The sequence below is a fragment of the Myotis nattereri genome (genome assembly GCF_964212035.1).
Source record: "Myotis nattereri genome assembly, chromosome: 13".
Classification (NCBI taxonomy): Eukaryota; Metazoa; Chordata; class Mammalia; order Chiroptera; family Vespertilionidae; genus Myotis; species Myotis nattereri.
The window spans coordinates 59316373-59595318 of NC_138088.1; the positions used below are offsets into that span (position 1 = coordinate 59316373).

General features: G+C 57.3%; 7 protein-coding genes across 19 annotated transcripts; 4 read left to right on the forward strand and 3 right to left on the reverse strand.

Moving 5' to 3' along the window:
- Nucleotides 1-9988: 9988 nt before the first annotated feature.
- ADAM12 (ADAM metallopeptidase domain 12) lies at nt 9989-161404 on the forward strand (the record flags this gene model as incomplete). The annotated part of the gene is made up of 23 exons (XM_081104541.1): nt 9989-10076; nt 35430-35563; nt 58315-58388; nt 96388-96466; nt 99976-100052; nt 109557-109734; nt 115591-115656; nt 116957-117028; nt 122233-122402; nt 124736-124820; nt 128322-128470; nt 133106-133283; nt 137376-137465; nt 138511-138706; nt 144687-144795; nt 144932-145130; nt 147372-147449; nt 148862-148970; nt 151463-151595; nt 152174-152282; nt 153820-153999; nt 160514-160635; nt 161344-161404. 23 exons carry the CDS (start codon nt 9989-9991, stop codon nt 161402-161404), a joined length of 2736 nt encoding a protein of 911 aa, XP_080960667.1.
- A 7454-nt stretch (nt 161405-168858) lies between these two features.
- On the reverse strand, nt 168859-194647 carry FANK1 (fibronectin type III and ankyrin repeat domains 1). 3 transcript variants are annotated; one of them, XM_081105096.1, is made up of 11 exons: nt 194547-194647; nt 184962-185139; nt 182831-182955; nt 177657-177738; nt 176149-176223; nt 173836-173901; nt 171738-171903; nt 170140-170283; nt 169376-169441; nt 169246-169290; nt 168935-169150 (listed from the first exon to the last, which is right to left on the reverse strand). In XM_081105096.1, the coding sequence occupies exons 1-11, from the start codon at nt 194557-194559 to the stop codon at nt 169025-169027; spliced, it is 1086 nt and encodes a 361-aa protein (XP_080961222.1). In that variant the 5' UTR covers nt 194560-194647; the 3' UTR covers nt 168935-169024. The 3 variants fall into 3 exon arrangements, with proteins under 3 accessions (XP_080961223.1, XP_080961222.1, XP_080961221.1); XM_081105095.1 differs by having other exon boundaries at nt 169364-169441; nt 194547-194614; XM_081105097.1 differs by lacking the exon at nt 170140-170283 and having other exon boundaries at nt 168859-169150; nt 194547-194617.
- A 35-nt stretch (nt 194648-194682) lies between these two features.
- On the forward strand, nt 194683-215392 carry DHX32 (DEAH-box helicase 32 (putative)). Its single transcript, XM_081104754.1, has 12 exons — nt 194683-194971; nt 200184-200655; nt 203287-203480; nt 204530-204902; nt 207853-208098; nt 209127-209220; nt 209307-209465; nt 210809-211000; nt 211615-211764; nt 213229-213416; nt 214067-214248; nt 215053-215392. Exons 2-12 carry the CDS (start codon nt 200374-200376, stop codon nt 215222-215224), a joined length of 2232 nt encoding a protein of 743 aa, XP_080960880.1. The 5' UTR covers nt 194683-194971; nt 200184-200373; the 3' UTR covers nt 215225-215392.
- On the reverse strand, nt 215351-223568 carry BCCIP (BRCA2 and CDKN1A interacting protein). Its single transcript, XM_081104755.1, has 7 exons — nt 223374-223568; nt 221599-221673; nt 221024-221104; nt 219602-219691; nt 218544-218731; nt 217112-217283; nt 215351-215801 (listed from the first exon to the last, which is right to left on the reverse strand). The coding sequence occupies exons 1-7, from the start codon at nt 223539-223541 to the stop codon at nt 215631-215633; spliced, it is 945 nt and encodes a 314-aa protein (XP_080960881.1). The 5' UTR covers nt 223542-223568; the 3' UTR covers nt 215351-215630.
- A 269-nt stretch (nt 223569-223837) lies between these two features.
- Nucleotides 223838-234841, forward strand: UROS (uroporphyrinogen III synthase). Of its 10 annotated transcripts, none has more exons than XM_081104762.1 (10): nt 223838-224096; nt 226476-226561; nt 226666-226788; nt 228326-228422; nt 229190-229264; nt 230641-230715; nt 230933-231013; nt 232237-232322; nt 233037-233167; nt 234042-234841. In XM_081104762.1, exons 2-10 carry the CDS (start codon nt 226502-226504, stop codon nt 234097-234099), a joined length of 786 nt encoding a protein of 261 aa, XP_080960888.1. In that variant the 5' UTR covers nt 223838-224096; nt 226476-226501; the 3' UTR covers nt 234100-234841. The 10 variants fall into 10 exon arrangements, with proteins under 10 accessions (XP_080960888.1, XP_080960886.1, XP_080960890.1 ...); XM_081104760.1 differs by having other exon boundaries at nt 233069-233167; XM_081104764.1 differs by having other exon boundaries at nt 223856-224096; nt 226705-226788.
- A 4849-nt stretch (nt 234842-239690) lies between these two features.
- Nucleotides 239691-246709, forward strand: MMP21 (matrix metallopeptidase 21; the record flags this gene model as incomplete). Its single annotated transcript, XM_081104804.1, has 7 exons — nt 239691-239885; nt 240732-241305; nt 242426-242565; nt 242788-242929; nt 243701-243958; nt 245323-245495; nt 246407-246709. The coding sequence occupies exons 1-7, from the start codon at nt 239724-239726 to the stop codon at nt 246707-246709; spliced, it is 1752 nt and encodes a 583-aa protein (XP_080960930.1). The 5' UTR covers nt 239691-239723.
- Nucleotides 246710-248770: 2061 nt separating this feature from the next.
- Nucleotides 248771-278415, reverse strand: EDRF1 (erythroid differentiation regulatory factor 1). 2 transcript variants are annotated; one of them, XM_081104806.1, is made up of 25 exons: nt 278129-278415; nt 276982-277190; nt 274977-275043; nt 274302-274427; nt 273443-273567; nt 273034-273190; nt 269815-269916; nt 269431-269552; nt 268709-268820; nt 265948-266095; nt 265757-265865; nt 265390-265501; nt 263731-263991; nt 262291-262362; nt 261926-262076; nt 259763-259951; nt 259265-259465; nt 257918-258136; nt 256516-256739; nt 254997-255155; nt 254691-254840; nt 252790-252943; nt 251260-251375; nt 250184-250335; nt 248771-249526 (listed from the first exon to the last, which is right to left on the reverse strand). In XM_081104806.1, the coding sequence occupies exons 1-25, from the start codon at nt 278234-278236 to the stop codon at nt 249370-249372; spliced, it is 3702 nt and encodes a 1233-aa protein (XP_080960932.1). In that variant the 5' UTR covers nt 278237-278415; the 3' UTR covers nt 248771-249369. The 2 variants fall into 2 exon arrangements, with proteins under 2 accessions (XP_080960932.1, XP_080960931.1); XM_081104805.1 differs by lacking the exon at nt 269815-269916.
- Between the last annotated feature and the right edge of the window lie 531 nt (nt 278416-278946).

Below are 278946 nucleotides of genomic sequence, written 5' to 3' on the forward strand. Positions count from 1 at the left end.
GGCGTGCAGGAGGCAGGGGATCAATGATTCTCTCTCACTGTTGATGTTTCTCTCTTTCTCTCTTTCCCTTCAGCTCTGAAATCAATAAAATATATATATATATATATTTTTAAAAAACTAGCAATGTTCTCCAAGCCAGTGGTTCTCAACCTTCTGGCCTTTTAAATACAGTTCCTCATGTTGTGACCCAACCATAACATTATCTTCGTTGCTACTTCATCACTGTCATGTTGCTACTGTGATGAATCGTCATGTAACTATCTGATCTGCAGGATGGTCTTAGGCGACCCCTGTGAAAGGGGTCGCGACCCACAGGTTGAGAACCGCTGCTCCAGGCCAAGTCCTCCATCTCAGCAGGGCCAATGGAGCGGCCTCTTTAAGTCCAGCTGAGAAAGATGTAGAAGCCGAAGGCTTTGCAAGCGAGGCCCATGCATCTGCGTCAGGACGCGGGACCCGAGGGGAAGCAGCTGAAAAGGAGACACAACCCCCAGGAATAAACCTCCCCCGGGTGCAGGTTTGATGTGAAAACCAGTTTCACTTCTGCCGACCGCGATGTGCGAGGAAGTGACATGTGGAGGGTCCGCGTGGGGCAGGGGTAACAAAGGCGGCCGTTATGCGGAGGGGCAGCTGCTCTTTGATGTTGGGCAGGGCGGCAGACAGCGCCCAGGTGGGATTAGGGCCGGATTAGGAGGAGGCGCGTTCAGGCCGAGGCTGGGAGAGAGCCGTCTACGGTTTCAGACTCTGGTCTGCAGACTGTGTGACGCGTGGACTAGAAAACATAGTCAGCCCTGGCCCGTTTAGCTGAGTGGGTAGTGTTGGCCCACGGACTGAAGGGTCCTGGGTTTGATTTCAGTGAAGGGCACATACCTTGGTTGCAGGCTCAATCCCCAGCCCTGATCCAGGTTGTGTGGGAGGCAACCAATCGATATGTCTCTCTCACATCGAAGTTTCTCTCTGTCTTCCCCATCCCTTCCACTCTTTCTAAAAATTAATGGAAAAAATATCCTCAAGTGAGGATTAACGACAGAAATCTATATAATAAAAACCTAAGCGACCATTAAGGTGGAACGACCGGTCACTATGATGTGCACTGACCATCAGAGGCAGACACTCAACGCAGAAGCCAAACGGTAAGGAGCGAGGGATCCCAAATTGTGAGAGGGATGTCCGCCTGCCAGCTTAGGCCCGATCCCAAGCTGGCAGGCAGACATCCCCCAAGGGGTCCTGGACTGTGAGAGGGTACTGGCCGGGCTGAGGAACCCATCCCCACCCCTCCCTCCCCAGTGCTGAATTTTGTGCACCGGGCCTCTAGTAAATAAATAAATAGATAAATTCTTTAAAAGAAAGCACAGTCGGCGCCCAGATAAAGCGAGGCCCCGGCAGCTCTCGCTCCCTGAGGGGAGAGGCAACAGTCTTGGACGTGACCTTGGGTCTGGAGACGGGAGCGGGACCTGGCTCATCGCTCAGGTTTCAGAGCCTCAGGCTGTGTGAGCCAAGACGGATGTTGTAACCTGTTCTGCTTGGAAAAGAGCAAGGAAATGTGGCGCCCAGTGCTGGGGTCTCGGCAAGACGGGCCCGCCTGCCCTGGGAGGGAGGGGCCCATGCCTTCGTCATCCATCTGTAAATGGGACCTGAAACCTGCCTCATGGGCTGTAGGGAAGCTTAGAGATGCTACATGGGAGGCGTTCGGACCATAAAATGCTCCATCCGTGGTCACTGCCATGATCACAGCATCGCTGGGGACTGGATGTCCAGTCGTCTGCTACCCAGAGTGTAATTCTCTTATAAGAAAGATAATGAGTGTTTATCCCACCAACCTCCTGTGGGGTCACCACGCGTGTGCGTTTGGGGAGGGGGAGGTTTAGAGGGACATTTGCCTCTGAATCCCGGATTCGCACACCAGTGCTCCTGCCAATAGGGAAGGGATTTCAGCAGAAAATCAGCACCTAATAAATTAGCGCAAACCCCTGGTCCCCTGAAAGGACGTGGACACTTTTTAAGTACTTTCTGGCGAGGTGGTTTATTGGGGGGAGGGGGTGGTGTTGGGGAAGCAGCCGCTCCCCCTGGAGAACCCCAGCGGCCGGCTTTCCGGGCAAGTCCACGCCGGTGGGTGTGCTGCCTCCTCTTCTCTCCGCAGGGACCCCGAGGCTTTGTGTCACTTTCCAAACGGAATTCAAAAGTAGGTCAAAGAATGAGCCATGAAATAGGTCAACTGCCACGAGTCTCAGCCGAGGAGGCGGCTCAGCTCTGGGGGTGTCTGTCCTGCTAAGGCCTAAGGGCACGTCGGGACAGGGCGGGGATGGAGGGGGCAGACTGGAGTGGGTGGCATGAGACACACCCTGCTCCGTTGCAGGCTTCTGCGCCTCTGTCTCCAGGAGGCCCCTCCAGGACAGAAAGCATGGCCGCCGGCCGCACAGCCCAGCGGGCAGCTTTGTGCCCGAGGCCCCAGGAAGCCCGGCCCAGGCCTGGGGACCACACTCTGCTTGGGGAGAATAAGCAGCGACTTGCTTCTGTCCATGCCTCGGGGCAGAAGTGGCCAGTTTTTGTTTTTTTAAAATATATTTTTATTGATGTCAGAGAGGAAGGGAGAGGGAGAGAGAGAGGTAGAAACATCAATGATAAGAGAGAATCATGGATCAGCTGCCTCCTGCACGCCCCCTACTGGGGATCGAGCCAGCAACCCAGGCCTGTGCCCTGACTGGGAATCGAACCCTGACCTCCTGGTTTATAGATTGGCGCTCCACCACTGAGCCACACTGGCCGGCGGGGCAGAGTGGCCGGTTTTGAATCACAAAGCCATGCTTGTGGGTAATGCGTCTGGTAGCCCTGAGCAATGCACTTGGACGTGGAATCCGTGTTACACCACCCGCCCCTGAGGGACGCTGCGGCTCCCTCGCTGCTGGAAAGGGGCCTGGAAGGACGGGGCTGCAAGGACGCTGCCGCCTCCCGTGACAGGCTCCTCCCTAGCGGCTCCTGCTTCCTCGCCTCTGCAGCCGCGTTCCCAGGGGCGCACGAGGCTGTCTGCACACCCCCCCCCCAACCCCCAGACAGCGTTTCCTGGTGGAGCAAGCAGGGTTTTCGTTTCCCAAGACCAGAGCTGGTAGGGTTTCCTGGCAGCTACAGGGGGAAGGGGCTCCCTGACGGATGGGATTATCGTTTTTTAAAAAACCATCACATTTGATTTTGCGACCGCGGCTGTTCCGCGTGGCGCTCTGAGTTACTCCGACACATTCTGGTTTCGAATGTCCTGACTCACGCTCTTGTTTGCTTTTTCCAGGTTGGTCATCTCTCCGGGTAACCACCACCTCCGTCCATTGTCTGACTAACACCCCCAAGCGCAGCCTGGGCTGTTCGGGGCTTTAAAATTAAGGGGTTCATGCTGCGCTTGTTACATTCAAAAAGAGCAGCAGAAGCAACAGACTTCGCTGAAACCCGAAGTCTTTAGAAAACGGAACAATGACTCCGGTTCAGATTGCTAGCCCCGCGGAAGTCTGTTCTGACATTTGCGCGATGGCGACGGGCCTTCACCGGAAACATCACGGAGGTCCCTGGAGGAAGATGCGGGACAGTCACAGACACGTGCCTCCTGGGACCAGAAACCATCCCACTTGCCTGGGGTCACCGAGGGCACGGGGCCTGGAACCTGGACGCAAGGCTGTGCAGAGAGGAGGCGTGTTAAAGACCCGGGAGGGGGGGGCATGGTCACACGTGGGTTCACTTATCCAGTCGGCGGGAAACTGGTCCATTCTTTCTGCCGGGCTGCGGGGAGGCAGGGCCTTGAGAGACAACAGCGAGCAAGTCAAGGGGCCAACCGCCAGGGGGCGCTCTGTGTAACAGGCAGACAGACTCCCGCAGCGGTCACTGCAGTGCAAGGTGGTCAGCGTGGCGCTGGCAGGGGACACACAGAACCCAGCAAGTGAGAAGAGGCCGCCTCCATTTGCCGCAGACGGAGGGCAGACAGCCCGAGGGGAGGCAGCTGGCGGGAGGGCAGAAGCGCGTTGACTCTGGGAGACGCATACGGAAACCAGGACGTGCTAAGCACTTGCTTTTCTCTTCTTTTAAATATGTTTTTATTGATGTCAGAGAGGAAGGGAGAGGGAGAGGGAGAGAGAAACATCAGTGATGAGAGAGAATCACGGATCGGCTGCCTCCTGCACGCCCCACACGGGATCGAGCCCACAACCTGGGCATGTGCCCTGACCGGGAATCGAACCCTCACCTCCTGGTTCCTAGGCCGATGCTCAACCCCTGAGCCACCGGCCAGACATAAACACTTCCAATACAGTGTCCCATGTGGCTGAAGGTTGGGCTGTGTATTGAGGTGAGAGAGAGACACGAGGCTAGGAGCACAGGCTGTGGCCAAATCCCAAAGAGGAGCCAGAAGTCCCAAGTGCAGAGGGACCCACCACCAAGAACCAAATGCCCCTGGAGGAGACGCGGTCTCTAACTGAGGCAGCAAGGCCCGGGCAGCGTTGTCTGACTTTTGTTCTTAAAGGGCCCCTGCAGGAGCCGTGGCTGGGGGGGCAGGGAAACAAGGGGCAGGACTGTCATGGGGAGGCACTGGTCCCCCAGCCCTGGGACTGGGGGGAGGGGACAGGCTCAGGGGTGAACAGACAGGACTTGCTGACTCATGAGAAGGGCACGGCAGGGGAGAGGGAAGGGAAGGGGTCAGACGTGACTCACGGTCAGGGCGCGCATCATCGGGGAGGAATGAGACGGAGGGTCCTTGGGGTCAGACAGGCCAGCTCCCAGCCGGCTGTACCTCCTCCAGCTTTGCCTCGGTGGGCAGGTCGCCCCGAGCCTTTGTTCCCACCTCCGGGAGAGTCGTGCACAGGCCCACATGGGGGCGATGGGCTCCTGGGGGCCTGGGCCGGGCAGCCGCAGCCGAATGGGCTGGTAGGATGGGTTTAGGGGTTCTCTCTATCACAGGGCCAGGGTGGAGAGAGCGGGGCTGTGGTCTGTCCCTCGCCTCGGCCCAGGACACGGGGCAGCGCCGGGAAGGCGTGGTCAGCTTCTTTTCTTTATTTTAAGTCCCACCCAGGGCAGGGAAAGCTGAGGAAGTCAGCGGTGAGAACAGCTCAGGAACAGCAGGGCAGGGGTGCTGGCGACGTGTCCCCCGATGAGGGATGCTGTGTGTCCCCCGACAGGTGTTGGCAGGGGGGCTACTGCCCGGTCAGGATGTGGTGATGATGACAAAGGCCAAATGCGTGGAAACTGCTAACAAATTCACTCTATCAGAGCCCAGACCAGAGCGTAGGGCAGGCCCCAGGCCCCCGGATGCTGAGCTGGCTTTTCTGCCTGACCCATCCCGGCGGCCCCGGGAGGAAGGAGCCGGCCTCAAAGGCGCCCCCAGCGGCGGTGGCCCCTGACATCCAGGAAGTGGGATGAAGCAAGGACATGAGGGAAAAGGCGGCCTGTGCCCAGGCGAGCTGAGGCACACCCAGCAGCTCCCCCGCCCCCAGCACCACCCAGAGTCGCCCCCCCCCACCGCCCCGCCCCCCTCCCCAGTAGGAACCAGCCTGGCCTCTGAGGAGGAGTTACAGGCTTCAGCTGCGGGGGACCCACCGCCTGGACCAGCCTCTGCTTCCCAGGGCCTGGGGCAGGCCCCTCCCCAGCTCCGAGCTCTGTGGCCGCAGTTGGCCTCTGTGATTTAGGAAAAAGCAAGACCCTGGACAGGATCCGAAGGAGCACACACCTGATTAAAGAGTGAGAATGGGACCCCGGGGGCGAGTGAAAGAGGTTGGGGGGATTTGCCTAACGCGGTGAAGGGAAACGGGGCTGTGCTCCAGCTCACGAGGCCGGTGTCCAGGGATTTGCAGTTTTATTTGCAGTTTCAAGAGCACAGAATAGCCCGGCCGGCGTGGCTCAGTGGTAGAGCTTGACCTATGAGCCAGGAGGTCGCAGTTCGATTCCTGGTCAGGAGACATGCCTGCATTTGGGGCTCGACCCCCAGTGTGGGGTGTGCAGGAGGCATTCTCTCTCATTATTGATGTTTCTTTTTTCTCTCTCTCTTCTTCTCTGAAATCAATGAAAATATATTTTTTAAAACGGGCTCTTTTTGGGGGGGGGGGAGTGAGCTCCTCATCACAGTAGATATGCAGAAGGACAAGTTGGACGGCCACTGGCTGGTGACACAGATGAGTATAGATTGGGGGGGGGGGGAGAGCCGGCCTGAGTGGCCTTTCTATCTCTTCTGACCCAGAACACCCGTGAGCCCCTCAGCCCCCCGAGATCTTTCTTTCTTAGGGTTTGGGCGGCTCCTTAAGTACTGATTCTGTGCAGGAGTGGACGGGTCAGAGCCGAGAGGGGGTGCTCTGCCCAGAGGAGCTCCCAGGGAGCAGGCTCCCGAGGAGGGGGGTGGGGAGGGCCATGGCTGCTGAAGTGAGAAGAGCCAGGGGAAGAGAAGTGGACCCCATGGTACTGCGGGCTGAGAGGGTCGTGATTTCAGTCTCCCCTAGAGAAGAAGTGAGAAAGGTCTCCAAGAACCGTAATCGGGGGGCCATGGCCTGTGTGTGTATCTTGCAGCAAGCGGGGCGCTGAGCCCGACAGAGGAGGCTGCCCTGTGAGCTGCGTCGGAAGGAGGCCGACCCTTTGCTGGCGCAGGGTCCGGCGGCTGCCCGGGCCCCTGGCTCAGGGAAGGCTGCCCCCACTCTTCATCCGCTTGTCCTCCAGCGGGTGGAGCTCAAGGTCACTTGGGTAAGAAAGGAGGGCCCTGTTCATTGTGAGCGCCCAGAATAGCGCACAGGAAGCGGGGCTGCGGAGGTCTGTTCTTCCCGACAGGAAGGACCACGGGCCATCCATCTGCAGCTGTGACAGCAGCCTGGCCTCTGACCCCGCCAGGGCCTAACAGTCCCGGGTAGAACGCCGCGGCCTCCACTTCCTGTGGACGGGCAGGCAGAGCTCCCACCCAAGGCCGGCTGCAGGAGCAGGCTCGCTCTCTGCCTCGTGGATCTGGTGGAGAAGGCCCCGTGGAGTCGTCCAGGATGGAGCGCGGCCCCGGCGGCCTCCCCACGCAGGTGGTGAGTTAGAAGCTGGAGAAATCGAGGCGTGGCTAGGCCTCCCCATTTGGCCTTTCCTTCCCCTCCCCCTCCCTGCTTGGGCTGTTGGTTTCATTTGGTCAAAAACAGCCAAGGACCATCTTGGGACACACTTAGCCCTTTGGAGAGAACTTTGCAGCTACCAGGTGAAAAAAAAAGAACTTCTGCCGTCAAGAGCAATAGCTAAATATTAAAAAAGAAAAGGGTGAAGGCCCAGCCCCGGGCAAAGCACCTGTAAGCTCGGTTATGAAGACACGTGTGACCAGCCAGAATGCTGGGGAGGGCGGCCGCGAGCTGCGCTCACCTGAAAGCAAGCCCGTCCCGCTGACCTCGAAGGAAACAATTTCTAATTCTCCTGCCCAGGATTTCCGAAAGGTGTGAACCCGAAGTGTCGGAACCCCCGCGTCCTTGCTAAAACTCCTCCCTGACCTTCCAAGAAGATGTGCAGTGCAAATGCCAGGGGGTTTGGCTTCTTAACCCACAGACGGCCCGGGAGGCCCGGCCTCCGCTCGCCGAGTGCCTGCTCGGCCCTGGGAGGTCTGCGTCTCACTTGCACGGGATCCTTGCTGAAGTCAGAGCTACAGACACAGGCTGTGGGCCCACATCCGGCCTGGGTGCTGACTTGCTCTTCAGCCTGTGACCCCAGGAAAGGGACTGAGCCCTGTGCCCTGCGGTTTCCGCATCCCTCCCTTTCCTTGTCCGCCCCGGGAGGCGGGGCTGTCAGTGGAATCCTGCATGGGAAGCATGTTAGCAGGATGCGTGGATTTGGTGGAGGAGGCAATAAATAACGTCACAGTTAACAATCAGATTGTTATTAAACAGGTTCAGGGACCAGCTCAGACGGTTCAATAGCCGTGATCTAGTTAGCGTGTCCTTGGAAGGCAAGAGGCGTGGCTCATTAGCTTGCTTTCCCGGGTCCCTAACTCAGTGCTGCTGATGCTGCTGGAGCGAGTGGGTGAACGAAGACAGGAGCCCCCAGAGCCGGGAAGTGGCAGGACTCACCTGGGCCGCTCCAGGTGGAGCGTCCAGATGCCCTGGCCCTGGCCCAGTGCCTATGGCTTTAAAAATAATATATTTTTTAAAATATATTTTACTGATTTTTACAGAGAGGAAGGGAGAGGGATAGAGAGAAACATCGATGAGAGAGAAACATCGATCAGCTGCCTCCTGCACACCCTCTACTGGGGATGTGCTATATATAACCAAGGTACATGCCCTTGACCAGAATCAAACCTGGGACCCTTCAGTCCACAGGCCGACGCTTTATCCACTGAGCCAAACCGGTTAGGGCAATAATATATTTTAAAAAAATATATTTTTATTGATTTCAGAGAGGAAGGGAGAGGAAGAGAAATATAGAAACATCAATGATGAGAGAGAATCATTGATCGGCTGCCTCCTGCACGCCCTCTTCTGGGGACTGAGCCTGCAACCGGGGCATATGCTGACTGGGAATCCAACCGTGACCTCCTAGTTCATAGGTCAAGCTCAACCACTGAACCATGCGGGCTGGGCTGTTGAGGGGTTTGCCCTGGTTCTTGGGAACACTGGGAAAATCTGCGGGTGGGAAGGAGACAGGGAGAAGAGTTACATTCCAGGTGGAAGAGATGCTAAGAGACGGGATGTCCTCAGGTGTAGGGCTATTCAGGCCCAGCCCCTCTTCGGAGAGCCCATTTAATGATCCGGCTGGGTGGGGGTGGGGTGGCATTAGCGCCTTAACCCTTTTGGTTCTGAGAAGTCACAGGCAGGGGATCAGCATAGCCCCACAAGGTGGGTGATGCGTCCTGGATATGCCCAGCTCCTTGAGTCTGAGGCCCCCTTCGCTGCTGCTCCCGGGGTCCCCAAGGCCAAGTCCCACTTGAAAAGCTAAGCCAGGCTCTCAGTCGAAAGAGGAGAACCACCAAGACCTGGGATTGGAAGGCCAGGCCCTCCACTCACTTCCCTGGTGTTGCCCAAGCGCCCACGCTCCCGCGAGAGTCTCGTTCCACAGGCGTGGGAGCGCGCCGCGACCTGTACTTTTAAGTCAAACCCAGATCCTTTCTCATACGCAGGGAAGTGTGAAGACAGCGCCGCCCTGCATCCTTTTCTGGGTCCAGGCCACAGACAAGAAACGTGAGTCCATTGTGCCCACGTAAAATCCACGGCCACACCTCCAAAGCCGGCTGCCCCGCGCCGCGCCGGCACGTCCAGGTTTATTTCTCAGGCCCAGACGTGCATGGGGGGCTTGGGGCCCGTCGGGGACCCCCGGCGGCTGGGGCCCGCCTCTCAGAGCCGCTACCTGAGTCCCGCGCGTTCCCGGCCGCCAGCCGCGCCGGGTGGGGAGGGCGCGGCCGAGTCATCCTTTCCAGCCGCGCTCCCTGGAAAAGCTGGACCCGCCGCCGCGTGTGCTCGCTCTTGGCAGCCGGGCGCCGGGGCCCGCGGCCACATCATCCCGGGGCGGGGATGTGCGCGCTCGGGCCACGTCTGTGCCGCCGGGCGCGCGGCGCGGGAGGCGCCCTGCCCCGGGCCGCCCCGGGGGTGGGCGAGCGCCGGCGGGGGCGGGACCTGGCCGGGACCCCGCGCGGTCTCTAGGACCCGCGGGACGCCGCCGGCGGGCGGTGCGGGGAGACCATCATTTGTTCCGTGGGGATGGGACGGGGCTGCTGGCCGTGGCTCCGTCGCACAGGCTCGCGCTCGCTCCCTCGCGACCTCCCGGCCCCGGGCCAAGGCGGACCGCTCGCTCGGCTCCTGCAACGGTCAGCGGCTCGTGCCGGCGCCGCGCGCGCACCCGGGGAACTTTTTTAAAATCTGAAAGCCTAGCCGAGCTCGCGGGCGCTGCGAGGGGTTCGGAGCTGACTCCCCCCAGAGCGAAACCCCTCGGGTCCGCCGCCCGGGCCCCGCTCGCCGCCCGCGTGGAATGGTGCGCGCTCGCCACGGGGCACTGAGAGCCGCTGCGCCGAAGGCCGGCGACCATGGCCGCGCGCCCCCCGCCCGCGCCCCCCGCGCGCGCCCTGCTGCTCGCCCTGGCCGGGGCCCTGCTGGCGCCCCGCGCCGCCCGGGGTAAGTCGCAGAGCCAGGCGGCTCCCTGCCGGTCCCCGCTCTCCTCTCCGCCCGTCGCCCGGGGTCCTCGCGGGCTGGGGACTCGCCCGGGGCACCTCGCGCGGCCCTGCGGGGTGGGGGCGCCGGGTGGGCGGGGCTGCCCAGCGAGGAGCGCACCGGGGCGCACAGCTGAGCCCCTGGGGCTCCGGCTACGGGCACGGAGAGGACCCCCGCCCTATCCCCACCCCCACCCCGCCCCGCCACCACCAGGTGCCAGTTCCCGGGAGGAGAGGAGGAGTTGGCTGCCTCCCCAGCACGTAGCCCAGACGGCTCAGCGGGGCTGCGCCCCCTCCCCTCCCTCTCGGGTGTCATTTGCCTGAGGTCTGGGTCTTGACGGTTAGTACACGTGTCGCCGGGGGTGATGCTCACGGGCCATCTTACCCGGTCGGTTCCTTAGTGACGCGCCCCAACCCCAGGCTCCGGGTAGCCCCTCCACAGGGCCCCCTCCCACCCTCTCCCCACGGACACAGGTCGGGCACCCTCTTCCCCGCAGGTGGGCCTGCTGAAGCTCACGGCGGTCTCCGTTTTTTAAAAATCGACTCTTGTTTTCGGTAGTTTTCCTTCCTCTTGTTAAGTCCGGATCGGGTCGCTCCCAGCTGCCCGCGGTGGCCAACCTTTGGCAGAATTTTCCGCCTCCTGCCGCGTGGTCGGCTCCTCGGCTGCGAGTGAGCCCTGAGGCCACCGCTCGCTTGGAAGCCGAGTGTGGCGACCACAGCTGTTCGATAGACCCAGGTCCCGAGTTCTCCCCGGGAAGGGGCACCTGTGGGTCCTCGCTGGGCACGAAGAGCACTCGCCCAGCAGGTGTCTTTGTAACGGCTTCCCCCACCGCCGCCGCCGCCGCCTCTCGGCCACTAGAGGCGCTGTGGGTCCGCCCGTGAGTGATGGCTGTGCCCAACCCCCCCACCCCCCACTCGGCGGTTCTGGGGTTCTGTGCACAGGCGGTTCTTCCTCCACAACCGGCCTCCATCACGACCCCTTACCACCTTCTGGTCCGTTTTACTCTGCGCCCTCCACGCCCCGCCGCCTCCACTGTCATGCGGCAGAGCCCCAGCTCGCGCTGAAACCCAGCCAGCAAGTCAGACCTGGAGAATGAATGGCTGGGGCTGCGGGAAGCCAGGGGGAAGCCAGGGAGAAGGCAGGGGGAAGCCAGGGGGAAGCCAGGGGGAAGCCAGGGAGAAGGCAGGGGGAAGCCGGGGGGAAGCCAGGGAGAAGGCAGGGGGAAGCCGGGGGGAAGCCAGGGGGAAGCCAGGGGGAAGCCAGGAGGAAGCCGGGGGGAAGCCAGGGGGAAGCCAGGGAGAAGGCAGGAGGAAGCCAGGAGGAAGCCGGGGGGAAGCCAGGGGGAAGCCGGGGGGAAGCCGGGAGGAAGCCGGGGGGAAGCCGGGGGGAAGCCAGGGGGAAGCTGGGGGGAAGCCAGGGGGAAGCCGGCAGGGACACTGCTGACAGCTCAGTGAAGAACTCTGTGGCCGGCAGATGAAATCAGGGGCTGGGCAGTGTTTTGAAAGACTTTTGCACACATGAGTCCCTGTGAATGTTCCTTGAGAAAGGACTTTTTAAAAACCGACACAGAATCCCAGTGTGCCCGGGGTGGCCTTGCACTCGGCACGGGCTCTGTACGCGCAGACCAAGTGCACTGAGCGTGGCTGACAGTGTTGAGAGGAAAACGTTCACTCAGTCAAGCCACTAGTGGGAGGCGTTGCGTGGGAGGGGGAGGGCTGTTGTTCTGTTGTGACTGCAGGTGGGGGGGAGCTTTTTCTTAGGAGAGGGGGGACTCGGGCAGAAAGCCAGCTGGACGGGCTTCCTGTGATGACCCGGGGTCTTACTGTTTCTTTACCCGCCTTCTCCATGTTCAGTCCTAAATCCACGGGTTCTCGATCTCGAGTCTCAGCTCCAGCAGCGCCCCAGCGTAGCATCGAGGTGCTTAAAATCCACACGGACAGGGAGCATTTCTCCGTGCTGGCAACAAAAAAGGAGGAATCACCGCGTGTAAAGGCAGAGTCTGTCCTGGGGTTTGTACCCCTGAGCCCCAGAGCCTTTGCCTGCTTGTGCCCTTCAGCGGCTGTCAGCCCCAACAGGCCAAAACAGAGCCCTGGACCCCAAACCCCCTGCTTCTGAATTCCTTCCTGCCCCAGGGTTCCCAGCCCTGGAATAACACCCCCTTGCCTTCTCCAGGTGCCACATGGGAATGCCCCAAAAGGCACCCCTAAGTCGTCCCTTTCTCTCCATCAGCCACCAACCTCCAAGACACATTCCGTCTTCTTTCTCTCTTTTCCGCAGAAGCCTCTAACCCCCAGCATGGCAGCCCCTCCCTGGTCTGCTGCCTTCCCCACCTATCCCTGCACAGTGCTCCTCCCATCACCACAGCCAAAGTCGCCATCCTCAGCCATCCTCAGCCATGAGCTGGACCATGCAGGCTCCCTGTTTAACTCTCCGGTGCCTTTCTGTGGCTCCCTGTTTAACTCTCCAATGGATTTCCGTGGCTCCCTGTTTAACTCTCCAGTGGATTTCTGTGGCTCCCTGTTTAACTCTCCGGTGGCTTTCCATGGCTCCCTGTTTAACTCTCTGGTGGCTTTCCGTAGCTCCCTGTTTAACTCTCCGGTGGCTTTCCATGGCTCCCTGTTTAACTCTCCGGTGGCCCTCCGTGGCTCCCTGTTTAACTCTCTGGTGGCTTTCCGTAGCTCCCTGTTTAACTCTCCGGTGGCTTTCCGTGGCTCCCTGTTTAACTCTCCGGTGGCTTTCCGTGGCTCCCTGTTTAACTCTCCGGTGGCTTTCCGTGGCTCCCTGTTTAACTCTCCGGTGGCTTTCCGTGGCTCCCTGTTTAACTCTCCGGTGGCTTTCCGTGGCTCCCTGTTTAACTCTCTGGTGGCTTTCCGTGGCTCCCTGTTTAACTCTCCAGTGGCTTTCCGTGGCTTTCTTTTGGGGAAAGAAAACCCAAACCTGTGGATGCCCTAATCTCTATTTTTCTCTCTGGCCTCTTCCTTCCCATTCCCGCTCCCTCTGCCCAGCCACACTCACGTCGCTTCCTCCCACCTTTCCAAGACGGCATTGCCATCATTTTCAAAGCAATAGTCAATGTTTGCACGACGAGGATGCAAATACTGCCTCGCAGGGAGCCACCCAGCGTTCTGTGATTCCATTTCATCCCTCCGGCAACTTTTTGTTTTTCATGGAGTTAACGATTGCTTTGGTTTTTAAATGTTTTGCTTTGTTTCTCATGTACTCATCTCTATTTTCACACTCTCAGGAGGAACTATCATATTCCTTTCAACATTATCCAACGTATCAGATCATCTATCCATTGTTTGTTTTTTTCTGGATGTTCTCTCCTGGAGCCCTCTTAGCCTTTCCCATGCTTTTCAGGCAAGCAGTGTAGCTGTTGTCTCTATCCTTCTTTCCAGGACGCTGGAAACTCCTCCCGCACCCTTCCTGGGCTGTGTCAGCTGTTCCGTGAGCACCAAAACTCTCTCTTTCTGAGTTTATTCCTGGTTTCTGCGGGTCACATTTTCTGGTAACTTCCAAAGAAGGCCGTGTGGGAGGTAATTTTGTTGCTGTTGTTTTTTAGAGTTTGTTAGAATGCGTGCCTCGCCTGCACATAACAGAAAAGCTGACCACAGCAATGTCTCGGCTTTCTTTCCTTCTCCTTTACCTAGCACGCAGTTGGGAAGTGAGCGGCGCAGCGGTCAGCGACGCTGTGAGGGACCCAGGCCCTTCCTGTTGTGTCTAGCTGCCAGGCTTCCATGTTGACCTTTGCCCTTCTGCTTACTGCCTCTTGGTCTCACCATGGCTGCTGTGGCGCTTGGCGTTGTGTCTGCATTCCAGGAAGCAAGAGGGCAGGAGAGGCAAAAGCAGAGCCAGCCAAGTGTATTTTATCAGGAAAACATGGATATGTCTAGAAACGTCTGCAGTGGATTATCTCTTGGCCACCCTGGGACACAGGGCCACTGCCAGCCGCCTGGGAAGACAGAAAAGTAAATATTTTTAGCTGTTGCAACTAAAGCCGGGCCCTGTGAGGAGGGGAGAAGGTTAGACTGCGTGTCTACGCACAAATATGTTATATATTTTACCCTTGGTTGCTAGTTTGTTCAGGTATAAAATCCCAAGGCGAAGAAATAGTTCCTCAGGTCTCTGTGCCCTTTGCTGCCCGGGACCCTGTGGCCCTCTGACGGTCTTCTTAGTATACGTGGCCTGTTTTACTTTCTGGAAACTCCTGTCATCTTTTTATCCTGGTTGTGTGCATTTCCTAATGACCCGCTTTGGCTAAGTTCTTGTGAGGAGCGGTGCTGGGAGCTCCGTAGCCATTTCCGTTAGAGGCTCCTGCTGCAGAGCCCCCCTGTGCGTGGCTGTGCGATTTCCCCAGTGGGCTCTCCTGCGCGTGTGTCTTCCGAAGCTGCTGCGAGCGGCGCGTCCCGGCCTCCCGGGCACATCCTCTCCTTTTCCTCCCTGTGTTTCGTCCCTTTGTATTGGTGTCCTCCTTTCTGGGACAGTTTAATGTCAGCATCCAGCCCTGCGTTCAAGTTCCTTATGTCTGCGACCAGACGCTTCATCTCCGAGGGGTTTCTTGTTCTAGGAATGTTCCCTTTTTTAGTGTTCTGCTCGGTTTTTGATGGTGGATGCAAGACTTCTATGAACTCTCGAGTGTATTTTTATTTTTTAAACATTTTTCTGGCCTGTTCCTCCTCACAGCAGTGGTGCTTCCATTTCTGCGGACGCTGCCTCTCTTCAGTGCCTCCTTCCCGGCCGCTGGTGTTTAGTGATGAGACATCTTCAGCTCCCACAGCTCTTCCCGCCCCGCGTGTGGCCGGCCCGGCGGCTGCCTCGTCATTTTCTCAGGCGCCTCGGCTTCCCCAGAGACCAGCCCTGAGCCTCCACGGGGGACTCGGAGGCCGGCTCTGGGTCTGGGAGCTGAGCACGGCCGCAGGGGCAGCGTGGATGTCTCCCCTTTAAGCGGGCTTTGCTTTTTTTAAATTTAATTTTTCTATTAAATTCTTTTTGTTTTCCATTCGGCTACAGACGACCCCTCCCTCCCTCTCAGCTGCCTGGGGTCCTGAGTGCAGAGCTTGTCTGCCTTGGTGTCTCTGGAAAACCCACCTCCTGTCTGTGGGTGGCGGGGCCGTGGCCTCGCTGTGCTGGCTTCGCAGGACCCAGGGCTCCGTCCCCCTGGGACGTGGGTTGGCCCAGCTGCACGGCCGTCGGAGGAGCAGCGCCTCCTGCTCTCGGGCCTCTCCGATCTGCGCACCCACCTCACCGTGAAGCGTCCCGCCTCCAGGTCGCGGCCCCCAAGTCTCTCCTCTGCTCACCCACCCCCTCCATCTTCCAGAGCTTAGCTGATTTCTCTTACCTGCTATCATCTCATTCTTCATTCTGTGCTATTATCATTATTATTATTTACTATGGGCAAAATGCTTCTCTAAACACTTTAGTATGTTTTTTTATTGATTTTAGAAAGAGAGGACAGGAGAGGGGTAGAAATATTGATGAGAGAGAAACATCCATTGGCTGCCTCCTGCACTCCCCCTACTGGGGATCAAGCTCCCAACCAGGCCTGTGTCCTGACCGGGAATCAAACCGGTGACCTCTTGCTTCATGGGTCAACGCTCAATCCCTGAGCCGCAGGGACTGGGTGACGATGATGATGATGATGGCGAAGATGGTGATGATGGGGATGATGGGGATGATGGGGATGATGGGGATGATGGGGATGATGGTGATGATGGGGATGATGGTGATGATGGGGATGATGGGGATGATGATGATGATGATGACTGGCACCTGCAGGTGGGCCTGCTGCCTCTGGAAGTCAGTCATGCTCTAGCACCACACTCCACACACACATCTTCCTTCCCTCCCTGGTTGTTCGGCTCTTTTCATTCCTTCCTTGTGGAAACAAAAATTACATCCATTTTTAATGTTTTGAAACTTTCTTTTAAAGTTGTATAAATACTCAAAGTCATCATACACCTAATTAGATAGATGCCGCAGCTGTGGGAGCTGAAGATGTTGTCAGGGATGTAGCTTCAGCATCGAGAAGCGAAGCGCGTCCGTCCTGGCGGACATGCCGCTGTAACGAACCCATCACAGTTGCAGGAGAATTCATTTATTTGTGGATCAGAGTGTGTTCCTCTTTAAGCGGAGCTGTCCCTGCAGCCTCTGTAATTGACAGACAGGTGTAAGGGGCATGAGCAGAGGTCGCCTTTGTGCCAAATGGCCAGCCCACGGCCCCTGGCTGTGCGCCCGCCAGGAGCCGCATGGACCGCGGAGTGTGCGATCCTAACCATCAACTCCCTGGGACGGAGAGACTGACATGGACATCCTCTAGACCCGTGGTTCTCAACCTTCCTCATGCTGCGACCCTTTAATACAGTTCCTCATGGTGTGGGGACCCCCAACCATAAAATTATTTTTGTTGCTACTTCATAACTGTAGTTTTACTACTGTTATGAATTGTAATGTAAATATCTGATATGCAGGATGTATTTTCATTGTTACAAATTGAACATAATTAAAGCATAGTGATGAATCACAAAAACAATAAGTAATTATATATGTTTTCCGATGGTCTTAGGCGACCCCTGTAAAAGGGTCGTTCAACCCCCAAAGGGGTCGCAACCCACAGGTTGAGAACCGCTGCTCTAGACAGAATGTTTTAGGAAATTGTTTCTGCGCATTTTTTAAAAAAAATATATTTTATTGATTTTTTACAGAGAGGAAGGGAGAGAGATAGAGAGTTAGAAACATCAATGAGAGAGAGAAACATCGATCAGCCGCCTCCTGCACATCTCCTACTGGGGATGTGCCTGCAACCAAGGTACATGCCCTTGACCGGAATCGAACCTGGGACCTTTCAGTCTGCAGGCTGACGCTCTATCCACTGAGCCAAACCGGTTTCGGCTCTGCGCATTTTTAGTAGTTGTTTCTTTACAGGTGTTTCTTTTAATAGTTTATTAAACCTAAAGTTTTTAGCCCAGCCGGCGTGGCTCAGTGGTTAAGCATCAACCTATGAACCAGGAGGTCACGGTTCGATTCCTGGTCAGGGCACAGGCCGGGGTTGCGGGCTCGATCCCCTGTGTGGAGCATGCAGGAGGCAGCCGATCCGTGATTCTCTCTCATCATTGATGTTCCTCTCTCTCTCCCTCTCCCTTTCTCTCTGACATAAAACAAACACTGCAGTTTTCCTACCAGCGCAGGTCACTGACACGGCTCACTGGGAGCTTGGGGCAGGGCTGTCCTGAGACCTTTGCAGCACCGTCTCCTCCCGCCCTCCTGGAAGGACCTGGCCCGTGGCCCTGCCACAGCCCTCCCCGCCCCCGAGGAGGGGCCAGGCCTCAGGGATGAGTACCTTCTCCTGGCCAACGCTGGGCCCTCTCTAGGCCCCCGAGGGCGGGTCCCAGGTCCCAGCCCCGCCCTGACCAGCCCTCTGTAACCAGTGCCCCGCCTGCAGAGAGTCACCACGTCTGGAACCCGAGAGTGTGAGTTCGTTTGGTGTTAAACTGAGTGGTGATGCAGTTCAAGTAACCTATTCACCAATAGACATGTTCACACAGAGCCCCACGCTCCCCGACAGGCCCCCACTCATCCTGCCTCCCCGCGCCTGACTCCCACCCAGCCTCCCGGGCCTCCCGCCAGCACGCGGGATGGAGAGAGGAACTTTCTTTACCCATCAGCGTCTGTGTCACTCCAAGGCCACGGCGAGAGCTTGCTTCCAGGCAGCTGCGGAAACAGTGCAGTCCCGGGGGTAGCTCGGAACCTCCGTCTGTCTGTCCACCTGCTTCTGGAAGCTCTGGCCTCCCGGTCAGGGCAGGCGAGCCGTCCGGACCTGTGGACGGACCTGCCACTCTTCCCGGCGGGCGAGGCGGGCTCCGCCTGCAGCTGGGCCAGGAGAGCGAGTCCTGGGCTTGTGTTTAGCTCTATTTGTCATTAAGGCGGGAGAGGACATATGTTTCCCATGAGATCAGAGGTCACGTGACTCTGAGTAGCATCTGAGAGCCTGGTTTTGCTTTTATTTTTTTTAAAAGATGTTTTCAGAGGGGAAGGGAGAGGGAGAGAGAGAGAAAAACATCAATGGTGAGAGAGGATCATGGATCAGCTGCCTCCTGCACGCCCCCACTGGGGATCGAGCCTGCAACCCGGGCCTGTGCCCTGACCAGGAATTGAACTGTGACCTCCTGGTTCATAGGATGCTCAACCACTGAGCCATGCCAGCCAGGCAAACTCACAATATTTTAAAAGCACGTTTTTTTCAGCCTGTGCCCTATTTATTTTTAGAACACATTTCTCTATCGGTGGTTTACCATCAACCCGCTGTAGAAAGAGCATGACAATGAAGCCCAGAGCCCAACACTGAGAAGTGGGTTATGAAAGGAAACGGGAAGTGAGTGTTGCTGAAGGGTGTTCATATAAATAAGAGCCGGGTGGCCTAATTAGGTACGATTCTGGGATATGGACTAGTGAGGCCCACAGATTAGCATGCCATTCTTTTCCTGTTTACATCCAGCAGAACAACTTGGGGTTAGGGGTGCTGACCCCCCACCCGCTCCCTGCACGCATTCAAAAGTCCGCTTATTACTGTGACTCCCCCCAAATTTAACTGCTAAGAATAGCCTACTCCTGACTGGAAGCTTACCAATAACATAAATAGTCGATTAGCACATATTTTGTGTATGATATGTATTTAAGACTGTATTCTTACAATGCTAGCTGGAGAAAAAAAAACAGTATTAAAATCATAACAGAAAATACATTCATAGTGTTTATTGAAAAAACCTGCCTCTAAGTGGGCCCGCGTTATTCAAACCTGTGTTGTGGTGTTCAAGGATCAAATCTGTGTGTGTGTGTGTGTGTGTGTGTGAGAGAGAGAGAGAGAGAGAGAGAGAGAGAGAGAATAGTACTGGGTTTGATTTCCTAATATTTTATGGAGGATTATGTCTAAGTTGATAAGATATATTGGTTTGTAATATTCTTCTTGTTATATCCTCATCAGAGTTACTGAGGCCTCAGAATTAGAAGGGTTACATTCCTCCTGTAGTTTGTGAAAGAGTTAGAGTAAGATGGCTATGATTTCTCTCTTAAGTGTCTGGTAGAGTTCATCAGTGTGGCCATGTGGACTGGAGAGGGGTGTACACATGTGTGCATGTGTGTGTTGGAGGAAGAGGTTAATCATGAATTCAGTGTCTTTATCAAACACAAGGCCATACAGATAGGTTTCATTCTTGTGCCAGCTTTGGTCATTTGGGTCTTTCAAAGAACATGCCCATGTCATCTGAGGTAGCGAGTTTGTTGGAATAATTTTCTTCACATTCTCTTATAATTTTAATGCCTGTGTCCTCTATAATGATCACCCTCGCCTTAATTCCTGGAATTGGTGAATCATCTTTCCCTCGCTTTTCCTTCCATCTGGCTAAGAATGAAGCATGATATCAATGTTGCCAACAACGTGGGTCTCACAGATTTCCTCTCTTCCTTTCTCTCGCCTTCAGAGTTCCTTTCCCGCCACTGTGTCTTCGATTGACTCCTCTTGTAGCCTCTTATGGAGGATCCTTACTAAATCAGGTTACTGATTTAGAACCTCTTTCCATTCCCGCTTAACCATTTGGAAATATAACAACCCTCATTCACACTCTTCACTGCATGTTACACAGTCTTATAGGCTGTGTCCTCCTTATATTTCAGCTCAAAACATTTCAGAACTTCTCTTGTAATGATTTTCTCTGACTCGGGGGTTTTAGAATCCATGGCCTACCTCCCACATAGCTGAGGGTTTCTAAAGATTACTCTTTGTTCTCAAAGCACAGATTCTAGGATTTTCATCTTCATGTCTGTTGGGACAGGTCTCATACCCCAGCTGATCACCTGTCGGTGGCTGTTGACGGGCCGCTGAAAGGAATGCGTCTCCTGCCGTTGGTAGCTGGGTCCCCTCCACCGACGGCATAGCTGTCTGGTGGTGCGAGCACCTCTTCCGTAGACTTACCGAGGCTTTGCTTACGATTTCTGTCAATTACTAGGATACCAGTAGATGGCCTTGAATTCGAGTGGCCCAAGTATCTGTTTCTCCTTTTATTTCTATCATTTTCTTATGAATTTTGAAACTCTTATTAGGCTTATACACATCTAGGATTGTTCTGTCCACCCTTTGTCATGATAACATTTCCTCTTTCCCTGAAGCAGTAATTCTTCTCTCTGTGTCTGCTTTGACTGATGCTAACATAGCCACGGCCACTTTCTCATGCGCAGCGTAGGAACACAGGCACAGAGTATCTTTTTCCATTCTTCTTCTTATTATTATTTTTACTTTCAATCTATGTATTGATGTTTGAAGTGCATGTCTTGTCAACAGTAACCAGCTGACCTTGCGTTTTAATCCATTCTGAGGGCATCTGCCTTCAAAACAGGACATTTAATCCAATTACATCTAATCTAATTACTGCTCGGGGGAGTCGAGTCCATTATCTTGCTGATTCTTTTATATCGGCCCCGTGCACTTCTGCTTCTTTTTTCTTCCCTTCCTGTTTCCCTTCTGGTGGGGTGGTTTTAGCATTCCGTTTCTGAGGCTCCGTTTCTTAATTCGATCAGGGTCCTTTTCAGTGGCTGCCGGGGGTTTAGACTGCAGATCTTGAACTTGTCGCCGCTCTCCTGGGAGTCGGAGGAAGGAGCCTGGTCCTGCTGGGAGCCCAGCCCGGCTCCGTGCGGTCAGCATGGCGCTGTGTCCGCCAGCTCCATGGTTTGGCTTTTCTTACGTGGAAGTCCTGGGTCCCCCTGGCAGTTATTTTGTGAGCGAGTGAGAACTAGGAACCGTTACAGCCGGCTCCCCAGTGGTGAGCACTATTCATTGCAGTTGAGCTGACACGCGACCTTGGTCGGATCCTAACTTGGCGGACATATTTGGTCTGATGGCCTTTTCATTCGCTCCTGTCGGCTGCCTCTCCGGACGCCAGCCCTGCGCGTTACCGACTGCCGCTCGGCCGTTCTCACATCCAGTGGGGCCAGAGCGCTCACACAGTCTTCACACCCTCCCTGTGCCCTCTTTCCCGTGTGAACTTCAGAACCTGGGAGAAAGCTCCGTGAGTGTGGCCAGGGCTCCCCGAGGTCGCAGGCACGCTCCGGAGGGAGTCAGCCCCTCTGGGTCAGCCCTGGCTGCGCTCTGCCTCCCGGAAGCTGCGTCCTCCATGCTCCTCCGCCTGCTTTTCGAAAGTCCCTGCGACGCCCGCCAGTGGCGTTATGGTTGTCAATCATCGTCATGTCGCCTCTGCCAGGTTTCTAGGCAAAGACCTTTTAATTCACAGAACGAATTTATTGTTGGGGTTTTTGGCATCTACTAAGTAACACCTCTCTTTGCCTCTTAAATACACACTTATTTAGAGCTAATTGATTACTCGGGAGATGCAAAGACCAGTCACTACTGGAAAGCCGATGGGAGACGTTCGGTCTGTGGCCGAGTGTGCTTGCCGGGTGACGCACACGTGAGAGGCATCAGTCTTGCTGGATCGTATGGGATCCTGCCTCAGGGGTCGCTGCCCTTGACGTCTGGCAGAGGGAGGCCAGGAGGAAGGCACTGTCCGCAGACAGGCCCAAGAGGAGAAGGAGGGCCCAGAGGAAACTGAGCCACATGCCTGGTCCCTCCTCCGTGCCCCCGGGGGAGGTGGGTGGGAGGGGAGGCCAGGGACCAGCTCCTGCCCCCAGAAACAAGGGGGGGGCGGGCGGGGGAGTGTGGGGTGGAGGAGTTGAGAGAAGGAGAGCCTCTTTCAATAGTTCCTACTGCAGTTGAGTTTGTCTTCCTTACGTTTATCAACACTTTGTGACGCTGTTTTGAATTGTCAGTTCCCATCCTTGGGTCACTTTGTAATTGAGGATGTGTCTTCTCTTAGTGATTTGTGAGAGCTCTTGATATATTATGGCACCAATCTGTGGTGAGCCATCATGTGGGCTGAACAGCAGCGTTATTCGGTTCCTACCTGCATCTTTAGGCGTTCTTTTCCTAGTTATTGTTCTTGTCATTATAAATGGGATCCAGTTTTATTTCAGTAATATTATTTTCCTGTACTGATTTATTTACATGCATTCCGGGACCTGCCTGCTTATAAAAAGTACCCTGCTGTTTTGAGTAGATGTGCGGTTGATTTTCTTGGGTTCCCCAGGCAATTAATCACGTCACCACTCCGTGATTTCTCTCTCCTAACACTGACTTCTCCGCATGCCCTGCCATTGCTTCCTCGCTGCCTCTCGAGCACAAAGAACCGTTTGGAAACCGTGCAAGGAGCAAGCAACCCTTTGATGCGCGGCCTTTGCTGTGAAGGCCCCGGAGCCTCACCACTGACTAGGATATCGACTGCGGGTTGAAGGCGCAAGTTCGTTATTTTAAGGACGAATCTGTCGCTAGCTCTGATGTAGGAATTTTTTTTTAATCCACCCTGGATATGGAATTTTATTAACTGTCTTTGAGGCACTAACTAGCGCTCCATGACTTTCCTGTTTCTCTCTCTCTGCACCCTTTGACCTCCTGGCGTAATTGTTCCCTGCCATTGGTATAATTATTAGTCAGTGATGGATTTATTGCCCGGTATGAAAGCATCTTTCCATTGTCGGGACCCGGCCAACTCTGGCAAGTTGTGTGCCATTATTTAATATGCTGCTGAATCTCATTTCCTGTCTTCTCATTAGGAGTTTTCACATCTTTAGGAAGAGAGTAACATGGTCTTACATCAGCTGTTTACTGACAAAACAAGCCTGCGTGATAAATTAGGCCTAGAGTCAGTGGCTCAGACAGTAAAACATTTCTTTCGTCCCCAAGTCTGCGAGGCAGGGACTCACGTCCGGAAGTTCTGGCCTCAGCGAGACTGCCCGCTGTGTCTGGGGGTCCACGGGCTGTTGGTGCGTGGCTGGGCCTGCCCCGAGTGTCTCCTCATCCCTCCAGCAGGCCTCGCCCGGAACATCGTCCTTTGATCCTGGACAAATCACCAAAAAGGGACGTGCCCCCAGCAAGAGCAACCTTTGTGCCTTGATTTTAGGGTGCGGTCAGGGACTGTTGTTCAAACGCCAGGCTGGCTGAGACCGTGGGTCGACCAGATGGCCGGCAACGGAATCACCTACGGGAGCTTGTCTGGAATTCAGATTCATACCTCACGTGGCCCCCCACCCTGAATCAGGATCTTATCTCTGCTGATCCATCGAGCCCCTCACATAGTGCAGCTCAGCGTGGCGTCGGCCCGCGGGGGTCTGGGCAGGCCACGCTCCGCCAGCGTCCCAGTTCCGTGGTGAGGACATCATGACGTCATGATCTGTGCATATCCCCTGTGCTGCTATTTACTTCAGTAGCACTTTTTCTTCGTTTATTTTAAAATGTCCTTTAAGTCACATACACGCTTATTTAGAGAGGAAGTCAGGCCGAGCGGCGGGGCTCAGTGTTGAGCATCTACCTGTGAACCAGGAGGCCTGGGTTCGATTCCTGGTCAGGGCACAGGCCCAGGTTGCGGGCTTGATCCCCAGTGTGTGACATGCAGAAGGCCTGTGAGGACGTCCCTGCTCCAGAGACCTGCGCCCTCAAGGGTGTCGGCCAGTGGCTGGGATACTGTAGGCGTGTGGTACCAAACAGACTTGGTCCTCATTAAAGACTTGTTAGGGACTGAGCGGGAATACCCGTTCCCCGCTTGACCTCATGTTACGCCATAGAGCGTCTCCCGTCCAGCCAGCTGGGGGTCCGACCCTGGGAAGGGCACTGGTGGTGATGGAGGGTGGAGGCTGGGTTCCTTCAGTAAAGATCCCATACCCACTCAGTGACCTTTGGCCTAAAGTCAGGGGAGGGGCCAAGTCACAGGGACAGAAGGGAGGGCGCAGAGGCCTCCACTGACCTGTGGGTGCTTTTCATGGTCCACTCCTTGGGGTGAGTCCCAAGGCCCCCGGACCCCGGGTGCTGGATCGGAGGTGGAGGGTGTGGAGATGTCACCTGCAGCCTCGGGCTCAGGCCTCTCGGTGGAGGAGAGGATGCTGGGAGGTCAGTGCCCAGGTGGACGCCATGTTAGTCAGGAGGTTGGCCCTTTGCCCTGTGACCCGGGACCCGCACCGTCAACCAGGGAGCATTTCCGTGCCTGTCACTCGACAGTTTCCAGACCTGGTTCCCTCTGTCATGCTCATCGGCACCTTCGCTTAGCCTGTGGGAGGTCCCAGGTGCCGAGCTGTGCGGGGCTCAGAGTGACGCAGCCCCTCTCCCCGGACGCCAGCTGCGGGTGGCCAGCTCCCAGGAGGAGCCGCAGCGCGGAGAGGGACTCTGAGAACCTTCCGCAGCTCTCCAGGGGGGACTGGACACCCCATTGATTGGGGCGGGGCCAGCAGAGGGCAGAGCTGGAAGTCTGAAGCGGCGGGGACGGGGTGCAGGGCCGGTGCTGGTGGCCTGGCGCCGTCTTTGTGCTGAGAACGTGGGGCCTGGGCCTCAGGGCGCCTCTCACACAGCCCAACCTCCCGAAAGTTGGGTCAGTGCCTGCCTCCCAAGCCCAGCTTCCTCTAACTTAAGCCAGTGGTGTGGGTGCGCCACAGGGAGGTGGGGGGAGGGGGCCCAGGCAGGTTAAGGGGAGAGGGCACAGGGGGGGCCTCAGACCACGGTGGCTCTGAGCTGAGGTGACTGTGGCCAGGCGAAGGCCTGGGTCTGCGCTGCCCTCTGCCAGCTGCCAGGGCTGTGAACGCTGGGGGGGCATGTGGCTTCCCGGAGGCTTACCCCCCACACCCGCAGCTTACTCCCCCCACCCCCTCATCAGGATGAGGCCCAGAAATCAGGATTTTTAAAAGATTCCCAGGTGATTCTAATGTGCAGCCAAGGTTGAGAACCGCTGCTCTAGAGCCTCATGTGTGTGAGTGTATATGTGTGAGTGTGTATGTGTGTATATATGCATGTACACACATGTGAGTGAGCATACAAGTGCATGTATGCACGTACACATGTCTGTGTGTGAGTGTGTGTATGCGCGCGCGCACATGTATGTGCATATACTCACACACATGTGGGTGTGCACATGCATGTGTGTGAGCGTGTGTGAATGTGTGTGCACATGTGAGTGTGTGGGGGTTGAGTGAGTGCATGCATGCATGTGTGCATGTGTGTGACTGAGTGCATGTGTGTGCATGCATGTGAGTGTGCGCATGTACTCACACGTGTGGGTGTGTGCATGCATATGTGTGAATGTGTGTGCACATGTGAGCGTGTGTGTGGGTTGAGTGAGTGCATGCATGCGTGTGTGCATGTGTGTGACTGAGTGCATGTGTGTGTTCATGCGTTTGGGAGGAGTCTCTCTCCATGTGGCTCTGATTTATGCTGATTCCATCAAGTTAGGAAACATAAATTGTATTATTTCCACAGAAAGTGGATGAGAGCCTTGCTCTGCTCCCCACCCAGCCCGCCTCACGGAAAACAGTCTCACGGACACTCAGGGAGAGTCGCGAGGGGCCGCGCCAGCGGGGACGCCCTCCGAGCTGCTGTCCCCTCTCCCCGCGTTGCCTGCTCTCGCCCAGGCTGTCTGCGGGCGAGCTGGTGGTGGGGGAAGCGGGAGGGATGGAAAAGAGGAAATCGATAGATGTGGCTTTTGACACTGAAATCACAATATCGATCTTTCAGAAATGTCCAGTTTTCGCCTAGAAAAGAGGCTGAGGGGAGGCCGTGTGGAGGACCCTGCCCCTTTCCCCGCGTGTGACGGCGCCGGCACACATGTCGGCAGAGGCCTGGGTCAGTCTCATCTCCAAGAGGTTTCCGAGGGCACGGATGCTCGGACTCTCAGAGTTCATCAGCATCTGCCCGCCATCCTGACGGCTTCACCCTGAGGTCGGGGCTTCCGAGGGGCGCTTCCTCTGTAAGAACACGCGGCTGTTTAGTGGGAGTCCGGGTGGCTCCTGTCCCCCAGGACGGCGCGCCCCGAGACAGATGCTCTGCCTGAGCGCGCTCGCATTAGCCAGCCATGGGCCCGGGCCGGGGGGTGCAGGCCTCGGGGTGTCCGCGGGTCATTATCAGAGAGTGCACAGCTCCTGGGTCTCACGTCCATATGTGAACATGCGTTACAGAGAGAAACCCGGTTCGAAGTATCGGGTAGACAGACGGCTGTGGGCTCGCAGCCCGTGCCAGACACGTGCTCCCGTGACGGCTGGAGGCGTGTGGGCCCTCAAGGCGGCTCTCTGCGCGCGGAGAATTCGTCCCGGCAGTTGGGTCAGACAAGGGGGCGGATTAGGAGGACCCGGTTCCTCCTGGGGTGCCTTCTCCGGGAGCTGAAACTCCCGTCCTCCCCGGCAGCACAGGCCACGGGACGCGTGGCCTCCAGGTCTGTGCCACAGGAAACACGGTCGCGCGCAGCGTGGATTGGGAATAGTTGCCTCGCGGGCGTTCTCATGTGAACTTCCAGTTTGGAAACCAGAACGTGTTCCACCGAATCAATTGGAATTCTTTGGCTTCGGCAGCCAGGAAACTATTGACGGGAGCCGGGCCCAGGGCTGCCAGAGCAGACAGGGCTCCCGCTGCCGCCTGGGGTTCCGATTGGCACCGAGCAGGCTTCAGTGTGTCCCCATCATCTGAAAGCCAGATGGAACCGGGAGTCAGGTTTTGTTAGCATCTGGCCCCTCGACAGAGCCCCCAGGCTATGGTTTGCTCTCAGAAACAGTAACCGTCCAGGGAAAGTCCTCAGTGAGGAAGGCTTTGTGATTGTGAAAGTCCACGTGGGTGAGAAGTGGAGGAAGTGTCAGTTCCAACCGTCCCGGAGAATAAAAATGAATGTTCTCTAGAACAAAGTCTAATGTAAACACGTAAAAATGTTTAAATAAACGCCAAATGCACGAATGTTGCTACACGTCGGCTAAACAGCTGAAAGGTGCTTACAATTATATAAAATGTCCTTGTAATGAATGTTCTTAGTGTTTCTAATAACAGTGTTTCTGACAACAGTTTTCACTTTATTATAAATACACAAAGTATAAAATAAAATAAAGACTAAAAAACATATAAAAGGGGACGGATAGTTCACACCTGTTGCACTCCTGATTGGACTGACACCTTTTTGCTCCTCACACACCCATTTCCTACGCGGCCCTCTTTGCTGTTTGTGGTCATGTCACGTAGGGAGACTTGGTCTAAGAAACCCTCCTCTCCCTCCCCCATACCCTCTGGGTATCGCCCCCCTGCCCCCCATCCCCTCATGAATGGCCCAGTCCTACCTGTTGGAAGGTTTTCTTTATGATGATTGGCTACTGAGGTGTCAATCTGCCAGGGCCTGGTCATAGCAGAATGAATGGAACACAGTCAGAATGAATGGGACACAGTCAGAATGAATGGAACACAGTCAGAATGAATGGGACACAGTCAGAATGAATGGAACACAGTCAGAATAAATGGGACACAGTCAGAATGAATGGAACACAGTCAGAATAAATGGAACACAGTCAGAATGAATGGAACACAGTCAGAATAAATGGAACACAGTCAGAATGAATGGAACACAGTCAGAATAAATGGAACACAGTCAGAATGAATGGAACACAGTCAGAATAAATGGAACACAGTCAGAATGAATGGGACACAGTCAGAATAAATGGGACACAGTCACATTTCAGATCCAGCAAAGCCCCCCAGGAGGGGACCCTACCTTCTCCCCGTCCTCACCCTGCCTCCCTCCTGTGACCTTAGCGCAGGGAGGTGGGGGTGGGACCTCCTCTTTCTGGTTCAGCTGAGCTCCAGGGTGTATGACCAGGAGCTGAGGAGGAGAGGAGGCGGCAGGCCCCCAGGGTCGCCAAGCGCCCCTCACGGCGGTGGCGCTGGCGGTGGCGCTTGGATGACACCTCAGTGCTAACTGTAGAGACGGGGAGTCCCTTTAGAACACGCATGCGGCCTTAGAGTGGATTGTAAACCAGGGCAATGACGCTCCGTCCTCAAATGCGCGGGTCCCAGGAGATGCCTGTTGGCCAGTACGGGATCGGCCTGCTCCATCGCGTGTGGGAACAGGTGGGTGTTACTGAGGAAGTGGATTAAGGCTCCTAAACGGACCGTTTCTTTGCCCGTTGATCCAGGTAAAGTGAAGCAAGGACTTAAAGGCAGGGAGGCACCTTGTTCAGTTCCAAAAACGAAGCACAAAAGTATTTCTCATTGACATTATTTGCACGGCTCCCAGGTCATCCTGCAGGCCTTGTAGCTATTGGTCAGATCGCCTAGAACAGTGGTCGGCAAAGTGCGGCTCACGAGCCACATGAGGCTCTTTGGCCCCTTGAGTGTGGCTCCTCCACAAAATACCGACTTCTGCGCATGGGCCACCAAGTTTCAATCTCACTGTACGTGCGCGCCCGCACGTGGTATTTTGTGGAAGAGCCACACTCAAGGGGCCAAAGAGCCGCATGTGGCTCGCGAGCCGCAGTTTGCCGACCTCGGCCTAGAATGAAGACTCCTCAGAACCCGGGGTTCTAACTGGATGGTTTGATAGTTTTTTATGATCTTATTTGAGTGTCAAAAGCAGGCTTCCCCTTTGGGTCTTCCCAAGTCCACGGCAAAGTTAACAACTAGAACATGGAAAGTTCCAGGAATCCCATCGGCACCTCCCTCCAGAGGCCCCTTCACCCTGGTCCTTCGGCCTTGGGGAGGCACCCTGGACTCGCTGCCCCAGGCTCACGTCACCTCCAGCCCCACCGTGAAGTCAGGGCTCCCGGTCTCGCCCTGTGTTCACCCCCGTCCTGCCCCAGCCTTAGGGCTCCTACAGGGCAGCCCCGCAGGTGGCGAGGGGGAGGGCGCCCCTGCCGCAGGGGCAGGAGGCAGAGGGCGTGCCCATGTTGCGTTTTGGAATTCTGAAGACACTTTCTCACCAACACACCTGGGCTGTCAGGTCTACACACTCTCACCAACTTAAAGCTCAGAGTGCATTTTCCTCTAAGATGAGGGGTTCTGAATGGTGGCAGGAGAGCCATGGCTGTTATGAATTCATCAGCGTTTGAGAGCCAGCCTTGGGGCTCCCCGAGGCCACGGAGAGTGCGCTCAAGTTCACGGCGGCAGTGGCGCCCACACGCTCTGGGGCGCGGAGGTGCCGCTGGGACTCGGCTCTCCCCGGCTCCCGCCGCAGGTGCGCGCTCGTGAGCCGAGAAGGAAATATCAGGCTCCCGTGATGACAGTTCCAATTAGGGCTCCTCAGTTCGCCGTTCTGGTCCTAATTCGGCTTTTCAGAAGCGATTTCCTGCTGGGAAGATAACGAGCAAAATGCTCAGACGAGGATCCTGGCTGACTCGCTCCTTTCTCACTAAAGAGGCGTGATTTGGAGCTCTGGCTCATCAGCGGGACTCAGTGGGCTCGGGTCTGGGCTGTGACCTGCCAGGGACCATCCATTGCTGGGGGAGCTAGAAATCGCTCACCTGTCAGACCCTCCGAGACGGGACTACGCCCTACCCCCCCCCCACCACCACCCCCATCATGATCACAAGGCTGTGGACCCATTCATCTGTGTGGGAATGACTCATTCAATACGCGTGTGCACAGGGGGCCCAGCCACGAATTTGACCGGCAGTGCCCCGCAGACTGGAGGCGGGTGGTGGCGGCAGACAAAAGGATGAGTCAATGAACAAAGCTGAGCTCCTGAGAAATGCCAGGAAAGGAGAAAAACAGGAGGATGAGCAGGAGAGAGCCTTGGGTGGGAGGAAGGGTGCTGGGCGAGGCAGCCTCTTGGGCTGATCCTCGAGCTGAGACGTGAAGAGGGAAATGGGGGTGGGGGTGGGGGGCGGGTGCGCGAAGGGTTGAGAGCAGAATCTTCTCATGCAAAGCGTGTGAGACAAGGCCCAGCTGGGCAGTGAGTGGTCAGCAGGGGGGGTCGGTGTGGTCACAGCAGGAGGAGCGAGATGGAACGATCCTGCGATGAGGTTCTGGAACGTGGGGGACTCAGGACGGGGTCTGAGTTTCATGCCCGGTGTCTCTTGGCCAGAGGGACTGGGTGTCTCGTGTGCGGCGGCAGCGGAGACCCTGGTCCTTGGCTGTGTGGGTGGCCTCCTACCTGTGGGCAGTGGCTTCGCTGCCCTGCGCCTCGCTTTCCTCCCTGCTTCAGTGGGGATAAACATCTCAAGGTTGTTTGAGGTTTAAACAAGTTAAACTTACAGGGGAGCGTGGGGCGCGATGGCTAGCCGCTGTTCACAGGGTCCCCGCTGTAGCCTGTAAGTGCTCACTGACTGTAACCTCTGCTCAGCGTCGCCCTTCACCCCGCGAATAGTTCTCTCGCGCCCGCTCTCCTCCAGCCTTCCCGCACTCCGTTCTCAGGCGGGAAGGTCCTGACATGAGTCAGGCTCATGCTGCGCTCAGAGAAAACCCACCCTGTGCCTCAGGGGAGCCGCCACGGTCCAGGCCTTGCCGCCTCCTGCACTTCTGCCCACCCTCCCTCCAGCCCTTGGCTCCCTTTCCCAGTCTGTTAGCCACAGGGACTGCCTTTCTGTCCTTAGAACCCGCCGGCTCTCTCCTGCCCCAGGCCCTTTCCCTTCTTGTTCTCTGGCTGGGAAGCCCTGCCCCCATTGAGCTCCCTTCAGACGTCAGACGTCTCTCCCTTCAGGTGGGGAGAGGGCAGACCTGCGGGTGAGGAGGGCTCTAGAAGGGTTTAGTTAAGAAGTGTGTGTCTGCCGAAACCGGTTTGGCTCAGTGGATAGAGCGTCGGCCTGCGGACTGGGGGGTCCCAGGTTCGATTCAGGTCAGGGGCATGTGCCTGGGTTGCGGGCATATCCTCGGTGGGGGATGTGCGGGAGGCGGCTGATCGATGTTTCTCTCTCATCGATGTTTCTAACTCTCTGCCTCTCTCCCTTCCTCTCTGTAAAAAAAAAAAAATCAATAAAATATATTAAAAAAAAAAAAAAAGAAGTGGGAGCTGCTGAGAGCTAAAACCAAGCACAGAACCCCGACTGGAGGCGTTGACTCCGGGGGTCACAAAGGATTGCAGTCTAAGACGTGCCCGGCCACGTGCCTCGGGGAGCGGGAGCGGGGGAGCGGTGGTGGCATTGGCGGACGCGTGGGAAGGGAAATGTTTTGTTTCCTGGCCAGGGCCAGGAACCTTTGATTGTTAAACGTGGTGAATCAGAGGTGATGGCGGTACCAGGACACTGAAATGAAGTATCCAGTGGATGTTGTAGCACAGACTGTGCTGGAGGGACCTGGCCACATGGATAAATATTGATTTGGGCAACATCTGCTTATACATTAATGAGCTCTCTGGGGGGCAGTGAGAGTGGAGAGGGAAGGTGGCCAAGAGTGAAGACTTGGGGGTGTTCAGGTCCCCCGAGGAGGGAAGGAGGCCAGGGAGCGGAGTGTGGGCGGAGCATGGCAAGACCCGGTCAGAGGAGTGGGGTGAAGCCAGATCCTAAAGCCGGGGCCTCCCAGCTGCATGTCCATTTCAGCAGAAGGTGGTCAGCGGTGGCCAGTGATGACCAGTGATGGCCAGTGGTGCAGTGAGCACGTTGGGGAGCCTGGCATGGGACCGGGTCTTGCCTGGAGATGCAGAGGACGGCTCTTTCATTGTTGTCTGACTCGGTCAGTCAGTGTACAGTAGGGAATAGAATAAACTAGTTCCCATCCTTGTCCTTTCGCTGTTAACTTCTAAAAGTCGCTCCTGGGCCTGGCCGATGTGGCTCAGTGGTTGAGCATCGACCTATGAACCAAGAGGTCATGGATTCAATTCCAGGCTGAGGGCTCCATCCCCAGTGTGGGGGGTACCGGAGGCAGCCTGCCAATGATTCTCTCTCATTGATGTTTCTCTCCCTCTCTTTCCCTCTCTGAAGTCAATAAAAAATATTTTTAAATAAATAAATTAATAAAAGCCGCTCTTGCCGTGCAGATCTTAACCATGAGGTCCCTCCCCTTCTGTCATTTCTTACAAAGTAAACTTTGAAAAATCCTGACCCGCCTCCAAAACCCCTGCCCACGAAGTCCCGCGGCACGTCTTGTCCCCGCGACAAAGGCAAGGCGAACTGGTGCGTTTGAGATGGAAAGGGCTTGGGTTTCGCTCTCATTTCTGCCATTTATCCATGAGCAGCATTGGGGACGGTCCTCATGACTATAGCTCCGTCTCGCCATCTGTAAAATGGGACTCGCGATGGCTTCACTGACGGGCAGGGGTATGATCGTACACGTCAACGTCGTCAACGGGGCGTAAGTGATTCTGCTGCCCCGGACGGAGGCGCTGGGGGCAGGCAGAGTTGTGTGTGTGGTCGAGGACACTTGTGCGTGGGGTGTGAATCCACTGGAGACATCTATGCGATGCTGGCTTTCTTTGAATTTTGAAATGACACATAAAACATCTTTTCAAAATTGCAATTGTTCTATGGGACGTGGTTTCTTTTCTTTCCAAAGTCAGGACCAGAGCCAGGTCTTGTGGCTGCAAGAAATCCCTTGTTCACTATCTCAGAGCCCCTAGGTGGGCATTGGGTGGGCCCGGGCCTCCCTCAGTAAGAAGGGCAAAGGGGGCTTGGCCAGAGCAGGACCAGGGCCGGACGGATGGCAGCCACGCCCGGCGACTCACCCCGGGGGCCTGGAGTCCTTCTGGGGCAGTGTCTTCATTGCTGGCATTTTCAAGACCAGAAAAGTCACTGCCGCCAAAGACTCCTGCCCCAGGAACAGGCCTGGCACTCCCGTCTGACCAGCTGTAATTGGTGCGGAGACCGTGAGTTCAGATGCAGGCACAGGCTCCGGGGGAAGCAGGCGGTTGTTAGAGAGGATCATTGTTGAAAACTGAAGCATCTGACGTGCTCCTTTCCTCTGTGAGACCGAAGGCAACTGGCCATTTCATTCCAGCAAAACAGCCAACAGGGTCAGGGGGCCCCGGGGCCAGGAAGGCCAGAGGCCCCTCCCCAGGCTTGGCGACTTCCACGTTTTATTTCGGCAACTGATCTTCGTCGATGCCCAAATATTGTGAGAAACAAAAATGTATGCAAACTATCTGTTTTATAAGGTCATATTTCTCCCTGTGTGTCTACGGCGTGAATGCTCACATCATTGAAGACCTGCTTTTATGGTTTGTCAACAAGACCAGTCCATCAGATACCTTCTGCTGTCTCACCGCCGTGCAGAACGCCTTCTGCCTGTCCATGCCCCACAAATACGCTCTTCATTTGCATCATCTGAGATAAATGCCCGGGTGTAAACACACAGGGAGCGCTCCTGGGAAGAGCCTTCTGATCGCAGACACTGTGTGTGTGGGGGGGTGGGGGGGCGTGGGGAGCAGGGGGGTGCAGCCACTCGTTTCTTAAAAAGGTTGTGCAAGCTCCTGCAGCGCTGGCGGCCTGTTCTCCTGGGGGGATTTGGAAATAACGCCTCTTGGAAGAGAAAACTCCAGCGCGAAGGCCTCGTTTTGGGTGGAAATGCTGGAACATGTAGGTGAAAGGGTCAGGACGGGGGGAGAGGGGGCTGGAGGCCGAGCGTGTTCTTCAGCGTGGTTCCTGCGGCTTCGGCCCTCGAAGGCGGCCCAGCTTCCTGGGTGCAGGACGTGGGTGAGGAGGGCACAGGGACAGACAGGGCAGCGTCTTCAGGAGGAGGGCCCCGGCGCCGTAGGCAGAGGGCGTGGGTCCCGGGGGCACGGGGCAGTGTGCCTGGAGGAGAAAGATGGGCTTTCTGCGTGGAAGACATGGGGTCGAGGGCGCCCCTCAGAGGCCACAGGGAAGAACGGGTGTTGACGGGTGAGTGAGAGGGTGAATGAACGCACGGACAGGGAGGCAGCCTACCTCCGGGACCAGGACGCACCGCGGTTCAGCTCCTGGGGGCGCTCGTCCTGATGGGGGTGTCTTCCCCCAGAGCCCCTGCTTGTAGTGAGGATGCTGCCCTACCTGGGCTCGCGGAGGGCAACAAGTCCAGCCCCTGGGCAAAGCCCCTTGATCCAAGAGTCCACGCGGGGCGGCTCCCCTGCAGCCCGGAGGCGGACATGTGGTCCTCCACGCAGCTGGCCCTTCCCTCCTTACCAGCCTGCCCTCCGCCGGGGCCGCCAATGCCCCCACCGGGAGCCCCTCCCCCGGCACAGCGGCCCCGCATCCTGTTGGGGTGCGTGCAGGTTCAGCCCCGGAGACCCAGCTCCTCCAGCCCCATCCCCATACCCACCCCCACTCGCCTGTGCTCATGGCCCTCTCTTCCCCCTCCTCCCCACGTGGCTGAGGGGCCCCGCACACCCCTCCCTCCTCTCCCGCCCCCTCCCCCCCCCCCCCCCCCCCCCGCGCACCCCTCTGCCGCTGGCCACGTTCCCAGCGTTGGGTTCATCCCAATCCCCTTTGGTTCTCAACACCTGGAGTTTCAAACGCTTTGCGACCAGCTTGAGAAGTTTCCAGAAGAGGCCGTGTCAGACGGCGAATCCCCCCCAGCCCCAGCGAGGAGCGAGCCTTTTGTAACCGAAATGTAACCGCAGACTTCCACGTCGAGGATGATAAAACGGTGTGGATTTAGGAGTGCTCGGGGGGCCGTAAAATGTCTAGGATTAAAATTTCAATACCATTTGTGCCCAATAAACGGGACTCCTCCGTAACTTAAAACTGCGCCTGATGACTCAGGTCTGAGAAGCCTGCGTCCGGCCGCGGCGGCGATGGGAATACCGTGCGCTCCGCTCCGTCCCCCCGGGGGCTGTCCTGTCCCAGGACTCGCAGGCGCGGGCCTCGCCGGGAGCGGACCGGGAAATCCCTGGGAAGCGGGGCTGGGGGGGGGGCACTGGACGTGGACGGGACACTCTCCAGGGGAGAAGCGTAGCCGTTCCCCGCAGGACCGTCCGTGGAAGTCGGGCGGCACCAGCCGGTGTCGGTGCAGCAGCTGGTTGGACAGACAGGACCCGGGGAACAAGATCACGTAGCCGTTTGCTGAATGATTTAATTTTTTTCACAGCCCCGGCTAGTCGGTCTGAGCTGGCAAATTAGTTCTGTCTATAGATTCCCGCCCCGAAGCACATACAATGAGCCTGTGCCAGGCCAGCGAGGGCTTGGCAAGGTGCTGGGCCGGTTCCCGGCTCCGGGAGATGGATTCAGTCCTCACACAGCCGAAGCCTGGAGACTGGGCAGAGAGCCGATCGATCTCGGGCAGAGTGCGAATCCATCGCTCACAGGTCCCGGTGCAGTGGGTGCCCCTGGCGGGGGGCGGGGGGGGGGGTCGGAATGACATACTTTCTCTCCGATGCTCACCCTGCACGTGCCCGAGTCTTGAAGGAAAAAGTGGAATTTTGTTTTCAGTTGCAGAGTTTTGTGGTTGGAGTGGCAGGGACTCCACCAGCTGAACACTCACTTCGAGATTAGTCGATGGTGGTTTCCTTACCCCCATTCACCTCCCAGACACACTCCCCCTGACCCCTGACCCCTGGCCGGCTGAAGACAGGCGCTTTCTCTTTGCCGCAGGGCTGACCGTGGGACGCACCGTCGCACCTGCCGCGCCGGCCGGGACGGAGGACGGGGCCGGAGCCTATGAGGTGGTCAGCGCCTCGCTCCTGGATGGAGACTTCTGGAACCCGAGGCGCAGCGCTCACGGCAAGGTCAGTGCTCACGCTGCCTTCCTCTCCTCTTTCCCGCGGACACATCCAGGCCCTGTTCAGGTTCTCTCTTTACGTTAACGCTCACGCTGTCCCCAGCTGTCCCCAGCTGTCCCCAGCGAGCGGCATCTCTGTGCTTACGAAGAGGACATGCAAACCCAGGTTGGGCGGTGCCGCGGGCGGGGCATTGCCTGCACCGGCTGAGGGTTGTTCTCTCACACGCACACCAGGCAGCCCACTTCCAGACACGCTGTCTGCGTTTTTCTCTCCCGAGCGCCGGTCTTTCTCTATAGTCACGTCTAGATCATTGGAGTTTTGCTTTTATCGATCAATGAACGGTAGAAACAGTTTAATGCAGCTTTTCAGTGGAGCTTAGGATGCGGTTGAATGCAGTTTCACAGTTTACTTGGACGTGTGTGATTTGCGTCTTCTGTGATGTGAAGGAAGAGTATAAAGTAGTTGCAGCATGAATAATGGGATTAAATAGTTTGATGTGTCTTACCTGCCACGTCGACCTGACTGCCTAAGATTTCAGAACTTGTGGGCACAGTTGGAGATCGAGAAAATCTACAGAAACATGATCTCTTCAGAGGGGGACCCCGCAGATGGTTTTGTCCTCGTGCTGCGGGGAACTATTTTTAGGTTATTTTTCATAATAGAAAACAGGGTGTTTTTCTTTGTAAAAGTAGCTGAGATTGTGAAAATCCTTCCTGCAAGGCTGCCGGGGGCCACCTCTGTGTCAGCAGCAGCAGCACGATTCCCGCCGTTCACGGGCTCCTTCCAGAGGGGCTCTCGGTTGAAAGGGAGCATGGAAGGGTCAGGGGTTTGGTCCGAGGATCTAAGTGCCGCGCTGCGCTTTCGGAGCATCCCCGTGCCGTGGATACTGCTGCCTGTGGAATCCACGGAGTACAAGCCAGTCGCGGCGACCCTGATGTTTGCTGGAGGAAACCTTCGAGACGTTAAGGGCCACTTCGTCACGCCATGAGTCAGCAAAACTAGGACTGAGTGGATGGATGCAGACAAGGAGAAGTAAACTATTGCATAAAGCATCTAAATGTTTACAGGTACTGTAATGACACAAAAATACACAGCACCCTGACGTCTCCTGGGTGGTAGACGCTGCCATGGGGCTTCCCCCCGTGTAGGGTTGCCAGATTCAGCAAAGGAAGAATAGCATGTTCCTTTGCACTTGGACTTCAGATGAACAGGCTTTAAAAAATATCCTATATAATAAAAGGCTAATATGCAAATTGTCCCCGTGGGAGTTCGACCCACCGAAGTTCGACCACTCACTATGACGTGCACTGACCACCAGGGGGCGGCACAGAATGAAGGCAGGCCCCGGCCGGCAGCCAGCAGACGGCAGCTGGGAGAAGGAAGGCCCCGATCGGCCCTGATTGCCGGCCAGGCCTAGGGACCCTCAGGTATATAAGTAAGTCCCATGTAATATTTTGGGGACATACTTATACCAAAAATTTCTTTGTTGTTTATCTTAAATCCAAATGTACCTGGAGTCTGTATCTGGCATCCCTACCTGGGGCGGGGTGGGGTCAGGGCGGGGTGGAGATCCACACCTGACTTGGGAGCCAGGTCCTCAGCGTGATGCCCGGGTGCTCCGCAGGCAGGGCCGGCGGGACTCGGATGGGGGCTCCGCTCTGACCCTCGGCCCCACCGTTTCCATAAGCACGTTCTGCTCAGCGAAGGCAGAGGGGTCTTCGCTTGCTTGACCGACGCATTCTCCACGCGCGTCATCGGAAGGCCTGGTCACGGGCCCACAGAGCGCTGAGGCCAAGCTGGCGTCGTGTCCGCTAAGCTTCCCACGGGAGCCATTCGCTCCGCTCGGTTTCTGGGCCTCAGATGGCACGTCTGACCCGGCAGCCGCCTGACGGGCACCGCTGAGGTGGCGTGGGTGGCACGCGCACACTGTCCCCACGCCTGAGGGGTCCCCGGGGCTCTGTCTGTGTAGAAAGGTGACATCTCGTCCATGTTTCCCAGCTTCCGGCCCCCATGACCCAGATGCAGACTGCCGCCTAATTATAGAAGCAACCACACACCCAGTGGTTTGGCAAGCGTGCTGGCCTTCCGAGTTATTTAAATAACTTCCAAGTTATTGAAATGGAGTGCGCTCCATACCTCACTGAATGCATCGCCTGCTGTCGGGGAAGCACGTTGTACTACTTGAAAACAGTGTTTTAGATCCGTAGCAGTTTCTCAGTGATCTCATCCGGTAGAGACGTGTCTCATCAGGGCGCCATGCTCAGCCATGCACAAGCCGGGGTCCCCCGTCCCCTAGAGCTGGCGGTTCAGAACCAGGTTGGCTTCAGAGGGGACGGCCCTGCCTGGGCACCGAGTACCATTCCCTGGGAGTCTACCCACGAGTTTCGAGGTGTAGCTTTTGAAGGAAAAAAATACTTACGGATGAAAGATTATCCTGTTTTTCTTCGTTTTTTAAATTTATTTTTATCATTTTTTAAAAAATACGTTCTTATTGATTTTTTTATAGAGAGAGGAAAGGAGAGGGACAGAGAGAGAAACATCAATGATGAGATAGAAACATCTATCGACTACCTCATGTACACCCCCCCCCCCCACTGGGGATCGAGGCCGCAACCTGGGCACGTGCCCTGACTGGGAATTGAACCAGTGACCTCTGGGTGCACGGGTTGATGCTCAACCACAGAGCCACGCCAGCGGGACTAAATTCATTTTTTTAATATTTCAATTATAGTTGACATACAATATTCGTTTCAGGTGTACAGCATTGTGATTCGACTTTTATGTTATTTATCAAGGGACCCTGCTTCCCTACTGAGTCTTTCTGTATATTCACTTAGTCAACAAATAGTTATTGAAAATCCATGACGTCCCAGGCCTTGTGCGAGGTGCCAGGGAGAGTCTGCCCTTTTGAAAAACGCCGAAGCCCCAGTGGCTTGACTTCGGACTCTCTGAAGTTGGCTCAGGCAGGACTCCAGGAAATGTCAGCTCCTCGCAGGAGGAACAGGAGGAGGAGCGAAGGCCCACCAGGGGCAGTTCTGTCTCAGCGCCTTTGAAATCTAGACCCTCCTTTTATAGCTCAGAACAAGGCCGCTGGGGCATATAACCTCCGGTCCTGCCTGCTCAGCTAGTAGGAATGTGTTTGCGTTGCCAAAGGGTATTGCTCATTTGAGTGTCTTAAGTGGAATACGTGGGAATGGACCCGACCCCCGAGCCGTGGGTGTGTCTTTGCTCATCTGGGGCGCGGAGAGCAGACGCTGGCGGGCTGTCCTGCAGTTTCCATGTTGGGCCGGTCGGGGGGAGCGGGAATTCTGGTTCCGGAGACTCCTTGCCTCCCAGGTAAGCAAGGGGAGCAGGGAGCTTCTTTATTTAAAAAATATATTTTTATTGATTTCCTAGTGGAAGGGAGATGGAGAGAGATAGAAACATCCGTGATGAGATAGAATCATTGATCGGCTACTTCCTGCACGCCCCCGACTGGGGATCGAGCCCACCACCTGGGCATGTGCCCTGACCAGGAATGGAACCGTGACCGCCTGGTTCATAGGTCAAGGGAGCAGGGAGCTTTTAAGGTTCCCCTGCAGGACGGCACGGGGGAGTCCAGAGCCCGGCTGGCCGGCCTGCTGCCGCATCGGCAGGTACCCAGGCCCGTTGGTTCCCCCGGAACCTTCCTGGGGACGCAGCTGCCAAGGGAAACGCCTGGAATGGGCACCGCGAAAGCTGCTGGCGTCCCGAGCTCCCAGGACAAAGGCTCAGCGTCTGCCCTGCGGTGCCCGGGCGGGTTTGAAGAGGCGAAGGGGCCGTTGCGGGAAGCACCCCGCTCAGCAGGCGCGTTTTGGTCGGTTGGGAGGGGGAGGAGCACGGAACGAGCCTTGGCCCCGGCAGGCGTGGCGAGGAGGCCCTGTGGGCCGCGTGGGCCGGTGGAGACCTGAGTTGGAGTTGCTTTAAAGATCTTCCTGTGAAATAAAGGCACAGAAGCCATGGCGATGGGCGTCTTCAGTTAAGTAAATGCCCTCAGAGACGAAGCATGTGCACTTCTCAGTGAAGCCTCGCCAGGCCCAGCTGCCCACCCCGTCGGGTGCCGGGATTACAGCGCACGCAGCGCGGCCTCCGGCTCATGCACCTCCGCGGAGGCTCCTCCGAGAAAGAGGAAGTCCTGCGGCCACGACAGCCGGCTACCTGGCGGTCCACTGGGCAGCAGCCATAGGAAGCCCCGCTTGTATTCCTGGATCCCGGGGGAAGAAGCGTTAGGCAGCAAGTCCCAGCTTCTACACACACCGAGGCGGCCTGTGGAGCCCTCCCCTCCGGCTGCTTCCCGAGATCCGGGGCAGCTGAGCCGAAGGGCGCAGTCCAGCCCCACAGAGGAGCTCCAGGGAGTGTGGTCGGGGCCTGAGGAGGTAAAGTGAGTCCCCAAGGACGGCCCTGGGCCCGCAGAACCCAACCTCACCGGGTGGGGGTCAGCCAGGACCCTGAGGGGCAAACCTTGTCCCTAAGAGCCAAGCCCAGTCCCAGGGGCAGAGCCGAGGTCTGCAGAGCCTTGAGGTTGTCGTCCTCATAGGAGCAGAGAGAGGGGCTCAGCTCTCCTCAGAGCTAACCCAAGGCCAGGAGAACAGAGCCCCCAAAATCTGAGCTAACCCCAAAGAGCCGAGGCTAGCCCCACAGGGCAGGAGACTGGCCCTAAAACCAGAAGCCAGTCTGTTCCTTCTTAATCTAATCAACATCCAATCATCCAATCTAATCAGCATTTAGTACGATCAGCTGCTTTAATCGGCCTCATTCTCTCCATTTCCTCGGCTCTCTCGCTGCTCTCTCTCCTCATTCTCTTCATGTTGCCTGGGAGCCCAGCCCACTGCCCAGTCTATTCCCGAGAAGCCGAGCCTCGCCCCAAAGCGCTCACCCTGGTCCGAAGGCGGGAGCCCAGCCCCCAGGAGCCTAGCATGGCCGCAAGGAGTCGGGTGAGGCCTGAAGAGGGAAATGTAGTCCCAGCAGATGCCCCTGGGCCCAGCCTAGGCCGGTGGAACTGAGCTCAGACCCTTCAGGACTTCGGAAGGGGGCTGTGCGGTCCACCTCTGCTGCTAGTTTTGCTAATATATATATATATATATATATATATATATATATATATATATATATTTTTTTTTTTAAAGCCAAGTTGTGGGTTTAGATGCAAAGAGCCCCCCTCCCCCGCGGGGCTGGGCGCCGGGGTCACGGGCGCCTGGGCTGCCGCATTTCCCACTTCCTCTCTGCTCCGACCACGGCCGCAGACGGCACTTGCACGGGATCACTTCCCCCTGAGGTGACAGGTCTGAGCGCCCAGGAAGCCCGGGTCTGAGGCAGCGGCCGCCCAGCCAGGGTGAGCGGGTCCGTTAGGCCGCGGTGACTCCCGCCCTCCACTTCCCACACCGCCCCGGCTGGACATGGAGTCAGGGAGACCAGTTTCTGTCACTCGCTTGCAGGCTCGTGGCCTGGGAGTGGGCCTTGGTGACCGTGGAGTATGTCCTGGTTTCCACAGCTGTTGTCACAAGCCGGGGATTTAATGCAACAGAAACGCATCCTCCCACATCCGTCCCCCAGGGGGCTCTAGGGAGGGACCCCGCCCCCCCAGCCTCAGCTCCTGCTCCGTGGCTGCGGCCCCTCCCTCCAGCCTCTGCCTCCGTGGTCCCGTGGCCTCTCCTCCATGGCTCCCTCCTCTTTGAGGTCCTCTCCTTGGATTTAAGTCTCACCCTACATCCGAGGGTCTAACTTCTGCCCGCCAAGACTTTTTCCAAATAAGATCATGTGCACTGAACTGGGGGCCAGGACTTGAACTCATCTTTCAGGGACACATTTCTGTTCCCCCCCCCCCCAACTCCCACGTGTAGGGACAGTGATCTGACCCAACCCCATGGCTGGGATGGGTGGGAGAAGAAGTGAGACAGAGAAACGAAGGGCTGGAGGCCTCCTGCAATCACAGGGGAAGGTGCAGGGGGCCCAACTCCCTGCCCCCCCCCCCCAGAGTGCGCCCAGGGCCCAGCCTCTCCTCAGCTGTCTGAGCAGCAGGGCCACCTGCTCTGGGGGCCCCGGGTGGCAGCTCACACCCAGCCCGGCCCCTTCCCTCTCCTCCCCGCCTTGCTCCCTGGACTCTCCCGACTCCTCTCGCAGCCTTTTCCTGCTCCAAGCAGAGGGTCATGGCCACCTACTGGGCACCCTCTCCGGAGGCCCCCATCCCCCTTCCCCCAGAGCCAGAGCTACAGGGGCAAGGGGACTCTGGCCCCAAGCAGCTTGGTTTCCATCTGTTTTATGTAACGGCCTCGGGTAAGGCTTTGTTTGCGGAAAGTGTTCAGTGTGAAATCCCCTGCTCAGGGTTGGGATTTCTGAGAATGGAGGCCTTTCCCCCAAACACACCAGCTCCTTATGAAGCCAAGTGCCCGCCTGCCTGCTGGTGTCATGACCTCGCATCCTAATGGGCAGCAGACCCAGGCCTGCGGGTGTGGAGCCGACACCAGAGCCGGCTCCAAATCGGAGGAGGTGGAGGGTGCTGGGGCCCAGGCTCAGGTGGAGGCGGCGGAAGGGAGTGGGCTTTGCTCCGTGCCCAGCCCCATGCTGGGTGCTCACGGCCCAGATCCGCTCCAATCCCATGAGAGGTGTTTCCTTGCTCCCTCTCCTCCCTCCCTCTCTTCCTTCCTCCCTTCCTTCCGGGTTTACTGAGCACTTGTCTATGCCAGGGGCTGGGGCACAAAGGCAGAGCTCGCACCCCAAGACCTCACCGCCCGTGAGAGCATCATCCAGAAAACAGCTGTGACTGGGGGGCGGGGGGAGGCAGGGGGGGTAGGATGCAGGGGGAGCCCCGAGGGACTCAGGGGAGGTTCTCCGGGGAGGGGAGGGCGGGTGCGCGTGGCCTGCGGTGAGGGGCGCAGCTCACCCCCCGTTTTTGGACAATAATCTGTGCCGATCCCACATGGCCCAGGGGACTGTCATCGCTGAAAAGACAAGAGAGGCTCTTGCTACGGAACCAGGGAAAAGGCTAGAACAATAAACAGAGGGCGTGTTAAGGGGGCCAGCCTGGATCCCGGTCTCATGTTTGGCTCGGTTGTTGGGATTAATTACAAAGAATTCAGAGTTCGAACCTCAGGAGAGGTTTCTGCCTGTTTATACGTTCCTCCCCCCCGAAGGCCCCACCACAGGCCCGCCTCCTCCCTGAAGCCTTCCCTGACCACCCAGGCTCCACTGACCTCACAGTGTCTCCCCGCCCCCCCCCCACCCCCCGCGTGTGGTCAGGACCACCCAGCTGCACACGGCTCCTCCTTCCGTGCGGGCGTTGAGGAGAGACACGGCCTGCACTCGGCCACGTGGATGCAGAGGCTCCAGGGCTGGTCCTTCTGGGGTGGGAGAGGGCAGGGCCGGCTGCTGGAGAGGTGGGGCAGGGAGGGGAAGATCCTGCCCTGTTGGCAGAATGCAGAGCCCCCCCCCCCACTTCCTCCTCTCAGCCTGCCGTCCCCCAGCGGGCGCCCCCGCCGCGGCGGGTCTTCCCTCACGCTCCTCGGGGTTGATCCGCTCTGCCCAGGAGCCGCTCAGCAATGGCTGCTTTTCATAAAGCGAGGCTTTGGCAGAACGGCCCCGCGGAGTGACTGTCCCCCCCAGGTCCCCTTCCTCCCCCAGGTCCTCCTGAATCGGTTCAGCAAACGGGGTGGGAGGCAGGCTGCCCGGGGCCTGGGACGTCAGACCAGCAGCAGGGACGTGTGTGCCAGGCAGAATTTGAATTTGAGTCCCATGTGGAACTAGACGAAATTCTCCCTCTTTTCCTGAATCTGCTAACTCCATTGACTGTCTCCTCCGCACCCGGCGCCCTGCTAGGGCGACGCATGAGACAGGCTCCAGCTGCCTGGGGTTTCGCCAGAAGAGGCGGACCCCTAACAGAGGCACCAGCTCCTGGAGCTGCGCCAGACCACGCCCGGGGGGCGGGGGGGGGGGCACTGCCTCTAGGTTAGGAGCGACAGAACCCTAGCGAGAGCCTGCTCGTGTTTAACAGGGATCCTTTTAAAGTCACAAAACTGCCAAGTCCTGGGGCATCTCCTGCCTTCAGACATGACAGCTCGCGTGACTCACACGTGTCCGCAGCCCTGGCCTTCGCTCCCTCAGCTCCGGGCGCAGAGCTCGGCCTTCCTGTGGCACCAGAGCTGCCCGGCGGCCCCTCCCATCTCCTCCCCGGTGGCCCAGCTGCTCAAGGTTGCTTTCTCCACAGTGACCGGTGCCCCTACCGAGTGTCTGAGCGCTCACCCGGCCGTCTGTCAGCATTGGGAGTGGTCAGTGGTCAGTGGTCAGAGGAGAGGGAGAAGTGACCGGCCACGCCGGGCCCCGTGTCCATCTTTGGCACCGGGAGGAGGACATGGTCAAGGGCTGAGCCAGGGACTGATCATCACAGGACGGAGGGGGACAGTGGTGACTCCCGCAGGCCCCGGGGTTCTGGGCTGGAGGGGAGGACAGTGGGAGGCCAAGTGCCAGGTGTCTTCTCGGCTGTGTGCGACAGCTGACACACGCATCACACGGCTGCCGCGTTAACAGGACTCCTGCACGCACAGCTGTTCTTGGCAGTTGCCGACTTCGGGGTGACATGGCTTCTATCCGACAGCGACTGCTGTTAAACTTCTGGGATATCGTTTGAGGGCTTTTCCTTAAAAAAGAAAAAGGGGATTTGAACAAAGGAGTCAGGACACCGCTTCCTGAGAACCCGAGTGACCGGGTAGACGTTTGCTTTTATACCCTCTGTTGAAAATGCCAAGTAAATGAATCACGAAGGCAAGGTGTCTACGCGGATGTTTAGAATGGTAAAGAAAAGGTTTGGGCTGTCGAAAGTATATATTCTTAGCAATGTCTTTTGATGAGCAGAATTTTTTTGAAGTCCAATTTATAGAATAGTATTTCACTTCCCATAGTCTATCGTTTTTCGTTCCCTAACTTTTAACTTACCTGCTTTTTATACAGTGTGTTTCTTGCTGACAGCACATGGTTAAGTCCTGTTTTTTCACAGAGTCTGACCGTCTCTGCCGTTGATTTGGAGTGTCTAGTCCAGGGGTGGGCAAACTTTTTGACTCGAGGGCCACAATGGGTTCTTAAACTGGACCGGAGGGCCGGAACAAAAGCATGGATGGAGTGTTTGTGTGAACTAATATAAATTCAAAGTAAACATCATTACAAAAAAGGGTACGCTCTTTTTTTTCAATAGTTTTATTCATTTCAAACGGGCCGGATCTGGCCCGCGGGCCGTAGTTTGCCCACGGCTGGTTTAGACCATTAATGTTTAGTGTAATTATTGATTGGGTTAGCTTTATTGAAGTGGTTGCTTTTGATTTTCTACTTTTCCATCTGTTTTTTTATGTGCACTTTTCCCGTTCCGGTTTGGGTTCATGTGGGGTTTTTTAAGCGATCCATTTTTCTACATGTTTCTCCTTGTCTTCACGGATTGGTTGATTAGCTGATTGATGGTGTTTGTGTGAGGCTTAATCTTTGTCAGCTCCTCCCAAACCACAGACTCAGAAAGTGATTGTGTGCTTTCTCAATCCTCCCAAGAACCAGCCCCGCATGGAGGCAGGAGGGGGACGGTAGTTCATGCTCATAAGGGATGTCTTACGTGCGGCACTGGCCCTTAGCCCCTGGAGGAAGCCAGCCTGAGGAGGAGGAGGAGTCGACACCGTGATTCTTTCACTCACTCATTGTCGGCTGTCAAGTCATTACACCGTGTGGGGAGATTTTTAAATTCCTTCGGCCTCGGGTCTTCCCCCTTCGATGAACCAACCCTGCGAGGTGTGCGGGCAGTGGCGGTCTCGCAGACGGGAGGGGCAGGGCGGGGCACCACACCTGGGTGGGCTGAGGAGCCTGAGCCAGGTGGCGGAGAGGCCTGGCCGGGCACCGGGAGCCCGTCTCAGCCGGGCTCCAAGCACATCACTGTTCCCCTGTCGTCAGAAATAATTTCCTGTCACCAGATCCCGTGGTCTTGCTCAAAGTGTAACACCTCGTCTCAAAAACCTTCCCGAGAGCGAGGGCCAGGGCGGGACCTTCCTGAGGGAGGTGCTGGGGGACGTGCTGGGGGGCAGCCTTCCCTCGGTCGGACGTCAGTGAAGGACCCGCCTGGAGAAATGGCCGGGACCTTGGATAGGCTGTCCGTTCCTCCTTGTCACCCGTTTCCTCCGCCGTCAGACTGTCCCCGCTCCTCACAAGAGACCAGGCTGAGGAGGAGGACGGCAGCTTAGCTCGGGAAGCGGGATGGACACCGTGTCCGCAGCCCAGGGACCGCAGCAGGGAGAACAGCTGTGGTGTCGGTGACACAGGTTAGCACGGGCGGCTGGGGACGCCAGCGGAGGACAGCGCCCCGCCCGATGGGGTTCTTCCCACCAGCACGCGCCCTGAGACAGCAGCGCCCGCATCGCACGGGAGGAAACCCAGTGTCACCCAGGAAAGATGTGCAGCACGACCAGCATCAGACGCCACCCGACCAGCCCCCTCTCCACTCCCTGACTCTGCCCCAGCTCCCAGCTTCCACTTGGTTCCTCCTTGGCTTATCTTCTTCGTTTTTTAATTAACTTATTTTTTTTTTTTTAATCTCAGAGAGAGGAAGGGAGAGGGAGAAAGGGATACAAACATTAATGATGAGAGAATCATGGACCAGCTGCCTCCTGCACACCCCCTACTGGGACCGAGCCCGCAGCCCCGGCATGTGCCCTGACTGGGCATCGAGCCGTGACCTCCTGGTTCATAGGTCGATGCTCTACCACTGAGCCACACGGCTGGGCTCTCTTCTTCTTTTGTTCTTAATGTGCAGCCTGTTTCAGGGCCACGGGACCCCTTCTGTTGCTCCTCTCGTGCGCAGGTCACTTCTGGCGTCACAGCCATTGTGCTCAGTGAGCAGAAGTCGGACCTGCTGAGTGTCTCACTGTGTTCAGACCGAGAAGTCCCCACAGCGCACGCCTTTCTAACCGGAAAGATGCGTCCCATGGTCCTGGCACGGGCAGCCCATTGGGAACATTCCTTCGCTTCTCTCCGAAAGCTCCGTTCAGTGGTGGCAGCATTTAGCGTAACGGGGGCCCCTGCTCTGGTGGTTTCCGTTTGAAAAACAACTGAGTGCAGCCTGGCCGGTGCGGCTCAGCGGTCCCCCGTCGGCCCCTGCACCCAAGGGTCTCAGGTTTGATTCCCGGTCAAGGGCACGTACCAGGGGTGCAGCTTTGATCCCCAGCCCATGTCGGGGTGAGTTTGGGAGACAACCGATCAATGTGGATCTCTCACATGGATATTTCTCTCTCTCCCTATCCATTCTTCCCTCTCTCTCTCCCCGCTCCCTTCCTACCTCCCTTCCACTCTCTAAAAATCAATGGAAAACATCTTCTGTTGAGGATCATCAAAAACAAACAGCTGAGCACACGCCAGCTTTACCCAGGAGCCAGCTGTGCTTTTGTTTTAAAAGACAGCGACCATGTCGAACTCGGAGGACCCCTCGCCCCGGCCCGTCCTCCTCGTCCCGAGTGTCCTCAGGCGAGGGGTGAGTTCCTCCCACCCGGGCGCGTTCTTTCCCGTCACCAGGATCTCTGTTCTTGCTAAAACACATTTATCATCCTCCAGCTATCGTAAAAGAGCAATTACTCTCTGGAAAATGCTGACTTTCGGTTTTCAGTCCAAATCCCCGAGATCGCACGCAGAAGGAGCCGGGGTCCAGAGGCACATCTGCGACCAGGACTGCCGGCTCGTGAGGGTCACGCTGAGCCCGTGGGGAGAGGGACGGGCCGGAGGCCGGAGGGCGGGGGCCGGAGGCCGGACTTGCAGGGCTTGGCGCACGGACAAACGTGAGGAGCGGAATGAGCCGCTTGGAGTGATAAGGGCGGGGGCGGTGGTGTGAGGAACAATAAGAGCACGAAGCCAAACGATGATTTGATTTAAGCATCACAACCGGACGGCCCTGAGAACCCTCTGGAGGACACCCGCGGCCTGCTGCTCCTCGGGGGGAGGCCGGGGGTTCAGATGAGGCCAGGATGTTTGCGCACGATTTGGCCTTGAAATTGTTCTTAAGTGGCCCAAGCTGTCTCGGGGTCATGATACAGGCTCCCCATACATGTTCCTTAAGGTTGAACATGAGTAAGTGATTAAGGCCGGGCCACAGACTCTAAGCTGGGATTAAGGAGGCAGAGGGTCAAGCCACGCCTGGGAACCAGGAAGCTCCCCGGTGTGTTTGCGAGGGGTGATGTCGCCCACGCGGATGAGCGGAGCGGGGACCCCGTGTGTGTGTCTTCTCAGGGTTCCTCCGTGGACTCTGCCTGGCCCTCGCTCCGGATGTAATGCATATGTTTGATGACGCTCCTCAAATCTTCCTGCCAACTGGCCACACCCTGCGAGCCTGGATCCCACATAAACCCACACCCGCCCACAAGTCCACCGTCCCTGCTCTACCGCCCGCCCCACCCACGCTCCTTCCGCCTGGAGCCAGGTTCCCCACCTCTGGCTCAGGACCGCGAAGGCCTTCCCTCCCACCGGCCGCCCCGGTTCCTCTAAGTGGGAACTGCAGACCTAGCTCTTCCGGCAACGCTCCCAGGCAAACACTCACCCATCCGCTCCCACCGTGCCACGGTCCTTGGGGCCGAGTGGCACCGCTGTCACCCTTGTGTCGAGTGTGATTCTCGCTTGGCAAGTTTTCCTCCATGCAAAGGTGGCCTTAAAGACACATAACACATCTGTTTGCACATGCACATGAAATGTCAAGAGAGAGTGCGATCGGTAAGCCAGTGGTTGTTAGTACTTAGTGCGGCGGTTCTCAACCTGTGGGTCGCGACCCCTTTGGCGGTCGAACGACCCTTTCACAGGGGTCGCCTGAGACCATCCTGCATATCCAATATTTACATGACGGTTCATCACAGTAGCCACATGACAGTGATGAAGTAGCAACGAAATTAATTTTGTGGTTGGGTCACAACATGAGGAACTGTATTTAAAGGGCCAGAAGGTTGAGAACCATTGACTTAGTGAGTTATAGCCCAGCTGGTTGCACGCAGCGATTCCCGAAGGAAAGTGGGAAGGCCGCTCTCAGCCACGCGACGGCGAACCTCCCGGCTGGACAGGTCTTTGCTGGGACCGGCGGGTGCCCTCCGTGCATTGCAGGGTGGTGAGCGGCATCTGTGTGCCCGCCCACCGGAGGCCAGTGGCACCCCTCCCCGAGTCATGAGAAGTAAACATGTCCTGGGTGTCCCCGGGGCCACAGTCAGCGTGGGTTGCTCGCGACCGGTTTCCACCTGCCCATTGACGTCGCCGCTTGTTTTGAAGACTTGGTTCTACTCAGCAGACAAAACTGGAAAGGCCCGTGGACGGGAACCGCCGGGCCCCTCGGACGTCGGTCTTTCCCTTCGCGACATGGCAGTGGGGCGCGTGGACTCTCCCAGCCATGCTCGTGGCTGAGCAGCACTGCCCCACCCACGTGGCCTCTGACAGCAGGGTTCTCACGCTGATTTCTGTTTTTCTGTTTAAAATCGTACTCTCCACGCAGGCCGGTTTTGGTGTTTCCTGTTAACAGAGGTGGGAGGTTCTTGGTTAATAAGTTCTCCAAGAAGTCAACCTGGGGCCTTGTGTGGCCAGCAGACACGCTAACGCGGCATTTCAGCGTCTGGACGGGTGTCTCACCATCAGCTTCATGGAGACGCGCTTGTCCTTGCTCCGTGGAAAGCGCTGCTCCCTCCGAGGTGTGAAGTTGTCGTTCAGACAGATGCAGCCGGGGCCAAGGGCGTGACTCTGAGCTCCGAGGCCCTGAGTCTGGTCCTGGGAGCAGGAGAGCCCGTCGCTGGCCTCCGCGCCATGGTCCTGGCAGGGGGGTTGGGAGCAGGCAGGTGGAGGTCCACGCACCCCAAGAAGCAGCGTGACAGGCCGGCCCCGGGCAGAGCTGGCCACAGTCCTACCCCAGTTTGGTCTGAAGTTGGCCTGCGATTCCTCAGAGACCTCCGCGTCTCTCGCACGAGTTTCCGTGGAGCCATCGAGTGGGTTTTGGGAAGCGCGAGCAAGCAGCCGTGAGACTGTCTGCAAAAGCAAAGCGCGTTGGCCTGGGCTCCGGTGAGTCCTCGCCGACTCGGCAGCTCCTCTGTGACCACAGCGAGACCACTTCCCGAGGGCCCATCACACGCTGCCCAGGTCCATCTCACAGATCACAGCGGCGCTCCGAACGGCCCCAGGCAGCGTGGGAACGACCGTCTCCTAGGAGACCGCCTGCACCACCCACACCCATGGCTTCAGCTGCTAGTTCACGTCCGACAGTTTTGAAATAAACGGCCGAGAAAAAAAACGGCACATGGGAAAAATGGTAATTTCCAGACATCAGATTCGTTAGATAAATGGACTTCGAATTGGAAACGAGGTTTCCAGCCAGTGGACGCCCTGCGGGCCCTTTACAGCTGGGTCGTCCCCAAACGCAATGCCGTGCCCTTTGCTGATATAGAGAGTCCCTGAGCTTCTGAGGAGGCCACGCTTAGGAAGCAGTGCCTTTCGCGTATTTCCCCTATTTGGTGCCGTATCTACAGGGTCTTCCAGAACCTCCTATCCCCACCGGCCAGCGGGGCTCAGGGGTTGAGCGTCGACCTGGGAACCAGGAGGTCACGGTTTGATTCCTGGTCAGGGCCCAGGCCCGGTTGCGCACTCGATCCCCAGTAGGGGGCGTGCAGGAGGCAGCCGATCAATGATCCTCTCTCATCGCTGATGTTTCTCTCTCTCTCCCTCTCCCTCTCTGAAACCAATAAAAATTTCTGTTAAGTGATGTGTCGCCCCAAAGGCCCGGGAGGGGACAGGGGACCAGGTCTGCCCCAGGATCCGCCCTGCTCGTTAGAGGGAGGCAGCATGGGGAAGGGGAGCCCTATGGCATGCAGGCTCCTGGGGGGGGGCAGGTGGGGGGAGGGTGACGGGCAGCATTTCCATGAGTAAATACGGCTTTAGGATGTGTGACTGTCACGACCGTAATCTTACATGAACTCCCGAAGTGTCTGCGGCGCGTTGATGCACCCGGGATCCCGTCGCAGCCACGGGGTAAAGGACCTGAGCCGAGAGCGTCACCGTGTGAAAGGTGGCGGGAAGGGAGAAGGGGGCTGAAAACCGCATGCGCGTCAAGCCCCAGAAATACTGTAACAGGAGTCAGCACCGAAGGAAAGTAGCCCAACATTTAAACACGCAAACCTTAAAAACGACATGATAGATGTTTCACAGGCAGCTCTCACCTCAGGTTCACATGTGCGTTCTGCGCCGTTCACGGGGTGTTTGCCAATGTCAGGTTCCATCAGGACGAGTTATCAATAACTCATGAGTAAACATCGTTGTCATTGTGTGATAACTTAAAGGCCCCTAGCCAGGGACTCCCCATTATGGCTCTGGAGAGCCTGCAGCCTCCCTCTGTTATTCTGCGGTAAATCAATTCTGTCCTCTCCCAGGTCCTGGGCGCGCGTACCTTCCCGGCTGTGAAACTAGCCCACTAATATTAAAGTGTAATCAAGATTGCCTCTAAATATTCATAGCAATAAATGACTCCCTCGTGCCCCATGAACGCCAGGGCTGCAGGCTGCGGCATTTATTTAGTGCCGGAGAGGGAGCGCGTTAGTTCAGAGTCCCCCGAACGCAATATTTTAACGTCCTGCTTGAAAAATCAGATCCCTGTGCGTGTCCAGTACCGACGACCGAGATGAATGGCTTGGGCTCTGAGCTGACCTTTGTCTTTGAAAGGGCAACCTGGAGCAGCGATGGGAGTGAACTTGGCTATCGACCCCGCTTTTTTTTTTTTAATGTGAATTCCCTTTATGGACTCACTGCCATCTTATTTCAACTTCATGGCCAGGTTCAGAGTTTCCCAAGCCATTGAAGATGGGCTGTTCTTCAAGGACATAGAAACCCCAAGATGGTGATGCTGTGTATCACTGCATCCATCAGAGAGCAAAAACCACGTAGCATCCACAGAAGGCCACGGGAATTGACTGGGGATAGTTTGCACCCGTGATGGGTGAAAGATTTAAATTCGAGTTTGGGGGAGCTCCCAGTTACACAGATTAAAGGAGGGCAGCCAACAGGGATCGTTCAGAGAAGACGCCAGCCCATCAGTCACTTTGGAAACATCTGTTTGTAGGATGTGCTGGCCGAGGGGCCGGGGTGGGGGGAGGCCTCAGAGAGAGCACAGGGCCCCTGGGGGTCCGAGCGATGGACAACGTCCGGACCCTTATTTGCAGACCTGCCCAGGAAAACCCCTGGGGGACCCCGCCCAGACTCCGCTCTGGAAGAAACATGCAGGAGAGACACCTCACAGGAAACCAGACCTCCACCTTAGACTTCTAGCTTCCAGACCTGGCGGGAATAAACTCCTGTTGGTTGAGCTACCCCGTCAGCAGCATTTGGTGATGGAAGCCCAGCCATCTGAGGCAGGGCCTTCTAAGAAGATTTTTCAGTACCCTGATGATGATTGTATTGTTGTTTTGTTTTGTTTTTTTAATATATTCTATTGATTTTTTATAGAGAGGAAGGGGGAGGGACAGAGAGTTAGAAACATGGATGAGAGAGAAACATCGATCAGCTGCCTCCTGCACACCCCCCACTGGGGATGTGCCCGCAACCAAGGTACATGCCCTTGACCGGAATCGAACCTGGGACCCTTCAGTCCGCAGGCCGACGCTCTATCCACTGAGCCAAACCGGTTTTGGCTGTATTGTTGTTTTTTAAAGCTGTACTTATACATTGTATATCGGTCCCAATTAGAAAAATAGAATTATGACTGCCCAAACATTTCCGGCTTATTGATGAGCATTTCATTGATTGATTCAGCAAAGGCGAGTCTGTAAGCATTCAGTAAAAGACCCAGTTCCACTAGGGTAATCAATATGTCATCGTTAAGAAAAGGATCGCTGTATTTAACCAGCACTGGATCGTTATCTCCCATGCAGGAAAATCAAAAGAAAATGGAATGAATGCGTGCTTTTAAACTAAGAAATCTAAAGCAATTAGTGCATTTGAATCAAAATAGCTCCCCATTCTCCTTCTCCATTGATGTCTCCTGTACCATTCAGATCCTCAACTAAAATATACCTCCCTGGGGGAAATGTATTCTTTTGAAAATGTTGACATTAAAATGTTAGAACAGCTCCTACAGGGACGTTCTGTGGAATTAGTACAAATGTTAATGTTTAAACTAGTTCACTTCTTTGGGGGAATGAATGGGTATTGCAAATATCTTATATTTACTCACAAATACAAGTGTCAGGATTTCTCTTTAAAATAGCCATGTGTGTCACTATCTCAGACAAACAATTTATAATTAAGTTATTTACACAGACATATAAAATACAGATGTACATATATACTCTGGGTACATCTTTACAGAAAAATGATACATGTTTTTGTCCTAATATTTCATTGTAAATTTAATTAATACCTTGTCTTTCTAAGATACGATTAATGAGTATAAATTGCAAACCTTGGAGAAAACATCCTGTGTGTCTCTAATTAAACCCAAGGGTCAGAAGGTACAGGCCAATTTAGTTAGAAGTCCCTGTGACAGACTCAAAAGCAAATGGGTGTCTTAGAAACACTTTTGCACACTGTGTTAAAATCCACACAAGTGATGTGTTTAACGTTGCAGAGGATAGGAATAGAAATAGGGATTTTTAAAGTTCAGCAAACACTCAGAAACCCATACAATTCTTATAAGCACCAGACATTGTCAAATATATCCATTAAGAAGTGTGGTTTCACCAGCTCTCTAAAGTTGTAGTCATTTGCTAGAATGAATTTGTAAAAAACAAAATCTCTTTAAACCAAGAAAATATACATAAGCATCGCATGTACATGGGAATTCATCAGTTTAACTCTCAAGCTTAAGAAATCACTTAACAAATAATATCACCGCCCCCCCCCCCCAACCGGTGTGGCTCAGTGGTTGAGCATCTACCAGGAGGTCACAGTTTTATTCCCTGTCAGTGCACATGCCAGCTTTGTGGGCTTGATCCCCACCCAGTAGGGGGCATGCAGGAGGCAGCCGATTAATGTTTCTCTCTCATCAATGTCTCTCTCTATTTCTCTCCCTTCCTCTCTCTCTGAAATCAATAAAAACATATGCTATATAATAAATGCTAATATGCTAAGTGTCTGGTTGTTTGGTCAACCATTCAACCAATCAAAGTATAATATGCTAATGATATGCTAAGGCCGCTCAACCGCTCACTATGACATGCACTGACCACCAGAGGGCAGATGCTCTGACCCATAGGTTAGCTTATTGCTGGGGTCTGGCAGATCGGGACTGAGTGAGACGGGCCAGACATGCCCTGGAGCCCTCCAGCGGTCCCTTCCCGGCTGGCCAACCTCTCACGTCCCTCCCTGGCCCCGATCATGCACCAGTGGGGTCCCTCAGCCTGGCCTGCGCCCTCTCACAATCCTGGACCCCTCAGGGGGGATGTCAGAGAGCCAGCTTCGGCCTGATCCTGCAGGCCAGGCCGAGGGACCCCACTGGTGCACGAATTCATACACCAGGCCTCTAGTTTAAAATACTATCATCTCCCATCAATTAAGATTGAAAAGTATCTTCTTAAAGCATATTTTAAAAACAAACCCTTTGGGCATTAATAACTGAACTAGTCTATTACTCAGGCAGCGGTTGAGCTATGCAATCTTGGTCTTTTTGCTGACTCAGAGATACCCAATGACCATCGTAATTTCGGTGAACTTCCTGGGAAGGTGGAAATATTCTCCGCCTGCAATGTAACCACAGGTTGCTGCCATTGAGTCTTTTTTTTTTTCTTTTTATTAAATCTTTATTGTTCAGATTATTACATTTGTTCCTCTTTTTTCCCCCCATAACTCCCCTCCTCCCAGTTCCCGCCCCACCCTCTGCCCTCACTCCCCACCCACTGTCCTCATCCATAGGTGCACGATTTTTGTCCAGTCTCTTCCCGCATCTCCCACACCCCTTTTCCCCCCAAGAATAGTCAGTCCATTCCCTTTCTATGTCCCTGATTCTATTATAATCAACAGTTCATTCTGTTCATCAGATTATTTATTCACTTGATTCTTAGATTCACTTGTTGATAGATGCGTATTTGTTGTTCATAATTTGTATCTTTACCTTTTTCTTCCTCTTCCTCTTCTTAAAGGATACCTTTCAGCATTTCATATAATCCTGGTTTGGTGGTGATGAACTCCTTTAGCTTTTCCTTATCTGTGAAGCTCTTTATCTGACCTTCAATTCTGAATGATAGCTTTGCTGGATAAAGTAATCTTGGTTGTAGGTTCTTGGTATTCATCACTTTGAATATTTCTTGCCACTCCCTTCTGGCCTGCAAAGTTTCTGTTGAGAAATCAGCTGACAGTCGTATGGGTATTCCCTTGTAGGTAACTGACTGTCTTTCTCTTGCTGCTTTTAAGATTCTCTCTTTGTCTTTTGCTCTTGGCATTTTAATTATGATGTGTCTTGGTGTGGTCCTCTTTGGGATTCCTTTAGTTTGGGGTTCTCTGCGCTTCCTGGACTTGTAAGTCTATTTCTTTCACCAGGTGGGGGAAGTTTTCTGTCATTATTTCTTCAAATAGGTTTTCAATATCTTGCTCTCTCTCATCTTCTGGCACCCCTATAATTCTGATGTTGGTACGCTTGAAGCTGTCCCAGAGGCTCCTTACACTATCCTCGCATTTTTGGATTCTTTTTTCATTTTGCTTTTCCGGTTGGGTGTTTTTTGCTTCCTTGCATTTCAAATCATTGACTTGATTCTTGCGCTCCTCTGGTCTGCTGTTGGGAGTCTGTATAATATTCGTTATTTCAGTCCGTGTATGCTTAATTTCTAGGTGGTTCCCCAATATACGATCGAGGGTCTCATTAGTTTTCTTGTAGATCTCATTAAGTTTATCGGCGGCTTCTAAACAGTTCTTGAGAGACCTTAAAAGTGTGGTTCTGAACTCTATATCTTCCATTGACAATTTTGTCCTGTTTCTTTGTCTCCGCATTTTGTTATGCTTCCTTGGTGCACCCCCTAGTGGTCTTTGTGCGCAGTCTTATAGTTAAACGATTGTTGTAGCTAATACCAGGGAGGGTTTGACCTCCAGGCCAAGTGGCTATCTTGAGTCTTGAAATGTGTCTGTTGCGAATGATAAACCGATTTTAAATTTTTACTTGATTTTAGTTAATTTAAACTTAAATGGCCATATGTGGCTAATGGCTACAACATTAAACACAGGAAACTACAAAAAGATGTCAAATGGCCGCCCTAAGAAGAACATGAGTAGCTTCCACCCTCTAGGATTCCACCCCATCTCAGGGCCTAGTTAATGCAGGCAGGCGGGGGTATTTTCTGAAAACTCCAGGGACCTGCAGTTGTGGTTTTTGTTTAAATTTTGTTTCACTTAACTAATTATTGTAACGTTGGATATTGGAATTTACAATCTGTTTTCTCTCCTTTTTTCCCCCCATTTTCTCTTAAAACTTAGCATGTGGTCAGCTAATTCCGTGTAGCTGAAATTCTGTTATAAACAAGTTTCTTGAACTATGGAGTTTGAGTGCCATTCAGATGTGTGGAATCTTAGAAAACTACGAATAAACTGACACAGCAAAGGCAGGCAAAACCGATGCCACCGAAGTTAGCAGCACTGGGGAGTGGGTGGCGGGCTGTCTGAACTAGACTGAAACCTCCCCCAGCACTAAGGCGGGGTGAGGGTCAGGGGCGGGGCCGAGGGTCAGGGTGGGGCGAGGGTCAGGGTGGGGCCGAGGGTCAGGGTGGGGTGAGGGTCAGGGTGGGGTGAGGGTCAGGGTGGGGCCGAGGGTCAGAGGAACAGGCTGGGCTGAGGGTCAGAGCCTGTGCACTGAGCTCTTGCTGCCCTTCAGGTGAGGGCCCGCTGCCCTCCACCCGATCCAGCTCGCCCCCCTTGCGCTCTGTAAGCCCCCGGGCAACCTTCCTCTCCGCCTGGGCTGCGCCGGCCTTTGGCCCTTCGCTAGGCTGACCGCATCCTTTGTGAACGAACCTGTCCCGCATCCGCCTGGACAGTCGGGCATGCCTCCAGGCTCCCTCCTGAACGCGGTCTTAGCACATCATCAGAATGCAAACCCAGCGCTTGTGTTTAAAAATAAACACGAGGAGGTTTCCATTCTCTTAGCGGGGAATGCCCCGTGGGCATGTAAACCCCCAGCATCACCGGGTGCAGGGGGCCGAAGCAGAGCGGATCTGTGTGTGTGTGTGTGTGTGTGTTGGTGTGCGGGGGGTGGCAGTGGATGTTGTCTTGGGCAAGGACTTTGAATCGCTGACGTGGCTCGGCAGGAGCGAGTGGGAATAGTTGAGGCCTGTTTCAGGTGGGAGGGAACCTTGGGATGCAGGTGAAGGGACCTGCCACAGGCATCTTCTCGGGGCCGGGCAAGAAACTCACTGGGATTTCAAGGCAGAACAGAGAGTACAGATGCCCGCCTCCCGCTGACAGATGGGCACACGTGGCCTGGGCGTCCTGGGCCAGAGGAGAGGGGAGGAAGAAGAGGCTGGTAGAGCTGTGTGCCCGGGTCACTCAGTCCCTCTGTCGCCGGGTACTATCTGAGCTTCTGTCGCTTGCCTGGCATCTTCATGGACATAATAAACAAGGGGACCCACAGATGACACACTGACTTCCACAAGCAGGAAGGTGGCTCGTTCTTACAAGGAGGCAAGGACAGGAGCCTGGAAGGGAGAACACCTGGGGGTGGGGGAGGGGCTGTGATTAGACGGGAGGGGCGGTGGTGGGGAGAAGTGAGGCTTCTTTGAATAACTGACATTTAGTGGATTCCAGTGGAAGGGGTGGGAGGAGGGCATCCAGGTAGAGGGGGCGGTGTGGGCAAGGACTCAGAGCTGCCGAGGGGCTCGGTGGGTGGGAGGAGCTGGAGAGGCCGGGGTGGCTGGGAGGAGGTGCGGAGTGCGGGTGTGGAGGGGCGAGGCCAGGCAGGGGTGCGCTGGAGGCCCCGTGACCGAGCTGACATCTCACTGTTGGTGTGGTTGGGATGCGAGTGCAGGCGCCTTATATGCAAGGGCGGGCTGCTCAGGTTGTGTTTTTGTTTTATCTTTTTGTTGATTTGAGAGAGGAAAGCATGGATTTGTTGTTCCGCTGAGTTATGCATTCACTGGTTGGTTCTTGCATGTGCCCTGGCCGGGGATTGGGCCTGAAAACAGTGCGTTGGGGATGGTGCTCTCACCAATGAGCTACCCGGAGAGGGCGCGGTTGTGCTTTTAAAGACACCCCTGGGCTCCCGGTGGAGAATGAGTGGGAAGGAAGCCAAGGCAGGTCTGGGCGGACCCGGGTCGGCAGGGATTTGCAGTCATGCAGGTGAGAGGTGATTGAGGTCCGAGCTGGAGTGGGGGGACACGGGACCCGGACAGTGAGCGGTGTGTTTCGGACGGCAAAGCAGCGGGGCCTTTGGATGGGGAAGACGGAGCTGGTGCTCCGGGAGGACCTCTCCCTTCGGACCCGAGCATTTGGGGAAAGAAAGGCGCCCTTTGTGGAGAAGGGAAGCCGAGGAAGGCGCTGGTTGTGGGAAGGAGTGGAGAGTCAGGAAGGGCCCCCGGGCGTGTGGCCAGAGGAAGGGAGTGGGAAGGTCAGAACCACGGCCGGTCAGTGCCTTGCACGGTGGTGAGTTTTCCACCCTGATTGTCCTGGGGGCCGGGTTCTTGGAATCCTCTCAGAAGAGCCTTGTTTTCCCCCCTCCGCTGCCTCTGCCTCTGCCTGGGGAGCAGACTCCGATATTGGCAAGCCAACGCGGGATGTTTTTCAACGGACTCTCCCTGTTTGCCTTGCAGAATCACCCAGAGGTGCTGACTTTTCGAATACAACTGGAGAGCGAGGAGCTGATCGTGAATCTGGAACGAAACGAGTGAGTCGCGCTCATTCTTGCTTACGGCACGGCAGGGCCGCTAGGCACGCGCGTGGCAGCTACTGCGCGGCTTGTATGGCGCTTAGAGGGACAGGCTGGGCGTGGCTTCCAGGGCCGCATTTGAATTCGAGGCTGGAAGTAACTGCAAACGAGAATCCAATGGCAGATAGAAAGCGTGTCGCTCTGCAGGACTGTCTCACTCCGCGCGTCTGGCACGGAGCCCGGCTTTAAGAGCCTGGTGTCCGAGGGGCAGCACCGGGCTTCGCCTGCTCGGCCCCGTGCCAGTGTCCGCCGCTGCCGGCTTTGGGCAATTCCTGGTGACAGAAGGAGACTGCTCCCGATGGACAGAAGTGCGTCTTTCCTTGAGAAATTCCCAGGATTCAGTTCATGTTTCCAAGTTTGTCTCCAGTGGTGTATTTATTTTATCTTTTTAGTTAAAAATGTGACCCCTCTTTAAATAAAATTACGTAAATTTCCAGAAAATGGCATTACAGTGTTCTCCGGAGCACATGGCTACGGTGACACCTTCCCGTTGAAAGCTGTCTGCCTCATGGCATAAGGAGAAGCCGGGATGTTCTCGAAGCCCTTCACCCTGTGTGGTGTCCCCAGGGGCGCCTGCCATCCGAGGGCCCCCGCTGCGCCCCGTGATGGGATCAGAAGAGAGGGCGCTCTCCCTCTGAGCATCTGTACTCACAGCTACAGATCCCTTCCCACGCCCGGAGCCGTCCTCTCTGCCACACGCCTGCTTCCTAGGCCACAGCCACCAGTGACTTGCTGGGGTTTCTATTGTTTTGTTTTGTTTTGTTTTTTTGCTGAAACGACAGTTTCCCTGCCTTCCTATTCCTGGCGTGTTTCCACCTCCCCATTGTGCTTCTGTGAGCAGTAAACAGTGTGTTTTCAGCGTTTTCCTTGTGACTCCGTCTTAAAATAGAGCTCCGGGCACAGCTCTTGGACAGCCAGGAAGCCGCGCGGGAGCCTGTACGTTGCTTTTGATACGTCTCCCTTAGCTCCGTAAACACTTGCCGGCTCTTTGTGTCCATGTAAGCGTGTTGTGGGATATTTTGATTTTTGTACACTGCTGTTTGTATACAGTTTAAAAATATCTCAGTGGGCAAAACGAAGTGTTCTCCAGAAGATGGACAGAAAATAAGGCCCCCTTGGTGGTACGTTTCCTTGATGGGGTTTGAGGAGCAGCCAGGGATGTGGGAGTGTCCTCGTGGACGTGGGAGTGTCTCTGTGGGTGTGGGAGGTTTTTCCGGGGACATAGGAGTGTCTCCGTGGGTGTGGGAGTGTCTCTGTGGGTGTGGGAGTGTCTCCGTGGGTGTGGGAGTGTCTCTGTGGGTGTGGGAGTGTCTCCGTGGGTGTGGGAGTATCTCTCTATTGTCAGGCTGTTGGAGGAACAGGGTAAGTAGCATGAGTGGGACCGATCTGGACCTTTGGGTCATCCCACAACTGCAGGTAGAACAATGGAAATAGACTTACTAAAACCTTAACTTCTTTGTTTTTACTACAAAAGGAGTAAATGTCCAGTGCTGTAAGGAAAAGTAAACAGCCCCCCAAATACGCCCACAACCACACACAGCCCCGGTTAACGCTGTGGTGGGCGTCCATGTAGACCCTTCCTCAGTAAGGTTTGCCCCGCGAGTCTCAGCCGATTTCGTCGTCTGTGTGCCATGGGAGAGCGCACTCCTCTGAGCTCTGTAACAGGCGCGCCTTCTCACATGAGCAGCCCGTGCAGCCCACCTGGTTCTGTGCGTCAGAAAGTGGCTTAACAGCCTGGTTGTGGTTCTCTCTGAAAACGATTTACCTTTTGTTGAGGCGACAGTCGCATGCACGGAGACTACTTGGTGGCCAATTTGTATAAAAGGCACTTCCAAAGGTGCCTCTGTGCCTGCTTCCGGTTCTGCACCTTCAACAAAATTAACTTTAAAGCAGAAAAGCCAAAAGCATCAAACTCTCCTCTCGCTTTATTTCTCTCCTCCCAACCTCACTGTCAACCTGCATGTCGGAAAAACCTACGGAGGGTGTTAATGTGTTCCCGCAACAGCCTGGCTTTACCTCAATTATACTGCTCATTCCAATTGCAGAGATCCCATCCTGAGAAATAACGTTTCATCCTTGGAGCATGCCAGTAGGTTTGTTGTTGTTGTTTTAAATATTTTTATTGATCTCAGAGAGGGAGGGAGAGGAAGAGAGAGAGAGAGAGAAACATCAATGATGAGAGAGAATCATTGATCGGCTGCCTCCCGCACACCCCACACCGGGGATTGCGCCTGCAACCTGGGCACGTGTCCTGACTGGGAATCGAACCTCCTGGTTCATAGGTCGAAGCTCAACCACTGAGCCACACTGGCCGGGCCAGTGCTACTGTTTTAATAATGTGTCACCCCCAATACCTCAGCCTAAGAATATTGTGGAAAGAGGTTACACACACATGTCTGTTTTCTATGGACCTCACGTTTGAGACAATGAACACCAAAAAAAATCGACAGTTTTCGAAATAGAGTGAAATGCTCATTTGCTACTAGCTCTTAATGCTGTCAGGCACAGAAGGTAACCAGTTATCTCGTCTCAAATAGATTTCTTAATAGCATAGTCCTTTGCAAATGCATCCAATTAGAGAATTTATCCAGATGAAGCTCCAGGCACCCAAAGCTGAGGGTGTGAGAGTCCTTTTGTATTTAAGAAGCAGCACAGACGAGAGCCTGACCCCTGAGGGGTCCGCGGGCCGGTGGTACCCTGGTGGGTGTCCACCGGCTGGGAGGCAGCCCCATGTGCAGGGTTGCTCACTGCAGGATGTTCTCCCCAAAAGGACATCAGGAGGAGATTGGTTCCTGTCTGTGGGTCAGCTATGAAGCAGAGTGCAGCACGGCAAGGAGTGATGGGGGAGATCTTTATGATTAGAAACAGCGTGTGACACAATAGTTCACGTGGCATCGGGTCTTGTTTTTTAATTACACGCGGAACATCTATCTCTGAGCGGTAAGATTATGGGAGACATTTGCTGTCTTTTTTTTTTTTTTAAATCCTCACGGAGGATATTTTCTCCATTGATTTTTAGAGAGAGTGGAGGGGATGGAGGGAGGGGGCAAGAGAGAGAGAGAGAGAGAGAGAGAGAGAGAGAGAGAGAGAGAGAGAGAGACATGGATGTGAGAGAGACACGTCGATTGGCCGCCTCCCACACGTGCCCTAACTGGGCTGGGGATCGATCCCCCAACCCTGAGGTCTGCAGGCTGACACTCTAACTACTGAGCATCACCAGCCAGGGTGACATTTGCTTTCTTGATTATCTTCACGTTTCACAACAAGAAAATCCTACTATTAACATTAGGAGAACTTTCTGTACCGAAGGGGCAAAGCTGCCGCGAAAACGGAAAACCCGTTAGAAGCAGAGCGCGGACGCAGGCCTGGCTCACGAACGGGACCTGCGGGGCCCAGGGCGGCCTCGGCATCTTCCCGAGGCGGCGGAGCTCTGCCCACTGAGCAGCAGGGCTTCCAGCACCCAGAGCTCCGCTTCCATGAGAAACCTGCTCAGAATCACCTCTGAAGTAAACGTGGTCTCAGTGCCTGAAACCCCAGCACCGTCATCCCAGGCAGGGACCTCCTCCACCTCCCCCCCTCCCACCCCCATCCCCCGGCTCTTCACGAAGCTGAGCTGGCAGCAGTCGCTGTTCCGGGGACCCAGCTTCTCTGCCTTCCAGCACCTTATCGTGCGCAGAGGCTGTGTGCGAGGAGCCGCGATGGAGTTTAAGGGGCGCGGAGCTTCCCGGGAGAAGCGTTTGTCTGCGTGGAGCTTCAGGGCCGCCGTGGAACCGCCATAACTCGCGGTCCCGTGGGCGCCCAGGCCCGGCCGACAGGTGCGCCCCGCCGCCTCCTCCTCCATCGGGATGCTTTATCGATGCTTTATCGCCAGGCGGCGGCTCCGAGGCCGTGTCTCCAGTTGAGGGTGATGAAAGGTGATGGCGACACATCGCACTCCCCCATCCCTCACGGTCACGGAGGGAAGGCAGCTGCCGGGAGTCTGACTCCATCGCCCGGCCCGGCCCGGTGCTCCGCCCGCCAGCAGTGGACCCGCAGCCTGAGCGGACTCCAGGGCTGGACGGCTGGCGGGGTCCCACGGCTGGGGGCGCGGTGCCTCCTCCTGCATCTCGCGGGAGCTCTGGGACCCCCGTGTCCGTGTTTGTAATGTTGGGCTGGATTCCAGGCTCCACCTGTCCCTTTGAGGGCTGCTTTCATGTTAGTGGCAGCAGCAAATCCAAGCCACTGTTTCAGCAACAAGCAGGCTCAGACCAGGACCCACGGCCCGCAGAGAGGTAGATGCCGGCCGCACCTGCTCAGGCACCCAGAAAAGTAGGAAGAGGACTCGGTTCTAGGATTGGTATGAGCCCAACTGGCGGGGCTCAGTGGTTGAGCGTAGACCTATGAACCAGGAGGTCATGGTTTGATTCCAGGTCGGGGCACAGGCCCGGGTTGTGGGCTAGATCCCCAGTGTGGGGCGTGCAGGAGGCAGCCGATCCATGATTCTCTCATCATTGATGTTTCTCTCTCCCTCTTCCTTCCTCTCTGACATCAATAAAAGTTTATTTAAAAAAATAAAACGGGTCTGCAATAGTCACTTTGCTCTCAGTGAGCCGGCGGGTTGCCCTGTGGGATGGGGTGGGCTTATCCTAAGTGCAGAACAAGCGTTTCTTTTTATTTTTTATGACTTTCTTCCTGATTAAAAACACGTGGCAGATAGAAGTTGAGACAAGACTGACCCCCACAGCGGGAGAAATATTTCGGGACATGATTTATTTATGTAGAGAGTATCTTTCCCACCCTCCTAAGCCCAGGCCTTCCGTTCCGACGGGCCTAGGTGATGTGGGTCAATTTCTTGGTTTTCTCTGAAAATCCGAGGCTCCCCCTGTTAACGCTGAGCAGCACCCGCGTGAGAACCTCGGTGCCCTTGGGGTTCCTGGGGGGTGGGGCACGGTTTTTATGTGCAGTTTTCACAGCGCGAAGAGTTATTAAAATGCTCAGTAAAGTCCTGGTGGCATTTTACTTATTAATATTAACAAAATATACAGAATGGTAGGAGGTGGGTTAAATGAGAAAATATGTAATGATGTTAAAAACTTACTAAAAGAATTATTCATACAATTTAATAAATATTTAAAACACATGCAGATTCTGGGTTGAATTTATTATCTTACCAAGTAGGATGATGCTTATGACTTGTAAGCATTGTTATGGTCTATAAACACCTTTTCATCCAAAAGTCTGATTTTACATTTTACTGTCAATTTCCTGTATAGACGTTACCCAAATCTCTTTTTGTTTAGAAAATTACTGATTCAGAACTGATGTGGTTTCCAAAGTAATTTTTGCACATAGGAACCTAAATATAATCACTGTTGTAGACGGCAGTATATTATTAATTAGTTAATTGATTGGTTAGGCCCTATCATATTCCAGAAAAGATTCAGTTTGCTAAAAAACAAAAAAAAAACCCACAAGAATGAATGAATTAATTTACTCCAAATGTATAGAATACCCTCATCTCACACGTACCAGCCTTTGGTATGTCGCTCTGTTTTAGAGCAGCAGTTCCAGTCCACGTTGACAGAGATGGTGACGATGACCATTGGGGGAAGGGCGATATGTGCCTGTCATTGCTTTAGGTTTTGTTTTGCTTTTAAGGACAAAGAAGAGTCCGTGAGGGGTCGGGCAGACGCACTGAATCAAGAGGGAGACGTGGACTCTCTGGGGTTAGTGAGCTTTGTGACTTCAGGCGAAACAATCAGCCGCTCTGGTCTCCACGTCTCCCATTGCAATGTGAAGGTCATGAAAACGACCACCTTTTGCCGCCAAAGATAAGAAGTGGCAAAATATTTTGATGAATTGACATTTAAAAAAATTTTATTGATTGATTTGAGAGAGAGGAAGGAGGGGGAAGAGAGAGAGAGAGAGAATGAGAGAGAGAAACATTGATCTCCTGTTCCACTTATTTGTGTATTCATTAGTTGCTTCTTGTATGTGCCCTGACTGGGGATCAAACCCACAACCTTGGTGTATGGGGACGAGCTACCCGGCCAGGGCCGATATCTTTTTTCTATAATCACTGGCATGGAATTCCTATAAGTAGAAATAGTGAAAGCAAACACAAACATTAAATAGAGTGGGCTTTCTCAGGATGTTTCTGTAATTAAGTTCCTATATTGATGTGAATAAACCTACATACCCTAATGTGTCATGTGGTACAGAATACGGCATAAACATTGCTCATGAACGGTTCATTTGGTTACGTTGAACCAGTAGCCGATGCGCATGCTCAGGAAAGCCTGCCGGTGCGGGCGGCACTTCAGCAACGTCCCAGACACTTCTGCAGGGGGCAGCGCCGCCTGCGCCCGAGAAGGAGCTGTCGGTTTTGATTTAGACACAGAAATTAGGGGTCCTGGAAGGTTAAGATTTGAATGCTAAATCAGTCCAACGTGTGTATGTTGGGTATTAAATAATCTCAGGTTTATTAATGGAGAAAAGGGCTTTGAATCAGAGATGTGTTTTGCCATTTCGGTACGAAATACTATCTCTATCACAGATCCTGTTCATTCATTCATGTTTCTCCATTAATCCATCCCTTCAACAAACTATGTTTTAGAGATGTGGGGGTGGGGGGCGAGGGGCGGGGGCGGGGGGTGGAGGCGGGAGATCAGATACTCAGTGAATAACACAGGGTTCCTGCTTTGCAAAGCTTAGAGCCACCACTATCTCAAACCCGCAGTAAATGGCAGGTTGGTTCGCATTGATTTATAACGAACACTCAGGCTGGGGCGTTGGTAAATGAAGGTCCCTGATTAAAGTGACGGGAAACTCAAATAATGCACTGTTCTCCCTCTTTCCATCTGTGCCCTGCCTCCTTCTCCAAAGGAATGAATAACTTTTGCCTTTTATTAAGTATAATCGTAACTGCTTGAAGCCACTGATAGGTGTGTGCATGTGTGTGTCCATCTACATAAATACACAATTACATATATATTACACTAGAGGCCGAATGCACGAAGATTTGTGCAAGAATGGGCCTTCCTTCCCCTGGATGCCGGCACTGCCTTCGCTCAGGCCGGAGCCGCCTTTCCACCTTCCCATGCTGCCCAGAGGCCTGGAGCGGCTGGGGTAGTATGGAACGCCTGCGTCGTTGCCATGGCAACGATGCAAGCATCCCGCCCCCCGGCCACTCGGTGCCTGTGTATGCAAATTAACCCACCATCTTTGTTGGGTTAATTTGCATACTCACTCCTGATTGGCTGGTAGGCGTCGTGAAGGCATGTATGGTCAATTTGCATCTTTCTCTTTATTAATGTAGATACTACATGATTACATGTTGCCTGGTGCCATCCACGGATGGTCTGTTTCTGTGACAGGGCCTTTGGGGTGGCACAATAGAGGCAGATGTCGTTAGGGGGCATTGCCGTGGCAAACCCTGTCTGTCTCTGATGGCCTCAGGTTTTGAATGACAGCCCTCCTCCTGGACCGTGGTCATCGCCACCCGTCCTCTGTCAGCTTCGCACGTCGCCGTCCTCACCTGCCGAGTCCCCTGGAGGACGAGCCGGCCCGGAGGAAAGGGCAGAGGGCATCAGTCCCTACACACTCGCAACAAGCGGTCCGCTCGCCTGGAAGCTGCTGTTGCTTCCGCTCTTCCCCGGCAGCCCATTCTCTAAGGGAGAGCCAGGTGGAGAGAGGCCCATCGCCCCCCCATCGCCCGTCCTCGGATGAGGCTTTCTTGGTTCCCACGGAGAATTGTTCCGTGTTTGGGGCCGTCCACTGCTCTCCCTGCGTCCCTGCTGGGAGCACTGGGCAGGATGCACAGAGGATCTCTATAGGATTCCACAGTGACCTCAATGAAAATTTCAGCTAGGAAAGAAAAAAGAAAATTAACGATGACTTCAAAATTCCAAGCTTTCCCCCCGACTGGAGTTCATTGTTTTTAGTCTCTCCCCTCTGCCTGCCCCGCTGCCCCCCCCCCGCCCCCCAAGTATCAGAAAAATGCTGTTTAAATGGAAGAGTCTGGACGGATTAAACATTCTTTGTAAACGTTGGAGAAGAACAGAAGATACAAGACAAGCAAGGCCAGGTCAGCAGATCCCCTTTCTAAGAGTCCTCATTATTGGCCGTCCGATGGCCTGCCCGCCTCACCGCACGTCCACACAGGGCCTCCCAGTGAATGAGGAACAGATGCCTGGCTTGTCCTGGAGAGCGCCGTTCATTCTCCACGCTTATCTCCTAGGTGCCAGCTTATTTACGTAAAGGTGGGCCCCAGCGCGTCTCAGCTTTGGGGAGGTTTGTCGGTTTCCTGGCTCCTGGAGTCCCTGTGGATAGATTCTGGGATGATGCCTGGGGTCGGGGTACGCCTCCCAAGGGCTCTGAAGAGCCCCAAGACGAGTGCGCGGCTTCCGGCTCTCTGCGGCCATCGGACGCCGGCACCCGCCCTGGTGGAAGGTGGCATCAGCCACACCCCAGCGTTTTGCTCATCCCTCCCTCCCTTTCCAGTTCTCTGCCCGTTTATCGGCAGTTCACCCACCGGCATGTGTCCCTGCGCTGAGCCGAGTGACCCCGAGACCCAGGACGCTGGGGAAACGTGCAGCCGGACCGGGTGCGTGATGCGCGCTGCAGCGGTGACCAGTCCCGTCCGTGGCGCCGTCCGGGCGCATAACAAAGCGCCAGGCGGGCGTGCGAGGAGGAAACAGTCCGGCCAAGGGGACGCTGAGCTCCCGCGTCTGGATGGTCTTGTGGGCGAGGGCTGCCCGTGGGCGCTGGCTTCCCAAGGCCCTTCTACGGACCTGGAGGCCCCGGTGGATTTAAACATAGTGCCCTCCCCCACCCCCACCCCCACGTGTTCCCTCCCCGGGGTCCAGAGGCCTCGGGGGGCAGAGTCTGCCTTTGACGGTTAGCCCCGGCGCGGCTGCGCTGTAGGAGGGGAAAGCCGTTCCGGGATAAAGCCGGGCTCAGAGATGACAGGAAAGGGAGGCAGGAGCAGGTCCGCCTGGAGGAAGTGTGGCTTAGGAGAAGCAAGCTGTGTGGCCCCAGGCCAGGTGCCTAGCTGTTCTGCGCCTCCCTTTCCAACAATAAACTAGGGACAGTAATTGTCCTCAGTGGGCGGTTCTGGGAGTGACACGGGCGAGCCCAGAAGCGCTTAGCACGCTGCCTGGCCCGGGAAGCACACCCAGTACTTGTCAGAATTACTGAAATGCCTGTCCACGGCCATGTGCCTGGGGTCGGGCGGTGGTGAGGGGTGGGCAGGGATGTCTTCTGATTGGCCACCCGGGGCCACAGTGGGACCAGCAGAAGATACAGTGGGGGAGGGGAATCCATGGGAAACATGCCAATGACGGGCTGCCCGGGGGGTGGCGAGGCCCGGGGCTGGGAGGGCCCGGTGATGCCACAGGGCGCCGTGCCCTGGTGAAGGACAGAAGCGGTCCTTTCCGCTGTGCCAGGCCTGCGTGGGGAGCGTCGCTGGTTTTGTTGCTTTCCGAGGCCCAGGGCCCCGGTGAGGACGTGGCACAGAGGCCTCGTTCTGAGAAGAGCATGTGAATCGCGGCCTTTGGTCCTTCCCGTGACTGGCGATGGGACCTGCAGGACCATGATCGCGTGCGAGCTCTGCAGCGGAGCCCAGGGGAGGGAGGCCTCGCCCAAGCACTGGTGCTGAGCTTTGCAGCAGCGGCGGGCAGGGCCGGGCCGAACCCACCCCTGCTGCCTCCCGCAGCCTCCCCCAGGGTGCAGCCTTTGCCCCCAGAGGCCCTCTGGCCGCAGATCTGTGGTGTGCAGAAATTATGAAGCTCAAAGAGCCTGTCGCAGTCACTGGGTGGCTGCGGGGCTCAGGAAGCAGGCTTCATTTTATTTCTTGGATTTTTAAAAAACATTTTTATTGATTTCAGAGAGGAAGGGAGAGGAAGAGAGAAACATCAATGATGAGAGAGAATCATGGATCCGCTGCCTCCTGCTACCCCGCAAGTGGGGATAGAGCCCGCAACATGGGCCTGTGCCCTGACCGGGAATCGAACCGGGACCTCCTGGTTCATAGGTTAACGCTCAACCCCTGAGCCACGCTGGCCGGGCTCCTGTAGAATTTAAAGGAGTTTACTTATAGCGGACAATCCCGAGGCGGAGCTTGAACTTGCCCAGGTCAATAGGTCAATGTGGGCCCCGTCCCAGACACAAGGACCCTCCCGATGATGGCAGAGCTGCTTGCATTGCGCTGAATTTCGCATCACTTGGCCTTGACCGGGAGTGCCTCTGGGGGATGTCGATGGAAACTCAGCACCGTCCGCGTGTTCTGCGGCCCCATGGTGACCGGCGCAGTCCTCTGCTGGCAGGAGAGCCTTCGGGGTGGAAGTCTGGTCTCATTAGACAGGTCAGTGGGTTCCTCCCCATGTCAGGGGATTTCCAAGCTCATTTTGACCCCGTGGCAGAGTCTGGGAGAAAAGAGGCTGAAGAGGAACATGTTCGGAGCGGCTGCCAATCGGAAGTGAATCACAAATGAAGAGCAGGCGCCTGAGCCGACTCGGGGACGATGGGGAAACGTTACCAGAATCGTAAACATCTGATTTGCATGAAACTTTTCAGAAACATCGCTTAGCGAGCAAAAACCAGAGCAAGCTGACGGACGCACGTAACAGACCAACTGCCACGACAGCAGAGAGCGAGTCAGGAAGACTGTCAGTCACAGGATTTCGGGAGCCGGAGCTGACCTCAGTCCCGGGCCTGCCCGCTCGGACCGGGGAGTGACCTCGCCCGCTCCCCGTCCCGGAGGAGGAAGCATCCCCGTGTTGCACAGCCGGCCCCAGGCCACTCGGCGAACGAGGGCCCCAGGCCACGTCCAGACTCAGTTTAGCTGGCCTTCAACCATCTGCTTTTCCACGACTCCCCTGGGCCTCCCTGGCCACGGGGGACGGGAGGAGCCACTTCCTGTCGAAGCCCCATTGTGCTTACAGGCGGGAGGCTGAGCCTCCACCCAGTGCACGCGCCCGTGGTGGGCAGGGAGCGGCGTGGCGTTGTGGTGGGTCTGAGGGGGGGCCCAGGGTGCATTGTGGTGGGTCAGAGGGGAGGCCCAGGGTGCACTGTGGCGGGTCAGAGGGGGGCCCAGGGTGCACTGTGGTGGGTCAGAGGGGGGGCCCAGGGTGCACTGTGGTGGGTCAGAGGGGAGGCCCAGGGTGCACTGTGGTGGGTCAGAGGGGGGGCCCAGGGTGCACTGTGGTGGGTCAGAGGGGGGGCCCAGGGTGCACTGTGGTGGGTCAGAGGGGGGGCCCAGGGTGCACTGTGGTGGGTCAGAGGGGGGGCCCAGGGTGCACTGTGGTGGGTCAGAGGGGAGGCCCAGGGTGCACTGTGGTGGGTCAGAGGGGAGGCCCAGGGTGCACTGTGGTGGGTCAGAGGGGGGGCCCAGGGTGCACTGTGGTGGGTCAGAGGGGGGGCCCAGGGTGCACTGTGGTGGGTCAGAGGGGGGGCCCAGGGTGCACTGTGGCGGGTCAGAGGGGGGGCCCAGGGTGTGTTGTGGTGGGTCAGAGGGGAGGCCCAGGGTGCACTGTGGTGGGTCAGAGGGGAGGCCCAGGGTTCGTTGTGGTGGATCAGAGGGGAGGCCCAGGGTGCACTGTGGTGGGTCAGAGGGGAGGCCCAGGGTTCGTTGTGGTGGATCAGAGGGGGGGCCCAGGGTGCACTGTGGCGGGTCAGAGGGGGGGGCCCAGGGTGCATTGTGGCGGGTCAGAGGGGGGCCCAGGGTGCACTGTGGTGGGTCAGAGGGGAGGCCCAGGGTGCACTGTGGTGGGTCAGAGGGGGGGCCCAGGGTGCACTGTGGTGGGTCAGAGGGGGGGCCCAGGGTGCGTTGTGGCGGGTCAGAGGGGAGGCCCAGGGTGCACTGTGGCGGGTCAGAGGGGAGGCCCAGGGTGCACTGTGGTGGGTCAGAGGGGGGGCCCAGGGTGCGTTGTGGTGGGTCAGAGGGGGGGCCCAGGGTTCGTTGTGGTGGATGACACTGACTAGAAGTGCAGGTGCTAATAGAAAGCAGAGTGTCTGTGAGCAGTTCTGTGTTGTTTTGGATTCTCCACAGACAACGTCCCTTGGCCTGGACGAGGCTCCCACACCCTGGGGTCCCTTCCATCTGTTGATCTGCTGCGACCCCACCCTCCCTACACCCTCCGGGGCTCCTCCCTGACCCTCCCTCCTCCTCAGGCGGACTCCCCTGCTCCCGCATTCCTCCCCTTGACACGGATCTGTGTCTCCAGATCAGCCCCGTAACTTCTAGAATCCAGACTGTCCATAGGCTTCTGTCCCACAGGCATTCCGGTCGCCGTGAACCCAAACCGAGCCACAGCCTGGCTCTCCCTCCTGTCCATGCTCCCTGCGCAGGCGAGGAGGGAGGAGGGAGGAGGGGAGGCTAGTGGGTGGGAGCCAGAGCCGGAGCCGGGACGGGCAGTTCTGCTTAGAAGGTGGGTGTTACTAAGGCACATCTGCGTGTAGGGAAGGACCCATCCGCTGGAGGCTTTCCCCACTAACGCCCTATTTCTGTTCCTCTTACTTCCTGCCTCCCACGAGACTTTTAAGTTCCTGAAAAGGCAAATGTTGTTTGCTGTTATGAAAACACTGGGAGAAGGCGGCCAAATGTTGCAACACAGAAAAAAGCAAACCCAGTGAAGAACTTTCTAGCAAAGTTTCCATAACCTCAGCTGAGGGAGCGGACTGTCCTGCCCCAGCAAACCTCAGCCTCCGGTGGATGGAACAAACCGGTTTTAAACTAAAGCTGTTCGGGTGCAGGGATACGGAGATGTACGGTGCGCGGCACACCAGCCGGAGAGCACACGCTTTCATTACCAAGAAATGAAATTTCCTTTAAATTGATGTCTTACTTTTTTTGTTAATCCTCACCCGAGGATACTTCTCCGTTGATTTTTAGAGAGTGGAAGGGAGAGGGAGAGACAGAGAGAGAGAGAGAGAGAGAGAGAGAGACATCGATGTGAGAGTGAGACATTGATTGGTTGCCTCCCAGACACGCCCCGACCAGGGCCAGGGATCAAGCCTGGAACTGAAGTACGTGCCCTTGACCGGGATCAAACCCGGGACCCTTCAGTCCACAAGCCAACGCTTTACCTACTGAGCGAAACCGGCTAGGGCTGATGTCTTATTTTCTTAATGCGATGTTTTCAGTTGCTAAAATTCAACCTATAACCTTTGAAAACACAATTTACATAGGACAAAATTCCATAGATTGTATGTATATCCTCAACATAAAGGTAAAGAAAAAAAAATTCTAAAGGAGATGAGGGTAATATTTAATTAAATAAAAATTTGAAGCTCACAGACATTAACATATAAAAATCAAGGTCAGCCCAGCTGGTGTGGCTCAGTGGTTGAGCATTGACCTATGAACCAGGAGGTCACAGCTTCGATTCCCGGTCAGGGCACATGCCCGGGTTGCGGGCTCAATCCTCAGTGTGGGGTGTGCAGGAGGCAGCCGATTAATGATTCTCTTTCATCATTGATGTTTCTATCTCTCTCTCCCTCTCCCTTCCTCTCTGAAATCTATAAAATTATATTTAAAAAAATTAAGGTCAAAGAGCAAATGATACACTGGGAAAAGAATTGTCAGCGTGAACTTCATGAAACAAGAAACAAAAGGCGTTCACACTAAGATGAACGTTAGCTTAAGGTAATCATGAGAAAGCACGAATCCCCCGTGGCTGTGTGGGAACACACATGGATTTATACTCAACTGCATCCTCACTCGAGGGACCGTGGCATTTATCAGCTTGGCAAAGACAAAAGAGACATTCCGTGTTGATGAGGTTTCGGGAGAGTGGGCGGAAGGGAGGAAATTTATGCACCCTTTGGCAGTGCAGTTTGGCAATAAATATTAAAACTATTAAACCTATTTATACCCTTTGACTCAGCAATTTCACATCAGGGATTTATGCGAAGGGAAGTAGCTAATGTGTATTCATTGCAATGTGGCTCTGGTTTCACTGAAGATGCGCTAGTGAATAGTAACTAAGAGTCGGGAGCAGTGCTGGGCGCAGGGGAGATCATGGGCAGGGTGGGGTGACAGACCCCCTGCCTGCCCTTCCTCTGGACCCGGATCTGAGCCGCAGAGAGGCAAGTGGGCCGTGACAGCCCACGGTAGGAGTGCTCGGGGCTGGAGACCACGCGGAGGCCACACACCGGTCCTGCGCTTCATGGGAGAGGAGTGGGGAGCCCACAAAACAGAACAAAACAGGCAGCGCTCCGCCCAAGCCACAGGGTGAGAGTGTGTGTGTGCACACATGTGAGTGCATGTGCATGTGTGTGCTCATGTGTGCATGCGTGTACGCACGCGTGTGTGCATGTGTGTGCGCCTGCGTGCCCGCCTGCGTGTGTGCGTGCGCGCGCGTGTGTGTGTGCGCGGACTCCGAAGGAAAGTTCCTTTTACAACTGGAAAAAGAAAGGCGGACTGAGGAATGGGGAAGGAGAGAGAGAGAGAAATAGAGGGTGGGGGGCACAGGAGAGAAATCACGGGTAGGCTGACCCTCAACCACTGAGCCACGCCGGCCGGGCCCTGTTCCCTTCCTTGCGTGGGGTTTGTATGGCCAGGACTGACAGCCGTGATTTCCACGGAGAAAGGATGACACCTGTGCCCAGTGAGAGTTCGTGTGCTCAGAGCCGAGCCCCCCGGTGGAGGGGCAAGGGCAGGGGCTGTGACAGGCAGGCAGAAGCCGAAGTGTGAGAAATGCTTCTTTGAAACCGAAATCGGATCTGGGTCCGATTAGACAAAGAAGGAAGCAGGCGCTCCTGGTTCAGGTGCCCCGGCTCCTTGAATTGCGCGGATCAGAGGCCAGATACGTCCCCCGGGCAGCCGCCTCTCGATGGAAGGACCTGGGACACATAGGCCAGAAGCTGGTGGACGAGGCACAGGGGGGCACTGGGTGTCCGGAGGAGGTCTCTGCGGGAGACGTGGCCGCGCCGCGCCCTGGGCCTCCGGGAGCGGGAGCGATGCGTGGGTGTGAGGGTCGCTGCTGCAGGCTTTTCCTCGGCCCGGGTGGGCAGTGGAAACTGTCCTCTTGCAAGTCTAGCTTCTCCAGATCGGAGTCTGCGTGGAGGAGGCTGAGGCTCCGAGGGCAGCGGGGCAACGTGCAGGGCAGAGCGCAGGAGGCAGGAGGCTGTTTGTTCGCCTGTTTCTCGCCTCTGAGGCTCCACAGTGTGAAAGCCCACGAACCCAGCAGCCTCTCCTAGAAACCGAAGTCGCTGCCGGGAGGCCTGTCGGCTCTGTGGATAGAAAGCAGCCCGGAAACGCGGTGAGGGCCTGAAGGTGGAAGGTGTGGGCAAACGATGGGTCGGCCTGCCAGGCAGAGCCCCGGTAGGAACGCCAGTGAGTCTGCCGCACGCCCGCCCTGTCTGTGGCGGCTGGGACACAGGGACAGCTGAGAGACGCCCAGCCCAGCCCAGCCCATGGGCGGAGGGCTCACTGTCCAACACCCCAAGGGATCCACACGAGCCTCCTCCATCCCAGAGGAGGACTGGCTCAGAGGGGCTAAGGCGTTCCCCCAGGACGCACAGCGAGGGCGGAGGCCACCCTGCACCCGAGAGCTTAGTTCCATGTGAGACCTCAGAGGCTCAGAGGCCAATGGCCCCGCACAGGGAGCGTTTTCGGGGGGGAGGGCCGGGCGGCAGAGCTTCACACCGGCCGGTTCTCTGCCTCGTGCAGGGGCCTGGGATGTGCAGTCCGTGACCCGGGGCCTGTGGCACTGCCGGGCCGTTTTCTCTTTCCTTTTCCAATGACAGCCTCGTAGATTTAGGACGTTTGCTTTTCTGCCTGTAGAAACCTACGGGACTGGTTTTAGGGGTTTTCTCAGTGACCTCAATTTCAGCTAACCTGAGTTCATCTTTTCGAAGATCATATGTACGTAGCACGGTCCTTAGGTAGCGGAAGTTTAGCCTTTCATAGTCATCGCACTGAAATGCATTCGTCTCCCTGTCTCTTCCATTGCACAAGGCCTTTTTACTTGCTTTCCACGTTTAATCAGCGCAGCTCCACGGATGCCGCGGGTTTGGGGTTCTGGGGCTCAGTCTGAACGCGGAGCTCCCATCAGAGGGGGAAGAGCAGGAAAACCTCCTTCCTGGTCACCTGGGCCTTTGGGTGAAACCCCCGCAGGTGGGAGGCGGCGGGGAAGACTCCGGACCCAGACACCACGTGTGGGCGCAGAGCACCTGCAGCCTCGGGGGGCGGGGAGGGGGAGAGGCGGTGGGGGGAAGGCAAGTCAAGGATCATCTTCCAAAACCTGGAATTCTCTCTTTGGCCCAAGAAGGTGTCCTCTGGGCTCCTGCCAGGGTCACCGGGGGCCTGGCCCGGTTCCAGGGAGGGGCGGCCGCCCGACCCACGAAGCCCTCGGGGGTTTTGATCCTGGTCCACCTTCTGAGCAGGCGGACCAGAGGCCCCTCATGACGGAGGGTCCCAGAGTCACAGCCGAGGGGCGAGGCGGTTCACGCCCCGGGAGGGAGCTTTCGATCCTGGAGGGGAAGCGTTTCCTGGAGTTACTCAGGCCCAACCGCTCCCGAGGCTGCAGCAAAGGATGCTCCGTCCGATTTCCGTGATGGACAGCTCGCACTGCTGGAGCGCCCGTTGCCGGGGAACTGAGAGCTCCCGGCTGGGAGCAATGGGGAGACGGATGGCCCGGCCTCGCCAGCGGACTTTGCTGCGCCCAGTACGTTGTTTAGCTTTGCGGGATCCTCTCAACCCTGGAGCGGTCTTCGCCGTGACCTGTCCACGGGGTGGAGCGTGGTCTCCCGGTTCCCACCCGATGTCCTGCGCAGAGCAGGCGGTTGGGACAGGTGAGGCGGCGTCCTCCGCAGGACAGGGACCCGCGGCGTGGGATGTTGGCGTGTCGCCGTCGCCTCCCTGACCATCAGACTGTGTCAAAGGAGCAAGCTCTGAGCGAACATTTGTACCACCAGGCGTCAAGCAGGCGGCGGGGAGGGGAGCACGGCAGAGGGAGGGAGCGGCTGGGGCGCGGTTAAGGCTCTCAGCAAGACTGTCCGCTAGAGGATCGCCCGAGCGCTCTCACCGGTCAAAACATTGACGTCTGCTGGCCGGTGTGGCTCAGTGGTCGAGCGTCGACCTAGGAACCAGGAGGTCACAGTTTGATTCCCGGTCAGGGCACAGGCCCGGTTGCAGGCTCGATCCCCAGTGTGGGGTGTGCAGGAGGCAGCTGATAGATGAGTCTCTCTCATCATTGATGCTTCTATCTCTCCCCCTCCATTCCTCTCTGAGATCAATAAAAATATATTAAAAATATAAAGAGCAACGATGGCGGCCTCTCCAAGCCCCCCCACCTCCCCCCCCCAGGATACCTTTTATCTCAGTCAACAATGGAGATCACGCATCCCACATCCGGAAACACTGCGCCTGCAGCCCCCCAATCCCGCCCACAGGATGGTGCCCTGAGCAGCACCCGAGTCTATTAAACATGCGCTACCAGAACGCATTAGAGCTCATTGGGATGTTTCTTGGAAGGCGAGCTGTCCACTCTGTTTCCTGTGAGTGGTGTCCTGTTAACACGTGTGAGGGTTTATGGTATATTGTTGTCATCTTATCGGACAATCTGTTCTGGAATTTGACCTCTAACTCCCGAGGGGTGCTGATGGGAGATGAGCGGAATGAGCACAGGGGAGAAGAGAAGTGTTTGGGTAACAATGTAACTCACAGCAGCACCTTCCTAGTCCACAGTCCGGAGCCACATAAACTGTAAAGTGTTGCAAACATGTGAGGAGCCACCGAAGAAATGCTACTTTAGCGGCCAGTTGCTCCCCGAGGCAGGATCGCTGGAGCGGAAGCAGCTAGAGCCCAGACGAACCCTCCCCACGGAGGCATCTGAAACCGGGGGGATATTTACAGGGCACAGATGTGCGCTGAGATCATCTCTGAGAATTGTCCCCCCTGTGACCATTTTAACGGGGTTTCACATAAAGTACCGGCCTGCGGAGTGAGTTGTAATAATGTGCGTCGTCTGTGCGGCAGCACAGCTGAGGTTGCAAGGGAAGAGACCCTCGAGCTCGGTGATTTCTTACTTATAAAACCAGAGCCTGTCAGCTCTGCCTGTGACTTTGGAAGCAAGCAGCCTTGCCAGGAGGCACAGGGACCCTCTGCTTTCCCGGGGCCGCCCTCCCCGTCCTCCTCTAGTCCCAGATCACAAATGCCACCTGCAGTGGCTCCCGGTGCCCGTGCTGAGCCCTGCTCTCCTCCCTGTCTTGCAGACGGGTCGCGCCTCTGGGAGAAACGAAAGCCGCATACTGCAACCTGCTTAGAGCTCGGAGCACCTGCCCCGTGTTCGTTTAACCGTCGGTACTAGCCAGACAATCTCATCACCATTAGCACGGGTTCTAGCAGATACAGACAAACATCCTTTAGGAGACCAAGACGTCTTTTTGGTTTGGTTTTGTTTTTTAATATATTTTTATTGAGTTCAGAGAGAGGAAGAGGGAGGGAGAGAGGGCTAGAAACATCAACAAGAGAGAATCATCAATCGGCTGCCTCCTGCATGCCCCCTACTGGGGACCAAGCCTGCAACCTGGGCAGGTGCCCTGACCAGGAAATCGATCGGTGACCTCCTGGTTCATGGGTTGATGCTCAACCACTGAGCCACACTGGCCAGCGAGAAAGATGTGTTTTGGGACAGCAGGTAGTGTGTGTGTCCACATTGGACTGAATACACGTGTCCCGGTAGCAGGAGACTGTTTCTCCTCTCTCCTGTGATGTTAGGATTAATTTAACTCCCTGGCCCAGTGGTAAGGGGCTCAGCCCTTGTACTTTAATGCTTGTATTTGAAGATGTTTCCTAAATGGGAGCAGTGTCTCTCCCGGGACCAGGTGGGAGGATGGCCCGAGCGAGTGTAGTGGAAGGGCTTGCTGCTGTTTTGGATTTAGGGCCTCGAAGTCTTTCGGAGTCAGCATTTCTGCGTCCCTGGAGAGCTCTTCGAGAAAGGATGAGAAAGAAACCCAGTGGCCGTTGCTACAGACCGTGGCCTGAGCTTATAGACGGACCCTGGTCCCACCTTCCCCCGATAAAGAACGCTTACCAGCGACCCAGTTGGAGACTCCAGGCCCAGACCCGGCATCTGGGTTAGCCCCGGCTGCTGCGTTTCAGGTCGTTGCGATGCTGCTTCGGGGGGTGGAGCAGAGGCGTCGCCTCGGCCGCATGCGGTCTTGCTGGGGAGGCTGGACCACAGCCGTCCCGGGATTTTTAGACTATGATGTGTGATTTCTTTTTAAATGTGGATGAGTGTATATATCAGTGTGCATTCTTGGAATTTACCCAGACACCAGGGATGTTTTTGCTCAGAAAACCGATCATCTGGTGACCAGACTATCTCCAACGTTAAAAAATCTGAGCTTAGCAACAAGGAAGAGGAATCTGGGCTCCGTGTGCTGCTCCATGTTCCCTGAGCGGCAACACATGTCCGTGTCCCAGGCCCGCCAGGAGCGGTACAGCGACGGTGTGTGTGGGGGGGGGGGGCGAGCAGACGTGCAAGGAGCGTGCAGACTCAGACACGGTGTCGGGGCCTGGGTTTCGTCTTCGCTTCTGGCAAACATCGTGTGAGTGGGCAGTTCTCCTCCCTGACACCAGGTGTCCCCTGGGCCTGTGGGAGGCGGTCCTTTCCAGGACTTCCTGTGTGACGGACAGGCCACCTTTAACACACGTGCTCTCTCCTGCTTTGGTCTGGATTAGATGAGCTGCCAGAATCGGTCACCGGTCCTTGGCTGTGGGTGGTCCCATTCATTTAGGTTCTACAATGGTCACTGATGTTAAATTAAGTGTGTAGCCAACCTATTGAAAGTGTGTTTTTTTTTAATATATATATTTTTATTGATTTTAGAGAGGGAGAGAGAAAAAGGAGGAGATAGAAACATCAGTGAGGAGAGGGAATCATTCATTGGCTGCCTCCTGCACACCCCCTACTGGGGATGGAGCCCACAACCCGGGCCTGTGCCCTGAGTGGGAATCGAACCCTGATCTCCTGGGTCGATGCCGCGCCGGCCGGAAGAAAGTAGGTTCTTGTGATTAAACTCATTACACTCCAGAGGAATGAAGCTGACCCAGCCTACAGGGCTGGTGGCTTTGGAGCGTGTGTGTGTGTGTGTGTGTGTGTGTGTGTGTGTGTGTGCGTGTTTCTGTGCAGGCAGAATTCCTTTGGGGGCTAGGGGGTGGAAAACCACTGGGCCTGCTTAGAGGAGAGGGGAGACGGTTCTGCACCGCGTGCCTGGTGAGCGGGGCGCCAGTTGCTTTGGGCACGGCGGCCGCCAAGGGCTCGGGGTGTCCTCAGGGCCCTGTCTCCCGCCGTGTCGTGGTCGAGTCTCCCGCTGGGACGGTCAGGAAGGCCGTGAGCATCCCGCACCCCCACTCTCACCTTTGGAACCTCAGGGGAAGGGTGTCCGCTGCCCCAGGGTCTCCCAGCAGGGTCTTAAGGGGGCTGCCCACTGGCCTGGGTTCAGCACGTGCCCCACCCTGACCCATCGCTGTAGCCAGGAAGCTGGCGTCACTCTGCCCAAGCTTGGTTTCCAAGGCGATTCCTGTGAGTGTGGGTGGGGTCAGAACCACCTGATGCATTCAGAATAGAGTGACTAGCCATTGGAGTGCGGGGCTAAGGGACCAGCAGGAGGGGTGGGGGAGGGTTGATGGATAAAAGGGAAAAGATGATGGGAGCAGCAGCGGTGGAGGTGTGAAGATCGAACCTGGATGAGATGCATCGAAAAGCTATCCAGCAAGCATTTAAAATCTGTAACACACACCCGGCCGGCGGGGCTCAGTAGTCGAGCATTGACGTATAAACCAGGAGATCACGGTTCGAATGAAGTCAGGGCACAGGCCCAGGTTGCAGGCTCGATCCCCAGTCGGGGGTGAGCAGGAGGCAGCCGATCCATGATTCTCTCTTGTCATTGATGTTTCTCTCTCTCTCTCCCCACTTCCCTTCCTCCTTGAAATCAATAAAAATATTTTTTTCAATAAATAAAAGTAAAAATTGAATGAGGCCCTTCAGTCCAGTGGCAGGGACTTGATGCTTCGATAGAGTTTATGCCCAAGTTCCTTTCCTCGCGGACTTCCGTGAGCACGTGTGTTTGTGTTTCTATATCTGTTCAAGAGAGAACCCCTGAAATCTGTAAAACATCATTTTCCTTGGCCGAAGCACACCTACATTCCACAGGAATTTCACTCGACTTGCTTTTTATAAAACAGTTAAAACGTCTGTCACGGTCTTACCTTCGGTATGCTATTAGTTACAATTGGACAGGGGCTCTCTCTCTCTCTCTCTCTCTCTCTCTCTCTCTCTCTCTCTCTCGTTGCAATTCTTTGGGGTAGATGATGGGAGGATGGCATATAGCATTCATCCTCGTATCGAAGGGAGAATGCTCTCTAGGTCCCGCTGGGAAATGACCGTGACGCTGGCCGATGGGATACAGTCACACTCCTGTTCGGTGTTAAGGTGAGAAGACCCCTGCGAGCGTTCCCCGCGGCTTTTACCTTATCAGCCGCCGGCCTGCCGCTCTCTCCCTCTCTCCTTCTGTTTGCCGGCTCCTTCCCTGAGCAAATGTGGAGCCAGGCACGCATCTCATTGTGCATCATAGATGTTGTTCTTCACAAATCGAAGGCAAAAGCTTCCACTAATGGGAAGATACTGACTCGCTTCGTGGCAGCGCCGGCTTCGTGGCGGAGGTCTGGCACCAAGCCCGCCATGTCTCTAAGAACACGGGGCTTCCACGGAACAGGTCCAGTTACGGGTGTCACAGTCCAGGCCCTGCCCGGGAGCTCAGTTGATTGGAGTGTCGTCCCAGTATGTCGAGGTTGCAGGTTCGATCCCTGGTCAAGGCACATTCGAGAAGCGGCCAATGAATGCGTAATGAGTGGAACACAAACCTCTCTCTCTCTCTCTCTCTCTCTCTCTCTCTCTCTCTCTCTCTCTCTCCCTCTCTCCCCTCCTCTAAAATCGATTTAAAAACCCCCCAAAAAACAGATGCCACAGTGTAAGGGCCTTTTATCCAAGACGTTTGGCGGTTGAGATTTACTGTAGAAAAATGTTACGGGAGCCAGTGCGAAAGTTTGCACGTATTAGTGAGATCACATGGATCTGCGGAGGCCAAGGGAGGGGGAGGAGGGTGGGTGAAGGTGGGCAACTGGGGGACGTCTGCAATAGTGTCAACATGAACACTTTAATGAAAAGAAGTTTACCCATAATTCCCCAGGGTTCTGCCATCGGCAGCCTGTGAAGTAAGGGGGAGATGTGGACTGGAGACGTGTTTCCCTGCTGTGGTTGGAGGACCGAGGCTCAGTTTGGCCCTCGGGACAAGGCCAGGGCAGCCTCGCACAGAGTCCCGGGCGATCAGCGGGAAGCCAGGAGCCCTGCGGCCCAGCGCTCAGCGGTGAGGAGGTGTCCAGGGCCCCGGCTCCCCGCCTCCGCCCGCCCGGCGGCCTCGCCAGGAGCTGGTATTTTTAGCCAAAGGTTCTGCTTTGGAGCTCAACTGCAATTTTACTTTCATTGCCGTCTTACGTCTATAATTTTGGGGGAAAGTTTTTAAAAATACCTCCTCCCCACGCTAGCAATTATCCCAACCGGAGGGGCCTCGCCTTCTGGTTGCGAGAGGGAGACGCGCGCGGGGCTGTCCGCGCCTGGGATCGCGGGGTGGGGCGCGCACAGTGGGAAAGGGAGGCTGTCGGGCTCGGCCATGTCATCAGATAGTCATGAACTTCATGCAAAAGTACAGCCCGCGGACGTGGGGGAGGGCCAGGCGGCAACCGTCCGCAAGGCCGAGATCTGGAGTCAATTAACGGAAAACAAATTAGGCAGCGATTACGGCAAGCCTGTTTGTTTTCTGAAAGGTCTCGAGAGGAAGCAAGCGTCCTCCGCAGGTAGCAGCAGTCCCAGGGGGGTGACTGCGCTTTGGAGCGAAATCTCTGCACCTGGGGGCGATCTCCAGCCACAGGGGCAGCCGCCCCCTGGGACATTGCCAAGTGTCACGGCCGCAGCCCGTTCCCAGAGGGACCCGCACGGCCTGGGCAGGCCTGGGCTCCGTGCTCATGCTCCTTGGGCTTCGTCCCATTCGCCTCCGGGCGTCCGGGGTGCTACTCACGTAGGCCCGGACCTCCACGCCCCGCAGGCCTCCACCCAGGCCTCTCTCGGTCTTCCGTGGCCTCATCGATGGAAGCTCTTGGCTCTCTGATCGTTCTGGTCCCTGCTCGCTTGGCCCACTCAGCCGTCAGCCCCCGAGGCCTGTCGATTTGCTCTGAGGACGGTTCCTCGGCTCTGTCCGTTGTCACCACCGCCGCCATATCTGGCCATTACGCCCAGGCCTTCGCCGGCAGCCCAGGCTGTTCATCTCGGGCTGCATGGCTTACTAGTAAAATAGCAGAAGTGGATGCTCTCACAGTCTGGGGGCAGGCGTCTCCCATCAGGGCCCTGGTCTGCAGGCGGCCCTCCCTGAGCGGCTCCAGGCAGGGGCCCTCACTGCTCCGCGTCCAGGGGTCGCTGGCAGCCCCTGGTGATTCTCGAGTCCCGGCTGCGTGGCTAAGTCAGGGACACAGCCACTCAGGAGCGTGGCCGCTGCCCTCGCCCCCAGTGCTCGTGCGCGGGCGGAGCTGGTTGCTGGGGACCCCGATGAGGTCTGCTTCGGGGCAAGGCCTGTCCTGCCAATCTCAGCAGCAGGCGTTCGTAGGTGGCCTTTCCCCGTGTCGCTGGGCTCCTCACGCCCCCTCACCCCCATCATCTCATGCCTTGAAGTCCTTTTTTCTTACTTTTTCCTGAATTGTCCTGAACCGCCCCAAACCACAGCTTCATGTGGTCGGTCTGAGCACATTGGGGTCCTCAGCCTGGAAAGCAGGCACTTTTACAAGGGAGACCAGAGACTCGACAACCCCTTTCCCACCCGCCCGGTGTGGCTCAGGGGTTGAGTGTCCGCCTATGAACCAGGAGGTCATGGTTCGACTCCTGGTCAGGGCACATGCCCGGGTTGTAGCTCAATCTCCACTAGGGGGCGTGCAGGAGGCAGCCGATCCATGATTCTCTCTCATCATTGATGTCTCTCTCTCTCTCTCCCCCTCTTCCTTCCTCTCTGAAATCAATAAAAATAAATAAATGAGACCCCTCTCCCCGCAGCAGGAAGGTGCAGAATCAGCGCGGAGGGCCTGGCGCCCCTGCAGGAGTGCTCGGGGACCCCCGACCTCCCCCTCCAGCCCGGCCCCTGGACCCTGATCCCGAGAGTGGTGATACAGGGGACGCGCTGCTGACAGGCTGGGCAGAGTCATCTCTCCCCCCAGAAACGCGCTCCTCTGTCCCCGCTACAGCAGGGAGTTCCACCTGAGATCAGCAGGAACCGTCTGAGCATAAATGCGCACGGAACTGGGTGGGGCTTAAAGAAATAGAATTGAAAGAGCAGATTGTCAGGGTGAAGCCCAGACAGACCTTGAGCTGAGAAGGGGGTGTGTTTCTAACGGGCTGTTCGTTTGCTTTGCCAGGACGGCTGCCAGGCGCTGGCCCTGACTCGAGGCCGGGGTGCCTGCACCCACACCGCCCGGGGGCGGGAGCAGGAGCAGGGGCGCCGGTGAGCATCCGGCAAAGGGGCTGCGCCTGCCCGGGCTGCACATTGTCGCCTCCGCAGACCAGATGGCAAAGGTTTCACTGCCAGAGCCGGGCGCCCGGAGCCTGGCCCCTCGCGGCTCCTCGGGAGCGGGTGTGGGAGGGAGCGCAGGCCCCGGCCCTGCTCCTGTTGGGCCCCTAGATGCGTCCTTACACTCTCCCTGGACAGCTGACTTCTCAGCCGCGGCGGGTTGGGGTGAAATCTCTGACGTGTGTCCGCAGATGCCGGACGGACATCGTGTTGTCCCGATACCCTAAAGTTACAGGTGGGATCCCCGATCAGGGCACATACAGGAAACCACCAATGAATGCATGAATGAGTGAAACAACAGATCTCTCTCTCTCTCTCTCTCTCTCTCCCTCCCTCCCTCCCTCCCTCCCTTTCTCTGTCTCTGAAAATCCATTTTAAAAAATACCTGGCTGCGGCTTCAGGGCGATGAAACCAGCCCCCACCAGGGTTCACCTCTGCTCCCGACGGCAGTCCTTGCGACGCACCCGCCTCTGCAGTGAACACCGACCTGCCCTCCCTGGTCCCGTCAGCAGCAGGTCGTACAGCGACCCTGGGCCGAGGTCGGCGACGGCACAGGCCGGGACGCTGCCACCTCGGGGCCCGGGTCTCTGTCGGGGCTCCCTCCGCCTTCACAGCCCGAGAGCTGACGCGGGCGGGCGACCTGTGAACGGCTGCATTACCGAGAGCAGGCCTCGGGCAGCCTGCTGGCCCCGCCCGCAGGAGCCAGAGGACACATCCCGGGCGCCTGGCAGACGGGGCCCTGGACCAGCCGGGAGACCACCCCCCCCCCCCGCCCCCGTACGCGGCGGCCTCATTCTCTGTTTCGTACGTCGCTCACTTGCTGGCCTGTTGTAGGGAGTGCCAGGGCCTCCCTGCTCAGCGGGACCTCTTAAATGTTCCGTCACCGCCCCGAGCCGAGCAGGCTGAGCCCGTGCGGGATGCTGGTCCGCATGTGCTCGTCCCGCCTACCGGGCTGCCCCCTCCCGCCTACCGGGCTGCCTGTCCTTAGAGGGAAGGACGGCCGAGGGGCACAGCAGCCGGGACCCGGCAGGCGTGTGGGCTCATTCCTCTGCACCCAGGCGAGCATCACGGGGCAGCTCAGAGGAGCTTAATCCCATGGCGCTGGCAGTGCCATGTCTGGCTCATTCCCACCTGATGCCCTTGTCTGAGCCCACCATGCAGGCCCTGCCTCCTGTGGGCGGTCTCCTTGAAGTCACCTTGACGTCCTGAGGGCGGCCTCCCTTTGCCAGCTCCCTCAAGGGCAGGATGGGCATGGCCTCGGGCGAATTTCCAGCCCTGGCACCTGACCCGGCTCTGGCCTGGCCGGGCTCCACACCAGCGCCCGCTGTATACAGACAGCACCCGACCATTCGCCGAGCCCCCAACGCCAGTGTTTTGGTTTCCTCGGCTTCGAGCAAGAGCTGGAAAGAAGGTCAGAACCATTTTCTGAAACATCCCCAGCAGCAAGGGAGGCCCTTGATGTTCCATTTGCAGCATCACATTTGTTTTTTATTTCCTTTCCTTCCCGGTCGGGGAGCGCTGGGAAAAGAGACGGCAGGAGAACAATAAACATCTCCCGGAGGCTCTGCACAGGCGCCCTCCCCGCCTCCGTGGGGCCGCACCAGAGCAGGTCCCAGGGCGCAGGGGCCGTAAATGTAAAGCAGCACCTGAACGTTAGCATGCCAGCTGCTGCGCGTGGGGGGGGGGGGGGGGGGCGGGGGGTGCTGGGCGCTGGCATTTCGTGTTTTGAGCCTCGCCTGGCCCTGGAGGGAGAGCAGGTGGTGGTGTCTTGATCATCTGCTGTCCATGTGCACAGGGAAGGGGGTGGCTCCTCGGGACTTGAACTCGGATCTTCCCAGGGACCGTCCGTACGTTCTGCTCAGCTGCTGCGGGCTGCTGTGGTCCGTGCCGCAGAGCTGTCAGCAGATACTCGGGAGGCGGCCATCGCGAGTGAGGCCCACAGACAGGTCTCCGCGTTCTGAAGGCGCCCAGACACTGCGCTCCTGATAGCACTGCGCGGCAGCGTCGGGTCCCGGGGCTGAACCCTGCATTCCAGGGCGGGGAAGGCCCTGCCAGTTTCTGAAACGCGATACGGCATTTGTCATTTCTTCATAAAACCTGGAATGCTGATGCCTCAGTAAATCATATTTGGGAGGCGAGTGTAACAATGATGTTTAAGCACGAAACCCGAGCAGGACTCCTGCGCGTGGGGCCATGTTAAAACCTGGAGGCCACTTTTCTATGACACTCGAGACCTGTGGGCCTGCTGGGGAGGGTCCCCCCTCATTAGCGAGGAAAAGCAACAGCACCTGGGCAGGTTGGTTTGTTGGTGTTACCGAAAAGCTGCTGCTGTAAAAAAGCAAAATTTTTAATATATATTTCTTATTGTTTTCAGAGAGGAAGGGAGAGGGAGAGAGAGAGAGAAACATCAGAGATGAGAGAGAATCATGGATCCACTGCCTCCTGCACGCCCCCCACTGGGGATCAAGCCCCCAACCCGGGCCTGTGCCCCGACCGGGAATCGAACCCTGACCTCTGGGTTCATAGGTTGACATTCAACCCCCGAGCCGCGCAGGCCGGGCCATAACAAAATGAACGTAGTGGCACCACAACAGTGGAGAGTGCATCTACCTGGGGGTTCGGTGCGGACGCTGTCTGGGTTGAGCGGGCACTGGGGGAGGCAGAGAGGGGGTCCTGGCGGGGGCGGAAGTATATCCCTTTGGGGGGGGGGGGCAAGGTTCCGGTCTTGGTGCGGATTTGGTAGGACTAAATCCGGATGCCGCGGCCCGTGCCTTCCGATATCAAATAGAAATGTTATACTCCTTTTTGAGGAACGCAAGCGCGAGGTAAGGACCGCAGGCGCGTCAGGGAAGAATGTTAGCGGGTTCCCGTGTTACACTCTCTCTTCATAAACGTGGATTTAGGAAGCGAATCGCGATGCCCAGTGTTGAGCGATCGTCACGGGACTCACGGGGGATTCTCACACACGTCCAGGTGCACGGCCGAACGCCTCTGAGTTTAGGTTCCAGAAGAGCCCATCGAAGTCACCGTGGCGTCCCCAGCACCCAGCCTGGCATTGACAGCCACTCAGTATTCATGACATCGATGAATGCGGAAGACTGGACGCAGTCAAAGGCAGAACGCGTATGTGTGACTTCGCGACGTTTTGCAGCGTTCAGAGGGTCCGACCCGCTTCCTCCCACAGCGTCCCAACAGTTCTCCACTGCTTCCGCTCCTCTCGGGCTGGATTTGGGGGCTCTGCCTGTTGGTAGGTTCATTCGTTTTCATATTGGTCACGGCGCAGTTCCAGAACTCTTTATTGTGTGCATCCGGGTGCACGGCATTGTCTTCGACATGTGGGCACCCTGCAGTGAGCCCCCCGGTGGCGCTGGGCACCCCTTCCTCTTGCCCGTCCCCCGTCCCGTCCCCTCTGGTGACCACCATCTGCTCTCCGTGCCATTGCGTTCGTTTCTGTTTCGTTTGTTCACTTGTTTCTTTTTTGGGTTCCACATCTGCGTGAGATTACACGGTACTTGCCTCCCTCCTTCGACTCGTTTCGCTCAGCTCTGTGCCCTGCAGGTCCATCCACGTGGCCACCAGTGGCAGGACCTGGAACCGTAAAAGCCCTAGAAAACATAGCCGCTCACGTCTTACTGATGGTCCCGTGGCTCTGGCTTCGAAGCCAAGAGACACAAAAGCAAAAATAAACAAGTGGGACCTCATCAAACCGCACAGCTTCTGCACGTCAGAGGAGCCCCTCGTCGGCACACAAAGGCAGTCTCCTGGGCGGGGCAGAGATTTCAAACTATACACCCAACAGAGGGCTAATGTCCCAAAAATAAACAGCTCGGACAGCGCAGCACCCAGAAAAGCAGCAGCCCAGTTAAGACATGGGCAGGAATCTGGATAGAGCTCTCTCCAAAGGAGACGTACAGGTGGCCCCAGGCACCGGGGACGATAGCGGGGTGCTGGTCGCTGGTTTTCCTGGGTCACATCCTCACCTGGCATTTGGCCTTGGTATCGGGGTGATGCTGGCTTCTTTTGGAAGTACTTCCTCCTCTCCGGTGTTTGGGAAGAGTTTGGGAAGGATTGGCATTCATTTCTCTTTAAATGTTTGGTAGGTTTCACCGGTGACGCCCTCCGGCCCCAGGCCTTCGTGTTGGGAGGTTTCTCATGATGGAGTCGGTCTCCTTCCTGGTCGCTGGTCTGTGCAGAGTGTGTGTTTCTTCCTGACTCAGCCTCGGGAGGGTGTGTGTTTCTAGGAACTGGTCCATTTTTATAGGTTATTCAATGTGTTGGCGTGTAATTATTCACAGGAGTCTCTGCGAATCCTATGGATAGCTGTCATATCCGTTGTCATGTCTCTTCTTTCATTTCTGATTTAATATGTTTGAGTCTTTTAATTTTTTTTTTCTTAAATATATTTTTATTGATTTCAGAGAGGAAGGGAGAGGGAGAGAGAGAGAGATAGAAACATCAATGATGAGAGAGAATCATTGATCGGCTGCCTCCTGCACGCCCCCCACTGGGGATCGAGCCTGCAACCAGGGCATGTGCCCTTGACCGGAATCAAACCCAGGACCCTTGAGTCCGCAGGCTGATTCTCTATCCACTGAGCCAAACCAGCTAGGGCTAATTTTTTTTTTTTAGTGTAACTAAAAGTTTGCCGATTTTGATTACCTTTTCAAAAACCAGATCCTGGGTTTGCTGACCTTTGCTGTTGCTCCTCTGGTCTTTAGTTCATTTTTTTCCCCCCTAACGTTTCTTATTCCCTCCCTGCTGTTAACTTTGGGCTTAGTTTGTTCTTCCCCCGTCCCCGTTTCCTTAAGGTGTAACGTTAGGTTGTTTATTTGAGGTCTTTCTATTTTCCTAATGTAAACTTCCCTCTTGGAACTGCTACCTCTTGAACAGACACAACTTGGTCAGGGACAGTGACAGGTTCCCACACACCCACTCAGATTCGTGAATTAAATCACAGTCACGCTGGTTAGGGGCTGCCTGAGTGGGCGCCGCCAGCCCCAAACCTCACGCAATGGGCACATTCTGCTTCCTTGCAAGGTGCTCGCAGGAACATCCTTTCAAAATGTGCCGATGGCATCTTTTGATCTCCTCGGGTTTTGCTTTTCTGTCCCAGCCTGTGCTTTTGTTGTTCTGGAGCTCTGGGTATCATAAAAAGGAGGGTCAGAAGTAAACAACTTTTATAGGCACACACGGAACTGTGTTGCTTTTTCAGATACTGCTCTTCTACATGAAAGAGAGTCAGACTTGTGTAAGTTTTCGGCTGCTGTTTACAAAAATCCCTTGAAGATTTTTATCAAAAATAACAATATCAGTGTCCTCCAGCGAGGACTTGGATAAGCCAAAGGCAGATACAGAGAGCGTTGCTCTAGTTCTAGCGCGGTGGATTGATTTGAATTTAATGTATAAAACTCCCTCAATTCCATGGAAACGTGAACGGACCCCAGTACCGTGCGACTGTAAGCCGCACTCCTCTGACGCGGTGCCTGTGTTCTGTCTTCGTTTTCACTGTTTGAGGCTACGGCTATTCTCTGCGCTGGAGACTAGGTGCCGGTGACACAGGAAAGCTCTCTGAAACGCCGTGCTGTTGGGCTTGGTCTAAGGTGGGTGCTGCGATACTGACACGGCCTTTTTTTCATGTCAGTGATCGCTGTAAACAAGGCACAGACACTTACGCAGTCATTGTTCGCAAAAAGGATTTCCAAAATTAAATTAGAGGCTAAACTTCTATGAAGGGCACCTAGCGATTCTTATGTAATAAAGCTGAATTAAGCCCTAACCAGTTGGGCTCAGTGGATAGAGCATTGGCCTGCGGACTCAAGGGTCCCAGGTTTGATTCCGGTCAAGGGCATGTACCTTGGTCGCGGGCACATCCCCAATGGGGAGTGTGCAGGAGGCAGCTGATGGATGTTTCTCTCTCATCGATGTTTCTAACTCTCTATCCCTCTCCCTTCCTCTCTGTAAAAAAATCAATAAAATATATTAAAAAAAAAAAAAAAAAAAAAGCTGAATGAAGCGGCCAGAGATCTGAGTGGTGTGTTGCTTGTGTCCAAGTCGCTCCGGCCAAGTGCAAAGCCTTCCGCCCTCATTGGCCAAAGGCCGGGTGAGGAAAGGGGCGTTGGCAGCGGCCAAATGCCCACCCTCGGTGCGGACAGCCAGGCTGGGCGTTCGGGATCTTGTTATTTTATTCTCTTCATTCATTACATTGTGTTTATTTATTCATTTTTGTTTATTTGCAGATTGGTATCTAACTTCTCCCCAGGCTTCCTCCCCACATTCTTAAACCAAAGTGCTATTTACTTTTGTCTTTTAAATCGGGGGGGGGGGGTGCTATTCCTATCAGAGTCTCCAATATTCAGCAGAACACCTTGAACCAGGGTCTGGAGTCGGACTAATGTAGGCCACAGTCCTGCGTCTGCCAGTCTCTTAGTTGTCTCTTCTGTAAAATGGGCAGAGTCGTGGGACCTTGTGAGTCTTTGGAAGTATCAAGTGAAAGTGTGCTTCACACTCTCCAGGATACACAGCAGACGCTCGATGGCAGTGGCCACTATCATCTATGTATATATATAAAAGCCTAACATGCAAATTGTCCCCGCGGGAGTTTGACCGGGAGACCGGGAGTTCGATTGGTTGCTATGGTGAATGCTGACCACCAGGGGGTGGTGCAGGATGAAGGAAGGCCTCAGCCAGCAGCTGGCAGCTGGGGAAGGGAGGCCCCGGCCAGCAGCCAGAAGGCGCTGATTAGCTCTGATCGCCAGCCAGGCCTAGGGACCCTACCTGTGCACGAATTTCATGCACCGGGCCTCTAGTTCTGTAATCATAGTCATCAGTTCCCCATCTCGCTGGCGCCTAATCTCCTACCTACTGACCCTTTGCTTCTCTTGCATTGACAGCCCTGTGCTATCCTCTGCTTTCCTCCTCGGTAAAGTAATTCTGCATTTTTGCAAGTATTTCTTGTCAACCCAGACCCTCCTTTCATAAAGGCCCTCCTAAACCTTTCCCACAATGCAGCTGGGGCGAAGGGAGCCATAAATGAATAGCAGGTGCATTTGACCAGGCTACCCACCCCCTCCTATCTCCCTCTGCGTTGGCTCACTCCTCCTTAAAAACGTGATACGGCGACATCTTCATACAGCCCTGCACCGAAGGGACGTCGCTTCCTGAAGTGACGGGGGCCCTTTTCTGAAAGACGAGGAGCCAGGACGCCAGGTGTCTGCTTGCTTCCCTCTGGGGCTCGGGGTCCTCGGCCCATTGACTGCGCCCCGAGGCATGGCCTTCTGTTTACGCATTCATCTCCGGACTTCAGGAGGCAGCGCTGTTCTTAAGGGCCTTTCTGAATTAAGTTTTTATGCCAATTCATTTCCTGTAAGGTCATTCCTCTTCGGCTAAAAGGAGGTGATCGTAGTTTAGTTACAGTCCTGCTCTTCAGACAGTTGGAACAATAGAATTGTTTCACTCTGACACACAAATAATCCGGAATGTGCTGAATGCGGCGATGGACTCGACCTGGACACAAGCTAAAATGGGGCCTAGACCCGCGGTTCGGATTCTCAAAACGGCATCACCTGCCATTCTGGCTTCGGGTGCCCCCTCTCCCCTCTGTGCATCTCACACTTCAGTTGGGGTCTGCATTTAAAGTGAGGGTTCACGCCACATCCTGTCAGATGTGAACGAGCCCCCTGAGCGCGGTGTGTATCAGCTCCACGCGAGGGAGAACACAGCCAGGGTTCTGAATCGCTCTGTGGGCACAGCGCCCTTTGCCCTTCTCCCTGGAGTCGTGAGCCTTTGCCTCGGGGCGGGAGGGGCCTGTGCAGGCCGTGGATGCACATTAATTCATGCGGCTCTTGCAGCCGGAGTCCCGGGAATATTCTTGGCTTTGCTCGGGCCGGCTCTGCAGTTGTTCTGTGTGCCGATGACCTCACTGAGCTAATGCAGCGCGGGGTCTGTTTTATTTCATGAGCCGCCCGGTCCCCTGACCCTGGGCCCGAGGCCCCGGGCGAGCGGACTCCCCGGGAGAAGCGCTCCGTGGTGCAGGGGTGAGGGCGAGGACAGGCATGTCTTTACGCTGAGCTCACACCCGGGCGTGCGGCTCCCCACCATCCTGCTCCGGGGAGAGCTTCCAGCTCCCGTTTGCCAAAGGAAGGCACCAGAACAACCCACCCACCTTGGAGCAGAAGCGACCGCGGCTCCCTCGTGGGGCGCCGTGACCCCATAAACGCAGAACAGGATGGGGGGCCTTCCCTCTCCCTGTGCCCCCACCTGCAGGGCGGCCAGAAGCCCGGCTGGTTTTCCAAATTCTGCACACTTCTCCTCCACACAACCCAACGGGCAGGCGTGACCCCCGCCCGACACCCCAAGTCCAAGGTCACGGTGTCAGCGGCACACTCCGAGCAGGGAATTAGCTGGTGGTGCCTCGTAACTCCTGGTGCTGTCCCTCAGCATTGTTGTTTCTGTTTGTTTTTTAAATATGTTTTTATTGATCTCAGAGAGGAAGGCAGGGAGAGAGAGAGAGAAACATCAATGATGAGAGAGAATCATGGATGTGCTGCCTCCTGCACGCCCCCCACTGGGGATGGAGCCCGCAACCCGGGCCTGTGCCCTGACCGGGAATCGAACCACGACCTCCCGGTTCCTAGGTCGAGGCTCAACCACTGGGCCCTCAGTGGTTTCTGATGAGAGAGCAGGAATCCAGGGCACTCACAGGCATCTCCCAGGCAAAGCGCGGACACAGCCAAAGGCACGCAGACCCGACGCTGAGCTCCTGGCACCGCGCTCGGCCTCTTTAGAAACATGTGTTTAAAATAAAAGGCCGGAGGAATCTCCTCTTGCGGTCCAGTGGGTTGCTTGTTTTGGTTTTTATTTTTCTGAGTAATTGTTATTGTTACGATGAAATAAGAAGAAGAATTCGTAGCGCGGCCCCACGCGCAGGCGGGCCAGGCCAGAGCGAGCTGCGGTGGCCTCCGTGCCCGGCGCGGCGTTCGGCGTCAGTGGTGTCCTCGCTGTGTGCAGACACCACCTCCCCTTTGCTTTGGCTCTGGGTCCCTGGGAAGCGACGTGCTGGTCTGTGTGGCTGTTTCTTTTTTTTTTTTTTTTTAATATATTTTTATTGAGGCGGCCCCCTCAGAGCCATTCATCATGTCACACACACACATCAGCATGCATTTCTAAAATATGAACATTGTCTTATGAGACTGCAGTGCCATCGTCACCCCCCGCCAGATGAATGGTAATTCCCCGGGACTGGCCCATAGTCACGAGTCCCGGGTCAAGCAGGGCTGTGACCCCCGGAGAGGTGAAATGTGGCTGTTTCATTTGGGCCGTGTCCACCCTCCGGGAGCAGAAAAGAGCGTGAACTTGACATTGTCTCCATCTTCCCGTTTCAGCCCCGTCCCCAGTCTCCTCAGGGGCAGGACACGTCATTGCTTCCCGACCTCCGAGAAGCGCTGACTAATCCAATAAGCGTGCAGGCGCTGAGAGTGCTTTTCCCTGGAGCTATTAGGAGAGATTGCTGAGGCGGAGACAGTAAATTACATTTTAAATCATTACGTTGTACCTTCCTCCCCCCAACACAGCCTGCCCTTTCCCCGCAGACACAGGGAGGGTTTCAGCTCCTAATGAAGAGCGCTTTTCTGGAGCCCGTGCTCAGAGCCCGAGGTTAGTGGGCCCATGACGTCACCCGGTTCCAGCCTCGTGTGCGGGATTGCCGTGTGAACATGAAATCGTAGGTCCCATCTGAGTCCCGGTCGCCGGGTTCTCTCTAGGAAGTATTCTCTTCAAAAAAAAAAAAAAGAAAGAAACCACAGTGTTGTCATCTGAGAAACAGATCCGAGGCTGGAAGCCAGAAAGATTGGATAATGTTTGCCTTTTTCTGGCCACAGCTTGTCCCGAGAAGGGAAGGGACGTTCTGGGCCGGGTGCGTGGAGCGGCACCGTCCCTCCCGGGCGCCTGGGCGGCTCGCGCACTTAGCAGCGAAGCCACGCGGAGGAGGAAACGCTAGCCCTTCACCTGGGGCTGTGAGCTTGTCCTTGTCCGAGGCCGGCAGCTTTGCTAGAATGCACTCCTGTGAGGGGGACAGCGGATGAGTCGGAAGATTTCCCAAGGGGAACAGATTAGAGCTTCAGTCATACAAACCAACCCCCCCCCCCCGCCCCGCCCGCCCCGCGTGGTTTGTAGCCAGTTTTACAATGTTGAGGGTGTGATGCTTGTAGGGATGTTCGAATGGCCCAGAGTCCTGTTTTGCCACGTGTGACATCAGTCACCCTATATGGCCTGTACGCGCCTTGGATGTATCTTTCCATTCCTGATCGCTACGCTCCTTCAAAAACTTCCAGTGAGCACCTGCTGGGTTCCAGGCCCTCACCTCAGGGCTGAGGAGACAGACGATCATTAAAAAGGGAGACAGTAGCCCAAAGCATCAGGCCTGCGTAGAGCCCCTCACTTCCCACTTGTTTCTATGTTCCGGTTGGAAAACACAATTGACCAGGCAGCCCTCCAGCAGCTGCGGCGGCGTCTGCGGCTGTCATCGGTGCACTTCCTGAACGGGCGGGGTCGTCGGCGAGAGGAACAGCACGCTCCCGTGCAAGTGCCACGCGATTCGAGCCAAAACGCTGTCTTCGTGACTTAAAATGGAAGCAGTATATTAAGAAATTATTTTGCAGGAAACACAGTTGTCCCCTACAGTCTCCAAAATGCTGTATCAACAGTTTTATTTATTGTAGTTTGTGGAACTAAATGAGAAAGAGCTGGGGAACGGGAACATGTTGTTGTTTTTTAATTCCAGGGGGAGATCGTTGTTTTGATCATTTCGAGAACGTTAGAAAATGGAGAATAACAAGGGACAACGAGGGTGAACTGTCCCGTTGCACTTACAGATGTACAGTCCTGCACAGTTCGGGTCCCCACATGCGGACGTTATCGTCAGAGATAGTTTGAACTTGGCAGCTAAATCGAATCGAGTGCGCAGGGAAGCAGCGTGCGCCCCGTTTTGCACTGAGAAAAAGTAATTCCAGGAAAAGGGGCAGAGGACTGGCTGCTGCCTGTCTCCGGACGCTCCGGACCCTGCGCTCACATGTCCTTCCGGCAGGCTGTGCTGACAGCGGCCAGGGTGAGGCCGATTTTGGAGCCACAAGGAGCCTTGTTCAGTCTCCACCGGCCAGGCTGTGTGGCTTTGGACAAGTCACTCAACCTCTCTGAGTAGCTCCCTCTCCCTTGTCATGCAGGTGACAGCCACAGGGTCTGTGCCAATAAACTAAGAAAATGCACCTGATGCCCTGGCGGTGTGCTCAGTGGATAGAGCATTGGCCCTCTGACTGAAGGGTTTCGGGTTCGATTCCGGTCAAGGGCACGTACCTGGGTTGTAGACTCGATCCCCAACCCTGGTCAGGGCTCGTGTAGGAGGCAACCAATCGATGTGTCTCTCTCACATCCATGTTTCTCTCTCTGTCTCTCCCATTCCCTTCCACTCTCTCTAAAAATCAATGGAGAAATATCCTCAGGTGAGGACTTAAAAAAAGAAGAAGAAAATGCACTTCAAAGCAGGTGTCGCAGGGCCTGACACCCTGAGCCAGCAGCCGCGGGAGTTGGAGGCAGGGACAAGGCTGGGGAAGGGACAGGACAGGAACGGTGGCCGTGGCGGTGCCTGGATCCCACTCCCCAGATCAAGAGCCTGGAGCGTGAGTTCGTTACCAGCATGACGTTCCCAGGAGGAGAACGGGCAGCACGAATCCGTGAAAAGATCGAGCCCTGACAGGGGTCCAGCAGCCTGAGGTGTAGGCGATCCCCGGTCTCCGTTCTCTCCCTGGTTGTTCGTCTCCTCTTGCCTCATCCCTCCACGTGCTGTCTCTACAGAGTCGTCCCCGTCCGCTCTCTCCGTGAACAGTGCGGAGAGCCCGTGGTGTCGGCGTGCGGAGCCGTGGTCAGGGCCTGGCGCTCTCACGGGAAGCCAGGGTGAGATCGCTTGGGTGGGACGCATCGGCCTGGGGCCGGACCGAGTTTCCTTTCGTCTTGTCCGCATCTGTTTGGCTCTGGCGGGGGATGGAGCGTGTTAATACAGAGCATTTACCTCGGGGACTCGGCACAGCGCCTCGTGCGATTTAATTACGGTTCTGCATTGCGTGCTGTGTCTGTGGCTGCTCCAGGCAATGTATTCTTCGTACAAACATATCTCAGCTGAATTTCCAAGTTCCCGCAGGAGAAAACCGCTGCCCGCGTCTGTATAGGGTGACGTGGTCGTTTGTGGGATAATGGCTTGTGGGGGAGCAGTCTTCAGCAGGACACGGGCTTGGTCCTGTGAATACAAACAGGTTTGCTGGGGGGGGCGAGGGGGGGGGGGCGGCTGGGCAGCACCGGAGTATGACTCCATTGCCAAGGGTGCCTGCTGGTGTAATTGACAAACACGGGTGGTCTCCCAGGCCTTTGCGTGAATAAGCCGCGCAGAGTATCCGGTCCTCAGACTGGACGCATGGTCTTCAAGGAAATAACGGGAAAAGTTGACGCCTGACGAGTGAGCTTTCCATATTGTAAGTAATCGGCCCCGACCTCGGGCTTCCCCGCCCGTCGCCCTCATGTAAGTGGCTCTGAGATGGAAGCCTCGCTGTCGGGCTTGGTCTCGAGGCGCCGACAGCATCGGAAAGTTCTGGAGTAACGACACAGGGAGCATGACTGCGCCCCACCCCCTCCGCCAGCATGACAGCAGCTTTGCAGCGAGTTTCTCTTTTCAATCGACCCGGTTAGTCTGAGCACCTGCGGTCCCGGCCGGGTTGCTTTTCTGTGATGCTGGGCCTGTGTTTGTCGTCCCCCATTCACTGAGCAGGTGCAGTACGTTGGCCTGGGTGCTGGGCTTCGGGGTGCAGCGTCTGCCCTTTGCTCAACCCGAGGTGGGAGCAGGCAGCTCAGCAGGAACTAAGGTGGAGGGGGAAGGCTTGCAACGATCCTGGGAGAAACGGAGAGATGTTAACTCGGTCCATGGGGGGTGGGGGCGGCGGGGGGAGAAAGTGCCCCCGAAGGGGACATGAGCGGGTGTTCCTCCCATCTCCCTCGCTGGGGAATAGCGTCCTATGGATGAGATCCATCTCCTCCGAGCTCTGGAACTAAATTATACGCGGGAGAACGTAGAGCAGGAGCATTGCAAGACTGGTCTAAGGAGAGCAATCTGGGGGTAACTTGTTGACAGTCTGCCTCTCCTGCCTGCCTCTCCTGCCTCTCCCCGGACAGCCGCACATGGGGAGGTCCTCTGGGGGCCTCAGGAAGACGGGGTCCCCTGTAAGAAAAGGGGGGTGGGGGCCAGACCCTGGCAGCCTACGGCCTACACACGCACAGGCACCTTCAGCAGACTCTGCACTCAGCATGTCCTGTCTCCCCACAGAGGCCTCATTGCCAGCGGTTTCACGGAAACCCATTACCTGCAGGACGGCACGGAGGTGTCCCTCACTCGGAACCACACGGTAAGTCTGGCGCGTGCGGCCCCCGAGATGCTGCGCTCCCGAGTCTGTGCTAAAACGCGGCAGCTGTTACCTGAGAAGCTCACAGCCCATCGCCTTCCTGAGGCCCGAGAGGAGCTGGGTGTCACTCATGGAAGCACCCTAGTGCCTCCAGCAAAACCTGGCCTTGGCCCGATGAGCCGGGACAGGCCTGGGAAATGTGGCTTCATTGTAGCCCGACCTCAACACCACCTTCCAGGCACTGTGGGTGCTCATTGGGGCAAATCCCTTCTAGCCAAGGCGAGAGGGTACCCCTAGCCCAGGTGAGCAAGTCCCTGAACTGAAGAAAGACAAGAATCCCAAGAGTGAAGACCAAAGACCAGCCCACTCCAGCCCGGCCCGCGTGGCTCGGGGGTTGAGCACTGACTTTTGGCCCAGGAGGTCATGGTTTGAAGTCACACGCCCAGGTTGCGGGCTCAATCCCCAGTAGGAGGAGAGGGAGGAGGCAGCCAAGCAATGATTCTCTCATCATGGATGTTTCTCTGTCTCTCTCCTTCTCCCTTCCTCTCTGAAACCAATAAGAATACATTTAAAGAAAATGGTTTTCAAGCATGGGAGGAAGATTGGCGGGCTCCTGGCCGACAGAGGCAGGAACATTCGTGTGGGGCCTCCTGTAAGGGGTGAGGCTGGAGTCCTCCGGTGGGCACGGCGGGGCGGCCGGTCTCACACGGACACGGGGAACATGAGATCCGCTTCCAGGGCGCGTTCAGTTTTGTGTTTGCCACCTCCCCGGCACACTGCCCTTCCTGGGGCATTGCTGTCCTTTTCTCATGGGGGACTAAGGGACCAGATGGACGGCGCCCGCCGCCGCCAGTTCTCGTGGGAGGGCCGAGGGCCACGCACGCAGCATCTCGGAGGCCGGCCCGGACGCAGGGCCCCGGACGCCACGCGTTGTCTCCGAGGGGTGGCGACGGCGTGTCTTCTGCTTCCTGTGGTGTCGCGTGCGTGGGGGAAGAGGTCACCTTCTCCTTTCTCTCCTTTTGCCACGAGGTGACCATGCGGCAAACGGCCTCGCCTTCCCTCTGCTCACCCCCTCGGTCCCCCGGGCAGGGGCTTTGCAGGGAGGGGCTGGAGGGGCAGCTGGACCGCCCTGAGCCTTCCTGCTGATGGGGGAGACCTGCCTTGGCAAGGCCCCGAGGCCGCCCTCCCGACTCCCTTGGTGACTGAGACCCCGACGACCTGCAGCCGCCTGCCCGGGTGGGTCCTGCGGCGGGGCAGGCAATTGGGGGTGGGGTGGGAACTTGGGGTTTTCTGGAGCCTCGCTTCCGCCCAGGTGTGCGTTGGCCCGTCAGAATATCCCAGACGCCCCCCGTTTGGAGGGCATGAAGCCTCCCCCGGCCTGGACTCTGGATTCAGTGGGGGACGCGTTGGAGCCGGGGGCCGATGCTGCTCTCCTCGCGGCTCAGCCAGCCTCTCCCGGCCTCGGTGCCCTCTGAGCCGCCAGGGTTCTGGCGAGGCGAGGGGGGAACCCGCCCCGGGCCGCGGCCCCTCCAGCGGACGCCGGCCGGAGTCCGGGCCTCGGGCCGTCTTCCACCACGAGGACACCAGGCAGCTCTGGGAGTTTTGTTTTTACTGAATCAGCTGAAAACAGAGAGAAATGTGCTGACTCATCGCCTTAGCCCGCAAGCCAGCGCCCAGTGGATCTTCCCACATTTAAATTATGGATCCAATGAAAAGCCCTGGGGGCGCAGTCTTTTTTCTATCTCTCCACCATCCGTGCGAGCTGGCTGCCGAGCAGAGCGGTGGCTGGTTCTCATTTGGGGATCGATCGCCCGCCTGTCATCTCCCCGTCGCCCGGCACGATGCGCCATGTGGACCTCATCCTCCGCTGGCCACGTCCGAGGGGCGATCCGGGTTTGTGTTGTCCCTTTGAACACGGCCTGCGGGAGACCGTGCAGTCGTTTATGCTGCTTACATCCCGAAGGCAATTCCGGGAAAGGCCGCCGTCACCCCCAGACAGTCTCCTTAGCGCATTCGCCTGCTGCCCACGTGTTCACCGAGCACCTCCAGGGGCCGGGCACGGAGACCGCCCGAGAGCACGGCAGGGGCGAGGACAGGGCCGCACGGGGCCGGCCCCGAGGTCGGCCCTCTACCCTCCTTCCAGCAGACGTGGCTCTCGCTAGCGCCGGAGCCCCGCAGCCGGGCCCGGGTGTGGCGCTTCTTCCTCCGGACCCTCCTGCGCAGCGGGGGCTGAGCAGGGCGCACCCCGTCACAGCGAGGCGGGCTACAGGCGCGCTCTTCCTGTGAGGGCACCGTCCCTGAGGTCCCAGACGAGGGACATGGCTGGGCCAGTCATGCTGAAATGCAGGTCAGCAACTGGCACGTGCAAACACAGAGGCACAGACACACAGACACATGCACACACAGAGACACACGCATACACATGCTCACACATATGCTCCCACACAGACACACACCTACAGGCACATACCCATGTGCTCACACATGCTCTCACACACATGCACACAGAGGGTCACCGAGAAAAATCGGGGGAAGAATCGACTGTTAACAGATGGTTCTGGAGACTGACATGCAGAAGAAGGAAATCGGACTCCAAGCCAAAAGTTAACTCACAGTAGATTCAAGGTCTAAACGTAAGAACTGAACCTATGAAACTCCTACAAGGAAACAGGTGTCAGCCTTCGTCCCCGGAGGTCAGGGGCTGGTTTCTTGGATCCGGCAGCTGACGCACAAGCAACCCAAGAGACAGAAGGAAGGGGGTTGCTTGGTCCCTCCGATGACGCAGCCCTTTGCCGCAGGCCACACGCCCATCACCCAGAGGAGGCGAGGGAGGCGTGTGGGGCCCCCACGTCTTGCCAGGCAGCCCCCTCTCCTGGGGCTGCAGCAGGACCTCTGTTCGGCGGGAAGACCAGCCCGGGGCCTGGACAGAAGCCCCTCGCTAGGAGGCGCTGTGCCGTGGCTCCCTGTGCAGTGACCTTGCTCACGAGGGGGCGTCCCGGGCCTGTCACTCGGGGACTTCGCACTTAGACGCAGAAGGCGTCTCGGTGTCCCTTTCCTGCCGAGCTGACATGTCCCTCTCAGCCGGGCAGTTCGGTGAGGGCCCCTCTCTCCAGCCCCCACTCCCATCGGCTTCTCTGCTTCCATTTGCCTAGACTTAGAGGACCTGCCATTACGTCCACCGTGTCCTTACCCCCCAGCGCGCCTCGTCTCATGACAGGCAGTTTGCATGAGGGTGACACGGAGGTCCGTGCGCTTGTCCTGGGGCCGGGTCTTATACGTGTCCGGCCCAGGGCTTCCTGACGGGGGTTAGAGAGCAGAAGGGCCTGGGTCCGTTTTCCAACCCTGTGGACGCTCTGGCCCTGGGTCCCAGCTGGGTCACGAGGGCTCAGCATTTAATGTTAAGGCTCCTCGTTGGATGTTTCAGGCAACAGGGAATCCAATGCTGTCGGTAAGACAAGCCGAGATGGTGCGTGGGGTTGGATGTTGTGACAGCCGCTTTCTCCTCCTTTCAGGGTCATTGTTACTACCACGGGCACGTGCAAGGACACCCCGGCTCCACAGCCAGTCTCAGCACCTGCTCCGGTCTCAGGTGAGTGGCCAGGCAGCGGCGGCTCCCAGCTGTCCTTCCTCCCCTGTTCCCCCTGGTGGCTGCTCACCTCCCCCTGCCAGACGGGAGGCCTCGCCCACCAGCCCCGAGTGCAGCTGGCCCCGCCTCGAGGTTTCTCCCTCGGCGCATCTGTCCCCCGCTGATCCCGCCCGGAAGGTGGGCAGGGACTGAACTGGCTGAGTCTGGGTGTCCAGGGATTTGTGACCATCTGTCATTCACGGGACTCGGGTGCGTGACAACTCCTGGTGAGGAAAGACAGGACGTGACATCGGGTGGCGGTTAAGCTGCTCGATTAATGAAAATAAGGAGGAAAGGAGCCGACCTGTCCCAGACCCAGTCGTGTGGAGTAAGGCGGGGGCACGGGGGCTTTTGCAATGAGGCAGAGGCACAAAGCAAGAAACAGTCACCTCCCCCGACATGCCCACCTGCTCCCTGGCTCACCGCAGCCGGCTCCCAGGTGCTCCCAGGAAAACCAGTTTGTTCGGCACATTTCCAGCTGTCCTGGCTTTCGCATTGGATTGATTTATTGAGTTTGTGGCGAGCAGCGTGCGTCCTCAGAGTCCCGCTTTGCCCTGGCCCGTGGCACCACGCGTGGTTCTGTGGGAGGGCGTGCCAGGTGGGCACAGGCAGGGCTGCTCCCCGTGCCAGCAGGGAACGCACAGCTGGGAGTTCTGTGCAGGGCCATGGAGAATGAGCCTCTACACGCACCGCACACACAACACACAGCACATATAACACACACAGCACACAACACACACACAAGCATACACATACCACACACAGTCAGGCTCAGTAGTCTGCTGTCGACCACCCGATGGGGTGGAAAGAGGAAGGGGACACCCCGTGTGGACGGTGCCCCTGATAATTTAAACCTCCCAGATCTAGGGGCTAGAGCAGGGGTGGGCAAACTTTTTGACTCGAGGGCCACAATGGGTTCTTAAACTGGACCGGAGGGCCGGAACAAAAGCATGGATGGAGTGTTTGTGTGAACTAATATAAATTCAAAGTAAACATCATTACATAAAAGAGTACGGTCTTTCTTTTCAATAGTTTTATTCATTTCAAATGGGCCGGATCCAGCCCGCGGGCCGTAGTTTGCCCACGGCTGGGCTAGAGCGTCCCAGAGGGAGGTAGTCAACTCTGGGATCTTGGGGTGTCGGACCAGAGGAGAAGCTGGGTTCAGTCCGCGTCCACTGACAGAAGAATCCATGGAGGTTGGACGCAGCTCCCGTACCCCAGCCTGGCAGGTCTTCAGAAAGCAAAGAGGGGTGGGAAACTGTGTCAAGTACCAGGTGACCCAAGATCCATTCGGATCTAGGAATGCCAGGAAACTCGAGTGTCCCAGGGACGTGCATTAGAGCCCAGCCGGTGACAGTGCTGCAGAGAAGAAACCGGTGACAGTGCTGCAGAGAAGAAACCGGTGATGATGTTGCAGAGAAGAAGCCGGTGACGATGTCGCAGAGAAGAAGCCGGTGACAGTGCTGCAGAGAAGAAGCCAGTGACAGTGCTGCAGAGAAGAAACCGGTGATGATGTTGCAGAGAAGAAACCGGTGATGATGTTGCAGAGAAGAAGCCGGTGACGATGTTGCAGAGAAGAAGCCGGTGATGATGTTGCAGAGAAGAAGCCGGTGACGATGTTGCAGAGAAGAAGCCGGTGACAGTGTCGCAGAGAAGAAGCCGGTGACAGTGTCGCAGAGAAGAAGCCGGTGACAGTGTCGCAGAGAAGAAGCCGGTGACAGTGTTGCAGAGAAGAAGCCGGTGACAGTGCTGCAGAGAAGAAGCCGGTGACGATGTTGCAGAGAAGAAGCCGGTGACAGTGTTGCAGAGAAGAAGCCGGTGACAGTGTTGCAGAGAAGAAGCCGGTGACGATGTTGCAGAGAAGAAGCCAGTGACAGTGTCGCAGAGAAGAAGCCGGTGACAGTGTTGCAGAGAAGAAGCCGGTGACGATGTTGCAGAGAAGAAGCCAGTGACAGTGTCGCAGAGAAGAAGCCGGTGACAGTGTTGCAGAGAAGAAGCCAGTGACAGTGTCGCAGAGAAGAAGCCGGTGACAGTGTTGCAGAGAAGAAGCCGGTGACAGTGCTGCAGAGAAGAAGCCGGTGACGATGTTGCAGAGAAGAAGCCGGTGACAGTGTTGCAGAGAAGAAGCCGGTGACGATGTTGCAGAGAAGAAGCTGGTGACAGTGTCGCAGAGAAGAAGCCGGTGACGATGTTGCAGAGAAGAAGCTGGTGACAGTGTCGCAGAGAAGAAGCCGGTGATGATGTTGCAGAGAAGAAGCCGGTGACGATGTTGCAGAGAAGAAGCTGGTGACAGTGTCGCAGAGAAGAAGCCGGTGACGATGTTGCAGAGAAGAAGCCGGTGACAGTGTCGCAGAGAAGAAGCTGGTGACAGTGTCGCGGAGAAGAAGCCGGTGACAGTGTTGCAGAGAAGAAGCCGGTGACGGTGTCGCAGAGAAGAAGCTGGTGACAGTGTCGCGGAGAAGAAGCCGGTGACAGTGCCACAGAGAAGAAGCCAGTGACAGTGCCACAGAGAAGAAGCCGGTGACGATGTTGCAGAGAAGAAGCCGGTGACAGTGTCGCAGAGAAGAAGCCGGTGACAGTGTTGCAGAGAAGAAGCCGGTGACGATGTTGCAGAGAAGAAGCTGGTGACAGTGCTGCAGAGAAGAAGCCAGTGACGATGTTGCAGAGAAGAAGCCGGTGACAGTGTCGCAGAGAAGAAGCCGGTGACGATGTTGCAGAGAAGAAGCCGGTGACAGTGTCGCAGAGAAGAAGCCAGTGACAGTGTTGCAGAGAAGAAGCCGGTGACGATGTTGCAGAGAAGAAGCTGGTGACAGTGCTGCAGAGAAGAAGCCAGTGACGATGTTGCAGAGAAGAAGCCGGTGACAGTGTCGCAGAGAAGAAGCCGGTGACGGTGTCGCGGAGAAGAAGCCGGTGACGGTGTCGCGGAGAAGAAGCCAGTGACGATGTTGCAGAGAAAAGGCAGAGAAAGCACCTCCCACAGGCCCCGAAGGGCTGCACCTGGAACAGGGTCTGGAGGACTCTGTCCTGGAGCAGAGGCGGGAGGAGGGAAGGGAGCAGCCGTCCTTCACGTGCAGCTTGAAGGGGAGCGAAAGTGGAGAAGCACCAGGACCCGGTGGGAAGGGGGATTAGGCGGAAACAGCTCTTTCTCGGAGGCCGAAGTGCCATGTGGAACACACGGCATAAAAGTGAGTGCAGCCGTGGAGGTTATTTTGCCTCTGAAAGGCTCCAAGCCAAGGGGTACCCTGGTGAACCATTAGCCGTATAGTGTGCTGCCCGGGACACCCGGCCCCCCTTAGTACACCCCCATGGAATGTCCATGGCTCCCCCACACCCTGGTCTCTCATTTGCTCTCGTGCTTCGTGGCCCTCCCCCCGCTGGTGAGCACCAAGTCCACGGGCATCGCGTGAGCATCAGCGCACAGACCCCACGCTGATGGGCGAGGGCTGAGCTGCTGTGGTTTGTAATGAGACAGACGTCCAGTCCTGGGCACAAAACCCCGAGTCCCCATGACCTGATTCATCCATAGAGGCCACACTCCCACCCTCCCAGCCCCCGGCCAGCACAGGAGCTCCTGGAGGGAGAGACGGTCCCCAATCCTGCTTGTCCTCTTGCTCGGCTCCTACCAGACATCTGGTACCAGGGGCCTTGGGGGCTGCGCCATTCTGGCCAGGGTTCTGACCGCTGTCCTTCCTTCCTCTTCCCCTGGAGACAGGCATTCTGCCAGCCTGTGCACACGGCTGTGGGAGCCCAGGTCTCTGCCCTGAGGACTGCAAGATCACGTCTCAGCTCTCCCCGGCCCCACTCTCACTCGGAGCTTGAAATGTCCAAATCCCACCCTCCCTGGGGTCCCCACTGGCTCCCCTTGGGAGGGACCCCTTTCCAGGAAAGGCTCCGCCCATCTCCGCTCCTGGGCTCAGCCCTGGGATGCTTTAGCCTCCCTCCTGCCCCCGCCCCCACCCCCACTGCGCCGCCCCCATCATCTCTCCTTAAACATCTCTCGGCACCACCCTAACCCAGCCCTCCGGGATTTCTAAATTGCCTCCCACCCGTGTTTCCTGCCTCCACCCTTCCCCTCACAGCCTCGTGCACATTCCGGAAGGTCGTGTTTCAAAACTACGGCCTGATCGTATCGTAGGGACGGCCCCACCCTGCGCTCAAAACCCCGCGGCTCCCCGGGGCCTCCCCCCCCCCCCGTGCTCCCCTTCAGTCCTGCAGACGGTTACTGATCACCTGCTTACACTCTCATCACCTGCTTACACACTCCTCACCTGCTTACACACTCCTCACCTGCTTACACACCGCTCACCTGCTTACACACTCATCACCTGCTTACACACTTATCATCTGCTCACACGCTGATCACCTGCTTACACTCCTCACCTGCTTACACACTCATCACCTGCTTACACACTCCTCACCTGCTTACACACTCATCACCTGCTTACACACTCATCACCTGCTTACACACCGCTCACCTGCTTACACACTCATCACCTGCTTACACACTTATCATCTGCTCACACGCTGATCACCTGCTTACACTCCTCGCCTGCTTACACACTCCTCACCTGCTTACACACTCATCACCTGCTTACACACCGCTCACCTGCTTACACACTCATCACCTGCTTACACGCTGATCACCTGCTCATCACCTGCTTACACGCTCCTCACCTGCTTACACACTCATCACCTGCTTACACGCTCCTCACCTGCTTACACACTCCTCACCTGCTTACACACCAATCACCTGCTTACACACTCATCACCTGCTTACACGCTGATCACCTGCTTACACACTCATCACCTGCTTACACACTCATCACCTGCGGAGCAGCCAGTCCCACCAGGGCTGGGAGGTGGAAACAGCGAGGAAGATGCTCCCCGTGTGTAGAAAACAGCCAGACACACTGATTTTTGTGTTGTTGTTAATCCTCACTCGAGGATATTTTTCCATTGATTTTTAGAGAGAGTGGAAAAGGGAGGGAAAGACAGAGAGACATCGATGTGAGAGAGACACATCCATTGGCTGCCTCCCGCATGCGTCCGACCAGGACTGGGGGTCGCATCTGCCACCCAGGTACCTGCCCTTGGCTGGGAGTTGAACCTGCAGCCGCTGGGTTTGTAGGCCGGTCCTCTCCCCACTGAGCAGCACCGGCCAGGCTAAAGCTGTGACTTTGAAAGGGGCCTGGCGAGGCGCCCTCTCCATAAGTCAGCTGTGGTGACATTGTGGATGGTCCGTCATTACTCCTGAAACCTTTTGTAACAGCTCAACATTGTACCTCGTGGGGCGCCGCCCAAACCTGGTAGCAAATTACACTGGGGTGGGACCCGTGGGCGAGAGATGTCCGCACGTGGCCCCGGGAGCCGGCGAGCGCTGCGCGTGGGGGGGAGCGGGTGGCTGTGTGGATGGTGCGGGAGTAGCTCACGTGGAATTACTCGCTGGAATGAGCCCCACGTGCGCCTGTGCCCACCGCCCCGCGCCTCACTGCGTCAGACGTGGTGCGGGCCGCTGGCCGCTGGCTCTGCTGTGAGCTCCTCGGGAAAGGACGGCGCTTCAGTCCGCGCACGGCCTCCCGCCGTCACGGGGGCGCATGACACGGAGCGAAGTCTTCCTTGGAGAAAATTAAATCAGCAAGCGAACGCGGAGCGGCCGGGGATCCCTACCTTCTCGCCGTTAACTCAGAGCAGGAGGCGAGCCCCTGCCCCCGCGCCAGGCGCCTGGCCCTGCGGAGGGAGCGGTCACAGGAGCCGCGCCTGCCTCTCGCACGGCCCCTGCGGGATGGACACGGAGCGGGAGGAGGACTGACGCTCACCCAGGAGAGGGGCCCTGAGTGGCCGCGGGAAGCTAACACGTCCACTTACAACTGGAATCGGTTCCTCTTCGCTTCCATCGCAGGAAAACCACAGGTTTCTGCGTTTGAAGTAAGGCTGCCTGGTTTCAATGCAGCTGTTGGGGCCCGGCCACGCGCCTCAGGGGTTGAGCGTCGACCTAGGAACCAGGAGGTCAGGGTTCGATTCCCGGTCAGGGCACAGGCCCGGGTTGCAGGCTCCATCCCCAGTGTGGGGTGGGCAGGAGGCAGCCGATCAGTGATTCTCTCTCATCATTGATGTTTCCGTCCCTCTCTCCCCTCCCTTCCTGTCTGAAATCAATTTAAAAATTAATTAAATTTAGCTCAGTGGATAGAGCGTCAGCCTGTGGACTGAAGGGTCCCAGGTTCGATTCTGGCCAAGGGCACACACACAAAAAACTTAATTAAATTTAAAAAGCAGCCGCTCTGTTTCATGGGGCCCTTTGACTTCTGCCTCCATCACACTCGACCCTGACCCGGGCCCACAACCCTCTGGAAAGAGCGCTGGGGGAGGCAGGACGGCGTGGGACCCAGATGGGGCACAGCTCACCACCTGCCACCTGCATGCCCCTGGCGGTGGGGACCATGCCCAGAGTGCAGCTCTGCGGGGTCTCCTGGGCATGGCCCTGAGCACCAGGAGTGGGGCCCTGATCCCCCCAGTCACCCCTGTCTCCCCTGCTGCCTCCATTCCCCAGGCTGACTTGCTGCCCAGAACTCGGCCTCCACCCTGGGCTCCGCCCATGGAGGCCGGTCCAGCCCCCCATGCCCCTAGAGAGGGAACCGCAGCCTCCTCACTCTCCGCAGGCCTCCCAGATGCCCTCTCGCCCTCTCCGCCCGCCCCTCCGCCCCTCCGGGGGGAGCAGAGCCCCGCTTTCCAAGGCGGCTGGGCTGCGTCCAGCTCCGAGTGCACCGCTAACTGCCTGTGACGTGCAGCTTCAGTCACACGCGCTTATCTCGCCGGGGCCAGGGCGGCTGTGAGAACATCCCCTGTCGACGTGTCCAAGAGCCTGGTTCTTGGCTGCCGCGGTTCCGAGCGCCCCAGAGCCGCATGATGAATGACGAGGACGCTCAGACCAATGACCTCGTTCAGCGGCGCTGCGGGCCCAGCTGCTTGCGTTGGGGAGCCCCCCCCCCCCGCCCCCGCCCCGGCCTCACAGCATCTGGCTCCTGGATGACTTCAGAGCCACAGGAGAGGAGAGCCGTTCCTGACCGAGGGACGCCTGTGAATTTCCCGGGAAGCGGACAGGCCTTTTCAGCCGCTGGCGTCTCGTGATGTGACGTTGGCGCCCTGTGTCGCTGTGAGCGTTCAGCCCACGGACACCCAGTGACAGCCAGAGAGCCCTCGTGCACGGCCAGCGTTAGCGCCACCTCCTCCCCACGGATCCATGTATTTTCCCCGCAAGGGCGTTCCTTTTCCCACGCTCCCCGGCCTGTTTTGTCAAGTTCTCTTTCCTCTTTGGGTGTTTTACTCTTGTTTGTTGTTAATCCTCACCCGATAATATTTTCCATTGATTTTTAGAGAGAGTGGAGGGAGGGGGAGAGACAGAGGGAGAGAGACATGGGTGGGAGTGCCGGGAGCCGGTCCATCCTTGCTGTTTCAAGGGACCTGGCATATATGGCATACTGTTCTTAATATGTTTGCTCACCTTCTTGGCACTAGGTGTTTTAACCAAGGTCACCTCTCTGAGAAAGGTGGTTTCCCCAGGTAGGGATTTTCCCCTGAAGTTAGGGAGGGAATAAAACCCCTTAACTAAGTGCCAGGCGGGTAATTAATCACTTTAACTACAAACAATCATGCTTAAGCTACATAATCTTTACACCCTGGAATGGAGATAAGAAACGCCCTAACCTTTGGAATAGAGATTGATAGGATTGGAATCAACTGGTATAAATACAGATGTAACAAGACAACAGGACACAGAACCTAGACACAGAACCTAGACACAGAACCTACACAGAACCTACACAGAACCTAGAGACAGAAGAACTTCACTGGAGAGAACATGGCAAAAGATCCTGGACAGAAACTGGCAACAGAACCTAGAGACAGAACCTAACGAGAGAACCTGGCTAAAGATCCTAGAGACAGAACCTGGCTACAGAACCTGGATAGAACATGGCAAGAGAATCTGACTAGAACCTGGTGACTGAACCTGGCTGGAGAACCTGGACAGAACCTGGTTGGAGAACCTAGCGAGGGAACATAGCTACAGAACCTGGCGAACCTGCCTAGAGAACATGGACACAGAACCTGGCTGGAGATCCTAACCAGAACTTCGCTGGAGATCCAGACCAGAACTTGGCTGAAGATCCTGGCTAGGCTGCTGATCAACTGAACGCTGTCTCTGTGTCATTCCTTCTTCGCCGACTCTGTCCACACCTTTGGGGACCCCTGGACCTGCTGGGGCAGGACCTCAGCATGGGAGAGAGACACATCAGTTGGTTGCCTCCCGCATGCACCCCAACCAGGACCTGGGATGCAACCTGCAACCGAGGTACATGCCCTTGACTGGAATCGAACCCGGGGCCCTTCAGCCCACAGGCCAATGCTCTGTCCACTGAGCCAAACTGGCTAGGGCTTCACTGGGGCTTTTTAAAATCAACTTTCATAAACTAAAATCCCCTATTAGTCCTTGTAAACTGGAAACCTCGTTTCATAAAGAACTTGTCAGTGAAGGAGAATGCAAGCCCCCTGCCCCCGAGAGGGGCAGACCTGCCTGTGTGACCCGCGTGGGGGTCCAGGAGGACGCGGGCTGGGGCCATGGGAGGCAGTGATGTTGATTGTGAATCCACCTGCGGGGGTTGGAAATAGCCCCCCGCCCCCCGCAACCCCCAAACCCCACTGGTCCCCCTCGCTCAGCCGTCACGTGCTGTGGCTGCCGGTGACACCCCGCCGGGCTCTCCGACGGAGTCTCATCCTCCCCTGCATCCCGGCGCCAACTTCCCGATCAGGGTGTGAGCTTCCCGGCACCGTCTGTTTCTGCCACTGCCCGTCACACGCCACGAAACAGGAGTGGTGGCGGGAACACTGAATAACGAGGGATTGCCTTGTGGGTACGTGAGCCCCAATTCCGCTCGAAATAGCTATGTTACTGCTTCAAACTCTTTCTCCCAGACTGTTGGGTGCGGAAATGCTGCCTCCTTTTCCAATTTAAGGATGTTTCGATGGCTCAGCATTGACCTGTGAACCAGGAGGTCACGGTTTGGTTCCCAGTCAAGGGCACATGCCTGGGTTACAGGCTCGATCCCCAGAAGGGCGTGTCCAGGAGGCAGCCAATCAATGATTCTCCCTCATCATTGATGTTTCTATCTCTCCCTCTCTGAAATCAATAAAAAATATATATTTTTTAAAAATCTGTATATAAAGGCTAAACGTAGTCTATTCTTTCCCCAAAATGATTTGAAACAAAAAATCTTCTCAGACTCACTTTTCAAAAGATTTGCGAAACGCATCCATGGGAACGTGTCACAGAAACGTCCTTTGCGGTGAGAGGCTGGGCGGACACACACTGGCGTTTCTCCTTCGTCCTCTGTCTGGCTCAGAACCGGGTCTCGGCCATAAACAAGCAGCTGCCCTTGAAACTCAGATGTTCTTTTCTTCCCTCTCTCTCCACAGGGGACTCATTACGTTTGAAAATAAAAGCTACGTCCTAGAGCCGATGGACAATGTAACCAACAGATACAAGCTCTTCGCGGCCGAAGCCCTGAAGGGCGTCTGGGGGTCGTGCGGGTCCCATCCCAGCGCCTCGGGCCCCACTGCAGGCGGCGGGCGCCCACCGCCCTCCCGGATGCGGGTGAGAAGGGGAGGCGGGAGAGCCGAGGGCGTGATTCTGGGGACCCTGGGCCCCAGCGAGGGACACCCGGTGCTGGGACATCTGAGGGCCTTTTCTACTGGGGTTGTGGCCGGGGATAGAGTCGCTGGCTTATCTGGAGGCGGGCGTGTCTGTGGACGGACCCTGCCCGTGGCTCTCAGCCGGCCCCTCTGCGGGAGGTGTCACGTGGAGGCTCCTGGTGTCTGGTCTGCTTTGCAGTCGGGTGTTTGCGATGACCTGCCAAGCGCTCCCAGTCCTGCCCACCTGCCGGGCAGAGGTGCCCTGGATCGGCCCGCGGGGCGTGGCTAAGAGGTGTCACTCCCCGAGTCCGCCCAGCTGGGGCCTGTCCTCTCCTCCTGGACTGTCTGTGGGGCCCGGGTTTCAGGTCCTCTGTCCCTGGGTCTGCTTCTCAGAGGTCCCCCCTTTAGGCAGAACTGGAACGATCTCTCCCTGCCTAGTGGACAGAAGTGGACCAGCACCCCCAGGGGCAGCGCCCTAAAACCTCCCCAAATGGCTGCTGACCCTCCTCATCCAGTTTCCCCTGGGTCCACAGGGCGCGGAACACTCTCAAAAATGAGGGGGGCCCGGCCACATGGCTCAGGGGTTGAGCGTCGACCTCTGAACCAGGAGTCAGGGTTCAATTCCAGGTCAAGGGCACATGCCCGGGTTGTGGGATTGATACCAGTAGGGGGCATGCAGGAGGCAGCCGATCCATGATTCTCTCTCATCATGGATGTTTCTATTTGTCTCTCCCTCTCCCTTCCTCTTTGAAATCAATTTAAAAATCCTTTTTAAAAACAGTGGGAGCCCCCAGACCAGCTCGGCATGTCTGTTTCCCTCGTGGGCCCGCCTTCCTTTGATCCCAGGCCTCAGGTCGGATGCGAGGCGGCCGTGGCCCTGTCAGTCATGAACAAGGAGGACATTTGCATGTATCTATGGAGGCGCTTTGCTCTGAGTGTCTTGTTGAACCCGTGTCGTCCGCGTGGAGATTTACGACCTGACAGTTGAAATGACACCCCAGTATGTTCGGCGTCTCGCGTGGACGGGCGTGCGTGGGCCCTGCTCTGGCCGGATTGTCATTTTGTAGCTGATCTGCAGCTCTCTCGGCCGTGATGGGCGCAGTGGTTCCCGTCATCTCGAGGTGCAGGGCGGTGCGGAACCCCGGAATGGAAGTGCTGTTGGTTAAATGCTGGCGGGAAAGGGGCCTGTACTCTGAGCCGGGAAGGCCCCCGCGGCGTCCGCCTCATTCTCCGTGTTTCTCTCTGGAAAGCATTGTGGTTGTTGTTTATGGAAGAGAAAACGGCCTTGACTTAACGTGCAATTAGTAACAAAAGCGATGCGAGGAGTCCTTCTTGGCAAGTGGGGCGTTTGGGACGGGAGCGTGTGCCCGAGAGCGGGGCGGCCCCTGTGGGAGCAGGACGGGGGGCGGTCAGGCTCCACGTGGCCTGGGCTTCACACTCGTGAGTCTGTGCGGCGGCAGCTGAAGAACTGACCTTGTGGACACAGGGCAACAGCCGCCCGGCCTTTTCCCGCAGCCGCCGGCCCCGCGATGGGGACTGGCAAAGGCTGGTCTGCAGCAGAGTCTCCATCTCCCCTGGCGGAGCAGCAGGGCTCAGGCCGGGCTCCAGGCCGGCGCCGGCCAGCCTGCGGGCCGAGCTATTGTCTGTGGCTTCACAAGGCCGTCCCGTCAGATGCCGGTGGCGCCGGGTCTGAGCTACACGGTCCGATCTCTGCCCTGCGGGTTTGTGAGCCGAAGAGCCCCGCCCTGGGCCTCCCGCCACTGGCCAGCCCTGCCCGCCAGCCAGCCTGCGGGAAGGGGCCGCAGCCCCGCTGCCGGCACCATCACAGGGTGCGTCCCTGAGCAAATGTGCCTGCTTTTGAATGGCCCTTCCTTAGGATTGTCTGTGCTGGTTCCCCTTCGTTCCTGGGGAAAACGATGCCTCACATGGGAGCGCCAACATCGTCTTTCTCTGGGAGGCGGTGCTGCATGCTTCTGTGTCTCTGGCTCTATTTTGTCCATCAGCTTATTTTGTACAAACAGGGGGTCAGGGTGACAGTTGTCTCCCCAAGCGCAGCCGCCGGGAGATGGGCCCGCGGCTCTGGGCATCTGGATGGGCCGTGGTCTTCAGCGGACGGCCCGCTAGTGCTGCGGCCGGAACCGCGGTAGTAATGTGTGTGCGGGCGGAGCTGAGCGGTGGCTGGATGTCAGGAACGGGCCGGACCCCTTCGAAGACCGGCTGAGGGCGGCAGGCGCGCCGAATCCCTCCCTCATGGCCGCCTTCGCTTCCGGCTGAGGGACAGGCCCCACCCCCAGCTGGAGAGCAGCCAGAGTCCTGCCACGGCCTTGGCCCCCGCCCGGGCTCAGCATCTCAGCAGTGTGAGCGGAGCTTCCAGAATCTGCAGGTGTGGGTCCTGCTGCGTTTTTTTTATTTAAATCTTTGTTGCTGGAAGTATCACAGGGGGACATCTTTCCCTCCCATTGGCCCCTTCCAGCCCCCCCCACCCCACCCAGGCCTTCACCCCCCATTGTCTGTGCCCATGGGTGATGCGTATCCGCGTACAAGTTCATTGGCTAATCCTCCCCGCCCCCACTTCCCTCTGAAAGACGCCGGTCCGTTCCCTGCTTCCGTGTCTCTGGGTCTTTTTTGTTCATCGTTTATTTTGCTCAGTGAGATTGTGTGGGACTTGTCTTCCTGCTGATTTCGCTCAGCGTCACACCCTCCAGGCCCCTCCAGGCCGCCTCGCAGGGTAAGCGACGCTCCTTTCCGACAGCGGCCTGCGCAGTCTTCCAGGTGAAAACGCGCCAGGTTCCTGCCCCGCCCCCCGGGTCTCAGCGCGCTCCCCTCCCCATCTGAGTCCAAATGGTTTCTCTCCTTGGCTGTACTTTTCCCAGACGATGCTTGATGTTTGTTAGCTCTGTACCGTCACCCCCTCCGCCCAGCAGGTGAGCCGCATCAGGGCAGGGCCTGGGTCTCCCGTCCGTCCGTCCCTGTATCCCGGGACCCAGCACAGTGCCTGGCACGTGGAGGGCTCCCGGGAGGCGTCTGTGGGGTGCGTGAATGAAGGACAGTGCGGCTCACGTGGAGGAAGACTACAGTGAGGCCTTACGTCACCCTGATCCCAACGGCGCTTCTCGAGCTTGCGTGGGGCTGCATTAAGCTCCCGCGCCAGGGTTCTTGTTGCGACATGCTTGGGGGATGTTCTCTCTCTGGGAACTTGGCCGTGATGACTGGACAGGCCTGGGAACTGCTTCCCTCTGGAGCGAGGTTCCAGGCGCCTCGGCCTCCGCCGTGGAGCAGAGACTGCGGGCCGTTCTCAGGGAAGGGCTTTTGTTCCGAACCCCAGAAGGGACACTGAATCAAGCAGCCAGTTTCAAAGGTCGCTCTGCCCATCAAAAAGGTTAAATAGGATTTGTTTCTTACAAAACCAGGCGGCCCGAGAGGCGGGACCCACATGGGGATGCTTGAAGCCTCTGTGAGTGCAGCGGACGGAGCGAACCGCGGGGCGTGGGTGGCCCCCGGGGCCTGTGGCTGAGTGGTCAGCTTCCCCCACAGCGTGCAGTGCCCTGAGCTCATGAGAAAGTCTGGGCTCCTCGGACGGCTGCAGAGACAGGGGAGCGGGGCGCACGTGTTTGTTGTCATGATCTGGAACCACGGCTTTCTACAGGGTGACCCAGGGCCACTGGGAAATGTCCACGGCCCGCGGGCCCCTCCCCTTTGCCGGCTCAAAGGTGGAAGTGTCGAAACAACCAGGGCCCTTTCTAGGGGGTTTCCAACGGGAGGTTCATTTATTTTTTTATTTGTAGAACTTTATTTTCTTCTATATAATTAGCTGACTCTATTAACAGTGAATCGGGGAATTGAAGGGGGCAGGTGATTTCTGCTTCTTGCACACCCCAGTGAGGAAAAGGGGCAGGAGCCTCAGTCTGTTTTTATTTTATTTTTTTTAATTGTATTGATTTCAGAGAGGAAGGGAGAGGGGGAGAGAGAGAAACATCAGTGATGAGAGAGAATCATGGATCGGCGCCTCCTGCACGCACCCCCACTGGGGATGGAGCCTGCATCCCGGGCCTGTGCCCTGACCGGGAATCGAACCCTGACCTGCTGATTCATAGGTCGACACTCAACCCCTGAGCCATGGGGGCCGGGCAGGAGCCTCACTGTTTGAGAAGGTGTCTCATTTTGTGGCCAGCACTGGCTACCACGGGGCTAATCGTTTTTTCTGTATAAGCACATACTTATCACCATAAAACACACGTACATGTCACCTCAAAACACACCTCCCGCAGGGAGCCTCAGCGTGTGTCACTCTTTCCCGTGACGCTGGAGGGCGGAGACGTTCTGCCTGGTGCGGAGCTTCCTTTTTCTCCCTGCAGCAGGTTCCGGGTCTGTTCAGGGCCCCTACGCCCATGCATCAGCACGGGGCGGGGGGGGGGGGGGGGGCCCACTGGGACACAAACATTTTTCTTGTAAAAATCAGTTTGCAAGATCCGCGCTGATGGGATTTGCTGTGTGGAAGATGCTTCCCTCGGGGTGTGAGACAAGCCGCTGACGCACAGCGCCCCTGGGTCGTGTTTCCTTGTGTCTGCGAGCGGTTATGACAGGCGGCTCCGAGCCGCCGCCGCGGGGCGTGAACTCAGAACCCAGAGGCGGGGCAGGCCCGCGACCAGCTCAGCCCGCTCCCGCAGCTGCGTCCACGGAGGAACAGAAGGCTTTGCGCTCTGTGTGCGATGTTTGCTTTCTGAGACCACCCTCCATGACTTGCTCTCGTTCTCCTAACAACGCCTCTGGGATTCTCCCAGGGATTCACGGAGAGTTACATGTTTTCTGAGGAAACTGGTGGGCTGGGGGCTCCCACCGTGCTGCCTGCACCTCCTCTGCCCTCACCCCTGGAAACAGTTCCCGCGTCCTTCGCGGCTGTTCCGCGTGCTCTCCGGGGGCGGAGTTTTTCTCGACACGGTTTCTTTCTGTTCTTTTTCTCTTTGCTCCTTTCCAGTTTCCTCCTAACACCTCTCTCTCGCTGGCTCTGTTCCCGGATTATCAGCCTGGCTGCCGTTGCTTCTAACCAGGTTTTTCAAGGCCCCGCCTGGCGTGGCCCGAGCTGTGTTTCTTCAGAGGGTCACGCAATTCCGGCCCAAACTGTTCTCTTCCACTTTCCTCACCTCACAAAACGGGACCCTCAAGGCAAAGGGAGTGGCCCTGGGGCGCTGTGACGTCATTTTCTGGGGTGACCTTCAAAATGTGCTGCTCGGGGCTCGGAATGCACGGCCGCAGGGGGGGGGAGGGAGGGGCGCGCTCCTGGTGCAGGCAGGAGCATGTTTCTGTGTTTCGGCACATGCTGGTTCCGACCCTAAAGTCAGGGACTCGGCTGGAATGTGAGCTCCCTTTGCAAGGATTTCCTAGATGAATGGAAACTGGTCACTCAAGCCGGGCCAGCGTGGCTCAGTGGTTGACCATCGACCTAGGAAGCAGGAGGTCATGATTTGATTCCTGGTCAGGGCACAGGCCCAGGTTGTGGGCTCCATCCCCAGCATGGGGCATGCGGGAGGCAGTCCATCCGTGATTCTCTCATCATTGATGTTTTCATCTCTTTCTCCCTCTCCCTGCTTCTCTGAAATCAATAAAAATATGTCTGAAAATGAAAGCAACTGGTCACTTGAGTTGAGAAGGTCCCACAGAGGTCGCTGGGGATGGAGGTGACCGTGTGGGAGGGTGGGCGGGTGGGAGCCGGGGGTGCGGATGCGGCCCCTTAGTGAAGTGCTTGGGTGGGGAGAGGGTGGCCGTGCTCTGGGTGCCCCGGGAGGCGTCCAGGGAGTTGACCCCGTGTTTCCTGTTGCAGCATAAGAGAGAGGCCCTGCAGATGACCAAGTACGTGGAGCTGGTTGTTGTCGCCGACAACCGCGAGGTGAGAGCTGGAAATGCCTCGGTCGTAGGCTGGTTTAAAAAAAAAGAGAGGAAAAGGAAAGAAGATGCTCAATAGGTCACGATTTGCTTTAATTAACCTCCTCTACTCCAGGCCCTTAGGAGCATGTAAACAAGTCACGGAAAAGGGGCTTTCTGGTAGCATCAAGTATAAAATATTAAAAGTGTGTCTGAAACTACAAAATAAAAGCCCAAGACTGGAAAGCAAACAAGGAAACTGTTGCTCCATCGCTAAGCTCTCCAAACGGGGCCGGGGGGCGGGGGGGGGGGGGTCCTTTGGGGAATCGGCAGATGGAGTTAGAACGGATTCCTGAACCGTTTGGGGGGAAAGCAGCGTTTTGAACATGTCCGATGTGTCCTCGACCAAAACGAAGGCGCGAGAGGGACAGGGACGCGGCCGGAAGCCCTGCCCTCTGAGCGGGGCTCGGGGCCACGTTCGCTCTTCCTCTGAATGGATTTTTAATTAGACTCTTTGGGAGTTTCTTCTCCGTATTCCTTTCGGCCTCTGCTGCCTGTGATGAATGAGGTGCCATTTCCTCGGGGGCGCAGCACAGTCGGAGGGAACTGGCTTGACGGTTTCTCAGAGCCCGCCAGTCTGGAGGTCAGCCGAGGGGCGATGCATTATCTTGTCATCCCCTCCCCTCCGGGTCCTTCACTATCTAAGTTTAAAAACAAATAGGAAGGACTTTGCGAGGAAGTGAACATCAAGTGTGCTTTTGTGAACCAGTGTCACCCCAATAAATCCAATTTTGAAAACCCCAAGTTGGCGATCTGAGAAATGGCTTGAGGCTGCCTTCCCTTTACCTAAACCCGTGGCCGGCAAACTGCGGCTCGCGAGCCACATGCGGCTCTTTGGCCCCTTGAGTGTGGCTCTTCCTAAGCCTTAGGAGGACCCTAATTAAGTTAATAACAATGTACCTACCTATATAGTTTAAGTTTACAAAATTTGGCTCTCAAAAGAAATTTCAATCGTTGTCCTGTTGATATGTGGCTCTGTTGACTAATGGGTTTGCCGACCACTGATCTAAATGGTGACTGCCCACCACGTGTGCGGCTGGGGCGAGGCAGGAGTTACTGGCGTAGGAGCGCTCCGTGGCGTGGCGAGTTTCAGGGCGCTTCGGGAAGTCCCGGGCGGGAGGTTTCTGGGGGGGATGGGGTTCATTGCCCAGGGAGCCGGGAGGGTTTGTGAAGCCCGCGGCTGCGCATGCCCAGGGGCTGGGAGGGAAGATGAGCTTTGAGTGACATGCTTGCTGTGATTAATGCTGACATCTCAAATTATGAAGTTTCAGAGGCAAGGAAAAGACCTGGGAAAAGTGAAGCAGCGACTCATAGAGATCGCTAACCACGTGGACAAGGTACGTTCTCTCCCGGGCCATTCAGTCACTCGGATCGTGGGAATGTTTGGAAGCGAGGTGAGAGATGAAGCTCACCTTATCCGTCTGAGCAGGGAGCCGGGGAGCCGCCCTGGTCCCGGCTGGACTGGGGGCTCCTGTCCTGGGAGCACAGAACCGCGGGGCCCGGAGCGGCTGCAGGAGATGCCGCCCAGGCTGCCCGAACTGCGGCCTGGGCCACCTTCCTCCGGGCTCCCTGCTGGCCGGGCAGAGCCCAGTCCCGGCATCGCAGGCTCCCAGTCCGATCCAGAGCCATGGCGGGTGCATCCGCCCTTTGGAGCACTCCAAGCCCGCCTCTCCCTAAGCCTCCCCAGGAGGAGCCCACGGCTCCACATTCCGCCCCCTCAGCCCGCCCCATGCCAACGAGGGCGCCACCATCTGGGATGTGGATACTGATTTCCAGCCCGGCCAGCAGGTGGGCAACCCTCCCTGAGGACCAGGCGGTGACAAAGGCCAGGGCAGAGCTGGAGGGGACCCTGGGAGTCAGGTCTAACCCCAGGGCCTTTGACCACCAAAGGTCCTCCCTCTGCCAGTCCCCAAGGAGGTGGGGACACTGTCTACACCACGTGCTTCAGCAGCACACCTGCACGGAGCACACCTGCACGGAGCATGCCTGCACAGAGCACGCCTGCCTGGGATATACCTGCATGGAGCATACCTGCATGGAGCACGCCTGCATGGGGCATGCCTGCATGGAGCACGCCTGCACGAAGCATACCTGCATGGAGCACGCCTGCACGGGGCATGCCTGCATGGAGCACGCCTGCACAGAGCATACCTGCATGGAGCACGCCTGCACAGGGCATGCCTGCACGGAGCACGCCTGCCTGGGATACACCTGCATGGAGCACACCTGCACGGAGCACGCCTGCCTGGGATACACCTGCATGGAGCACACCTGCATGGAGCACACCTGCACGGAGCACGCCTGCACGGGGCACATCTGCACGGAGCACGCCTGCATGGAGCACACCTGCACGGAGCACACCTGCACGGCGCACTCCTGCACAGAGCACACCTGCACGGCGCACCCCTGCACGGAGCATACCTGCACGGAGCACATCTGCACGGAGCACGCCTGCACGGAGCACGCCTGCACGGAGCACACCTGCATGGAGCACGCCTGCACAGGGAAGGAGCACGCCTGCACGGAGCACGCCTGCCTGGGACACACCTGCACGGAGCACGCCTGCACGGAGCACACCTGCACGGAGCACGCCTGCACGGAGCACACCTGCACGAAGCACACTTGTATGGAGCACACCTGCACGGAGCACACTTGTATGGAGCACACCTGCACGGAGCACACTTGTATGGAGCACACCTGCACGGAGCACACTTGTATGGAGCACACCTGCACGGAGCACACTTGTATGGAGCACGCCTGCATGGAGCACACTTGTATGGAGCACACCTGCACAGAGCACGCCTGCACGGAGCACACCTGCACGGAGCACACCTGCACGGCGCACCCCTGCACAGAGCACACCTGCACGGAGCACGCCTGCATGGAGCACACCTGCACGGGAGTGAGCAGAGCTTGGGACCAATGCTCCAGCCCACACAGGGCGTCTTCCACTTTGATAGGCATTGCAGCCGGGTGTCCGAGTAGGGCCAGGGCACCCGAGTCTCCCATGGGTCCTCACGAGGGACACAATCTGACCGCTGTCCTACACGGCCGTAGTCCTCAGCGATCGCCTGTCTCCAGCCCGTGCAGAGGGTGGGAGGGGAGTGGGACCAGGCCCCTTAGAAATGGCAGTTTGAGGACGCCTCGCAGTGGCCATGTTTACAAACATGCCTGTTATATCTGAGGGATTGGGATTTCCAACATTTTCCGAAAGATGGAAGCCACGGCCCTTCTAGAAATGGGAATATTCTACTTGGCCGTGCAGGCAGCGCCATGCCCTGCGCACCGGGAGTCAGACCTTGGGGGTGAAAGGCCGCCGCGGATGGCATGAAACCGAGCCTGCGGATGCCGGAGTCCCTGTTAAAGTGATGCGTTCGTTCTTCCTGCTGGTTTCTCTCCAGTCTGTTCTATCCTGCTTCCGCCTGCACAGCCAAAAGTGAGCATTTGGGAGTCTGTTAATAACACGCACCGGTAATCACAGGGCAAAGTTCTGACGGCCTCGCGGAGTCTGCCTGCTGGTGGGCCCTGTGTCTGGTGGGAGGGAGCTGAACTGCTGGGCACACGTGTGCGGCTGCCCCTGCAAGGCCTGGAGTCACTGGTGGGGTGCCCAGGCCCCTCCCTGCTCTGCACCGTATGCACGAAGGGATGTGCCTGCACTAGCGAGGAACCCAGATGCCGTTGGCAGCTCTGCGTTAGCCACGTGTCCTGGCCCCATAAACAATGACTGTCCCGGTGGCAACTTCCTCGTTTGCAGAGCTCTCGGCTCTTCTTGGCCGTTCTGAGTAATAATCGCTTGGCTGCAGGGGAGCGGACGGCTCAGACTGGGAGACCCACCAGCTATGTCCTGCCAAAGGTGACATTCTGGAACATTCAGGAAGTTCTGTCAGTCCGACAGAGCGCTTGCCTTTCTGGCAACCCCTGAAACGGGAACTAAGAGACATCCCCGCCCCCCTCGGGCTGATTCTATGGGGGGTCGGGGGAGGAATGGCTGCCAAATGAAGGGCTGGGGACCCGCCTCCTTGACCCCCCCCCCCCATCTCCCTACTTCTGATTCACGAAGAAATCAGCAGCAGCTGCAGATTCTTTAAGGCTGAGCCTCCGCGACTGCGTGGGAGGACTCGTCCCCGTGGATTTCGTGTCTTCCGGTCTTTCTCCTGCGGGTCTCCTCTCCCATCCCACGCGGGGGCCTGAGGTCACAGCTTCCACGTTGGACCAGGAGACAGCCCTCAGGTCCACGTCCTCCCAAGCCTTCCTGGGCCTGGGGCTCCACGCCCTGAACTCGCGCCGCATCCTTTCTTGGCAGGTGGTTCCTCGGCATTAACGGTGATGGTGGCTGTGAGCTTCCTGCTGACCCTGAGCATTCAGGAGCTGAGGGCAAGGGCAGCCTGGTCCTTCCTGTTTGTGCCAGTGCCGAGCTGAGCCCACAGCCAGAGCCGAGCAAATGCTGCTGCTGCTGCTGCTAGGTTACTGGGTGAACCCGTCAGCTGGCCCCAGACCACGGCCCGTCCGCGTGCACCCTGGTCCCTGTGCCCAGGCCTGGTGGGTGCTCCTTGCGTATTAATTCGTGCTCCTTAAGAGGAGGCCCTCGCCGCCCTGGGAGGAGCAGTCAGCAGGCAGTGAGGGGAGGGTCAGGCGGCTACAGATGCGCTCAGCGCAGTGACAGATCCCAGCAGCATCGGCGTCGGCGCAGGGGCTGTGCCTTACACCCGTCGTGTGTGAAATCCGCTCCGGGTGTGGCTGGAGGGACCCAGATGGAAATGACAGCCGGCGTCACGGGGAACGGGGAACGGCTCCTGGAGCAGCGGCCACAGGGCCCCTTCCATACCCAGGCGCTGCTTCTACACGACGCCTGTCGGAGGCAAACCGGGACCCCCACAGGGGACGCCTGAAGCCCACGCTCGGCCAGCTGCTGTGGACACGGGCGTCTCTGCCTTCTGGTCACCGTTACCTTTGACATGAACCCACTGAAAACGCGGCCTCCCATCACAGGACGGCAGCGGGCACGGGCGTCTCTGCCTTCTGGTCACCGTTACCTTTGACATGAACCCGCTGAAAACGCGGCCTCCCGTCACAGGACGGCAGCGGACACGGCGTCAGAGGGCCAGGGCGCCCCTGGACTCCATTCTGCCCGGGGAGCCTGGCTGGGAGCCTGCGAGCAAGTGCTGGTTACACCACAAGCCGCTGGGCAGCCTTCAGGCCACATAAGGTCTCATGTGCATATGAACTTGACGCCCGTCTGCGTGGGCCGCGTGGCCTGCTCCATCAGTTTCTGCTCCGAGATGCGGCCCGTGTTCCCGTGCCTCCTGCCTGCCCGGTGCGCCGGCGGAGGAGGAGATGAGCCGGGAAGACGAGCCGCCGCCCTGGGTCGACCCCGGCCGCGCTGCCCAGCCCGGGGAGCACATCCTGAGCTCCCCGCGTTGGAACGCTGCTGAAGTCCAACACGGAGCTCCTGGGACTTCGGTCCTGGTTGGCCCAGATGCTTCTAGCAACTCCGAACAGGACCTGCTCCCGCTGGGGCTGGACTTCAGCCTGTCTCCAGCCGCGTTCTCTCTGGCACCTGAGAATCATTGGGCCCTGCCCTCACATCACAGGCACCGGAAGGTGGTGCAGCCAGCCACACGATCCCGTACCCACCCACCCCCGACCCTGCGGACAGAGCCGCCTCCCTGTCTTTGTGATGCACGTGGGCCAGCAAGGCAGTCGGGGCCACGGGTAGTTCTGACCTCTCCTCTGGCTGCTCATCCCGCAGCGTGTCTGGGACAAACCATCCCTTCCCATTGGGAGAGCTGCCCTTCCTACCTCTGAGCCAGGGCGGCTGCTTGTGGGCGGGGCTGTGGCCATGGCCTTGGCCATGAATACTAATGAGGGGGGTGCACCTGGGTTGGTCTCCTGCCTGGGAGAGGAACTTCTTAGTAACAGATCTTCCCCGGGACACTTGGTGAGCCAGCCTCCGGCTTCGGGAAGAGCCGTGGGTCATCCGAGTTCGTCAGAAGGGCCCGTGTGCCCATGATTCCGAAAGCTCCCGTTGTCTACAAACCTCCTCCATTGATAGGGGCGACAGGCTATGATAGCGTCGGCCACGTCTGAGGCTTTGCCAAAAGTCACCACAGATCCATTTGCAGTAACGCAGGCGCAGGACGTGCGGCCGCAGGTGCACAAGTTGGCAGAGTGAACGCCCTCGCTCAGGGGGCTTTGCCTGCGGCAGGTAGGAGCTGGCAGGCGGCAGCTGCGATGTAGCGGCTCCAGCATTTTGTAGCGGGTCTCTGGGCATTTTCACCTCCAAGGAGTCATTTCAAGTGCGAGCTTCCACACACACCAGGGAGACAGCGGAGAGGCCGTCACTGGAGCGTGCGGACCCAGTGGGCGCGTCCGTGGGCGTCGGGCCCTACACGCCGTCTTACATGCCTGGGAAGGGAGGGGGGGCGCGTGGCGGTGTTATTCTCACCCACTCGGTGAGTGAGGTTCAAAGCGCACAGATCTGCCCTGCTCTGCGCCCCAGTCCCCGTTCCCGCGATCCCCAGAGGCTGTCTGTCCCCCTCAGTTTTACAGGCCGCTGAACATCCGCATTGTGCTGGTGGGCGTGGAGGTGTGGAGCGACATCGACAAGTGCCCCATCGGCCAGGACCCCTTCGCCAGCCTGCACGAGTTCCTGGACTGGAGGAAGGCCAAGCTCCTGCCTCGCAAGTCCCACGACAACGCACAGCTTGTCAGGTGGGTCGGCGAGGTCCCTCCTGGGTTGGGGAGGAGTGGCCCCAGCGCCCCCGGCCTCCTCCAGCTCCACCCACGCAGCCCCAGCGGGGCACCTTCCCGGGGGGTCGCTCAGCACTCATGGGGGGCAGAGGCCCCCTGACCGGAGTCTGGGGTCTGCTGTGAAGTCTCCCTTTGGACACCTGGGAAGGCTCTCCCTCTCCCCAATGTCTTCTTCCTTCTTCCGTCACCTGGATGTTCTCTTTGTGCAAATGTATTAAAATATGTTTTTATTGATTTTAGAGGGAGGGAGAGAGAAGGAGAGAGAGAGAAACATCGATGAGAGAGAAACATCAGTATCTATCGGCTGCCTCCTGCGTACCCCTGTTGGGGATCGAGCCCGCAACCTGGGCCTGTGTCCGGACCTGGAATCAAATCCTGGTTCATAGTTCAACGCTCAACCACTGAGCCATGCCGGCCGTGCTGGGCAAGCTGTTCCGGTCTCCGCCTGATGCCCAGTTGTCCAGAGCAGCTGCTTTTTAAAGCCCATTGTCTTCCCTTATCAGTGGGAATGTGGATGCACCATCTGGAGGCGGGACACCCGTGTCCCCCTCCTCACGGCATTCTGGGGCTTCCTGGGGCTTCTGTCTTTCAATCCAGCTGCCCTGGGCACCGAGCAGGAACCAAACTTCCGCCCCGGGAGCCTGGAACGCGGTGGTGTGGGTCCCCGTCTGCTGGGGGAGCAGGTGAACAAGGCAATTCCCTGAGCGATCAGGGTGTGGCGTAACCAGTGAGGGAACAGAGCTGGAATGTAGCCGCTGCTACAGACTCCTTTATATTCAAAAAGAAGCATTCGTACCCTAATGAAGTAGATTGTTTCCAAAGTGGAGAACATTCTATTAAAGCCCTTAAACACTTTATGCCATTATCCTTGTCTTCTCCAGTTGCTTTATCACTGAATTAAAAGCTGTGGAGAGATGGACGCTTTCCTTTAGCGAATTGGGTCTAATTTACGAGCTTTTATGGGAAGTGGACCACCAGCCCCTCCCCATCCTCTCTTTAGAACGTGCCCACCCCCGGGCGAGGCCGGGGGCAGTCCCTGTTCATTCACTTTGGCCATCGTCAGGGGGCTTTTGTTAATTCCCTGCCTTGGATATTTGCGGTTGCCTCATATTTTGCGCATTGATTAATCCTGAACCATTAAAAAGCAGAATCAAAGTGTGTTGTTTTGACTTTTTTCCCAAATGGAGTCTGTCCAACCTGAACATCTGGAAATGAATCAGCCTCTTATATAACCTCCTCATGTATATACATGTAGTTGTTTCTGTTAAATGCTCGATAGAGATATAAACGTTAAGGCTGCAGTCCCTACTCTTGTCCGTGAGCATGGGGGGGTGGGGGGAGAGGGGCAGATGGGTGGATACATACATACACACGTTCATGCATGCATAGATGGGGTGGCATGTATGCTTGCTCCCTCTTTTCCACTCGACCGAAATACCTACCTTTTCACATAATACCTGTGAAATCAATGTATGTCCGTGGCCAAGATGACATGAAAGCTCATTTTTCCTTTAAACGAAATTCAACAATGACATTGTTTCATTTTTCGTGGATGAGGTAGGAGCTACACGCACTTGCATGACACAGGCCTTGAGGTCATCGGACTCGCTGCTCAAGATTCCACGGGAGGGAAAGCTGCGCCCGCGGGAGCCATCAGGGCCCCTTCTAGAAGCTTCCGCGGGGGGCTGAGGCTGCGTGGGTGCTGACTCCTACACTCAGCCCAGGGGTCAGCCATTTTCCTGCGATTCCACTTTAAACGTTCCGCTCGCAGGAGCGCGCCGTGGGAGAGTTTGGGTTTCCGTCCGGTCATGTCACGCAGGAGCACAGACTTCAGCGACAACAGGAAACAGAGCGAGCCGCCTACTGCGTCCCGTAACCACCGCGATTCTGTGCCTTCGCATACGGCCCTCAGCCCCCTCCTCCTGCCCCCACCCCCCTGAGGAAGCAGGCAGACCACCAGTTACACAGTCAAGAGCCGTGACCGGCCGGCTGTCTGAGTCTCGGAAACAGAAATCTGAAAGGGTCATGGACCGCGGTGCAACTGGACCCTAAGTCGCCGAGAGCGGAGGGGACAGCCGTGCCCACGCGCCCACGTGCGGGTCACCCCGGGACTGGGTGCCTCTCACTTATGTACATCCGCTCTGTCCGTTTTGTCACCTGCGCCCCCAACCCTTGACCGTGTTCTTGACCTCGATATATTTCTTTTTTCATCAAAGGTCCAAAAAAATGCATCTTAGGAAATGTCTTCATCCTGTGTTCACTTCAGAAAGCCCTTTCTCTTGTCTCCCTCCTAGTGGGGTCTATTTCCAAGGCACCACCATCGGCATGGCGCCCATCATGAGCATGTGCACGGCAGAGCAGTCGGGGGGCATCGTCATGGTGAGTCCCCCGAGACGGTTCCCGGGAAGTCTCTGCTTTCACCAGACCTGGTGAGGTCAGAGTCGCTGGGTCAATGCTTTTTAGATTTCATCCTGCCCTCCTCCCTCTGTCTGTGATCGTACACACCCCACAATATCTTATTTTTTACTTATTTTTTAAAATATATTTTTATTGATTTCAGAGAGGAAGGGAGAGGGAGAGAGAGAGAGAAACATCCATGATGAGAGACAATCCTTCATCAGCTGCCTCCTGCGCGCCCCCTACTGGGGATGGAGCCCGCAGCCCGGGCATGTGCCCTTGACCGGGAATCGAACCGTGACCTCCTGGTTCATAAGTCAGTGCTCACCCACGGAGCCACGGTGGCTGGGCGCTCTACACTCTTTTAGGGACTGCTTGTAAAACACATCCATTTGCACACAGGAGAGGAGAGCATGTAAAAATAGCTCATGCGAACCATCCTCCCCGTTTATGGAGAAAAAGCTCCGCTGGGATTTTGGTCTGAGCTCCAGCCCAGGAATTCCCTCCCGGCGCCGGGATGAGCCCGGCCCGGGGCTGCCCTCACCTCCCTGCCTCGAGGTGGCCTGTGGTCGCCCCGAACAGAGCCGTTAGGACGGTTTTCTGACGGCTCAGCCTCCAGGCCCAACAGCCAAATGGCTGAGGTTTGTAACTCCTCGCCACCACACATGCTTGACATACCTCCAGGCCAGTGTCCAACCGTCTGCAGAACAGCCTCATTCTCGGAAGGCGGGGGCCTGGGCTTGTCTGTACAAGGATCACTTTGTCATACATGGGCTAGCTGTGTTTGTAAAAGGAAATAGAGCGGGAGGGATACTGGGGACTTGATTCCTCTGAACTGAAGAGGGAGGCGGCTCTGACAGGCTGCCCATCGGGGGACTCCTGCCCCGGCCCCTCCGATCATGAGAGGCATGAGAGGGAAGGTGCCACCAGGGCGCTGCTGTGCCCACTCTGAGCCCGGAGCGAGCCCCCTGCCCCAGCCCCCGACGGGGCGTGTCCTCAGAGACCAGTCCAGCATCCCAGCTACACAAACAAACCCGTCCTTCCAAGAAACCGGGAGTTCCCCCGCAGGTTCCAAAGGGAACACGTGTGAATATTCCGTGTGTTAGCGGGCAGAGGAGCCTGTTCTGCTGACTCCGACTTTCTCACTGCCCGCCCGTCTCTCCGCGGCACACACAGGGCGGGTTTCCTCTTCCCCGGGCAGCGCCGGGGTTTGGGGAACCGCGTGCCCGGGGGAGGAGGGGGAGGAGGGGGGGAGGAGAGGGGGAGAGCCCGGAGGCCGGCCTGTGTGAGAGCCGGGCCAGGGAAGCCACGGACAGGTGGGCTGTGGGCGGTGCCAGGGTCATTTCGAGTCCCAGCCCAGCTGTCCGTTTCCAGAGCCGCCCGTAAAGTTTTAAGAGGGAAGCATTTTCTGTTTCATGGTTCCACGGCCGGTTGCTAACTGACTTCGCCACTTCAGACGGGTGTCTGTGTTTTTAGGGCCGAAGCTCAATTCCGCATAAGCCTGCAGGTTCTGCTGCCAGCGTGCGGCGCTTAAACGTTTCATGACCAATCTGATCAGGTTAAGTGGCTTCCTGGAGCTCATACCCCTTATTCTGTTTCCACACCAGCACTCACCAAGATTCCTCCTGGAGCCCGGCCGGCGTGGCTCAGTGGTTGAGCGTCGACCCATGAGCCAGGTTCAATTCCTGGTCAGGGCACAGGTCCAGGTTGCAGGCTTGATCCCCAGTAGGGGGCGTGCAGGAGGCAGCTGGTCCCTGATTCTCTCTCATCCTTGACGTTTCTATCTCTCTCCCTCTCCCTTCCTCTCTCTGAAGTCAAGAAGAACATATTTAAAAAGATTCCTCCTGGAAAAGCATACGGGGACACCTCACATTTAAAAATTGAGTGACAATGGGTGTGGGAAGTAGGAACAAATATGTGGACTGCAGTGAGAATCCTCAAAGCCAGCGTTAAGCGACAGGAAGTAGGTGGGGCTGCTCGGCCTCCGCTGAGATCAGCCTGAGGCGCGTTCCTCGTTCGCCCCGCGGGCAAGAGAGGCGCCCAGTGGGAAGAGCAGGCCTGGCCCCTTGAATTTCTGAAACGCTCACCAGATAAGCCAGATCCGCTGCTCAGCCAGATCCCACACTCCCAGGCTGTCTCCCGGCGCCTCTGACCTTACACCCTGGCTGCCAGAGGCGGCCACGCCTCCTGAACCTCGCAGGCCAGGCGTGAGGAAGGCCCGCAGCGAGGAAGCAGACCCCCACCCCCTGGGAGCAGTGAAGCAGACCCCCACCCCCTGGGAGCAGTGAAGCAGACCCCCACCCCCTGGGAGCAGTGAAGCAGACCCCCACCCCCTGGGAGCAGTGAAGCAGACCCCCACCCACTGGGAGCAGTGAAGCAGACCCCCACCCACTGGGAGCAGTGTTGTTGGGACGGAGCGGGCGCTGAGCTTGGTGTCCGAAAGCCCGCTCCGTGTCACACTGGCCCAAGCGGCTGGGTTCGGGGGTGATGCTGTGAAGAAAGAGGTGGTTTTTTGTCCTCATCACAATGGAAACCGTTTGTGAGGCCCTTTTAAGAGAAGCTGTGCTCACAAGCACCTGCGCGTGGAAGGGAGGAAAACAGCGAGGCCACGGGTAGGGAAGCCAGGCTCCCCGGCTCAGAAGAAGCGGCGAGAGGAGTCTGCGGGGTGAGCCCTTGGACTCCGAGGGAAGCGTGCTCCAGCCCCCACAGCTGGGCTCCGAGGGAGGACTTCCTGAGACAGATTTGCGGGGCGTCCTACAGCGGGAAGCCGGAAACCCAGACAGGCCTGCATTAGGGCGTCCGCCCCTCGGAGAACGCGGTTCCCCGACGCCACCCCGTCCTCCGACTGAGGACTCGCGACAGGCAGGTGCAGCCATCACGGCCGCACCTGCGGGCCCTCCGGGCCACCCTCCTGCGAGGCCCCACGGGGGCGGTGGGTCTCCGGAGGGTCTTTCTCGGAACCACACAGCCTGCGTCCTGGACGCCTCTGGGGAGCCCTCCCCTCTCGCGGGCAGGGCCTGCAGCACAGAGACTCCACTCCTGGGCACGGTTCCTGTACGCCCCACTCACTGATTGACTAGTTTTGGTTTATTAATGTGAAGCAACAATGTATTTTTTAAAAATATATGTTTATTGATTTCAGAGAGGAAGGGAGAGAGAGAAACATCCATGATGAGAGAGGATCATCGATCGGCTGCCTCCTGCTGCCTCCTGTACGCCCCCCACTAGGGATGAGCCCGCATCCCGGGCTGTGCCCTGACCAGGAATCGAACCGTGACCCTTGGGTCCGAGGGCCGGCGATCTAACCACTGAGCACGCTGGCCGGACTGTCCCATCTTTTCAAGCTTTAACGCATCCCTGTGGCTCTCCGCGGTTCCTTCCAGGGGAGCTGTCAGGCCCATGTCGAGGAGACGCTCATTTGCGGGGGGGCGGGGGGGCAGCTGGCGACAGGAGCTGTAGCCTGTGCCCTGTGCTCTCTCGGAGGACCACTCGGACAGCCCCCTGGGCGCGGCCGTGACGCTGGCGCACGAGCTGGGCCACAACTTCGGGATGAACCACGACACCCTGGAGCGTGGCTGCAGCTGCCGGACGGCCCCGGACAAGGGGGGCTGCATCATGAACCCCTCGACCGGGCAAGTACTCACGCCTCCAGTGGCTTCCGGAGTCAGGCCGCAGCTTGACAGGCGTGTTGGGAACAGTGAGCAGGAAACTCCCCGGGTTTCTGGCCAGAGCACCCGTGGAAGCTTCCAGAAAGAAATCCTTCCAGAGGTGCAAGAGTGAGGGGCCTGTGCTGCCCTGAGAGTCACAGGCAACCAGATTCAACCAGCTGTTTGCAACCTCGCTCTCAGCCTGAGGTTGGGGATTATGGGTATAAGGGGGATAGCTGGGTGTGGTAACAGGGGGGGTGCCAGGGGATGGCTGGGGGCATGGGGGTGTGGGGGGCTGGCTGGGTGTGGTAACAGGGGGGTGCCAGGGGCTGGCCGGATGTGGGGGGGGGGCTGGCTGGGTGCGGGAACGGGCAGGGGGTGCGGGGGGCTGGCTGGGTGCGGGGGGGCTGGGGGGTTCATAGGAGGGACTCGGGCATCCACAGCCTCGGTGTCTGCAGGGAGGGGTCGGTGTCCTGGAACAGTCCCCCACGGATGCCAAGGGACAGCTGCAGCATTTGGGGAGTCCGACGTTATGTGCGGATTTTCGTCTGCTCAAGGGGGGGAGGTGTCAGCTCCCCGAGCCCCACACTTCCTCCCTCCTTCCCTCCCTCCCTCCCTCCCTCCCTCCTTCCCTCCCTCTCTCCCTACTTCCTTCCCTCCTTCCCTCCCTCCCTCCCTCCTTCACTCCCTCCTTCCCTCTCTCCCTCCCTCCCTCCCTCCCTCCCTCCTTCCCTCCCTCCCTCCCTCCCTCCCTCCCTCCTTCCCTCCCTCTCTCCCTACTTCCTTCCCTCCTTCCCTCCCTCCCTCCCTCCTTCACTCCCTCCTTCCCTCTCTCCCTCCCTCCCTCCCTCCCTCCCTCCTTCCCTCCCTCTCTCCCTACCTCCTTCCCTCCTTCCCTCCCTCCCTCCCTCCTTCACTCCCTCCTTCCCTCTCTCCCTCCCTCCCTCCCTCCCTCCCTCCCTCCCTCCCTCCTTCCCTCCCTCTCTCCCTACCTCCTTCCCTCCTTCCCTCTCTCCCTCCCTCCTTCACTCCCTCCTTCCATCCCTCCCTCCCTCCCTCTCTCCTTCCTTCTTCCCTAACATGCATCCATCTGTCTATTTGTTATTCCATCCATCCATCTTCTTACTGATCCGTTCACATATTGAACAAATATTTTTGCCCCTGTGCTTGCTGTTTGGGGGGTGCATAGATGAGGGGGACCCTCGAAACGTTGCGTGATTCTGGAGGCGCCGTGACTACCAGGCGCCCTTCCCAACGCTGCCTCACCCTTCACACTGGCAGGGCAGGTGGCAGTGCTCATGGGCATGCGCCACGCACCTGAGACTGGCAGCTGTGGGGGGACTGGCATTGCCCAGAGCCCAGCGGGTCACTTCCAGGCGCTTTCTCTCCTTGCCCGGGCGTGCTAACGCCTTCCCTGCTTTATACCTTATTGGCCATTTCTGAGTTTCCTCCTGTGCTGAGCTGGTGCTTTTGTGTAAATCTTCCTACTTGGTTCTCCTTTATGACCCGCGTTCCTGTCCAGACGGCGGTGGTTTTAATTTTTTCTGGTGGAGAGGAACTTCCTAAGCGAGTGGGTGGATTAATCACAAAAGCCCCGGTGCAGGCAGGTCAGGCCGCCCGGCCCGGCGCCCCTGCCCATCCATCACGGCCATGGACTTCCCGGCTGCTTCTCATCCCAGTGTGATCTCAGCCCGGGCGCCCTCTCACCTCCGGGGTCCCCACGGGAGTGGGAGAGCGGAGGAAACGAGATCACGTGTCTGTAAGTAACCAACCACTCCACAGTCCACGGTGGCTTGCGGATGAGTGTGCAGCTCGCAGGGACCTGGGACTGTGGAGGAGCGAAGGGCCTTTTCCGAATTCCCGCTCGTTGCTGTTGGAAAGCTCGAATGCCCGGAAGCGCCACTCGGCACTGCGCCCGCGGATTCTGTGTGAACGGCTCGCTTTAAACTGGTCCAGCCCCAGCTGGTTTGGCTCAGTGGATAGAGCATGGGCCCGCGGACTGAAGGGTCCTGGGTTCGATTCCGGTCCAGGGCACGCACCTTGGTCGGGGTGTGTGTAGGAGACGTTGTTTCTCTATCTCTGTCTCCCCCTCTCCCTTCCACTCGCTCTAAAAATCAATGGGAACATAACCTCAGGTGAGGATTAACAACAACAACAACATAAGAGTATAAACTGCCCCCCCCCCGCCAGCCCCAGCCCTCCTCCTGCCCCCCCCGACTCAGGCACGATGGCAAAGGCTCAAATGTGGTTTCCGTGTTCGCCCTGAAGGTGACTCGCGGGCAGAGGAGGCGGTGACGGCTGTAAGGCTATTAAACGCCCCGGATTCAGAAAGAACCAGATCCTGCAGGCCCTTTCCCGGGGGAAGCGCATCCCCAATACACCTTGTTTCTTCTCTATCGAAACCTTCCAGAATCCGGACTCCGCACATTGCAATCAGCCGCCATCGCTGACACAATGGCCCCGCGGGCCTGAGAGTCCTGTCCCCGGACAGAAGGCCAAGTTGCCAAGAGCCTTTCCATCTTCCTACTCCTTATCATGACTGAAGGTGCGCAGCATCTCTAACGCTCAGAGAAGAAAGGCCTCTCTCTGCGGTGCTGGGCGGAGCAAATGTGCTCAGCGCCGTGCAGCCGGGCTCCATCCGTGCAGCCGGCTCCATCCGTGCAGCCGGGCTCCATCCGTGCAGCCGGCTCCATCCGTGCAGCCGGGCTCCGTCCGTGCAGCCGGGCTCCGTCCGTGCAGCCGGGCTCCATCCTTGCAGCCGGCTCCATCCATGCAGCCGGGCTCCATCCATGCAGCCGGCTCCATCCGTGCAGCCACCGTCCGTGCAGCCGGGCTCCATCCGTGCAGCCGGGCTCCATCCGTGCAGCCGGGCTCCATCCGTGCAGCCGGCTCCATCCGTGCAGCTGGCTCCATCCGTGCAGCCGGCTCCATCCGTGCAGCCGGGCTCCATCCGTGCAGCCGGCTCCATCCGTGCAGCCGGGCTCCGTCCGTACAGCCGGGCTCCGTCCGTACAGCCGGGCTCCGTCCGTGCTGCCGGGCTCCGTCCGTGCGGCCGGGCTCCGTCCGTGCGGCCGGCTCCGTCCGTGCAGCCGGGCTCCGTCCGTACAGCCGGCTCCATCCATGCAGCCGGGCTCCATCCGTGCAGCCGGCTCCATCCGTGCAGCCGGGCTCCGTCCGTGCAGCCGGGCTCCGTCCGTGCAGCCGGGCTCTGTGCAGTTGGTGACCTGGGGGCCTGTCCGAGCTGGGACGGGCGCTGTCTGAGCTGGGGACGCTGGCGGACGCCCCTGCTCACCTGTTAGGCAGGGGTGGGTGCACGCGGCTGGTCCATCGGGCTCCTCTTCGCACTGCTGTTCTTGCTGGAGACCTTCCCGGCTCCCGGCTCCCCCGCGTGTCCTTCCTCACTCACTGTCAATTCTCGGGAGGCCAGCTCCTGCCCCGAATGAGCTGGGCAGAGTTTACCACACGCCTGGCTGCAAGTCCTGATGGGAGTGACGTCCTGTCTCCACGTCGGGCTGGAGCTACGTGCCCCAGCAAAGCCCCACGCGGAGGACGGCCCATTCGCCTCGGGGAGGCTCCTGCGCAGAGAAGGGTGCCCTGGGCTCCCTGTGCCATGTGCCGCGGTCTGGTCACCGCAGCGCTCTCTGCGTTGGCACGGTGACCGTTCTCCTTGTGGGTCAGCATTGGACGCTGTTCCGCCGCGTGTTGACCCTGGAAGGACCGGTCTGTCCGCCAGGGGAGCTGCACAGGTTTCCGCAGACATGTTGCACCCGCGGGACAAGTGCGCCAGGGCCTCTTGCCTTTGTGTGGAGAGCAGGGTTGCGCTTATGGGCGTGTTGGTCCATCAAAGTAGGCTCCGCAGTTTATAAGCCGCGATCGACAGAAAACCGCGTGGGCAGTGCCATGTCCCCAGCTTGGCCGTGGTCTGACCAGAGGCCAGACTCAGTCAGGAGGTAGCGGCGCGTCCACGTCTGCGGGGAAGTGTGTGGGGAAGCGTGGCCGCATGGGGAAGTGTGGCCGTGTGGGGAAGCGTGGTCGTGTGCACCGGTTGGGCCAGCTGATTGGGATCCATTGTAACGCTGTCCTGGGAGCCTCTGGGGGGAGTGGGCGCCGGTTGCGGGTCAGCAGGCCCCACTTTCTCGCTGAGTAGTATGACCCTCGGGGCTTGGGGCACACCTGCCCCCACAGTTCTTGCCGCTCAGGACCTGGGGAAATGCATGTGTAACGAAGAGTGAGATGAGCCCAACCGGCAGGGCTCTGTGGTTGAGCATCAACCTAGGAACCAGGAGGTCCTAGTTCGATTCCCGGTCAGGGCACAGGCCCGGGTTTCGGGCTCCATCCCCAGTGGGGGGCGTGCAGGAGGCAGCACATCCATGATTCTCTCTCATCATGGATGTTTCTCTCTCTCCTCCTCTCTCTTCCTCTCTGAAATCAATAAAAATGTATAACAAATAAAGGAATGCAGCCACAGGTGCCTCGTGTCACACCGCATGTCTCCGCCTTTGCTCACTGAGACCGCCGTGGGCCCGAGGGCAGATGTCAGGGGCAGGGACAGGAGTGGCCCCAGGAGGGGCGGCCCCGTGGCGCTGCCCGCTGCCCGCTGACCCCTCTCCCCCCGCGCAGGCTCCCGTTCCCTGCCGTGTTCAGCAGCTGCAGCCGGAAGGACCTGGAGGCCAGCCTGCAGAAGGGCGTGGGCATGTGCCTCTTCAACCTGCCCGAGGTCCGGCCGGCCTTCGGGGGCCGCAAGTGCGGGGACGGCTACGTGGAGGAAGGCGAGGAGTGCGACTGCGGGGAGCCCGAGGTGAGCGCCGCCTCCGGGCCGCGGGCTGGTGTCCGGTCCGCGAGGCCAGGGCCCGGAGAAACCGGTGACAGGGCTGGAAAGTCAGGCTGGCCACTCCCCATGGCCCCCTCGGACACGAAGCTAAGCCAGGGGCTTTCTCGCGTGTAATGGTCACACGGAATGTTACATCCCTGGCTGAAAAGATAAGAACCTGCCCTAGGGGGTTGGCTCAGGGGTGGGAGCATCAGCCCTTGGACTGATGGGTCCCAGGTTGGATTCTGGTCAAGCGCACGTACCTCTGTTGCAGGCTCGATCCCGGTCCTCGGCCTGGGCACGTGCAGGAGGCAACCAATCGATGTGTCTCTCTCACATCGATGTTTCTCTCTCTCTCTCTCTCTCTCCTCTCTCTCTTTCACTCTTTCTCTCTTTCTCTCCCCCCCACCCCCCTTCCACTCTCTCTAAAATCAATGGGGAATTATCTTCAGGAGAGGATTAATGGGAAAAAGAGGGTAAGAACCTTCTCTAAGGACGCGGTGTTCTTGGCGAGATGAAGAGGCACTCAGCTTAGAGCTGGAGGAGCCTGGCGGAGGCCTCAAGCAGCTGACAGGCACCTTTCTCCTCTGTGCACCGGGCGAGGGGAGGGGAACGTGAATGAGCAACCACCTTTCTTGTTCACCGAGCGCTTCCTCCCGAGTGGGAAGCCCACGTGGCCGCCTTTAGCCTCCCTTTTTAAATGTTTCTGTTTTTTATTTTTCACTTTTCAGTGTTCAAGCTCAAAGTAGGCCTAACAGCATGACAGCCCTTTCCAGTTCCTAAATCACTTCGACCAAAGCTTTTAATCCAGTGGTTCTCCACCTTCCTAACGCCGCGACCCTTTAATACAGCTCCTCATGTTGTGGTGGCCCCCAATTTCATTGTGGCAAACTGAACATCATTAAAGCATAGTGATTCATCACAAACACAATATGTAATTATATATGCGTTTTCCGATGGTCTTAGGCAACCCCTGTGAAAGGGTCGTTCGACCCCCAAAGGGGTCGCAACCCACAGGTTGAGAACCACTGTTTTAGTCCAACCTGCTCACCTGGGTTCTGTACCCCCTGACCCAGTGCTCAGCCCTGGAAATCTTGTCTACACCTTTGCTTCATGTCGGCTCACGCACCCCTGGCCACACACCCCTGCCCCACACAGCCCATGACCCACACACCCCTGCCCCACACACCCCATGGCTCACACACCCTGTGGCCCACACGCCCCATGGCCACACACCCCTGGCCCATCCTCTGTGTCGCCACCTCAGTGCTTCAGAACCACTCGCCCCGCTCACAGCGGGAACCAGCTCTGCCCTCACGCCCAGCAGTGGTCTCCCCCGTTTTCAGAAGCTGCACGTGTCTTGTCCCAGGTGGTTGTGATGAATCCGTGTCCGGTAGGACCGGCAGCGCGGGAATGGCGATGAGGGCGTCTGCGGAGCAGCTCTCAGCGCTTCTCTCCTCTTCCTTCTTTGCAGCCGTGGTGCTCATGGACTCCGCTGATTCTCTGCTGGGCCCTAAAATCACAAATGCATCATCGGGTGAAGAGCTCGTCTCTTCCGAGAGCCCGCTGCTGCAGGAGGAGGGGGGGTCTGGGCCAAGCTTTCTGCTGGAAGCTTCCTGCACGGGCCTGGGCTCCTGTCACCCAGGGCAGCCTGACAGCTCACCCACTCTCCCAGCAGCGGGCGGGCCGGCCGGCCGGGGCGCCCTGTCTAAAGGCCTGGGTGCCAGGCCTGCAGATGGCTCCAGACCGCAGTTCTCTCTCACGTTATCAGCCCCTTTGAAGTCCAGGCCATTCTCCTTGGCTGCGTTTCCGTGTGAGCTGCTGCTTATGTTACTGAGTGATTTGGGTGGGGGACATCTTACAGGCTCTCAGGACCCAGGCTCAGGGTGGCTGGCTGAGCTTAGCATGGGGGACCCTGGGATGTGGTGACGGCGTCGTTGGTAGAGCCATTTAGACAGTCGTGAACAGCGACGTCGCCGTGCGTGTGGTGGCACCGATCAGGGAGGCCGCTGACGGGCTCCTTAAAAAGCACAGACAAGTTTCCAAACATTTCAGGGTTGTCACTCCGTGAGCTAGAAACCCGCCCTGCCTGACAGCTCCGCTGTGGCTGCGTAGCCGTTATCGCACTGTGTGCGTTACGTCCTCCGGGTGTTTATAACGTCCGTGAGCAGATGTGAAGCCCAGTGACTTGGGATGTGTGTGCAGCCGGAGCGCGTGGAGGGCGCCGCCCTGGCGTGTAATTCGTCGTCTCACACGGGGCCCAGGTCAGATTCCCAGGGGAGCCCCGCATCCTCTGGATTCCCCACAGCACCTCCTGCACCCATTAACGACACTGATTACAAGTTCACTCACAGAAGACGGTTTTTAGGAGTGAACCGTTGTGCTATTAAAACAGTGTGCGACTGGCTTCATTGTAGCCACTCGTACGTAAATCCTTTAGCACAATCACGTTTTAGGTAAAATTAAAGGGCACAGATAAATTACCACTAACGACGCCAGGAACTCTCCCTTCTTCCGGTAATTCCGTTTCTTCCTGAAATGTCTGAGCTCCGCGTTATTGGCATGTTTGCAGGACCAGGACGCCCTGGGGCACCAGGGGAACGTGCCAGCCCTTTGGGTGAGGGCTGAGCACAGGCGGCAACCTCTTGTTTCTTGTGGTTAGAAGAAACCAGGTCCTGGTGAAGCCCAGCACAGCCCAGGAGCCCGGCTCCTCTCTCCCTTGTCTCTCAGGGAGGGCAGCACACCTAACATTTGATCTTTCTCTTTCAACGCCTTGCCAGTCGCCCGGCTGGCGTGGCTCAGTGGTTGAGCCTCGACCTATGAACTAGGTCACAGTTCAGTTCCCAGTCCAGGCACAGGCCCGGGTTGTGGGCCTGATCCCCAATAGAGGGCATGCAGGAGGCAGCCGATCAGTGATTCTCTTTCATCATTGATGTCTCTCTCTCTCTCTCTCTCTCTCTCTCTCTCTCTCTCTCTCCCCCTCCCTCCCCCCCTTTCCTCTGTGAAATAAAAATATATTTTTTAAAAACTACAAAAGCAGCCGAACCGGTTTGGCTCAGTGGATAAAGCGTCGGCCTGCAGACTCAAGGGTCCCAGGTTCGATTCCGGTCAAGGGCATGTACCTTGGTTGCAGGCACATCCCCAGTAGGGGGGCGTGCAGGAGGCAGCTGATCGATGTCTCTCATCGATGTTTCTGGCTCTCTATCCCTCTCCCTTCTTCTCTGTAAAAAATCAGTAAAATATTTTTTAAAAAAATACAAAAGCAAAAAATTCTTTCCAATCAGCGGGCACAGCCCACGACCCTCTTGGGCCCCTCGGTCACTCTCGGGTGCGTTTCTGCCCCGAGGGTTGCTGACCAGGCCGAGCAGGAGTCACCACCCCGTCTGGCTGCCTCACAAGGAACTGTGTTTCGATCGGTCCGACTTCACTTCCTGCCGGTGTGTTCCGGGTTGAACCAGGTTGACCGGGTCAGTCTTGGAAGAGTAGTGTTTGAATGCATCTATGTATGTTTCTATGTTTTATATGTTTTATTGATCTCAGAGAGGAAGGGAGAGGGAGAGAGAGAGAAACATCCATGATGAGAGAGAAGCATGGACCGGCTGCCTCCTGCACGCCCCACACTGGGGATCGAGCCTGCAACCTGGACCTGTGCCCTGACCAGGAGTCGAACCCTGACCTCCTGGTTCATAGGTGGACGCTCAAGCGCTGAGCCACGCGGCCAGGGTCATGCATGCTTTTTAATACGTCAGTTGGAAGTGTTTCGTGATCCCGATACACTTTGGGGCAGGAAGCCCTGTAATAACCGGAGGCCCCTCTTCCCACGGAGCCCCAGCTGCAGCTGACAGATGACCTCCCGCCACCTCCCTGTCCAGGCTCCTTACCCCTCATGAAGGGACCCCCCCCCCCCCCCAACCACTCAGCCCTAAACACTCCCCGGAGCTTCGCTTCTCACAGGCGACACTAACCCTCGGTCGGGCTGCCGGGCTCTCCCTTCCCTCCTGCAGCCGCGTCAGGCGCACTGGCCGTCCACAGGGGTCGCTGCCCCGGCCCCCACCTGTCCAACGGCCCTTCCCTCTGCAGGAATGCACCAGCCGCTGCTGCAACGCCTCCACCTGCACCCTGACGCCAGGCGCCGTCTGCGCGCACGGGCTCTGCTGCGAACACTGCCAGGTGAGTCCTGGCCGCCCAGGTGCGGCGGCTCCACAGCATGCGCAGGTGGTTGCCTCGTGTTGTGCCGAGTCATCTGTGACACTTTATTTCTTTTGTTTTGTTTTGCTTTGCTTTAAATTGATTTCAGAGAGGAAGGGAGAGGGAGAGAGATAGGAACATCCATGATGAGAGAGAATCATGGATTGGCTGCCTCCTGCACGCCCCCTACAGGGGATCGAGCCCACAACCCGGGCATGTGCCCTTGACCAGGAATTGAACCGTGACCTCCTGATTCCTAGGTTGGCGCTCAACCACTGAGCCACGCTGGCTGGGCTAGAATTTCATTTTTTAATGAAGCGGTTGATCTCAGCATCCTGTTTGCGGGAACCTCCTGATTCGGAAGTGCGTTAAAATTTACGTTCTGCTTACAGCGCCCTCCACCCCCTTCCTACACGGGGTTAACTAACAGGCCCCGAGAGCAGTGGCCCCCACACATGGCAGCTGGGGGCGGAAGGCACTCGGAAGGGGGTGAGGCGGGGAGGTCCCTGGCCTTGCGGCCTCAGACAAGCCACCGGGGCCTTAATGTCTCAGCCACGGGACAGGAGGCGTGGCCGAGGGCTCCTCTGTCCCACCCCACCTGCCTTGTCCCTTGGCACCTCGCCCCCTAAAGCCGCGCAGACAGGCTCCCAGCCACGATTGGATGACAGGAAGCAGCCATGGCGATGGTGCCCGTGGAATTATTTTTGTCAGCTTGCCAGCAGATGCTAGCGCTGCAGGTGGAGAGCCCATCTGAAAGGATTGGCGACCGCAGAGCTCTTTCCTAAGAATCAACGACACCCCTAATGTTGCCTGATGCTAACAAGGCTGCTCCTGACCCCCTGAAAGGGGCGAGGCGCCTGTCCCAGAGCAGGACTGTTACTCAGGGACTCCCTCTGCCGTGAGGGACTGGCTTTGACATCCTCAGGTGACACGGAGAATGGCCTCTCAGTCCATGTGGGAGCCTGCAGGCACCCGCGCCCCTCCCCGCCCCCCCAGACCCCGTGCCGTAACCGCCCTCTCCTTGCAGCTGAAGCCTGCGGGCACGGCCTGCAGGGGTGCCAGCAACGCCTGCGACCTCCCGGAGTTCTGCTCGGGGGCCAGCCCGCACTGCCCGGCCAACGTGTACCTCCACGACGGGCACCCGTGCCAGGGTGTGGACGGCTACTGCTACAACGGCATCTGCCAGACCCACGAGCAGCAGTGCGTCACGCTCTGGGGACCAGGTATGTGACGTCTCCGGCCTCGGGGGTGCGGGGGGGGGGTGGAGGGGACCACTGTTCGCGGGAGAAGTTGGCTCCCTGGTGGGCTGGGACCGCCAGGCACTGGGCACAACCCGGAGCCATCCAACCAGAGATGTGTGAGCATTTACTGTGTGCCATGGGTGACAGGGACAGATCACCCTGACCCTCCCTCAGACAGCCCACCAGGTGTGGGACGGACAGATGCACAGACAGAACTTCCCACCAGCACTCTGGCTGCGTAAGCGCTTCTCAGAGCTCAAACGGGGACCCGCGAGGGGCTGAGGTGCAGCGACGTCCCTGCAGCTGGGGGCCGAGAGCCGCCTCGGGGCCCCGGCAGACCTGGTGCCGAGCGTCCCAGCGGGAAGGCGGGCCGCGGGCAGCAGCATCCAGGCGGGAAGCACACGGAAGGGCGGACACTGGCAGCAGAGTTTGGGGGGAGAATGTGGACACTGGAGTTTGGGGCCCTGAGGGCCGTTGGTCCTGCGGCTGAGTGAGGGGCTGGGGTGGCCCCGGAGGAGGAGGCTGCTCAGGCCGAGGCTGTGTCACCGCTGGTGTGCGGGTGCCTCCAGCCGGTGCGCGGTGTGGTTCGTCCCTTCTCACCCCCAGTGACCCCTGGGGTAGGGACACTGGCATTCGTTCCCCGAGGTCACAGAGCTGGGACCTGAACGCAGACCACTGTGACCAAAGCCCCCGCGTAGCCCCCGGGCAGTGCAGTCCCCAAGGAGCCGGGTCCTGACTCATGTCCCATGAGGTTCCAAGGCTGAAGGGACTCTCAGGGTGAAGGGGAGAGCCAGTCCCCTGTGTGGCTCCTGTGGGGGCCCATCCGCAGGGGCTGGAGGTCCGGGGCTCGCAGGGCCGCCCAGGTCCCGTGGGCTCACCGCCCGGGCCCTGCTGCCCACCCAGTGCCCGTGCAGGGGGTTCGCCTGGAGGGCAGGCCCTGCCCCTCTCGTCCTTCCCTCCCTCCCCTGCTGGCTGCAGGGGTGACCTCAGCCCTGGCCAGAGGCCCGGCCCGGGCTCTGGGGGAGAGAAACCCGATGGCCCTTGCAGATGTGGGGTGAGGACTTGCCGTTAGGAGGTGGAGGGAAGTGCCCTGCGGCAGAAAATGCTGACTAACGTCGGACGTTGGTGGGAGGGGACGGGAAAGCAGTGACCCCAGCAGGGAGAACAGGACAGAGGGGCCCTGGCTGGGTCCTGGCACGGAGCCCCCTCCCAGCCCAGCCTGCCCTCTGCACTGGGCACTTCCTGGGGAGGAGGCAGGCTGTGTGGGTGCAGCATCACGGGGCTGACACGGCCCCTCCTCTCACACTCAGCTCCTCCAATGAGCCTTGGGCGTCGCGGGGGCGCTGGGGCAGGAGGGGCTGGCCACCGTGGCTGGGGCTGTGTGCTTCATCTGCAGACCGGCCAGCTCCCCGCTTCTGCCCCCTCTCAGCCCCCTGCCTGCTGGGCGGGGAGGACCCCCAGGCAGGGCCAAGGCCTGGGGTCTCAAGTTCAGTGAATTCCTTTTTATCCTGATATAATAAAAGGCGAATATGCAAATTATCCCCTGGACCAGGAGTTGGACTGGGAGTTCCACCAGGAGTTCAACCAGGGGCGGGGCCTGCTGGCCAACCACCCACAGCCCCTCCCCCGGCTGGCCCCACCCCTGATCAGCCCCCAGCAATTGGGGCAGGCGGCCTGACCACACCCGTGCACTAATTCGTGCACCGGGCCTCTAGTGTGTGTGTGTGTGTGTGTATATATATATATATATATATAATATATATATATTAAATGTATAATATATAATTATACATTTAATGTATTAAATATATAAATAATAAATGTATGTATATATATATATACATACATTTATTATTATTATTATTATCATCATCATCATCATTGATTTCAGAGAAGAAGGGAGAAGGAGAGAGAAAGAGAAACATCAATGATGAGAGAGATCATTGATCGGGTGCCTCCTGCATGCCCCACACTGGGCTTGTGCCCTGACCAGGAATTGAACTGTGACCTCCTGGTTCATAGGTTGATGCTCAACCCCTGAGCCACGCTGGCCGGGCCCAAGCTCAGTGAATTGTTTGCGACGCCAAGCATAAGGTAGGCACTCACTGCATACACGCCAGGTGGTTGTAGGGCTCCGAATGGACTGGTGACGTCAGGCGCCTTGTAGCCAAGTGAGGTCACCTCGGGACAGTGGCTGCTGCTGCCGGCCAAGTCTTCGTGGCGTACAGCGTCCCTCGTGGCCGGCCCTCCCGGCCCTTCTGCGGCCGCGACTCTCCGGTTCTTGAGTTACAGGGTGTGTCAGCGCTCCTTCCAGGGAGCGTCCACGGCCAGAGCACAGACCCTGGCAGCTTCCCAGGGGGCGGAGCTCTCGGTGCCTGCGGGATTGGGGTGTCTGGCCCCGGGGCCAGGGTGAGGGCCAATGGTGCCCGCAGCGTGCTCTGAGCCACGGCCCTATGTGACTCAGCTGGCCGCAGGACTTGATTCATGGTGACCAAGCCTGGTGGCTTGTATCTCATCGCTTCAGCTCCTCTCAGGCTGCCTGACCGGAGAGAGAGGGAGCCAGACAGGCGGACACACCAGCCCTCTGACTCACAGACTGGGCTTCCCAAAGCCAGCGCCACAAGAAGTCACCTGCGTTGAACTTTCCATGTCCTTGTGGCCCGGGGTGAGGCCAGGGGCTGGACTGCCTGGGGCCTGCCCCACCCGCCTGGGCTCCTGGCTGCTCGCCTGCCCCGCCCTGCAGCCAGGAGGCCTCTGCTGGGCGGTGGGTGGGCGGGTGGGTGTGCCTAGGGTGTCCCCGCACACAGACCAAACATCCCAGCAACGGGGGTGCTCAGTATCTGAAAGTCCTCAGGGTCCCCTTTGCGTGTGAAGTTCCGAGAATTAGGACGGGGCCGCGTGGGGGTCTGTTTTCTGCCGCCACCTGCTGGCGGGTGACCTGCGGCGGATTTCTCCGCCTTGTTGTGCCTCGTCTGTGAAATGGGGCGCTCTCTGCCTGCCCCTGGCATGTTGGCCCCTAACGCGGCATCTGCCTAGATCATACGTCACACGTGCTCACGTTCTCACGTGCTGGGTGCACGCCACGGTGTCTGTGCATCAGACTGTACGTCAGGTGTGACTGTGTTTGCAGGGAGCTCACCGGCGAGTGAGCAAGACCCTGAGCGCTGGGCTGCAGGAGGCTGTGATACAGGAAGGAGGGGGGGGGGGGGGGGCGGGCAGGTGCAGCCGACCAGGACGGCGTCAGAGACGAGGTAGCCCCGAGTCGTCATCGGCCAGGGCGAATGGGAGGCTGTTTCCTGCCACGGAGCCGTGGGCCCCGCAGGGAAGGGCAGGCAGCTCTGCCTGGAGCGTGGACTATGTCCTGGGGAGCAGAGGCCCGTGTCTGGCACCCCGTCTCTCATGCATTAGCTGCCCCTGCCGCCCTGCTCACGTCAGATGCTGACTCAGCCCGATGCAGCGAGGGACATACTTCCCCCAGTCCCTGTGGCTCTGGGGGACGAGGCCTTCCTCGCAGGCCAGGCCCGCCCCCAGGGGACCCGGCCGAGGTCCTGGCTCGCCCAGCCCTGCGGCTCCATCCAGGATGTCCTTACTGTCCGGCCCCGGCTGCCCCGACGCCGCCCCGAGGAAGCCGGTCCCCACTCACCACTCCCTTTGGAAATGGGCTTGTCCGAATCCGTGGTATTTCACGAAAATAGCCCTGCTTCCAAGTCTAACGACAAAATGATAAAAAATTCAAAACAGATGCCTGCCCTCCTGAAGGCAGCCCATGCCTCTCAGAATAGATATAATTCTGTTGTTGTTGACGATGTCGTTGGGCAGGAGCTGAGAACCTGTTTTCTCGCTGCTTTTTCTCCCACAAACCCCGTGTCTCGGGCTTTATCGCGACGTCACACACGTGGTGTCCCCAGCAGCTGGGAGTGTGCCCTGGGCTGAGCTGTCCTTGTCCAGCTCCACTTCGCAGCCACAGAGACGTCCTGTCGGTGCGACATGACCTGTGTCCGTCCGGAAAAACAGCCGGATGGTGTCTTCCGGCAGAAAATGTACTTCTGCCAGTGGTTTATCTGTGCCACCAGCGCGAAAACAGCACTTGGAAATGCTTTTTAAAAAACTATATTTTTATTGATTTCAGAGAGGAAAAGAGGGGGAGAGTGAGAGAGAATCATCGATCAGGTGCCTCCTGCACGCCCCACACTGGGGATCGAGCCGGCGACCCGGGCAAGTGCCCTGACCGGGAACCGAACCCTGACTTCCTGGTTCATAGGTCGAGGCTCACCCACTGAGCCCCGCCGGCCGGGTGGCACTTGGAAAACACATCACGGATAACATCATGGCTACAGCCACAGACGATGGGCAGCAGACAAGGCCCCGAGTGCGTGCGCTTCATCTCCTGTGTCCCCCCCAGAGCCCGGGGTCCCCGGCCTAACGCAGCGTGCGCTGCCGGGCGATGGTGCGGCTGGTGAGCGGTGTGTCCGCGAGGCCAGCCTCAGTGAGTCTGTGACCACGGTCCTGCGGGCAGGACTTCTCCTCGTCCTCTCACCTGCAGCGGCCCAGATGGGAGACGAGACGGTTTTCCAAGAGCCTCATTGTTGGGAAGTCGGGAAAGTCTCCCTTTCGTCCCGTGTGTGAGGAGGAAATGATCCAAGTGCGACCCTGCCTCTTTCCAGGGGTTGTATCGGGTTTGGGGGGACGCCTGCCTTAAAGAGGAGTGTGGGGAGGCCTCTGCGTGGTTTAGAAATAGAGACGGGAGCGGAGCGAGAGGCCTGGCCGCGCCCAGTGCTGGTCTGAGCGGCGGCCGGTCGGCTTGGGTTCGATGTGACTGTTTGCTTCTTTGTTTCCATGAGCGGCTGATGGCTCTGCTCACAGCTGGAGGGATCGGGCGCCATGGAAGGGCAGCTGGAGGGATCGGGCGCCGTGGAAGGGCAGCTGGAGGGATCGGGCGCCGTGGAAGGGCAGCTGGAGGGATCGGGCGCCGTGGAAGGGCAGCTGGAGGGATCGGGCGCCGTGGAAGGGCAGCTGGAGGGATCGGGCGCCGTGGAAGGGCAGCTGGAGGGATCGGGCGCCGTGGAAGGGCAGCTGGAGGGATCGGGCGCCGTGGAAGGAGGACGAACGGACGTTTTCAGTAATAAGAGCGCCCACCTGTTCCCTGGGAGGGGAGCCTTGCCCCTCGGGGGTTGCTGTTAAGCCCGAGGGATCGGGGAGGAGACAGACAAGGGCGGAGCTGGGGGCTGGGGGCTGGGGGCTGGGAGCTGGCACCGCAGCCGGAAGGGAGGTGAGGGAAGCACCGCCCAGGACACCAGGTGGAGGGGGGCCCGGTCGCACGCAGCGCACAGTGTGAGGAAGAATGTGGGATGCTTCCTGAATTTCTCACGCAGCCACACAGCTGTCACCCGGCCTAGGATGTGAGAGCCCTCCGGCTTGGGCATCGCTCACCCAAGCATATGCCCTCCGGGTCCCTGGCCGGACGGTGTGCTGAAATCGGCCATTCCCGAGCCCTGGGGCTCCTGCAGGGTGCCTCTCTGCTGGGCACCGTCAGGCTGTGCACGGCCTCTGAGAGGCATGAATCTGCCCTGCGAACTGGGGGTGAGGGGTGCTGGGGGGGGTGCCTGTACGGGGCTGAAACGCGTGTGAGATGTCGGCTTCCCCACACAAGCCGTCGCCACCCCGTGGAACCTGCTGGAGCTGTGGGGTGATGCCGGGGAGCACCAGCCCCCCACTTCTTGCCGGCAGCCACCTCCTTCCTGTGCGCCCTGGGTCTGGCCCCACGGCCAGGCCTTGTTCCCTGAGCGGGAAACGTGTGCCTGGCCAGGAGCAGGCGAGGTGCCAGCAGCCGTCAGGGGTTGGCCGGGACCGCGGGACGAGTCCTCCGGACGGAGCACTTCTCCCCGGACCCGAACGCCCAGAGCGGTTCCGGGGAAAATGCGGAGCCGCGTGCGGCCTGACGGCTGCTCTGCTTCCCTTGCAGGCGCGAAGCCCGCCCCTGGGATCTGCTTTGAGAGAGTCAACTCGGCAGGCGACCCCTATGGCAACTGCGGCAAAGACGCCAAGAGCTCCTTCGCCAAGTGCGAGACGAGGTGCGGACCCCGCCCCCACCCCCCCACCCCCCCCACCCCCCCACCCCCCCACCCCTCCCCTGCAGCGTGTGACCACGGGCCCGGCCTCGGCCCCTTCCAACCCCCCGGGGCCTGTCTGCTCTGCCCTTCCTTCCAGGGACGCCAAGTGCGGGAAGATCCAGTGCCAAGGGGGTGCCAGCCGGCCGGTCATCGGCACCAACGCCGTCTCCATAGAAACAAACATCCCCCTGCAGGAAGGGGGCCGGGTCCTGTGCCGCGGGACCCATGTGTACCTGGGCGACGACATGCCGGACCCGGGGCTGGTGCTGGCCGGCACCAAGTGTGCGGACGGAAAAGTAAGAGCCCAGAGTGTGATGCCAGCGTCGCCGTGAGTCTGGACGGGGCCCTGGGACATGTCATATCCAAGGACCGGGCACAGGGTGTGTGTTTCCCAAAGCCCCGCCCTCTCGGGCCTTGGCCTGCGGAACCCAGGTCTTTGCACCTGGAAGAGGAAGGCAGTAAATCCTAGGTCCCGGCCGGCCACCGAGAGGCAGCTTGTGTTCTGGGCCCTTCGGTGTCACCAAGTCATTCTACACCTGGGATTTAGGAGACATTGAGGCAGAAAGAGGGTTCTTTGGAGACCAGGGAGAAAGGTAGACTGAGATATTTTAGGACTGAGAAATAAAGTCCAAAATTTAAATTATAAAAAAAGAAAGAAATTGGGACATTCACCTTCCGCCTCATTGATTTTTCTCCTGAGACAGACCTCCTCACATAAATGATAGCAGGTGAATGAAATGTCCTAGGAACGAAGACAAGTCAACCCCTCGTGCTGTTTTAGGGCCCATTTTCAAAGTGATTGTGAAACCGCTCCCACGGAAGTCACGGAATAGACAGGACTCCAAGGGCAGAAACTCCCTCCATCACCCTCCCTCCCGCCCCCTGAACCAGAGCGTCCCCCGGGGCCAGCACCCACGGGACCCCTGGCGTACACACCGACGTCCCCTTCGCCGCGGTTAGCTCACGCACACCCAGGCCGCGACGCCAGGACGACACCTGAGCACTGGCTGCGGGGACTGGGTTTGCCAATGAGCATTTCCTCCTCTGCGAGCACGGGCGCCACCCTGCGCAGCCTGGCGCGTGGGTTCGGAGGAGAGCAGACCAGCGTGGAGATTCTGCCGGGGCCTGGTGTGTTGACTGCAACTCAGTTTCCTTTATCAGCCGCAATGGGACAGTCCCCTGGGCCAAGGTTACCGCCAGCCTCCGAGCTGTGCGAATCGGGCCTTACGAGCAGCTGGGATCAGACGGTGGGCTTCCCGTAGGAAGGTCCCACGTGGTTAAAAAGTGCCCCCGGGGTCCAAGAGTTAGACCAGTGATGGCGAACCTATGACACGCGTGTCAGAGGTGACACGCGAACTCATTTTTTTGGTTGATTTTTCTTTGTTAAGTGGCATTTAAATATCTAAAATAAATACCAAAAATATAAGTCTTTGTTTTACTATGGTTGCAAATATCAAAAAATTTCTATATGTGACATGGCACCAGAGTTAAGTTAGGGTTTTTCCAAATGCTGACACGCCGAGCTCAGAAGGTTCGCCGTCACTGGGCTAGACTGTCCTCCCTTTGACTCCGCTGTATTGTAGCAGCTCATGGGCGCTCGGGGCCTCCTGATCCCTTGAGTCTGGAGTATGTTCTGCGTCTCTGAAATGAAACGAAACTCGAAACTCTTTGAATCAGCCCCGTGTCACTCGGCGAAGGCTGCCCTGCGGAGGCCCCGTAAGCAGGAGGGACCAGCCACCTGGCTCCCCCCGCTGGGCACGTCTGGCGTGGTTTCTGCCGTCGGCGATAGCGCGGTCAGTCAGTACGTTGGGAAAGCGCCCATATTTCGCTATCTCCCTTAAAAGATCCGGGACCCTGTATTCGTGTCTCAGAGTCTACACAGGCCCCGGGGCAGGAACTCGTCCGTTTCTCCCGCTCTCGTGTCTTTTAATGGAGAAGAAATAAACGCCGCGATACGTAGGTGTGATGGCAAGCGCTAAACAAAACCACGAGGGAATCAGCGTCCTTCCAGGACTGACCGAAAACACGTAAAATGCCATCCACGTGTGAAGGGACGCAACAGTGTCCCATGGACCTGAGTCCCGGCCTGTGCTGAGCGTGGGGGCGGCATCAGGACCCGAGTCTGTGTCACAGGAGACACGCACCCATATTCACGGCGGGACCATCGTCCCCAAACGTCCCCTGCTTTCCAGTTGTGAACCCACAGACAGGAAGCGTGTGAACCCACAGACAGGAAGCGTGTGAACCCACAGACAGGAAGCGTGTGAACACACAGACAGGGAGCATGTGAACCCACAGATAGGAAGCGTGTGAACACACAGACAGGAAGCGTGTGAACCCACAGACAGGAAGCGTGTGAACCCACAGACAGGAAGCGTGTGAACCCACAGACAGGAAGCGTGTGAACCCAGAGACAGGAAGCGTGTGAACACACAGACAGGGAGCATGTGAACCCACAGATAGGAAGCGTGTGAACCCACAGACAGGAAGCGTGTGCCGGCAGAAGGACTGAGACGCCTGCTCTGTTTCCTCCTCAGATTTGCCTCAATCGTCGGTGTCAAAACATCAGCGTGTTTGGTGTGCACGAGTGTGCGAGGCAGTGCCACGGCCGAGGGGTGAGTACAGGGTGCCCCTCCCAGCCCGCCATCCACGCTGAGCGCCAGCTCATTCATTTGTAAAGGTGTTGGCAATAGTAACTTTTTATAAAATATATTTTTATTGATTTCAGAGAAGAAGGGAGAAAGAGAGAGAGAGAAACATCAGTGATGAGAGAGACTCATTGGTCAGCTGCCTCCTGCACGCCCCACACTGGGGACCGAGCCCGCAACCTGGGCCTGTGCCCTGACCGGGAATGGAACCGTGACCTCCTGGTTCGTAGGCCAATGCCTAACCACTGAGCAACACCAGCCGGGCTACAGGCCATAACTTCTTAAAAACATAGCAGTGTCTTCTCAATGCGTTCTTCTAAAGACATTCATTTTCTGTGACCTTTTTGTACAAACGGGATTCTTATTTAACAAAAAATCCAATGGAGACGCCATTCACTTTCAAATGAACATTCTGTGATTTTTTTTTTTTTTTACAAAAAGGACTTTGTCATCTTACAGTGGTCATAACCCTAACCTTCCTTCCTGAAGAGTTTTCCAACAACATGTCAAACAGAGCCGTTCCTTTAACCACCGCGACTTGGCATGTGTGTCTGAGCTGAGACTCCTCCGAAAGGGATTCAGACACAGGGTACAGAACCCGCCCCGTGTCCTCGAGGTCCCACGCAGTGGGTTTCGACGGAGCAGCCTGTTGTCTTAGTCCAGAGAGTCTCTGGGGGAGAAGGGGACGCTAATTGTTTAAAACGTGGTTTATTTTCCTGAGGGATTCATCGTTTCCAGTGGAACCATACTCATCTTGACGTGCAGGGCTCGTTTGTCTTTCTGAAACCTTTTCTGCAGAAATCATGCTCCAAATCCTATTTTTAAAACCTGCAGACACTCGCCAGCGATTCTAACAAGAGTGATGGGGTTGTGCTGTGACCTCAGAGGAGGGCAGGGCCACCTCCCTGGGGGTGCAGCTGTCGGTGGGAAGTGCCCGGGTCGCGGGCTCCATCCCCAACAGGGAACATGCAGGAGGCAGCCGACCGATGTTTCTCTCTCTCCCTCTCCCTTCCTCTCTCTGAAACCCATAAAAACATGTTTTAATAGAAAAAGAAGAGGCCTGGGAGCCTGAGGAGCCGTGGGAGGCAGAAGGGGAACCCTGACTGCCCCCATCGTCCTCCGACGGCTGCTGACAGGCGGGCCATGGCCACGTGCAGCCTGGGGCCCCGCCGCCCGTGTGGTGCTGGGCCGTGGGCTTGTCCTCACGGTGACACTCACTGAGTCTGGCTCTATGGGGGCTGAGGGGGCTCTGACCTCAGGGCCTTTGCTTGGCCACAGCGCCCAGTGAGGGCTCAGAGACCAACCTCTGCCCCAGGGGACGGTGCACCCTAACTCTGCTCCTCTTCCCCCCCTCCCCCGCCCCACGACTGCCCCCACAGGTGTGCAACAACAGGAAGAACTGCCACTGCGAGGCCCACTGGGCGCCCCCCTTCTGCGACAAGGTCGGCTTCGGAGGAAGCACAGACAGCGGCCCCGTCCGGCAAGCAGGTGGGTGGGGACGGCGCACCCAGGGGAGAGGGGCAAGGGGAGCCGGGGCGGAGGGGTCTTTCCCAGGAAGGCGGGCTCGCCAGCCGTCGGCGTGGCTGCAGGTGCAGACCCCCGGGAGCAGGAACCCCAGTGGGGAATCCGCGTGGGCCTGACACAGCCCGAGGCCTCTCTCTGTTCCCAAATTCCCTCACCGGTCTTTCCGGGGACCCCTCGCGCTGCTCTGGCCAGGGGCTGAGTTTGCCAGTTTGTAGCCTGCGATGCTTTTTTAGCTGAGGTCACGCTACAGGGGACGACCAGGTGGGTCTGCACCTCAGACCCCATCGAAGGACTCTGTGCAGGCCGGCCCCGGGCTCCGGGCCGGGACAGGGCGTGTAATGGCCTCTGAGACTCTACTACAGTGGTTCTCAACCTTGGCTGCACATCAGAAGCACCTGAGAATCTTTCTAAAATCCTGATTTCTGGGCCTCACCCTCCGGAAATTTTGTTTCTTTGTTACTAATGCTGTGGCCCCACCCCATAACAAAGAACAGAATTGGGGACAGCCGAGCTGTCCCTGGCGTGTGGCTTGAGCAGCCAGTGCACGGGGACAGGCAGCCCGGGGTGCGCCCTGTGCAGCGTGGGGGCCCCGGCGAAGATGGGTCGTCTAAGGCTCAGGGGAGGGTTTGGGGGATGAAAACGATGCTTCAGGCTCCGGCTGCTCCCTTTGAAATCGGCTTCACGAGGAGACAGCGGAACTGGCCCAGAGCCCGGCGGCGGCCGCTCGCGCCTGCAGAGGAGGACGGTTTGGCCGGGAGACCAGAAGCAAAGGTTCCAGTGACACTAACAAATGAGTCGGACGCCACTGCTGATCGCTTCCTCGGCCCCAGACAGGTCTGATAGGACGTGTCGGCCGAGACGAAGTCCAGAGGCAGCGAGGGGGCGAGAGGGCGAGGGGTTCCCCCCGTGGTAGGAGCCCTGCTCTGGCCTGCAGCCAGTGAGCTCCCAGCGGAGGCAGGGCGGCAGCCTGGGTGCAAGTCACCTCCACCAGCAGCAGCCAGAAAGGGCGGCCGTGCACCTACTGTATGCAGCCCACCTCACACCTACTGTGTGCTGCCCACCTCACACCTCCTGTGTGCTGCCCACCTCACACCTACTGTGTGCAGCCCACCTCACACTTCCTGTGTGCTGCCCACCTCACACCTACTGTATGCAGCCCACTTCACACCTACTGTGTGCTGCCCACCTCACACCTACTGTGTGCAGCCCACCTCACACTTCCTGTGTGCTGCCCACCTCACACCTACTATGTGCTGCCCACCTCACACCTACTGTGTGCAGCCCACCTCACACCTCCTGTGTGCTGCCCACCTCACACCTACTGTGTGCTGCCCACCTCACACCTACTGTGTGTAGCCCACCTCACACCTACTGTGTGCTGCCCATCTCACACCTACTGTGTGCAGCCCACCTCACACTTCCTGTGTGCTGCCCACCTCACACCTACTATGTGCTGCCCACCTCACACCTACTGTGTGCAGCCCACCTCACACCTACTGTGTGCAGCCCACCTCACACCTACTGTGTGCTGCCCACCTCACACCTACTGTGTGCAGCCCACTCCACACCTCCTGTGTGCTGCCCACCTCACACCTCCTATGTGCTGCCCACTCCACACCTCCTGTGTGCTGCCCACCTCACACCTACTGTGTGCTGCCCACCTCACACCTACTGTGTGCTGCCCACCTCACACCTACTGTGTGCTGCCCATCTCACACCTCCTGTGTGCAGCCCACCCCACACCTACTGTGTGCAGCCCACCTCACACCTACTGTGTGCAGCCCACCTCACCGTCGCTGGGAGAGCAGCCCAATGGCTGTGACAGAGACCTGTGCTCCCAGGGAACCTCGTGTAGCTGAAGTGCAGCTAAAACTGCTCCGACCCCGGCACCGGGGGTCCACCCGGCACTAAACAACATGGGTCAGATGACAGGAGAGGGGCGTTTCCATGGAGACCCTAAGCTGCATCCTCCCAGAACAAGGGTTTGCGCAGAGCTGGGTCCTACGTCCCTGATGTAACAAAGCGCACCCGTCGCCTCTCCTTCAGCTGTGAGGTCTCGCTTCCCTTTTTCGTTTCTTCTCATCTTCTCATGGACACGATCCAGGCATAAGGAGTCTTATTCTGAAGAAACATGACAATAAAGCGAAACAGACTCCACCCTGACGGGTGAGGAGGCAGAGCCGGGTGGCCCGTGTGTGAGGGGCTGGAGAGGACTCCGTCCGGGACCCCCTGCGGCCCCGCTTCCCTGCTGCCCTCCTGCCGCGGGCCCGGGGCCAGCGCTGCGGTCAGCCGTGACCCCACGCAGCCCGAACCTCGCGCGCGGCCTCTGAGCATCCCTCGGGCTGCCGTCTCCTCCCGTCCTTCCCTTGCGGCCGCCTGGCTGTCGTGGTCCCAGTTCGGTGTTGCCTGGTTCCCGGCGGCCGCCTCCCGCCCCTGAGTGAACGGTGTTGTCCCAGGTCACCGCGGCCGCACGGCCGGCGTCCTGGCCAGCATCCTGTGTCTCCTCGCGGCCGGGCTTGCGGTTTATCTCAAAAGGAAGACGCTGGTCCGACTGCTGTTTACAGACAAGAAGACCCTTGAGAAGCTAAGGTATGGAGAGCGGGGGGATGGGGGGGATGGGGGGTAGGGGGGCCAAGGGCGTGCAGGCCGCTGCCCTCGCCGCGTCCTCTAGGGAAGAGGAGGTGGCCTCTGCGGAGAGCAGACGGTGGGGTTTTCTCACGTGTCCGCCAGGCCCACTGCCTCCTCCTCGCGCCCTCACACCCTCCGCGCTATGACAGACAGGCAGGCGGCCGGAGTCTCGCCCAGGGGTCCCCCACCTGGCGTTAGTCTCTCTAAGGCGCGGGTGTCAGTGCTCTCATCAGGGGTTCGATTCACACGTGTTCAGGCCGCGCCGCGGAAACGCCCTTTGTCCCGAGCGTCCCCCAGGGCACCACGCCGCGAGCCTGGCTTGGAGAACTAATTTAACAGGATCGGCAGGGGCTCTGGGGAGAGAAATCGGTATTTCTTGTTGAATCTTGCAAGAGCGTTGGGTAATGTTACCTTTGCATGCTCACCCACGCGGACTTTAAAACATCAATAACCTGTCTGAGTACCGTAGTGAACAAAGCAGGAAAGCTGAGGCGGCCGCAGGGAGGGCGCCTGGTGAGCAGGTGTGCGCTGTGTTGCAGGTGCGTGCGCCCGGCCCGGCCCCCCGGCGGCTGCCAGCCCAGCCAAGCTCCCCTCGCGCCCCTCAGCCAAGGTGTGATGAGGAAGCCAGCGCCGTCCAGCTCAGCCACGGTGAGTGGTGCACAGGGAGGGCGCGCTCTGAGGCCCTGGGTCCCCAGTCCAGGTGAGGATGGGGCTCTGAGGCCCTGGGGTTCCTGGTGCAGGTGAGGATGGGGCTCTGAGGCCCTGGGGTTCCTGGTGCAGGTGAGGGTGAGGCTCTGAGGCCTGGGTCCCCTGTGCAATGCTGAGCCAGCACTCAGTTCAGCAAAGGCCCCTGAGGTGGTGGCAGGGGCTGGAGGGGGCTTGCTGTGCCCCACGGAAGCTCTACAAGGCCCTGGGGGCCAGGGGAGGGGAGCAGCTATGGTGTGTGCACACAGGGACTTGGGCTCGGCGGTGAGGAGGAGGAACCGCTGACACACAGTGTGATGGCCCTCGAGATAGTGAGGCCGCAGGAAAGAAGCCGGGCCAGGCAGAGTGTGGCTCGTGGTGCCATTTGTAGGAAAGTCTAGAAAACGCGGGCTCACTCAGTGACAGAAAGCAGGTCCCGGTTACAGGCGGGGGTTTGGGGGGGGGGGGTCTCTTGGGTGATGGATGTGTTCATTATCTCGCTTCTGTGATGGTTGCATGAGTGTGGACATATGTCAATTTTTACCAAATTGCGCGTTTTAAATATATGCAATTAATCACGTGTCAAGTGTACCTCGGGAAAGCGGTTTATAGAAAGAAAGGAAGACAAGAGGGAGGGAGGGCGGACAGGGGGCCGAGGCACAGACTTGAGCTGCGTCTGTCCATCTGTCCTCATCGGTCATTGAGACCGGGCACCACTCAGAGCCCCGCCCTCCGGCTGGGGCTGGGGCGGGGGGGGGGGGCGGGGGGGGTTGGGCTGACCTCAGCCCCGGCCTCCGGACACCTCCACGCCGCTGCCCAGCACACGTCCTGGGCTCTCGCCGCCTCGGGCACTGAGCTGTGTCTTATTTTCACGGCTCCTTCTGTGCCCTCGGGTCTGACCCGGGCCTTCATGCTGGCACTTCGTCGGGTGTCTCGAAGCTGTTTGTTAATCAAACCAGCCCTTTAAAATCCACCCCGAAGGGGACTCTCTTTCCAGAGTATCGGGGGGGTGGGGGGGGAGGGTGTAAATCACTAATCTCAGACACCCTCTCAGGACCTCCTTGATTTCTGTCCCTTACCCCACCCTCCTCCCCCGTGGCGGTGGCAGACTTGCAGGCGCTGCTTTTTCCTTAAGGAATCGCACACTTTTTTGTTAATCCTCATCCAAGGGTATTTTTTCCATTGATTTTTTAAGAAAGTGGAAGGGAGGGAAGGAGGGAGGGAAGGAGGGAGGGAGGGAGGGAGGGAGGGAGGGAGGGAGGGAGGGAGGAGAGAGAGATAGAGATCAATGTGAGAGAGACACATTGATTGGTTGCCTCTCACACCCACCCCTGACTGGGGGCCAGGGATCGAGCCTGCAACCAGGTATGTGCCCTTGTCCAGGATTCAAACCCGAGACCCTGGTGCAGGGGCCGACACTCTGCCCCGAGCCCCCGGCCAGGGCAGGAATCACATCCACTCCTGAGACCCGTGTATCATGGCTGCTGCTCTGACCCCGCAGGACAACCCCAAGAGGCCGCCGCAGTGTCAGAACGTTGCCATCAGCAGGCCCCTGCAGGCCCTGGGCCGCCCCCGGCCCCCGTCCCCGCAGCGAGTGCTCCCAACCCTCCACCAGGCGCCCCGCACGCCCAGCGTCCCCGCCAGACCCCTGCCGGCCACCCCTGCCCTCAGGCAGGCCCAGGTATGCCCTCCGCTGCTACCTTGACGGGTGCCCAGGCTCTGAGGCTTGGTCGCGTCTGAACTTGGACAAGTTGCTTTGCTTTTCGTGCCTCTCCGAGCTCCTTGAGTGGTTAAGTGTGATGGTCACGCAGCAGGGGTGGGGAACGTCTGGCCCGCGGGCCGTGTTAGCCCCGCGAAATCATGTGGTCTGGTCCTGCCAAGGCCTTAGGGGTGAGTTAATGAAATATTTGACCAAATACAGCAGGTAGTTTTTTTGTTTGTTTGTTTGTTTTTAAATATATTTTATTGACTTTTTACAGAGAGGAAGGGAGAGGGATAGAGAGTTAGAAACATTGATCTGCTGCCTCCTGCACACCTACCACTGGGGATGTGCCCGCAACCAAGGTACATGCCCTTGACCGGAATCGAACCTGGGACTCTATGCACTGAGCTGAACAGGTTAGGGCCAGCAGGGAGTTTTTACGTTGATCATTTTGTGTGGCCCGTGGGTGATGGGGTGAATGTCCCCGTGGCCCTCGGCAGGAAGCAGGCTCCCCACCTGTAAGCCCTGAGCACAGCCCCGGGGACAGTGGGGGAGCGACACTCTCTAGTGATGTTGGCGAGACGTTTATCGCCAGGGGGGGAGGGTGCCCGTGCAGTGCTGGCCGTAACCGTGACGCCTCTGAGGAGGGCAGGGGCCTGTTCATCACGAGGCCTGGACGTGCGACAGAGGCGGCGCTTGGAGGACAGTTGTGGGGTACTGTGTTGCTATCGTTCATTTTCAAAATTGTTTACAAAAATCTCGCCACTGGCTGAGCCTCCCCCCACCAGACGCAGCACCGTATGCGACGCTTTGCATGTATCATCTCATTCCCACGCTGTTTGCTCTGACCGTGAACGTGACATCACCCGCCACAGGAAACCTGGGTGGGCGGGCGGAGCAAAAACAAGCCGATGAAATGCACAAAGAGACCGTCCCTGGCAACGTCCCGTGGCTCTCCCTGCTATGGTCCAGTGACTTTGTGTCTGTCTGTCCTTACGCGTGCATTTTTAACATGATTTTGGTTATTGTGTGTGTACATTGCTTTAGGTACTACTTCTGCCTTAAAGTAAGTCACATTTACCAAGGCATTAAAAATTCTTTTAAGAGGCGTTATCCTAATGACAGCGTGACATGTAGATACCGCGTATGCTTTTAAGTACTTGACAATTAGTGGGCACGTCTGGATGCTCTAATTTTGCTGTTGTAAGTAGCTCTGCTATGACGGTCCAGACCAGTGGTCGGCAAACCGCGGATTGCAAGCCACATGCGGCTCTTTGGCCCCTTCAGTGTGGCTCTTCCACAAAATACCGACTCTTCCACAAAATACCGACTTCTGCGCATGGGCCACGAAGTTTCAATCGCACTGTACGTGTGCACCCGCACGTGGCATTTTGTGGAAGAGCCACACTGAAGGGGCCAAAGGGCTGCATGTGGCTTGCGAGCCGCGGTTTGCCGACCACGGGTCTAGACAGATACGTTTTGGCCCACCTTATGCCCTCAGGAGAGCTTCCTAAAAGTGAAAATATAACATGGCATAAACATTCTAAGCTTCTTAACATATAAATTAAATAATTTTCAGAACTTTCGTATTCATTTATATCCCATTATTATAGCCCATCTGTCTCAATGTGTCTCACCATAACTTTGCTAGTGCTATTAACATTTCAAAGTTTTGCCAAAATGATTCACAAAACAAAATATTTCTCTCTCTTTTTTTTTTTTGGTCTGCTGGTTTTATCAGTTGCTGAAGGGGCGCTGGTTTCCGACAATAAATGTGTCCCCTTTTAGTCCATGTGGTTTTCCTTCATGAATGTTTGAACTCTGTAGTTTGTGATACACACTGTTCGGTGTTGTCTCTTCTTGATGAATGGGCCCTTTTATCGTTACGTGATGTCCCTCTTTAGCTCCAGGACTATATTTTGTGCCAAAAGCACCCCTGGTTGGAAACTGCTGCTCTAAGGATCACTGTGTTTGTACATAACTTATCACCGTCTACTAGTACCAATATTTTATCCCTTCAAGCGGAATGTGAAAACTGTACCTTTTAGGTTCTGCCTTTGTGATATAGATGTCTTAAACGTTACCATTTTACAACCATTCCGCTGTCATTTTTGTTCTAAAAGCTGCTTTATTTCATGTTATCCTATCTACATTCATTTCCTTTTGACGAGTGTTTGCAAGGTCTGGCTTTTTTTCATCTTTTTACTCTGAAAGCACGCGCTGGGCCGCCGCTCAGACGGGCTTCTCTGCTCAGAGAAAATTACATCTGGAGGAGCCGCCTGGGAAGTTGCCGATCGAAATGCAATTATCTGCTGTCAAACTGGGGTTGGGGGAGGGGCGTGCGCTGGCACCGCTGCCTGCCCAGGGCTGTCGGGCTGGGCTGCAGGCAGAGCTGGGGGCGCCTGGGTTCCCTGGAGAATGCGAGGAAGTGGTGTTTCCTCCGCAGGCTTATCGGCGAGCAGGACCGGACTCACTGGCTGCGGGGAGTCCCGGTCAGATTAGCTCCTTCAGTAGAACAATAGGAAGCGAGAAAAAGCAGCCGATGGCGGATCCCAGGTTGATCTTTGCTGAAGCGAGTGGTTTCCTGGAAGGGCCGATAGACCGTGAGAACCTGCCAGCCTGCTTCTGGCCCAGCTTGTCTGTGCTGCCGAAGTTTCAGGAAGCCAGCAATGGCATGGCGGGGGTGGGGGGGGTGGGGGGGGGGCTTGTGTGTGCGCGCATGTGTGTGCGCATGTGTGTGCGTGTGTGTGTGTGTGCGCGTGCACACGCTTTGAGTGTGGGCTTTATCCTTGTGATGTAAGGATTTTCAAAGTCTTCAGCAGGAGGAACTCAGTGCGTCAGGAGGACAGCATGGTCCCCTCCGGGACCCACTGTGGGTGCCCATAGCGATTTGGCGGGTGCGGCAGCACTGCTCCAAGGAGCTGTCCCGTTTCTGCCCCCGTGTCTTCGTCCTCCCTCCCTCCCCCGCCACCCCCTCCCCCGTCTCTGTTCAGAGACGCTCTTCTCTTGGCCGACACGCTAGGTTGGACACAGAGTGGCGTCCGCTTTTCCTCCCTGTGCCTGGGGAGCACCGGTCGCAGGCCGGAGGTCTGTCTCTTCGTCCTTCTCCTCCTCCTTTGCCGTCGCTTGTGCCCGTGTTTGGAAAGGCCCGCCCACCGGAGGGGCACGCGTTTCCATTTCTCCGCGCCCATGACTTTTCACATGGACGCACCTGCTCCACCCGCTGTTCATTCCCGTGCATGGCACAGAGGAGGGGGTGGGAACCCTGTTTGCTTTTTCGCCGACCGCGTGAGTCGTCCAGCATCGCCTGTGGATCTGCAGGGCAGGGTCTCAGAGTTTGCCGGGCGGGTGAGCAGTGTGAGCCAGGTTGGTGGAGACTCAGCTATCCTGCCGCCTCGGGGGGGGGCCTCAGCAAGGAAACGGGCCTCGGCCAGCACTTCTGTCTGGGAGAAAGCTGCCCCCCCCCCACCGGCCCGCCCCCAGCCCGCACCCTGATCCACTACCATCGCACTGGAGCTCAGAGGGACTGAGTCTGAGTAAGTCTACGCGCTGGCCCTTTAAAAGGAACTGCCTGGGACTCCAGCAGCCTCTGTCCCCCTTAGCCTCAGTCCTGCTGGTTTTTACAGCCCAAGTTACAAGGACTTCTTTTCTCAGCATTGGAGCCCTGGGCTGAGGGGCCAGGTGTGGGGCTGGGGCCCCTCGTTCCTCCACCTCCGAGAGAGGCCTCTGGGTTTCTGTCTGCCACAGGTGGGTGTGGGACCCGCCCCTCCTGAGCCCTGCCCCTCCTGCCAGGCTCGCCGGCTGCCTTAGATCCTGAGAGGCAGGACGGTCTCCTAGAGGCAGGCGGTTCTGAACGCTGGTGGGTCTGTAGTTGTCATGTTGATGTGGCTGTGGGAGTGTGGTAGGCGGTGGGGACGGCAGCAGGTATCTGACCCATCGGGTCAGCCCGGACCTGGGTTCAGGAACCTCCCTGCACTTGACTTCTGGCGAGGAAAGAATTCAGAGCCAAGACTCAAACAGTAAGAGAACATTTATTTATCACGGAGGTAGCAGCCATTCCTAGAAGCAATGGGCTTAGGAAACAAGTTCCAGAGGTAGAGGAAGGGCCCTCGGAGGAGGTCGGGAGGAGGAAGGTAAAGGTATGGGCCTGGGGGGAGGGGGCGGGAGGAAGGGAAAGGCATGGACATGCTCCCAGGATGGGGAGCGCACTGGGTCCTCGTCCTGAGGGCTTTAAGGGGGAGGTGTTAGGGAGGCCCCAGGGGAAGATCTTAATAGAACATTCCGCAGCTTTCCATGGCCTTTCAGGGTCGGGGTCCTCACTGATTGATTGGCGGCACCAGGGCAGGGGTCATTATTCCAGGCAGCTGGTCCTGGCGTCAGCTGTCAGCAGTGGCTGGTTTTATTGCCTTTCTGGGCCTGGAGCTGAAATACAGCTGAGGCCTAGAGTTATCTCTGGGAGGAAAGGTCAGGGGTCCAGGATGTGCGAGGGGAGGAAGGCCACCCTGGGGACCAGGTCCCACCTACAAGTGTCCGTTGCTGGGCTCCCAGGGCTTGCCCCCCCGGTGACCTTCTGGACCTGCCCATGGTCCCTGCTCTGCTCAGGACTGTCTGCCCCCCACAGCGGTAAGGACTGGCCGTGACCCCGATGCAGGAGCCGCCGGGCAGGAGCGTCTGTCCGGGCTCCGCTGCCTGCTGCGGGCACTGTTTCGGGGCCCTTGTGCATGGGCTGGGTGCGGCTCCAGTGTGGCCGGAAGCTGCCTCTAGGAGGGCTGGTTCTATGCCTCCTGGGAGGTGCAGGCCAAGGTCAGCTGCTGCCTGTGCCCAGCCCAGGGCCACCCGGTGTGAGCTACAGTGACCCGCTGATGGTCGCCGCTGGTGCCGGGCCCGGAGGTGCCTGGGAGAGGCTGAGCTGGGACCGAGGCGGCTGCCTGGGTGCCGGGCCTGGGCCACTTAGCCAGCAGGACTGGGCACGCCTAGGCCAGGTGCTGCTTGTTGGAGAGAATTTAGGAAAGTCTGAAGCAGCGGTTCTCAACCTTCTGGCCCTTTAAACACGGCTCCTCATGTTGTGACCCAACCATACAATTATTTTCGTGGCTCCTTCATCACTGTCATGTTGCTACTGTGATGAACCGTCATGGAAATATCTGATCTGCAGGATGGTCTTAGGCGACCCCTGGGAAAGGGTCGTTCGACCGCCAAAGGGGTCGCGGCCCACAGGTTGAGAACCGCTGGTCTGAAGGGAGTGAGAGGAGCACCCTGGCCTGGGGTCACTTCTCCCGCCTTCCGGGTGACCCCTGTGGCCAGGCTGGCCCGGCCTCCCTGGCACGAAAAGCAGTGCCCACGGGGGCTGGAGAGCCGACCCCTCCCTCCAGGTCCGCTGCTTCCGGGGCCCACCCCTCCACGCTGGCCTCGGAGACGCGAGGGGGTCTCGGCCTCCGCTAACCCGGGGCCCCCTCCGCCCCGTCAGGCCCACGGGCAGCAGCGGGGTCCCCCCCCGCCCCCCGGCGGCCTCTGTGAGCATCAGCTGCTTGCTGGCTCCCTGCGAGCCCTGCCCCGGGCGCGGCGGGGGGAGCTGGACGGGTGCTGTGCTGACCCCGGGTTGGGAGTCAGAACTCGCCGTTTGGGCTTTTGTCACGCTGGCGGCCCCTAAACCAGGACACATCAGTGACTGATAACTAAACAGCCATAAGCTGGCGCTGGGAGGGCCCAGGCCACCCGGACGGAGCGCCCGCCCCGCTACCTCCAGTTTCCGTGATAAAACCAAACCTCCTGCGACCCGTCCTAACCTAGCGCTCACCGCCAGCGCCGCGGTGGAGCCTGACTCTAACTTTCGATACTTGTCCATCCGGGGAGCAAAGCGGGCAGCACGGCACCGTGATTTAACCCCGAGCCTTCCCGTTCATGGGGCTCACGTTCATTCCGACGCCGCACACCGCACCTCCCCGTGGAGTTCGGCCCCCTGCGGGCCGGGAGCTGCGTTCATTGCCGTGGCTTATGGCCCGGAGCTGGCTGGCTGGCCTTCCTGGCTCACCTTCCGGTGAGCGTGAGGCCTGGGTCTGAGGTTTAGGAGGAACCCGGGCGCCTCCCGACACCGGGACCGGCCTCTGTGGGCGAGAGCCTCACAGCTGGGACCTGAGGAGAAGGTGATGTTTAGAAAGATCCCGCCAGCTCCTCCTTCTGGGTCTTGACGGCCTGAGAGGGAAGACACAGGAGCGTACCACCGGGTGGCCCTGGCCCAAACGCACGGCCGTGGCCCGTCCTCCGAACCCCAGATGCTGTGGGGGGGCACAGAGCTGGAGAAAACCAGGGCGAGGTTAGCCGAGGGCAGCCCCGCCGCCCCCTGCAGGTGAGGGGTGGTACCGAGGAGTGTGCTCGGGAGCCAACACCTGTCCCTCCTGGTGACACGCCATCTCCGCGCCCCACTTTCCAGGGGCCGGCGTCCTGTCACCGCTCACAGCGCGGGGGTCACACCCCAACTTGTGGTTTGTTGCAGGGGACCCGGAAGCCCAGCGCCCCTCAGAAGCCCCTGCCCGCAGTGCCTCTGAGCAAGACGGCCCGGCTCGCCTCCGCCAGCGCCCGGGGCCCGGAGTCGGGGCTCTGCCTGGCACCCCTCAGGTTGGTGTGGGACATGCCTTCTCTTCCCCCCTCCCCCGCCACACTGGGGCTGCGACATCAGGCCCTGATTTCCAGGACCGGGAGGGGGTGGGGTCTAGGCCACGCTCCCTGCACTCCCACACGGGGGGGGGGGGGGGGCGGCGGGGGGGGCGGGCAGGAAAACCCCAGGAGGCCGGGTGAGCGTGTAGTCACCGTGTGTCCGTGTCACTCTAAGCCAGGGCCCCAGGCACCCAGGGGACTAGACAGAGACCCAGAGCTGCGGCTGGTAAGACAGGCCATGTCCCCCCGGGAGACATAGAAGAGCCACCACGTGACGCAATGTTGTGAGGGCTGGACACCCCCCCCAAACCCTCGGTGGCCTCTGCCAGCCCGGGTCCTGAGAAGTAAGGGGGGGCGTCAGATGAACTAGGGGACGATGAGGAGTGAGGCTAAACCAGCTGCGGGTGGGGCCACCCTGGCTTAGGGAGCATCTGGGGACTCACCTTAGAGACGTCCCGCAGCCGTGGTCACCGCACACCGTCCGGAGGACAGGGACTCCGTCCTGGCGCGCTCACGCTGGGCGGGTACCATGGCGCCGGGCCAGCCGCACGGGGTTCGAGAGTATCATACACCCAGGAACTGGGCGAGGAGGTGTCCCACCTGCCGCTGGTACAAATTAAACTCTACTCTCACGGCGACGTAACTCTGCCTCCCCCTCTCTCCACGCAGACCAGCTCCCAAGCGCCCACCCCCCGCGCCCCGGCCCGCCCACACCGCCCCCTCCAACTGAGAAGCCTGACACCTCCCGGCGGAGACAGTCTGCACGACGTTCAACTCCGGTGGAGTTGCCCTTGTACCAGCCCCTGGACTTTGGGTCGAGAACCGCGGTCTGGGGGTGCAGCCCCCGTGCTCTGGGCTGTGGCTCAGGTCCTCGTAAGTTATTAATTTATGCGGCTGTCCCGTGCGAGGCGCCGTGGGCCTGTCACCGTCACCGAGTTCCCCTGGCTCCTCGCAGCTTAGTGAACCTGGGCGGCCACGCCTGGTGGGACTGTGGAGGGGACGGGACTTTCTGCCCGGGGCTTGTGGGAGCGCAGTCCCCAGCTGGCCAGGCTGTGGTCAGGGCTCCAGAGGCCCCGGGGTACCCGGGGTACCCGGCCCCTGCAGGCCAGAAGGGGGGCTTCCGGGGCCCTGGCACAGCTGAAAGGCGGCCCCTCGAAGCCCGGGGTAGCGGGAGGATCTGGCTGCTGGTCAGGACGCCTGGGGAGAACCTGGGTTTCCAAGAGGAGGCGTAAGGTGTGGGGCTGAGAGGTGGCCTTAAGCTCAGCGGCCAGGAGTGCTGTGGAGCAGGCAGGATTGCGCTCTCGCTGGCTGCCCGCCCTCCGCACCTTCCTGAGGCTGCGAGAGGGTGATTCTCAAGAAAGCGCCCGAGCCCCTGCACCCCCTCCCCGGTGCCATCCGGAGAGACACCAGTTCCCACCTCGCCTCCTCCCCTGGAATCGCACACAGGGGTTCTGTGTTCGGACAGACGGACGGGACTTCCTGTGGGACCGTAACTATGTTCAGATGTGACCAGTGACCAGATCCGGCCAGTCAACCCCACAGACCAAGCATGTCAAACTCAAAGGCGAACACGGGCCAAATAGACGAGGCGTGCGGCCCGCGGGCCACGCGTTTGACATGCTCCCCGTAGACAGAAGCAGCCCTTCGTCACAGGCTCAGCTTATGAGCAGTCAGGCCGGAGGAAGCCCTGCGCTCGCAAAAACCGCAGCCAAGCGCCAGGCTGTGCTCGCCGGCCGGCGGCGTGGGCTGTCCGTACTAGCATCTATCGGACGGAGAACCGTAAGGTACCAGAAGGTCCTTTGGGGGCATCCCGTGGTCCAGGCTCGGCTGCAGGAATGTTTAACAGATGTTCTGAGCATAGAGTCTGAGTCTGTGAAACACTTGCCACTACCTGTTGAGCATCACAGAACGTGACAGGGAAGGTGACGTCTTCATCCCACACAGTCACAAGCCGCAGCCGCGGGCAGCCGTCCCTCCCCCTTCCTCTTCAGCTGTCTGCCTGGGGAGCCATGTGCACAAGGACATCCTGCGGACGCCGTGTCCAGCGGCAGGCGAGGTCCAGTGCCGCGTGCCTCGCTGTCCCCTGGAGGGGCCACGGCGGCCGTTTCAGGGCCTGCAGCGGAGACAGAGCGGCCCAAGAACCTCGGTCTGCCGTCCAGGGGACGAGGCTGCCTCGAGCTCCCCCTGCCCCCGCCGTATCTAGGCAACACAGTACTCAGGACCGTGGGTGGTGAGGCCACGTCACGCACACGCACACGCATGCACGCATGCCGCCAGCTCCCCCAGCGTGGATCTGTCCCCTAGAACGCAGCGCCGTGGCAGACAGCGTCACTGCCCACAAGCAGGTACGGAATCACTGTGGTTGCTGTTACACTCGGTACCTGTGTTAAGGCCAAATCAGACTGCGGAGAAGTTTACAGACTTTTTATGGTGCACGTGGGGGGGGGGGGGTGGAGACGCCGCATCCTCGGGGCCCCTCCTCCTGCGGGAGGAAGAGGAGGTGGACTGTGCGTGTGTCCTTCCTTTGCGCTAACTCCTGGGCCACTCAGAGGACCAGGGGCCTGACCGTGACGCCGTCAGTGCTGCGATCGTCCACCGCGTCATCGCCGGCCCGGACAGCTGCACCGACGACACAGCCTTATCCCTGGGCACTAGCCTAACCTCCCCTGACCGTGCCCACGTGGTATTAAAGGAACAGTACTTCCCAGATGCAGTAGGCATCATTACTATGCAAATACGAAGCACATTTAGCAATAACGCCCCCTTTACTACCCGTAGGAAAGGAGCCAATAGCCCGTTCTGTGGGGGGCGCTCTCCCTGCCTCCTTTTATATCCTCACAGATGGTGGGGACAAAAGTCAACGCTTACGTTTCCACGGCAGCCCATGTCTCACGCTGTGTAGTTCTACGGGCGTGAGCAATGGCACGGGTCCACGTTCACAGGCCGGCGCTGGGCCTGGACCGAGGGTCGCCCCTTCCCTCCCGGTCTCGTCGCAGCTGTCGGTCACGTGGCCCCCGTCCCCGTGGGCGCAGCCAGTCTCCCGGCGCCCGCTGTTTATCTCCGAGGTGTTGGGAGGTTTGTTCCCCGGCACATGGACGCGGATGGTAGCAACCGCAGGGAGCGACGCCCAGCGTCTCCCGTTGTCCAAATGCGCGTCCCCTCCGTGTGCCCTGCCCCGGCTCGCACGCGGGCCACATCACAGAAACCACAGGAGCCACACAGGCAACTCCATGAGCATCACTCCTCCCCCTGGTCTCGGGGGGCCCTCTCTCCGCAGCCTTCACTCCAGGAGGGACCCTCAGCTTCGCAGAGCAACCCCCACACGGCATGCTAACCCCGACCTGGGTCTCCCGGTGCCGGATGCCTCCCTGCCCCTCCCCCTGATGTTTCTGAGCATCTGAGCCACTGAGGCCGACAGACCCAGCCCGGGCAGCAGGCACCTCTCCCCTGTACACCCCCCACCCCCACCCCCCGCCATCTCCTCCTGAGGCTGATCTTCCTGGAACACGCCCCGGGGTGGTCGGGGAGCCCAGGCTGGCTTAGGGGATCCTGTCCACTGCTACCAAAGCCACCGCAGCCAGCCCAAGTGACCCAGGAGCCACACGCCAGCCCTCGCCGAAGTCTCCCGGTGCCAACGCAACGCCCGGTGTGACCCTCAGCCTGTGGCTTCTCACAGCCTGGCTGCCTGGTGGGCAACGTGGCAGCTACCACCTTTCTTCTCACCTCCACAGGGCCGGCCCCGGGCTGCGTTACCCCTGGGGCTCCTGAGCGAGCCCCTAAACACCACTGGGCTCAGCCAGCCAAGGCTGCCACCCCTGCTCGCCTCTGCTCGTCACCCACACACACGGCCCTTCCTCAGACCAAACCCAGGGCCGAGGTCTCTCCACCCTCTGACATCCTCTATGTTCATAGCCCTTGAGGCCGACGCAGCAGCACGGGGCTGTCCCCACTGGACCCCGAAGCCCAGCCATCAGCTACCCCATCAGCCTTGGACGTGGCAGAATCCCTCCCACAGACACATCACCCGTGACCTCTGCCTGCAGACTCATCCCAATCAGAAGGGGGCAGCAGCCCCAGCAGGTCAGGGTATCTATGCAGCATCCTCCTCCCCACTCCCCAGAGCCTGGGGCCCCCATTTCTTTCCCACCTGACCCAGTGACCCCAGTGACCCCAGTGACGGGCTAAGGTGGCCCGTGCGGCTGGGCCGCTCCACCCACTCCCGTGAAGAGGCCCCTTTACGTGGGGACGGCAGTGGCAGCCCCTGGTCCAGCCTTAAGGGCCCGCTTCCTGTGAGAAAAGCCGGGAGAGACGGCGTGACATTGACGTGACGTGCCACGCCGGACGGCGATGGCCGGGAGACGGAACTCGCGCGGAGCTCTGGGTGGGTGCGGCTCCGTCCTCCGGTCGAACGCACGGCAACCGCACTGATCCTCCGCTTCATCTTCAAAACGCGTCCCGTGGCCTCCGCGTGACCCCCTCCCGCAGAATAAACGGTCAGCCCTCAGGGTCGCACATTTTCAACCCGGACGAGAGAAGGAATACCGTGTGATCCTTACAGTTTTGCAAAGACGTGGCAGGGCGCCTGTGTTCGTGGCCGGTAAGCAGGCACTTCAGTGGGACCGTGATTGAAAAATGTATCAAATCAGAAAGCACGCTCCCTTCGGCGTCCACGCAGGACAGGGAGAGGCAGAGCTGGGGCCCGGGGGCTGCAGGGAAGGCCTGCGTGGGGGGCAGGGGGGGTCGGGGGGGTGGAACCCGACACAGTGTGGTCAGCGCCTGGACCCGCCCTGGTCCCGCAGAGCTCGTCCCCTGCGGGGCTGGGTTTGCGCCTCTGCTCTCGCGCACCTGTTGATGCTGCCGCCCATTCCTTCTGTGCGCATTCCTCCCAGCGGGTTCTCCGGTGCCGCAGCCTGCTATTTCTGTAGAAAAAGCCATTGTTAAGAATATTATAGCCAATAAATGGTATTCAGGTAACTCCAAGCTGTGTCTCCTTCGTGACTGCGAATGGCCCCCAAAATGGGGGAACTCACGTAGAAAAGCGTGTCCGTGTCCTCCCTCATCTGTAGATGCAGAAGGGAATGCTGGAACAACAAGGAACTAAGAGGGATGGTGAGCTGGGGGCCGGGGGGTGTGCGCTGCAACCCCATGAACTGGGCACATGACAGGACGAGGCGGAAGATGATGCCTTTTCCCACACACTCCTGGGCGCGGGGTGGGAGGGGGAGGAGGAGGGAGCCTGGAGCGCTTTGCTGAACAGTGCGCGTGCATCGCCTCTCAGCATAGACCTCTTACCACTCATCTTATTTACAGGAGAGAGAGATCCAAAAAGCAAGCAAGCAGAAATAGAGACATTTACATGAGACTTATCCAGGATGAAAATCTAAACATAATGGAAATCTAGTTATGGTTGTTAAAAAAAATTGCATCTATCTTCACAAAAAACTGAAGCAAACAGAAAAAGGAATAGATGTACAGAATGGTAACGAGGGCTTTATATTCTTATCACCCATGACAATGCAAGTAGGGAAAAAGTAACTGTTTAGAAGACCTCAAATATGGTTAATGTAGATAAAATTGATATATAGCAAATGGAATACTTCAAACATACCTTCTTTCAAAGGGCCTGTGGAAATATATATATAAATATAATTTTGCACATTAAGTCACCGAGTAAACTCAAATTCCAAGGACTACAGATTCTCGCATGTAACGCACTAAGAGTAGAACATCGGTTTTCTGCCGTGGAAATGTGACAAGTGGAAGATGAATCGTAGATTACCCAGGAAATACCCATGAGGCCGCGGGAAGCAGCGGGCTCCGTGGCCGCCTCTCCCTCCTGAACGGCAAGGACTCACTGGACGCTCCTCCAGACCCGCCGCCGTGTCCCTTCCCTGGAGACTTCGGTTTGGGGGGTGGGTCTGAGATGCAGCCCAGAGGTGAGTGTGTTAAATGGATCTTTTCATCGGGAAAGTTGAGGAAACTCCCTATGGGACTACAAGCAGCACAGTGCCGAGGGGGACCCATAACCCTAAATTCACATGTGAATAAACAGAAAAGGAAAAAGGAGTTAACTATCCGCCCTAAAAAGTTACAAAAGGAACCGAAAAAATAAATAAACTGGGGGGGGGGGTGGGGGGGGGAATAGAAGGAACAGATTTGTAAAAATAAAAAATATAAATTAGCCCGGCTGGCGTGGCTCAGTGGCTGAGCATCCGTATGAGCCAGGAGGTCACCGTTCGATTCCCAGTCGGGGCACAGGCCCGGGTTGTGGGCTTGATTCCCAGTGTGGGGCGCACAGGAGGCAGCCAATCATTGATTCTCTCTCATCATTGAAGTTTCTATCTCTCCCTCTCCCTTCTTCTCTAAAATCAATAAAATTATTAAAATGGTTTTAATTATAATTTAATTAGGAAAAGTAAAACTAATAAAAAGCCAGGGGTGGTTTCTTTGGGGAAATTAAAGCACAAGATAAACTACCACCTACTCTCGTTAAGGAAAAAGATAAGCAGCAGATGCTCTCAGCCTGTGAGCAGGTAGGATCCAGAGGCCACACTAACCCAGCGCGATGACCTCAGCAGTACGAGGATGGTTCAATCTCTAAAACCTAGTCACCCACACCCGGCCAGGTGGCTCTGTCGTCAGAGCGCCATCCCACACACCAAAGGGTGGCAGGCTCCATTCCCAGGCGGGGCACAGACCCAGGTTGTGGGTTCCATCCCCGGTCGGGGTGCCTGTGGGAGGCAACCAATCAGTGTTTCTCTCTCACATCAATATTTCTCTTTCTCTCTCTCCCTTCCTTCCTCTCTAAGGCATCTAACATCAATAAAAACACTTTTTAGTCTAGTAATCCAAGTCACCAAATTGATCAGATTGTAGGAAAATGTGCCCCAGTATGGTTACCAGGGACGCTGAAGAGACGTTTGGTAAAACCAGTCTCCAGCCCTGGGCTTCTAAGCATCTGAATAAGACAAGACCGGAGACCACGGGACTTGAGAGATGCCAGTGTCGTTTGCGGAGGCGTTCACACACATCCAACGGGGCCAGACAGGCAGCCGTCTGGGGCTGAGTTATGCTGCGATAACCCCTGAATGTCGACATTGATGGGGGGCGACCGTGTGTCTGCGAAGCCCCCGCATCCGTGCCTGAGCTCCCTGCGCAGCCCTCGCTGCGCGACCAGCACCACCAGCATCTCTGCTCGAGGCTACATGTAACCCTTCTCTGGGCGGACGGGCGGACGGGCGGACGGGCGGACGGGCAAACAGGCGGATGGGCGGCCTGCCCGCCGGTGCCCCTGTCCCCGCTGATAGGCCAGCACGTGCTCAGACAGCTGCTGGGCAAGGGCCAACCCTCCACCCGACGCCCCCTGGGGCAGCATTGGGTCTTGAAACGTGTATTTGGCGTGTTTTGCGCTTGGCGGGAGGCCAGCCGCTGAGGAGGCCTTGCACGTGGAGGGACGTCACTCCAGGCAGGAACACCGCTGGGCGCCACCTCCTGGGGGCCCTGGGGGAGGGGGGACGCCCTCACTGAAAACACACCAGGGGAAGAATCCCGCAGGATCCTGGACAGCATGGGGCCGGGGGTGGGGAGGGGATGTGGGAGACCCAGGCATGTTTATGCAGCTCCGGTCCACGAATATTCCGTGTCTGAGTCCAAAAGGCACAAGTGCGCCCGGCGTGGCTCAGTGGTTGAGCACCGACCTATGAACCAGAAGGTCAGGGTTCGATTCCCGGTCAGGGCACAGGCCTGTGTGGCAGGCTCGATCCCCGGTGTGGGGTGTGCAGGAGGCAGCCGATCCATGATTCTCTCTCATCATTGGTGTTTCTATCCCTCTCTCCCTCTCCCTGCCTCTCTGAAATCAATAAAAATATATTTTTTTACAATAAAGAATGATATTTAAAAATGTATTAAGATAAAAAAAAATTTAACAATAGCCCTGGCCAGTTTGGCTCAGTGGATGGAGCGTCGGCCTGCGGACTCAAGGGTCCCAGGTTCGATTCCGGTCAAGGGCATGTACCTGGGTTGCGGGCACGTACCCAGTGGGGAGTGTGCAGGAGGCAGCTGATCGATGTTTCTCTCTCATGGATGTTTCTAACTCTCTATCCCTCTCCCTTCCTCTCTGTAAAAAAATCAATAAAATATATTTTTTAAAAATTTAACAGTAGAAAAATAAATACATACATACATAAATAGGGAATTTTTTTGAAAAGGCACAAGTGCCAGCAGACCCCCGCCCCGCGACGCCAGGGACGACACCGTCGCGCTCAGGTAAGAGGTGTATTTCAAAGTGGGGACGGTCGTATGTTACAAAAGTCACTGAATCTTCAACTAAATAAATACTCCAGCGTCTGGCTCAGAGGCGCAGGCTCTCCTCCTCCAGCTCCACAGCCACACTCGGCGTCCTGCCGGCGGGCAGCAGGGACAGCGACCTCCTGGGCTCCTGCCGGTTCCTCCTCTCCTCCAGCAGGGAGACCATGTTCTGGGTGGACAAGGACAGGCGGCGTGACCGGGGTGGTGGTTTCCAAAGCACGCGCTACGGGGGGGAGGGGAGGGGAGGCGGCGGAGGGCACCCACCTGCCGGTCGAACACCCTGGCCATGTCCAGGATGCCTTTGCCAAACTGCAGGGAAACGACAGGGTGAGGCTGAGCGCGCGCTCTCTCCCCGGGGAAGGCCTGAGCCCGCGCCATATACCTCGTTTCTCACATTGGCGTCTGCCCCTTTGTCCAGCAGCAACTGGACTAACTCCTCGTGATTGTTCAGCACGGCCACCTGGGACAGGAGACAGAAACGCTGGGGTGAGCGGGCGCCTCGCTCCCCGCAGGGAGGGGGTCCCGGCTGTGGGTGAACCCAGGAAGGCCACTGGCGCCCCCAGAGGCAGGGGCCGTGGCGGCTGTGCAGGGCGGGCGGGCGTGTGTGTGTGTGCGGTCACTGCGGTGAGGACTGCGAGGAACACGGGCGTGGACCCTGCCTTTCTCCACACGGAGGTGACATTCCTGTATTAACAGATCTGTTTGGATCCTACATGGCCTGGGGACCGGGGAAAGCAATTCTTAAAGAAAGAGTTGTGGTCCGGCCAGCTTGGCTCCGGGGCTGAGCATCGACCCATGAACCAGATCACGGTTCGATTCCTGGTCAGGGCACAGGCCCAGGTTGCGGGTTCGGTCCCCAGTGGGGGGCGTGCAGGAGGCAGCCGATCCATGATTCTCTCTCATTATTGATGTTTCTCTCTCTCTCTCCCTCCCTCTTCCTCTCTGAAATCAATAAAAATTATTTTTAAAAAAAGAAACAGTTGTGAAAAAGATACCAAAATGCGATGGTGACATTGTCAGGCCTTTGTTAACAGGCCAATGGGGAGCCACACACACTCAGGCCCAGGGCTGGGACACAGCTGAACGCCCAGAACCACCCGGTCATGGGGAACCCTGGCCTGCCACCGAGGAAGGCCGTGCCCTGGGCGAGGGGCCCACCATCAGGGGGGTCTTCCCATCTTTGTCCTTCACGTTCACGTCGGCGCCGGCTTCGATCAGCAGGGAGGCGACCCTCTGGCTCCCCGAGACGGCGGACACTCTCATGAGGGGGGTCCAGCCCGAGCCAGCATCCATGGCGTCCACCTGGGAGGCCACAGGGCAGCTCAGGCTGGTTCCTTGTCCTTAAACGTGTTCGCGGGAACTTACAAGAGAATGAGTATTTGCCCCATTTCCCCTCGTTTAGATACCGTCTTCCTACACTCAGTCAGGCTGAGGGGGCTGTGCTCATGTGAGTCACGTTGACACGCGGGGAGAAGCGTGTTGGGGTCCCTGCGGCAGTGCTGAGTCGCCCCGGGAGACCCCACGGGGATCTTCACCCACGTCCACGCCTCAGAGACAGGCTCGCACGGCCCTCCCAGCAGCTCCCGGAGGCGGACTCCTTGGCCTCACGTCTCGGCAGGCGGGTGAGATCAGGGCGCATCTCCCATGGCTCCTGCCTGCACGCCTGACACTTCATTTCACTTCTTTGAAGTCTGGAACTCGGGCTTTCAGCGCGGTCAGCGGGAACCGTGACGGGCTGCCCAGCTCCGTCCTCAGCAGCCCAGCTCGGCTCCCGTGGCTCAGGCACAGCTGTGCCTCCCACCCCGCGAGCCCGGGCCACCCGCGTGCCCACCAGCCCAAGGCACCGGGAGCTGGTGTCCTGGTCTTGGTGCAGCTGGCTCGGGCGTCGGAGGATTTTTGTAATGACTCCTCTTTAAAGCAAAGGAGAATGAAACCATCTAATTCTGGGAGCCACGGGAGCCACTGGAGCCACGGGAGCCAGGGAGCTGCGATTGTCCCAGCAGCTCCATGTCTCAGGGTCTCCATCGCAGGCCCTGAGGCGTGTGGGCCGGTTCGATGGCAGCCTGAAGGAGGAGGCGGAGGAGGCGGAGGAGGGAGGGCTCGGACAGAGGACGCCGGTGTCGGGACAGGGGCAGGTCGGCCGTGCTCTGGCCTCAGCTGGTCCTTCCTCCCCCCGGATGAGCCTGCACAGCCCTCGGAAGCCTGGCTCTCCTGTCAGCCCCACCATGACCTTCAGGAGCCTATTGCTGGTCGGTCAGAGGTCCTCGGGCATCTCCAAGTCCCACTGTGAGGCCCGCACCTCCTGGGCCCTGGGCGGTGCCCCAAGCCCCGCCCGCGCGCCCACAGCTAACCACCCAACCTCACAGTTAACGGTGGGGATAGAGGGGAGGTGGGGGGGGGGGGGCGGCATACTTTACAGCTAACGGGGAGACCATTCCTCCCAGCTAACGGGGGCCCGTACCTCGCAGCTAATGGGGGGGCCATACCCTTCAGCTAATGGGGGCCCGTACCCCGCAGCTAACGGAGGGGCCGTACCTCACAGCTAAGGGGGGCCGTACCTCGCAGCTAACGGGGGGGGCCGTAACTCGCAGCTAATGGGGGGGCCATACCCTTCAGCTAACGGGGGCCCGTACCTCGCAGCTAACGGGGGGGGCTGTACCTCGCAGCTAACGGGGGCCCGTACCTCGCAGCTAACGGGGGCCCATACCTCGCAGCTAATGGGGGCCCGTACCTCGCAGCTAATGAGGGGGCTGTACCTCGCAGCCGTCCTGCAGCATCCACTTGATGACGTGGCAGTGGCCGCCGTCGGCCGCCCAGTGCAGCGCCGTGCAGCCGCCCAGGTCGCGGGCCTTCCAGGAGGCGCCGTGCCGGCGGAGGCACTTCACCACGTCCAGGTGCCCCGCGTAGCTCGCAAGCATCAGGCTGCAGCGGGGAGGGGTGCAGGCTGAGCGCGCCCACAGACTCGGTCACGGTCCCCTCCCTGCTTTCCACCCGAGAAGGGGGTCCTGACGCCAGTGGGAGCGCCAGGCAGACACCCAGCTCCCTGCCGGGTGCAGGAACGGGGGACGAAGGCATTAGCCACGGGCGCTGCCTCCTCTCCTGTGGGGTGCGCCTCCCCGAGCCCCTCTCTCCTGTGGGTGCTCCTCACCACCACCCTCTCTCCTGTGGGTGCGGCTCCCCAAGCCCCCCTCTCCTGTGGGTGCGGCTCCTCACCACACCTGCTGCTAAAGGAACCGCTCCTGCCTCTGCGTCCAGGCAATCGACGGGGGCAAAGCCCAGGAACACGCGCCCGGGAGACGTGGGCGCGACCTCCCCGTGCTCGCCTGTCCTCCCCTGTCCTCCCCTGTCCTCCCCGCCCTCCCCTCTCCTCCCCGCCCTCCCCCGCCCTCCCCGCCCTCCCCCGCCCTCCCCGCCCTCCCCCGTCCTCCCCGCCCTCCCCTCTCCTCCCCCGTCCTCCCCTGTCCTCCCCCATCCTCCCTGACCTCCCCTCTCCTCCCCCGTCCTCCCCGCCCTCCCCTGTCCTCCCCCGTCCTCCCCCGTCCTCCCCCGTCCCCCCCTGTCCTCCCCCGTCCTCCCCCGTCCCCCCCAGTCCCCCCCCGCCCTCCCCCCTCCTCCCCTCTCCTCCCCCGTCCTCCCCCGCCCTCCCCGTCCTCCCCCGTCCCCCCCCGTCCCCCCCGTCCTCCCCCCTCCTCCCCCGTCCTCCCCCGTCCTCCCCTCTCCTCCCCCGTCCTCCCCCGTCCTCCCCGTCCTCCCCCGTCCTCCCCCCTCCTCCCCTCTCCTCCCCTGTCCTCCCCCGTCCTCCCCCGTCCTCCCCGTCCTCCCCGTCCTCCCCCGTCCTCCCCTCTCCTCCCCCGTCCTCCCCCGTCCTCCCCCGTCCTCCCCCGTCCTCCCCTCTCCTCCCCCGTCCTCCCCCGTCCTCCCCGTCCTCCCCCGTCCTCCCCTCTCCTCCCCCGTCCTCCCCCGTCCTCCCCGTCCTCCCCGTCCTCCCCCGTCCTCCCCTCTCCTCCCCCGTCCTCCCCCGTCCTCCCCCGTCCTCCCCCGTCCTCCCCGTCCTCCCCCGTCCTCCCCTCTCCTCCCCTCTCCTCCCCTCTCCTCCCCCGTCCTCCCCCGTCCTCCCACGTCCTCCCCGTCCTCCCCCGTCCTCCCCTCTCCTCCCCCGTCCTCCCCCGTCCTCCCCGTCCTCCCCGTCCTCCCCCGTCCTCCCCTCTCCTCCCCCGTCCTCCCCCGTCCTCCCCCGTCCTCCCCGTCCTCCCCGTCCTCCCCCGTCCTCCCCTCTCCTCCCCCGTCCTCCCCCGTCCTCCCCCCTCCTCCCCTCTCCTCCCCTCTCCTCCCCCGTCCTCCCCCGTCCTCCCCCGTCCTCCCCCGTCCTCCCCGTCCTCCCCCGTCCTCCCCTCTCCTCCCCCGTCCTCCCCCGTCCTCCCCCGTCCTCCCCCCTCCTCCCCCGTCCTCCCCCGTCCTCCCCCGTCCTCCCCTCTCCTCCCCTCTCCTCCCCTGTCCTCCCCTGTCCTCCCCCGTCCTCCCCCCTCCTCCCCTCTCCTCCTCCGTCCTCCCCCGTCCTCCCCCGTCCTCCCCTCTCCTCCCCCGCCCTCCCCCGTCCTCCCCCGTCCTCCCCCCTCCTCCCCTCTCCTCCCCCGTCCTCCCCCGTCCTCCCCCGTCCTCCCCCGCCCTCCCCCGTCCTCCCCCGTCCTCCCCCGTCCTCCCCGTCCTCCCCCGTCCTCCCCTGTCCTCCCCTCTCCTCCCCGTCCTCCCCGCCCTCCCCTGTCCTCCCCGCCCTCGCCTGTCCTCCCCGCCCTCGCCTGTCCTCCCCGTCCTCCCCTGTCCTCCCCCGCCCTCCCCTGTCCTCCCCGCACTCGCCTGTCCTTGCCACTGCCGTTCCTCAGGTTCACGTCGGTGCCGTGAGAAATGAGGATTTTCACGAGCCTAAAGGAAACACGTGCAAACACGGCTGGATAAGCAGCCGAGACGGGCAGGGACCCGCAGCCGGGCGGCCGGTCAGAACGCACCGGGCGATGCGAGACGCCGCCCACAGCACCTCCCTCCCCGCTCAGAGGCAGGCTGGCCTCGGAGACCCGCATCACTAACCAGAAACCAGAACACTACCTGTCCCCACACCCCCCAAAAAGGGGGGGGTGCCCTTTCCAGGAATTATTCATTGAAAGCAAACTCTGCCTTGTCATTGGGACCATCAAACTAGAGTTCGCTGTCACTTCAATGACCAGTTAAATATCTGTTACAGTGGCAGCACTGCATGAGAACCAAGTTCTATTTTGAAAACCTGGGTCATCATTAAAATATAAATATGATTGAAAAACAAGCTGTTGGTCTTTACGTCTCTCCGCGTGGAACAGAGAGGACGGTTGGGTCACTGAGAATCAGGTCTCAGCAGCCCCCGGGGAAGTGTGTTTCCCAGAATTAATATCCTTCCTCCCTTTTTTCAAAAAAGAAATTTAAACTCCAACGACCAGTTTTCCAGGATATGGGAAGTGTGGCTCAATGGCGACCTCTCTCCCTCACCGTGTGCTTACGCACCTGCAGTCCCTCTGGCTGCGGTGTAACTTCAAGAGCCCAGTGAGTGTTGGGTGCAGTTTGGAAAGGGAAGAAAGTGGGGTTCCTCCCCACCCTCATCCCTCCTGCCCCAGCCTGGCTGCAGCCTTTGGAGAAGACTCCACCCATCACTGCAGGTAGGAGAGGAGGCCCCGCCCATCACTGCAGGTGGGAGAGGAGGACCGCCCATCATTACAGGTAGGAGAGGAGGCCCCGCCCATCATTACAGGTGGGAGAGGAGGCCCCGCCCATCATTACAGGTAGGAGAGGAGGCCCCGCCCATCATTACAGGTGGGCGAGGAGGCCCGCCCATCACTGCAGGTGGGAGAGGAGGACCGCCCATCACTGCAGGTAGGAGAGGAGGCCCCGCCCATCATTACAGGTAGGAGAGGAGGCCCCGCCCATCATTACAGGTGGGGGAGGAGGCCCGCCCATCACTGCAGGTGGGAGAGGAGGACCGCCCATCATTACAGGTAGGAGAGGAGGCCCCGCCCATCATTACAGGTGGGAGAGGAGGCCCGCCCATCACTGCAGGTGGGAGAGGAGGACCGCCCATCACTGCAGGTAGGAGAGGAGGCCCCGCCCATCATTACAGGTAGGAGAGGAGGCCCGCCCATCACTGCAGGTGGGAGAGGAGGCCCCGCCCATCACTGCAGGTAGGAGAGGAGGCCCCGCCCATCACTGCAGGTAGGAGAGGAGGCCCGCCCATCACTGCAGGTGGGAGAGGAGGCCTGCCCATCACAGCAGGTGGGAGAGGAGGCCCCGCCCATCACAGCAGGTGGGAGAGGAGGCCCGCCCATCACTGCAGGTGGGAGAGGAGGCCTGCCCATCACTGCAGGTAGGAGAGGAGGCCCCGCCCATCACTGCAGGTAGGAGAGGAGGCCCTGCCCATCACTGCAGGTAGGAGAGGAGGCCCCGCCCATCACTGCAGGTAGGAGAGGAGGTCCCGCCCATCACTGCAGGTGGGAGAGGAGGCCCCGCCCATCATTACAGGTGGGAGAGGAGGCCCGCCCATCACTGCAGGTGGGAGAGGAGGCCCCGCCCATCACTGCAGGTGGGAGAGGAGGCCCCGCCCATCATTACAGGTGGGAGAGGAGGCCCGCCCATCACTGCAGGTGGGAGAGGAGGCCCGCCCATCACTGCAGGTAGGAGAGGAGACCCGCCCATCACTGCAGGTAGGAGAGGAGGCCCTGCCCATCACTGCAGGTGGGAGAGGAGGCCCCGCCCATCATTACAGGTGGGAGAGGAGGCCCGCCCATCACTGCAGGTGGGAGAGGAGGCCCCGCCCATCATTACAGGTAGGAGAGGAGGCCCCGCCCATCACTGCAGGTAGGAGAGGAGTCCCGCCCATCACTGCAGGTAGGAGAGGAGTCCCGCCCATCACTGCAGGTAGGAGAGGAGGCCTGCCCATCACTGCAGGTGGAGAGGAGGCCTGCCCATCACAGCAGGTGGGAGAGGAGGCCCCGCCCATCACTGCAGGTAGGAGAGGAGGCCCCGCCCATCACTGCAGGTAGGAGAGGAGGCCCCGCCCATCACAGCAGGTGGGAGAGGAGGCCTGCCCATCACAGCAGGTGGGAGAGGAGGCCCGCCCATCATTACAGGTAGGAGAGGAGGCCCGCCCACCTGGTGTAGCCTTTCTGTGCAGCCACCATCAGCGCCGTGAAGCCCAGCCTGTTGGGAACGTCCACCTTCACGGTGCTGGGAACAGAGAGGAGAGGTCAGCACGCCCCCCGGCCGCCTGCAGACCTGCAGCTGGCGTCCCTCTGGCCGCTGAAGCGGTTCATTCACCGAGAATCCCAGTTGCTTCCGGGCCACTCACTTTTGTTGCCTTAGGCTGCCCTGCCGAGTGCATTCAAATGCAAGGAAAGGGGAGAAAACCGCTGTAATTCCACGTCAAGCAGGCGCTCCCTTCAACTCGAAACATCCCCCGAGCTGATGAGACTATGGAGAACACAGCCCCTCCAATGACAGGGGTCTCACCGGGGACTCGCAGCTCCGGGGACGGGAACCCCACTGGGGGCGCCGGCTTTGCCCTGGTCCCATGGCGCCCACCCCCAGGCAGGGCTGCTGCGGGGGAAGAAAGTGGGCCCCTTCACACCCGCTTAGCGCTTGGACTTTTGTGGGAACCTTCTCTTCCCAGAGGACAGAGCCACTAGTTCCAGAAGAATCCTTCCTCCTGGCCGGGTAGAGGAGGAACGCTTACCTTTCGCAGCAGCATGGAGGGACCTGGAGAACATTGCTCAGTGAACTAAGCCGGCAGACAAGGACAAGCCCCTAGGATGTCACTTACCTGTGGAATCTAATGAACAAAATAGGCCAAACCGAGTGGGAACAGACTCACGGATAAGAGAACAGGCTGCCGGCTGCCGGGGGGCGGGGGGCCGGGAGGAAAGGCGAAGGGGTTAAGCAAAGAAAAAACCTCCCGACACAGACAACAGCAGGGTGATGACCAGAGGAGAGGGGGCGGGGGAGGGGCGGAGGGTACAGGGGCAGATGGTGATGGACGGGGACTTGACTCTGGGTGGTGAACACGCAGGACCACATGCAGGTGGTCCGTGGTAGGCTGTCCACCTGAAACCTATGTATTTTATTCATCCATGTCACCCCCATAAACTCGATAACATCTTTTTTAAAGGAAGCGGGAGCACAATCACAGCTACCACAGCACCCAAAAAAAGAAAAGAAAAAGGCCCCAGCTAACTGTCCGCGTCTCACTCCAGAGGCAGCGTCACCCCCACCTGCCGCCCCCCAGCGCCCTCTCCCCGGGAGCTGGCGCCCTTTGCGTTAGAAACAGCCGGCTCATCCGGCGCCAGGTGGGGCTTTGGGGCTGACACTGGCCTAGAGGCTACGGCAGGACTGCTGGGAAGAAAGCACGATACTGAGACCTGCCACTGCCTTTCTCGGTTCTCATTAAATAATCACCAAACGGAACACTGACACGGGGCGCGACCTTCGTCTTTATTAACGACGCTGAGCTCACATCGGTCACCTGAGACCCAGGCCGGAGCCCGGGCGGGGGGCGGGGGGGACGCTCCGAAAATAAGATGCAGCTGCGTCGCGCGTCTCTCTGCGCCGCGTGGGCGCGAGACACGTGGTAAAAGAGAAGCAAGAAGGAACGGCGGCGTCCTCACCCTCCTCGGAGGATCCCCAGCAGCAACTCCTCGTCGTTCACGTTGACCGCCCGATGGAGGTGCTCGCTGCTCAGGGGCTCTCCTGAGGAAGCAGACGGAGCGTCACCGTCACTGTCACCGACACCGTCACCGACACCGTCACCGTCACCGTCACCGACACCGTCACCGTCACCGACACCGACACCGTCACCGTCACCGACACCGTCACCGTCACCGACACCGACACCGTCACCGACACCGACACCGTCACCGTCACCGTCACCGTCACCGACACCGTCACCGTCACCGACACCGTCACCGTCACCGACACCGTCACCGACACCGTCACCGTCACCGTCACCGTCACCGACACCGTCACCGTCACCGACACCGTCACCGTCACCGACACCGTCACCGACACCGTCACCGTCACCGTCACCGTCACCGACACCGTCACCGTCACCGTCACCGTCACCGTCACCGTCACCGTCACCGACACCGTCACCGTCACCGACACCGTCACCGTCACCGTCACCGTCACCGTCACCGTCACCGACACCGTCACCGTCACCGACACCGTCACCGTCACCGTCACCGTCACCGACACCGTCACCGTCACCGTCACCGACACCGTCACCGTCACCGACACCGTCACCGACACCGTCACCGTCACCGTCACCGTCACCGTCACCGACACCGTCACCGTCACCGACACCGTCACCGTCACCGTCACCGTCACCGACACCGTCACCGTCACCGACACCGTCACCGTCACCGTCACCGTCACCGACACCGTCACCGTCACCGACACCGTCACCGTCACCGTCACCGTCACCGTCACCGACACCGTCACCGACACCGTCACCGTCACCGACACCACGGAAGCCCCGTCGCAGCCTCCCTCCCGCCTCCGCCCGCCCGGGGGCAGTCCCTGTCCGCCTGCAAGGAGGGGCCTGCTATTCCAGGAAGTGAGCCTCACGTTTCCCACTCCGTGCTGTCGTTTACTGACACGGACCTTGTTTCCACACGGTGAGAACATTTAGTCTGGCCGGCGTGGCTCCCGGGTTGAGCATTGACCTAGGAACCAGGCCCGGGTTGCGGGCTCCATCCCCAGTGGGGGGCGTGCAGGAGGCAGCCCATCCATGATTCTCTCTCATCATGGATGTTTCTCTCTCTCTCCCTCTCCCTTCCTCTCTCTCTAAAAAAATCAATTAAACTACTTTTTAAAAAAGAGAGGGAGAGAAGAACCTTCAGATTGTCCTAAAGGCCTGGGACATTCCCAAGCGAGGGAAGTATGGCTTCGCGGCCGGTCAGTCACATTGGAAATGGCCTCTCGGGTTCCGTGAGGCTGAGCAGGTGCCTGATGTGCAGGGAGGCGCTCCCACTGTCACACGCGTCTCTGAACACCTTCACAACCAACAAAGAAGGCCGCTGCTGTAACAGCTTCAGTTCTCCCGGGAGAAAATGTCTGCATGGGCCTGTCTCCCCGGAGCTGGGGGGAGGGGGGCAGTGGCTCAGCCCAGAGAAGCAGGATGGGGTGACAAAGCCAAGTTAGGGGAGCGAGCCCACCAACGGGCGGAGCAGAAAGCCGGAGCCTGAGGGCCACACAGGACAGGGAAGTGGGCAGGAGGCGGGGGGCCTTAGGGACAGGGGGCGGGATGGGGCGGGGGGACAGGAACTCCCCAGCGAGAGAGGGGACAGAGGGCGGGCACAGGGTGAGAGAATAAAGGGACGAGCGAAGGAAGCCACCGTTCAAGGCACTGACTTCACGGCTTCGTCTAAGCGCCCAGCACGCGGCTGTGGTTGAGGGGCCGGTCCCGGGCCAGCAGCGGCCCCTGTTCTCACACCCACCCCCCTCTCCCGGTGCCCAGCCCTCCCACCCTGCGAACACCTGCCTGACCCACAGGCACGGAGTCTCGCCCATTCGTGCAGCAAGTGTTTCTTAGGGAACTCACAGGCCAGGCTTTGACCCCAGGGTCCAGAGAGCATGAGAGAAACGCGTTTCTCTCCCTTGCCCCTGACCCTGTGGCGCCCACTCTCAGCCTGTGGGTACTCTCAACCCTCAGCGGAAAGGCCGGCGCCCACCCACTGTCCTCCCCCAGCACTGCCCCAGCCCGCCCCCAGCCTGCCCCTGGGGCTCAGCCCACCCCACCTGCCCTCTCGCCCTCGCCCTCGCCCTCCGGCCTCCGAGGGCGGCTGGCCCTGACCGCCAGACGGGAAGTAAGATGCCCTGTCCCTGCTCCCCACGGAGGAAGGATGCCAGTCCCCGGCACAGGGGCCACGGTCTCCTGGTTTACGGCAAACTGGGCAGCAGGGAGGCAGAGGGATGAAGGGTCGCTGTCGGAGTGGCCTTTAGCTGGTGCCCTTTCTCCTTTTTGGAAAAGAAATAATTTAAGCCCAGTTAAAAATGTTTTGGAATAACAATTCTGTCTGCCAGGGCAAACCCTAAAGACATGTCAGCCACATCCTACCTCCTTCCCATCATCCTACACTTACGTTCAGAGCAAAAGCTTCACATAAAAGCATGGAGAACTGTCCGAGGGCAGTGCCCAGCCGCCCCAGGGAGGCCATGCCCAACCGGGCGTTCCGCTGGGGGCCATGGGAAGGGGCAGGGCTTTGCCCCGGAGACACTTGGTCAAGGCTGACGGCTGTTGGTTGTCACAGCTTAAGGGCTGGTGCTGCTGGCATCTAGCAGGTCAAGGCCAGATGTCCCTGAACGCCCTACAGCGCACAGGACGCCCCACAACCAGGAGCCACCCAGGCCCACGGCGTCCACGGCGCCAAGGTCAGAAACCTGGGCCCGAGGAACAACTCAAAATGCTCAGTTGTGAGACCCACGCTGCTTCCGTGGACCAGAGTGACCCACAAAGGCCTCCCCCTGCTCACCTCCCGGAAAGGAGGGCGGGGAGGAGGGAGGGCGGTGGGGGACGGTCTCATCTCCCCAAACAGCCCAGCTCCTGAGTCTCCTAAAAATTCACAACCAAGTAATTTGCATAGAATCGGCGAGAAGAACACAGGCAGTTCATCCCCTTTCTACTAAGTTGTAGAAAATGGCCTCCCGGCTGCAGCCCTATTCACCAGGCTCTGACTAGGACTCGCACGGAGCTTTTCAGCTCCTTCAGCCACACCCCTGAGTGCAGGAGGCTGGGCGGCTGTCCCTGGCCCCCCTCCGGCCAGGGCCTCCCCGGGTGTTTAATGCGCTGAGGTAGCGGCCAGTTCCCTGGATGCATCCGCTCTGCTCAGTTTAAAAAAACATTTTGTTTTTATTGATTTAAGAATCATGGACCAGCTGCCTCCTGCACGCCCCCCACTGGGGGTCAAGCCTGCAACCCGGGCCTGTGCCCTGACCAGGAATGAACCGTGACCGCCGGGTTCATAGGTCGGCGCTCAACGCCTGAGCCCTGCCGCCGGTCGCACTAGGTTTTGAACACAGCATCTCAAGGAAGTGAACCCACGGCGCCCACGGAGCGTGAGGGAGAGGCGCCTGCAGCCCGAAGAGCGTCAGACGTGCTGGTTTCCTGCGGTTGCGGTGGCGAGGCCTGTGAAGGCGCACGCAGCTCCGGGAGCCCGCCCCCTGCCCGGCAGCCGCTCCCCGGGGTCACCGGTGGGCGCACCCCGCCCTGAGCGCAAGGCTTCGGCCCAGGAAACAAGTCGGGCTGGTGCCGAGCGGGAGGACGGGGGGCAGGGCGCCCTGATGCGGGTATGGTTCACACGCGCGGACCGGCCCGGCCCCTGGAGAGGTGGTCGGCGCCCTCGTCGCTTATCCCGGAGCAAAGCAGCACCTCCCGGAGGAGGGCAGTGGCCACGGTTCGCCGTTCCGCTGGCGGAGCCCCAGCACAGAGCAGCCCCAATGCCCCCCGGGCGGGAGGGACGGCGCTTCCTCCGCGTGGGCCTTACCCTCACGGCCACGGGAGGCCCAGCCACGGCCCCGGTGGGCTCGGCCCGGAATGGCCGTCAGTGGGAGCCACGGGACGTAAGAAAGGCAGGCTTTGCCTTTTTCTAATGTTCGCCCCGAGGCTGCAATTACAGTGTGGGAGGGGGTCCCCAGGGCTCCCCTCGCTGCTGGGCCACGTGGGGCGGTGGGGGTGGGGGGGCAGGTGGTCCTCGGGAGGCCCTCCCTCGCTCCTGTGAGGGGGTCACTGAGCTGCAGAGGTCATCGCCGGGGTCAGTGCGCGGGGACGCCTGGCCTGGTGGACGCTCCGGCTCCCTGAGAAGCGGGAGTAAGTGCTGAGCGCCCGGGAGAGGGATTTGCCGCTGAACAAGCAGCAGCTGTTTCTCCTTCCTTTTAAGGGCCCAGCTGATTAAAATCGCACGCCTCGTTTCAGCGCCTCCTGTGCTGTACCTGGGAAAAGGCTGCGCGTCCTTTATTCAAACCTGGTCCCTCTAGTCCACACAGACCCGTCCACGCACCAGGCTAAAGGGCACGTTTCAGAGCCACAGGGAGGAAGCGCACACGCACGCACACGCCACACACCTGCACGCACACCAATTGCTACACTGAATGACTTTTACTCACAAGAGAATTGTTTCCTTTGTGAAACCAAAAATAATGAAAACAAGACTCGCCTGTTCCCAGTGAGCGGGCGAGAACGTTTCTGACAGTCTGACCTTCACCACATTCCAGGGCAGGAGTGGCACTGGGCGCCCACTTCCCTGCGGTGTCTGACACGCCCATCGGGGAGCACTGGCACCCTGTCTGCCCCGGGAGGGCGCGTGGGAGGCCTCCCTCCCTGTTCTGGGGGCGGAAGCAGCACTGCTCTCCCTTCCCGACTCGCAGCCCCCCTTACCCGCCCCCCCCCGCCCCCCCCCCGGGCAGAGCCGCTCAGCCACATCTCCGGGTTCCCTGGGAAAGGGGACCCCGCCCTTTCGTGCCCAGTGTGCCCAGGCGCACAGCCAGGAACCCAGAGGCCACCGGTTCCACTCCCGGCCGGGCACATGCCCAGGTGGCAGGTTCTGTCCCCGGGGGGGGGGGGGGGTGGGGGGGCCTGCAGGAGGCAGCTAATCAGTGATGTTTCTCTCTCATCGGTGTTTCTCTCTCTCTCTATCCTTCTCCTTTCCTCTCTAGAACATCAATAAAATATCTTTTTCAAAAAGAAAAAGAAAAAAATGGAACCGTCTCTGCTGCTGGTGGGCCGAGCAGAAGGCATGTGCTCGCCTGCCCGGGCCTTGGGCGGAGGGGCCGGGCCGATACTCACTGGCCGTGGACACGGAGACCGCCGGGCTGTGCGCAGACTCCCCCGCGGGGCTGGTGACCTTCAGGCGGAAGCGGTACAGGGTCCGCGGCTGCAGCCCCTCCACGACGTGCCTGGTGGCGTAGCCCCTGGACGAGGAGACAGGGCACCGGGTCACTGAGTGCGTGATCCCCGACCGTCACAGGGGGGCGCCGGCGGGAGGGACGCGGCAGTCTGAATGCTGCCTGTCCCGGCAGGTCTGGCCCTGGCCGCTGGCCGCCTCCCGCACTGGCCTGCAGGACCTGGAGCGCCAGGGACAAGCCCCCGTGGCCCCCACGCCTCCCAGCAGGTGCCGCTAGGCCACAGCGCCAGCCCAGGCGGACACGGCGCCACACGCAATGTCAGACGCTGCAGAAACGATCACGTTCACCCGTGACATCTGTCCTCCCTTAGCCAAGTTCACGTTGGAAACACAAGACCAGCCAGTCCAGCAGCGTATTGTGCTCTCCAAGCGGGTCCTGGGGGGAGTGTGTCTGTCCGGTGCTGCGCCCCAGCGTCCAGACAGTGTCCGGCACCGGGGGGTCCGCTCACACACTGGGAGGGAATGACGGAGTGCAGGCGATGGGCAGCGCAAGCACGGGAGTCAGAGGTGCACAGTGGGGGTAGATGTGACTTTGGCAGAGCAGAGGATGGGGGCGGGGGGGACGATGAATTTGTCCAAACAGGGGGAGCAGCTGAGCACACGTGTGGAAAGCTGAGGCGTGGCCACGGGCAGGAGGTCGCTCCCAGAATGAGGGGCAGGTTGTGGGGAACCGCGAAGGGCGCCAGGTGTCAGCCTAAGGAGCTGCCCCTTCGTCCTCCGGCCTTGGAGACCCATTGCAGACAATCCGGCAACAGGAAGATGGAAAGGAAAATGTAGGCCCGGCCGCTGTGGCTCAGTGGTTGGTTGAGTGTCGGCCTATGAACCAGGAGGTCACGGTTGAAGTCCAGTCAGGGCATGTGCCCTGGATCCCCAGTGGGGGGCGTGCAGGAGGCAGCCGATCCATGATTCTCTCTCATCATGGATGTTTCTCTCTCTCTCCCTGTCCCTTCCTCTCTGACATCAATAAACATATTTTAAAAAGAAAAGGACATTCAGGTAGCAAGGCAGGATAAAGGGATAAAAGGCAAGGAGAGAGGGACAAGGCCACCTCAGTCAACCCGCCAGCGTGCTGGGCAGGTGCGGGCCTGGGGGTACAGCCAGGAGCAGCCCGAGCAGGGAGCCTGCAGCCACAGGGGGAGGCCCAGAGGGAGTGCGAAGGGAGAGCCCAGGGAGCTCGAGCTCGAACGCTGGCTGTGCGAGTAGAGGCGTCCAGGACGGCACACGGGGTCAGGACCTGAACGGAAACCAGCAAGTCGAGAAGAGGCCCTTGAACCCACCGTCCCAAGGCCGAGTGTCCAGCCAGCGCTTTGCAAAGCGGGCAGGGCTGGTCTGAAGGACACCGCGCCCTCCCCCCTGAGCAGATCCGCAGTCTCGTGCTGCCACCTAGTGGCCGGGCCTGTGCCGCCGGGTCCGCCAGGGAAAGCCAGCCAGCGCTTCCCAAGGGCTCTGGGCGCTGGGTTCTGAGGTCCCGACGCCGCCCCCTGGCACCAGGGCAGCACCCAGGTGTGCCCCCCGGACAGTCGGGGGAGACGCAAGGACACAGACGCAGGTCGGACTGGTCCCTCCAGGGCGGGCGTCCCCGTCCCCCCGGCCCCCTGGCCGCCCAGCAGCGAGGATGTACATGAGACCCGCACGAGGGTCCTGGGGAGAAGAGATGGTGTCTCTCTCTTTCCCCATCGAAATCCTTACCGAGGGGGACCAGCCGCCATCTGCGGACAGACCCGCCTGGTGGGCATCCCGCTAATGCCACCAGCCCTCCTCCGATCCTGGCTCTACACGTCGGGGTGTAAATACACCAGTCGAGTCGCTCCAAGCCCAGGAAGCCCCCCGGGGCTCCGGAGGTGTGCCTTCAGGGTCACTGCCATTTCGCAAGAACCATAATGCCTAGAAGCACGAGTGCAGATGCTGCTGCCGACCACCCCCCTCCTTAACCTCCGCCCGGGTCTCCTCAGAGGCCGCAGGCCCCACGGCCGAGCGGGGGGCCAGGAGGCGGCGGGCGCGGCGAGCACCCACATGTAAATGGCCCCGTAGGCGTGCGTCCGGGGGTCCTCCTCTTCGATGGAGAACTGGGTCCACTGCCCCTGAGGCCCCTGCCGCTTGGCCGTCCTCTCCGGGTCCCAGTGCAGCTCGATGCTGTGATGGGTCACCCTGCCCACGGCGGGGGCGCGAGGCTGTGCGGAGGGCGTGGCTTCTGAAAGAGAAGGAGAGCGGCCTCAGGACCCCGTTCCTAAGGACGGAAGCCGGCTGAGTGTGCGAGGGGCACGGGGACCGGGCGTGCGAGGAGCCCCCTCCCCGTGACCTGGACGACCTCTGAGCAGTTCAGTGGCGGGGCCTCAGCAGGTGCAGGGCCTCCACGTCCTCCCACCGGCCGGTGGGGTCACCCCCGGCAACACCGGGCTTCATGCCCGGCCCACGGGGCGCAGGGGTCGAGCGGCGACCTATGAGCCAGGAGGTCAGGGTTCGAGTCCCGGTCAGGGCACAGGCCCGGGATGCAGGCTCCGTCCCCAGTAGAGGGCGTGCAGGAGGCAGCCCATCAATGACGCTCTCTCATCATTGATGTTTCTCTCTCTCTCTCTCCCTCTCCCTTCCTCTCTGAAATCAGTAAGATTTATATATTTTAAAAACACCGGGCTTCACTCCCGGCCCCCCACAGGCCGGCTGACGTCTCAGACTAGTGAGGCTGCTGCGTGAGTTGATGGACGCAGGGAGCTGCTCTCTCCCTCAGTGAACTGCTGGTCGAACAAGACAGGAGACAAGTGACGCAGCCGGTCCCAGTACGGGTGACACAGATGACAGAGGTGGGTGTCTATTCCATATCAACATTCTTACAAGCCAACCAGGAAAAAACCAAAGGCTCCGGTCACCCCAGGCAAGGTGAGCCGTGCACGAAGCAGCAAAAGCAAATGGCCAACATGGCCTCCAGAGAGAGGCTCAGGTGCCCTGGCAGCTTCTCCGTGAAGCCGGACGCAGGCAGACAGGGCGGCCGCAATCCTCAGCATTTCCCCAGCTGCGCCGGGAGCCTGTGCCTCAACACCGGCCTGGGAATGCCCACGGAAACCCACCCAGAAGGCACCAGCGCGTGGAAACAGACCAGGTCGCTCCGATGGGGAAGAGATGAGCCAGGCTCCATCCACGCAATGAAACCCCACTTGGCAATAAAAAACACACCAAACAATTGATTCCTGAAATTGACTCCAAGTACAGGGGCGCCATGTGGAAGTCGAGCTGGCAGTGACCTCGAGGGGAGGACAAGCAGCTGCGGGAAACCGCCCAGGCCATCTGACCGCAGATGGGCGAGGCGGCGCCGGGCGCCAGGCCCCGGACCGGGTGTGTGTCACTGACACGCCCTCCTTTGGGCGACCGCAAAGGGCGCGAGCTTCGGTGTCGCGCAGAGTGAGTGACCACCGCGGTGTGGACGTGGTCAGACAGGATGGGGCACCCGGCCCACCTGTGAAAGCATGTGTTGGGCATTACACTTCCCGTAACAATCTTGTCTCCTAGCAACCGCCAGCTCAGAACGGCCCGGGGACCGGAGACGGGTGTCTCTTAAAAGGCCTCGTCGTTTGGATCCTTCCCCTTTTTAGGGAACAAAGACTGCTGATAGCGGGGCTTGTTGTCAGCAGATATTTTTGTTTTGTTTCCATGATTTTCTGCACTTCACTCCGTGTGGGGGTTTTCTTGGGAGTTTGGGAAATTCCGAACGTGTGCTCTCACACTCTCGCATGGAGCGTGGACGCTGCGTGTTAAGCAGGTGACAATGACTCAGCAGCAGCTCCCGGGACCACCCGGGACATTGCTCAGGTCCGACCCGGGACGATTCTTTGGGAGGTTCCGAGCCGGCCAGGCTCATCATCTCCCAGAGCGACCAGCCGCGTCGCCAATGTTTTGGGAGCTTTTTCTCTCCCTGGAGCTTTCAGATCTCAGAGTAAATAAAGACACTGGCGCACAAGCAATAAGAACACGTGAGGGAGAGAGGTCGGCCATGCCCAGCGCAGGGAAGAGGAGGAGGTGGTAGAAGTTCTATTTGTTTCCTCCTTCAATGGAAAAGCTCTCCAGGTACAGTTTGCGGTGCAGCTGTCAGTACTTAAACAGGGAACAGCAAACCGGTTTTAGCTCCTGTGCAAACAGGGTCAGGGCGGGCCACCCGCGGGAGCTGGGTCAGGCGGACCTGGGTGGGAAAGGTCTGCAGCAGCTGCCAGGGCGTGGCCACAGGCGGGGGCGGGGGCCCAGGGGCGGGGCTGCACGTGGGGGGGGGGGGGCTGTTGATCTCACGCTAAATCCATCAGGCACCAAAGGTGATCCGGGCAGATTCCCCAGCTCTCACTGCATTTCATTCCAGAAAACCAGCCTCTCCTGTGTCCGTGACGGCAATGACTTTGTACCAAACGTCACGCAGAACTGACGCCTTGCCCTGCCGGGAAGGGACACCACCTTGCCTGTGTAACACGCCGTCCTTGTCAAAACATGTGACTGAAAGCATCGGCCTGGAACATGCTATGGGACAACTGGCCGGCTGCCTCGTAATGTCAGCAACACGGAAGAGAGAGAGTGCATCGGTGAGACTGCCCGGGATGAGGGGGCTGGAGGAACATGACAATTACATGCAGCGGGTAATCCTGGGCCGGGTCCTGGTCGTCTGCAAAGGAGCAAGACCATCCCCAGTCGGTGTGCTCAGTGGGTAGAGCGTCGGCCTGCGGACTGAAGGGTCCCGGGTTTGATTCCAGTCAAGGGCACAGGCCCGGGTTGCGGACTCGATCCCCAGTAGGGGGCGTGCAGAAGGCAGCCGATCAATGACTCTCATCATTGATGTTTCTATCTCTCCCTTTCTCTCTGAAATCAATAAATATATATTAAAAAACAAAGGCACAAGACCAGCAATGAAGGCGAGTAGGAAGACCCCAGGGAAACAGGAAGGGGGCTGCGGATGAGATAATGTCAGCACGCTGGGTTTAGGGGATGCGTTCGCGGTATTGGGGCCGCATGGGAAATGCCCTAGTTCTTAGGAGAAACATCCGGAAGTATGTAGACTGAAGTGCAGGGATGTACACAAGTACCTTCAAATGTATGTGTGTGCGTGCATGCTGTGTGTGTGCATAGGTGTGTGCGTGTGTGTTCACATGTGTGTGGGTGGGTGTGCATGGGTGTGTGTGCATTTGCATGTGTGTGTGCCCACGCACCCGCGCGCCTGGGGGAGGGGAGGCGAGAGGGGGAGAGAGAAAAGGAGAATCAGAGTGGGGGAGACCAGACACAGACAACAGTGCGGTGAGGCCTGGGAGGAGGGGGTGAGGGGGGAAATGGGGGAACATCTGGAATTCCGTCAGCAATAAATAAATACATATATTTAAATAAATATTTTTAAAAGGGTGGGAGAGACTCAAATGTGGCAAACAGGCGTTCGTGTGTTCATTGCGTGACTGAACTATTTATTCTAGAAATCGGAACTCTTTCAAGATAAGAAGTACACGGATGTGCATCTACATGTGTGTCTACATGCCACACGTTAGGACAAGCTGCACACTCACGTGCATCTGGTGCGAGAACGGGCGCCGCCATCCCGGGTAGGAAGTGCTTTTCGCTGAAAAGACCTGGGAGCCCCTCACCGCTCACCGTGGGGAGAGACCCCCAGCGCAGCCGCCCTGGCGCGCCCCTGAGCCACAGGGAGGCGGGAAGTTGTGGTGGTGACTCCCTCTGTGGCGAGGCCCTTCCTGTACGGCTCCGAGGGGGTGGGAGCTGTGCGCCTGCGGGTCTCGCTGGCCTTCAGCTCAGAGCCCTTCGCGTGCCCAGTGCTCGTTTGGGAGGCTGTCCTGCCCCTGAGAGCACAGGCCCTGGGAGGCGAGGGCCAGCTCCAGTGTGGGCTGGGGGCGGGTAACAGGCAGCAGTTCCGAAGCGAGGGCGATGGTGGCTTCTCAGCGCCGGGTCGTAGGACAGGTAGGTGGCTGGCAGTGAGCACATCGGAGGCAGAGACCAGGAAGCGGAGGGTGTGAGGATGGGAGGGCCGGCCAGAGGAGACAGCCTGGAAGGGGGCCGGGCACAGCTAAAGCCACTGGCACCTGGGGCCTGAGAGAAAGGAATGCTCCCGCCTCCGGGAGGGGAATGCCCGGATGCAGGTGGGAGGGCCCTGGGATGCATCTCCCCGGGGTGCCCCGGCTTTCGCCCCACCCCCACCCCTGCCCCGTGAGCGTGGAGATGCACGGACACTGGACACCAGACACCGTGCGAGCTGTTTACTGGTAGCGCTTTGCACCACCTCCTGGGCCTGATGAGTCACTGGCCATGCCGGGGATGCAGGAATGCTCAGGCCCCTCCCTTAACCTGGTTGGCCAGCCGGGCCCTGGGCCTGGCGGGGCAGGTCCCACGGCAGGCAAGCCCGAACAGTGCTTCCTGTTCCCGGCAGGAGACCACGGTCAGGTCCAAGGCATCAGAAGCAGACTTGCCCCGGGGGGTGGTGCTGGGTGAGCCCCAGAGCCTGGTGAGACGCAGCTGCTGCCTGCGAGTGGGTTTGTGGGTTTGCCCCTTCCCGTGACCCGCTGAGCGTCGGAGGCCAGTGTTGTGATGAGTTGTCGTATTTTGATGGGGCTTTAAACGACAGCTGCTTATTTAGAAGGTGTTGCTTTGGAATTTTTTTAAAGCTTAAACCTGATTTATATAAGCATGTATTTCTTAATGATATTTGAATTATAACCTAATCGATAGAACGAATATTCTTCAGGGGCCAAGACTACTTGAAAAAAATTGTTACACAGACTTTTAAGAACATTCCCGGGTTAAGTAATTCATTACTCGGATTCCTACTGGTCGCCCGTGGTGATGCCGGCGTTTTGTACTTTGTTGGGTCTGTGACCCGGCAGTTCTTTGGTCCCCTGGCAGCAGTCAGATCACGTGCCTAGTTCCTGTTTCCCTGGACAGAATGAGAGTCTTAAAGCGCCTGGTCGGGCAGGTAAAGAAGGCAGCGGGCCTGTGTGTCAGCCGCCTGCCACAGAGGAGCCCACGTTACCGAACTTGACCTGAAGCCTTTGGACCTCATGGTGCACAGCCTTCTGCTGTGGAGGGAATGGCTTTCTTCTGAAAGCTCACGGCACCCAAGAGAAGAACCTTCCACGCTGAAACCGGTTTGGCTCAGTGGATAGAGCGTCGGTCTGCGGACTGAAGGGTCCCAGGTTTGATTCCGGTCAAGGGCATGTACCTGGGTTGCGGGCATATCCCCAGTGGGAAATGTGCAGGAGGCAGCTGATCGATGTTTCTCTCTCATCGATGTTTCTAACTATCTCTCTCCCTTCCTCTCTGTAAAAAATCAATAAAATATATTTTTTAAAAAAAAAGAGAAGAACCTTCTGGAAGGCCCCCCCGCTGCCCAAGCAGCTAAGACCTGCAACAAGCTCACTTCGTGTCAGACACGGGCCGCGGGCAGGCCGGCAGGCGGGCAGGCGGGCCCCTCTCCACCACCGGCGCCCAGCGGGGGAAACATGTGTTTCCATTCACCAAAGACCTACACACCGCGAACCCGCAGGAAGAGATGGGCAGGGGAGCCGCCGCCTCCAGAGGCAGGGAAGGACGCTGAGGAGGTGATGCTCAGCTAAGACCAGAGGACACTGAGTCAGACCTGCCAGGGCGGAGGCACGCGCCCCAGGCCGAGGGGAGACCCTGCCCTGCCCTCCAAGGAGCTGGATGCGTTGCAGGAGCCGGAGGATGGATGTGCCTGAGTTCAACGCAGCCAAGACCATGTGCGGGATGAGTCTGAAGAGGCGGCCGGATCATAAGCACTTGGGAGTGATGTTGGCGGAGGAGAAACACAGTGACGTGCGGTCCCACAAGGGCACCCTCGGCCCCCAGGGGGAGCGCAGACGGGCAGGGAGGGGAGAGAGAAACCCACCGAGCCTCCGGGGCCTGGCGATTCCAGCGGGAGTGTGGGAGTGTGGGAAAGGGCTGCGCGGGGTGTGTCTGAAGGTGGAGGGAAGCAGCTGCGGCCGGTGGAGCTGCTGGGAGAGGCGGGGAGTGAGTGGTGAGGGAAGATGGCGAAGTCCTAGGCAAAGGTGAGGAAGACCCTGGAGAACAGGGTGGGACTTGGGAGAAAGAAGTCTTCCCTCCTCGACTGCAAGCCTCGGCCTCTTAGTCAGAAGGATAACTCAGCTCTCCACCTGCTACGCCTTTTCACAGCGGGGAGGGGGTGGGGTGGTTTCAGGACGCTGCTGCCAGGCCTAAGCGAGGCCCAGGGCTGGTACAGGGCGTGTCTGGGGCAGCGACAACAGGCTTGCAAGTGCAGCTAGGGCTTATCTTGATGCTGCGCTTTATAAATATTCACTTTTTTTCACTCAGATGGTGTTCGCTCAGACGATGGGGTAGGCTCAAGATCCTGAGAGGGAGGGCAGGAGACGCCCAGCGCTGCCCCCTGGTGGTGTTCCTCAATGAAACGTGAGGGACCAGAGACAGTGCTACGGAACACAAGTATTTGCTTTTTGGTGTACATTTGCCCCGTTGTTTCACGCGTGGGTTATCTTCCCAAATGCGGCGTTAGTTGCGGTTCTCAACCTGTGGGTCGCGACCCTTTCACAGGGGTCGCCTAAGACCATCGGAAAACACATATATAATGACATACTGTTTTTGTGATTAATCACTATGCTTTGATTATGGTCAATTTGTCACAATGACATCGGGGGTCACCACAACATGAGGAACTGTATTAAAGGGCCGCGGCATCAGGAAGGTGGAAAACCACTGCCTAAACTTCAGGAAGAAAGTAATTAAAGGACGTGGACGTGAAGCCAAGAGCCAAGGCAGTCGGAGCAGCCCAAGGTCATTTAACTCGCCCTTTCCCCAGGCCCTCCCCTTGGGTGACTGACGAGTTCCGGCAGCCCGTCTCCCAGCCTATTGCCAGCGTGGGACCAGCCCTGGGTCTGAAGACTCGACGCTTATTGGGTTTTAATGACTCGGTTAATAAAGGTCTTGGCCTAAAAGTAATAGAAAACGCAGTGTGGAAACGGGATGGGGAGACTGGCTTGGGGTTCATTTCCAGCGGCTCTTTGGCGTTGTCCTTAGATCTGTGTTTAATCCTTAAAAGCAATGAAGAAGGCTCCTTCCTTGTAAGCGTGTTCCGATGCCACATTCAGCTACACTAGTAAAATGCGAAAACCCCTCGGTAACAACAGGTAGCATGCAACCACCAGCCTTAAAATGTTAGATGATATCGGCATAACAATATAATATGTTCTTAATAAACTAGTGGTCACAGTGTAATTGTAGATGTATAATGGGAGCACTTGGTAATACCATATCCATAGGGATCTCCAATATCTTTGAGACAATGAAATAACTTGAGTGTCAGGTAAAATCTGATTGAAAATTAATTTTGAAGTTAAAAGGGACCTTTAAAAACCCCACTTATTAATCTTGTCTTTTTATTTTTTTATTTTTTAATATATTTTTATTGACTTCAGAGAAGAAGGGAGAAGGAGAGAGAGAAACATCAGCGATAAGAGAGAATCATGGATCGGCTGCCTCCCGCACGCCCCACCCTGGGGATCTAGCTCGAAACCCAGGCTTGTACCCTTGCCTGGAATTGAACCTGGGACCCTTCAGTCTGCAGGCCAATGCTCTATCCATTGAGCAACACCGGCCAGGGCATCTTGTCCTTTTAAATAGTTAATAGCAGCGAGTGATTTAGTAAGTATTTGTCCAAAATGGTGTTTATTAGACTGTGAAAGAATTTCCTAAGGTAAATGGTGTTTGAATAATTTAAGATTTAAATTGATACAAGTACTAATATTTAAGAATATGTAGAAAGGAATACATTTAGTTATTCGTCAAGCATAGATTACTGAAATATCTTCCACCTCAAAGTGCATAATTCACATGTGTGACACATTTCTGACATAGTTTTACAAAGCCTTCCTGATCTACCTCCTGTTGGCTTTTCCAGCCCTCTCTCTCTCTCTCTCTCTCTCTCTCTCTCTCTCTCTCTCTCCCTCTCTCCCTTACCCCCTTCTCCCCCCCCGCCCCCCACCCCGCAGTCCTCTTAGCTGCAGCTTTACAACTCTGCCTCCTCTGAGCCTCAAGCCCACCCGCCTCCAGGCTCAGGCCCCTGCCTGGAACTCCTCGCCCTCTGCCTGTCCTTCTGCGGGTATTACCTCCTGCTCTAGGCTGCCCGGCCCCCTTAGATCCCAGGTGGCTTCACTGGTTCTTGGGGAGCCTGTGCTCAGTTTTTCTGGGATGGCCCCACCACCCTCCACCGTCAGCGCCCCCAGCCCCCAGAACAGTGTCTGGAACACGAGGTGCTGTGAGCCCTGCGCCTAAATACAGTGAGCACTGCAGAACTGGAAATGTACACATTGAGCCATGACATAACGCGGAAGAAATAAAGTCCCTGTTTTTCAACCACCTTTCCCTTCCATTCATTTCTCCTCGACAGAGAACCGACACAGCCCGCCATCCGTTTGACAGGAGACAAACACTTGAGTCTGTGTGTTCGTCTTCTCTCAATAGCCCCGTGAAATGTAGAGGCCGGCACACGGCAGGACACTGGGTCAAATCAACTGCAGCAGCTGTAACTCGCAACTGTAACCTCCCTCCTCCGCAAATGAGTTTAAAAGCAAGTTGTAAAAATCTTGTTGGAAACTCATGACCTGAAGAAAATGCCAGCATTTCTCCCAGGGAATGGGTTTGGTCTAAGTACTTCCGCTTCTGAAACTGCAGCTCAGTGGTTGAGCTTGGACCTAGGAACCAGGAGGTCACGGTTCGATTCCCGGTCAGGGCACAGGCCCTGGTTGTGGCTGGATCCCCAGTGTGGGGCGTGCAGGGGGCAGCCGATCCATGATTCTCTCTCATCATGGATGTTTCTCTCTCTCCCTCTCCCTTCCTCTCTGAAATCAATAAAAACATATATATTTTAAAAACTGCACAGAAAAGCGGTTTTTGAGGGTCAAAGCTACAAAGGTTCAAGATCTTTAAGATTGTTGAAGTCTCTACAGAAAACACTGGTCTTGTTTCAGGAACGAAAGGAACAATAAAGCCAGCCCGGAGAGAAGGCTGAGCGCTGGTCGCTAGAGAAGCTGAAGAGCAGCTACCGCTCCTGTGAGACCCGATGGTTGCCGAGCGCTCGCCGCTCGCCGCTCGCCGCTCGCCCAGAAGGTGGGAGGCCTGAGCGGTGGTATTTTCCGCGGGTCCCGCCTTGTAGAACCTTGGCCGGTAATCAAATACGCTTGGACAAAGCTCGACTTTTCTCCTCCTCTAATGAATGCACGACCCAGCCTCGCTGCACGCTCAACGGCTGACATTTTAGGAGGAGGTTGACTATTTACAATGAATGACCCAAACTAACCAAAATAATGGCACCAATGACAGTAGCAGGAGCAGTTGCAGTGCCTGGATTTGCTCAGGGTTCATTCCAGGAGGGACCCACTGGGGGCGCTGCATCCACCTGTCCCCACTACTGAGCTCCCCAGCCCCGGCTCCCAGCGGACCCCCCTCCCCCGCCAGGTGTACCCCTTCTCTCTCCAAAAGAGAAAAGCGCGAGGGGGGGGGGCGTATTTTTAGGTCGAAAACGTTAAAGGCCTGCGGGCGCGCCCCCCCCCCCCGCCTCCCCGCCCCCCGCCGTCGGGCCCTTACCCGGGGGCTCCATGTCCACCTGCTCCCGGATCCTCGGGCCGAGCCCGGCGCCTCCCCTCCTAACGCCTCTGCTCCGCGGCCGGCGTCGGCCGGTTGCCCTGACGACCGGGGGCGGGGCCGGGAGGACGGCGAGAGGGAGGGTCCAAACGCCGCGCGGAGCGAGGACCGCACGTCGCCGCAGCTCGGAGCCGGGTGGCGGCGGGTCGCCGGCGGGAGACGCCGCCCGAGCCGATCGGTGGTCGCACCGACCCGGGGGCCCTCGTGTCCCCGGCGCGCCGGGTCCGATCTGCGCGCCGGGACCTGCGCGCCCCCGTCGCTGTCCCGAGGCGCCCGAGGTCCGTGCGGCCGGCGAGCTCGGCCTGCCCGGAGGGGCCGGCGGCGGAGCCTGGGCCTGGGACTCGCGCCCCGACGCGGAGCCGCTGCAGGTAATGGCCGGGCCCCGCGCACCTGTTGCGGCCGCCGCGGCTCAGCGCGCCCCCCGCCGCGTCGGGGTCCCGGGCCCCGAGTGGAGACGCCTGGGGCGAAGGCGGCCTCCCCGCCGCTGCCCCCGGAGTCCGAGCCCGGCCCGGCCCGGCGGGAGGAGCCGGCCTGCACCCCGCCCTGCCGGCAGGGGGACCCCTCGGCGGCCGGGGCGTCGCCAGCCTGGGAGGGAGTCTCGTGCCACCTTCCCGGGCAGCACCGCGCCCATCGGAGCCCCCGTCGCCCCGGGCCAGGCCGGTCCGGACCCCGCGGCAGGAGGGCCTGGCCGGCTGCGCTGTCCCCGGTGTCACATTTCGCCGCGGCCGCCGGGCTTTCCGGTTGGGTGAGTTTTCGTGTCTGTGAAGGACCAGCCCCCGTGGTCAGCAGCGGGCGTGGGGCCGAGGCCAGCAGGTCCCAGGCCGGCTTCCCTGGGACGGACCCTGACGCCCAGGTCGCGCCTGGAGGAAGCGGGGAGGCGGAGGCGCACGGGGACCTGCCTGGCAGGTTGTGAAAATGCAAACAATCAGAGAGCCTGGGGGTTGGGGGGGGCGGGGGGCGGCGAACGGCCAGGAGGGCGGAGAAAACGGAGAGAGTGCGGAGCGGCCAGGTCGGGGGTCCAGCCCCGGGAGGGGGCCTCCCCCGCTCGGCCTGCACTTGAGGGTCCAGGAGGAGCCGTTTCTGGGTCAGGACGGGATGACTCATCCTTTGCCAGTAGAGCTTCCCGCCCCACGGAGGACAGGGCACCGCGAGGATCACTTCCCTCCTGGGGATCTTCAGAGTGGACCCACTCTGACGGACAGGACATGGGTTATGTCCCCCGAAGGGCTCCCCCTCGGACCGCATGCAGACCTCCCAGAGGAGCTGTCACAGCAGAAGCTCCATGTGTTGGTATGGACAGGCGGGTGATGTCCGCAGAATCCACACTCACCGGCCAAAACCTTAAAGCAGCAGGAACTGCTTCTGAAACGGAAAGACGGTGCATTGTACACAGAATGTGTCTGAGATCAACAGTAGATCCCAAGCACATGTTTTCAAACCAACAGCAACATCATGAATCGGTCTTTTCATCCCAGAAACAGTGATGCTCGTTAGTAACGTGGTCATCAGACATGACCAGCTACTGATAAAGCCTGGCATTTAGTAACCCGAAAAGGGCTACATTTCCCCCAACAGCACAGGATTAGGCAAACGCCCGTTTAAAAAGAAGACACAAAAAAAGAAAGAAAGAAACAACGTTGCAGATCTCCAGGCCACAGCAGTGAGCTGGGCGGTGTGGCCTGGCCGCAGGTTTGACGTTGGGAGAAGGAGTTGTGACGTGAAGCCCTTCACAGGGGCGGGGAGCACTTGCTCGGTAGCTTTGAGGTTGACATGGCGTGGAAATAGTCTAGGTCAGTGGTCGGCAAACTCATTAGTCAACAGAGCCAAATATCTCAGTACAACGACTGAAATTTCTTTTGAGAGCCAAATTTTTTAAACTTAAACTATACAGGTAGGTACATTGTTATTAACTTCATTAGGGTACGCCTAAGCTGGCCTTCGCTAAAACCGTCCTCAGTCTGATGGAGGTACGTTCGCTGAGGTCGACCCCTTCCAACTCTCCCATCCACACTCGTCTTGTGTACTTGTTTTGTCCATCTCCTTTCCGAAAACCGACTTCTGTGCGTGGGCCACGAAGTTTCAATCGCACTGTAGGTGCACGCCCGCACGTGGTATTTTGTGGAAGAGCCACACTCAAGGGGCCAAAGAGCCGCATGTGGCTCGCGAGCCGGGGTTTGCCAACCACTGGTCTAGGTAACAGGTGACCTTGGCAACTGTGAAAAGCAACATTTGAATTTAGGGGATGTGTACCCAGAAGAAATGACTGGCTGGGAGCCAGGAATGGGGTGCGGGTGGAGAGGCCCTCAAAGGTCTGAGGCAGGGACGAGGTTCAGTTTGTGGCTCTCCCTGGGCACCCAGGACAATGCGGTACTCGTACATGTCTGCCGAATGGATGGGAAGAGTGTTAGAGAGCCTGCCGCAGATAACGGACATGCTTGACCGTTGGAGGCACTGGCCTGAGCTCAGAAGGCTGCTGGAGGCCCAGGGGGGGTGAATGGAAAGGTACTGGCTTTCCCTTTGCGGGTTTTCTACATCGTCTTTCCTGATCCTTTTTCACTGGCACCTTCCGGCCGTTACTGGTGGTCACTTGAATAGCAAGTCTTGATTTTTTAAAAAGTCTCCAAGCTCCTGGCCGGATAGAGCAGTGACCTGACTGCTTACTTGGCTGCCGCTTAAGGAAATGTAACAAACCAAAGCCCATCACAGGGACACCAGGGAAGCGAAGGAGAGACAATGCAGCCGTTCTCTCCTCTGACTCCCTTGGCCGCCTCGGACTCAGAGTAAAGATAACTCTAGCAGCAAATTAACATTGTTTAAGGCAAGTCAGATAATTTCCTTAAAAAAAAAAAAAAAAAAAAGCAAATGAATGTGTTGTTTCCTAGCCTTCCTATCACAAGTAGGAGTTTTCACTTGTTGTTGGATTTTTATATTCTGTTTTGTTCTGTTTTTTACCAGAGTGAGGGTGCTATTTGTCTTTCTTGCTACTTTCTGAAACACATGCGTTCATTCAAATGTTGAAAGCCATTACATTTCCACTTTTGCTGTGTTTTCTTCGTACCCATCTCTCCACCCTTTATTCGGGGAGTGTGTAATGGGCTGCAGGACCACGCTGCCCACCCTTCCGGGAAGTCCTCCAGGATCAGGCGAATGCCCACTGAAAGCACCTCTCCCCTCCCGGGGCACAGTGCGGCCCTAGCTCTGTAGAGTTTTCCCTCATTTTCTGTGGGTGGGTCTGTGCCTCTGCTGAAGCACTGTAGGAGCTAAGCCCATGAGTTAGGCTTCTCCGTATCCTTCCCGCTCATGGCGGGTTTCCAGCGTGTACCTGGTCATTTAAGGAAGATGATGATGGAAAGAGGACACGCCTTGGTCGGGGATGATTTAATTAATTGCCAGCTCTGCCACCGTGGGAAAGTCGGGAGCTCCTGCTCCTCATTGCTAACTGGGGATAATAAAACCTGCAGTGGTTTCTGACAGTCGCGTGAGAAGCAAAATAAATGCATGTGAGTAAAGATATGGATGGAAACGTGGTTCATTGAAGAACTTACATGTAACGGTTGGAACTGGCTCAGGCATCAGTAAGCGTTTACTGAGCACCCGCACTGTGTTGGGGCGTCCTGGGGGCTGGGGTTGGGACTCAAGGGACTAGGAAAGCCACATGGAGGTGGGCGGGCAGGGGGCCTCCTGGGCAGAGGGCGGCCTGGGCAAAGGCCCGGAGGCCAGTCTCTGCAGGAGCTCAGTGTGGCTGGAGCTTCCACTGGACTCACCCCTTGCTCAGCTGTCTCACTAGGCTGTATGAATGAGCCGCATCGATACCTAGCACACTTTATTAACTGCTTTTACTCAAATGGCAGTTTTTAGGATATTACTCAGAGTCACCAAAATCACATTGAAAAGCGCTGAGTGGGACCAGTCTGTTGAAATCCTGATAAAACGCTTGATTTGGAAACTCCCATGGAGGGCGCCGTATGATACACGCGCGTTGGCTGAGCTTGGGAAGTCTCTCTGTAATACGTCTAAACATTGTGAATTATAGAATCTAGGATTCTTTAAAAAAGTAATTTATTCAAGCTTCATATGGTATGAACCAATAGAGTTAAAAGTGAATTTTTTTGTTTTTTAAATCCAATTAATTTGATTTGCTTACTTAAAAGCAAGACATTGTCAACTTGTTAAAGTCTAGAAATAGGTTTTTAAAATAAAATTCTGAATTTTTACTTTACCTGTTCAAGAAGGGTTTTAAGGAGACACTAGAAATTAAATAGAATATGCTTTTGGGAAGCTCTGAGCCAGTTAAAACAAAGACAAACAAAAAGGCAGCCCCTACAAGTTTAAAGTCCCAGGAATGATAAGCCCTTTGTTTCAATGACAGTAAAACTGAAGTATAACAGGCCTGGGGGATAAAATTTCATATAAATATTTTACTAACTCCATGTAGGTGATTAAACTATATTTTTCAAAGTTTTTAAATGCCTCTCTTTCTATGAAAGAGCTACACATTTCCTCTTTTATGGTATTTCTTCCAAAGCATAGAATGTTCTATCTGGCCCTCAAAGTGTCCGGGGGCGGGGTGGGGGGACAGCTCACTCACTCAGGCCCGGAGGCTCTCCCACGTCTGATGGCTGACGGGGCTGCACCTGGAGCCTCCTTCTTATTCCTTAGGGCTGGGAGCTGGCCCTCCAGCCACTAACCACCCACCTACAGCCACAGCGCCAATACCTGGGGTGCCAATACCTGGGGCGCCGTAAAGCCATTTAGCGACAAATGCCATGAACCGTAGTTTAGGATTTGTTCTTTTGACTTGAGTGTTTTCTTTTTAGTTTCCCTGGTTAAGGTGAAAGGGGCTTGTTCCCGGCCATAGGGCTGCCTGTTACACCCTCCGGTCACTGGGAGCAGCAGGCCCTCCCCCGGCGCGGGGGCTGAGCCACCATGGAGGGGGCGGTGGGGGGGGCGGGTCTGTCCTTTCGTAGGACACGTCTCTCCTTCGTTTAAATGACATGATGTCTTTTGCTGCCTCTTGAATCTGATGTGTTGGGCTAGAGACCCTGGAGCCCCCACAGAGCCTGGGATTCCTGGTGGATTCGACAGCGGAGACCTCGTGGGGAAGCTGGCAGCCTCCGCAGGGAAAAGTGATGACTCACCACTCCCTCCCTGGACTTGTCAACTGGCACAAGCAGATGCCCAGTGGAGTTTTAAAACGGTCTCCTTAAACGAGAAGGAATCTTCACTTAAAGAATAATAACAACAGACCTTCTTGTGGTCGGTGCTGAGGGGGCTCAGCTGACGCCCCATCTCCCTTCTCGGGGCCCGCTCCGCTTGGTGAGGCCTAGGCCCCTGACCGAGCTCACAGCGCCCTCCCGTGGCTTTCCATTCGCTGTGGGTCCATCCGGGCTGCGCCGGGTCAGGCAGGGAGCACCGTCCAGCGGGGAGTCTCTCTCCAAACCCCCAGGACAGGCTGAGAGCTGCTCAGCCTCCCGGCTCAGCGGGCAGAGGAGGTGATGGGCAGCCGCTACCCTCGCAGGAAAGCGGGCACTTTTCCTTGGGACACTGCGGGCCTGACCTGCCTTTCCTGTGTGTTTCCAGGTTTACTGGCGGCACTGAGCGCCGTGCTGAGGGAGCAGCGCCGGGGAGCAGCCAGCGCGGATCCGGTGGAGGGACACCTCGAGGCCTGCACCCGTCCTGGGGGTCAGCCCTCCCCCTGGTGCAGTGGCGACGCGAGAGGCCCTGGGAGAAACCGGGCTGGGATGCCGGCCGCGTGAGCTCCTGCGACAGGATGGAGGAAGAGGAGCTGGAATGTCCAGACTCCTCGTCGGAAAAACGCTATTTCCCGGAATCTCTGGATTCCAGTGATGGCGAGGAGGAGGGCCTCCTGGCCTGTGAGGACCTGGAACTGAACCCTTTCGACGGGCTGCCGTACTCCTCCCGGTACTACAAGCTCCTGCGAGAGAGAGAGGCCCTTCCCATCTGGACGGAAAAGTACTCCTTCATGGAGAACCTGCTCCAGAGTCAGGTGGTGATCGTTTCCGGAGATGCCAAGTGCGGGAAGAGCTCCCAGGTGAGTGGCCCGGCCCCACACGTGTCTTCATGACGACACGGCCCAGCGTCGGCTGCTGTCGTTTGCATCATGACGTGACGTGAGCCAAAAGCCAGGCAGCAGAAATTAAGTTCCCTGGTGCATCCCCACCCCGGCGGACCAGCAGGGATGCTGCGTGGGATTAGTGTGCCGCTAGTCAGGGCGGGAGCAGGTCCATGTCCGTGGCCTCAGCTGCGTGGATTTTAAAGCTGAGCCTGCGGGTTTCAGGGTGTGACTGTCGGGTCTGCACGCCCAGCAGCCAGGATGCCTGGATGGCTTGTTGGTAAAGCTGTGGGGGATCGTGTCTGTGGGGGGCCGGGGCCTCGGGCTGCTCCAGCTGTGGACTCCATGACTGGTGCTGAGTGGGGAGGGGCCTTGGCACGGGCCCCAGGCGGCTGGTGGGAGGCGGCGGGCGTCCTGGAGACTTGCGGGAGGAAGCGTGGCTTTGGGCGCAGGTGTGCCCAGTGCACATGTCGCAGTCCCGGGGTCAGAGGTCCATGGATGAGGTGAGGACCTGCAGAGCAGACGGGAGCGGCCTCCTGTGCGTGTCCCCCGGGGGCAGCGCTGAGCCGTATAGGACATCGCGGCCACTGCTGCTGGGTTCTGGTCTGGACCGAGCCCACCCGAGGACCGGGTCCGACCCTCCGCAATCCAGCAGCCCAGCACCGTGCCTGTCGCCTGGGGTAGGTCGAGCCACTTCACTTTGCTGGCTGAGATGGTGCAGTTTGTAGAATCTCAGGCACTGACGTCAATAAGGCCCTGATGCAGATTAGATCCTGGTCACCAGAGGCCGCTCACCGCTAAAGCACCGGCGGGCCGAGGCCTGGTGATCGCTCTCGGGGGGAGCCGGGGGCCGGGACCCGGTCCTCTTGGCACCCAGGGAGCGAGGGGCTGGGACCCGGTCCTCTTGGCGCCCAGGGAGCGGGGGCCGGGACCTGGTTCTCAGGGCACCCACGCTGTCAGCCTCCCTTGCACCCCGAGGTGGCGAGGTGGCTTCACTGCCCCGGCTGTGACCCCCCTCACGTCCCAGTGGGAAGACGCATGAGGCCGTGGGCTGGGAAGCAGACAGCCATGGGATGCGCTCAGAAGAGCCGAAGCCGTGCTCCCTAGCGGGTTCCTAGCGCGTGTGTAAATGTGGGTGTCTGCTGCCCAAACTCCAAGGAGACCGCTTGGTAAATAGGGTGTTTTCCATGTGATGAAGCGGTAACCTGCTTTTATCACCAAATGACGTTGCTGTGTCACCACAGCAAAGCGGGCGGCCTTGGTGTTTCGTCTGCCCTGGGAAGGTGCAGCCTCCCAGCCTCCTGGTTCCCACCAAGCGGCACCTTCCAGAGACTGTGGGGGGAGGAGGAAGGTGCTATGGGGGCAGAGAGAGTTTCCCCCGAGCAGGCACAGAATCAGGGCTCAGAATGGAGTGCAGCACGACCTTCAAGGTCTTCACTGAGGCAGGGAGCCAGGAGCCCCCGGGTGACGGTCACACCCCAGATGGTCACACCCCAGCGATGGCTGAGTCACTATTGGGAGCCGAGCTTTGAGCTGTGAGGCTCCCACCTCCTCAGGCCCCCGTGACCCAGGCCTCCAGGCTGCGGAGGGGAGTGAAGGGCGGATGTGCTCTCCCCTCTGCCAGCAGCCCTGGCACCCGCTGGGCGGTCCCTGGGTTACTATCTGCCGGCTGTGGCTGAGCTTTCGCGGGGCCAGCAGCCGGTTGTGACTGTCCTGCCTGGATTCGGTCCGTGTCCTGCGCAGTGTGTCATGCGCTCACCTCTGTAGCACAAGCGGCGCTGAGTACATTGCTGATTCATTTTTCACCGGCTGGCACCTTTCTTCAAATGCTGGAACTACGTTTGCACGGTTAGTGGGTGGGTATTTGCAGTTCACGGGAGTCATTCATTTGGAATTACTTATGATTTCTGGTAAAGTTATGTCTTTTTCAAATTACAGTGAGGATTAAAATCTAAGAATTCCATGATGGGCCTAGCAAATATCAAATTATCGACAGCTAAATATTAAAACTTAAATACCTTAAATCTATTTAAAAACACTCTTGGGATGATTTATCTTAAAAACACGGGTAGCAGAGCGTAGCTCACTGGCAGTGTCTTGGGACTAACACACAGTGGACTCGGCCCTTCCACTACCATCATTCTTGCACCAATGAACTTGAGATGATGCAGCGTATTCACCTTTAAATACCAGGCTCATCTGTTTATTTTATCCTGAGCATTTAAATATAAACTCTTTAACTCTGAGTCACTATTTCTCATCTCAATGCTATGCAGTGTTTACTTTGTTAAAACACAAGAGTTGATATGGCAAGGCATGTTTTTTAGGGAGGTTTCCCATAGCCAGAAAGAAAACAGCAGCTCATGCATAGGTTAGTGTTGTGTTTGTTCTTCAGAAATATAGCTGAGGGTAAGAATATATGTGTATTTTGCCTTTTATTTTTACCTGCCTTTTTCATCTGGGAATCGAACGCTAACAGTCCTAACGCCTTCCTGTTCTTTTTCGTTGATTTCTTTGCCGGTGGGAACTCTGGGGTGAACACAGACTGTTCACTCAGGGGTGACTCGCTGGTGGGTGTCCCGGCGGCGCTGACGGCTGGCTCTCCCGCAGGTGCCGCAGTGGTGCGCCGAGTACTGCCTCTCCGTCCACTACCAGCACGGGGGCGTGGTGTGCACGCAGGCGCACAAGCAGCCCGCCGTCCAGCTCGCCCTGCGCGTGGCGGACGAAATGGATGTCAACATTGGCCACGAGGTCGGCTACGTGATCCCGTTTGAGAACTGCTGCACCAGCGAGACGATCCTGAGGTGGGTGGGGTTCCGCCTGCTATGCTGGCGACTGGGCTTGTGTTTCGCAATCACCGGAGCGTGTGCCCTGCATTCCACGTCAAGGTCCAAGCCCGCAGTGGTCCCGACGGCTCTGTCCCCGCCCAGCCTCGTCGGGATTCCTGGTCTAATCTCCCGAGACCCTCAGGGAAGTCACTTGCTGGGTGGCCCCCGACCTCAGTCTGGTCTTCTCAGGCCCCGCCTCCGGGTGGGTCCGCATGGGCTGCCGTGTGCTGGCCAGACACGGGGCCTGGTCACCCGCACCCCCTCTGCTGCTGAGCCGCCCTCTCCAGGCTGGCTAGTCCCCCAGTCCATGCCAGGCCCCCGCCTCCGGGGAGGCTTCCCTGACCTCCCAGTGTCAGCAGAAAACCCGGATGGTTTACCAAACTGGACATCAGCCCCCATCATGGCTGTTTAGCTCCGTGTTTTTCAAACTGTACTTTTCCAAGTCTCCTCATTTACCAGTTTGAGCTAGTAACGTCTGCCTTCGAGATTTATTCTCTTTAAATGAGAAAGGCACTAGCACAGTGCCTGGCACCACGAGGGGATTAATAAGTGTTCGCGCCCTTCCTTTTCTTTCTTGGAAGGGGTCAGCTGAGGACTGTCAGGCCCGGGCCATCCACCCTCCGCCCCCCCCCGCTCGACGACGTGTCAGGAGGACTCCGGGCTCAGCATGTAGTTGACTCACAGCTCAGACTTACTGTGTGAAAGCGCACTACGCAGTCAGCGAGGGAGATGGCACGGGGTGGAGTCCACGGGAACCCAGGCGCACTAGCGCCGAGGGCAGAGTCTTTAACTGGGCTCCAGAGATGCTCTTGGGGGCCTGTGACCGTCTGTAAACGTTTAAAGTTTGCTCATGTGCATTTTGCGGTTGTGAAGGCCTGTGGACTTTTCCGACGTGAAGGACTCTCGGCCCAGTAAAGGCTCAGAACTCCTGGTAATAGCGCGGGACACAGGCGCGGCATTTCGTGGTCCTGGGAGCTGGGTCCGAGTCCTCGCGCGAGGACGCTAGCTGCATGTCCCTCCTGCAGGTACTGCACTGATGACATGCTGCAGCGGGAGATGATGTCCAGCCCCTTCCTGGCCAGCTACGGCGTCATCGTCCTGGACGACATCCAGGAGAGAAGCATTGCCACCGACGTGCTGCTCGGGCTTCTCAAAGGCGTCTTGCTGGCGAGGCCGGAGCTGAAGCTGGTCATTAACACCCCGCCCCTGCTGCTCAGCAAGCTCAGCGCTCACTACGGCGACGTGCTGCTGGTGGAGGTGCCGAGCAGGCGCCCCGTGGAGGTGGTGCACCGCAGCGGGGCTCCGGAGGCGGCTCTGGAGTCTGTTTTGCGCCTCATCCTGGAAATTCACCACTCGGGCGAGAAGGGCGACATTGTCGTCTTCCTGGCCTGTGAACAAGTAAGTAACAAAATCTAACCCAACAGAGGAACGCGGTTCCGCCCTGGAAACCTTTCAACCTCGCGGGATGCTTTCAATGACTAACATACAGGGTTCAGTTTGCTACTGAGTAAATATTTGGTTCCTCAGTTTTTGCACTTTGGGAGAAAGGTAGACAGGTAAATAAGACCACGCGGAAAAGGAATGTTTCCACAACCAGGTGCTGCTCTGGGGTGAGGCCTCGTCCCAACCCATCGGAACATCCCGGAGCTGGTTCCCTCCCCAGCTCGGCCACGTGGGCGCCCGAGGGCAGCGCCGGTGCCGCGCCCACTCAGATCACTCTTGCTGCCTCCCCACCATCGGGAGCGTTTGTTGGAGATGCGATGAGGAACATAAGCTAAGTATGTGGCACGGGGCCAATAAACAAGCAAGCAAACGAGGCCCCACAAACGTTCCTACGCTAGCCAGTGGGGTGTCGGCGGAGGGATCATGTACAGCCCGCCCAGGGGCTGTCTCCTGACGCCAGGCACCTGGTCTGAAAAGATGGAGAAGAATCTTACCTTGGATTCTTCAAAACGTCTTTGGAAAAGAGCGACTGGGAACGTGTGACAGCCTGTCGCTGCTTTCAGTCGCGTGCCGTTTGGGGACACCCGTCCGTGCTGCAGCTGCCCTGGGGCCTCCCCTCCGCTGCCCTGGGGCTTCCCCTCCGCTGCCCTGACTCTCAGCCTCCAGTCTCCAGAAAGAGACCTTCCATCCTGGGGCTGGTTTCCGGGCCTTGCTCCTACCACCCTCACTCCGAAAGCCCCGGTTTAGACTGTGACCACGATGTCGCGACCCCGTGACTGAGCAGAAACCCAGAAGGAACTGATCGAGGGGCTGAGCCACCGCTGAAGAGACCTCAGCTCCCGCCGGGGCTCCCCACGCGGCCACCTGCTTCCAGAAGCGCCCCCAGACCTGCTTCTCTGCCGACGTGTGGAGCCCAGGATGCTGGTCCCGCCGGGACACCAGTTCCCTCAGCTGAGACCGTCTGTCCCGTGAGGACAGTGACTCAGAGTCTCAAGTCCATGGTGACTAGAGTGTCTGTCAGCTCGCTGTGTGGCGACAGCTTCCTCAGTAACAACTCCTCACCCACGTCAGGGCTTATTATGACCATGTCTCCTCGAGTGGGCGCTCCTGGGTGTGGGTCTCCCGAGTCCACCTGAGCTGTCACCAGTGGCCTCGAGCAGGTGCCAGCTTACCCAGCAGGCAGTGGCAGTGGTAGAACCCGGGGCTCAGAGAGCTGGGTCACCCCCACATCACACCGCGAGCCTGGTCTACCGAGGAGTCCAGTCCTGCGGAGCCTTAGCGTCTTGACGGTGACGGTCGGGTGAAGGCTGCAGGCGGATCTGCATCTGCGCCTGACATGAGGGTGCACCCAGTGGGCAGGACGGCCTCACCCCTCGCCCCAGCGTCCCCGTCGCCACCTGGCTCTCGAGCAAGAACACAGATCAGCATCCCGACGGGACTGTCCTTCCCACTTGTGTCGGGAACTCCTCTCCTGTGGTCTCGGGAGTCACGTCCCCGTCCTCCTGGGAGCTTGCTTGGTTTCTAGGTGAAACTTAAAATCTGCCGTAACAGTAAATGCCACGGAAACCAGAGGCAGGCAGAAACGCACCAAGTGCCACTTCAGACCGAGTCCTCCGGCCTTTCGGGGCGGAGCACTCACCCCACGCCCTGCGTGTTGACAGCACGCAGCTCCTCGGCCCCGGCTGTCTGCTAGCCCGCAGAACAGTGCCGTCAGCAGGGAGCACGGGCTGGGGTTCTGGGAATGTCCGCTCAGGCTCCCGGGCGACTCTGAGCTACACAAGAGGCTGTTCAGGTTTTCCCGGGAAGGGCTCCATCGTGGGTTTCCTCCGGGGGCCGGGCTCGTGTGGCTCTTGTTCCGTGGCTTTGCAGGTAATTCTGGGAAAGCCCCACAGAGGTAAATGCACTGTACACCGAGGAAGAGAGAAATGACTAAACAAGCCAGCTGCAGCACAAAATGCATATTTTAAGCCTATTTTTCAAATTCGGAAGGTTCTGACCGCAGAGCCCTGTGCCAGCTGAGCGTGAGGAGTCTGGCCCACCTGCAGCACCTGCTGCTGGGCGGTTGTTCCCTTGGGCAGGTCCTTCTGTTCTTCCCTCCCCCCATTTGGAACAAACTCACCATCAGAACCCACCTGCAGCCAGAAAGGTTAAGCCACTAGAAGCCAATAGAGAACTACGGCTCTTGTGAAGTCTAGGGGGTGAGACTCATTTCCAGAATGACCTGGGAGAGCCGTGACGGTAGGGTGTTTGTGCGCTGCGATTGGGAATCTGGAGACTGTAACTCCTGGTTCCTGGTTCTGCCGCCAGGAAAGCAGTGATGCATCGTCACTGATGTGAGAATAAGTTTTGTTTAGCTGCCACTGCTAATGGAGATGAGAACTGCATCAGGCTAGGAAATTAGGATGAGCCCTGGCCGGTTGGGCTCAGTACATGGAGCATCGACCTGTAGACTAAAGGGTCCCGGGTTCAATTTCATTCAAGGGCATATACCTGGTTGCAGGCTCCTCCCCGGGCCCCTGCGCAGGAGGCAACCAATCAAAGTGTTTCTCTCACATCGATATTTCTGTCTTTCCTTCTCTCTTCCACTCTCTCGATAACAAAAAAATCAATGGAAAAATATCCTCGGGTGAAGTTTAAGAACAAAAATAGGATGAATGCATAGAGGCAAAGATAGTATATCTCCAGAGGAAAACAATCTTGCACTGAAAGCAATGAAACTGTAAATTTCCTTCCCCAAAGAAACGTTCTCATCCCTCACGTCCTCCTTACACTTGATGGCGCCACAGACACGGTTCCTTCCTGTGGACACGGCGGCTTCTGCCTACAGTGGTGTTAATGGGCCTCGGTGGTGACGCTGTCTGTGATGTGCCACGTACTCATGGGTGCTGTCACCTCTGCCCGTTAGGATATTGAAAAAGCCTACGAAACCGTCTGTCGAGAAGGCTGTCACCCTGACGCAGACCACGGCGAGCTGGTGGTGGTGCCTTTGTACCCGAGAGAGAAGTGTGCACTGTTCAAGCCAAACGACGAGACAGAGAGAAGCTGCCCAGCCCCTCAGCGGCGAGTGGTGCTGACCGCCAGCCCCGGGGAGGCGCTGATCGGGAGCAGCTCGGTCCGCTTTGTCATCGACGTGGGTGTGGAGAGGAGGAAGGTAACTCTTACCAAACAGCTGGGGAGCGTCGAGAGTGAGTTTCTTGGGTTCCTGTTCTGGGCCAGACAGTGAGGGTGAAGGCTGAGGGGTGCTGTGCTCGCTCCAGGGCAGGGAGTGACCGCTGCCCTTCGTGGCCCCGTGTGGTCTGGACACAATAAAGGGGTGGAGGCGGCAGAGGCAGCGCCGTGAGGGAGGACACAGCTACGGAGCACCAGGTGGGGGTCCTGGTCAGCAGTTTTTCTTTAGCAAATTGCTGCCTCCTGAACAGTCAGTGCTACTCGGTGTTTCTGGTAAACCCTTTATCAGAGTCATTAGCATCTTCCCTCAAAGAACTTACTAAAAGTCAGTTTCAAGTGCACTGGTGCTGGTTTTAACAGATTTTCGCTTATAACTACATAATAAAATTCCACCTAAAATGTTAAAGAATGTATTATTTTCTATAGCTGCCTTTAAAGAAAAAAAATTAGTGAAAGTGGAATAGGACAGCTCACTCTCAAAGCTGGGACTTAAGTCCTGGCATTTCAAACGGAACAGGACCTTCCTGAGCACTGACCCACTGAGCGTGTGGCCCTCACCTCCAGAAAACCGCGCCTTAGGGAGGTTCCGGGACAGGGTGCTTGATAATGAATCAGCCCCACCAGGGACGCCAGGGTCACTCCTTAAGCCCCCCGAAGAGCAACACTGGTGGTGCCATCACAGTCCCCCTGGAGCTGGCAGGATGGACGAGGTCGGGGCACGTATGCAGGGAGACGGGAGCTCGGGCTGTTTGCACAGAACCTTGACGGGGCAGCACAGCCAGGTGACAGTGCTCCGCGTGGCACAGCCAGGTGACAGTGCTCGCGAAGGGTGGCACCAGTATCTCGGCGATGCCTGAGGCCCACACTGTGGGAAGCAGACAGCCTTTAAGTCCACCGACCCGCGTGCTTGGTGCTTCCATCTCGAGACAAGCAGAGCACCGTGGACGTGTGGACGGGCCTGTGGCAGAGCCTCCACGGGAATGGCGCTGAGGGTGCTGTCTCTGCCCACAGGTGTACAACCCGCGCATCCGGGCCAGCTCGCGGGTCAGGCAGCCCATCAGCCAAAGCCAAGCGGAGGCGCGCAAGCAGATCCTCAGCTCCTCAGGTAACGCTGCGGGCGTCACCCGACTCCCGGGCACCCCGGCCACGGCCACGGCCACAGCAGGCGAGCACTTCCCTTGTTTCTCCCAGGAAAGCTGTTCTGTCTGTACTCGGAGGAGTTTGCCTCCAAGGACATGCGGCCGCTGAAGCCGGCGGAAGTGCAGGCGGCCAACCTGACGAGCATGGTGCTCTTCCTGAAGCGCATCGCCATCGCGGGCCTGGGCCACTGCGACCTCCTCAACACACCAGGTAGCGCGCGCGCCGGGCGGGTGGCGGGGGCGGGGCCTTAGCTGACGGCGGGCATCGTGTTGGGGATACAGATGTGTGGTCACGAGGGGAGAAGAAAAGCGGGAATCGTAGTGTCGCGATTTGGAAAAGCAAACAGCGCGCCATCACCATCAGAATTCCGTTCTCGGTGGCCCCCCTGTGAGACAGCTGGTCACCAGGGACAGAGGGGCAGGGAGAATTTACTGTCTCCTGACTACGCACGTGTATGCTGCTGCGCTGGGGAGCAGAGCTGTGGGCTGACCTGACTCACTGCTCTGGAAGGGACACCGCGATGCTCGCAGCTGCCGCCCGTGTCCCGCTGATGAATGAAACCCGCAGGTCAGCACGCCGGTCCCCTTTTCAGGGTCCATGAGCCGTGAGGAAAGGATCCGGCATCACGGGGCCGCAGGCTGTTAAGCGAGCTTAGATCCTGATGCAGATCTCTTTAAAATACAAACTGGCCGTTTCCCTTCCCTAGTCCTGAGGGCTGACCTCCAGCCTGAGTGACGGTCACTGCTGACCGGGGTCAGGGAGCTCAGGCCAGCTGGCCCTGCATGAGAGGGACTCAGAGATGTGGTACATCACAGGCAATGTCACCACTTCGAGTCCAATTAACACAACTATAGGCAGAAGCCGCAGTGTCCACCTAGAGCAGCGGTTCTCAACCTGTGGGTCGCGACCCCTTTGGCGGTCAAACGACCCTTTCACAGGGGTCGCCTAAGACCATCCTGCAGATCAGATATTTACATGACGATTCATAACAGTAGCAACATTACAATTATGAAGTAGCAACGAAAATAATTTTATGGTTGGGTCACAACATGAGGAACTGTATTAAAGGGCCAGAAGGTTGAGAACCACTGGCCTAGAGAGACTCGGATGAGCCTGCCCAGCCTGTCCTGTGTGGGCATCGGGCACGGGCCCTCTGGTCCTCTGGGTGGCTGTGAGGCCTGCAGTAGTTTCTCACGTGTACTGCTGACCATAGAGGGGACGCCTGTAGATCCCCCAGGTCCTCTGTACAGCTGTCTCCTTGCACCAGACCAGTGGGCTCTGACCACCGCAGGCTCCTCAAACCCATAGCACTATCCCCACAGCTCAGGGTCTGCAGCTCCATCCGGCTTCCCTCCCTGCACCACAGCCTGAAACTTTAAGGCAGTAGCTGGGCAGTCACGTGGCTCATGTCGTTGGTGTCCCCGCTCAGGAGTCCGCCCTTCATCGCCTGGTGTTCTCTGTCTTGGAAATGCTGAGTCATGTTTGTTCACTACGGGAGGGCCATCCCGGCCTGTCCCTCCGCCTCAGGGTGAGGCTGACTGCTCTCTCCCCAGCCCCCGAGAGCCTGATGCAGGCCCTGGAGGACCTGGACTACCTGGCGGCGCTGGACAACGACGGGAACCTGTCGGAGTTTGGCATCATCATGTCCGAGTTCCCCCTGGACCCACAACTCTCCAAGTCAATCCTCGCGTCCTGCGAGTTTGACTGTGTAGACGAGATGCTGACCATCGCTGCCATGGTAACAGGTACCCAGGACTCTTGTTTTGTGAATCTGCATGGCTAGAGCTTTAGATGAGATCAGGTTGAAGTGATAATATTTTAATAGATGGAAAGGTAGAAAATTATAACAATTATCTTAGTATGAAAAAGCCTAAATCATAGCTAGTGAATTTCTTAATCTGACAGGTGAAAGCACACCAGATTAGCTTTTGCTGAAGTCAGCGCAGATCAAGAAAAATTTGAAGAAATGTGTCACTAGACATGTTCTGCCCACATGATGATGTGTGTGCGTGGCTTTACTTCCCGCACCTCTGTCCCTTGGTCTGTGTGCTTGAAGTTATGCTTTAAAGGCAGACAGACCGAAGGCTGTGCGGCACGAGAACCTGGGTTCTAATCCTGCGCCTGCACCGCCCTGGGAGCGCCCGCCCCCACGCCCGCTGCAGCACAGCCTTGTGACCAGCAGACTAAGAAAGACAAACAGAAACAAGGAGACACACACATGACAACCCCCCGTGAGCCCCTTTGGTGCCCGAGTAAAAGGGAAAACTAGTCAGTCAGAGTAAGACTGACAGCTACAAGCCCGAGAGCTGTGCTACCGAAATGTCTCCTCACTGCTGCCCTGGCCCCTTTTGTCTTCGAGCTCCCAGCTGCTTCTCACATCTGCCGCGTGGAGCGGAGGAGGCTGCCCTGACTTGTTGGAAGACATTTCTACATCCCGAAGGCGATCACTTTACCCTCATCAATGTTTACAAGGCCTACCAGGACGCAGCTCTGAGCTCCGCCAGCGAGCGTAAGTGGTGCTTGATTCTCAGGGTCACCCGCGGAGCCCCCTTCCTTCCCCCAGGAAGCTGAGTAACTGGTCAAACACCCTCTCTGGGCCTGGTCACGGCGGTGGAATGGGCTTGAGGCCCTCAGTGCACCGTAGGTCTCTGCCGAGCAGAGAAACTCACTCCTGCTCCCAGAGCTCTGGCAACTGCGGGCTGTGGGGCGCAGGCGGGCCGGGACTGGAACCCAGCGTTCAGCTCGGCCGCGTTCAGAGGGAGCTGCTGGGGGCAGGATGACACCGGGAGACTTGCACAGCTCCTGCCTCTCGGATTTTTGGGGAGAAAACAAGGACGTGCCATCTCTTGGTGCCCTGGGTCACAGCTGTGCTCACTGCTGTCCACAGCTGGCACATCCCTGCTGGATGGAGAGGCTATGGGGCAAAAGCAAAGCAAACCCCCTCCAGATAACAGTGGAGGACAGGCCGGTGCTGAGATGCTGGGGAGAACAGGGCTGGAGCTTGGCAGAGGGAGGCGAGGGCAGACGAGGGGAAGCAGGAGCGGGTGGGGGACCGGAGTCCTGGAGCATGGAATGGTGCCTGCAGCAGCGGATGAGGCAGAAGTTACACGGGGCGGGCCATTCGGCAGCATCTTTGAGAGCCGGCAGGATGGGGGCCAGGCGCATGCTCTTGTTGCTCTGAGTGGTCCTGCGTGGACAGGACAGGGCCCACCACGCCAAGGCCACACACTGGTCCACAAGGTAACTGTAGGTGGCAAGGAAGAGTGACTTCAAGCTGCACCAGGCGCAGATATTGTAATGTACCCTTTGCAGCAGGGTAGCTTAACTCTAACGTAATTCCCAGATCCACCAGAAGTAACCCTTCTCTTATAATAAACTAGAGGCCCGGTGCACAATCAGGGCCAGGGAGAGACCACGGGAGGGCTTTAGGGCGTGACTTGCCCAGTCTCAATCGGCCAGACCCTAGCACCAAGCTAACCTACCGGTCGGAGCATCTATCCCCCCCTGCCCCCGGCGGTCAGTGCGCATCATAGCTACGGGTCGAACGGTGGCTTAGGCTTTTACATACAGAGATAGAACATGTGTTCCCTAGACCAGAGGACTGTCCACCGTGAGCCCCTCCTGTCCTGCTCTGATTGGCTGGGACCATGCACATCCTGCTGCGCACAGCAGATAAACGAGGACTCAGGCAGTGCCCTCTGCCCGTGAGCCAGACAGGCGACAGCTTCCGGTCCACGCTAGGAGCATGTGGCCTCCACAGTGCATGGGGCCGTGGAACCCCCTGACCCCGCTGCCAGTGCAGGTTCTTCCTGGCAGCGCCAGAGGGCCCACCTCGCTGCCCCAGAGGTCCCTGTCCTTGCTGCCTCCCCGCACGCACCACGTGACCTCCCAGGTCAGGGAAGCAGGGGAGAGCGCCTTCCTGGCCAGGCCCTTGCAGACCCACCGCGACCCTGACCCCGTGCCCTCCCCGCAGACTGCGTGGAGAAGTGGTGCCACGAGCGCTTCCTGAACTGCGCCGCCCTGAGGATGGCGGGCGCCGTCCGCGCCGAGCTCGTGGACATCGTCCGGCGGATCGAGCTGCCCTACGCAGAGCCCGCGTTCGGCTCCCAGGAGAACACGCTGAACATCAAGAAGGCCCTGCTGTCCGGCTTCTTCATGCAGGTGAGGACGGCCGCCTCCACGGGCCCTGACCCCCGGGGCAGGCGCTCCCTCTCGGTGATCCCTTCACACTGAGGTTCACTTTAAAACACAACAAAAGCCCTGATGCGACTTCGTATTTAAATACCCTTCCCTCAGGCATGAAGGGCTCAGCCAGAACACACAGCTGTCCAAAGGGCAGGGGAGGGGCAGACCGGGCTCTGAGCTGTTGGCGAACCCGCTCACATTTAGGGGTGAATAACGCCCAGCAAAGAGAGAAGCGCCTCCTTCGCTCACCGGGAGGCTCTTAGAGGGCGTCAGAGACGTGGGTCTGACATCCCCTCCCCACCCTAACGCGGCCCCCTGGAGGCCCGACATCTCAGCTCGGAGGTCCTCGTCCCTGCGGGAGGTTAGGTCCTGGCGTCACCGGGTCCTGAGAACTAGACGAGCGAGGCCAGGAGGGGTGCCGCACTTGCTGTTCGAGAGCAGCCTTACTCACGAGCAGACATCACCCACTGCAGCGCCCCTGCCTGTCCTACTTCGTTATCTGAAATAGGACGCATGGGTGGAACTCTGGTCCTAAGGCTCCCGAGGAAGAGACCCTTTGGGGCTTAAACCAAGCGCGTGCGTGCTGCCCTCCACAGTAACGGTCTCTCTGACCACGCCGCCTCTAGATCGCCCGGGACGTGGATGGGTCGGGCAACTACCTGATGCTGACGCACAAGCAGGTGGCGCAGCTGCACCCGCTGTCCAGCTACTCGCTCGGCAGGAAGACGCCTGAGTGGGTCCTCTTCCACAAGTTCAGCATCTGCGAGAACAACTACATCAGGATCACGTCCGAGACCTCCCCGGAGCTGTGCGTCCCAGGGAGAGGGGTTCCTACGCCTTAGGCTCCGGTAGAGGTTTCTACTTAGCGATCCCTGCAGACAGGCCCTGCCTGAGGCCGCAGCACAGAGGCTCCGTTACAAACACAAAGCAGCAGGCCTGTGACCAGGAGCCGGCAGGGGCAGGCCTTGAGGAATAAGCTCAGCCTCTCTCAGCAGATGAGCCCCTGAGCCTGAGCTGGGGGGTGGGGGCCTGAGGATAGGCAGCGGCCAGCGCGGTGGGGCTGATGGTTTATGCCGAGTGCAGTACTGAAAGCAGCTGGAGATTAAGAAGGGTGGCATCTCATGGACCTAAAGATCCCTCTGGCTGCCAAGTGGACGGGTGTGGAGGGGCAGTGGGGAGAAGGGACTGGCCTCTCGGAGGCTGGCACAGTGCCGGGTCTGTTCTGAAGGTCCCTCCACCACGTGGGCAGAGTGATGCTCTGGCAGGAACCAAGGGAAAGCGACAGCTGTCCACTCAGCTGGACATGGGGTGGTTTCATTAGGAAGAGGGAGAGGCAAAGGCCCCCCTCTTACCACCCAGAGTTCTCCATCAGATCTGATCCTTCGCACTGGATGGCTCTGAGGGGAAGTACAGAGTCCCTGGTGGTCAGAGTGGTGGCCTAACACTGGCGAGCCAGCGGCCCTAGAAATGCTAGGGGGTTGGTTCTGTAAAAACAACAGCGGGCTGAGGCTCGGAGGAGCCCACGTTACATGCCAGCCTATGGATTCTGCAGGCGGGGAAGGGCTCGGGCACGCTCGCTCTCTCCCACCAATAACACTATTTCTTAACACAGGTTTGTGCAGCTGGCGCCCCAGTACTACTTCAGCAACCTGCCCCCCAGCGAGAGCAAGGACATCCTGCAGCAAGCCATGGACCGCCTGGCCCCCGCCCCCGCCACGAAAGGGGAGCAGACGCCCTGCGAGAAGTGCCCTGAAACTACTGAACAAAGGTGCGCCCTGCAGTGACGCCTCAGAAGCTCCCAGAGCGCCACGCGCCGTGAACGCCCCGTCGGTCTGCGGGGCCGGCGCCGGCCAGCGACTCACGGGAGGACAGCCTCTGAGCCACACAGGAGTCTTGAAACAAACTCATACTTTGTATATTATTTAAAAATAAAACATAGACGTTTTTATTGAGTTCTTTCAATAACTGCTCCATGTTTTTCTTCTTATGGGGAAGGTTTTTAATCAAACGTTCATAATTTGACCAAAAATTTTTTAAACACTATTTTGTAAATGTGTCACAGACACAGGCGACAGAACCCTACTTTGTGTAGAGAAGCTAAAGTAAATAAAGTCTCGAGTTTTTCAGTAAAACTCCACTGGGTTTTCTGGTGATTTTACAAACGCAGCACGCCCTCTCGGCGGGAAGCGGCTACACAGACAGATGCTCCTCCAGCGCCGCCATGATCTCGCCCATCCTGTCACACGGGACCAGCATGACGGTGCGCAGGGGCTTCATCGGGACGTCGTCGAAGGCCCACCTGCCGCCCAGACACGAGTCGCTCTCCTCCTGCACTGAGTAGCTGAACGTCAGGACGGCCTTCTGAACCACACAAACACCGTGAATAAGCAACACGCACTCCATCGGCAGCAAATACTGTTTGACACGTTTCCGTAGGAACGGGGGCTGAAGGAAGCCCGAAGGGACACTTGGCAGAAGGCACCTCCAGGAAGTGAGCCAGCAGCAGGTGACACTGAGCTACTGCCCACTTACACTCTGTCTGCCACTCTCAAGTCACTCCTAGTCACAACCTGTGACAGAGGGACAGTAACAGGCACAACACTGGACATCTAACAAGAAGACGCTGCAAATGCAGCCTTCCCACCGCCCCAGCTCCTCCTCCGCAGAGCTGTGGACGAAGGTAAGCTTGCAGAACCAGCTGTGTTCAAACCCAACCGCACCCTGAGATGCAGGGGTAGCCTCAAAATTTCATTCCCACTGTCTCCTTCCTGAAAAGGCCCAGCGCTGCCAGTGTTGACTGGGAGTCTCCAGAGAAATACGCGGCGGCGGCCACCCCAGGAGAGGGCCCTCCTTGGAGGCTCACTTCTGGGGAGGGCTGCACGGGGAGGGTATTCTCGCTGGCTGGCCATCACGCACCAGCTACCTTTACAGGAAGGGAAGTGCCAGAAACCCACTAACATCCAGGACGAGGGGCAGAGCGGCCCGGGAGCCAGACGGGAGGGCAGGGGTCCACCCGACGGGCTGGGACCTCAGCTGATGGCTGTCCCTCAGACTCAATGTCCACCTTGAACCCAGGCTCATCCTTCCTCCCGGAGGGGTTGGGAGCCGCAGCTCTCGCAGCACATCATCAGCCTGATCACTACCAGCAGGTTCATGACTGTCTCCTCCCACACTCGTCACCAACAGTGGGGCGGGGCGGTGGCGGCCTGTGAGAACCTAGTGCGCCAGGCCCTGTGAGCGGCGAGCAGCTGGGGACAGGGAGGAAAACAGAGCGGCCGCACTCGAGGGACTGACACAAAATGGCAGAGTCCTGCCTTCTTGTCGAGAAAACCCCTGCACGCCGGGGAGGCCTGGCTCTCGAACCTCATTCGTTCCGGAAGGCTGTTCAGGAAGCGACTTGTTTGAAAACCAAATCAGCAAAAGTAAAAAAACATAAAAACATTCCCAGCACAACTTCCTGATGTTAACAAGGTGAGGTTTAGCAGTAAACAGACGCGCTCACTCTCTCGTCACCTGAGAGACGCACACTGATCACATCAGCATGGAAGGGCTGCTGGTTGAGAACCGAAGTTTTGTTCAATAACTGAGACATTTTTATGTGAACAACTTGAGAACCGAATTGAGAACCGGAGGTTCCATCTAAACAAATACGTGGAACAAGACCGTCTTACCTCGTAGAAAAATTCCTCCTCTGCGTTCGCAAACATTAGCTCATCGTTCTTTTGGCTGCTCTGCTTTTTGGAATTGCCTTTTCCTGCTTCCGCAAACGTCTTGCTGATCAGAAGGTAGAAGTGACACTTCCCACACGGCTTGTTGGTCTTGTGTGCCTCCGCCAGTTCCTTCCTACAAGACACACACAGGTCTGCTGCCGGCCGGTGACACCAGCCCAGCCACACCCAGGCCCTGGGAAGGCAGGGGGGCCGGGCAGGGAGGCCGGGCAGGGCTCCTGCTGGGACTCGGCTCCCTGCGCAGACGCAGGTCTGACACTTGCCCAGCAGTGAGCTTCAGCTCCGCCGTCTGCACTTCCCATTGTCCTAACAGGGCTTTTCCCAAAGAACAGGGTGACGGATCTCAGATTCCTCAGCATCCCTGCACAAGTTAAAAACACTAAGAACCTGGAGATTTAAAACAGCAAACGTGGAATTGAAACACACAAAGGCACACGGCCACGCCCAATGCCATGGGAGCACGTGACTGCTCCAGTCTCCAACCGCGAGTCCAGGACTCATTTCTCCCGCGCTGCCGAAAGCACACAGCAAAGCGCGGACACTAACTCTGCAGTCAGCGCAACAGCAAGGAAGCCTCCATTTCCTTCCTGAAAAGCAGGCATCATCCTGTGCATCCAGCAAACAAAACGTATGGAAACGCGGAACAGCCCACTCAGCTGCCTTTATAGGGGATCAGAAGGCGGCCACCCCCGGGAAATCAGATAAGCTTGAGCTCCAGCTGATCAGGAAAAGACAACACAAACAAAACCCTCCAGGAGTTGGTGGGGGGGGGGGGGGGGGCGTAATCCATAAAGGAAAACGGGGAAAAAGTTTCCAGCCTCCAGTTATATTCGCACATTCCCACTAAGGAAACCAGGAGTGCTGAGACCTCGGGAACACGGGCTGGGAGGGGAGGGGGCCTGTCCGCGTTCTCGTCCCCCTCTATTAAAGCACAGGCAATACCGATTCTTAGCTCTTCTTACATGTAAGATGTTCTGGTAAACTTAAAACTGCGTTTAAAAACAAAACCCCGAGAAGCCAGAAATACGGTATGAAGACTATGGTTTCCTTAGTCAGAAAACATTCCAGTGAAATGTAGAAATTTTACTCAGTTTTTGTTACTGTTGTAATTATTCAGTATTTTTCATGGTAATCTACCAGGGAAGGTGAAAAGCTGGTCAAATAGGAGTGAAAAGTCTACATGAGACTCACCTACTTTAACACCACTGAACTCTTTAAGGTTACGGACTCGTCAGAATAGCTTTAGTGATTGAAACTGAAAAGCCGATAGTGAGGACCGTGTGCAGCTCGCGGACAAGTGCCCCCCGCCCACACCCTGCTGCCCAGCCCCCCGTCCTGTGTCTGACCCCGGGGAAGCCTGCCGGCGGGCGCTTACTGGAGCTGCCGGTGCATGGGCAGCGCGATCTGCGCGGGCACGTTGATGAACCGCTCGCTCAGGAGCAGCCCCACGGGCCGGGCGGGGTCGTTGAAGAGCTTGTCCAGCTGCTCCACCACGCTCTTCTCACAGCTCTTCGCGCAGCCGCTCAGGGTCAGCTCCTTAATCTGCTCCGCACACTGGGTCCCCTGAAAGCAGAGAGCGGCCCTCACTCAGGCCACCGCTGCCGGCAGAACCTGACGAGCACCAGCTCCTCACAGGGAGGCAGCTGTCACAGCCTCTAGAGCAGCCGTCCTGTGCTGACTGCTGTGTGCCTCTCAGGGTAGCTCTGCCTGGAAGGAACCACCACCCATGACCGTGGTGAGAGGGCCCTGGAGGAGCTAGTCCACCTCGGAGATGGCGGAGGGCACTGCAAGCCCATGGAACTCCAGAGTGCACCTGCGCCTTGTGAGGAGGGGAGGCGGCTGGTCTTTACTTTCCACTGGAATCGTCAGTGAGCAGGAAAGAGCGATGAGCGCAAACCCCGTGACCGTCAGTGTCAGCAGCGCCCTCCCCTTCAGGGAGCAGCCCAGCCCATCACAGAGCAGCTGCAGGGGCAGCTCCAGCCGCGTGTCAACCCGGCCAGGCGGGGACTCTACACACAGGAGGGAGGACTTGAACTGGGAGCACACCAGTCAAAACAAAACACCTCCACGCGGCCGGAGTGGCTCGGGGTTTGAATGTCGACCCAGGAACCAGGAGGTCACGGTTTGATTCCCGGTCAGGGCACAGGCCCGGGTGGTGGGCTCGATCCCCAGTGTGGGGTCTGCAGGAGGCAGCCGATCCATGATTCTCTCTCATTATTGATGTTTCTATCTCTCCCTCTCCCTACCTCTCTGAATAAAAATATATTTTTTTAAAAACACAAAAAAATACCTTCACTTGAAAACAGGTTACGTGAGACTTCACAAGTGCACACGCCCTTACAACAACCGTCACCGCCTGACAGAAACACTTCACGTGTGTCACACAAGCCGTCTGGCCTAAGGGTGACCACACAGGCGCCCCCAGGGACCCACCTTTCGTTCAGTTAAATTGAGAAGACTTATGAAACCAAAAATCTCATCTTCGTCCACATCGTCATCACTATCTTCTGAAACATCCGTTTGCTATTTTAAAAAGAAAAGGAGTTTTAATTTACACTTGGTTGGGAAGAAATAGGATACCAAGCCTGAAATCTAGGCCTTGTTACTCTGTTTAAACACAAACTGTTTTATCACTGTCACCCAGAAAAGCATCCTGGGTAACGGCGGTGTGGCCCCGTGCGCAGCCCTGTGCCTCCCTTGATTACGTGCCTTTCCTCACATTCTGCGTGACCTCTCCTGCCCTAACTTATACGAGTTTTCTTTACTAGATTCTCAACATGTTACAAGTCCAGAACAGCGAAGGCCTCATGAAATAAACTGTTCAGTCCGTCTTCTGAACGATTTGGCAGGAGCCGGCCCTGCTCGTCTCTCCGTGGGTCCACACGCCTCACCAAGTCCTGTGCTGCCGAGCGCGGGCCAGCCCTGGCTCCTAGAAGGTGACTGATGCCCGAGGGCCGCCTATTCTCAGGCAGAGACAAAGAGGCGAGAACAAAAATGGCAAATCCAGAAAACAGCTAAGGATGAAGAGCTTGGCTCCCACGGAACCTCCTGGCTGAGCTGCATCACAGGTTACTCTCCAGGGCCGGCCTGCTCACCAGGTCCAGCCTGGAGCGTCCCGGCAGGAAATGCAGTCGAACAGTGAGCTGGGCAAAGAGCTGGGAACAGGACCGTACCACCTGACAGCTCCACACGGAGCGCCGGCCACGGGCCACGGGCCACAGGCCACAGCTCTAACACCTTACACTCAGCTACTCACTCCGTCCACCTCCCGCCCTACGAGGTGGCGCACGCATCATCCGTGTGCAGACTGACAGCGGTATAGAAGGTCTTGTAAGACTGTGCCTTGCACAGAGGGCCACAAGGACATCGCCCATCCCTCCTCATCTGACAGTGACCCAGACACTCCTCCCATCAAGAGGTGGGGGTCTCTGCGCCCTCCCCTGGGACCCGTGTGGGACTTCCTGTTACTGAAAACGCCCAAGTCTCCAGCTGCTGCTCAACAGCGCATTTGCATTATTACAGGCAAATCAAACTCGAAATGTACAAGTCCAAACGCGGGTTCCCCTCCTAACCTATTGTCCTCCATGTCGCTGTCCTGGTTGCTTGAACCAGACCCTCGGAGGCATGCCTGACTCCTTTTCCCTCCGCCTCAGCCCACCATATTTCATCTCCCAAATGCCTTCTGAATCAGCCCAGTCCTCGCCCTCTCCACCGCCATTACCCGCACTGCGGCACTTACTAACCCAGTTTCCTTGCTCCGATCCGACGGAGCGTCCAGCCGCTGGCGATACATCAGGAGGGGCTTCCCAGGATCAAGAACCCACTGAGTCAGAATGAGCGCAGCTGCCTGCTTACCTTAATCACACTCCCGATGTGGTTCTGCTGAATTAAGAGATTCGTCAGTTCTGCAGTGTTGACAGGTGCCTTGAGGAAAAGCTAAGAGAAAAACAATAATTTAAATTAAAGTCAGTGTGCGACATCTAAAATTACTTCTAATTTCCATATTCAAGTAAAAACCATGACATTCCAATGATTTGACCAGGAAGGTGACTAGGGCACTAACGGCTCTACTGGGAGCGGGAGCCGTTTCCATGGACAAAGGAAAATGTAGAAGCAGCAGATGCTGCCAGGATACGACTTCTACGTGAGAATTCCTCTCCTGAGAAAGCTGGGCTGTGACGCAGGAAAGACAGAACAGTGGCCCAAGGAATTAGCAGATGAAAGTGTTGCAGGAGGAAGAACAGTCAACTATGTTCATGGAGGAAGGGGCTGGGAGCAGACGCACAGAGAGAAGTTCTTCCTTCTGGGCCGGGGGAGGGAGGAGGGGAGGGAATTCTAAAGCAGAGCGGAGCATGCCGACAGAGCTGGTGGTGACGGGCCGGGATTTTCTTAGAAGAGCAAATTAACGCATAAGGAGTAAAAAGCAATACCTGCTGCAGTAATTTCTTAATCCCGTCATAATCGTTGTCTGAGATGGAATAAGCTTCAAAGTCAATATTCACTTCCTGTAAATAACACACAAAACAGATCACACAGAACGCTCCAGATGGCAGGCATCGCGCCCCACTGCAGCTTTTCTCCTCCCGGGGCCTCCATGCTTCCTGGCTCTCACTCTAGCTACCGAACATGCCAGGAAAAGGTTACATAAACAGCCGTAACTGTCCAGCCGACAAGACGGGCGAACATTATCAACGCTGCATCCGCACAAATTACAAAACCCCTCATACCACCTCCTCACTGGACACAAAAGCCCGGGAAGAACATACACTCGGCCAGGTTTCCAGTTGGAAAGCCAGCCCGGGGTGAGCCGCAGGCGCACAGGAGAGCTCACCTGCCTGCAAGAAGGGGGAGCAACCAACAGGCTCACTTCACCAGCCCTGCACTGCCTGGGCCTGGGTTCCGCCCCCGGGCCTGAGGCTCTGCTTCCTTCACTTGGCAAACAGGTGCCGCCTGGTCCCACCGCTTCCCAAGCACTGTGCCGGGCTCAGATGGAAAGGGGAGGACTGAAGGGCCCTGCCTTCAGAAAGTAGGCGGACATACAGACATTGAGGAAACACTCAAGTCAGCGCACAGCGGCACCTACTCGGGCTTTAAGACCCGGCGCACGGTGTTGTGGCAGCTTGGAAACGGGTCAGGGCCGGAAAGGCGTCCCTTAGAGAAGCGACATGTGAGATCTGAGCTGGGAACCGAGGACGGGAGAGTCCCTGGCCCGGGGAACAGCACCTGCGGGGGCTCCGGGGCAGGAGTACAGGGACTAACAGGTGTGTAGCTGGGTCCCTGATCTGCATTTGCAAAACCACCACGACACGAGCTAGGAGGTGACGCGACTGAAATGTCCCACAAACAAGTGAAGGGAAGGATCACTTCACACCACAAACAACACCTGAGGTGCTTGCAAACGCTGCCCAGGATCGACCCTGGGGCACCCGGTAAGTGACGCACTGACCAGGGGCTCCGGTGAAAAGTGCACTTGCACGCACTTCCGGTGGTGCCAGTGCTGGGTGAGGGTCTGGGCTGGCGGAGGCCGCAGAGGAAAAGCAAATTGACACGTGCCATCCGTGCTGACGTGCACGAGTTTAAGCACCGGGGCTGCTGCCTCACCCCAAGGTCCTTGCAGAGCCTTGGACCCCGGCTCGGAAGTCAGCTCGGCCGGATGATGTGATCAGCAAACTAAACCAAATAGCCAACTCTCATGACTCGGGTCTGGATGTCGTCCTTTAAAATATTAAACAAACTCCTGTCCGGCTGGCCTTTGTGGCTGAGCATCCACCTAGGAACCTGGGGGTCACGGCTGGATTCCCGGCCAGAGCACAGGCCCGGGATGCGGGCTCCATCCCCAGTGGGGGGCGTGCGGGAGGCGGCCGATCCATGGTTCTCTCTCATCATGGACGTTTCTCTCCACCTTGCTCTCCGAAACCAAGGACACAAGTATAGACCTTTTTAAAAATGACGTCCCTGAAAGCCAGCGCTGTGTCGGGTTTTCCTCTGGGGAGAAGGGGGAGACCCGGCCGGGTGTAACTTTTGAGAGTCACGCTGCGGCTGCGGCGCGAGGAGACCGAATGGAACCGGAGTGAGCCCTTTGCGCCCGCAGCCCCTCGGGGGCAGGGGAGTCGCTGCGCCCAGCGCCTCGCACACTCATCGGCCGTGGCAGCCAGAAAGCACGCTCCCAGCTGGAAGCCCAACTGGGGTCGCGGGTGCTGCTCACCTCGTCCACGACCTCGTCGTCTTCATCCTCTTCCTCGTCGCTGTCTTCGTCGTCGTCGTCCTGGTCCTCCACTTCCTCGTCCTCTTCTTCCTCGTGGCACGGGACCGGGTCGCCGAGCGTCTGTGGGGTCCCCCCGTCCACAGCGCGCCGCTTGGGCCGGGACGCCATGCTGCCGCGCTCACTGCGCCTGCGCAACCGCCGCCCTGACGTCCTTACGCCCTTCCGGACCCACCCACCCCTCCAGGCCGAGGGGGTGAGAAACCATGTAGAACCTCAGCGCTGAGTCGGCCACAACCCCAGCGTCCCTGCGGGATTCTACGGCCATGATGCATGAGGGTCAGGTCCGGTTCTGGGTCCTGTCTTGCCCTTTCCATCCTCCCTCCACCTCCCTTACCCGCCCCCCAAGGCTCGCCCCCCCCTTGGCTCAATGGTTCGGCCCATCCCTGCGGCTGCGCCCCGGAGGCCTGGGTGTCGTTGCGCATGCGCGAGCTCCAGCTGTGAGCGCCGCGGGGCAGCAGGTGGTGGTACCCGGGCCTGGCGCGGGCCGTCGCCATGGCAGCGCGGGCCACGTGGTGAGGGGTCCGCCCACCGCTGGTCGCTCCGGTATCTCACAGCCTCAGGTTGGGATCGCGAGACCCCGCCCGCCTGGGCGACTTCCTAGGGCCGGCGCCGGGCTGCACAGGGCCCCAGCTCCTACCTTTCGGGCCTCACCAGCCCGGCGAGGTAGGTGTCGCCGCCCACCGTACGGACGAGGACACAGGCCTCCGGACCTGTGGGGGCCCGTCCACCCGGGGTCCACCCACCCGGGACCCACCCACCCGGGCACTAGCGAGTGCAGGACTAGTCGGGAGCGGAACCGAGGCCGCCGCAGGCCTGAGTGTGGGCCGTGGCCTGGGGCAGTGACGGACTCCAATGGAAGGGCCCCGGGTCGTGCAGGTCCCCACGCCAGGCCCAGCCCGACCGCGCGGGCGTCCCCCAGCACAGGGGTGGCTGGGCCTCGCCAGGCACCGAATGCCTGCCCCTAGCGGACCCTCCTTAAGCCCATTTCCTGACCTGAAAGTTTGCTGAAAAGCAGGGGTGGGCCGGCAGTGCTTCAGGGCCAGTAGGGAAATCCGAATTGCAGACCAGAGCCTGTTTGGGGAGGACAGAGTGGCGGGCACTGGGACCAGCTCGGTGTCCCTGAGGCTGCAGCCACGTGGGAAGGGCCCAGTGCGGTCAGATTTTTACATGTTAAGAGAACCTGGAATTCTGGATGTTTCTTTTTATGATGGGGTTGCCTGATTGCAGAGCCTATGCCTTTATGGTGTGTGTGTTTTAATTGAGCTCAGAGAGGGAGAGAGGAATAGAAATACCAATGATGGGAGAATCATTGATCGGTGCCTCCTGCACGCCCCCCTACTGGAGGTCGAGCCGCAACCTGAGCGTGTGCCCTGATCAGGAATTGAACTGTGACCTTGACTCTCAACCACTGAGCCAAACCTGCCTGGGGAGTGAATTCTGGATTTTTACAAGAAATACCTTGAGCCCTAACCGGTTTGGCTCAGTGGTGAGAGCGTCGGCCTGCGGACTAAGGGGTCCCGGGTTCGATTCCGGTCAAGGGCATGTACCTTGGTTGCTGGCACATCCCCAGTGGGAGGCATGCAGGAGGCAGCTGATCGATGTTTCTCTCTCATCGATGTTTCTAACTCTCTATCCCTCTCCCTTCCTCTCTGTAAAAAATCAATAAAATATATTTAAAAAAAAAAAAAAAGAAATACCTTGAGTTTTACAACCTTAAAATATTTAAATAAAATTCATTGACCAGCTAGGTTTACCCCCCAGGCTAGCAGTTCGCAGCCCATTGTAAAGACAATTAGAAAGGAAGTCAGTCATTAGAGATGACATCCGTTTCTTTTCTTTTTTTTTCTTTGTAAAATGAGGAGAGTGGGCTGGGTGCATGTGATTCTAAATATGTACTCAGCTGCCCTAGCAGTGAGGGCCCGACAGCAGCAATAATGAGAACTTAATTTCATGCTCATTTGCTTACTCAGTTGCTTAGATACAAAGCAGTCCATTTTGAGCTGTGTGCCATGTATATCTCAATAACGAAGGGCCCGGCCGTGTGGCTAAGTGGTTAAGCGTTGACCTATGAACCAGGAGGTCACCGTCTGGTTCGGTCAGGGCCCATGCCCGGTTGCGGGCTTGATTCCCAGTGTGGGGTGTGCAGGAGGCAGCCAGTCAATGATTCTCATCATAGAGGTTTCTATCTCTCCCTCCCTCTCTGAAATCAATGCAAGCATGTGTTAAATAATAAAGGAATACCAGACGAGCATCGTTATGTTAATCTTGGCACACATTTGTGAGTACTGCCTTAGTGGTTATTCTTAGATGTGAAATTACAGAAAGGACAGGAAGTACATAAGGCTTTAAATATGTAGCGACAAATTGTGTTCTAGGTTGTTAGAAAACTTTTGAAAGATTACTTCATGATACTGACAACATTTATAAAACATCATTTAAGAAGTAGAGAAGTTGCCCGGCTGGTGTGGCTCAGTGAGTGAGCATTAACCTATGAACCAAGAAGTCATGGTTCAATTCCCGGTCAGGGCACATGCACGCCCAGGTTGCAGGCTCCATCCCCAGTAGCGGGCATGTAGGAGGAAGCCAATCAATGATTCTCTCTTATTGATGTTTATCTCTCTCTCTCTTCCTCTCTGAAATCAATAAAAATATGTTAAAAATGTAGAAAAGTCAAAATTATTTCCTAAGGAGCTTACAAGCAAACAATTTAGTATATTTTGAAATGGAAGTAAGTACTCATTTCCTTCCAATATGAGACTCCCATTTCTCTACGTATTGATACAACCCAGAATTTGCACTTCCCCCCCTGAGCCTTACGTGTGGCTGGGACGCTGGCTCTCCCCTGGGCTGTCATCTGCCTTCCGAGCACTATCAAGTGCCAGCAGCTGTCCCTAGGCCTTATCAGTGACAGGGTCTCCGCAGGAACCAGCCCGTTCACGCTGAGTCAGTGCGCGGGGCCACCTTCCCCCCTGCCCCGTCCACCCACGTGGCCCAGGAGGAGTCTGAGGTCTGATTAAGGCCCGTGTCCCCGCTCTGTCACAGCGCCCTGTACGGCCCGCCAGGCAGTGATGAAGGTTCTTTTGCTGAAGGACGCTAAGGAGGAGGGTGGCCAGGACCCGTACGTCAGGGTAAGTGCCCGAGGCGCCGGGCCCCGGAAACAGCGCTCACCCGTGAAGTGGGGGGGGGGGGGGCCGGAACTGAGACGTGACCCAGAGCCCTTGCCCTCCTTCAGGCAGCCTGGCCAACCCAGAACCTGTTCTTCCGTCTGCAGGAGTTAGGGTTGCACGGACTGGAAGCCACTTTGATCCCTGTTTTGTCATTTGAGTTTCTGTCCCTTCCCACTTTCTGGGAGAAGGTAAGGTCTGCTGGTGTCAGCACCGTGATGGCCACATGCGACACGTTTGGTTTCTGTAGAATCCGTGCCTGCCCCAGCCCAGGGCTTTCTTCCTTCCCTCATTTTACTGCCCAACTTCTAAAGTGGGCGGCACCCCATCAGCTCCAGATCCGGCCCCAGATTGGCTGTGGGTCACCTGAGCCTCCACCAGTTCCCCGCCCTGACCTGGAGGCGGCGGGAGAGGAGGTGGGGAGGGCGCTGCTCGCAGTTCAGACCTGCCCTCTGACCCCACCCCTGACCTCTGCAGGCGGCCTGTAGGTAACCCCACCCCTGACCTCTGCAGGCGGCCTGTAGGTAACCCCACCCCTGACCTCTGCAGGCGGCCTCTAGGTAACCCCACCCCTGACCTCTGCAGGCGGCCTCTAGGTAACCCCACCCCCCCCCACCTCTGCAGGGCGTGTAGGCGCTCCTTTCCCTGCAGTGAGGGAGGCCCAGCGGGCAGCTTGGCCCAGGCCTCTGGCACACGAGAGGCAGTGCTGAGGCTCCAGACCAGGACCTGTCCCCGCAGCCTCGGCTCTGCCGCACGGGCAGGAGGGACCCACACTGCCCAGTCCAGTGAGGCCAGAGGTTTCAGGTTAAAGGCGCAGTGCCTCCAGCACCAGGCCCACCCTCCTGTCCTTCGCACCCAACCCGCCCCTCGCTCTCAGAAGAGCCTTCCTGGTTCCTCGTTCCGTTTGAGCTGAATATCCGGTGTTCGTTGAACTCAGCGGATATCGAGTGGCACCTGCCACGCTCCGTGCCCAGGGTTGCGGGCGAGGCCCCGTTGGCTTGCTTTTCCACAGCCAGCTTTAAAAGGGAACAAGAGACTTCACCATTGAGGTCATTTCTAGGACCTCAGCTCAGAAAAGCCTCCAGCTTCTGCAGCAGGCTCTCCTTCACCACCAGCCCGTCTGCCCGTGAGGGAGGGGTTCTGGCTGGGCAGGCAGCACGCCACGTCTCAGCCTCTCCCGCAGCCTCTCCCGCCTCTGAGTTTAACCTGAGGGGTGAGAACAGCCCTATCTCCCAGGCACTTTCACAGACTCCGTGCAGGGGTGTACACAGCAGCCCAGAGTCTGCTCCGAGGAAAGGGGCAGCAGGTTGTATTCCGTTGTCTTTGAAAGTCAGGGCTTCAGCCTGGACACCACCCCAGTACATAGTCCAGTTTTATTACAGATACAGGTCGAGTCTGCCTCCGGCCTGCACCCCCTGCCCAGGCAGGGTCCCAGTGCCCCGCTCTGGTCGTCACACCCACACCCTACGTAGCACCTGCTGTCTCTCCCCTTGACTCTGAGCCACTTGAGGGAGATGCTGCAAATAATGAATTCACTTAGAACAGGGCCAGGCACACACACCCAGCTCTCAGTAAGTGCTGCGTGGCGGGTGGGTGGACGGATAAATGGATGGATAGATGGACGGATGGATGGACAGAACGGATTAGTTTGCCCACCACTCGTGTGAGCATTTGGAATTCCGGCTAATGTGGAGCTCATCACAAAGTGCCTTTGGGTTCGGTGTGCAGCTGTCACGTCCGGAAGGCTACGGAGGGCTCATTTTCACCAGCCCCAGGGCAGTGGAAGCGGTGGAGCTGAGCCTGGAGCAGGACGGGAAAAGCGAAGGTGAGGGCAGGATTCCTCCCGTTGGCGATACTGGATTCCAGAAATCAGGTTTGAACACTGCAGTGATTCTTAGCTCTAAGGTATTTAGGTACCGAGTTATTTCATGTTTGTGTAGCCTTTGGAGGGAGCAGAAAATGGCCTCTGTAAGCGATTCTTGCTTTCCCACACAGGACACATCCACCCCTTAGCCTTCGGACCGAGCCGCCACCTTGGTCTGTCCGATGGAACACCTTCGCGCTAACGTTTATGGAGTGCCTACTGTATACCAGGCTCCATCACTTTGCAGTCATCATCTCCTCTAACCTAGGGGCACACACCCTGTGGTCCTTGTTTCACAGATGACAAGACTGAGGCTTGGCAAGAGTGGGCACTAGTCCAAGGCCATGAGCCAGTCAGCCAGGCCTGGCCGTCATAGTGATGAGTGGAGGCAGCAGGGTGGTGCTTACCCGAAGGGCTTGCAGTGAGGTGGGCCTGGGCTCAGGGGGTCATTCCGACCTTGGTGAGTCCCTGACCTCACTGAGCCTGTTTCCTTGTTGTAAAGTGGCCCAAGATACCTGCCTCCGTGGCCCCTCCCTTGCACTGGAGCGAGCTAGGGCCTGGGCGGGCGACCCTGCAGATATGAACAGCGTAAGGCGGGGGGGCTGCTCTTTAGGTTCGTGTATTACTAGGTTGCCTTGCTCCCAAGGTTTAGGATGAACAGGCGCCTGGGGCAGCAGACCTCATGGCCTCTGGTCTTTGCGACACACGTGTAATTTCATGTTTTCCAGTCTGGAAAAAGTCTCTGAGAGAAACATGGAACGCTAAGCCGGTGTATGTGGTTGGAAATGCCACGGCTTCTCTAGGTAAGCAATCGGGGCAAAAATAAACACCAAAACCGTGACTGTGATGTTGTGATTCATAATACAGGGTGTCCCCCAATACGCACTTCACAGCTGAAACGTATTTAATAAACTCCGCCTTTGTGACTTCAGTGTGCATGCACATGTTTCGGGACACCCTGGCATTTAGTCTTCGTCCCTGCTCCTGCATGGAGCTCCCAGAACTTGATGTTTCCAGGCGATGAACAGAGAGGTGTCTGGTTATTCATAACAAGCCCCCGGCACCTCCGCCCGAGTTCATGATTCACTTTAATGCGCTGACTTCTGGGAGGCCCTCAAGCTGGGGCAGGCTGTTGCCGGGGAACCAGCCCCGGGGTTAGAGCAGGAACTTTCAGCTCCTGGGCCTCCGCACCAGCTCCGGGGAGAAGCGCGGGGCTGGGTTGAGCCGACCCGTGCAGGAGGCTCAGGTGGCTCCTGCAGCCGGGTGCGCAGGGAGAAGCACACAGACGCCCTGTGGTGCCAGCGGGGTGGGGGTGGGGGGGCGCTGTGCTGTGCGGACCTGCGTCCCCGTTGAAGGTCTCAAGGTTCTGGGTGCACTAAGCCCGCCCGTCCGGACCCAACCGAGGCCGGCACCGCAGCACAGGCAGGGCCTGGTTCCTAGACGGAGTCACAGCGACCTGTGACTTCTCCTGGGCTCAGCGCTGGTCATGATGTAAATGAAAGGCTGGCGTGTTGACCTTAGAGCAGCAGCTTGGCATTCGCCAGGCTCGTGTGAGCACCTCCTTTCTCAGAGACGGTCCACATTCCTCGCTGACCCCACCGCCCAGGCCCAGCCCTCCTCACCCTCCTCAGCGGGGTGACCAGTGCTCCGCCCAGGATGGGCTGTAGCAGCAGGAGGCTCACGAAAGTGGGGGACGAAGCCCTCCCCCTAAATCACCTGCAGGCCGACAGCTGGTCAGCACCTCCCTCCCTCCCGCCACGTCAGCCCCCACCTTCCAGGAGGGGCTGGCTCGCTGCCTCCCAGGATGAGGCCTCTCCACTGTCCACAGATCCTAAAGGCTCCCACCTGACCCAAGACCACCTCCCTCTGGAGCGCACGGAGGGGAGAGGGGAGAGGGCCGGCAGCTTGCTTCCATCGCCTGCAGCCGTAAAGGAGCCCCATCTGCTGTCTCCCCCCACGGACACGCTCAGTGGGGCTCAGAGAAGTTGGAGCGTCACCCAGAGCCACAGGCCCAGGAAGCCTGGGGCCAGGACCGGCACCTCCATCAGAGCAGCCTGGCCCCCTCCGCCAGGCCGGCCCCGGGGAGTCTGTGTGGAGCACACACCTTGGTGTTTGCTCGTTAAGGGCAGCCTGGGAGCAGAGGGACTCGCAGCCACGGGACGTGTCTGCTGTTTTCCAGTGAGGAAACTTGGCCTGGAGGCCGAAGGAGAAAGCAGTGGGAACGCCGAGAAGCTCGCGGAATGGATCTGTTCCAGTGAGTAGGAGAGGCCCCAAGTGTGGGTCTCGGAACCGCCCCGTGGGGGGTGGGGGGCCCTGGGGCCTTCTCCGCAGGGTAAGCCACCCCTGGGCCCTTGTCTGCGCTTGAGAACCAGCCCACTCCGCTGCCCTGCACCAGGGACTAGAGGCAACGCGAACTCGGCACAGAGCATTCGGGGCTGGGCTGGGCTGGGCTGAGGCGGGTGTGTCCACAGGGGAGCCGCCTGCACTGCCTCTGCTGTTCCCCTGTGGAGCCCTCAAGGGAGAAGTGCTGCCGCAGATGCTCAAGGACAAAGGTATCAGCGAGCTCTTCCCCTTGCGTCTCGGGGTCGCGAGAGCCTTCCGGGGTGGCCGTGGTCAGGGCTGCAGAGGCTGCAGAGGCTGCAGGGACCGGGCCCGCGGGGCGTGAGGCGCGTGCGGCCACTGCGTGTCACAGGAGGAGGTGGAGGCGACCTGGGCAGGGTTCGCACGGAGAGGACATCCAGGATGACCCACGAGGGCGGGCGCGTCCTGCAGCTCACCCTCCAGGCTCGCTCCCCTCCGTCCTGGCTCCGGGCTCACTGTCCGGAACCAGCCGTGCCCTGGAGCCTCTAACCCAGACAGGAATCCCGCGGTGCTGGCAGATGTCACCTGCACGCCTTCTCCTGTCACAGCGGGTCTGGGCCGGGGGGCGTCACCACGGCGTGGAGTGTGACCTTCAGGGTGAGACCGAACGGACAGCATCAGGGTGCGAGCCAGGGAGGCACAGCCTCTGCATCCGGCTCTGGCCTGTGAAATGGGTAGAACACAGCCCGCCTCCGAGCTGCCTGAGCGTCTGTGAGTAGCACGGCCCTTGCCTCCGAAGCAGCCGAGACCTGTAATGATAACATCACCCCCATCGTCCCAGCTGGGCAGCTGTCCACACAGCACAGTCCCCGGGGCGATCGCAGGCCTGTAGCCTTCACCTTCCGGATCCACGGGCGAGACCAGCTCTCGCCATGTTAGCGGCTGTCTCTGAACACGGCCCGGGGCCCTGGCAGAGTTCGAGGCAACAGGACCAGCAGGGTGTTGGCCTTTGGAACAAGAACAGGAGAAACAGCGTGGCCCCGGGCGCCCTGGAGGCCACGTATGAACCAGAGGCCTGGCACGCCTGTTTCTTGCTTGGGTTTGGGGTGAAAGGGTGAGCGTCGCTGCTGGTGCTGAGACTCTTGGCTCCTCCTGAGAGGTGTTCTGTCCCGTTCATTTCTGAGCCTGATGCCCAGTGGCCGCCCTGCCTGGGGTCTGTGACTGACACGCTGTCACTTCTAGGCCTCCTCCTCCCTGCAGACCCGGGGGGTGTTGAGTCCCCGAATGAAACGGGAACATGAGACCCCCTCGGAACCTAGTCCATCCGTCTACAGCGGGTCCCTGGGGCCCCTGGGGGGCAGTGGCTCATCCAGGAGCACGTGGCCTGGGAGGCCAAGCTGGGATGCCCATGGGCTCCTGACTCATGGCCCCTCCCAGGGCAATAGCTCTGTTTCCTGGTTTTGATCGTGTCCAGAGATTCCCATGGAAAGCATCATTGTCTATCGGAAGATCCCCCACCCGGGAATCCAAGTGAACCTGGACAGCTACTACTCCAAGCAGGTGGGCGCCGTTTCCAGGGGGGCTCAGGCAGGCGGGCGCCGTGGTGGAGGCAGGGGGCGCCGTTCCAGGGGGGCTCGGGCAGGCGGGCGCAGTGGTGGAGGCGGAGGTGAGGTGTGGCCTCAGCGTGGTTCCCCTCCCAGCCGAGGCCTCGTGGAGGCTTCCTCCCTGTCTGTGAGCTGGGAATAGACCGTGTGGTGGCTTCACGGGGCTAAACAGCACCTGAGGCCTGGAAGCCTGAGACGGGGCCTGAGGATGCTCATAGCGGGGCCTAGGAGCTGTCGGGAGAGGCTGGGAGTCTGGGTGGACTTGGCAGCCGGGCTGCTGCAGGCTTCCGCGGGGCAGTGAGAGGGGTGGACGTTTTCCAGCCCAGGTTCAGTAGACGCTTGCAGGTGGACGTGCTGTTGGCCTCCCCAGCACAGGAGGCCGTGTGCCTGCTGTCTGCTCATTTCCGGAAGGAGGGGCTGTTGGCAGGGAGCAGGCTCCACTGCTGCCTGGCGTGCTCGGTGCCTGTGTCCTTGGCCAGGCAGACGGACCTGGGCCGCAGAGCCACCAGGAGCTGCGCCAGCCTCTCGATCGCACCCCCTCTCTAAACCCCCCTCGTCTGAGTCCTCTCCACGGAGGAGCCGTGCCAGCACCAATCGGGGGCCCGCCGGCTGGGGGGCTGCCTGGGGCTTGGGGGTCCTTGGAGTCGAGCTGGGGGGCTTTCTCCCTCAGCACCAGCAAGGCACTGCTCTGGTCCTCCGCAGGGCACCCCGGCCAGCATCGCCTTTTTCAGCCCCTCTGGCCTCACGTACGGCCTCGAGCACATTCGGGAGCTCTCTGGAAGCAGCATCGAGCAAATCAAGGTGAGGCACTCGGTGCTTTTGGTCTTTCCAGATTTAAGCTTTTTTTACGAACCATCCTGAGTTTCCACGGAGAGTGAAGCCCTCCCGACCTGGCGGACCCCCTGGGAGGCCGGGCTGTAGGACCCCAGCCCCGCTCCGAGCTCGCAGCGCCCCCTCCTGGCTGGGCTCTGGGACAGCTCTCGGGCCTCTGAGCCCAGTTCCGCACTCGGCTCCGCTGTTGGCATCCGACCCCCTCTTCCATCTAAACACCTTGAGATGAGCTGCTCTAGGCGCTCACCCCCGTCTCCTGTCTTTCACTGGAAAGGACGGGCATTTCCCCTTCCAGGGACCAGACTGTTGGCGTCCACAGGTCCTCGCAGCCTCGTGGGCCTGTCCTGGGGCGGGGCGGGGCGGGGCTGGAACTAGCTGGGCCTGAGGGGAGGCTGGGGGGTGACCCGAGCTAGAGGACGGACGTCAGCACTGCCGGCCTCCTGACCTCCCGAGTGAGGATGGAGGCCTTTCCCCTTTCAGCGCCCGTGTCCCCGCACACCTGGGAAGGGGGGGGGGGGGGCCTCAGGGTCCCAGGTGGAGGGAGTAACCCTCTTGTTCCAGGGCCCTGGTCTGACTGCCCCACTTCCCAGGGGTCCAGCCACCATCCCGCACAGTCTGTTCCGAGTTCCCCCGCCCCCGCCCAGGGCCTCGAGGCTGTGCCAAGGGGTGGTCCCCTGCTGAGACCTTTTTGCTACCCAGCAGGATCGTGCAGCCGGTGGGGAGGCCGTGATGACATGCACAGGGGAAGGCATTTGGCTGCTATAAAGCCGGGGTCCAGTCGGGGAGTATTGTCATTTATAAGCTCTCACATGCCGAGCACTGAGCCCCTCTCTCTCCTCTGCAGTTCGCAGCCATCGGCCCCACCACCGCGCGCGCCCTGGCCGCCCAGGGCCTGCCCGTGAGCTGCACTGCGGAGAGCCCCACACCACAAGCCCTGGCCGCAGGCATCCGGACGGTGCTCCAGCCTCACAGCAGCTGAGGCGGCCAGCCCGGCCTTCCTGTGGGCCAAGGACAACGGGCGCTGCCTGCAGGGGGTGAGGATCCACCCTCCAGCGCCTCCTGGAACCACCCGAGCACCAGCAATCAGGAGGGGACCTGGGCTGGTGGCCGGCCCGTGCACGTCACTTTCCTCCACCAAGGCCCCTCGGACCCTCACCCAGCGCGTGCCGGCTCGCAGGCCCCATCAGAGCGCTTCCTCCAGCGGCAGGAAGAAGTCCCAGGAACCACACTGGCCCCCGTGGGACTGGGCGGGGTGGCTGTGCAGCTTCCAGGGCAGGTGGTGTCTGGGGGAGGACGGATGTGCCCACGTCTGAACCAACACGCCTGTGTGAGTGAAGGCTGCTGTGTGTGAAGCATCTGTTCATCCTACAAAAAGGGCCTCAGTGCCGCCCTGGGAGCGGGAAATGTAAGTCAGACACAGAGCCTTCCTTCAAAAGCGGAAGCGCAGCCTAGTCCGCCAGGCAGGGGCCCCACCCGCCTCCGTTTCCTGGAATCAGATGTAAGGGCTGGAGCTCCAGCAGCCCTTTGGGGCCTGGGTGACCTTGAGAAAGGAGGCTCAGTACGGCAAGGGCACACGTGGATGCTAACTAGCCTGCCCTGGACTTCCTGAATAGAAGAGAAATGTGAACTCCTGCTTTGTTTAAACCACTCTTGTTTTGAGGTTTTCTGTTATAATCAAATCCCAGCCACAGGATGGAACCTGGCTGGTTGTGAGTGACTCAGGCCCACGCGGTCAGGGGCGGGCTGCTTTCTACCAGGAGAGATGCAGGTTCTGTAGGTTTGGGGTCTCGGGCGGAGGGTGGGAAAGAAAGTGAAGCCCTCCATCCTGATGGTCAACAACTCACCTTGGTGAGCAGCCCAGTGACCGCGCATCTCTGAGGTTTTCCGTACAGAACAGAGCAGCCCCGGTGACCCAGCCACACCTCAGCTCTCTCACCGCTCTGACCCCCCGCCTGGGGGAGGGGGGACGGAAACAGCCGCAGAGCCAGCCTCCCAGGGGCCCCCTGCCCTGAGCTCCAGTCAGGAGAGGTGAGAGCGCCTGCTCCCGGGTGTCTCCACTGCAGCCAGAACAGCGGCTGCCCCAGAGCAGTCCGCGCTGGTAGCTACCTGATGAGCCGCGAGCAGCCCGCTCTGGTCAGTGAGCAAATGCTCTCGCTCGGGTGCTGCTCGGTCTGTTTCAAGGTTTACCTGGTGGAAAGGGTTACCCGACTAAGGTGACTTCGGGTCGCTGCCCGACACTCCGTATGGCTGGGCCTGTGCTGGGTGCCTGGGGACCGGGGACAGCACAGCTCCTGCCGCAGGGCCAACCACCTGGAAAGAACAGTCAGGAGGCAGCTGAGCTCGGCATGGACGTCTGTACTTCACAGGACAGCCCGTGGGGGACGCGGGGCCACCTCTCAGGACAGGCTCCGCAGCAGCGCACTCCGGGCTCCGTCCGTCCTGGGGGAGGCAGCCTCTCAGCTTCCGCACCCAGCCGCCTGCCCCTGCGGTGGATGCCGCTACCGTCACAGTTTCCTTCAGGGATAAAAAGCACCAGTTAGGCTCATGTCCAGCCTGTTTCTCACCGCCGACTCCCAGCTCGGGCAGGGGCGGCTGCCGGAGCCGCCTCTGGGGGACCCGAGCACGCGGCTGCCCCACGGCCTCAGGGCGGCCAGGGTGAGTCCCCGGAGGGGCAGCCCCCGAGGCTCCGGACAGCAGACAGCGCTGACCTGCCGCCCGCCCGCCGGGAACCTCACTGTGAGCTCAGCCCAGCCCCGAGGGGGGGCGGCCAGGATTCCATGCTCACCTGCCTCTGCCTTTAAGATATGTTTTTATTGACTTCGGAGAGGGCGAGGGATAGGGAGAGGGAGGGGAAGTTGACGCTCACCACTGAGCAGCCCGGCCTTTGCCTTTTGAAGCTTTCCCGCTGTCCCCGACTCACAGGGCGCGGCCCCAGGTGTCCCGTGCGAGAGTGTTCTCACGCTTACCCACGTCACTCACCTCAAGGCGCTGGCCAGCTTGCAGTAGAGACAGAGGAAGCAGCACATGAGGAACAACGAGGCGATCAGTAAGCCGCCGCCGATGGCGATCATGACCTCCACGTCCACCTTGTCGGCCAGGCCCTCAAAGTCGAACATGCTTCTGGGTAGAGACGTGCAGGGCAGTGACTGTGGGCCCCCTCACCTGCCCCCCGCCCCCAGCCAGGCACAGCCCAGGATGCTTCATGGAGGAAGCATGAACCCCACCCACAGGCCTACGCCTGTGAAACACAGACGGTCTCCCAGGGAGGCCCAGGGCCTCAGCCACACGGGGTAAAGGGTTTATTCGCGGATGAAAAGGGACTGAAATGCAGTCAGAAGGAAGGAAATCAGGACAGACGGTGGGAAGGGCTTTCTCTCCCTCTCGCGAGCAGTAACGTGCAGGTAGCGGCGAGTAACAAACAGGCCGCATGTGAGCAAATAGCTTCACTCCCAAATCCTGAAATGTGCTCCTTTTCAGAGTCAGAGGTGACCCCTCACTGTGCATCGGGCTTAAGCACCTTCCGTGGGAATAAGCAAGGGAATGTCTTTTTCCACAGTGCTATGTTGTGCACTGCTGAGAATGTGGAAACCTACTTTGTAAATAATACAGATGACAGGGAAAAAGATTTCAGTCCCCCCACTGGCACCTCGTCATGCCACCTCAGCGTTTAAGGCAGGAGTGGGCAAACTTTCTGACTCGAGGGCCCAATGGGTTCTTAAACTGGACTCAGAAGAAGGAGCTGCGGCCGTGTTTCCCGATGTTTCCATGTTAACGCTGCTGCTGGTGAAGGAGCGGAGGGGAGAGCAAGAGAACCCTCCGCTCTTTCGGCTCCGCGGGCGGATAGAACAGCCGAACGGGCCGGATCCGGCCCGCGGGCCGTAGTTTGGCCACGGCTGGTTTAAGGAGATTCTAGAAGCTTCCAACCAAACCCTCCCCCAGGCTCAGGGACGGCAAGTGTCCTGCACTGACCAGGAGCCAGTTTCTCCAGGAGCCCTTTCCCTCACTGTAGGGCACACAGCTTCCTCTGCCACTTTTCCTCCTAAATCCGACTGATTTCCTCAAAATCCAATTTACCTGGAACACGCGCTCTGGGTAATCAAACACTCTGAGCCCGGAAGCCAGTCCACGCAGAGGCTGGGCAGTGCTGGGGCGAAAGGCACCCCCAGAGACAAGCAGACCACCCGACTGGTAGGCACACGTCCCTGCGTCCGGCCGTCCGGACCCGCATGAGGCCAACTGCACGGGACAGCGAGAAAGAGGACACGTTAACTGGAGAACAGGGCCCTCGGTAGAGCCGCCTCCCACCTGATCCCGGCAGGGATCTGACGGCCGACACCAGCCCAGCTGCTGCAAGTGCTTCGACCTGTCTCTCAGGAGGGGTCCTCGGCCAGAGCACTCGGCCCCACGGCCCACCTGACTCAGACCCCTCAGGACACAGGCTGTGTGACATCAGCTCAGGAGCCGCTCTCCGGCCCAGGGTTCTCAGTTCCATTCCGCGGCCAGAGTTCCAGCCCAGCAGACAGAGCATCTAGGTAACGTTTTGAATAATTGTGTCCTAAGACTTGCACCTTTTGGGGGGTCTGTTTCCCCGGAGAAAACATTTAGGGTTTGTCTTCTAATTGAAACATGGTTTGAGATTTCAATTTAATAAAAAGGAAAGAAAACCCAGTGGCGTGGGAAATGAGCGGCGCCCTCACACCCAGATGGGCTGTTTTAGCCACTACACAGTGACAGTGTGCGGCCATCCGTGTCTCCCTCACACTGACGCTTCTCTCTCCCCTTCCTCTCTCTCTCTGAAATCGATAAAAATTAAAAATAAAAACAGCCCAGCAGGTGTGGCTCAGTGCTTGAGCGTCAACCTATGAACCAGGAGGACATGGTTCGATTCCAGGTCAGGGCACATGCCTGGGTGGCATGTTTGATCCCCAGTAGGGAGCGTGCTGGAAGCAGCCAATCCATGACTCTCATCACTGATGGTTTCTCTCTCTCCCTCTCTGAAAATCAATTAAATACACACACACACACACACACATACTAGAGGCCCAGTGCACAAAAATTTGTGCACTGGGTGGGGGGCGGGGTCCCTCAGCCCGGCCTACGCTCTCTCACAGTCCGGGAGCCCTTGGGGGATGTCCACCTGCCAGCTTAGGCCCACTCTTTGGGGGATCGACCCATGCTGGCAGTCAGACATCCCTCTGGCAGCCTGGGGGCCCTCGGGGATGTCCAACTGATGGGCTTAAGCCGCAGTCGGACAGCCTTAGCGCTGCCGCGGAGGTGGGAGAGGCTCCCACCACTGCCACTGGGCTCACAGACATCAGCCTGGCTTGTGGCTGAGTGGAGCTGCCTCCGTGGGAGCGCACTGACCACCAGAGGGCAGCTCCTGCATTGAGCATCTGCCTCCTGGTGGTCAGTGCACATCATAGTGACCGGTTGTTCCTGGTCATTCCAAGTTAGGGTCAATTTGCTTATTACCCTTATATTATATAGGATATCCATCTTCAGGTGAGGATTAGAAAAAAATCCCTGAACCCGTAGAACAGACCCCATGTTGCCATTACCTGGGATGATAAACACCGATCTTCATGAACACAGGAAGATGCATGTGCTGTTCCATTGAGTTTAAATAAAGTAGAGAATACGTGACATGTAAAACTACACACAGGTACTTCTCTATGTATGTACACATTGCATCCATCCGCAAGGATGTTCACGGAGACGTTGCCATCTGAGTCACAGGCATCCCCTTTATTCTCGGTACTTCCAAAAGCTACACCTTCCTATACTGACTAGGTATTCCTTTTAGAGAGAGAAACAAAAGCAATAAGAAAAAATTGATAAACAACTAAAATTTCCCCTCCCCAAAAAGGACCCAGACTCCGGGGGTGTGAAGTGCAGCACAGGGAATGTGTATGATGCCAGGTGGGGAATCACTTTGTAAATTATATGTCTGACCACTATGCTGTACCCCGGAAACTAATATAATATTGAATGTCAACTGAATTGGCAAATAAAAAATAAAATGAAAGGTAAAAAATTAAACAGCAATTTCCACTCTAAAAGAAACAGACCCTAACTACGAGCAAATGCATGGTCCTGGGGGCTCCCTGCAGGCGCAGTTCTGAGGCGGGTTGCGGGTTTTGCGCCTCCACCCCCAGGCCCCATGGGCACTGTCACCGCCCCCCACCTCCCAGCAGCTCACTCGCAGCCCACTAGCCCCCAAGCACGTCGCCAGGGAAACGCATCACAGGCGGCTGCGAGTTCGCCTTGTAATTACCCGAGGACTCGGCACACGGAGCAGGCGGAGGGGTGGGGGGTCTCACCCCGCCAGAGGGTGGTCGGGTCTTCACGGGGTGGCGAGCGCCGGACCGCCTGGCAGCACGCTTCGCGCCTGGGTGAGAGGGCAGGCCGCCCGGGCGGGAGGGGAGGGCGCGGCGGCTCCGCGCGGCCGCTTATAAGGGCTTCCCGGCCTCTCCGCGGCGGGGAGACGGGGACGGAGCGGAGGCGGACGGCGGGCTCCAGCCGGGCCATGCTCGCGGCCTCCATCTTCCGTCCGACCCTGCTGCTCTGCTGGCTCGCTGCCCCGCGGGCCGCCCGGCCAGAGGCGCTTTTCCACAGCCGGGACCGCTCGGACCTGGCGGCGTCCCCGCTGCGCCGCGCCACGCCCATCGCCGACCTCCTCGCCGCGCAGGTAGGGAAGCCGAGACCAGGACCACGCGCACGCACCCACAGCCCAGGCGCACCTGCACGCACACGCACCCACAGCCCAGGCGCACCTGCACGCACACGCACGCACCCACAGCCCAGGCGCACCTGCACGCGAGCGCACGCACCCACAGCCCAGGCGCACCTGCACGCGAGCGCACGCACCCACAGCCCAGGCGCACCTGCACGCACGCGCACGCACCCACAGGCGCACCTGCACGCACGCGCCCGCACCCACAGCCCAGGCGCACCTGCACGCACGCGCCCGCACCCACAGGCGCACCTGCACGCACACCCACGCACCCACAGGCGCACCTGCACGCACGCGCCCGCACCCACAGCCCAGGCGCACCTGCACGCACGCGCCCGCACCCACAGGCGCACCTGCACGCACACCCACGCACCCACAGGCGCACCTGCACGCACGCGCCCGCACCCACAGGCGCACCTGCACGCGCACGCACGCGCAGCCACAGGCGCACCTGCACGCACACCCACGCACCCACAGGCGCACCTGCACGGGCACCCACAGGTGCACCTGCAGGCACACAGCTGTGCACGCTCACACAGCTGTGCACGTACGCACATGCACATGCCCACAGGTGTGCACGCAGTCACCTGTGCACACACACACACGTGTGCACACGCCTTTCAGGTGCTGGACCTCGAGCGCTGCCCAGCACAGGTAAACACACAACCACACAACGCAGTAAATATGGAAACCGCTAAGCAAATCCGCGCCGGGCTGTGCAGATAGAAACCACAGAGAACATAGTGTGCCACACGCGCTGTTGGCCGGGCGCCCCACCGATCGTGGGTTTCTCTCCCGCAGCGGTTCCTGTCCAAATACGGCTGGGCCGAGGGCCGCCCGGGGGCGGGGTTCGCGGCCCCAGTGCCCCGGGGTCCCCGCCTCGATGGGCCGCCCGAGGGTCCTCGGGGTGCCGCCTTGGCCGAGGCTCTGCGCAGGTTCCAGAAGGTCAATGCGCTGCCGGCGAGCGGGCGGCTGGACGCGGCCACCCTGGCGGCCATGAACCGGCCCCGCTGCGGCGTCCCCGACACGCGGCCCCCATTGCAGGCCGTGAGCACCGCACCCCGGACCCCGCCGCCCCCGCCCGGCCCCCGCCCCAAGGCCCGCCCCAAGCGCTTCCTGCACACGCTGCTCCGGGCGCCTGCGGGCCGGCAGCCTGAGGACGGGGCGCAGGCTGGGGGCGCCCAGGCCTTCGCCAAGAGGACCCTGAGCTGGAGGCTGGTGGGGGAGGGCTACAGCCGCCAGCTCTCCGCGGAGGAGCAGCGGCACGTCTTCCGCCTGGCCTTCCGCATGTGGAGCGAGGTGACCCCCCTCACCTTCCGGGAGGACCTCGCCGGCCCGGGGGCCATGGTTGACATAAAGCTGGGATTTGGACGAGGTGAGAGGGGCGAAGACGGTGCTTCCTACCTGTCCTCCCTGCTGGCAGGCGGGCCGCTCTGCCTCTCCCATAGGCCGAGGCCGGGACCTCAGCATAATGGGGACTTCGGGTCAAACGGACCGACTCGGGGAACCCCAGCCTGGCCTCCTGCTGCCTCAGTCACCCAGAGCAGTGGCACCAACCCGCTGCCTGGCTGTTCTGAGATGGCACCTGGGGGTGCATTGTCAGCCTCTGTGGATGTTGCTTTATTACAAGTCGCTGGAAGGGCACGCGTGTCACCCCGCAGAGCCCAGAGGGTCTCATGGGGACACGTCAGAGGAGGTCAGCCAGGGGGCATGGCTCAAGGTGCTCACGTGGGCTCGGTGGGCTCCTCAGGGCACAAGGCAGATGGCCAGTCCTCCCCCAGGCCCACCCCCTCCTGCTGCGTGGGTTTGGACACAGTCACTTCTCAGCAGCCCCCTCTGGGAACTAGGGGTCCCGAAGGCGGCCCCACGGTCTCCCTGGAGTCACATCCTCGTGTGAGAAGCGCCCAGAGCACCGTTGGTTGGAAAGCGATGTGAATGGAAGGATGTGGCCGTGGGCAGCGCCAGCTTTACTTCCTGACCACACAGCGGTCAGGGGCCAGCGCAGACCTGCCTCCTCCTCCGTGGCCTGCAGCGGTCCACGGCCACCCGCCCCCAGCTCCGCTCGTTCCCACAGCACTCAGTGCGCAGCTGTTTCTGTCTTTAGACTTTGTGGATTTTTATTGATTTCAGAGAGGAAGGGAAAGAGAGAAACATCAGTGAGAGAGAACCACTGATTGGCTGCCTCCTGCACACCCCCCACTGGGGACTGAGCCTGCAACTGGGCATGTGCCTGACCCGGAATTGAACCGTGACCTTCTGGTTCATAGATGAGACAGTCAATGGGGCTGGGCCGTGGGGCTGGGCTGTGTCTTTAGACTTTATAACAGTTTATAAAGAACTGCGGCTCATGCAGCCTCAAGTGGAGGAATTAGTCCAGGCTGGACGGCCAGCCCCTGGGGCCCGGGGACCCTACAGGTCTGTGCTCCCAGGTCCCGCCAGGTGGGGAGTCTGTGCAACGGGCAGTCCTGGTTCACCTGCCCCCCTCCCCTGGCCAGGCCGGCACCTGGGCTGTCCTCGGGTGTTCGATGGGGTCGGGCAGGAGTTTGCACACGCCTGGCGCCTGGGCGATATTCACTTTGACGATGACGAGCACTTCACCCCGCCCACCAGCGACAGGGGCATCAGCCTCCTCAAGGTGAGTGGTCGCAGCTGATCGTAGTGATGGGCAAAGGGCAGTGTGGGCGGGAGGGAGTCCAGGTGGCCAGGCTCTCCTCCTGAGGAAGTTCCCTCCTCCTGCCCAAGCCTCTCCCGGCACAGCCTGCCCCCCCCCCCGCCACCCTCCCCCCCCTCCCCCCCGCAGAGGGTGGGTCCCAGATGCCCAGGGCCGGCGCTGCACATGGCTTGTGTTCCCTTCCAGGTGGCCGTCCATGAGATTGGCCACGTCCTCGGCTTGCCTCACAGCTACAGGGCAGGATCCATAATGCAGCCAAATTATCTTCCCCGCGGGCCTGCGTTCGAGTTGGACTGGTCAGACCGGAAAGCAATCCAGAGGCTGTATGGTAAGACTTCTGGGAGGGCACCCTCTGAGCTGACAGAGGACCCCGCCCCCCTCAGTCTGACGCCCCAAGCAGCTGCCTGCCGGCTCTGGGGCAGCAGTGATGGGCAGCCCTGCCCAGACCAGGCGCGTGGAGAGCTAAGCGCATACTCTTGGGTTTGTTGCCCCGAGTCCTCTCTTTCCGGTGGTTCAGTATGTTCCCTGGAGGCAGGAGGGGCACGCCGTGGTTTTCTAGACCAGTGGCCACCGGGCCAGGCGTCCCAGGAGAGGGACGAGAGCTGGGAGCGGGGAAGAAGCTGTCTGTAACCTCAAGGCGAAGAGCAGCGTGGCCTTGCGGGAGGAGCTCTAACGTCTGATTGTTCAGGCCCAAGTGCGGGTGGTTAACCGCCTGCTGGAAGGGATTCATGATTTGGCGCTGAGGCTGCAGGGAAGGGAAGCTGCCCTCTGCTTCTCCGTGTGCGGCAGGGACCGTCCCCATTTCTGTGCGACTAACGCCGCCTGTTCTCCGCACGCAGCGCGCTTGTTGAATACCTCGTGCCAGGACACATTTATCTCCCTCCATGGAGACCCCACTCTGAGCGTGCCCACAGCAGGCCACCGCGGCCTCTCCTGCTCCCCCACTCAGCCGGGGAGGGGGGCTGCTTCCCCTCATGGGGGGCCTGCTCTCAGGTGACTCCATGGGAGGCTCGGCTTAGCCACGCCCTGCACGAGTCACCCGTGACAGCAGGAACCCTTGGTGTTGGCGTCGGTGGCAAGTGGCCGGGCTTTTTCTTAGGTTCCTGCGCAGGCTCATTTGACACCGTCTTCGACTGGATTCGCCAGGAGCGGAACCCCCACGGGGACGCCACGGCGCGGTTCAGCACCTATCTCTTCCGCAACAGCTGGTACTGGCTGTACGAGAACCGGAACAACCGGACCCGGTACGGGGACCCCCTCCCCATCCTCACCGGCTGGCGCGGGGTCCCAGCACAGAACATAGACGCCTTCGTCCACATCTGGACTTGGAGGAGAGACGAGCGCTATTTTTTTAAAGGTAGAGGTCCCGATGGCCGGCTCTGTTTCTCTGGAACGAGTGCTTTCGGAGAGTGTTTTGCGCCCTGACTGGGGAGCTGCCCCTAACGCTCTTGAACTGAACTTCTGTCAGTTCGTCGGGCTGTAAGCTCTGAGCACAGGGATTGTGCTGTGTCCTCATCTCTTAAGCAGGCACTGAATGGATGCATCGAATGAATGAGTGAGTGAGTGGACTGGGCGGGGCTCTGATGAGGTTGCCAAAGAACTGCCCTCCCTGCAGTTTTCATCTGATTCTGGAGAGAAACCCCCCCTCGTACCCCTCCCCAATGACAAGTGTGTGAAGGGGTAGAGCGAGCAGTGGGGACAACTGCTGTGACCCCAAATCAGGTGCGGAAGCCGCCTCAGGAGTCAGGACTTGGCCCAGACTGGAAGAAGGGGTAGGAGCTGTGCCCAGGAGAGGACCCTGAATGGGGGGCCATGGGGGGCTTGGAGGCTGGGAGTGAACGAGCGGACGAGGCAGCTGTGCCCTGGAGGTGGCCAGGCGCTCACACGATGGGTGAGGCTGGAAGGACAGGGTCAGCCCCGGCAGAGCCTCGAATGCAAGGCCCAGGCAGCGAGGAATGGAGGCAGCTCTGGGTGGGAGGGTCAGCGTCCTGGGGGAGGCAGGACCTGAGGTGGGGGCCTGGCGGTCTTGGGGAGCACCCGGAGCAGCGGTGTGTGTAGGCGCTGCCTTTCCTTCCCCTGCAGCCGGAGTCCCAGCACAGAGCCATGTTGCTTTAAATGGGAGCCGGGAGTTAACCCCGAGGCAACAGTCAGATTGACAGAACTTTGCATGCAAAATCTGCTGTAAGAAATCCATGAATACATTTAGTCCTGATGTTCCTTCACGACATACAAAGCATTCTTTCAGTTCAGTGACATGGTTTCCGGCAGACTTCTGTAGTTTGGATGTTTCAGAGTAGGTGTGGTTTAAGTCCTGACTGTAATCGATATCGGCAACACCGGGACCCCTGGGGTCAAGTCTAGAAGTAACTCAGGGAAAGCGTTCATGGCGGGGAGGCCTCACTCAGATGCGGGAGTCCAGCCTCCTCCCACAGTCCCCGCAGGGCTCCTCGGCCGGCCGGGGCCGTGCAGGGCTCCTGGGCCGGCTGGGCCCGCGCAGGGCTCCTGGGCCGGCTGGGCCCGCGCAGGGCTCCTGGGCCGGCTGGGCCCGCGCAGGGCTCCTCGGCCGGCTGGGCCCGTGCAGGGCTCCTCGGCCGGCTGGGCCGTGCAGGGCTCCTCGGCCGGCTGGGCCTGTACGGAAAGCGGCTGCTCTGTCCTTTCGGACTCAGCCACGGTAATAAGCCACGGTAATAAGCCACGGCAACACTTTTGCTTGGCTCCCAGGAAATCGGTACTGGAGATACGACAGCGACAGGGATCAGGCCTACACGGAAGATGAGCAAGGACACGGCTACCCCCGGCTGATCTCAGAAGGGTTTCCTGGCATCCCGAGTCCCCTGGACACCGCCTTCTATGACCGAAGGAAGCAGCTGATTTACTTCTTCAAAGGGTCCTGGGTGAGTGGAGGCTGTGCAGCCTGGTGGTGCTTTTATTTTTATTTTATTTTTAATACTTTTATTAATTTCAGAGAGGGAAGAAGAGGGAGAGATAGAAACATCAATGATGAGAGAATCACTGATTGGCTGCCTCCTGCATGCTCCCCACTGGGGATCGAGCCGGCAACCTGGGCATGTGCCCTTGACTGGAATCGAACCTGGGACCCATTAGTCCGCAGGTCGACGCTCTATCCACGGAGCCAAACCGGCCAGGGCCTGGTGTTGCTTTTACCATCCCTGACTGAAATGTCAGGCGACCACATTCTTGGTTAACGGCTGTGCTGCCACTGCCCTGGCCGGGTGATGTGGTTGGTTCGAGCATCGTCCCGAGCCCCGGGAGGTCCATCCCAATCAGGGTACTTTCCAGGAGGCAGCTGATCAATGTTTCTCTTTTACATCAATGTCTGTCTGTCTCTCTCTGCCTTCCTCTCTCTAATGATCAATAAATATATCCTCAGGTAAGAATTAAGAAATTTAAAAAAGGTTGTTGTTAGTGCATGCCTAAATGGCAACGTCAGATCACCCCATCATGTGGAAAATTAAGAACCTTTTATTTTTTTTAAAAGCTATCTTTATTGATTTCAGAGAGGGAGAGGGTGAGGGAGAGAAACATCAATGATGAGAATCACCGACTGGCTGCCTCCTGCGTGCCCCACACGGGGGATGGAGCCTGCAACCAGGGCACGTGCCCTGACGGGGAATCGAACATGACCTCCTGGTTCCTGGGTCGGCACTCAACCTGAGCCACACGGGCCGGGCCAATGTTAAGAACTTGGAGCCCAGGGAATGTGGTGCCGTGACAGACGACAGACAGGCCTGCTCCGCTGCTGAGCCAGTGATCTCAGAAAGGCCGCCGGCTCTCTGCCCTGCAGGTGTTTGCGTTCGATGTCAACAGAAACCAAGTCCTCGGTTCTTCCCCGAAGAGGATGGCTGAGGTCTTCCCAGCGATCGAGCCGCGGAACCACCCGCTCCGGGGCCTGGACGCCGCCTACTACTCCTACGCGCACAGAGCCGTCTTCCTGTTCAAAGGCAGCGCCTACTGGAGGGTGGCCAGCGCCGAGGACAGGCAGCGGCGCCCGGGGCTGCCTCCCAACGGCCTGTTCCCGCAGCAGCCCATCCCCGAGAAGTGGTTCGATGTGTGTGATGTCCACACCTCCACCCTGACTATGTCCTGAGGAAGCAGCCCGTGGACAGAGCCAAAGGGTTTCTCTTCTCGGAGAAAGTCGACTTCTCTTAGAAAACCCACCAGATTTTCAGTAACTGAAGCAAACAGGGCCCGAGTTAAAACCAAAGCGGAAAGTCTGATTGAACTTTTAAAATACTTGATTTAAAAATCAATTTGATTTTCTGAAAAATTTTTTTTTACCAAATGATTTTACAGATTTTTTTAGGAAAGGTTAAAAAAATCGCTGAGGAATTCGTCTGTTTCCTATGGATGTTAGGGCTCTGTGGCTGAGGCCCCAGCACGTCTGCCAGCACCCACACTCCCATTTCCAGGGCAGGCAGGGTACCAGGTGCGTCCTGCCCAAGGTCAAATGCGGGGGTTGCTCTGGACCCGTCTCCTCATCCAGCCGGGGGCCCGTGCGCTCTGCCCACTCCTGGGTGCTCTTTGTTTGAAAACAGGCCTGCACCCCAAGGGCCCTGGACAGACAGCTCTCCGGCCGGCCCCTCAGGGCAGGAAACACTACCGGGCAGTTCACTCTCGCTCGGGGTGGGGGGTGGGGGGTAGGGGGGGGGGCTGCCAGCGTAAGGCTCCTGAGCTCACTGCGTAAGCTTGTTTCCCAGGTCAGTGACCTCGAGGGCAGGCACTGTGTCCCTTTACCTTCCACGTGACATCACTTCTTAACACAGACAGAACCCTGTGTCATCTGGAATGACAGGACATTTGGGCACGGAGGGGAACTGGGAAAGGACCGACAGTCCCATGATCACGCCACAAGCACAATTCTTTTATTTTTTGCTGCCCTGACCCAGAATCAAACCCAGGACCCTTCAGTTCACAGGCCCACGTTCAATCCATTGAGCCAAACCGGCTAAGGCCACAATTCTTTTAAAGAACAGCTAAAACACAAGCACTTTGACGCAGCTTTAAATTAAAATCAGCAAATTACAAAACATTTTGAAGCACCTTTCCCATAGGAATTGCACACCACGCTTTGACAAGGGAAGACAGGCCGGTATCTTCTCACTTAGACAAATTTCCCTGGATTGAAAGGCTGCTCGGTCACGGGTGCCGGCCAGGACGAGTGTTGCTCGGGTGCCTGCCTCCGGCTCTTTCCGCAGAGGGAGAGACCCTCTCTGACCAGGAATCCACTGGAAGAGGTCATGCACGAGTCCAGGCTAACGACAGGGGACCACGATGCCGCATGCTCGCCGCAAGGACAGCGAGCAGACATGGCTGACTCACAACTGCTTTACCATTTAGTCAAAACATTAATTGCTTCAACAACTAACTTTTGAAAATGGATGCAAATCTGTCCAAGGACAATGCAAATAAACAACAAGGAAGTGGACACATGGCAAGAGAGAGGCCTGCAAGCGTTGCCAGGTCCGCGAGGTGTTGGGAGACCCGACATCTGCCCGAGGACGCAGTGTGTGAAAACCCAGCTCGAAACAGGTCCCCGTTTCCAGGGCAGGGCACCTCCTTCGGGGTGTCACCGGAGGGGCTGCCAGGCGGCTGCAGGACCGACCCAGGGCTGGCACTGAAGGCCGCGGGCGGGGGACGCGCAGGCCGGGCCGCTCTCGTCCTCAGCGGCGTGGCGCATGCGTCTACGCGTCACCCCGGCGGGACGAGCACAGCACCGCCCAGACCCGGGAGAGTGGGCCGTGTGTGTGCAGCTGCCGGGAGCCATGTCGCCGTGACACGTATGAAGTCCAGGGAGAAGTCAGTGGATGGCAGAGCCTTATTTTTAATGCTTTTAAAATCTTAATTTGTAAATTTTTTTAAAAAAATACATTTTATTGATTTTTCACAGAGAGGAAGGGAAAGGGATAGAGAGTTAGAAACATCCATGAGAGAGAAACATCGATCAGCTGCCTCTTGCACGCCTCCTACTGGGGATGTGCCTGCAACCAAGGTACATGCCCTTGACCGGAATCGAACCTGGGACCCTTGAGTCCGCAGGTCGATGCTCTATCCACTGAGCCAGACCGGTTAGGGCTGTAAAATTTATTAATCAAACCAGTTCAAATCAAAATTTGATGTAAACAACGTGAAATGAAAAAGGACAAAGACATTTTAAATAAATAACTTATTTATTCAAAATAGTTTTCTGACCTTATTCACAGTTTCAAGTTTAAAATAAAAGTGGGGGTAGAACCTATTCTTGGTCAACTGTTATCCAAGTTAAAGGGAAGTGGGTCCTTCAGAACACGCACTAACACGGAGAACTGCACGACGGCTGGTCTTCGGAAACCCCGCACTGAAGCTTAGAAAGGCGACTTCTTTCCGTGCCGTTCCGAGGGAAACGCTATGGCTCTAACCACATGACCACTGACGTCCCTGGGATAAAGGTCCCCTTGACCTAACGTAACATTTATCCAAAATAATTGTGTCTGAAACCCACGTAGCTTAACATACTCAACACTTACAGTGTGACGGCACCACACCTCCGCTTCTGAGAGCAGCGCGGAGCTGCTCTCACTCTGATTCCGGCACTTCCCACGCGGAAGCGGAGCTCGCCGGCCCCGTCTGTGGGGAATGAGGACGCTGTGCTGCCGCGCGGTGCCCACCGGAGCGGGTACCTCCCACGCGTTTAATAACGAAGCACCGAGTGGCAAACCGGCCCGAGTGCAGAAGGCACGGACGAGGCACCTGGGGCGCGGCCCTGGCGAGTCACTGCACGGAGCTGCCCCGCGCGAGCTGGTCCAGCAGGTGGACGAGGACGTCGATCCTTTCCGGGAGGCTCGTGTTCTTGTTGGCGGTCGCTCTCAGAAGCTGGGAGTAAATGTGCTTGTTGGTTTTGACGGCCACATCTTCTTCCACGTTATTGCTGGGTTAACAGAACAGGACAAAAAAAAAGAAGGGACGTAAACAGTGATGCCCCTTTCCCCGTCACAGTCCCCGTGTCTGCAGGGAGCAGGTGCTCCAGTCACGCCTGGTCCACACCTTGGGGATCTGCTGCTTGGGCCTGTTTCTAGACGTTCCTTTCAACACATCAATGAAAAGCAAGGCCATTCCTTACACAATCGAGTGCCTGCCGCCATGTACAGGCAATGCTCCTGGCCGTGAGCAGAGCGGCCGGCCTGTCCCCGCCTCCCTGGCCTCTGCACTCTGTGGGGTGGAGGTGGGCAGACAGCAGTGCCCCACAGGAAGGAGTGTCCGACGACACGCTGGGAAGGAACTCCAGGGAGAGGCTGGCTGGGAGCTCCCTCAGCCGGTGTTCCCATCGGAAGCACCTGGGAGCTGCCTCCCTGGAGCGAGAATTCCCTCGGACTCATAGGACTACTGCGCCTCCACCTGGCGGCCATGCTGGTGCAGCTTGTGTGAAGGCCCGGGGCTGGTTCCAGCAGTTCCCACTGAACACCCACCCCAGGTCCTGGGCGCCCACGGGGAAGACGGGCCAGAGCACACCCATCCCTCCCCAGGTCGGTGCTGCGGCCGTGCGCCCCGCGGGCAGGTGCAGGAGGAGACCCGCATGCGCGCTCACCTTGTCTTCTTCTTGGCGGGAGACAGCAGCTTGATGGACTGGAGCAGCAGGAAGGCCAGCCGCGACTCGAAGATGCTGAGCAGCTTGAGCACCTCCTCTCTGTTCAGACCAGGAGCTGCGTCGGCCACGGGCGTCGGCTCCTCACTCTTGGGCTGCAAACAGGGAGTTCCTCACCAAGTTTCCCAGCAGCTACAGTTCACGCTGAAGCGATGGGACTGGGTTCCATGAACCCAGCAGCTTTAAAGGAAAACCAGTGGCCAGCACCCAGCTCTTTCTTCAGGGCAGGCCGATGGGTGCGGTGGCGGCGGAGGCAGAGGCTGTGAGCAGCATCTCCTCCTCCGCCCTCCCAGCATCACTTTAATGAGCTCAAACACAACACAAACTGTCTCACAACTAACAGGCACCTACGAAGAAGAAACTAACCCTGAACGAAGATCTAACTCTCCGCCATCAGATGCAAAAGGAACAAGATGGCGATGGGCCCCACGGGGCCTGACAAGCTGGGGCCAGGAGAGCCGCCGGCCGGGGCAGCACGGGGCCCCCCGGGAGGTTCCCGCTCGGGTGGCAGCAGCAGGGACGCCGGAAGCCCACACACCAAAGGGCACCCCCCGAGCCTGCTCAGCCCACTCACCGCCCCACGGCTCCCGGCAGTTTAGCAGAAATTACAAGAGGGCACAGGCCCTTCTTTCTCTTAGAAAAACAAAACACACACAAAAGCAAAACTTAACAGACCGAACACCAGGGCCTTCCTAACCAAGGTCTAAGTGGTTACTTTAAAATGTAAAAGATACACTGCAACTTCAAGAGTTAATAACAATGCCACCAAGAAAACGTACTGAGTCACTGTGAGCGTTTATGCAGAGCCGACACATTATGTTCGTATATACAGGGTGGGGCAGCCAAACAGCTGGTTCTTGTATTGTTATTTGTTAATTGTTGTGTTATTCTCCATACAGACGACTGTAAACCTACTTTTGCCCACCCTGCACACACACACACACACACACGCCCCCACATGCCTGCTACATGCATTCACCCCTCAGCGTAGGCATGGAACACAGGGCGCCCCCCCTTACCTGGCCCAGCTCCTCCACGAGCTCCTTCCTGATGAGCTGGAACGCGTGCTTAGTCCTCACCATGATGTCAAGAGCCCCAGAGAGTGTTTTCAATTTCCCGACGCTGCTATTCTGACCTAGAGTGTGAAACACGAAGTGGTCGTTCCTGTGCGTGGAATCTAGACCCCCAGCCAGTCGATGAGCTAATAACAAGTCTGACTTTCAAACGCTGTCCAGGGAGCTCAAGAGAAGCACATCTTCTAACCCCAACCTTCCTTAGTAACGACCCGAGGAAAAGTGTTTCCTAGAGCAGCGGTTCTCCACCTTCCTAACGCCGCGACCCTTTCATACAGCTCCTCATGGTGTGGTGACCCCCAACCATAAAATTATTTCCGTTGCTACTTCATAACTGTCATGTTGCTACTGTTATGAATCGTCATGTAAATATCTGATATGCAAGATGCATTTTCACTGTTACAAAATGAACAATTAAAGCATAGTGATTCATCACAAAAACAACACGTAATTATATATGTTTTCCGATGGTCTTAGGCGACCCCCGTGAAAGGGTCGTTCCAACCCCCAAAGGGGTCGTGACCCACAGGTTGAGAACCGCTGGCCTAGACCAACAGCTAGTCCCCAGTCCCGCCTCTCCACTTGGTCCTGCCGAGTGAGCACTGCTCTTTGGAGAGTCTGGTTCGAGTGGACCAGCCGGGAGAAGCCTGCGGCACGAAGGCCACCCCACCACGGACCAGCCCCATGATGCTGGGCAAGTCTCTGTGGCACTAAGTACCAGGTGTCCCACCAACTTGCTGTTCACAGCAGCCAGACCAGCTGAGCCAGGATTCGATTCACCCTCAGACCCGAATAAACTTCATCCACCAGACACCACCAAGCTCCGCCCCACCCTCGGGAGCTCACATTTACCTGACCTGGCCCAGCGCCTGCAGGCCGCCTGTTCCAGAAGCCCACCCCCAGCCTCTGCATCGGGGTGTGTTACAGGGAGTCAGGGGCCGCCTCTCCTTTCCTGCTGCTCCCTCATCCCAGTTGTCCGCGATGACTTACATCTTTGTCTAAACTGACCTGTCACCATTTTTTTCAAATATGGGCTCCTGGCCTATGGTTCAACATTTCTAGTCACCGAACAGAATCTAGTCCATTTCTCTAAGTTTAAAACGCACTCTGGTCTCTACCCAAAGTCACTGACTGTGGGAAAAAGAACAAACAAAAAACCCACTCCTTATGCCCGAGAGAGACCACAGATCTGCCTGGCTCTAGGACAGGGGTGGGCAAACTTTTTGACTCGAGGGCCACAATGGGTTCTTAAACTGGACCGGAGGGCCGGAACAAAAGCATGGATGGAGTGTTTGTGTGAACTAATATAAATTCAAAGTAAACATCATTACATAAAAGGGTACGGTCTTTTTTTTTTTAGTTTTATTCATTTCAAACGGGCCCGATCTGGCCCGCGGACCGTAGTTTGCCCACGGCTGCTCTAGGAGAACCCAGCCCGACGCCGACGCCCACTCTGAGGAGGGAGATGGGACTTACTGCTCATCTGGAACTCGGCGAAGGCCACCCGCTCCAGCTGCACCCGCAGCAGCTCGCAGGGCGTGTCCTTGAGCAGCTGGAAGAGCCTCCCCGCTTGGCTGTAGTGCAGATCAGCCAGCACGCGGTGCTGCTTCCGGAGGTACTCGTCCCCGACCTGGAACCACAGGTGGAGTGAAGGGGGGCGGGGGGGGGGGGGGCTGCGCCACAGCATCACCTAGTCTCCGCCTGGGCCACGCGTGATTTCAGTGGCGGTGTTTGTATGTGTACAGTTTTAGCTTCCACATTGAGGCCTTCGCACCACTTCTGGGTCACTCAGGAGTCAACCCTGTTCTGCACATGGATGCCACTGTCTCAGCGCACTCGCTGAAACGACCATTCTTTCCCCCCTTGTCCTGGACTGTTAAGCTCGCTTCTGCCTTGAGACTATGAGGCCACCTGAGCAAACTGGAATTGTGGTTAGGGGCCTCCTGGGGGCAAAGGGAGAGTCGAGGGCCTCAAGGACAATCATCTCAGGATAAAGGCAACTCAGAAGGAACCCTCGCCCAAGGGAGCGCAGAGAAGTGCGTGGAGCTGAGCTAAGAAAGGCCGACCCGAGGGACTGAGTGGACTCTCGCAGGAGCATGCAGCCTCCCTGGAGGCGGCCCCTTCAGCCCAGGCCTCAGGGACTGACGCAGGCACACAGGCTCCTGAGCACCAGGCTCCGTGCACAGACTCTTCAGAGATTAGTTCTCATAGGTTCAGCCGAACAACCCAAAAGTCCAGCGATCACTGCAGGGATGAACAAACCGTGATGTAATCACGAAGATTACTGCGCTGAGGGAATGAGCAGCCACACGCACCACCTAGAGCAGCGGTTCTCAACCTGTGGGTCGCAACCCCTTTGGGGGTTGAACGACCCTTTCACAGAGGTCGCCTAAGAGCATCGGAAAACACATATATAATTACATATTGTTTTTGTGATTAATCACTATGCTTTAATTATGTTCAATCTCTAACAATGAAATTGGGGGTCACCACAACATGAACTGTATTAAAGGGTCGCGGCATTAGGAAGGTTGAGAACCACTGACCTAGAGGAACCTCAACGTGATGCTAAGGAAAGGCCACTAAGCCACAGAAGAGAACGCACAGTATAGCTCATTCTACACCGTTCACAAGCAGGTAAATGTGTACACATTGCCCTGGCCAGTGTGGCTCAGTGGGTCGGGCGTTGTCCTGTGCACCAAAAGGTTGCCAGTTTGATTCCTGGTCAGGGCACAGGCCCAGGTTGCAGGCTCCATCCCGGTTGAGGTTGTGCAGGAGTCAACCGATCACTGTTTCTCTCTCCCTCCCTCTCCTTTCCTCTCTAAAAATCAACAAAAGATCTTAAAAAAAAACAAACAAACCGTATTGCCTGAGTGGTAAAACACAGAGAAGGCATAGAAACTGCAGGATGGTGGCTACTCTGTGGGTGTGGGGAGGTTCAATAGGGAGGGGCGCCCAGGGGCCCTGTAGCACTCTTCCACCCTCAACCTCAAGCTGAGCACGCAGGGCTTTCCTTTTGGGACTCTTTTCCATACACGTTCCCGTAAGTCCCTACGTGCTCTATTTCACAATAACAAATTTCGAAGATGGGAAATGGGTACTTCAAGATTTACACAAGGCTACTCTTACAAAGCCTAACTATATTTTAAAAATCAAAACACTACACCCAGGCAAATATATAATTTTGCAAACTAAGACCCAATTGATTATAGTTCAGAAAAGTGTGTGGCATAAGAGGGGGAAAATGCCTACTCGCCAACTTTTTCTAAGTAGCTAATAGAACAGGAGGCATTTGAAGTAGATACTGAAGCATAAGAAAAGCACCCGGAATACTTTTAAGCGGACCTGGCCCTGAACGTAACCGGGAGAGACAGTACCTGATTCCGCAGGCAGCTGTGGTACATGGACGCCAGCCTGTGGTGGATGGTGGCAGCTCGATACTGACAGAGGGGCTGGCGAGCAGACGCCGAGTCCACATCACAGTACTTCAGGGACTTCATCATAGCTTCGCTGACCTCTTTTTCAATCTAGTTTTAAGGGGGGGTGGGGGGGCGGTAAAAGAGACAAGCTTCTGACTTTATATGAGGAAGTGAAGAACATGAAGTGCTGCTCCCAGGGAGACGCTCAGCACCTGTCAGAGGCTCACGCGGCGGAAGGCTCCTGCCCAGCCCGGCGGCACGTACCTGCTCCTGCGCTTTCCTGGACAGCGGCGCGTAGTCCTGCTGCAGCGTGGCCATGGTGAAGTAGGTGGTGGACAGCTCCCAGTTCACTGAGTCCCAGACGGCAGGGTGTCTGTCTCGTGTTCCCAGGGACCTCAGCGCTTTCAGGTAGTAGTCCACGGCCTGGGCGGAGGAAATCGAGTAAACGCCCCCCTCTTCCCAGGCCCGGGTGGTGACTGGCTTTGGGGAGGACGTGCGGAAGGACCGTGTTGGGGAGGAAGGCAGGGCTGTGAACATGCCTCACGGAGGAAATTTATGCAGCTCTGAAGTACAGGCTCCCCTGGACTGGGAAGCAGAGCGCTCCCATGAAACCCCTGATAAGCCGAATGGCGTAACAAGACACAATTACCATTAACACAGGAAATTTTTGAGGGTTGCCAGACCTAACATTGAGTGCATTTTTATTCCGTTCACTATGATCAAAGTGCTTCATTCCACACGGGTCACGTTAAAGGTCACACCCTGAGCTCTCCTAGGCTTTTCTGGCTCTCAGGACACAGCTCACTCAGGGACGCACAGTCAGCGGAGATTTAGCTCAGACGCTGAGTGTGGTTCGGGAGGGGGCCTAGCTGGGAGGGTGCTCGGGCTTGGGGCGCACATTGCCTCAGTAACAGCTCACTGCAAAGCAAAGGCTGAATGCTTTTTTCACTTTTCCCTTTCATTCTAAAAGCAGAAGTCCTCTTCAGGTTTCTCCTGGCAGTGAAAGCAGGCTCCCATGTAGATCTTTTGTAAACAAGGGGGGCTCCCTGTACTCGGTTAAATGTGTGCTTGCTTTGGCGCCTTCTCCAGCACTGGGTGTGACCACTTGCCAAAAAGTACTTGATAATTTAATCAGTAAAAGAAACTCAAATTTTAAATCCCTTAAAAGTTAAAATTTTGAAATTTTGTTTCCATATTAAACATTTACTTTTTCTACACATACGAATTTCTTGTTCAAGTTCATTTGTCCTCCCTCCTATGGGGACAGTGTGTTTTCAATGATTCCTAGCTGCTATACACCAAGAGTTTATTAACCTTGGATCTGTCCTGTGCTATAGATATTTCTCCTAGATGGTGGTTTGCTTTTCAATTTTGCTTTCTATTGTGTCCTTTAAAAACTGTATTTTTGCACATTTAAGTTGATCCATCTTTTACTTTGTGATTTCTGCTTGTTACGCTGGGAAAGTTCCTTGCCCAGCCATGAGCTGATTCCCCTGGTACCTTTACAGTTTCACCTGTTCATTTCCATCTTTAATCCATCTGACGTTTACTCTGGTTATGCCAACACACTTCACCGAAGATCACCTTTTGCGCACCAAGCCAGTGTCGTCTCCAGTCCTGAGTCCCTAGCACACTCAGGCCTGTCTGAGTCTCCCAGTGGTCTGCCTAGTCCTGGGCCAGCCCATGGTTTTCATTCCTTTGGTTTGATGGTATTTTAGTGGAGCAATGGCAAAGTAAGTGGCAGTTAGGGATGAATGGATGAACCCATGAGCAAATGTGTTACCTTGTTATAATACAAGCCTTCCTCTGGTGAAAATTCACGTTTAAATTCGTCCCCTGCGCCGCAGTGCGCCTGTGCACAAATCCGCATGAGCCTTCCCGTGTTGCATAACAAGAGGGCAGCATTTGTAGCATCATCAATTGACTCGAAGTTGTGAATTCCTTTCTCAAAGCAAGAAAAGCTCTTTTTCCACAACTGTTGCTCTGCAGTCGACACACTTTTGCTCACTTCATGAAAAAACAAAAACCTGTGTAAGCAGGCACCCGAGGAAGCCCGCTGGGTCCCCTGATGGATCCTGAGGGCGGGGCAGGTGCACAGCGCCCGCCCTCCCCACACCTGCCATGGCCGACTGGGCGCCCCGCCCCCTCCCCCTCACATCCACGCTGAGGGTGACTGTTTGGAGAGCGGCCTCTAGAGCGGTAATTAAGGTTAAAGGAGGTTATAATGTGTGGCCCAAACCCAACACGACTGGAGATGTCCTAAGAGGGACACCAGGGACACCCACAGAGAAAAGACACAGCAAAAAGGTGGCCGAGGACAGAGCCTCAGAGAAAGCCAACCTGGCTGGCACCTTGGTCCTGGCCCCCCGCTTCCAGGGTGGGAGAGATCAGTGGTCTAGGCCACCCGCCGGGGCTCTGTTATGGCAACCATGCACTCTAACGCAGCCGCCTCAGCAGCAGCTGGCTGGTGCCACAGCAGCAAATAAAGCCCCCTGGCACGGCACTGCCTTATGAAGACTGAGTTTAAGGGCACAGTCTGTGCTTCCTAATTTCCTAGGGTTCTGACTTCCCCTTTCCATGCTCCTTCACTGACTTACAAAGCATAGGTTCTTGAATCTCAATAAATACATATAACATATAGTAAAAAAAGACTGTTTTTTAAAAGCACAGGTTCCCCGACGAGCTATAAACTCTGTTCCTAACGCCGAGCAGGGTTTACAGGTCAAAAAGCACAACAACTTCTTCGCCTTCTACCTCAGCCCTCTCCCCGCCGAGGAACTGCGCGTCCTGCCCCCTTCTAAACACCCACCGACCCTACAGCCCTGGCTCCTTCCCAGGGCTGCTCTCAGCCTGGACCGCCCTCCCTTCCCCACACCTGCCTGCTGACGTCCTACGTGACATGTACCCACCTGCTCAGACCTCACCAAAGCTTTCCCAGTCACCGAAACTTCCACACACGCCTCCCTCCCTCCCATCGCAATGCGCCTGCACTTACGGCAGCGCAGAGAGGCACGTTCCCATCGGCCTCCTCGCCTCAGAGAGAGACCCTGCAGCCACCGCGTCCAGCGCCGGCCTGGCCCAGCTCCAGGACTTCAAACCAAGTGCCACAGCTCCTCGCCTGAGCCCAGATCCAGGTGCCTTTCTGGCAGAAAAGGCAGTGAGGAGCAGACTCCAGGGATACTCACCCACTCGCTCGCTCTGTAGCGCAGCCGCCTGGTTCATGTAGAACACCCCGATCTCATTCCTAATGTTGCCCATTCTCTTCAGCACCTGCACGTAGTGTTCTGGATTTTGGCTTTTTAAGTCACTAAATTGCAGGATTTCATTGGCAGCCTCATAACATTTACAGCTGACAGAAAGCTGGCTTTCTAAGTCTGTAGACAAATCAGTCGCCCACGCAAATCCTTAAAAGAAAGGAGACGTCACCACGGTGATTATGCAAATCCTGCTTCTTTAGTTTCCAAGTAATCTGACACTTTTAAGGTAATAAAATAAGTAATTGCAATACACTATAAATATACTAAGATTCAATCAATAAATCTAAACATTTGAGCTTTGAAGCAAAGATCTCTTTACTTTAGAAACTTTTATTTTCTTGGGACATTAATGTTTGATTAAAATAAATATTTTCCTGCCTAGAAATACCAGCCAACTGCTGTGCCCCAGCTTCCACCAGGTGCGCCTGCTCACTGGTGAGGGCCTGACGCTGTCGCTGACACAGGGGAACCGCCTTGCTCTTTCATGAATGGGAGCAGCTCCTGCAGGAAAGCTCTGCAGCTACCGGGGTCTCATGGACTACAACGCTTGCCAATCAATGTCAGACTCACTGAAGAAGCTGCTGGATGGGCCCTCAGACTCAAGCTCGCCACCTAGTGGGGATGGGAGTAAACTTGGGTGCAGAGCCCCACATTCAAGGGGAAAAGGGTAGCACTCCTGATGCCACCCAAATGCTTGAGAGAATGTCGTTCTCACGACGACATATTATAAGTCCAATGAAAAACACACTGAGGCCTTTCTCACGTCAAAAAGCACACAACATTTTATTCTAGAAGAAAATCAGGGGCCTGCTGCTGTGGCTACGTTTTCCTGTCTCCAGCTTAAAAATCGGACAACTCCAAACAGAGTGACATATTTAGTGAGACTACCAACCCTGAACTAAGTTTAAAAATGATCTCAGTGTCTGAGCCCCGGGAATTATTCAGAAGGTAATCCATCTACTTCTACCAATGCTATTGCTTTTCTAAAGAAATCACGGCCTGGTCAGTGGGCTACAGTTTTATTGAAAAACCTCCTGAGAAGACAAGTGCAGGAAGTCAACGCAATTGTCTGAGAGCTTGTTTATAGTTAGTTCTAGTTGTATAAGTAGCAATTATAAAATAATTCAAAAGCATTTTATACACACACACACACACGCACACGAGCATGCTCCACATTAAAACTGAGAAATGAGGACACAGAGCAGCATCCAGCACCAACACGTCTGCCCCTTTTCCCACAGTCCCCGTGCACGAACGCGGGGTCCCACCGCCCACCTTGACAACTGGACTCCCGGTGGAGGCTGTGCAGGATCTCCTGGTCCTCCTTTGTCTGGTAGTTAAACTCCTCCAGGTGAGCCGCCCGGTTGTTGGCGTTCTGGGCCAGCATGAGCTGGATGTCGCCGCAGAGCGTCAGGTACTGGGACAGGAACAGCAGCACTTCGGAGAGCATGTTGGTGCAGAGGCAGCAGTAAGTGTCTGTGGGGAGAGTGGGAAGGAGGAAAAGTGCATCATGAACACAGTAAGTGTTAAGAAAATCTGCTACCAGCCGTATCCACTCTAAGTTTATTTTATATCAGAGAGCAAACATGGCTTCATGTATTTCAAAATGAAGATGTCATTAAACCACTTGGAGCAGAAAATACTGACACCCAAGATGCAAAAGGTGGTTTTAAAATTAAATTTTACAACCGAAGTAGGAGTAAAACTTTACTGACCCAGATGTCTTCTGTTCCCCTCCCAAAGCCTGTGACGCGCTCATCCGCAGGGACTCACCGTGGCTCTGCAGAGCTAACTTGATGTATCGGAGCGCGCGTCCATATTTCTGCAGGCTCATGGCAGCGTCAGACAGCACGTAATAGGCTTTGGATGACTTGAGGATCAGCTGGAGCTTCATTTTATGTTGCCAGGAGCCAGGGGTCATTCCGGACTGGCTGGAGCAATTGCCCTTCTGCAGGGAGCCCACTAGGACACGGGGAGAGGCAGCACGGTTCATGTTCACGTGGGGCACCATGAACAAGTAGTTTGTGCTTCTTAATAGCAGCACTCACTCCAGGCTCAGGCGCTACTGTTGTGACAAGACTGGTGAACACCACGCGTCAAGGAACCACACGGAGGGAAACTGTTTCCACAGACGCTCTGCGTTTCCCGGGCCTCCGCCTCCCAGCAGCAGCGGCCGTCACTCTCTTTCACGGTCACTGACGTCACTCCACTCACCACCGACCCCCGCCTCCCGCCTCCAGTCTGCCCGTGAGTCTGCCCGAAAGCTCACCTTCTGAAAGCCGGCTTTATTCACGGCGGAGCCCTGCTCTGAAGCACTGAAACAGCCTCTCGCTACTTACTAAGTCGTGATAAGCATCTCAGCCCACTTCCCGAGCCACCTTTTCTCAGTCTCACTACCCAGCCCTCCTCCCCTATCACCCATCCATCAGTCACAGCCAGGGGACTGCTCGCTGCCCACCTCCGTCCACTGGACCGCTTCCTCTAGCAGAACAGCCTTCACTTCAAGTCCAGCCTCTTACACCTTCTTCACCCAACCAATGATCACACTGTGCCATGCACTCTGCCAGGCACCAGAAACGACATGAAGTGACCTGGCTTCTATCCTAGGCTGATCCATAAACCTCTTCAGGGGACACGTGCAAGCTCACACATAACAAACTGCCTTGGGGACCAGCCTCCCCCATCGCCCAGCCTCAAGATTTCTCATTTTGATCAGATACAACGCGTCTTTCAAAGCGATGAACAGTCTCTACTATGGTCTTACTCACACATTCTCTGTGTGAGGCATGTGAGAACACCGAAGCTGACTAAGGTGTCTGTGCAAGCACAGCTGGCGGTGGGGGAAGGCAGGCCTAGTGGCAGGGGACCCAGTCCTTCCGCTGGCCACAGAGGGGAGCATGGAGACCCTGACCAGGAGCTGGGTTTTCAACAGCTGAGAGGGGAAGGGGGGGAGGGAGGGAGGGACAGACAGAAAGGCATTTCAGAAAAAGCGCCATGAAAAGGCACAGTGTCTACGTCCTGGGCGGTTCTCATCGTGTCTGGGTTCGAGCCTGGCACCCAGAAGTGCTACATAAATGCTGGGGAGACTCCCCCCCTTTTATGTTCATGAAGAGACGCTCCCAAAGCACTGGGTATTATTGCCAACACACAGATTTTCAAAACATTTTTAAACTGAAACAGATTTTTAAAGGGGGAGGGGATAAGGTTGGAAAATAAATGTAAATTAGATTAAAATAAACCAGAAACTCAGACTTTTACTTCAAAACCCACGTTCTTCAGGAAGTAATGCTCCCAAAATGAGTTAGATGACCTTCTCAGTGACAGCTCTGGCTTATCAGGTACTTCCCCTTATTACAGGGGTCCTCAAACTGCGGCCCGTCGAAAACATTTGTTTTTTTTACTTCAAAATAAGATATGTGCAGTGTGCATAGGAATTTGTTCATAGTTTTTTTTTAAACTATAGTCCGGCCCTCCAACGGTCTGAGGGACAGTGAACTGGTCCCGTTTAAAAAGTTTGAGGACCCCTGCCTTATTAGGTACTGCCCCGAGGCAACAGCGGCTAGAAGCGGGGCAGGGCTTACCAGGGCACTGTCCCAACCCCCTGAAGTGGGCACAACTGTTGTCTCCACTTGGAGTGAGCCTGGCAGAGCTGCACGCGAGCCAGGGTGGGCCCAGCTGCTCGGAAACCCCTTCGGCTCTCGCTAAGGTAGGGGTGTCCCAGAAGCACCCGAGGGTCTCACTAGAGACACCCGTGAAGGATCAAAGCGATCCGCTGTTTTGCTTTGAAGGACCGGACATTTCCCCTCCTTTCCGCTCACATGTTCTCCTCCTGGTCCGGCAATGAATGCCTCACTGACACAAACAAGTCGGCTGCTGGCGAAGGACTAGCATCTTGTTCTACGGAAAAGGCCTTATTTGCACATCAATTCAACTTACTTTTGTCCAAAAACAAGGCCATCTGCTTCTCCAGACCCTCAGGACCCCCCCTTGTGGATTCATCTTCGTATTTCAACGGGATTGGGGTGCTGGGGTCAGCTGCAGGGAGGTCGCTCTCTTTCTTAATGCTGCTGTCCACAGATTTTAAACCCTTTAAAGCAAAGAGACACAGTTACTGTGCCTGTAACTGAAGCTCAACTAGAAACTAAATATAAGAAAGGATCTGGACTACTGAGTGCATTTAGGAGAATTTATATTTTAAAAACTACATTTGACCTGAAAGAGTTGGAAAAAGCTAATTTTCACTTTATGCTTCAGGGAGAGAAAACCCACAGCAGTAATCCTTCAGACACCAACAAACTCACCTCCAGAACATAGCTAAGCACAAGTCTGCAGCGTTCTTCGGTGTCATGGCAAACTGGAAACGCACAACTGGGCTTCAGAAACAAACATTTAAAATTATTACTATGCGACCAGTGTGACAAATTCCACACCTCTCAGTTCCTGGGAATTACTAAACCTCTAGAAATCAGTAATTTCAAAATGTGCTTGTGTACTCAGCTTAGTGAGGTATTAAGGTTAATGTACTGTTTTAATTGCAGATTCAACTGATATAATAAGCATCATCAACACAAATCCTGCTTAACAAAAAGATCTTCCGGCATATGTGTTGCTTTAAATACTTACGTTAAAAATTATTCTACTCAACAAAAGTGAACGTGAGTAGTAATGTTTTAGATAAATGAACACCTAATCTCCTAAGTCAGCTCAACGTCTAATCAGCACGGACACTGGGCAGCACAGCTAACACCGCCATCAACGAGCAGCAAGCTCAGCGTCCCCAGTGGTCTCACTGTGTCCCTGACGCTCCCCAGGGGCCCAGGGAACAGGCCCCACCCACTGAGTGGTGCTCTGTGGGAGGGCCCCTGCAGGGCACTTCCTTTGGGCGAATCCCCAGAGGCTGGGTTATGCTGACGGGACTGCAGAGAAGCGAGCACAGGTGAGTGGTCTGTCCAAGAGCACAGAGTCCGTGCTGGGGCCAGGGCTCTGGACGATGCTCCGTTTCAAAAAGGACAGAGCCCTGGCTGGTCTTGCTCAGTGGTTAGAGCGTCGGCCCACCAACTGAAGGATCATGGAGTTAATTCCAGTCAAGCGAATGTGCTCGGCTGCAGGCTTGATCCCCGGCCCAGGTGGTCAGGATGCATGCGGGAGGCAACCAATCGCTATGTCTCTCACACATCAACATCTCTCTCCCCCTCCTTCCCTCTATTCCACTTTCTCTAAACATCAATGGGAAAAATATCCTCAGGTGAGGGTTAACAGAAGGGACACTGAGGCAGCCAAGCCAACTAGAGACGTTTATGTGAATACTGACGACATTTTGGAATGCTTCAGAGAAGGACAGAAAGTGTTCCCTCTGTGAACAAGTGTAACTACACATCACTCTGTCTTTAACTACCATCCAACTCAGGGGTCCTCAAACTTTTTAAACAGGGGGCCAGTTCACTGTCCCTCAGACCGTTGGAGGGCCGGACTATAGTTTTAAAAAAAACCTATGAACAAATTCCCATGCACACTGCACATATCTTATTTTGAAGTAAAAAAACAAAATGGGAACAAATACAATATTTGTATTTGCATGTGGCCCGCGGGCCGTAGTTTGAGGACCCCTGATCTAACTGCTCCATGAGCCCGGGGTCCTGGTTACAATGCAGCAACGCCATCCTCTGAGAGGCTGACTGTGCGCACTCCCCCACCATTGTTTTTCCACTGGGCCACTTCCATACACACTGACACATGCTTACTCTGATCTGATGGATGGATTTGTACTTCTCTGGAACTGACAATTCTCCAACGGACTTGATGATGGCCACTGCTTTGTTGTCGTCGGGAGGGTCAGAGCTGGTGCAATAGGACCCATTTTCATCGCTGTCTGGCATCTCCTCCTCCTCCTCGCTGTAACTTTCATCAGAATTCTCATTTAAGGGAGACTCTGAACTTTCTTCTTTTTTAGGTTCATCCAATTGAAAGAGTTCTGAAAGCATGTAATTGGCTGAAGCAATAATCTTATAAAAAGAAAGAAAAGGCGTGACTGTCATCAAACCTGAGCACTCAGGTGGAAGGAGCTTCACTCCAGGAGCTGCGCACACAGGCTGCCCCCAGCGCAGACCGGGCACAGAGAGGCCCCGCCCGTCACCAGCACCCTGAGGCTCTCTGACACTCTCCCGGGTTGTGTGTTTACTTCCTGAAATTACCCCGTCCCAGCGCTCTCTCGTAAAAAAGGTGGCAGCTGTACTTCACTGGAGACTAAGTCTCCGGGTACAGTGTCCTAACTGCATTAGCAAGTACCCTCCCTATCAACTGAGAAAAGGGAATTTCTCTTCATAAGCTATAAATTACACGGGCAACTAGTATTTACTATGCAATCTATGGCCCCGGGGGAAACCCCGCCCCCCCCCCCCCCCCACCGCCCCAGCTTAATGAGGGAAAGTCCACTGTGGTATCTCTTAAAATGGGCATGTATATATTACTATTTATTCCACTCTATTATTTATTATTAAGTGGTTGTAATAACATTTAATAGTTGTAACACCATTTTCTGTCACATAAACTATTCAATATCCATCAAACGCCACCCCTTCAACCAGCAATTAGATATTTAGATATTAGATATTAAGATATTAAACGGTTTTGCCATTTTTCTGCAAAAAAAAAAAAAAAAAGGTTTTCTCTTGGTTTGGTCTCTAGAATAATCTTTATCTCTAAACTGGATGTGACTACAATAAACATTGGAGCTTTAAAAAAAAAGGTACAGACTACAGACCTTCTTGATTTAAACAGGCTTCAACTAACCTTACACCAAAAATACAGACAACTGAGGGCATGGGGGTGTAAAATGGGAGGCTCATGGCTGAGAGATCATTCTAAGAGATGCTTTTATTATACACTGACGTGTGGACTGTGAACCGTACCCATACTAACAGTGACTAACAAGATCCGTCTGTGTAAACAGATCTTAGAGACCGTAAAAGTGGTTTCCCCTTCCAGGAGTGACAGAGCGAGGGAAAATGCACTACACACGAGTCCTCCCTTCACACAGTGCGAGCCAAGAGGAATGCGACATGAGCGCACATCACATGGCAAACGTTCCAGCAGCCATGTTCACAACCTGGCTGGCCTAATTTTAATATTATCTTTGATTCAATTAACACATAATGTGTGCACACACAATCCTAAAATCCAGGGTGTACTTTACGCTGAAAGCACACTTAACTCAAAGCGAGCAGCTTTTCAGTGCTCAGAAGCCACATGGGGCTCCAACACCCTCCCCAGCACCCCCTCCCCACCGCCCCGTCCCCCAGACACAGAGAGGCAGGTACACACTACGGCCAGTGGCTTCAGTGCCAGGCACACCCGTCAGACCGCTAGCCTGTTCTCACAGAGCACACAGGTGTCACTCTTACTTGAGGGTGTCTGCTTTTGTCCAACAATTTAACACAGTTGAGAAGCAGTGTTCTGATAGTTCCGTAGTGTTTCTTATTTTGGTTCTTCTTCATCATCATGTTGCAGGCAACCCTAAAAAAACATTTCTATCACCTTGACGCCCACTCATCCTTCTCTGCAAGGTTCAAGTATGGGCTGCCCCCTTTCCACCCACAGAGTAAGGGCCACAGAAACAACCAAAGTTACCCTCCCTGCAGTTTTTTTTGGTGTTGACTGTGTGTGTGTATGTGTGTGTAAATATAAATAGTTGGCTCGGGGGATGTGGCTGTGCACTTTACAATTTACAAAAGCCTACTCTTCCTTGTTTTCCCTGGCGACAGCACTCACTTGTATAAGAGAATAGCCACCGGCATTGTGAACGGGTTCTGGTATTTGTCTTCGGTTTCTTCACAAAGAGTCGTGAGATCATAGAGCTTCACTATGTCACTGCCACTGGCTGCAAAAACAAACAAAGGAACCTCATCTTCCAGGAGCCGCTCAAATCCACTGGATTATCATTCGTTCAAGAATTTGCTCACCTTTGAAGAGCCAATAGGTATGTCCTTCTTTGGTGCAATTAGATTTCAGAAAGGATAAAATATTCTGTGCAATGTCTTTTATGACTTTAGTAGAAAAATTAGAGTTTTCCAGATTGGGAATCTCTTCTGTCTTTATCATTTCATACTTCTGTAAAACAGAGAGAGGGCGGGTAAGAGAAACCTCGGCAGCACTTCTCTTCCTGAAAAGCGAGCACACGTACAAGCCCTGCAATCAGAGACCTGTGCAGCCTGACCGAGATGTAACCAATGGTTTTCCATCTTTTTATGGCTCCCAGAGGAATCTGACCCACCGGTCAGCATCGCTGTTCATGTACCACAGGAGTCATTCTCCAGGGAGAGCCATCACCCAACTGTGAACCACGAATGTAGGCATGATCTCATTTCTGTCCTCACCTGGAACAAACCTCCTGGCACCCTTTCCTCTATCTACCCCGATGGCTCTCAACTGGGACGAGGGTTACCGGAGGCAGACTTCACTCCTAGACACTAGAAGCACCTGGGAAGTTTCTCCAGGAAACACCACCCTTCCCTTGAACAGGACTCGGTTCCTTTACAGAAATGGAGCCTGGGGTAGCGGGGGGCGGGGGATGGGGGCGGGCAGCAATGTGTAAAGGCACACGGACAGCACCACTGCTCTGAAAGCACCTCTGCATTGTGTCCCCAGCTTGCCTTCTGGTCACACTTCCCCAAACGTCTCTGCCCACATTTCTGAAATACTCCAAGACTAGGGACTCCAAACCAACTGGGAACCTGGACCCCAGTCCTAAGGGTGGTGCTCGTCCCTGGCTCAGCTAACACACTCCTGGTTTTTACAGAGCTTCTGGCCGCCTTCCCTCGGCCTGAAAGCCTCCCCGTCCCCCTGCCTGGGAAAGGTTCTGCTGTTCTCGTTTACTGCAGTTCCTTGGGGAGGAACTCAACAGGATCTGGGCAGAAGGCACCCCACTCTGTCTCTAGCCCCCTCTGCTCTAATGCCTGCAACTTCAACATGCTCAGTGGGCATTTTAATGCTTTCCCTAAACTGCCCAACGATAACACATCACCTTCCCCACCTGCACAGATTCCACCTTCCCACCTCAGGCAATACCACAGGATTCTGGCCCTGAGCACCCGAGCCCGGATTCCCTTCCCCTCCTCCTCTCCCCGCTCTCATTCAACGCTGCCATGTGGGGGACGGTGCAACTGGAATCATCTCCAAAGCCCCCTCCATCCTGAAACACTGGCTCAAGCAAGTGGATGGCTGGAGAGCACGGGGTTCCTGCTGCAGCACGACGGCTAAGAGCACGGCCACCGGCAGAGACAGGCTCCACTACTGGCACCACCACTCACTAGCGACATGGCTCTGCATGACTCACTCGAGCTCCGTGACTCTCAAGTCTCCCTCTCCATCCAAAGGGACACTAGCATACGGGCAGCTCAGAGCTGACACGAGCACCAATAAGACAATGCCTGCAACGCACTTAGCAAAGTGCTAGGAACAAAGAGCACGCAATAAACGCGAGCCATTATGACTGCCGTCAATTCTCAGTACTGATTAAGTAGGAGGACATGACGTAGTAGGAGGACATTACGTCACTCCTTTTTTAAAAAAAATATATATATATTTTATTGATTTTTTACAGAGAGGAAGGGAGAGGAGAGTGACAGAGAGTTAGAAACATCGATCAGCTGCCTCCTGCACACCCCCCACTGGGGATGTGCCCGCAACCAAGATACATGCCCTTGACTAGAATTGAACCTGGGACCCTTGAGTCCACAGGCTGACGCTCTATCCACTGAGCCAAACCAGCTAGGGCACATCACTCCTAAAAGTAATGCATACATAACCGGTCTCCAAACCCTCCCAGGCTGTCCTACACACCATCCCCAGATTAATATTCCGGCACACGAATTTCACATCCCAGATGCAGAGCGTCCACCAATTCCAGGTTCCCAACTGAACCAAGTCCACACTCAGCTCAGCACCAAGGCCCTGGGATGTGGCTGACCTTCCCAACCTTTCTGCTACAGAAGGCTTGCTCCCTAACTGGACAGATTACCAATCCCCCATTTACTAACACTTGTCTTTTAAGATCCATCTGGTATTTTTGGGGACGCTATCTCTCATTCAAGATCCAGTTAAGATGCCACTTCCAGGAAGTCTGTTTTTCAGATCAAAAGAGAAATGACCTCACCCTCTACAAACATCAGACTTCTGTGTGTGCATCACACTCCAGCGCTGACCCTGCGTCTCCTGCTTCCTCTTTGCACATCACTTCCCACTGATCCTATCTTTCTGAGCCAGGACCACATTCTATTTTCTCCCCCAACATTGATAATGGGGACAAAGTGCCTCCTCACAGCGCATGCTCAACAACAACGTGCTATAGGCGACCTACTACTGTGGCCTCTCCCTAAAACTGCATATACTGAGCAGATAACTGAGTACTGAACCAATATCTCCACTGTATGGACACTGTAACCATCATAGGTGCCTGGCATTAAAATGACAGTTCTATGGCTACAGTGCAGACTCAGTGTATTTATAACCTTCTCACAAATTACCTGTAAAATTATCCTCCTGTGATATCTAGAATTCTACCAACAACTCAAATGTGAAAATACTCGAATTTCAGTTTATTCACGGCTACGTTCCTTGCCAAAAGGTACACCCGGGGTTTTCAGGGCCTAACCACTTCGGTGAGGCGTTCTCTCTGCACCAATCTGCTCTTGAGCGGTTATGAGAAGACACACTGGGTCTCACCTGTACAATCCCGTTTACATGGAAACACATCACAAGCTCCGGCACATTACAGATCAAGTTGTCCAGCCAATAGTCAATTCCAGTGAGCACATTGATTGGTTTGTTGTTATCCCTAAAATGTAACATTTCTGGTGTTATTTGGTTTAATTAAGATGTTTCACAATGAATCACCTGAGACTTATTTCTCCCATTTAACTATTTTCATCTGTGCTCCCTATGTGGGAAATGCCATATAGCTGTTCTATTTAACATCTCTGCATAAGCTCTGCTTGCTTCTCTAACTGGAACCCATAAGAGTTTTCAGTAGGAACAAAAGGAAAGATGGCAGCAGGTGACTGTGGGCCCACTGCACGCTCCTCCAACAACCTGCGGTGAGGACTGCCCACCTTGCACGCTGCCGCCCAAGTCGGAACCACCACTGGCCAATGTGAGCACACACACCTGGAGCATTAACAGGACGCTGGAAAGCCACCTCCTGCACCGTAAATAAATTCTACCACACTTTCACAAGTGGCAGACTCAGATGTAAGACGAAGCCAGTACAAGACCTCTGAGTCCATTCATCAAGGACCAGGGAGAACCAGCTCCAGGGCACCCAGCATTCCCTGAGAATAGCTCCTTCTTGGTTGTGCATTTTAATTCTAGCAGGAGCGGGAGGGATGCCCAGATCGATGGGTGAGAGCAGATGGACAGAGGTTTTAAGGAAAACGAGCGTGGTTTACCTGAGACGTAAGCTGACTGCTGGGTATCTGCCTCCTCCAAATATAGGCATGTTGGAGCCAACCAACATATGTATATCTTCAAACGTCCACAGAATATTCCGAACAAAATCATTTTTAAGACCCTTTTATTTAAAATAAAATTGGAAAGGTGATTATATAATAAACAGGAGAGCTGTAATCCCCCCACGATCCACAGAAAGACTAGAACAAAGAAAGGACAAAGGCGTTGAAGTGAACATGACCGAGCTGTAAGGTCAGAGCTGTTTAGAAATGGACTTTCAGGGTCAAGAAGATTTCCCCCCTATGAATTCCAACGGAGACTAGTCTTTAACGACTAGTAGGCTGGGGCTGGGTGTCCCCACGTGGACACCCTGGGAAGCATACCTGACTGTTCTCCCCGTCATTGAATAAAGTAGTCAGGTTTTGTTCTTTGGGGGCTGAGGCCAGATGCCCCACTATGTATGAGGGTTCGAGAGGCTCACTTCCCTGTGAAAAGTGCAAGGATAGGAGTGATTCTGCTGCCAGAGTTCTTATCAACGGCCTACTGTTAGAGTATCACCTAAGCATTCAAAGCAGGCACCTCAAAGCTACTGCTGTCATCAGGCTAAGACATAGTCCCACCTCTCGTCACTGGTGGCTTCCGACAGTTCTCAGCTATCCCAGCCACTGCAGCGAGCCAATCACATTTAGCGCGCACTCAGAAAAGATCAAAGATTACTTTAGCGTTCAAAGTTTTAAATTTTTCTCTTTTTGGGGTAAATTTCAATTCCATTAACCTTTAGCCACCCCATCACCAGGCAATTAAAACATTCCTGAGAAACTCCAGCCCTATTTTTGAGACACCCGTCATGATGACAGCCTCTAGTTTTGCATTTGTAATGTGTTTCACAGACCACTAGTCCTGGGATACTTGGTAGAAATTTCCAGAGTGAGTGGTGACAAAGGCTACTCGCTGTAGACTTGCGTCTGGAGAGTAACAATGCTCCCGAGCCTGGAAAAGCCTCTAAGACAGTGGTTCTCAAACTTCTGGCCCTTTAAATACAGTTCCTCAGGTTGTGACCCAACCATAAAATTATTTTCGTTGCTACTTCATAACCCTCATGTTGCTACTGTTATGAATCGTAATGTAAATATCTGATCTGCAGGATGGTCTTAGGCGACCCCTGTGAAAGGGTCGTTTGACCGCCAAAGGGGTCGCGACCCACAGGTTGACAACCGCGTCTCTAAGAGGTTCTGTAGTAGAAAATCGACTTCCCCTCTGTGTGACCAATGTTCTCAAACTGACTTCATCTCAGGACACGTTTAAGTCAATACATCCTGTGGACTGTACTTTGAAAAACCCTTTTAGAAAGAGGAACTTCTGACAGTGGTAAACTCAGCCCACCAGTCAGTTTTCCAATCATTAGGCAGCTGCCATTAAGACACATTACTTTAAACCGAATGTCAATGCCACAATAGCCCCCACGATGGGGATGCTTATGTGCGCGCACACCGTAGTCCGTGACCTCTCACTTCTCGTCCTGGGGGATGCTAACAGGCTTAGCATCTGCCTGCAAAGAAGCGCATGTGACTGTACCCACAGGTTGTGTGTGTGGGGGTGGGTGCGCATGCATCCATCTCCAGCACTTTTGCTGTGCCCTTAAAGAATACTATAGAGCTTCAAACTTTACTATTTATTACACGGACAAGTTATCTACCCGTGGACCAACTCCCAAAGTCGTATTTGCCAGGTAGTTGCTTTAATGAGAGTTTGGGCTCTAGGTTATGATGTTCCAAATAAAGATCTGGCTCTCAGGCCATTATAAAGATAACTATTTCACCTATTTCAACTCTAATACTGCTTAACCCAGGCCTCAAACTGGTGGTTTAGGTTTAGGGAACAAGAATTCATAAGGTGGTGGCTTGCAGACAAAAATAAATCTCTAAATGCTGAAATTTAGGCTGTATATGTTCTAAAAACATTCTGTGAAAGATTATTTTTATGGCAGGAGAGCTCTTCCCGGCACATGGCATTGCTCAGACAATCTAACTGCTTTGAGGCCATCCTGAACACGCGTGGAACATGTGGACACAGTGCAGTACGGCTCGAGAACAGGCCTCTGAAGTCACAAGGATCTGAACACTAGCGTGGACTTCACCAGCCATGAGACCAGGGACAAATATCTGCTCTTTTTGAGTTTAGTTTACTTGTAAAATGCCACCATCCACACTGAACACATACCATAACACGTATGCAGTACTGTATACCCATGGCGCAGAGTGCAGGGCATAAGAGGCACTAACTAGATGCCAGTTCACTTCCTCCACATGCAAGTCTACAGCTTCTCAACAGCCTTCAAGGTCTCTCATAGGGAGCCCTACACAAGGTAAGGACAGATGGGAAGGGGAGGTGGGTGGGGGGAGACTGGTATTTCTACTGTGCCTTTTTATAATGTGTAGGTTTTGAAGTCAAGGAATATAAAAAGAATTTTTAAAAACTCCTTTGGTGAACTATAATCATATACATGAAAGTGTGTAAAACAAATACAACATAATGGCTAACTACAAAGCAAATTAATACATCCTGTGTTCATACCAGTGTAACCAGTCCCCGCGGCCTAACCTGGGCCTTGTGCATGCACAGCCCCCATGCCCTTTTCATCCACACCAAACCCCCTCCTGCTGGTTCCCACTGTCACCTTGCATGGTAATTCCTTTCTTTTCCTCAGTTTTTCCCAACTTGGGAGAAATGTGAATTCATTACATAGTTTAATAAGGTTTTTCCAACTTAAAACCTACAAAAACTAAAATCAAGTTAAACTTATTTGCCTCCTTGTAATCCTATGATTTGTAAAGATAGCAATAATCTGGGTGAATAATTTTTAATATGTGAGAACAAAGAGCAAGAGGAAAAATAATTTACCAAGTTAAAGATCCTATTTTTATCTCCTTTAAGTTTATCAATAGGTTTACCTGAAAACAGACATATACAATTCACACCTGTGGAGTTCTTTTTTACTTTGATAGAAACAATGACAAAACTAAACAAGCAATAAGAAGAAACCAAGAATGTAAGAGACAAAAAGAGACAATGCATTCTACTCTCTCTTCCTTTCTAAAAGCTCCATAACATTATTGTGGGTTAAAACCTCAGGAACCTCATCCAGAAAATCTTAAGGGTGATTTTAGCCCTAAAAATCAGACTAAAAGTTAAGGTCAGTATTTAAATTACAACCCAGTCTCTGAGTCGATATTTGATAGGCACTTGCTTTACACCTAAAGTTTAAAATATACTACATCACTATATTTATTATATATTATAGTAATCTTATGACTTTTAGGAGATAATCAGCATTGATAAACATATTGGTGAGCTACGTTAAATGCTGAGAACATTTTTTAAATATTTAAAATTTTTAATTTAAGAAAATCTGATCTAGCCATTCATATCTCCTGCAAATTCCTTAAAAAAAAACACCAAACTAAAAGAAGTATGATTTTATAATTGTGAGACATAAATTGGTAGAATATTTTGTATTCCTATTCATCTATTTTTATTGGCAAGATAATTGGTTTCGTCTTCTTAAATGAGTTTGCTGAGTGAGCCTCGGAGTACTCACTCACCTGACTGGAAGCACTGGGATCTTCGGAAACCGGAGAAGGCATTTCAAAGGGGGCGGGCCACGACGCCCCGTCCGAGTCACCTGTCTGGTCTGAACTGGATGATTCTCGCTGCTCTGCAGCAGATGGGACGGGCTGCGCGGCTCCATCGCCATTGATACTGGCCAAATCAGAAATAGAAATATCACACTGTCGTTAAGGGTCAGCTCATGCAAGTCTACTACTTTTTAAAACCAGACTCTATAACCAAGCATAAATCTTACTTTTAAAGAAAAGAAATATAAGACATTGAAATGTAAACAATACCATAGTGGCAAACCTTAAATTATTATTTTTCCTGGCTTCAAAATTAAATTTTAGATCAGAATTTAATTTTTCCTCTTTAAGATAAAATAAACAAATAGCCAAGTACCTGTAATATAAAAACTTGGAAAGAATAGCCTTTTGATACCAATGCTCTTTGCTCTTTTTCTTCCTCTGCCACTTCTGATCAATAAGTCTCTGATAAAACTCTTTCAGCCACGTCCAATCACCAGTCTGAATAACATAAGAAATTAATCAATACAAGAAACATGTAGTCAAAACAATTTGTTACCCATTACTCTTTTTACAGGAAGTACTCTTTACTTTTTGAATACTGTTTCAGAAATACATATTCAATGTAAGTCACCATAACTTATCTTCCTTTACCAACACATTGCAAGAATAGTCTTTAAATAATAGCTATGGGACTGGTAGGACCATGAACTATTTGCAAACAGTGCACGCAAAGGTAAGTACAGACATGGAGAGTAAGCCTTGGGAAATGGCAACATGGTTATTTTGTGCAAAAGCATTCATTATCTATACATTGGGGGGGAAAACAGGCATTTATCAACATTGTTTGAGAGGCACTGCTTTAAATGAACCAGTTAATTATAATAACTATATATTCAGAAGAATAACATTTTCCACATTTCCTGGCAGCCATGTTTCATGAGAATCTCTTTAAAGGAGATATTTTTTTCAAAAATTTAACCTAGTCCCTTCAATTTCAGACTTTTCACCACTTTTTCATTGGCTCCATTCTTTTCCTTGCAAGCATTCTGCTGGCTGGTATCAGTAAGTTTCTTGCCAATTCTCTCCTTTCCACTTGTTATTCTCTGTGAGACCCGGCTTCTGGCTGCGGAAGTACTCCTTTGTTTGCACTTTGGCCTTTCTTGGAAACAAGTCATCCTTCTGGTGCCCTCAGGCTGCTGAAATGCTGCGTGCAGGTGGGTTCAGAGTCCTACCTGGGAAGACCTCATAAAGAGCTCCTGGATGTCCAGCTCGTCCAGCAGGAGGGTCCTCCCGACGCGGTGTACGGCCATGCTCACGTGGGACTTGCTGTAGGGGATCTTCAGGAGCTTTTTTATGTTCTTAAGAAAATGAAGAGGAAAGAGTTTAGAAAGACCTTTTTCAGTGTGATTCCATTTTTAACTTCATTCCATTTTAAAGCATAATAAACCTTATTTCCCTAAGGTTATACAAACTGTACTTTCCACAGAAAGCTAAATGCAAACACACAAAAGACAGCTCTTCCAAACCTCAATCACCTGCACTTTACAAGTCATCCTGTTAACCTAGCTGACGGTCACACTTGCACCGACCTAGGCTTTCAGCATATCAGATACAAATGACCAACTAAGGAGCCATCGATTTTGCCAGAAGCATCATATCTCATTCTCAATTGGTAACATACAAAATCATCCCAAATATTCTAATCACTCGTAACTGCTCTTTTTAAAAAACATAACCATCAACATTGGTATTGTTACCACTGCCAGTGTTTTGGGGGTTATTCCTTCCTCTCTGAAGGAGAGGCATTTGATAATCAGACAGTGGCCTCATTTCATCAGGTTTTCAAGGTCCTGCACAGAGCAGGGGTAAGTGCCCAGCACCGATGGCCTCCCCATCAGGACACTTACCTCAGAGTCAGAGACAACGTCCACATCGTTGCCCACGGAGTCAATAAAGTCGTACGCCATCCCAAAGCTAACGGAGGGAACAAAGGCCACAAAGGTCACGCTCACAGTGATGCAGGTAGAGTTTATCACAGATAATGTCAACTTCAAGGACACAGTTCCCACATTCGGACATCTCTGAAATCAGCATGCCTCTCACCATTACAGCTGGCTAGTTTTTCCTTCTTAGTGGCATATAAAATAATGGTGTTACTTAAAATCAGTGGCATCTTAAATCTGATAAAATATAGTAATAATCATTAGGAGCAATTACTAGGAAACACCTAGAATAAAAACAATGAACAATTCTTTTCATTCTTGTAATCGCAAAACCCAAAAAATCTCCAAGAGAAAACAGTTCAAGATGTTATTCTTTTTAGGTAGAAAGGTAAGAAAAATAGAAACAAACATTTATCAGGATGTGAGTCTGGGACTGTGTTCCTAGCGATATACAATATTACTCTTTTAAAGTACATATGGGAAAAACAAATACACCCGGCTCCAATTCGGCCAGGAGAAAAGAAAAACAATGTCGTGCCAGATACAACATGGGGCACATCCATAACCCACACGCCTGAGAAGCGTCCATGTCCGCATTTCTGTTAGGAGCCAGGAGACTAACCTGGGGCCACCTCACTTCAAAGTGCGCTCTGATGGTTTACTCTGTGGGCTGGGCCAGCTACTTAGCCTTCCTGAGCTTGTGTGTCCACGCGAAAATTAGGTAATAGTACCTAACTCAGAAGTTGTGGTGAGAATTAAAAGGCATCAACGTATAAAGTACTTAACACAGTGTTTGCACAGTCAATATCATTACCATGTGAATCACCTTATAACATTTTTGTTATTGTTGTCAATCCACACCGAGGACATCTTTTCCATTGATTTTTACAGAGAGTGGAAGAGACAGAGAGAAACATTGATGTGAGAGAGACATCGATTGGTTGCCTCCCGCACGCACCCCGACTGAATCAAGCCTGCAATCGAGGTACCTGCCCGTAACCGGAATCCTTCAGTCAGAGGGCAGATGCTCTAACCACTAAGCGGCCCGGCTAGGGCTCACCTTCTAACATTTGTGTTTGCATACCATAGTTTACTAAGCCGTTCTTCTAAAAGAAGACACGCGCACTACTTCCAACTTTTGCTAGTAGAAATACTGCTACAGACAAACACCATTTTGTAAATAGAACTTTTACCTCGAGTGGCATGAGGGTAATTTCCAACCTACTGGCTCATAAGGTATTAATGTATGTATGGCTCTTGCCACATGTGGTATGGAAATACTTTGGGTTCAATCACTGAGAGGAAGGAGGAGGACCCCACACATTCAATGGTCTACAAGAATGTGGACGTTCATACATTATTCTCAGGAAGACCCAGGTTACTCTCTCAAGTACCACCAGCAGCATTTCCAGCAAGTGTCACAGTCAAGGGTTCAAGCCACCCAACCAACATGCTGGCTTTCCGCATCAGGCCTTTTCAGACCCGACAACCCCCGCCATTTAACACGTTAAGCACCCAGTCAGTCCCCGGTGACTGGCACTATCCTTTCCGCCCAGAAGACAAAACAGGCTGGGCGCTTCACATGTTCATGAAAAACCGCGCAGGACGGACCAGGCCGCCTTAAGGGTTTTCTTCTTCGGCGCCACCCTAAGGCTCCGTGTTCACATATGCAAAAGGCATGGACACTGGCTAAAAACAAAACATCTGCTGGAAGTCTAGGGGTCAGAACTCAGCTGTGTTCAGACGTGGCGCAGACCTGAGACAGGCATGTGCCGTCGGCATCTTCCGATGACGACATGACCCTATTAGCAGGGGGAAGACGGGGCCCCGGAAGTCAAATAGGACCTTTTCCCAGAGAGAGACCGCAGGCAGTCGAGGAGCTGACGATTAAGCGGAAGAGCAGGTGTCAGCGTTCCGGGCGGAGCAGGGGTTGGCGGGCCCCGGGAAGACGCCACCCACGGGCACTCACCTGGAAAACGGCTTGCTCTTCTTGCTGGTGCCCAGGATGGCGGTGCCCGCGGGCCCCAGCTTGGCGCTCTCCCGTAGCCAGTTGGCAGGGGGCAGTTTCAAGTCTGTCTTCTCTTCCAGGCGCGCGAAGGCGGCCCGAGGGGGGGCCGAGGAGTACTTCACCACGGCCCGGCTCTTCACCTCGCTGCCCCCGAGGAACGGCGCGGAGCCCTGGGGGACACAGCCACCCGCTGCAGTGAGCACTCCCGGGGAGGAGACACCCCACCGTCTGACAAGAGGAAAGAGCCCATCGGGGCGGACGACAGCGCGGAATACGCTGTCGCATTTAGCCAGCTCTTTTTTCTTTTTCTTGTTTTTACATAACCTCAAAGAAAAACCCGCGTGGAGGAGTGGGAGGGTGACGGCTGTCAGCTGGGGAACAGGCCAACCAGCCCACCTTCTAAACGTTATTCTTAGAAACGGGAGAGGCAGGAGCCAAGGGGCGCGATGCTATCCCGCCAACTGAACGCATCTGCGAAAACCTCTGTTCGGCGTCCAAGAGGCGTTTACATTTCGGCAACCCACGCCAGGTAGGAAGTAGTTTGCGGAGAGACTTGCGAGGCTTCGTTGCTTTTCAAGCAAACGTTTACTAATGGACCAACGGCACCTGCGAGGCCGGCCCGGGGCCGGTCTAGGGCCCGACAGGCACCCTGTCTTTCCCTCCACCTTTGCACCACTGGGTCGCATTCTGGAACCCCATACAGGCGTCCCCCCGCTCCCCCCCCCCCCAAATACACACACGCTTTCACAGCTGAGAGCTCATTTGAAAATGGCATGCATGCTGACCAAGGGCGCCTCTGTAATTATTTAGTGTGTGCGTACACTTTGGGGTTCACCCTGTATTTACATGCGCGCCCTGAGAGCACAGTGTCTGCCTCCCCCACCGGCCACCGCGGGGGATGCGGCTGCCTCTGATGCGATGACTGGCGAGGACACACCTGCATCCCCGACTTGGGCGGGCGCGCCGGCTGCACTGCGTCCCGGGGCTGCCGAGAGGCGCGGAGAGGGCGCCAGAGGCCGCCGGGAACCGTGACATCCCTCCCGGCCGAGCGGGCCCACAGCCCCGCACCCCGCGGCCCCGCAGCCCCGTAGCCCCGCGGCGGACGCACCTGTGCACAAGGTTCCTCGGACTCGCCCTGGGACAGGAGGCTGAGTCCTCCGCGAGCCGTGGCGCCGGCCGGCGGAGCCTCGGCCCCGGCCTCCTTGGAGTCCCCCATCACCCCGGTCCAAGGGAGACCAGGCGAGGCGGGACCCGCGCAGCCGCCACAGGAACCCGGGCCCAGCGACGCCGCCGCACAGCAGAGCGCGCTCCAGGGACGCCCCCCACACCACACTTCCGGTCTCTCACAGAAAGGAGTTGCGGCGGCGCGTCCACGTCTCGCGAGCTTTGCGCCCGAGGCCCGGCCCCGCCTCCCCCGGTGGCGGCCACCTTCCCGGCGGGGCCGGCGCTGTAGTGCGCCTGCGCCTGTCAGAGCCTCCGCGGAAGACCACTTCTCGCGATAGCTGACCTCCAGGCTCCACCCCTTGCCAACGGCTGGTCTTTGTTGACAAATAGTTCCTGGCGCTCGGCCTCGGTGCTCGGCCGGCGTCGCCGAGGTCCTCGCCGCGTGGGAGGGGGCGCGCTGCTCTCGGCGTAGCCCGCGCTCCGAGCTGGGCGGTGTGCAGCGTTGGCCTCTCCCAGCCTCGTGCCCCCTCGGGTTACACGGGCTCGCGGAGACGCGCGCAGGTGAGGGGCGCTCCGGTTCCAGCCGCCCCGCCTGCGCGTCCCGTCGCCGCATCACAATGCCCGCGTGGCCGCAGTCCCGAGGGTGGCCGCGGCGCCCAGCTGCGCAGAAGGGGCCTCCGCCTTCCCTGAAGGGTTCGCAGCGCAGTGACTCGCAGCACCGTTGGGGAGCCCGCTGTGCGTCGGGCCCCGGGAGCTAGCCAC

What these genes read in the sequence shown, in the direction of transcription:
- BCCIP (XM_081104755.1), bottom strand. Translation starts at nt 223,541, where the DNA reads ATGGCGTCCCGGCCCAAGCGGCGCGCTGTGGACGGGGGGACCCCACAG. An exon ending in ACGACGAGGTCGTGGACGAG is followed by an intron (nt 221,674 to 223,373) that starts GTGAGCAGCACC and finishes TGTTATTTACAG; the next exon opens with GAAGTGAATATTGACTTTGA. An exon ending in ACATCGGGAGTGTGATTAAG is followed by an intron (nt 219,692 to 221,023) that starts GTAAGCAGGCAG and finishes TTTTTAAAATAG; the next exon opens with CAAACGGATGTTTCAGAAGA.
- UROS (XM_081104756.1), top strand. Translation starts at nt 226,502, where the DNA reads ATGAAGGTTCTTTTGCTGAAGGACGCTAAGGAGGAGGGTGGCCAGGAC. An exon ending in AAATGCCACGGCTTCTCTAG is followed by an intron (nt 229,265 to 230,640) that starts GTAAGCAATCGG and finishes GCTGTTTTCCAG; the next exon opens with TGAGGAAACTTGGCCTGGAG. An exon ending in CGCGGAATGGATCTGTTCCA is followed by an intron (nt 230,716 to 230,932) that starts GTGAGTAGGAGA and finishes GTGTGTCCACAG; the next exon opens with GGGAGCCGCCTGCACTGCCT.
- EDRF1 (XM_081104806.1), bottom strand. Translation starts at nt 278,236, where the DNA reads ATGGGGGACTCCAAGGAGGCCGGGGCCGAGGCTCCGCCGGCCGGCGCC. An exon ending in TCGTGGAGGAGCTGGGCCAG is followed by an intron (nt 250,336 to 251,259) that starts GTAAGGGGGGGC and finishes CCCTGTTTGCAG; the next exon opens with CCCAAGAGTGAGGAGCCGAC. An exon ending in CCCGCCAAGAAGAAGACAAG is followed by an intron (nt 249,527 to 250,183) that starts GTGAGCGCGCAT and finishes CTGTTAACCCAG; the next exon opens with CAATAACGTGGAAGAAGATG.
- FANK1 (XM_081105095.1), bottom strand. An exon ending in ATGGGAAGACCCCCCTGATG is followed by an intron (nt 169,442 to 170,139) that starts GTGGGCCCCTCG and finishes CTCCTGTCCCAG; the next exon opens with GTGGCCGTGCTGAACAATCA. An exon ending in ACGCCAATGTGAGAAACGAG is followed by an intron (nt 169,291 to 169,363) that starts GTATATGGCGCG and finishes GTTTCCCTGCAG; the next exon opens with TTTGGCAAAGGCATCCTGGA.
- DHX32 (XM_081104754.1), top strand. Translation starts at nt 200,374, where the DNA reads ATGGAGGAAGAGGAGCTGGAATGTCCAGACTCCTCGTCGGAAAAACGC. An exon ending in ACCAGCGAGACGATCCTGAG is followed by an intron (nt 203,481 to 204,529) that starts GTGGGTGGGGTT and finishes TCCCTCCTGCAG; the next exon opens with GTACTGCACTGATGACATGC. An exon ending in CATCGCTGCCATGGTAACAG is followed by an intron (nt 211,001 to 211,614) that starts GTACCCAGGACT and finishes TTTGTCTTCGAG; the next exon opens with CTCCCAGCTGCTTCTCACAT.